This window comes from Caretta caretta, chromosome 13, assembly GCF_965140235.1.
Source record: "Caretta caretta isolate rCarCar2 chromosome 13, rCarCar1.hap1, whole genome shotgun sequence".
Taxonomy (NCBI): domain Eukaryota; kingdom Metazoa; phylum Chordata; order Testudines; family Cheloniidae; genus Caretta; species Caretta caretta.
The window spans coordinates 15,614,889-15,855,598 of record NC_134218.1 but is presented as its reverse complement, the minus strand read 5'-3'; the positions used below and the strand labels follow the sequence as shown (position 1 = coordinate 15,855,598).

At 42.1% G+C, this 240,710-nt stretch overlaps 1 protein-coding gene and 2 long non-coding RNA genes across 10 annotated transcripts; 2 read left to right on the top strand and 1 right to left on the bottom strand.

Annotated features, from left to right (window-relative positions):
- Nucleotides 1-91,295: 91,295 nt before the first annotated feature.
- Nucleotides 91,296-226,880, bottom strand: NFATC2 (nuclear factor of activated T cells 2). 6 transcript variants are annotated; one of them, XM_048820352.2, is made up of 11 exons: nt 209,474-209,984; nt 198,032-199,064; nt 194,510-194,678; nt 177,630-177,832; nt 176,760-176,932; nt 162,289-162,429; nt 140,030-140,085; nt 139,181-139,307; nt 136,385-137,080; nt 106,713-106,800; nt 91,296-98,254 (listed from the first exon to the last, which is right to left on the bottom strand). In XM_048820352.2, the coding sequence occupies exons 1-10, from the start codon at nt 209,604-209,606 to the stop codon at nt 106,757-106,759; spliced, it is 2,775 nt and encodes a 924-aa protein (XP_048676309.1). In that variant the 5' UTR covers nt 209,607-209,984; the 3' UTR covers nt 91,296-98,254; nt 106,713-106,756. The 6 variants fall into 6 exon arrangements, with proteins under 6 accessions (XP_048676309.1, XP_074974867.1, XP_048676310.1 ...); XM_075118766.1 differs by lacking the exons at nt 106,713-106,800; nt 209,474-209,984 and adding an exon at nt 226,509-226,880; XM_048820353.2 differs by lacking the exons at nt 106,713-106,800; nt 209,474-209,984 and adding an exon at nt 226,509-226,880 and having other exon boundaries at nt 198,032-198,541.
- On the top strand, nt 98,024-129,413 carry LOC125622355 (uncharacterized). Of its 2 annotated transcripts, none has more exons than XR_007352717.2 (4): nt 98,024-98,150; nt 101,658-101,777; nt 128,723-128,775; nt 128,877-129,413. It is a non-coding gene; the product is annotated as an uncharacterized LOC125622355 (long non-coding RNA). The 2 variants fall into 2 exon arrangements; XR_012664696.1 differs by lacking the exon at nt 98,024-98,150 and adding an exon at nt 101,456-101,550.
- Nucleotides 225,743-227,356, top strand: LOC142068811 (uncharacterized). 2 transcript variants are annotated; one of them, XR_012664697.1, is made up of 2 exons: nt 225,743-225,934; nt 226,874-227,356. It is a non-coding gene; the product is annotated as an uncharacterized LOC142068811 (long non-coding RNA). The 2 variants fall into 2 exon arrangements; XR_012664698.1 differs by lacking the exon at nt 225,743-225,934 and adding an exon at nt 226,111-226,536.
- The last annotated feature ends 13,354 nt before the right edge of the window (nt 227,357-240,710 follow it).

Here is a 240,710-nt window from a genome sequence, read left to right as displayed (position 1 = left end):
ATACAAATAGAACTCCTTCTTTTAAGATTTCTATTCTTTGTGCAATTGGATCATATTGGATCTAGATTGAAATGAAGAATGTGAACATCAAAATGAGTGGTAGCCAGACAGTGCCTGAGGGGAAGAATAGAGAAGCTAGTATAAAGGAGAAAATGTGGAAGTTTTTAATTACAGTAAAACTTTATCCTCATGAATATACTTGTTATTCCTCCTCCAGTTTTGCCCAATTTAATGAAAGCTTGGAGAACTTTAAATCCTGTACACCTCCTGATTTTTAATGAAAACCCATGGAAGGGAGTAGATATTTACTTGTAATCTCTTTGGTAAAATGAATAGATGTCTTCATATTACAAACCACTCCTGCATAAAAGCGCCTATGAAATGCATTTTTCTGTATCCCTGCTTTATTTACTTCCTGTTTTAACGGACAAAATCTGCTAATTCTGATATTCACTGGGGACATTCGTTTACACTGGAGAATGGAATGCTAACTGGTGGTTAGAAGAAAAGTTGGTGGGTTAGGACTCCTGGCTTTTCCTTCTGACTCTGCCACTGACTTACTGTGTGCCTGTGGGAAAAGTCCCCTCTCTCTGCCTCAGTTTAATCCTCTGTGATGTAGAGATAAGATTTAGCTACTGCAAGAGGAATTGTGAGGCTACGTTCACTATAGTTTATGAAGCACTTTGAGATCCATAGATGCAACGTGTGATGGTACAAATTTACTAGCAGTTCCTTTTGAAACACTTACTGCACAAATAACACAAGGGGAATCAGATTCAGAGATGTTTCAGATAGTTATACAGACACTAGAAATGTGTCAGAATTCTGTTTTACTCTGAGAAAAGACTTTAACGTTTTCTTCACTAAATTCAAGGACATTCAAATATTCAAGGACATCCTTCTTCTGGAGTGATCCAAAGAGCCTATAAGCAGATTCATTTTGCTGACAGGTATCTTCCAAAAAGACATAGAATCAGTGATTCTGAATGGGAGCTTGAGGCTTGAAGGCCCTGGCTGTCACCATAATAATATGAATTTAACACTTACAGGCCCAGATTTTCACATGTGCCCTTCTGTACACTTGAGTTGGGTTTTGCACATGCAGAACCCAACATGTACAAGTGAATTGGGGTTGCACGTGTGAGGTATGCAGTAAAGTGCACTTCTGAAAATCTCTCTCATGTAGTTTCATCTGGGGATCTCAAAGTGCTTTACAAAGATGGGAAAAGTTAGAGAGTTTAAATGATTTGCCCAATGTCACTCAGCAATTCAGTTTTAGAGTTGGGTGATAAGATGGGTGTCCTAATTCCTCTTGCCCTATTCTATTAGATCAGCGGTCGGGGGTGAGGAGTAACATTCGGGGTGAGGGAGGGCAGCTGAGGCCTAGACCAGCCCCCACAGGGGGTGGGGAGGCAGCACCGCCCAGCTCCACTCCTGGCAGCCTCGGCCTCCTTACCCCTGTCCACGTCCCCCCTCCTGGAGCTGTGGCCCCACTCCCGGCTCCATGAGGGAGAGGGGGCGTGGATGGGGCAGGAAGGTAAAAAGTTTGGGGATCACTGTTCTAGATCATGCAGCTCTCACATATCTAAGGCATCTAGAGTGTGGAACATTCGTTGGCCCTCACCGCTTCCCGCAGCCCCCGTTAGCCTGAAATGGCGAATCGTGGCCAGTGGGAGCTGCAATTGGCCAAACCTGCGGACGCTGCAGGTAAACAAACCGTCCTGGCCCGCCAGTGGATTTCCCTGATGGTCCACATGCCAAAGGTTGCTGATCACTGCTTTAGGCCCTTCTCTTAATATTTCTAACTTGGTGTTTTGTTGATGGAGTTAGTTTGCTTTAACAGGCATTCCTGCACTGGATATGAGTTCTGCAGAAGAGATTAGAAATTTTTAGTTGCGTGTATGTGGGAGGAGAACTTACTTAGTCGTGTACTTTTAAGATAAACTCTTGCTGCAGTTTTTCTTACTTGTCACTTAATTGTTAATTACTTGTGCTCCAGATTCTGTGGTGATCAAAATTTTGCTGTTACACTACGGCCTTGGCTACACTTGCAAGTTAGAGAGCATTAACTCAGCCCTGGGTGCCCTAACTCCTGAGGTGTCCACACTGGCAAGGCACTTAGAATACCTGGACTCTGCAGCTGGAGCACCCCAGTAATCCACCTCCACGAGAAGCATAAAGCTTGCTGTGCCCTGGCTGAAATGCCTGGGTGTCAGTGTGGATGACGGGTTGCATTACTGCGCTGTGATTGGGCTCCAAAAATGTCCCATAATCCCTTGAAGTCAAGTGGCCACTCTGGTCATTGGATTGAACTCGGCTCAGGCATGCGGATATCCCCTTTCAAAGCTCCGTTTCTGACAGCCTGCATACTTATCTGCTCCGGGACACAAAGCAAACCATTACTGTGGAATGCTCCTGCTTCACAGGCAGGCTTTTGTGCATGTGTGAGAGAGAGGCGGGGGGATGGGGGCTGATGTCGGGGTTTCCCTCTTCTCCCTGCCGCTGTCTGAACTTACAAGACAGCATGCTGACACACTCTCTGTCCCCCCAAACACACTGTTTCTCCTCCCACATACACACAACGCAATCCCTGTCACACTCCACCCCCGCCATTTGAAAAGCACACTGGGATAACTACCACAATGCACTGCTCTATGTGGCGTTGCAAGACCTGCTAATGTGGCCACGCCACTGCGTTTGCTGCTGCCACTGTGAGCACACGGCAGCGCTTTCCCTGCTGCTGTCTTCAAGGGCTGGTTTAACTCCCAGTGCTCTACATCTGCAAGCATAGCCATAGCCTTCATCTAATGATAGAGCATTTACCCAGAAATACAGATGGCCTCTATGTCACCTCCTTTAATTAGGCAGGTGGTGACTCTAAATCTGTGGGACTATTCTGAGAGTACTGTACTACTGACCATGAGTAAGGGTAGCAGGATTGAGCCCCTTCACTTTCTTTGCACTGCACAGTATTCTTGAATGAAGAGCTGCTCAGATTCAGCTGTCTAGATTTTATAGGAAATGCTGTATGTGTCCTTAAGTGAAATATCATTAATGCTCAAGGCTGAGAGGTAGATCCATATTTTGCTGGCTGAAAATGCCAATGACCAGTTTCCATGTTCCAGATGTGATTCATGGGGCTGCTGCCTGAGAAGTTTTTATATCCAACCCTAACAAAGATAAATAGAGTGACACAGTTTATTAAGTCGGAGGCAAAGGTAAATGATAAAAAGCTGCTGTGTAAGAACCACATTAAACACATCCTGTTACATGATATAAACCAAATTTTGTAGTTGCTTAAACTTAACACGCTTTTTTTATTTCTCTAATTTCCCAGTAATTTTAAATCTCTATCACTCAAGTTTTTTTAATGAGGTAGGAAAATTTATGAATTGTGCCTCTTGTACATTTTAATACAAATATTATCAGTGTCAAAATACTACATGGAATAATGTTATTAGGATAGATATTGGTCTCTAAATATTCCGTAGTTCAGAAAGGGAGCCTCCTTTTATATCCACACAGTTTTTTACCCATAGCTGAATTGTGAGTATTTGTCCCTCTGCTTGCTTGTGGGCACAAGTCAGGTAGCTAGGTATGCTACTACTTAGATTTACAGACCTGCAAGTCAATTTGCAAGCACAGAATTGGAAGGTATAAATCGCATCTACAAACAAGGAGGCTGGGCTTCAGGGTGATTGCGAATATACCCTTCAAATATGACTGCAGGTATTAGAACAAAATCTACTGGCACTAGTAGGTTTTCACATCCATTGCCTGCAATAGGAAAAGAATGAATTTGGCCTTTAGTCCATTATCAATTCAACTGACAGGGTCAACCAGGGAGAGCAGGTTTTCTAACAGGTGCATTAAGAGATATCTGTCAAACTGTACAGACAAGCAAGGTGTTGGCAATGACACCAGCTACTAATCTGCTGTCATGGCCTTGGCTATAACAAGAGCCTTTTATTATTCCTTTGGGGTAGACTGGACAGCTGGGTACAGTTTGCCATGTGAGAACCCTGTTAGGGACTTCTTTTTAAACGTACCTGCTGCAGACAGGCTTTCCGCAAGTTTTAATCTGTTCCATTTCTCTGATTTTTTTTGGTGGATAAATGCAGCACCACAGCATGTGATCTCATTCAGACAGGCCCCTCCTCACCAAATCTGGGACTGAAAGCCCATCCCACCTATGTTAAAAACAGCTGCAATAAATATTCTGAGTGGATTGCAGCTGAGCATCTATGGCCCTCTGGCATTCGTTAAGGGTTACTGAAGACTTTTCTCTGTCAGGAATAATCTTCGCTAATGCAAGGGAATGTGAGTGTAAATAACAACTTGTGGAGCTTCCACTGATTCCGAGTGAAAGGAAGGGTGTGTGTTAGCTAGGTGCATCTAGCTTTCTGAAAGAGGCCAGAAGTGTGGTGGGGTTTTTTTTTTTTATACTTGATTAAATGCTACCAATTGGGAGCAAGGTTTTTAGAAATGTTCTGTGCAGACCGGAATGCAAAAAAGATGCACAATACCCATGGATGCACATAAACATTGCATGTGCCAGTGGGTATAATTAGGGCCAGATAGTGGCCTGGTTTATGAGCATTGCAAAGGGAGCAAGGGGGTGTAACTTGCCAGCTACCTGGATTATGGGAAAGCAGTGTGGGGAGGAGAGTAAACTCTTTGAACTTTGAACCCTCTCTGCTTCCAGAACATTGCACTTCATTATTTTTAATTTTTAAGCGCATCTGAATCATAGCTACTGCTAGATGTGGAGGCAGAGGTCTCCAGACAGTATGAAGGAAGCTGGTTTTTAGGTAGTTTTATCATGACCAGGAGTTGAAAAGTACTGGAAATCTGGCTCAGAAGCCTCTTTTTCTCAATTTCCAGATAGATTTTGCAGGCTCCATAGGCTCAGTTAATCTAAAGAAACATCTGAACTACATTCATTTTACCTGCACCACCTTACCTGAAGCTTTGGACACTTTTCCTAACTAGCTTGTGAGATTTGCACTAAGACCACATCAAGGTACCGTATAGCCAGGGAGATCATCCATGCTTCCAAGCCCTGCTAAATCCCACAGAGTAGAGAAACTCATGCTTTGGAGTGATTTATTCCTGCTAAAATGAGAAGTGTTTCCATGTATCACAGCTTTATCACCTTCTTTTCAATTTTGTTTGGCATAAATTTAGATGTAATTTGTTCGTAAATGTGAGAAATGGAAATACGGCCTTGAAAGATTGAAGGATATAAAGGATTCAGATGCACTGCAGGTCTCCACTCACTTGTCCAAAGTCTATTGTTGTCCCAGTCTTTTATTGTTCCAGTGTTTGGCCTACTTTTCTGAAACAGATGCTGTCAGGTTGCATGTGATATGTGGATAAATATCCATTCATTACTAGGTTAATACTTGCTTTCTTCATGCATGAGAATGAATTTAGTTAATGAGAACAACAAAACAAGAAAGAACAAAAGTAAAGTGTCCATGAGCAAAGCACAGTGGATGTATCTCTCTTCCTTGTGTAACAGGCTGCAGTAGCTCTGAGAACAAAATGGCTCCTTTTCTCTACATCTAGGCAGTGCTCTGAGAAATGTGAAGATGCAATGTACCATGAGCAAAGGCATCACCGTTTCAGAACTCGTGTGCCCCAGTAAAGATAATCAAATTCATTTTACTTGTGTCTTCTTACATTTGAAACCAAAGGTGTTAGTAAGTGGTGAAAAAGAGAGTAAATTTCCCTCTCTTTGAACCCTTTCCTAAGGCTGAAAAGGAAATATTGAGCTCAGTTCTGAATCTGGACATGGAGAGGAGGGTTCAGGTTCAACTCAGACAGACTTCAAGTTCACTGGACATAGGGTTGCCAGCATTGTATTTCAAAAATAAGGGACTGTTTTCTTAGCACCCCCACTCCACGCCTCCTCTCAATATTATTATTATTTATTAATAAGCGGTACTCCCCTACATTCACCAGGGGTATTTCTTGCTGCTTTTTGCAGTACTCAGCAACTTCCGATCTTGTTGTACAGAGATGAAAAAATAACACCAAAATCTCATGAGAACAATAATTCTCACAAAATGTTGGCTATGTCTGAATCAAGCCTGGAAAATAGGTTCTTTGCTTTTGGCCTGTGGAATTTTGTGTGTGCATATATTTATATTAGACTGTTTAGCAGTTGTGTGCATTTCCCATCAGAAAAGTAACTAGATTTTAACATAGTGTAAAGGGAAAGCATAGACCTATGTTATCTCTCTTATGAGTGAGGCGCCCTCTCTGTGCATGTCATGTGATCCAATTTTGCTTTTTGAATTTTTCATTTACACACTTGTGCAGTTTCTCTCCTGATAACCTGCTGCTCTCGGCCATAAATGATCAGCAGCTGTAGCCCTGAATAGTTCCACAAAATAAGCAATCAGTGCTACTTGCTCTACTCTACTTCTGTAGCCTTTGTGGTTTCTTTGCTGTCCTTACATTTGTTCAGGTACGGACGGGCTGTACTCAAGTTGTTCAGCGCTAGATCCAGTAGATGTTACACTTAAAAAATGTTTCAAAAGAATATTCTTCAGGGAGTATTTTTTGTGCTTGTACCATTAGAGCCATTAGATTTGGGTGCCTATTACACCCCTACATGCTCCACAATTTGTGTTTTTCCTCCTACCTTTTTAAAAATAGCCATCTCAGTGCTCTGCAGCATCACAGTGTGTTGCTGTGGAGACGACTGTGATGTTGCCTATGGAGACTGTGACTTCACTGACAGACTCTGAAGCAGAACAGAAACACAGAGAGCGGTTATTGTTTTTGTTTCAGCGTCCAGTCCCTAATGACTTCATTCTCACAGTTGGCTGTGTTCCCCATGCTTTTACACACTGCATACTGAACTGGAATTAGTGCACCAGTCCCCTTTCTTTCTCCATGCTGTCTATGTTTTGCCATATTTAAATATATTTAAGGTAAGCCCAAATGTAGTCTGCAGAAAGACGCAGAACATGGGCATCTAGATACTGATTTCTACGTGCAGCTGTTGTTGCCCAACACAAATTTGTACAATATGGGGGCTGAGCCGTTTTCTTGTATGTCTTCCTTGTAAAGGTCAGCATTGTTTACCTTGGGCTAAGAGCAGGCTTTTCCCGCCAATTCACACCATTGCCCAACAACAAACAAAGTAACTTTTTGCCCCCAAAGCCACTGGATTGCCATGCAAAGGTAACCTTCCCCGACCCCCACAGCTCCTCCTCTCCTCTTCCATATTTCTCCTTGCCACCCTCAGGGTCAAGTGTGAAGCACAAATGAGCCTTGCAGCATGACCTGAAGGGATTTGGCATTTGGTGAACAGCTGAGAACCCTCACCGGGAATGCCCCGTCTCCAGCCTCCTCACTTCTTAAACAAGAGGAGTGTCCGTTCTAGTGCTTCAGGTTCTAGTGCCATGGTTCCCTTTTAAAAATGTTGTTTATTACCAGAAGGCCAAGGTAACTGTTGCAGAGTAAATTATTTATTTTCATTAGATCCATGTGTGGAAGATGCAGGGAGTGGCATTCCAAGAGAAAAGTGAGGGGGCTGGGATAGGGCCAGTTCACCAGGCATCGTTGTCCGTCCGTCTTGAGCTCCTGGTGGAAATGTAATGCAATTCCAGGTTGTGTTACGGAGCCCTGTCTGCACTCTGGGTGTCTTAATGAGAAATGAGTTGCATGGGAGTTGTTGGGAGGCCATGAGGACACAGAGTTGGCTTGGACAGTCTGTGGTTGGGCCCTGTGGCCTGTTCTTCTGCGGGAGATGAGGAACAAACCCCATCCTCTGATGGAATGACTGGAGAGAAATCTTGGTGAGGAAACCTTTCAGTCTCCTCCTGTGGGTTTTTCCGTGGCATGGGGTAATCAAGCCCTTAGATTTATAGCTAGATGGTACTATATTGGAGCTCCCATGGTCAATGTCAACTAATGTTCTCTTCCAGGCTAAAAGAAAATCTAACTCCAGTGACTAGAGCAGACCCTGTATGTCTATTTGTGTAATTTGTAGTTCTACAAAGTTTTGTATGAAACTCCCAAACTGTCTAAACGAATGACAAAGTTAGCACTCTAGAAATACAACATATTTCTTTCTGGCAATCTGGGAGCTCATATTGAAAACTTCTTGCACTCTGATGGTAATTGGGTGCCACTTGATTGCAGCTGAACTATGAATCAACTACAGCCCATGTTTAATAATGAAGTACTAAAACATATTCAGAAATGTACTTTCCAATGCTCTGCTACAGATTACAACAATTATGTGCAGGAGATGGTGCCCATGGCCTCTTCTTAAGAAAAATTCAATCTTCAGAACAGCTGATTTGACATGAAATGGAACAGAATGCAAGAACAAATATTGCTCTTTTCTGTGCCCCAGTGCAGTCCTGTTTCTGACATCCTGTTTGAGAGGAACTTCCTTTCATAGCCACTATGCAATGCCAAAATAATCAGCAGGCATTATTGTTAGTAGGAGTGAAATGTGTGCTTTAAATCAGTTGTGAAAATGGTGCATTAACCTCAAGTGTGGATAACTGAAAACTGTATTTTAGCTCTCCTCAATAAATGACAATGCCTGATAATATTAATATATGGATAAGATACTGGGGTGATGGAGGCCATATAAATAATTAGATAGAAATGAATATATGTGTAATACCTTTCAGGTGAGATCTAACACCACACCCCTGACCACTAGTAGCCATTAATGATACCTTGGCACTTTGTGGTAGGATAGGGTGTGTTAGTACTAGTGCTCAAGCCAAATTCCTTTTTTCTTGGCTAAAGGCTTGATCCTGAGCACATCACTGAAATTAATGAATGTTGCACATTTTCAGCACACTTCAGGTATAGAATTCCTCCAGCAGTTCCAAATGGTCCTGGTACTCCTTACTTCCTATCCTAAGCTGTTGTATGGTCATAGTGTGTTAAACAGTTTCCTTATTCCTCTCCATTGTTTTATCATCCTCCAGCTCTAGATACTGAATTTTGCCCAGGTCATCTCAGCTGAATAGAATTCTCTTCCCATGAGGTACATTCCACCTGAGCAAATGCAAATTCCAGACAAAACTCCAAAGCTGATACTTTTCTAGTTCTCACCATCTCAGTTCCCATTGATGTCCTTTGTTTGGTTTCCAAGATTCAGTGCTCTGCTATTTGGGAAGAGAGCTCCATTGGATTGTAGACCTGGACTCAGTTTCCTTATGATTTATGGCACCCTTTGTTTCTTGTGGCAATTATGGTGTAAGGGCAGTAGATCTGCTCCTGCAGAATAATCTTAGAACAGGGGCATCTCCATCTGGCTCAGAATTGATGCAGCTGGCTATACAAAATACAGGTCAATGAAACAGGTGTTCTGGGCCATGACTGGGTTAAGGGGACATGGCTGGTGCACCACTGCTATATTCTGCTGACACAATGGCCCTGAGGAGCCATGGACTACTGGGGCCCGGTTTAAACTAGAAAATTAGGTTGGTTTAACTATGTGGGTCAAGGGTGTGAAAAATCCGCACCCCTGAATAGCAGTGTTAAGATGACCTAAGTCTGCATAGATGGCGCTAAGTTGACGGAAGAATTCTTCCTTTGACTGAGTTAGCGCCTCTCAGGGAGGTGGATTACCTACGCTGGTGAGAGATCCCCTGCTGTCAGCATATGTCGTATCTAAACGGAAGTGCTACAGAGGTGCAGCTGTAGCATTTTAAGTGTAGATATACCCTCTGTGTGTGTTTAGAGCAGCACCGAGGCTGGCTAAGCAGATCCTGGACAGCCACAGGTGCAGTGGAGAGGTGCAGTGCACTGGTCAGGAAATGCCCCATCTCCCACCCCGGAAAATGTCAATGGAAATGAAAAAAATGGATATTTAATGGAAAAGCACACTGAATTTTTCAGGTTTTGGCCAATTTTTTCCCCTAGTTTTGGGTGTTCAATTTTCCACTGAAAAATCAATTTTTTTCAAGGAAGCCAGATGCTTTCAGGAAACATTTGTTTAGTTGAAACCCAGGGTTTCCATCAAAAATGTTTTGGTGGAAAATTTTCAGCCAGCCCTAAATGTCACTTTGCCTCTCTCGGAGCCCAGGCTGGCCAGAATAGACAACTGGGTCCTTTAACTGCCTCCATCTTTGTCTGTAAAGTGCCTGCTGCACTTTGGGAGCTGGATATGTAAATAATAGTAAAGATACAGTACCATTTAATTAAAAAGAGGCCGTGTTAGTTATTAATGCTTTGCCCACAACTTGTGTCAATCTACAGGATCTAATACAGTGATTAAAAATGTTAAGAGTACTAGATCATGTCTGACCTCTGCAGGTCTTGCTTTTGTCAGAAGAATTGGTTTAATTGGCTAGGCTCTTAGAATCATAGAATCATAGAATATCAGGGTTGGAAGGGACCCCAGAAGGTCATCTAGTCCAACCCCCTGCTCGAAGCAGGACCAATTCCCAGTTAAATCATCTCTTTGGCACCGATTGTCAGACCTGCAATCTTCAGTTAATCTTCAGGAAGGGACTCGGGACTCAGTCTGTGGAGAATTCCATGAAATGCTGTTCAGTGGATGATAATAGAATGACATGGATAACACAAACTGGGCAAGGAGAACAGCAAGGTTAATTTACTAAAACTGGCACTTTATGAGCCGTTGATTTATTGATGAGCTCCGCTCTGCTTGCTGAAGAGATTAGCTGGATTAGCTACTTTTAATTAGTCTTTCTGAACTTTACTGCCTTTTTTTCAGAACCAACTCATGCTTTGCTAAATTGAAGCAGATCTGATTAAATCAGAAGAAAGGAAGGGAGCAGTCTTTTGACTTTAAATGCTTAGGGACAACACCGTGGTGGGGAGAGCTGGCTGCAGCTTCCTAGAGTGATAGGTAGGTTGACTTTAATGTGGATTACGAGGGTTAAATTTCTCTTTCAGTTTCTTTGCATTCTACATGTTGATACAGGGCAGAGAAGTGTTACTCTGCTGACGAGGTTGCATCAGTGGTAAAGGATTTGTATCTCCTGATTGAACAGGCCAATTTGGCTCTTTTGCAGAATTCTGGTGTCGGGGTAGAAATGAAAGCTGACGTGGTATAAAAATCCTGACTGTTGCTATTAGCAGTCCCTTTGGAACAGTGATCAGATTTCCTTTTTAGGTAGTCATACTCTGAAAATGAAATTGAACCAAATCTGCAGATCCTTGATGCGTTTTTACTCAGTTCTTACTCAGTCAAACTCCCATTCAGTAAGTAAGGATTAATTTAAATAAAGGCTTGAGGGCCTTTGGGTTTGATCCATTGTGAAATTCCATATTTACTCCCTTTCAATGACATCCAGGTCCTGGTCTTGTAACTTTTCTTACTTAAGTAGTAAAAGTCAAAGTCTTGCTTGCCTTACTTAGGCAAGTAGACTCATTGATTTCAATGGGACCACTTGCATGAGGAAGGACTATGGAATCAAGCCCCAAATATGTGATAAGTCAGGACCTGAATTTTCTAACATCTGGCATTTGTTCTTCTGCCTCCTATATTAACCCCAGTAATAAAGACTCGAGCACTGAACTTAGATGAGTGTTCTGGTGGTGATACATGATGAGGAAACAAATCCAGCTCCCCCTTCCATTACTCCTTTGGCTCTGCAGTGTTGAGAGAAATGAAAACTGGTTTTGTCAATAAAATAAATAGATGTGGATGAAAGAGCTAGAGGATGCTGAGTAAGAATGTGCTACTTTAACGTTTTCTGACCACAAGCATAGTTTATCGTGGGTCTTGATGGCAGCTGTGAGTGACTGACTGTGATGCATTTGCAAGGGACTTCACACAGCTCATTTGCAACACTCTCTACTTGCTCTTTTGGTTTTCCACTGTTTCACATAATGACCGTGAAAGGAAGGTATCAGTCCTCCAGAATTTTTTTGTGATCTTAACCGGCTTGAAGACAAACTGCCACCCCAGAAAAGACCTTTGTTCTCTCCTATGAGGTCAGATGTGATAGTGATGGATACTTTAGAAATGAGGATAATAAATGACAGTGTTTAATGAATGATGAAAAGGGATGTGTGTCAGCTTATAAACTGAGTGAACTCCAATGCTGTGAATGTAGGGTTGAGCCATCTAAGGGAACGTATTTGTGTTTGCACATAATGCTATAGTTTTCCCCTCATTAGTAGCTTTCCTTCTTCTCTGAAGAAAGTTTCCAGTTATGCCTTTTTGAGTGCGTAGGCATCAATATCACTGAACATATCCTCAGCTTTTAGCTAGGTGTGATGCTTTCTCGGGCTGTCCAGAACTGTAATTCACTCTATTACCCTTCTGCTTTAGCAAAAGAGGAGCTTGTTGGTGCTACACTGTGTGACAGCTCCCTGTCACTCCAGTTTGTAAACCTGACAAAGTTCTTAGGGTTCTGCCAGTCCTTGCCATGATGGTTAACACTTTGTGTGCTTCAGTTTCTGAACTCTTCAGAAGTGTCTCTCTGCAGCATCCGGCCTCTGTCTCTGGATGCCTGCAGGAACACCAAGCTTGCTGTCTGCAGAGATAGAATATCATTAGCTCAGCTGAAGATATAATATAATATAGCTTTAATATAGCAGCACTGAGATGAATTGATAATAAAACAAGAATAAGAGGTACTAAGCAGAGATAGGAGAAACAGAAAATGGTTGTAAATAAAACATAAAAATCTAATCATGCTTTCTAGTGACTAAAAGTTAACTCAACAGGCTACACTCCTTGTCTTTTCTCACCTACAGCCAGTCCTTAGTGTCCCCAGCCCCACACAGTTGGGGATCCACCATTCATGGAATGCAAAGAGCACTGACCTCTCTGTTTCCTCCATGATGGGATAACAAGATGCCCTTGTGCTTCTCCTTATATTCCCCAAAGTTCACTGTCTTCGTCTCAAGAGTCAGGATTACCCCTGGTTGTCCTCTGGTTTTCTGACACCAGGCTGTTTCTTCATCCTACTCATAACTGGTGTTTCCCGCAGAAGCAAATGACCCTCCCATTGTCTGTGGCATCCCTATGTTCAGTTTACATCAGAGATGCTGGCAAATCAACATTCCTTTGTCGAGGACAAACATATTTATCATCTGTGCCCCCAAAGCATGTTTTAGGAACATGTTTCCAGCACATATACATAACTTTTTAAACACCATCAGTATATACTTTACCCAATGATATTAATAACCAGTGAGTCACCAGCTTTAATTTGATACTTCACACATCACTCTTTACAGAGAAGTACTATGACAGCAATGGGCTAGGTGTAGTAAGTGTGTCAGTCCATATAGGAGTTACAGAAGAGTGGGGCCTCTGCCAGTTGCATTGAAGGGCTCATAGGGTCACACCGGTTAACTATAGACATTAACTATTTTATTACTTAACATCCAGCTATTACTGGGATTCTGAGCACAGCTTGATTCTCCCCTTTTTGCCCCCATTATCTGATTCTGACGGACCCACCAAGTTGCACCTGCTTTCACACACACATGTTGAATTCCATATGGGTTCATATCTGTCCATGCTGAACCTTAGCAAATAGTTCAGTGAATCTGAATTAAGATTTGAATTTGAAACAAAAAATGACACCACACATTCAGTTTTCTTTTCTGCTACACATGCAACTGTGCATGCAGTCACTGTGATTGTACACATAAGCTGGACAACTACCTGTGCATTTGACTCTTTGACATTCGGACCTGTGGGATATGGAGCTACCGGACTGTTTTGTGTTGTCACTGTAACTGTGCATTCAGATCAGCTATATATTTGCATGTGCGGTTTAACACATGCAACTGAGCACACCATTTAGCAAATCAAGCTTGGATCATTTTGATTTCAGAAGGACCTCTAGTGGACCATTTAGTCCATGGTTAATTTTTGTTATCCTTCAAGTTTAAACTTTCCTGATAGAGTGATATCCAGTCTAAGAGTTTCTGGGAAACTTTTAGGGAAGGCTTTAGAAGTTATACCAATATGGTTAAGCTGCTATAGTTATACTTGTATAACTCCCTGTGTGGACACTTTTATTCTGGAATAAGAGTGTCTTTTTCACTTCAGTTTAAGGCAAAGTGACAACAACTACACTGAAAAAAGCCATTCTCTTACAGTGGAATAGGAGTATCCACTTTGGGAAGGGGGATGAGTAGCTATATTGGTATAACTGTATTTGTTCGCATAACTTTTCTGTGACAAACCCTTTCAATCTCCAGTTAGAGAGGCCTATAACTGACACTGGTAGTCTCTTTCTTTGCCAGGTTTCAGAGTAGCAGCCGTGTTAGTCTGTATCTGCAAAAAGAAAAGGAGGACTTGTGGCACCTTAGAGACTAACAAATTTATTTGAGCATAAGCTTTCATGAGCTACAGCTCACTTCATCGGATGCATTCAGTGGAAAATACAGTGGGGAGATTTATATACACAGAGAACATGAAACAATGGGTGTTACCATACACACTGTAAGAAGAGTGATCAGGTAAGGTGAGCTACTACCAGCAGGAGGTGGGGGGGGAACCTTTTGTAGTGATAATCAAGGTGGGCCATTTCCAGCAGTTGACAAGAACTTCTGAGGAACAACGGGGCGGGGGGGGGGTTAATAAACATGGAGAAATAGTTTTACTTTGTGTAATGAACTATCCATTCCCAGTCTTTATTCAAGCCTAAGTTAATTGTATCCAGTTTGCAAATTAATTCCAATTCAGCAGTCTCTTGTTGGAGTCTGTTTTTGAAGTTTTTTTGTTGAAGAATTGCCACGTTTAGGTCTGTAATCTAGTGACCAAAGAGACTGCAGTGTTCTCCGACTGGTTTTTGAATGTTATAATTCTTGACATCTGATTTGTGTCCATTTATTCTTTTACATAGAGACTGTCCAGTTTGGCCAATGTACATGGCAGAGGGGCATTGCTGGCACATGATGGCATATATTACATTTGTAGATGTGCAGGTGAACGAGCCTCTGATAGTGTGGCTGATGTGATTAGGTCCCATGATGGTGTCTCCTGAATAGATATGCGGACACAGTTGGCAACGGGCTTTGTTGCAAGGATAGGTTCCTGGCTTAGTGGTTCTGTTGTGTGGTATGTGGTTGCTGGTGAGTATTTGCTTCAGGTTGGGGAGCTGTCTATAAGCAAGGACTGGCCTGTCTCCCAAGATCTGTGAGAGTGATGGGTCATCCTTCAGGATACGTTGTAGATCCTTGATGATGCGTTGGAGAGGTTTTAGTTGGGGGCTGAAGGTGATGGCTAGTGGCGTTCTGTTATTTTCTTTGTTGGGCCTGTCCTGTAGTAGGTAACTTCTGGGTACTCTTCTGGCTCTGTCAATCTGTTTCTTCATTTCAGCAGGTGGGTATTGTAGTTGTAAGAATGCTTGATAGAGATCGTGTAGGTGTTTGTCTCTGTCTGAGGGGTTGGAGCAAATGCGGTTGTATTGTAGAGCTTGGCTGTAGACAATGGATTGTGTGGTGTGGTCTGGATGAAAGCTGGAGGCATGTAGGTAGGAATAGCGGTCAGTAGGTTTCCGGTATAGGGTGGTGTTTATGTGACCATTGCTTATTAGCACCGTAGTGTCCAGGAAGTGCTAATAAGTGCTCTTGTGTGGACTGGTCCAGGCTGGGGTTGATGGTGGGATGGAAATTGTTGAAATCATGGTGGAATTCCTCAAGGGCTTCTTTTCCATGGGTCCAGATGATGAAGATGTCATCAATATAACGCAAGTAGAGTAGGGGCATTAGGGGACGAGAGCTGAGGAAGCATTGTTCTAAGTCAGCCGTAAAAATGTTGGCATACTGTGGGGCCATGCGCATACCCATGGTAGTGCTGCTGATTTGAAGGTATACATTGTCCCCAAATGTGAAATAGTTATGGGTAAGGACAAAGTCACAAAGTTCAGCCACCAGGTTTGCCGTGACATTATCGGGGATAGTGTTCCTGACGGCTTGTAAGTCCATCTTTGTGTGGAATGTTGGTGTAGAGGGCTTCTACATCCATAGTGGCTAGGATGGTGTTTTCAGGAAGATCACCGGTGGATTGTAGTTTCCTCAGGAAGTCAGTGGTGTCTCGAAGATAGCTGGGCGTGCTGGTAGCGTAGGACCTGAGGAGGGAGTCTACATAGCCAGACAATCCTGCTGTCAGGGTGCCAGTGCCTGAGATGATGGGGCGTCCAGGATTTCCAGGTTTATGGATCTTGGTAGCAGATAGAATATCCCTGGTCTGGGTTCCAGGGGCGTGTCTGTTTATCCCCATGTTTATTTCCCTCCCTCCCCTCCCTCCGGGGCAGTTCCTCAGACGTTCTTGTCAACTGCTGGAAATGGCCCACCTTGATTATCACTACAAAAGGTTTCCCCCCCCCCCTCTTCTGCTGGTAATAGCTCACCTTACCTGATCACTCTCCTTACAGTGTGTATGGTAACACCCATTGTTCCATGTTCTCTGTGTATATAAATCTCCCCACTGTATTTTCCACTGAATGCATCCGATGAAGTGAGCTATAGGTCACGAAAGCTTATGCTCAAATACATTTGTTAGTCTCTAAGGTGCCACAAGTCCTCTGTTCTTCTTTCTTTGCCCTAACTCTTAAAACATCCTTTCCTAATAATTAAACCACTCTTTCTTGGCTGCATCTTAAATCCATTTACTCTTCTGTTTTCATGAACATGAACTTACTGGTACCCATTTTCTTTAGGTATCATACCTCCAGTCTATCTTCTTCTCTCAATCAGATTAGTTTTTTGTACGTAAATTTATACTAGTCAGTATTTCCCAAATCCCCAGGAGGTCTTCAGCTCATGATTTTTATTTGTGAATTGGAAAGTGCATATATTTTCACTTGTTCTTACAGCATTCACATACAGTGTCATTATTTCTAACAAAAACTATTTAGTATGCAGATTGCAGTGTAAAAGATATTACCTCACCCTCTTTAGTATGCAGTGTTACTTTACTGATTAATACCACAACTAGCCTTATATACTTCAAAGTTTGTTTGCTTTATCTACATTTGTTTGTACGCAGAATTTTTTGTTATAATGCCAGAAAGCAAAATGTAGCTTCATGTCTCTTCAAAGCATCATAAGACACTAAACAGAGTCAAGAAAACTAGCAGCCCTGAGAGTGGCACAAAGCCAGGAGCCCTGCATAGAAAAGTAAACTCTAGCTAGCTCATTTATTTGTTTCTCATCAAAATAATGGAATATATATCACTGTTCTGTAATCATAGCAGTACTAAAGGATTAGTGTATGGCACAACAGATCTGCAGTGTATTGAAAGAATATTTTTAAAGCAATTGTGCCAAATTGTGCTCTTATACCGGGAAAACCTGGAGGGATGTATTACTCCAGATGTACACAGGTGCAGTGTATCTCCTTTTAGGAGGGCAACTTTTTACTCCAAGTGAGCTGTTTACATTTCTCGACCCTTTGCATTTACTATAAAGTAAGAGGGCAAAATGTACTTACAATTATTATAAGCCAGTATAATTTGTGTATGCATTTCAACAGGTTGACAGAGAATTACTTGACCTTGAAGGGTAAAGGTGTGTTTGGAAAGAGGGAGCAAGATTATCTTTGCTTTAGAATCATAGAATATCAGGATTGGAAGGGACCTCAGGAGGTCATCTAGTCTAACCCCCTGCTCAAAGCAGGACCAATTCCCAATTTTTGCCCCAATCCCTAAATGGCCCCCTCAAGGATTGAACTCACAACCCTGGGTTTAGCAGGCCAATGCTCAAACCACTGAGCTATCCCTTAGATTGTTGTTACCTAAAACTGGGCCAGCTAGTAAGCTTAGGGAGGACTAATGACCCACCAGAGTTTGGGAGAAAGCAGCACGTTTATTATACTGATAGCTAAGCTCAAAAGAAGGCGGGGGTGTGTCACACTCACACTCGCATACTCATGTTCCCAGGACAGGCACAGCACTGGAGATGTCAGGAGCCTTCAAGGTAAGTGTTCCACTGTGCAGTGATGGATGGTGTGATGAAGGTAAGTCTTCCCGAGGCACGATGGAATTCAATGTGGTGAACCACTGGCCAGGTGGTCCCGGCAAAGGGCCTTTACGGGAGGTACAAGCTTGTGAGTGCACTCCTGAGCACATGGCCCCTTCCCCTTTTAAGGATCCGCTCCTCATGGCCTGCCATTAGAGATGACTTGGCCGCGTCTGGCTGGTCACACTCCGCCTCGGCCAGTGTCCTTGCATTGGGTGTGTGATCGCTGCCTAATTAGAGTCCCAGACACCTTGTCTACCTGGGAGCTCTTCTGATCTTCCAGCTGTTCAACCAGCCCATTCATCCCACAAGCCTTCCAGGAGGGAGGGGGAGGGGGAACGCCACTACACAGGTATTCAAAGTGGGAAAGGAGACAAAATGGGGGGGAAAGTGTAACAGACCTTTTGAACATACAGGTTATACAGAGCACACAGATCACTGCTGCTCCTACAACAATCGTAATTAATTTTTTCAACTCCTTAGTGACAGCCCCTATTGCCTTTCATGATCTTCCCGCTCCAGGGGTCGTGGCCCACTGGTTGAGAAACACTGCATTAATATAAAGGAGGGCAGAATTTGGTCCTTGTCATATATCTTGGTAGTGCATATAGGAGTGAATGCCCATGAGGATGCATTCCTAGGGAGACCAGATAAACCATTTTTATAGGGACAGTCCCGTTTTTTGGGACTTTTTCTAATATAGGCGCCTATTACTGCCCACCCCCATCTTGTTTTTTCACAGTTCCTATCCTGTCACCCTACGCATTGCAAAACATGGGGCCAAATCCTGAAGTTCTGACACAAATTTTACTTACTGCTCACTCACTCTTTACTCAAACTTACATTTGAGTCTCACTCCTGAGAGTAAAACAAGGTGCTTAATTTTTTTTACTGACTATGGGAGTTCTGCTTGAGTAAGGACTGAATAAAGTCCACATAGTTTGTTTCAGTGAGAGTTTGCCTGAGTAAAAGTGAAGTGAAGCTTTCAAGATTTGCCCCTAAAGCCAATACACACTACCACACAGCAGTTTGAAAGCTTACACTTCTAATCTATTAACTGGCTCTAAGGAGATAACAAATGGACCCAGGTGCTTAGCAAACATCATTATGTGGTTGGGGAAACATCATTCTGTCCTACTACTGAAAAATTAGACTTTAAAGAAAATGTTAATGAAGCCTGAAATCACATTTGCATTGCAAACAATGCAATTAGTTCTGCTTTTGTACCTGATTAATTTGAGTTCTGTTTGTTGTTTGTTTTAATTGTGAAATAGAATAATGAATCTCCTTTGGGATCCCATCATTGTGAAGAACCTTTCCATAAGCGAGGCAGGGTAAATTAAAACTTTGCTAGACAGACAGTTTACCTCTTCTACTTTCTGACATTCATTTTATCAGCCATCTTCAGAACCCTAATTCTGGCAGGGAGTCCCATTCTCCTCAGAAACGAACAAGAAATATTGTTGCTGGTTTGTTCAGTTAAAACAAGGATTTGAATTACAGCTAAACTGGGTGAGTAGCTCGGGTTAAGCTGCAGCACAAAGTGTTCTTGTTAGCTCTTTAACTTACAGTAAACAGAATACAGAAAACTATATGCATTATTTGGTAACTGATTAAACATCTAATACTGTAGCAAGCCATAGAGGATGTGAATGCCGTGTAGACAGTAGTCCCTTCCATTACTGTATGATTGGTTAGTCTATCTGGGCAGGGATGTAGGGTGACTCTGGATATGGTGGTACTAGGTTGCCTAGGTGGTGTTTAGTTAGAGAATACAGAGAGAACCACAGAATCTGTGTCTAGCAACTTCATTACAATACAATTTGGCTGGTAGCTATGCTCCATCTAGGTTCTTGTAACACCACAGTATCTTAGGGTTGAGACAGATCTGGGAATTTCACTACACAATGCCTGGTGTGATGTCATCAGCCATGGTCACTCTGGCTAGTGCAATGGTCCTTGATAGACTCTGGGTATCTGATGATGATGTATACTTCAGGGCTATTTTCTACGTCATCCCACATGACACCAGGCCATTGTTTAACCACAATATTGTTGAAGAGACATTGCCCAGTACAATAACCTCGAATCCTTCTGAGTTATAAATGCTGGTGAGGGAGACAGATTGGAGATCCTGGGTCAAAACCTGCTCCTCCTACAGCTTTGTTTTCAGATTGCACCCAACATTTCACTCCTGGCTTGGATGCAGTATTTGAGCAGTGCTGATGAAAGCCGTATGACAGTATCTGTATGGATAGTTGCAGCTGAAATCTTGTGAGAACAGACCTGTGGTTCTGAACCCTTGGCCCGCAGACCACTTGCAGGCCAATCTGCACACAGCTGCGGCCCATGTGATATCCTCAGGGCCGTACAAGTAGTACACATGTGTGGATTTGGCTCTGATAACACACAGAGAGCTGCATATGCAGCCCACATTGGTAAATAGGTTGAGAACCACTGGAGCAGATTGAGATTTCAACACTGTCTAATCAGAATCTGAACAGAAACGGATCTGTGTTCACACAAAACAAAAACAAACAAACAAAACACCCCCACCCCCACCAAAACCACAAAAACTTGCAGTATTATAAAGAAGTCACGAACTGCCAACAGCAAACACTGCACGCACACACCAGCCCATTCACTACTATCAGCTTATTCATAGAACTCAGAAACCTGCTCTGTTATGAATTTGTCATAAGCTAGAATGACATGCAAGTCAGAGCATCCTGCTTGGCTTCAGAATTCCACGATTCTGTATGGATGTAGCAAGCAGCCTTGAAATTGGAATGGGGTTTCCACAGGCCAGGTTTACATTCTGACATGTTTCATCTTGTTTGGTAACTGATGCAGAAAGATAGTAGGGTTTATCCTGGATACTTACAGTGAAGGGCAATAAAAACCCTGTGGATTTACTAGTCCAGAAAACAAGTGACTGACAAGAATAGGCAAATTGATTCAGATAAAATAAGAACCACTACCAAGGCTCATGTAGAACTCAAACCAAATCTTTTTGAAGCTTAAGGAAAAGGTTTTTCATACTGTTCCCCCATCCCACCCCCCCAGTTTCTGAGTCCTCTCTGGGTTCTATTCAAGACCAGAGTTGAAAATGCCAGAATATGATGAGAGGCTGTTCTGATGGATTTTCTGCTTCAAATGGAATTGGGAGATTGTGATATTTCACTCCATATTCTTTATGAAAATATGCTTATGATATGAATATGACATGACTGAGATGTACTTTATGCAAGATGGGTCTTGTAAGATATCATTGGAAAGGTTATAATTTACTGAATGTAATTATCCAATTTGTATGCCTGTATCATTTCTCAGAGTGGCAGCCGTGTTAGTCTGTATCCGCAAAAAGAAAAGGAGGACTTGTGGTACCTTAGAGACTAACAAATTTATTTGGGCATAAGCTTTTGTGAGCTACAGCTCACTTCATCAGATGCATGCAGTGGACATTTCTGTATCTGAAATTAGGACTATTGACTATGTATCTGTATTTCAACTGTGCTACTTTGGGTGACGCCCACAGCTAACACTTCTGGTACAGCAGTGGAAAAGCTGTCAGTGAGGACAATGGACTGTGAAAAGGCTTGGCCTTCCTGCAGATGGATGCCCCATATTGCCCTGACTCATGGACACTGTGATACTACAGAGTCAGATGGTTTTGTCACCTGATACTAAACATTACCTGGGACTTCTTGTAACTTTCCACTGGAAGAGAAGGAGGGGGGTGTCAAGTTTTGGAAACAAAGGATTCCCGCCTTATGTAAATCCTATTTAAGGGTTGGGAGGAAGGAAAACAAGACTCCTTCTCTCCATGGCCTGTCTGCCCAAGAAGAAAGACTGCTAAAACCACCTGAACGGAAGGCAAAGGGGGACTCCAGACTGAGACAGGGGTCCAGTCTGAAAAGAAATATAACTGGAACTCTGAACCACAGAAACTTTGCAAACTGCCTAAAATAACATTTAGGGTGAGAATTTACATTTTGTAACCTGTTTCTTAAGTGTATTGAGCTTAGCTGGCGTACTTTGTTTTATTTGCTCAGTAATCTGCTTTGTTGTGTCTGTTCTCTCTTATATTCACTTGAAATTCACCTTTTGTAGTTAATAAAACTTATTTCTTGTTTATAATGTAACCCATTTTATGTAATTTCTAACTGGGAGGGCAAGAAGTTGTGCCTATCTCCCTCCACACTGAGGGAGGGGGTGAATTTCATAAAACCTTTGGGTTTATGCCCCTTAAAGGGAGTGGGCACCAGAGTGTTGGGGCAAGCCCCTAAGGCTGAATCTTTCCAGAGTGGATCTCTGTCTCTCTCTGCAGCTGGGTGTGGCCCTGCCTATGTGCTTGGCTAGAAGAGGCTTGTAAGCCTAACCCAGCAAGGCCAGGTAAAGGGGACCCAGGCTGACAGAATAGGCTGACTCAGTGGCATCCCAGCATATCAGGTGACACCCCAAAGGGCCCAAACCCATCCTCCCCTGCCCCGCCTGTTCCCTCCCCCTCCTCCAAGCATGCCACATCCCCGCTCCTTCCCCATAGAGCATTCTGTCAAGTGATGGCATCACACAATGAAGTTCATAAGTAAACTGTGACTAGCAGAAAAGGTTATGCAATGCTAACGAGCAATTGCCTTGCAATTTCATAACTTTTGCTTGTATCAGAGCAATTTGAAAGGAGGTTGATATCTTAATAGGGTTTATATGCCTCATATGGCAAATGCTATGAGACTGAGTGCAGTGTCTGATTTAAACAGCAATTTTTCACCATTTACTTCTTTTTTTATTCCTGTTACATGGTTCTAGCACAAAAAGTGAGTGAGTGAAAAATTGCTGTCATAAAAGACTCATCTGCTTTCCATTACAGTGACATTTAAAGACTGTACACATTAAAGTTTTCTTACCTGCTGCAGCAACTGACATGGAAAAAACAGAACGTACAGTATGTGAAATTTACAACAGGTGGGAGATTTTATAATTAGACAATACATTAAAAAGAATCCAATGATTTAGATACTATAATGCTCTCCCCACACCTAATCTCTTCTCACTCCCACATATATCTGGTTGTCAAGAGGATGAACTGCCAGTAGAGGGGAAACTGGGTTTCACCTATCTAATTCTTCACAAGGATCATACTACTGTAGTACAGGAACAAAGTCAGTTGGCCAGGTTCCCTGCTGGCATAATTCCTTTGAAGTCAATGGCTTAATATAGACCAGCGGGTGTAGTCTATTTCCTTGGTTACAGATGTAAGAGAGCATTTTTGTTTAAATAGAGAGAAAATCGGTTCCCAGCCCCTCCACTCTCCTTTGGGCAGTGTATATCCCTGGTACTGTACGTGGGATTTATGGCAAGATAAGGAGGAAAGTTTTTGTAAGAGCCTTATTAAAATTCTAGCAGCACATCTCTGCCTATGGCAGATAAATGACTCTATCGTTAGCATGTGAAAACAAAGGGGAGAGCGTCTCCAGGCCACCCAGGTATTGGCAGCAGAATGGAATCCACCTACCCCACAAAATCTTGCATCCACTTTTTACTGAGTTCCAAAGGCACTACAAGGGGGCGGTGTTTTCAGACAATGATTGATTTGTTCATTGCAGGGATTTTATGATGAAATCAACCATATCTGTAGGCTTGGCAGAATTTGATTTTTATTTTTTATAATTTTGATGAATAATATTGATGTTTATTTTTAAGCATTTTTTCTATTTTTATCAATTTAAATTTTCACAATGGTAGGAAATTGTGGAGCCAGACAATGCTGGGGAGGAGGTCCCAGGGGTCAGACAATAGTTATGTAATAACAGTAGATGTTCCAATTCACAAATTACAGCTTTGTAACCATTAAAACAAAAATTGTCAAAATATAAAAGGTAAATATTCTTAAATCAATCTAAGTTCTTAACCAGCATTTTTTCTTACTTTGCTTAACTGTAAACTTTGATTATCAGTGATTAAATATTTTTTCAGCAGTTTGTGTGTGTATGTGGAGAAATCGACATTTACCAGTAAAAATCTACTCCTTCCAAGCCTACGTATTGGATATATGCTATCAAAAATATGACAAAGCTAATCAGTTGCAACTGAATTTTGCCTTGAATAGAAATGGGCTTGAAACAAAATAAGGAGCAAACTTTTAAGCATGAGGGTAATTGACCATTGGGACATAGCATGGTCTCCCATCATATGAAGTCTTGTTTTTAAAATTAAGGTTACGTATCTTTTTAAAAAGACATACAGTAGCTTTAACAGAAATTATGGGTGTATGCAGAAATTACTGGGTAAGGTTCTCCAGCCTGTGGTATGCAGGATGTCACATTAGTAGATCATAATGGTCTGTTTTGGCATTAAAAATCTGTGAAGCACCTGGGAAGTTTAGGGACATCACATTTGTGGATCCCCATTTTGTGGCTTCACCCTATCTCTGGTCTTGAGCTTTTGAGTTTGAATGAACCCTTAACTCAGATCACATTTCTTCTCATGAAGGTGTCTGAACCAAATCTACAGGAAAGGTTTGAGTCTTATTTGAACAAAAAGTGCAGGATTTTCTTCTCAAGCATTCAGTAGTAGAGCATCTGATTGTCTGCACCTGTTTTTTAAATCTGCTGGACAAACAATTGTGTGTCTAATTTGTGCACACAATTATTGTAAATTGTACGCACAGTTCAGGTAGTTGTGAATGTAAATAAAAACATAAGAATGACCGTACTGGGTCAGACCAAAGGTCCATCCAGCCCAGTATCCTGTCTACCGACAGTGGCCAATGCCAGGTGCCCCAGAGGGAGTGAACCTAACAGGTAATGATCTAGTGATCTCTCTCCTGCCATCCATCTCCACCCTCTGACAAACAGAGGCTAAGGACATCATTCCTTACCCATCCTGGCTAAAAGCCATTAATGGACTTAACCTCCATGAATTTATCCAGTTCTCTTTTAAACCCTGTTATAGTCCTAGCCTTCACAACCTCCTCAGGCAAGCAGTTCCACAGGTTGACTGTGCACTGAGTGAAGAAGAACTTCCTTTTATTTGTTTTAAACCTGCTACCCACTAATTTCATTTGGTTGCCCCAAGTTCTTTTATTATGGAAACAAGTAAATAACGTTTCCTTATTCACTTTCTCCACACCACTCATGATTTTATATACCTCTATCATATCCCCCCTTAGTCTCCTCTTTTCCAAGCTGAAAAGTCCTAGCCTCTTTTAATCTCTCCTCATATGGGACCCGCTCCAAACCCCTAATAATTTTAGTTGCCCTTTTCTGAACCTTTGCTAATGCCAGTATATCTTTTTTGAGATGAGGGGACCACATCTGTACGCAGTATTCAAAATGTGGGCGTACCATGGATTTATATTAGGGCAATAAGATATTCTCCGTCTTATTCTCTATCCTTTTTTTAATGATTCCTAACATCCAGTTTGCTTTTTGACTGCCGCTGCACACTGCGTGGATGTCTTCAGAGACCTATCCACAATGACGCCAAGATCTTTCTCCTGATTAGTCATAGCTAAATTAGCCCCCATCATAATGTATGTATAGTTGGGGTTATTTGACTATAAAATGACACCCTGGGGTTTCTCTCTTGTGCGCCATCCACCTTTCATGGACTGAGAACTGTTTAAAAGACAGGGAACAAATGGTAGGAATAAATGGTAAATTTTCAGAATGGAGAGGGGTAACTAGTGGCATTCCCCAAGGGTCAGTCCTGGGACCAATCCTATTCAACTTATTCATAAATGATCTGGAGAAAGGGGTAGACAGTGAGGTGGCAAAGTTTGCAGATGATACTAAACTGCTCAAGATAGTTAAGACCAAAGCAGAAATATGTAAATACTGAAGAACTTCAAAAGATCTCACAAAACTAAGTGATTGGGCAGCTAAAATGGCAAATGAAATTTAGTGTGGATAAATGTAAAGTAATGCACATTGAAAAAAATAACCCCAACTATACATACAATATGATGAGGGCTAATTTAACTACTACTAATTAGGAGAAAGATTTTGGAGACATCGTGGATGACTTGTAAACTGAGCAAATTTGTAAACTGAGCAAATAGAGGCGAAGGACATGCAGAACATGGTGTTAGATCCCTGCCCTTCCCTGCCCCCCCAAATGACGCCATTGTGCATATCATTCTCTGTTCATTCTACTTCATACAATGTCCCTGCCAGCAATTAAGCTGGAATTAGAATGTGGCTGGCAGTGGTGCTTCTGCTGTATGACACAGAAAAGAATAGTTTGCACTTTTGCTATTATATGAACGCTGCATCTTGAAAGGAGAAAAAAACTTGATTTTGTCAGTAAACAAAGCTGCTTAGTCCCGGAACATGGATCCTAAGGGGAGTAAGTATGGAGAGTATCAAGGTATCATGGTATTCAGTGTGCACAGTTTTTGTGACCCTTAAAACGCATTATATAAAATGCATCTTTCTGCTTAGTAGAAATCCTCTGTCTGCAGAAATAAGATATTTGCTATTTTAGAGCAAAGTACAAAATGGAGTTAATTTATGAAATGGGTAAAATTCCATAAGTCTCTTAATCAAAAGCAAAACTGTGTGTAGAAGCCTGGAGTCCTGACTCCCTGCTCCCTTTCTCACCCCTAAACAGATTATATCCCTATGTTAGTTAACATTATAAAAAAGAAATGGAATTGTATTGGCTAATCAGAATACAGAGATGCTATACATTTACTGGTCCATAAATACTCTGGTCTAATTAGATGAGGGGGGGTCCTGATTTGCACAATAATTTTAAGATGTGTACAATATGACAATATAAAATAGCAATTAGGGACAATTAAACGCACCAGGAGCCAAATAATAAACTCTGGCCTACATATCTGTGGATGCACTTCTGCAAATGTTGATGCTGATGTTTCTCACTCCCAAACGAACTGCGGGTTCAGTATTTCAGCCCTGAATTTATGGCTTTGCAAACATTAACTGTGTGCAGAGATAACAATTTTCTTGGTGAGAGGGCAAGATTCACTCTATTTAGAAAAGACCAACAAAGGGATAGAATGAATGTCAATACCGTACTATGCATTGCAACATTTAGCTGGTGTGTCAGGGATCAATAACAGCCACTTTCTTTTTAGCAGTATTCTGTTGCCTGTTGCATTATATGATCTGTTTTCTGTAAATACTGAGGATATGAAACAAATGCTCCTGACAAGATTAGTGGGGAATTGTAATCAAAATGGAGACCAAAGACTATTTGGCAACCCATTTGTAGGGCTTGGAGGAGGGTTAGCAAATTGAAAAGGAGGACTTGTGGCACCTTAGAGACTAACCAATTTATTTGAGCATGAGCTTTCATGAGCTACAGCTCACTTCACCGATGAAGTGAGCTGTAGCTCACGAAAGCTCATGCTCAAATAAATTGGTTAGTCTCTAAGGTGCCACAAGTACTCCTTTTCTTTTTGCGAATACAGACTAACACGGCTGTTACTCTGAAACCGGTTAGCAAATTGTAACAGTCCTCTTTGTTATAAAAAGGCCACCGGTACTTCTAAACACCTTTTATTATAGCTGGGTGAAGTTTGGGCAAGTCATTTAATGTCTCCCTTGGTATCTCAGTATCCCCTTTTGTAAAGTGGAAATAGCAATAGAAACTGTTATGTATGAACAGTATCTGAATCCAGTGTTCATATTTTAAATCCATGAATAACACTTATTAAATTGACTAATGGTATAAAACACTCTGTGTTTCTTTTCCCAAGGTTTTCAAAGTCTTATAACAAAACCTGAAATAGAGGGAAGGGTGATCTTAACACACAGGACTGGAACACAGGAGAACAATGTTCAGTTCTCAGCTTTCCCACAGACTGCCTCTGCAACCTTGGGCAAATCACTTAAACCCCAGTTTAACGTCAAGCACACAAACAGTTCTATTGACTTCAATGGAGCTATGAGCTTAAAGTTAGCCATGTGCTTAAGTAATTTGCTGAATTGGGGCCTTAAACTTTGTGCCTCAGTTCTCGATCCCTAAAATGGAGATAATGATACACCATTTCTTCCACCTTACTTTTCTTGTCTATTTTGGACTGAAAAATCTTTGAGGCAAGGGTAGTCTTTCACTATGTGGGTGTACAGCACTCAAAACAATGGGGACTCTAGATGCAGTTGTAGTAATAATAATAAATAACATAACTTAGGTTCACAAACCTCTCAGGCACCTGGTGTTGTTCATGTAAATGCCCTTAAATGCAACGAGGTCTATGGAAGGATTTATGATTCTACTTTGTTTAGCTTCTTTTACCATGGCCACCACCACCGATATGAGCCATAACTTTGCACATGGTTTGGAATCAATTTGGTGTTTTTAAGCTTTTTTTTTTTTAATTTTTGGTTTTGTTTAATAAAAGTTAAACAGACTAAACCGAAAGAACACACTGTGATCAATTAAATCACCATGGCCCGTTGGAAAGAAGCACCTCTTTTGTGTGCCTGGTTTCTAACTGATCCATTGCAGAGTTTTGCTTGGATTGATGTGACTTGGGTGCTTCCAGAAACTGGAGCATCAGCAAATGCTGCCTTAATATGTTCTAGTTGGCAGAAAATACAAAATGAGCTACGTGGGCATAATATGGAAGCAAGTATGGTCAGATTTAATCGAGGAGAAATACAGATGGGTTATTTGCAAATGAGGAAAATATCTAAAGGTGTCTTTTTAATTATTTTAGCCCTGATATTTGCAGAAAATAGTGCCTCAGTCTCCTCTCACTTATACCAGTTTTAAACTGGTTTAACTCCATTGGCTTCAATTTGGTTATGCCTGATTCTACCTTAGTGACCATCAGATGAGAATCGGGCCCTTTATATTCACATTGTATGTGAAGTTAAACACATTATTTTTGTTTTAATTTAGAACTGGGCCTCAAGCCAAAAACCTGCAGATAATCCGTCTGTGGTTTGCACTAGATCTGGATGTGATGGCTTGGCACCATCTCTAAAACAGGGAGAACCAAAATGCTGGACCCTCAGTATCCCCAAGCTTTGGGGAAGATTGACTCTGGATTGAGATTCAGGCTTTGTGGTGTTAGTGTTGCCAACTCTCATGGTATTTGGTGTTTTTGTCGCTAAAGCCCTAGCTGCTGAAAACAGGAGATTGCATGAGAATCTCAGCTTTTCTCTTAAAAAGAGGGTTTTAGCCTTTGTAGTTGTAGAAAAAAGCTTGAAAATGTGAAGCGAGTGCAACTTAAAGGCTCAGAAACCAGAAAGCAATTAAGAAGCACCCAAGACTTCTTATTATTTTAAAATAATGACCTCATGATTTTTAAACCAATCTCATGAAACTTTGAGGCCTGACTCCAGATTTTTAAATTCTTGTGGTTGGCAACATGGGTGGTGCCAAGTCTGTTTCTAAATTACATGCATTAGTGGCTCCTACATGGTGGAATGAGGTAATTTTGGGAGTAGTCTAATGTCCCTCAAACAGACTTGGGCAAAGGAAGAGAGTGGTGAGCAATAAGGACCACAGAGAATCTGACAGGAAAGACTCAGGAGTGAAATCTATTTAGCATAACAGAGAGAAGGTTAAGGGGTGACTTGATCACAGTTTATAAGTATCTACATGGGAAAACAAAAATTTGATCATGGGTGCTTCCATCTAGCAGAGAAATGTATAACAACAACCAACGGCTGGAAGTTGAAGCTAGACCAATTCAGACTGGAAATAATACGTATATTTTTAACCGTGAGGGTAGTTAAGCATCGGAATAATTTACCAAGAGTGATGGTGGCTTCTTCACACTGGCAATTTTAAAATCAAGTTTAGTTGTTTTTCTAAAAGCTATGCTCTACTTCCAACAGGAATTAATTCAGGGATGTCCCATGGCCCGTGTTATGCAGTAGCTCAGAGTAGATGATCACACTGGTCCCTTCTGGCTTTGAATCTATGAACCATGGAAGACATCATTAAGTTTGGGATTTACCCATTAGCACTCAGACACTGTGATCAATGCGCTTGAAATATGCTGGATAGATGAGCTAGGTTAGATAGTAACAGCTTGTCAGTGAAATCATTTTACCTCACGACCAGTAGAGAATTCAGGGTCACCTTGCTTTCAAAACCTAACCCTTCCCTCCACCTTTCTCCTGAAAAAAATATTATTTTGGTTCCTTTTAATTGTTTAACTCAAGCTCCATACAATAAAATCATGCTTATTTATCAAGCTTTTTTATAGGCTTGTCACATTTCACTTTAATTTCAGGTGACCTTCAGCAATGATCATGTCATAATTCGAAGAGCACATCAACAGAAGTTAACATCAATTTAAAAGAAAATCAAGAGTGATTTTTCAACTAGCTCTGTTGCTATTTGTATTGATGAATGAGAGAGATCATGTTTTTGTGATTTCAGTCACTTTCTGTAGAAAAGTAGGTATCCCAATTAAAAACCCCAGACATAAAGATCCATAAGTCTCAGAATCCTGAGAAATTATTAGTAATTCAGTAGGATGAATAAATTGGTTTTCAGGTTTTGAGTAGCAGTATTGACAATCCCGGCATTCAAAAGTCAGGAGTCAGGCCCAAACAAGTCATGAGATTGGCTTACAAATCATGACATTTAGAAAAAAAGTTATAAATGTTGGTTGCTTTTTATTTGTCTTCTGGCTGTTGAGTCTTTAGTGGGCTCTTCAGGTCACTTTTCAAGCATTTCCCCATATTCATGAGGGCTAGAAACTTACGTTTTTAAAATGAAAGCTGAAGTTCTCTTGTAATCATTTGATTGCTATAGCTGAGGTTTTGAGAAAAACTTCAAATATCACAAGACTCACAATATAATGGCAAAAGTTGGCAACTCTATTTCAGGCATACTTTCAAGTTTTATACAGTATATTAAGTTATATTTACATAAAGCTAGTCTTAGGAAGGGGACTATTAAATTAAGCTAATTGGAGAATTGATAAAAATATCATCTGAGCGCCTTTATTTTCATAATCTTTACAAATTGCATAAAAAGGCTGAATGCATGTGGCAGAACAAAGGGCATGCAGACATTTGTAACTCATCATGGAAAATAAGGCAGGCAAAAGAAAACATTATTGCCTCTATTACAGGACAATTCACATTCTTATATTTTTGTTAGGGTACAGGTAAAGTAATTGCATATGAGTCAACATTTAAGCAGCAAAAGAGATCAGGAGTAATTCCTAAAAGTCAGTGCAGTTACACTGATGAGAGGAGAGTTGCAGAGGAGAGGAGAGTGTCTGTCTATAATTGACCCAAGTTATTTCATGCTTCAAGAGGTATTCAGAGAAGGCAGTGCTACTTTAAGCATTTGAGAGGCACAATAATGCAAATATGGGGTTTTGAAGGCTTAATGGGTCCACCCATGCACCTTCCTTTTAAAATCTAACTTTGCCTTTCAATAATGCCTGACATCCAAAGATGGCAGAGGGAGATGTACTTAATTAATTCAGTGCAATAATTAGTAATTAATTAAATGCCCTAACATTCCTGTGAGTTAGGTCAATAGCATTTATCCCGAATCGAGATCCCCAAGAGTTTAACCGAAGGAACTGAATATCTCCTACAAGCTACTGACCATCCTTGCTCTGATTGACGACAGTCAAAACATAAGAATGGCCATACTGGGTCAGTCCAATGGTACATCTAGCCCATTATCCTGTCTTCTGACAGTGGCCAATGCCAGGTGCTTCAGAGGGAATGAACAGAACAGGCAATCATCAAATGATCCATCCCGTTGTCCACTCCCAGCTTCGGGCAAACAGATGGTAGGGATATTCAAAGCATGGTGTTGCATTCCTGCCAATCGTGGCTAATAGCCATTGCTGGACCTATCCTCCATGAACTTATCTAGTTCTTTTTTGAACCCTGTTATATTTTTGGCCTTTGCAACATCCCCTGGCAAGGAGTTCCATAGATTGACTGTGCATTGTGTGAAGATCTTCCTTTAGTTTGTTTTAAACCTGCTGCCTACTAATTTCATTGGGTGACCCCCCCCCCATGAATAAGCATGGCAGTTCCTGATGCCCTTTATAGAGAGTGCTGCTGGGGACACTGATGTCTACTCTGCAGTGGCTACAGAGGCACAGATATGGTGCTGCAGCTGTGCCGCTGTAACGCTGTAGTGTAGACATGTCCTACATTGACAGAACGCGCTTTTCCATCAATGTAGGCAATCCACCTCTCCAAGAGGCAGTAACTATGCTTACAGTGGGGGTTAGGTCAAACTCATTTTTCACAGCCCCTGAGTGATGTAGCTAGGTTGATCTAATTTTTAAGTGAGACTCGCCCAAAGTCAAGCAGAAAGTCAGTAGCAGATCTCTGAACTTGGCTTCCTTATACCGTGGAATGTTTAATGAATTGTTAAACTTTTCCCATATTGGTCTCCTTTGATTTATGTTTTCAGTAACACTCTCTCCTTCTAATTTGACAGATATTGCTATATATTTAAACCAGTTATTTATAATGATAGTAAACCCTTTTATAGTTCAAACTCTTCTTTTTTGCTATAAAATGCTCATCTTGGATAATTTTATCCTTCCTATCAGAAGATTCAAATATTGGCAATCTAATATAAATTGGATATATAGAGAGTTAGATTATATACTGGAGTTGCATAGCTGTAAGATTGGAAGAACACAGTTGGATCTGATCCATATTCATAAGATTTGGAACATGGAGTGGCTTGGAATAAGTAAAAATCCTTTATAAAATATTTTAATTCTTTCCCAGAAGGGTATTTTATTATGGGTATTTTATTATTGTTTACTCTATAATACTGTTGCCCCCTTTCACCTGAGCAACTAGTCAAAGTTTGGGGCCGTAGTAGGGTTTCCAATTTTCCAATCCCACAAAACTGAACACCCTAGCCCCGTCCCTTCCCCGAGGCCACGCCCCCTGCCCCCGCACCTTCCCCAGGGCCCTGCCCCCCTCTCACTACATTCCCCCTCCATCAGTGGTGCTAGGTAAGGTAGACCCTGCCTGTTCTGTTTGAATGGGAGATTCACCTCTGCAACAGTTTTCCAGCCTCAACTTCCACACCTACATTCTCAAATAGGGGGCGGGGGCTGCAAGCCAGTCTGAAATTCTGTCCCTGAAACTGTAAGCACTAGCATCTGTGTCCAATATGAAAGGGGGGGTTGAACCATGGATAGGACAAGACAGACTTAGTCCCAAAAGCCCTTTTCAACTCTGAGAATGCTAAATCATACCATGTGACCACTGAAATGGTTTCCCTTTTTTTACTATTTGTCCGAAATATTCAGCAAATGAACAGGGATTGGTTCCTGTCTCCGATCCACAAGAGCTTTGGCAGCTAAGATTCCCTGAGACCTGGGGTCTCAAAACAGGTTTCAACTACCCCCGTCTTACCCTTGATGGAAAGCTATCAAAGCACATAGCTGTTATAATGGTTTCTGCACTTGAGGGCAGGATAATATGTTCAAGGCAAACCAATTACCTAAAAACCATTTGTCTTATGTGCGCTTATATCTTTAAAGGGATTTTCCACAGCATGAATTTGTAGAACACCTTTCCTGGCGTTGGTTACATCGTTATTAGCCATAAGGAAATCCAAGTTAATTATTAGCTCATCCACTATTTCAGCCAGCCACACTTCTTCCTCGAATTCCAGAGGTCTAATCTTCAAACCCCATTTCCCCAGTTTTTGGATGGGTATCTTTGCCCCAGTCACTTGTCTCCATTTGAGACCAGTTTTAGGTAGTTCACTTTGGATCCTCAATTCCCTAGGCTTTTTAGAATATCTGGTTTTATGATTGTTATGTTTGAGCTATGTGACAATCACTGCTGTGTTGTTTATCGATCCTCTTTCAATATCCAAGCTCTCAGTATTGTTGATTAACTGCCCAGATCGAAATAAAAATTGTGAAGCTGATCCTGATACCTCCACCAAACTTTGTCCCTTTGTCCCTTCAGCTTGGTGCTCCCGTGTTTCCTGAACTGGGAGAGAGGCTTTCATTAGACACTTGAGACAATCTGTCTTGGCCTGCTTTCCATTTATAACAAGTTGCTGTTGTGTGGCCAGTTTTATCACATTACCAGCACTGAACTGAATTGTTTCCTTTTATTTTTGCATTATTGCCAATTTCCTGTTTTTTGTTTTGTTTTTTTTACAAACCAAATCTATCAGTTTTTCTAATCATTCAATAAGTCCATGAAACAGATTAGAATCCCTTCTTTCATTGTACCTATTGGACACACGGCTGTATTTACAGAGCTCGTGGCGATCAGTCTGGTGAACTGCTTCAAGCAAAGATTCAAGTTCTGTGGCAAATTCCACAGCCTCACATAGTGTCTTTGGCCTCCTTTTACTGATCTTTCACTGCGAGTCCAAGTCCAGCAGAGCAGTTATGAATTGGTCCATTGCCAGTTTATGTTGGAAGGCCTCAGTGGTATCTGGGTGTGCCAGGAACACAAGTCTCTGCAGGTCCTCTGCCAGTTCTTCTTTTCCTCTCCTTCTAGCTCTTGACTGTGCCTTAGCCAGCTCTCACTGATGGCTATCTCCAAACCGCACGTCAGGAGTTTGTACCAGGTCAAGATAACTCAGTCTTTTCTGGCAGTAAATTCTGCAGCATTGTCAGAACTGGGCCACCCAAGTCGGTTGCTAGAAACCCCCCTTTCTATCCATCTTCCCAGCCGTTCATTTGAGCTATAAAGTTGAAATGAGCCAAGTAAGCCTCCCAGTGAGTTTTCCCCCTCAAAGCTAGTGGGGCTTTTGCATCATTTGCAATGGGACAATCCCACCTCTTCCCTCTGAGCCTCTGTGGGTTACAAACAGGGCAGAAAACTGTTGTAAATGGCCTCTGGCTCAATTCCTCATCAAGCCAGCTGCCTTATGTGACACCCTTTGATTTCCTTCTGGAGCTGAATTTTCAGTTCCTTAAGTCCTTGCTGCAACTCACCTCTGTTAGCAAGTTCCAAACTGGCCAAAGCCTGTTTGATTTTCCACTATTTCCACTAGATTTTAGTAGAAAAAATCTACTGGTCTGTGATAGTCAGATTGCTGGTCGCCTCATCAGTCCGTTTTACCATTCCAGCCTGGGTGTGTTGCAGCTGGATTTTGCAATGTGTCTGGGCTCTTTGTAATTGCTTCTCCAGCAGGGATCTCAGCCTGCAAGTCCTCTCTGAGCCTTTCTGGGAAATCTTTAGCTCTTGCTTTAGGTCTTGTGTTTAATTCCTTTTGTGAAGTATCTAGCTCCTATGCTTTGTCTTGTTTTAAATCCCACTGGCCATTTTTGATGACTGCGAGCACTGCCATCGTTTGTTCCATCAGGATTCCAACTCACAAGCTTTTCCCTTGGAAATGATCCCATGGCTAATGTCAGTGTTGTCCCCTTTCAGCCTGAGTGGCTGGTCAAAATGTGGGGTCTGATAGAGTCACAGCATGTCATGGGTGTGTGCATGCATTGCTGTTTGATTACTAGTTGGTAAGGTTTTGTGAGGAAGTTTTAAAATTAAAAGGCCAAATTCTGTTTCATTTTGAACCATGCAAACCTCATTAAATCTGTGACCTGAATTTGCTCTAGCAAATAGAGTTCTGCCCATCGATTCTACTGAGGCGTTAAAGGTAATTGAATTGGCTGTGTATTCCCCTTTGATCTCAAACATGAACTATATTATTTTGCAAAAAGAAAAGGAGTACTTGTGGCACCTTAGAGACTAACCAATTTATTTGAGCATGAGCTTTCGTGAGCTACAGCTCACTTCATCGGATGCATACCGTGGAAACTGCAGCAGACTTTATATATACACAGAGAATATGAAATAATACCTCCTCCCACCCCACTGTCCTGCTGGTAATAGCTTATCTAAAGTGATCATCAGGTGGGCCATTTCCAGCACAAATCCAGGTTTTCTCACCCTCCACCCCCCACACAAATTCACTCTCCTGCTTGGTGATAGCCCATCCAAAGTGACAACTCTTTACACAATGTGCATGATAATGAAGTTGGGCTATTTCCTGCACAAATCCAGGTTTTCTCACATCCCCCCCACCCCCATACACACACAAACTCACTCTCCTGCTGGTAATAGCTCATCCAAACTGACCACTCTCCAAGTTTAAATCCAAGTTAAACCAGAACATCTGCGAACATTTTGCGAATACAGACTAACACGGCTGTTACTCTGAAACCTATATTATTTTGGAAAGGATTTATTATATCCAGATGAATCAACAGAACTGTTAAAAGAAAAGTGGGAGAAAAACCTGCACATGCAGTTTGAGGTAAATCAATGGAATAAGATACTAAATTTTACAGAAAAAATATTAGGAGGCAAAATTGAAGGGCCCTTAAAAATATTACATAGGACTTAGTGAATACTAGTTTGGCTGCAACAATGGGAACGTTAAGAATATAACTGAGGGAACTGAACATCTCCTGCAAGCTACTGACCACCCTCAATTGTGATTGGAGACAACGGGCATGGTAGTTTCTGATGCCCTTTGAGGTGCATCATATGTAAACTTCTCACTGCTTAAAAATTGTAACACATCTGATAGAGCAGTTTTAAATCTCAGACCCAACTACGGTATGCATGTGTCTATAAAGGAAGGCAGTGTGGTCTAGAATGAGAGTCCTGGGCGGGGACTCAGCAGACATAGGAGATTTTTGCAGAGCTCAAGTATTGATCTCGCAGTTCTGATTTCACTTGGCAGGAACCAAACAGAAATATCACAGCTGGGATTGTTGAAGGTTGAGACAGATAGAGACCCACACAGCACCCTATTAAAAATTAAGAAGAATTTGAGGTGAAAAGGAAAGCAGAAGGAAGGGAAGTTCTTTCCCTCACATGCAAAAAGCTAACCATTGAGTGAACACAGTGCCTTTTAACTTCCAGCCATGGTCCAGATCTGTTGTCTTTGATAACAACAACACGATCCTGCCAACCCTTTTTTCCTCTAAAGGATTTATTACTTACCTGTAGTCTGATGATAAAAACACCAGTCAAATACTGTGGGCCTGGCAAAAGCTGATTTCATGCTATGTACTTCACAGTCCTAACGCTTGACTCACCTTAGGAAATGAATATGGCAAGTCTCATCCACTTGCCATTGACTTTCAGAATTTATATGCAAAAGCTCTGGGCTTGTCTGCATTGTCTGTAGCCACTAGACCACATCTAAGAGCCAGGAACAGAAACAAAGTTTCTGGATTCCCAAAGTTCCTCCGCAAGTCATGTATTGACAAGTGAGCTGTCCATATAGCTTTGTCTTCGTTATTAAAAAAAAAGTGTTCTTAACTCAAGTTTAAAATATGACATGACTGTAATATGTTTTATGCTAGATATGCCGTGTAACATATCCCTGCAAAGGTTACGATCTACTGGATATATTCATCCTATTTACATGCATGTATCATTTTTGTATTCAAAGTTATGAATATTAGCTATTTACTTGTTTGATTTTAAGTAGCCTCAGTGAAGCAGTTGTTCAGCTTCTTGAGAAAAGACTATTCTCAGTAAGTGCCCAGTCAAGAAACACTTAAGCTAACCATGAACTTTGAGAGATGCCAATTCACATCTGAGCTTTCCCGGGAATGTGGCATAGGCTGGTAAAGTTCTGAGTCATGCATGGACATGTGACTTGCCCATGTGACTCCAAAACTCCATCTTGCAGCTGGATTCTGCATAGGAGAGGAGAAGGGGTTTCCACCCACAAGAGAAAGTCTATTTAAGCCCCTGGAAACCCCTTCATTTTGTCTTCAGCTGGCTGAAGAGGTAGCCTCTCCACCCCCAAAGGATACCTGAAAGAAATTGGAACAAAGGACAGTAACTACAGGGGTGTGAGTGATTGCTGGATCCAGACTAGAAGGAGCCTAGTATGTAAAAGAAGCTTATTGGAACATCTCTGAGGGTGAGATTTCATCTGTAATCACTTTTTTACTGTATTAGGCTTAGACTTGCGTGTTTTATTTTATTTTGCTTGGTAATTCACTTTGTTCTGTCTGTTATTACTTGAAACCACTTACATCCTACTTTTTGTATTTAATAAAATCACTTTTTACTTATTAATTAACTCAGAGTATGTATTAATACCTTGGGGGGTGGGGCAAACAGCTGTGCATATCTCTCTATCAGTGTCATAGAGGGTGAACAATTTATGAGTTTATCCTGTATAAGCTTTATACAGGGTAAAACAGATTTATTTAGGGTTTGGACCCCATTGGGAACTGAGCATCTGGGTGTTGGAGACAGGAACACTTCTTAAGCTGTTTTCAGTTAAGCTTGCAGCTTTTAGGGGACATGGTTCAGACCTGGGTCTGTGTTTGTAGCAGGCTAGCATGTCTGGCACAACCAGGCAGGGCACTGAAGTCCCAAGCTGGCAGGGAAAACAGGCTCAGAGGTAGTCAGGTGGCAGTCCTAAAGGGGGTTTCTGTGTTTCAACCCGTCACAGTGTTCTTAGGCAATTTTTGGCTGCTGGATTGTCAAGATTTATGGATACAAGCTTACTCAAAGGTTTGTTTGTCTTTCTTTTATCATCAGTATATTTAGTACAAGCTTACTCAAAGGTTTGTTTGTCTTTTTTTTATCATCAGTATATTTAGTGTTCAGAGTAGAAATTGCATATGAAAAGAAACCCTAAAGTGGACCTGCAACAGAAAGATAATTGGGCACATGTTTTGTATATATTAAGGGGTTTTCTTCTGCTTGTTTTTCTCTGTCAAGTCACGTCTTGCCAGGTAACTCATTAACATTGTCACATATGGTTTGTGAGACCTTTCCTATTGTTTAATTGAAGGGGGCAGAGGAAATAAAAACATCTTTACTCTGAAGTGTTTCTTAGATGTCCGAGTTAAAGTAGTAGTAACAAAACCAAACAGCTTTAAATAGTCACCTCCCATCTCAATGATTTAGGATGATAACAGCAGTGATACTGTGCAAGTGAAACCTATCAGTTCTCCAATCATCTTGGAAAATCTGAGTAGATAGGGCCTGAATGTCCAATATACAAACAAAACAGAAGAAGATATTTTTATAAAAAATTAAATAAAAATAAAAACATTTGGACCTTTTTTAAAAACACCAGAAGGCACCAAAGATAAAAATAAAAAAGGCTCACAGCCTGTCCTTTTTCCCTTTCAAAATCCCCTTAATAAGGTGTTTTTTATTAGGAACAACTGTGTCAGTTTTGTTCTTTGCTTCCGTAAAAGACTTTCTCCATTCTCTGTGGTACTTATTATTAATTAGGTCTGTGATTTTCAAAATTAGGCAGCTAAAGTGAGTTTTCTACACTTATGCACCTCGGCTGAGAACCTGAAGAGGTATTTAGGTGCCTAGGTTCCACTTCCGTTATTTTTGAGGATCTGGGTCTTAGGGCCGGATTCAGCTCCCTTTAAACTCAGTGGAAAGATTCCCTCTGACTCCCAAAATAGTGGCCTGATTTTCAAGGGCGCTGAACACCCATTTACTTCACTTTTGAAAATCACGTTTTTAGATTCCTGCTATAGATTTATTTAAGAGATTAACTTTATTTTGCATAAGTTTGGATATCTTGGCCTAGAGATTTATGTCCAGCCAATAAAACAGCTCATGGTTCACCAAAATGCTTCAATTCTCTTTCTCCAAGGTGATGCTTCTAAACGTAGCCTTTAATGAGGTACTTGGGTGAAAACAAGTTCAAGAGGTCATCTAGGAGGATGAGGTTAATAGTCTGTTGGTTGTCAATCCTTCTGCATCATTAGTGACTGTTCCTTGGTGGTATAAATAGTGTTACTAATTACATTGATATTAACATCACCACCAATCTGATGAAGCTTCATTATGGATACAAATTCGGTTTGCTTCAGGATCAGAGAAATCAGCAACAGAGGGAATTTGTGATGGACTCTTGCCAGTGTCCAAGCCACACAAGCACATGCATGCCTGTAAATTAAAGTAGTTTTGAAATATTCAGTCATTAACGCTTCATTTTCTTCCTCTCTGGCGTGGATGATAACACCAAAGAGACCAACCTAACTCTAAATCAATGGAGCGACTCCAGCTGACTTTAATAGGAGTTGGACCAATCTTCAAGGCAGGAAGAAGTTTAGATCTTGGCATCTAAGAGAAGCAAGAGAGGCTTAGAGTTGCCTTTCCTCATTGTTTCAATGAGTAAAGTGAGCCAAGGGAAGAGAATACCCAATGTGAACTACAAAGAGGCAAATTGGGAGAAATGGAAGAGTCACCCATAAGATGATATAATTTAGACTTGAAATTAGACAAAGGTTTCTAACCATCAGAGGAGTGAAGTTCTGGAACAGACTTCCAAGGGGAGAAGTGGGGGCAAAAGACATATCTGGCTTCAAGACTAAGCTTGATAAGTTTATGAAGGGGATTATATGATGGAATAGCCTAATTTTGGCAATTAATTGATCTATGCCCAATGGCCTGTGATGGGATATTAGATGGGGTGGGATCTGAGTTCCTACAGAGAATTCTTTCCTGGGTATCTGGCTGGTAAGTCTTGCCCACATGCTCAGGATTTAGATGATGGCCATATTTGGGGTCAGGAAGGAATTTTCCTCCAGGGCAGATTGGCAGAGGCCCTGGGGGTTTTTCGCCTTCCTCTGCAGCGTGGGGCACGGGTCACTTGCTGGAGGATTCTCTGCACCTTGAAGTCTTTAAACCACGATTTGAGGACTTCAATAGCTCAGATGTAGGTTAGGGGTTTGTTACAGGAGTGTGTGGGTGAGATTCTGTGGCCTGCGTTGTGCAGGAGGTCAGACTCGAGGATCATAATGGTCCCTTCTGACCTTAAAGTCTATGATTCTATGAAGATTGTAAGTGCGAATTATTAGCAATCAGGAATATCAGGAATTAGCAACCAGAAATATCATGATTCTCACAATATTACACTGTATTTAGCAGTTTCTGCTCTGGTCCCAGCTAGAAGCAGGAAGAGCAGACACAGACTAAAAAATGACTAACAATAAAGAGTGAGATATAATTTCTTTGTAGCTTCAAAATGGTGGTGGAGGTTTTGGATAAGGGTGTAGATTGCTGCTTGTTTTTTGTACACCGATTCCTCCATTCCTAATCACCCCTGAATCTGCTGCCACAACCAGCACCCAAACAAAGGGGCTTATCCTGCAAGCTAGCAAGTACTTCCTGTGAGACTATGGGCACCCTCAGCTCCACTCACCATTTCAGGTGGAGGAGAGGCTGTTCAGCACCTTATAGAATTGCCTAAGAAACAATCTAGTAGGGGATATGAGGGGATGTTGACAACCCCATAATCAAAACTCCAGGGTGCCTTCATAGATAAGCATTTGCTGTATCCTGTATTTAGGGTTACACATGTGCTATTCACAGTGATAACCCTGCCCCACAGCAACTTAATAGCAAGAACTCCACATAAAAATTGTGATCGACAAAGAGAGGCCAGGATTCCTAATAAAAAACTGGAAAATGGTGAAAACTGACACTGGGCTGTATTATGCTAAGGACTTTCTTTAGAAAGAGAGTTTAAAACTAATTTGGATAATTTTTCCTCTATCAGTAAGTGAAAGCCTGAGGAATTGGTTATTTCAAAGAAGAAGGGAAGTTTTTCTTTTTCTTTTGATTATAATTCTTGGCAGTCTTAAGCTACTTAAAGAAAATTCCTGCGTCCTTCTTGCCAGTAGATGTAGATATCCGAAGTTAATGGCCTTTGCACAAGACAGTCACTGTAGAATCAAAAGCCCTTGAAATCTTTAAGTCGCAGCTTGATTCAGACTATTGTGAAGAAGTCTATTAGTGCTGGACTGTTGCTTGATGGTGTATGGAACGTAGTCTTCTACAAAAGCTGAGCAATAAATGGGACTCCCTTTGAGTTCCTGCGGTACTACATGTTCTCTGATTCTACTGCTATGTGAATGTATTATGTAACTACATTCTGCATCCATAGCAGCCAGAATGAAAAAATAGAGAGGAAAGCTGCCCTTAAAAATGAAGAAATGGGTCTGTAAATAAGATGAGGGGAAAGAATAGCCAGATGCATGCAGCTGAGTTTTTGACCAGTCAACAAACAACCCCCTAAAACAATAGAGGATAAGATGTATCCTCTGTATTAAAACCAGTCGGAGAACACTTCAATCTTTTTGGTCACTCGATTACAGACCTAAAAGTGGCAATTCTTCAACAAAAAAAATTCAAAAACAGACTCCAACGAGAGACTGCTGAATTGGAATTAATTTGCAAACTGGATACAATTAATTTAGGCTTGAATAAAGACTGGGAGTGGATGGCTCATTACACAAAGTAAAACTATTTCCCCATGTTTATTCCCTCCCCCTCCCCCCCCCCCCCCCGCTGTTCCTCAGACATTCTTGTCAACTGCTGGAAATAGCCCACCTTGATTATCACTACAAAAGGTTTCCCCCCTGACTCTCCTGCTGGTAATAGCTCACCTTACCTGATCACTCTTGTTACAGTGTGTATGGTAACACCCATTGTTTCATGTTCTCTGTGTATATAAATCTCCCCACTGTATTTTCCACTGAATGCATCTGATGAAGTGAGCTGTAGCTCATGAAAGCTTATGCTCAAATACATTTGTTAGTCTCTAAGGTGCCACAAGTCCTCCTTTGATTTTTCCTCTGTATTAAGGGGTCCAACTCCATTCAAGTAAAAGCACCATGGGCTACATTCAGCCCTGATGTAAACAGGTACAACAGCTCCATTGGTTTCATTAGCTTATGAGTTCCCAGCCCAGAGGTTGCAACTTACAACAGGTCACACGATGACCCTGCCCCTCCCATATTGCTCAGTGGGAGACTAGATCCCTACCAGCTGGAAGGGAAGGAGGTCCCCAGTATGAAAAATGTTGAGAATGACTGCACTGAAGTCACCAAACACAACCTGGAATTAAACTCTTGGAAGTCTCCAGGCAATGCAAGCTGTCATTTAAGTTACAAGTTGGGGCCTGATTCTCCCTGGCTTGGCAGCTCGCAAATGGTACACATGTGCCAAGCATGTTAAACAAAATCAATCTGGCATTCTCCACTTACTCATTCAGCAGCAGTTGGGTTTTATACCTCATATGCACTCACCTGGCTCAGATATAAATAACTAGGCAAGGAGCAAGGGACACCCAGACCATACCTCTTTTCCCCATCCTGATTTCCTCTGCCAATGGCTGGGAGGGGAGGTGGCACATGCATCACCCAAACATTTCCCCAGGGAGGAGCTGGATCCATTGTCCTTAGGGCTGCTTTGCAGCACTGCAGTGGTGCAGGGTGACCAGAGCACCAAGAGAGTTAAGGCTTCAGCCTCCAAGTGTAAATTGAGAATACATCAGGGAGTGGCTAAATAATGTAACTTGGACTGATTTTGCATTCAGCAATTGTGTAACTTACATGCTGAGATGGGTGTTTTAGCAGGAAAAGCAGCTAGCAGGAGGATATAAAATAAAGCAGTTCCCACCTCATGCACTTAAAGTTATGCCCACATAATCCCCAGAGCAAACTCAAAGCTAGCATAAGTGTGTGTGGCTTTCGTTGCTTTCCATTCATGCCAACGCTGAATTTGATCCTTCCCTCCCCAGTCCTTTCCATAAAGTGGCTTCCTTTAAATCCCAAATTTGAACCCCAAATCAGATCCTAGCCCTAACACATATAGGAAGCAGGCTGTTCAACGATTAAGGTAACATTTAGTCACTCAGGCCCAGCTCCTTTGAGTTATTTAGGGGCCTAACTCCTACTGTTTTCAATGGGACTCAAGTGCCTATATACCTCTGAAGATCTGTGCTTCCCTGCTAATGGTCGACTCCTTTGGAGAGAGTTTCAGGCTCCTCAAATGCTCTGAGCCCTGGATCTTTATATCCTACCAGTCTGTCTGTTCTGTAGATGCTAAGGGAAGATAATAAGGAAAACAAAGTTAATGGAACTTTTTCAAACCTCAAGAGAGTTTGTTTCAGGTTTTTGGGAAAGGTTCAAGTTGGTTTGTGCCATCCATAAAATGGTACTCTCAATATGCATAGGTTAGTACCTACAACCATGCTGGGTGGTGTGTACACCTATGGTGGAGGCAAATACCCATATCTTTGGTGAATGCAGAACTCTAGCCATCTTTCATTATTAATATTATTAGGAGTATTTAGTGAGTGCCAGTAATGTGTATGGTGCTGTGTAAGATCCAAAATGCAGTGAGTCTCTGCTGTTGCCCTTGCTGTACTGGTTTTGTAAGTATGCAAGCAGGCTCTTGCAATCCTTGAGCTGTAATCCAGCAGCACTAAAAATTAATCTGCAATGTACATATAAACAAATGAAATGCTTGTGAATGGAGCGGGAGGCTGGGTCTGGGCATAACTAGACCCTAGTCTCCGTCCCCTCCCTGGCAGATAAACATATCTACATAATTATTATTTTTTTAGAAAAGAATTTACAACCATCGTCCGGGTTGCCATGTTGTGAAAGTCTCAGGCAAGATGTAAATTGTGCCTCACCTGGGAGCACCATGACTTTTACTTCAAGATAGTTCTGTTTTTCATCCAAATAAAATTGACATTTCCAAACTAGCTGTCTCTGTTGCTCTCACCTTGAGGGATGAATATGATTTGTAACACGTGGAGTGTAGGAGCCAAATGTCTGACATAGGAAAACAGTCTTGATCCTACCTTTGACCTTTAGAATGAGGTGTTATCTTCACTGGATCTCAGGTTACTTCACTGCTATTGTAACCCAAGTTAGCTAACCCAAGTTAAGTTTCAGAGTAACAGCCGTGTTAGTCTGTATTCGCAAAAAGAAAAGGAGTACTTGTGGCACCTTAGAGACTAACCAATTTATTTGAGCATGAGCTTTCGTGAGCTACAGCTCACTTCATCGGATGCATACCGTGGAAACTGCAGCAGACATTATATACACACAGAGATCATGAAACAATACCTCTTCCCACCCCACTGTCCTGCTGGTAATAGCTTATCTAAAGTGATCATCAAGTTGGGCCATTTCCAGCACAAATCCAGGTTTTCTCACCCTCCACCCCCCCACACACAAACTCACTCTCCTGCTGGTAATAGCCCATCCAAAGTGACAACTCTCTTCAAAATGTGCATGATAATCAAGGTGGGCCATTTCCTGCACAAATCCAGGTTCTCTCACCCCCTCACTCCCTCCAAAAACCACACGCACAAACTCACTATCCTGCTGGTAATAGCTCATCCAAAGTGACCACTCTCCCTACAATGTGCATGATAATCAAGGTGGGCCATTTCCAGCACAAATCCAGGTTTTCTCACCCCCCCACCCTCATACACACACAAACTCACTCTCCTGCTGGCAATAGCTCATCCAAACTGACCACTCTCCAAGTTTAAATCCAAGTTTAACCAGAACGTCTGGGGGGGGGGGGGGGGTAGGAAAAAACAAGGGGAAATAGGCTCAGTACTGTGTAAGTCATGGAGAGGAAGCTACCAATGAGAAGTAGTCCTCTGGTTCGAGGATGAGAGTCATATTGGCAGGGCTGTGTGGAGAAGCTGGTTGTGCTGTACCTATACTGGGGATAGTTAGAATTCAGCCTCTAGGACTCTTGTTCAGCTGTAGCCCCTCCAAACAGTATTTAATTCAAAGATTTTGTGGGAAAAAATAACTGCAGCTCTCTGTGAATTACAATAATTACAATACAGGTTGTTTACCACTTTTCTCCCTTTTAAAAAGATTTTCCTTTTAACCCACATACCCTATCCAGACCTGTATACCCAGAGAGCACTCTCCATCTCAGATCTATAAAATTGTCTAGGGTCCTCACTTTCTTTTGATCCTAGGCAGCCATTATTCACTAAACAATCTCATTTCCCCTTCCTATAGATCAGCAGTGTTAACCCTGCAGCTATGAAAGCTCACAGTCTCCTTTGAGACTCCGCTGATAGTCCAGAGCTGACTGCCAGATAGAGTTAGTATAGGTTTACCTGTGGCTACCTACAATGAGTGGATTTAAAATAAAAAGAGAGCTGATAGGTGATAAATGAGTAACACCGGCAGCACAGGGAACCAGGGTTGGAGGGCTTGATTCTGATCTCACATTACTAGTTTTGCGCTTTTTTTCTGTCTCATATACACAGTGTTACATCTAGTGCTGGTGAAGGGTGCTGAACTGACAGGACTGGAGGCTTCTGTTTATTCACCAAAAGGACACATCATTGAACATAGTACATGCAAACTTCCTCACACTGCACCTTAATCCTCACTTGGAATAGAGATTATCATTTATAATTTTTTCTGCAGTTGTACCTAGAAGTCGTGTCAGAAGTATAAAGGGAAGGGTAACCACCTTTCTGTATACAGTGCTATAAAATCCCTCCTGGCCAGAGGCAACATCCTGTTACCTGTAAAGGGTTAAGAAGCTCAGCTAACCTGGCTGGCACCTGACCCAAAGGACCAATAAGGGGACAAGATACTTTCAAATCTTGGGGGAATTGGAGGGGGGGAAGGCTTTTGTTTGTGCTCTTTGTTTACATGGTTGTTCTCTCTTGGGACTGAGAAAGGCCAGACAGAAATCCATCTTCTCCAACCCATCCTAATCCAAGTCTCCAATATTGCAACCAGTATAGGTAAGCCAGGCAAGGCGGATTAGTTTATCTTTTGTTTTATGTGAATTTTCCCTGTGTTAAGAGGGAGGTTTATTCCTGTATTCTGTAACTTTAAGGTTTTGCCCAGAGGGGCATCCTCTATGTTTTGAATCTGAATACCCTGTAAAGTATTTTCCATCCTGATTTTACAGAGATGATTTTTACCTTTTTTTTTCTTTTAAGAAGCTGACTGATTTTTCCATTGTTCCAAGATCCAGGGGTTTGGGTCTTTGATGATTTTGTAACCAATTGGTTAGGATATTATTCTCAAGCCTGCCCAGGAAAGGGGGTGTGTAGGGCTTGGGGGGGATATTTTGTGGGGAAGACGTCTCCAAGTGGTCTCTTTCCCTGTTCTTTGTTTGAAATGCGTGGTGGTGGCAGCATACTGTTCAAGGACAAGGCAAAGTTTGTACCTTGGGGAAGTTTTTAACCTAAACTGGTAAAAATAAGCTTAGGGAGTCTTTCATGCAGGTCCCCACATCTGTACCCTAGAGTTCAGAGTGGGGAAGGAACCCTGACAGGCCCCCACTAAGAACTGGGGCCCCCTGGTGCTAATCACTGTACTGACACAGTATAGTGACAGTTACAACCCTGAGGAACTTGCAGTCTAATTAGGGGTGAGAAGGTCATTCAGACTCCATGTCCCTCAGTCTTTGCCTTTTGAACCTGGGCTGACAGTAAAGGTGCCAATAGTGGTGGTTGCTTTCATAATATCAATAGCTACCTTCAAGGAGCTGTCTTCCCCCAAATCAGTCTAAACTTCTCTCCAAACAGCCATCAGCTAGAACTGACTTATTCCTCTAAATATCGTTTAGGGCCTGATCCCAAAGTCAGTGGCCCATTGACTTCAATAGGCTTTGGATCCAGACCTTATTCATTAAAATTCTACCAGTGAAAAATATCTGCCTATTATGGGTTTCATGATTTTGTCACTCGACATCAGTAAGGGAAAGTATGGCTTGCTGAACTATTAACTTGTTCGTATAATACAAGGATAATGTGCAGAATGAACCACTTAGGCAGTTTTAATAGCAGGCATGACATTTGAGCATTAAATTAATGACCACCACTCTCCCTTAATCCAGCCCTCTGTTATCTAACATTGAACTTCAAAATGAATGATTTCGGACTTCCATGAGAAGTCTGCAAATTCCCTTAGTGACCATAATACCCTGAATAGTGAAGAGTGAGACTTACATTGTGACCCTCTAATTGCAGAAAAAAGTTATGCAAATCTACAGATTTCCTTGCAAAAAATCCTTGCATATTGAGGCTTTAATGGTGCATGTATAGTACAACCAGTGTTCACTAAAACTTTGTGGGTGTGTTTCTAAAACTTTGTCTCTATTTACCTGTTTTAATGATGACTCCAAACTTTTCTGCCCATAAATCAAAAGACATACCATTCAAAAGTGGCTTCTATGTGACAGTGAATTTTGGACAGAATGTCTCTCCAGTTACAGAAGGAGAAGGCTCCCCTCTTGTGGCTGTGAAGGAAAATGACTGACTTTTGTTTTACTGTCTTCCTCACATCTCTGGTTATGGAGGGAGATAAACAAGAAAGTTATAAAATTCCAACCCCCCCTTCCAGTTACACTAAAAAATACGGTACTGTACACTTTGTAGAGGTGTAGCAGAATCACAGCAGTCTTTTCCATGACTGCCAAAGCTACATTAGGGCTAAAAGAGTGGTGTGCTGACACTAGACTGCACAGGTTGTATTTAGTCCGACGGGGAGCGAGACAATCTCTAAGAACTACATGTTTAGTCTGTGTCCAGCAGCCTCAATAAAGAATTTGTATCTAACACAACCATTTGGTGTCTCTTCTCTGTTGCAAAGGACATTGAATTTTTCATGGTATGTTTTCTAAGGGAATTTTATGAAGAGGAATAACTTCACACATCAACAAAATGCAGCAACTTCTGGGCTGGACCACGGCAACTGTTTAACACAGCACTGAGACACCAAATGGGTTAGGGCAGGAGGCTAAATTAGAAACACATCTGCTAGAATACATGTGATTTGGGGAAGTTTTGGAATCACAGCACAGAGATGTCTTGTATCTTGCAATTTGGAGAAGACAGTCCATATTCCAGGGATTGGATTGATAGGTGGGATTCATATCTGAACTATCTCAAAACCCAAAGAGTTATGGATGCAGAGCTCTGCTTTTGGCCTGCCCCTGAAGGAAAATATAGGCAGGTTGGCTCAAGACACTATAACTATAATAAAAACAATCCCTCTTAGTTAAAATCTTCGGCTATTTCTGAAATACAAATATACTAATCCCCAAAATCTAAGCAGTAAAACCTGGTTCCTTTCCTTATGTTGAAAAGAAGAGTTTTCTAGTGAGGAAGCTTTTATTTTGTAAATTTTCCAATTTGTGGTCGCTGTCCATTTTCTTTAAAGCAGAAATATTTAGCCCAATAGTTTGGGATATTTAGGAGCATTGTCTTTTTTGCTACAGCTTTAACATATGAGGACACTTAGTCTTGAAACTTTCCTTGTGTACCTGGCAAGTAGCTCTGTTCGAAAAACTGAGATTAGTATGGAAATTGAATCCATCTTTAGGGTATGGTATGAATGGAAAAGAAGCCTAAGCTCACTTCATTCTTCAAACTATATTCTCATCCAGGAGCAGCGGCTCAGGTGCAGCAGACAGAGCTGTAAGCAGGGTGGGTTGAATGGGAGTTCTGTTGAAAGAGAAGAGAGGAACAAGCCTGTGGTCCTTAGGGACAGTGAGTGAGTTTGTTTTTGTGTGTGTTGTGTGTGGTTTTCTGTTTTGTGTGGGTGGCCTTTATTTTTTTTTCCCTTCTCCTTGTTCGGTTTGTAGCGGCTGATAGGGGGCAGTGTGCTGTGAGAGAAGTAGAGCCCTGGTTAGGGGGTGGGGCTTCCCTGGTTAGGGAGTTTATAAAGGCAGCCAAACAGTCAGCCAGCAGCACAGGAGCAGCAAACAGAGCTGTAAACAGGGGGGAGTCTGAGTGCGAGTAGTCATGCTTGGAGTACCGGTATTGAAGCGTACGTACTGTTCAGGAAAGACCGAAATAAAGGCAAAGGTGGTGGAGTAGCACTGCATATTAATGATGAGGTAGACTGTAAAGAAATTAGAAGTGATGGAATGGATGAGACAGAGTCTGTTTGGGCCTAAATCACTTTGGGGAAGAAAGCTGCTGGAGGTTCCCCTGATATAGTGCTTGGGGTGTGTTACAGATCACCAGGATCTGATCTGGATATGGATAGAGACCTCTTTAATGTTTTTAGTGAAATAAATACTACTGGGAATTGTGTGAGAGACTTTAACTTCCCAGATATAGATTGGAGGACAAGTGCTACTAATAATAGTAGGGCCCAGATTTTCCTGGATGTGATAAATGACAGATTTCTTCATCAAATAGTCGCTGAACTAACAAGAGGTGATGCCATTTTAGATTTGGTATTGGTGAGTAGTGAAGACCTCATAGAAGAACTGGTTGTAGAGGACAACCTTGGTTCAAGTGATCATGAGTTAATTCATTTTTAAACTAAATGGAAGGATTAAAAAAAAAATCTGCAACAAGGGTCCTTGATTTCAAAAAAGCTTACTTTAAAAAATAAAGGGAATTAGTTCGGGAAGTGGATTGGACTGAAGAACGCAAAGGTTTGATTGTGGAGGAGACTTGGAATTACTTTAAGTCAAATTGCAGAAGCTATCTGAAGCCTGCATCCCAAACAAGGGGAAAAAATTCATAGGGAAGTGTTGCATACCAAGCTGCATGAGCAAGCATCTCAAGCAAGTGATTAAAAAAAAGCAGAAAGCCTACAAAGCACATGAAATTGCAAGCCCAATAGCAAGGATTTTTAATGAATCTGTACCTCAGGGGTCATACTGAAAGGCGAACTGTCAGGCTGCAGGGAGGTTACTCATGGAGTTCCTCAGGGATTGGCTTGGGACCAATCTTATTCAACATTTTTATTACTGACCTTGGCACAAAAAGTGGGAATAATAAAATAATAATTTTATTAATAAAATAAAATTTGCAGATGACACAAAGTTTGGAGGTATTGCCAATATGGAAGAGGATGGGAATATAATGCAAGATGATCTGGATGACCTTGGAGTAATAGAAATGGGATGATATTTAATAGTGCAAAGTGCAAGGTCATGCATTTATGGAATAAGAATGTTTAAATAAAAATAAGAATGTTTGCTGTAAGCTGGGGACTTATCAGTGACAAACGAGGGAAAAGACCTGAGTGTATTGGTTGATCACAGGATGTCTATGAGCCATCAGTGTGACGTGACTAATGCAGTCCTAAGATGCATCAGGAAAGGTATTTCCAGTAGAGACAGGGAAGTATTAGTACCATCACACAAGGCACTGTTGAGATCTCATCTGGAACACTGTGTGCAATTCTGATCTCCCTTGTTTAAGAAAGATGAATTCAAACTGGAACAGCCTAACCAAAAGAAGGCTGAGGGGAGATATGATTGCACTCTATAAATACATCAGAAGAATAAATACCAGGGAGGGAGAGAAGTTATTTAAGTTAAGCGCCAATGTGGACACACAAACAAATGGCTATAAACTGGCCATCAACAAGTTTAGGCTTGAAATTAGGCAAAAGTTTAACCATCAGAGGAGTGAAGTTCTGGAACAGCCTCCGAAGGGGACCAGGGCAGCAAAAACCTAACTGGCTTCACGACTGAGCTTGATAAGTTTATGGAGGGGATGGTATGATGGGACTACCTATGATGGCATGTGGCATATTGGCAACTGCCGGTGGCAAAAATCCCCTACGGCTGGAGATGGGACACTAGATGGGGAAGGCTCTGAGTTATTACAGAGAATTCTTTCCCAGGTGTCTGGCTGGCGGGTCTTGTCCACATACTCAGGGACTAATGGATCACCATATTTATGGTCAGGAAGGAATTTCTCCCCCTCCCCCGGGTCAGATTGGCAGAAACCCTGGGGGTTTTTCACCTTCCTCTGCAGCATGGGGCACAAGTCTCTTTCAGGTTTAAACTAGTGTAAATGGTGAATTTCCTGTAACTTAAGTCTTTAAACCATGGTTTGAGGACTTCAGTGACTCAGCCAGAAGTGGGTGGGTGAGATTCTGTAGCCTGCAATGTGCAGGAGGTCAGACTAGAGATCACAGTGGTCCCTTCTGACCTTAAAGTCTATGAGACTGAGTCTGAGACACAAAACTAGTTTACAAAGAAACATGAGAGTTGTCACATCAGATCACAATATGAGGCCCTCTACTTTAGCATACTGCCTTTGGCAGTGGCCCACTCTAGATGCTATTGAGGAAGACAAGACAAGGAAAAAATTAAAAAAGAAGAAAAAGAAAGAAGAAGAAGAAGAAAAGGAGTACTTGTGGCACCTTAGAGACTAACCAATTTATTTGAGCATAAGCTTTCGTGAGCTACAGCTCACTTCATCGGATGCTCACGAAAGCTTATGCTCAAATAAATTGGTTAGTCTCTAAGGTGCCACAAGTACTCCTTTTCTTTTTGTGAATACAGACTAACAAGGCTGTTACTCTGAAACCTGGAAAAAATTAAAATAACCATAATGCACCTTGTCGGTTTGTGCACTGTTATATCAGGGAAATTTATATGGAAAATGCTTTGTCTAACCCTCCCTTATGCACACGTGGAACTTGAAACATGAGGTTTGAATATACCCTGATTGTACTTTGCATACACAGGTGCAAATGTTATTGATGGTCAGACTGATCCAGTTCTTTCTTGTAATTCAGACAAACTACCATTTTGATTATTATTGATGATTTCCTGTGGCAGTGGTAATTTAACACATATGGCACAGCAGGAACAAAAGTGACTGTGTGTTGCTGTTCTTTGACAATGCAGAGAACATCTACAGCTTTTCAGTTGGAAATATCTCCAAAGTTGTTATTTTTATCTAGTCTGCATACATTATGCATGTCCTTAGGCACGCTGTGGGCTTCTCCTAAGATGTAGATGTGACCACAATATAACTGAATATTTATTCTCATCTGGTAAATAAATATGTATTACAGAAGGCAATTTCAGACTGCTGCCTTTAGACCTATATCACCATTTGTACAAACAGTCTTTCTGGAATAAAGGGCACTTAAGAACTCTGTCTGTGCACTTAGAAATGGATATACAGTGCACTTAAAGAGAGATCGAAAGTCCTGTTGTTAACACTGTGTCATCCCTTGTTAGCTCTGTTCTGGTTGTTAGAGCTATCTGATATAGATGGTGTTTAAAGGTGTGGCTGCATAACTTTTAATCACAATTAAAAATGAAAAAATGCTGCATATCAAGACTACTGTGGAGGCTGACAGGGGCAGTGAAAAATGGGAGCTATTCTCTTTACCTGTTGTCTGTGGGGGGAAGTTCAGACATTATTATGCTTCCCTTAAAGAATTGTGCCCTAGACTCAGGTTCTGCCATTTCGCATCAAGCAGTTCATGACCTAGAACTGTATGATTCAATGACCAGCTACAAACTAGCCTCCCTGGTGGCAGGAATACTTCCAGGGTAGAGTCAATGGATTCTGTATGGGGAACAGCTCTCCCCCTGAAATGAATGGCACAGCCTTATTTTCTGATGGAGATGAGCTCTGTTTCTCAAATAGATATGAGAAGTGAACAAAACAAGTTTATGCCTTTTATCTGAGCCTGCGTTGGGCATCCGATTAGAAAGCGGAAGCTTGAGCTGCAAAATTTTTATTTGGATCTACATTTTTTAATATCTGGATCCAGAGTTCTGATGTGGCCCATTGAAGGAAGAAGAGGTTGTTTGCAAAATTTGGAGCTGGATTTGCATCCAGAGTTTGAATTTATCCAAAGGTCAGAGATTCAAAGGTTCAAAAGTTTTGGCTGTAGCTTATCACTGACTGAAATGTGAGTTTTGCTTTTATTTAACTAACAAATTAATATTATTTGGCTCAACCTGGCTGCAGTGTGTTCTGGCTCATGTACTGCAGGGGACACAAATTTTGCTTTTGAGTGACTGGCTTATGAATGACACAGCTTCAGTGAGCTTTAGTGAAAGGTTAGCAAAAGAATTTGATTTCAAACTACTCTATTAATAGTGTACAGTGTGTTAGCAAGAACATTTTTTAAAAATGCCTCTAAATATGTGCCCACAATACTTAACACCCACATCATTTGTGGGTGCAAATTCTGACATCTAGCTTCTTGAGTGGAACACATTTGCAACTGCAAATTAGGGAGAGAGATAATAAATGTTTTTTATTTGTGCCTTGAAAGGCTGAGGCACGTACAATGATGGGTGTAAAGGTAGAGACTGGGAGGAGGTCCTTTTGAAAGTATTTCCATTTCTGTGATCTCGTCTTATCTCATATGCTGAGCAGTTTCACTCCTGGCCAAAATGGGGATAGATCTGCAAGAACACCACCTCCTCCCTCCCTGGTACTCTGAAAAGTGGTTTGAAGGTCAGTTGATGGCACACTCCTATCTGCGTCAGTCCCAGAGATGGATCTAAATCTGATCCAAACCTCCTCAGATATCTTTGAGCATACAGTAGAACCTCAGAGCTATGAACACCAGAGTTACGAATTGACTGGTCAACCACACACCTCATTTGGAACCGAAAGTACACAATCAGGCATAAGAGACCAAAAAAAGAAAAGCAAATATTGTACAGTACAGTACTGTGTTAAACATAAACTACTAAAAAAAATAAAGGGAAAGTTTAAAAAAAGATGTGACAAGGTAAGGAAACTGTTTCTGTGCTTGTTTCATTTAAATTAAAATGGTTAAAAGCAGCATTTTTCTTCTGCATAGTAAAGTTTCAAAGCTGTATAAAGTCTATGTTCAGTTGTAAACTTTTGAAAGAACAACCGTAACATTTTTTTCCGAGTTACAAACATTTCATAGTTATGAACAACTTCCACTCCTGAGCTGTTCATAATTATGAGGTTCTACTGTATTCACGTCCTGATGTGAACTTGGTTTGGGCACATCCCCCTTAGCGACTCACCGTGGTAGTGGAGGGTATGTGCAGTGAGCGTGGCTGTTTCTTTCTGAAAGATTCAAAATCCAGGGCCAAATCCTGCTTTCCTTACTGACGTGAATCAATAGGGTCGATCGCTTGAGTAAAGAAAGCAGGATAATTGTCTGCAGTCAGTCAAATACTAATGCAAGACAGATGCTTGCTTCTGTGTGAAATTCAGCCCTCATGCAGGCACCAGCCCAGGGCCTATGTCCCATTTATGCTCCATTTTGAGGTTTGGGCCTATATCTGGTAGTGACCTACATAAAACCATGCCTTGTGCTGTGCTTTATACAGGAATACATTTTTCCTAGTAGGCATGTAGGGACTGGAAAGAGGAATCCCACAAGGTGTATACAAACTGATCCTGCAAACCGACATGTTTTTATAGCTCTTATTTGAGTGAGGAGCCCCAGTAGCTTCAATGAAACTATTCATGGTAGTAAGGATTGGGCCCTTTATACCTCATGGTGCCTTTATACCTTCACATTACCCACTCCATGCTAACCTATCTGTGCTTTACAAAGAGTAGAGCTCACTCACACTTGCAAATTTGTTAGTTTATAAGATCGTTTGGAGTTCTCCAGGGTAAAATGTGCTACTGGAAGCGATGCTGGTTTTATGTTCCAGTTACAATAAGAATTTAATTAGCCCCTGGTTTTCAAAGGTGATGAATATTTGCACAATAAATAGATCAGTAATATTGAAAATGTGTTACAACTTTATTCTTCCCAGCACTAAAGATTATGGGTGAAATCCTGGCTCTGTTGAAGTCAATGGGTCAGATTTTGAAAAGTGGTCACGCTCAGCAATTTCCAGGGAGAAGAGTGGGAGTTGCTGGGTGCCTCACTGAGAGCTGAGCACTTTTCAGAATCTGGCCCTGCTTACCTGCATGACCACCCCATTTGTATACACATTTATGCATGCAGCTTCTTGTACTGTATTTGTAATAGCTTCACCCATTTCTAAAACAGAAACTCTGAAACATTGCTCTAGTGAGCGGGTTAGAATCATTGCTTGTGTCTCCTTGCCTTGCCGCCATCATTAATATCCCAGTGAAAAGCTTTTATTTTATCATTAAACAAAAGTCTCAAAACAAACAACAACAAAACATTGCCTCCATAAAGGGGGCAATTAAGTTAAAATAATCATGTTTGTACTTTGTTAAAAAAAAATGTTTCTGTCCTATTAATAACATTGTAGATTATTAAAGTGAATGAATCTGACAAATCCAATTTGCTTTTCATCGTTGTTTGCTTTTTGCATCACTTTCAACTGGAATAATGAAAATAGTCTTGTTATTAATAATAATAATAAATAATATTTGTATTTATTATTTACTGTACTTATTTTATGTCAATAGGAGGCATGCTAAGTGCTTCAGCAAAGACATATAAAGACAAAAAAGTGTGCCTTTTAAAGTCCGTTTCTGGTCATTTTTATGTTGTGGTTGTCATTCCCAGACACACTGTTGAAACATTTGTGTTGCAAGCACAGCAATTGGTTGTTTACATCCAAACAAAAACCAATTTTTTGGAACTGAAAAAATTAATGGGAATGTTATTGATGTTAGGCTTTTGTAAAGTCTTTTATCTGGGGCTAGATTGAACTGAACAAAAAGGATAGCCACTGGGCATAGCTCCATTGACTTCAGGGAAACTGTGCCAGTATATACCAGCTGAAGAGTCAGCCCCTTGTGTTAAAAATATGTTATATTTATTTATTTGTATTAGTAAAATATGTCTAACATATTATGTGATTCTGCTGCCAAGTAAAGTAAAATTCCATTGATTTAAAAGGAACATGATGGTGCCCATTGGGCCTGATTCTGATCTCACATTCATTGGTGTATCTCAATGAATGGAGTAACACCTCTGTAAGATTGGAGTGAGTTCAGAAGAACAGGTCCATGATCTGTAAGAACAAACAACACAAATGTAATAAAACATGTACAATATTCCATCTAAATTGTCAGGAATAAACCAGGCCCGTATATTGAATGCTCACCTGTTGTTCGTTGTGTATCCATTATGATTGAACTTCTTTTGAAAAATGTCCGTTTTCTTTCTTGTTGGAATGAATATAAATACCAGGCCCATGAAACTGAGTAGATATGGAAAAGCCTTCCATGATTCCATATGGATTAATCTCTTCTGCTGTTGGCAGAATGTCTGAGACACAACGCACACTGATGTCATGGTGTCCCGTCACTCTAAATTACCCACCAGTGTGTCTGTGGTCAGCCAGGGTCTAAAAGTGTCTGTGCCATTATGAAGTAAGTTTCCTCAGCTATGGGTTTGGTTACCAATAATTGCTTGTGTATGTACAAATGAGAAACAAACATTTCTGGAGACTTGCAATGCATCATTTGGGACCTTCAGTACATAATAAACACTCTGGAACCCTAGAGCTCATAAATGAACCTAGGCAATTTAGAGCTTACCATTTGTAAATTACAAATGCCTCTCATTTAAAAAGAAAAAGAAAAAGAAGGGCCCTAGGATTTTTAAGTGGAAACAAGCATGTTTGAAGGGTCTGGTAACAATTTTGTTTGTTACTATTTACTTGTTCTGTTGGAGTGGGAGGAAGAGGTGGGGCGGGGGTTCTTTTTAGGGCAGAACCTTTGGCAGCTCAGTTTAATAGTTTCAGTGATTTTCATTGTGGACTTCACTCTCCCCTTTCACATGTGAAAGAGAGAGGAAAGGCATCAGTGACACCCCACCCTGGCTGTCCTGGGCTGCCGGTCTGTCACGTCATGGTCCCTGGAACATCGGGCATGGTAGCAGAGTGGGATGGATAGGCGTGTTCATGATCCTTGGGAACAACAGGGCCAGTCGCGTATCTACCCATCTGCGTTATCCACCCCATGGTCATCATCAGCCTGAGAATAACCACTGTCGAAGGGGGATCATTCTGGGGTGAATACCTTCTGTGTTATTGGTGTGGCAGAGAAAAAGGGGATGTGGTTAGAGAAAGTGGCATATCCGGATGACCCTATGCTAAGGCAGTCCTGGTCTATATGTTTGGACCTTTTCGGCACTAAAGTATCTCTTGGGGAGGAAGGAATGCAAAGAGTTGTAACAGGATGGTATAAGGGGGGGCTGTAAATTCCCTTTGTCCTACAGACTCTGCATTTGAGCTGCAACTGAGGAGCTGAGCCCAGAGGTTTTTATGGCATCCAAATTTTTCTTTCATAAGGAAAATGTAAGCTAATTCAGTGAGATAGCTATTTATGTGCACTCAGTGATAGTGGGGGTTATTTGAGGCAAGAGATGTGTAGAGTTGCCATTCATAGGAATGAACTATCTGTGGTTATAACAAAGAAGAAGAAAAATATCTTGCCGTCACCCTGCTCTTTTCTTTGCTTATTATACCCGGGGCTGAGGTTCTGGAAAAGTTTAGGAACATTTTATAGGACTTTACTGGCATTGTCTGCCATATGAACCACTTCCTATCATAACAGTAATTTCCTAGCATTATGGCAGTGCGTTTGTGATGCTCTGGCAAAGATGCGTCAGTGTTTCCATTAGAAATTCTGTCTTTCCAGAGTTTTGTAACTGTGGTAGCAATTCCTTCCCATGACAAAACTTGGTTTATAGGGTCTCAAAGCAGGCCCAAGGACACTTCTTCTATAAATGCTGGGCAATTGCCAAAAAGTGATTTACTGGAAATGGGCCACAAAACCAACCCAACAGTAACTCCATTAATCCCTCCACCCAAATTATTACTACTGCTATAACAGTAGCACCTAGAAGCCCAGCTGAGAATAGAGCCCACGGAACTAGTGCTGCACAAACATATACTGAAAGACAGGGCTTGATATGATGAGTTTAATATTCAAACAGATAAGACAGAGAAAGGGTAGGAAATGGGAAGGATTATTATCTGCATTTTACAGATCGGAAAATGAGGTGCAAGGGATTAAGTCACTTGCCACACAGAAAATCTGTGGCAGAATGGGATTTAAATGCAGATATCTTGAATCCCAATCCAGTGCCTTACCCACAGGACCATCTTTCCTCTCAAAAATCAAATAAGGAATCCAATTCAATTAGAAATATTCCATGGAGCAGCCATCAAAAATGTTACTTCATAGAATGCTAACATCAACAGATGGAAAATACCAATTAGATCATCCATCTTATTTCCTTGAGACATTAATGAGTTTAGTCTCACAATACTCATGAGATAGGGTAAGGATTATTATATTGACTGACTATATATTATATTCAGATGGGGAACTTGAGCACAAAGGTTAAGTGACTTGCCCAAGGACATGCTGGAAGTTGGTGTCAACAAATAATCCTGACTCTATTCTGTACACTATTTCTTCCTGTTGTGTCTTTTATTGTTATCCTTTCCTTGGACCATGTTTTCACTTCTGGTATATTCTTCGTTGACTTTGCAAATCATTACAAATATATAGGTTTCAAACTTAATGGAGGAACCCTGATAGATACATGTTTCTGTGAGGCCAAATTGTCAAGATACCTAATTCTACAGAGAGATAAATTTTAAGACAAAGCCCAATAGCTCTGAAACAATCTGTATTTTCAAAGATTGTGAGTTTTTAGTGTAGATGAGAGTTGAAATTTATGGAGCCTTTCTTATTAATCTGTTAAACCAAATGGACCATTCCTAATAACATATTCACAAGGTCACCTCTGCCAGTTCCAAAGGAGAATTTCGAATTAGTCTAGATTTCTCATACAGTCACAATGGGTTTGGGCTAACGCCAAAGGAAGCAATGCAGGCCAGCAATAAACAAGATACCCATGAGGCAATGTGTGCTGCCAGGCTTTCATCCAGGGGATGTTTGGAGAGGAGATGGGAAGCCAGCAGAATCATGGTTTAAGAGGTAGCTCTCCTTTCCATGGTCTTCCTCCTTGTTTTCCCATATTGTTGATCACATGGTCTTCCCCATGAGACACGTATCCCTCATTTACTCTCCTGCTCCTGCTTGCTCCTTCAAGACGTAATTGCCCTATGTGCTGCTTCTTCTCAACTCCTCCATGTGGGGTTCCCCTATACTGTAACTGAAAGAAAACAGTTTGAACTTTATGGACAGGTGTTCAATATTTGTGTGCAAAACAGACGTATGTATTTGCATGCATAATGTACATATGCGCTCATTGAGCTTGCATATGTAACTCTGATATTTATGAGAGCAAATGGCCAGTTAAAGGCCTAACTTTCCATTTGCATATCAATCACAGTAACTGCAAGGGTAGCTGCAGGCACATTTTGCACTCAGACTTCTGCAAATCTGGGCCGAATCCTTTAATTTACTAAAAGTCCTCTCTGAAGGGCTGCTATCATGATCACACAGAATTTCTGCTCTTATTACACAATGTCTGGAGTGGACTTTGTAATTCACTAGATCAGCATGCCTCTGAGGGGATGTTTGCACAGCAAAAGCTGCGCATGGGCCAGCCTACCTCAGGTAGCTTGAATCCAGCTTGTGTGGGTAACACTAGTAGTGAAACCAGCCCAGCGTGGGCTAGCGAGCCAAACCGGTGCCCAGATTCTGTGCAGGGCTTGTAGTACCTGCTGTGCTGTTTTCACTATTGTTACCATTACTCGCAGGGTTCAAACTCAGGTGGGCTGGCCTATGCACAACTTTTTCTGTGTAGACATCCCCTACATTACACGCCCCTTTGGGATACGTGTTCTCCATGAGACACAAGAATTGTACTCTGGTGCTGGCACTGCAATGTTAGAAATCCCGCAGCTTTCAGATGAAGCATTATGGACCACGTTTTTGAAGGGCCTCCAAAATCGTGCCCACAACATTTGCCAGTTCAAAATTTGCACAAGAAAAACTCTGCCTGTGTGTGCACAGCTGGGCATTAGTGCACCCACAATGTATGGGTGCATGTATATGTACCCAGTTTATAGATGAAAATGCAGGGTGCAAAGTGGACACCCTTGGTGGGGGCATATTCGAATGCCATTTTACAATGTGGCCCAACGTATAAAATACAAATCTCAAGACAATAGCTCTTTGGTTGTGAATTTTGGTACATTTGTGGATTCTGGTGGCAGCTTTAGCATTCCATTAATTGTATTTTGGATTTTAGAAACTTGACGGGCCAGAGATGTGTTTTGTTTCCATTAATGTTATAATTGGAATTTTGTGCATGAATCTCTCTATTCATCAGAGTGACAGCATGGCTGTTTGTCTGTGAATTGTATCATATACTGCCACTGCTGATAATGTATTAGCATAGTTATGTGTTAATAGAATTTTGATACTCCAAGGAAATTATGGAACTTTGCTAACAGAATTAAATTGGAATAATATATCAGGGCAGTAGTGTCACTGGCAGCAATGAAGACTTTTAGAAGGTGACAGCGTAGAACACTGCCAGCACTGCAGAAAAACACTGAGCACTGTCCATAAAACATGTCAGAATTAAATATTATATGGGTATATTTGCCACAAACTTCCCATTAAATTTAGTAGGATTTATGCATGCACAGCCAGGGGAGAATACATATACTTACACACAGCTGCTCAGTCTTGTCCTTCTGCTATAATGGTTGAAATCTCAGCAAAAGATCTGGTATGAGATTATTACAGCACATTTACCACATGTAAAAGTTTTATAAGTCACCCAGTTCCAGACTTTCACCCTTGGACTCCAAATTTGGATGCTCACGTTTGTATTTCCTGAGAGATACAACTGCTAAAGTATAAAATTGGGATACTTGGATGCAGAATTACTGGTTTGAGTGAGGGGTTTTGTGCACATCAGAGAGGTACTAAGTGTCCAATTTTTGGGTGTGGTCAGATGCAAAAACAGAGGCTAGTGGCTGGTGAAACATTTGGATTTCAGCATGCAATTTTGGAGTTACACACGCTGAACCAACCATTCTAATGGTCCCAATGTAACCATTTTGCCATTGTCTGTTTTTAAGATGTCTAGCTACTTGCTATTCATTTGAGAAAGGGACTCACATCTGAGGCCTCAATTCTTCTTAGTAATGATGTCTATTTGCCAATATGTATACCTGGATCTCTTTGTGGGGATAGTTAAAATTACTGAAAGTTTAGAGTCCATTAAAGGATGCTGGAGATTTTTTGTTTTGTTTTTTAATTAATGTTGGGCTACATGCCCACACAAGGGAGTAAGAACTCCCCTGGCTCATTTGTGTGGGCTGCCTAGACCTTGAGTCCAGGAGTTATGGGGTAAGCACTGTATGCTACCCACTTATTCCTATCCTTGGAGCAATTGGTTGGAGAATGGGAGGGTGGATGTGGGCAATCAGAAGAGTCATGACTCCATCCCTTCTACTCAGTGGTCTGGGTAGCTGAATCAGCAAAGGGTGGGGCTCTTATGCCAGCAGCAAATTACTGTCTCTCTGGACCAAGGGGCCAGCAAGTGAGGAATTAGGACCCAGAGGGATAGCTCTGAATCACAGTGCTGTGTAGGGCTCCTCCTAGTTGTGTAGGGTACAGTTTACACACCACCCTTTTCTCAGGGCTGTGCTTACTCGCCCGGCTTGATTCTCCCCATGTCTGAACTCTGCTGTCTGACCGGGGATGGGTGGGTTGTTGGGGAGCTGGTTACAGCTCCAGGATCTGCACTGAGTATAGACATCTCCACACTACTTTAACTTATGCCCCAGTGTAAGGTTCCTAAGGGCCTTGTACCCATGGAAGGTCATGAGTAGCATAAACACCATAGGTACACAGGTGGCATTTGTAAATGTTCTCATGAGTTAGAGTATTCATTTCTGAGATGTATTTTTAGTTGGCCACCATTATAAACTCTGGTGGCTTCTCTGTTGAGTCTGTAAGAGCTGTGAAAACAGAAATATCCAATATGTGATCGTTGTAAACTACAGCTGGCTTCTCCGGCTCTCTTGTTTGGTTTCCACCCATCTTGAAATTTCTTCACTGGCATAAAAGGCAATAGTACCTGGATTAGAAGATACCAAGTACTTTAAGAGAGGTGCTGTGTGCGACTCATTCTAATTAATAAAAAGAAAAGGAGTACTTGTGGCACCTTAGAGACTAACCAATTTATTTGAGCATAAGCTTTCGTGAGCTACAGCTCACTTCATCGGATTAATTAATGTCAGTGACTGTCTGTAGTGCACTACAAATGGCAGGAATGTCCCTAGATTATCAAGGCTAGCAGAGTGCACTTTGTGTCCACCTCTACATGGTAGATAAATGACAGGAGGGAATCAGAAGTTATAGGGCCTCAGGATGAAATAAAGCTCTACAAGTCCAAATCACAGCATGGTCCTGTCAAGCTGGGACCTTAAATTCTTCAGTTTATTCCATGCCTGATGTATATTTTGCCTTGTGGGAGGTAGTAGTGGAGCCATATGCTGTAAGAAATCCTCCAGGCCCACAAAAGAGCACATTGGAGCTGGCAGAAGGGGAGAACTAAAACAATGAGGGGAGTGAGAGTCCTGCCAGAACGGATGACCAGATGAATGGCTTCAGACACACCATGTACAAAGCCATCCCAGAGCTCCACAGTGCAGGTTTTAGCACCTAGATTGAACTTTTCTTTTTGGCAGCAAGAGAAGAATGGACAGACACCAGTCTGTTTGAGCTCTCTATTTGCAAATAGCTGGGTGGCTCTGCTAAAATGATCATAGTTATTGATCTTTAGACTTCAGAGTCAACAACCACTGAGATAGCTAGGGCCAGCTCACACCAGAGTGCTTCATTCCTCTATGTGCAGACTCTGAAGGTGAGCACTTAATGGGTCACTTGTTTTTTGAATGTTTTTCCTCACAACCAAGATGGCTAGGAATTGAATTTCCTTTTAATGAAAGCTTAAATTCTGCAGAAATTGAAGGGGCCCCAAAGAAGTGCTGGTGCAATGATACCACTAAGTACCAGCTCAATCCAGCCTCTGACTTCAGAGAAGATATTGAGAACATGTTGGAGAAGGGTTACAGTGAACAGAGCAGGAATGGAAAGGGTTCTTTTTAAGTCAGTTAATCATAATTTCTCTCCAGGGTGTGATGACTGTAATGGCCATCTGCAGTTTTCATACTACCCAAACAAAGCAAGTATTAGAAAGGGAAGGAAACACTGAGAAAACCAGCCTTGATATGCTACTGGTTAATTTTAAAAGCTGGGTGGTGTCTCTGGTACTCCAATATCTGACTAGGGAACCAATATCTGAGCAGGGGTATATTCTACTAGTTAAAGTATTGGGAGCCAGGACTCCTGGGTTTTATTCCTAGTTTTGTTAGTGACTTGTTGCCTGATCTGTAATAGTCACTTTACTGGCTTGTGCCTCAGTTTCCCCATCCGTAAAATGGAGGTAGTACCACCTCCCTACCTTTTTGAGTTGTTTTACAGATTAACTGTTAATATTTATCAAGTGCTTTCAGATTCTCAAATCAAAGGTGCTATAGGTGCTAATTTTATATCTTTATGCCAGATTTATTAGATCTTAGCGTGTGTGTGTGTCGCATGTCCTTCCAAGCACTAAGTCTGAAAAAGGGCTCAGCATCTGAAGAGTTAACAGGAGAAAAGTAATTCAGCAACTTCTCTTTGTTTTCATTATGGCAGTCTCCACTGTACTTTGAATTCCAGCCAATATGAACTACCACCCTGCTTGCAACAATACCTTCTTAGTGCACTCAAAATGTCTCTCTCGTCAGGACTTTGTACTTCAGGTCTCACCAAAAGAAATAAAACCTGGTATGCATAGCTCCCAGAATACCAGACTGGACTCCTCTCCCCCCACCTCCCTTTCTTCTGAAGGCTGCAGGCTCTGAAGGTCTGAAGTCAGTTTAGTAAGTGTTCTCTGCAGCATTTTTGCTTTTTATTGTGCCACATTAAACAGTCGTTTTTTATTAAAAGAGCAAAACCAGAGCGTTTCTTTTTGAATGTTCCTGGTTTAAATTTTATTTTGAAGTGAAAGCTTTATGCAGAACACCCTACATGAGAATATAGAATCATAGAATTGTAGGACTGGAAGGGACTTCAAGAGGTCATCTAGTCCAGTCCTCTGCACTCATGACAGGACTAACTATTATCTAGACCATCCCTGACAGGTGTTTGTCTAACATGCTCTTAACAATCTTCAATGATGGAGATTCCAGAACCTCCTTAGGCAATTTATTCCAGTGCTTAACTACGCTGACAGCTAGGAAGTCTTTCCTAATATCCAACCTAAACTGCTGCAGTTATTGTTTCTTGTCCTATTCTTAGAGGTTAAGGAGAACGATTTTTCTCCCTCCTTCTTGTAACAACTTGAAAACAGTTATCATATCCCCTCTCAGTTTTCTCCAGACTAAACAAACCCAATTTTTTCAGTCTTCCTTCATAGGTCATGTTTTCTAGACCTTTCATCATTTTTGTTGCTCTTCTCTGGACTTTCTTCAGTTTGTCCACGTCTTTCCTGAAATGTGGCACCCAGAACTGAACACAATTCTCCAGTTGAGCCCTAATCAGCGCTGAGTAGAGTGCAAGAATTACTTCTTGTGTCTTGCTTACGACACTCCTGCTAATACACGTTTCAGTTCCTGCATGCAACGCTGACTGTCTGGAGGCAAACTCCAGTAACCTAGCCTGTGGAGGGAGGGCTGATTCAGACTTGCCAGTGCTATACCAGTTCAAAAAGCCACTCATTCTCCCTCCACATCCCAGCCCAGAATACCCCTGCCTCAGAATGCTTTCCCTGACACGCATGAAGATGGCTTTGTTGTCTATGTGTTCATCTGCACCTGGTATCTCCTGGGACAGGGAGGGACAGTCTGTTCTGAAAAAGTGAGTGACTGGGGTGGTCCTGTAGCAAAGTCTATAGGAGGTATGGGCAGTCTGGTGCATGGTGCCTCCCATAAGGCTATCCAAGCCTGCACCAGGAGCTGAACAGACCTCCAGCAGCACGAGGTTCAGAGCTGGGGCATAAGCTCCTTCCTGTCAGTCTCTGCATTCAGCTCTGTACCAGGGAAGGGATGGCTTGGGGCTGGAGAGAGTCCATGTAGATAGCTCAAACCAGCCAGGTGCTGAAGGTCTCCTCAGCAGTGTATTAACAATGTAGACAGTTGAAAGTATTCTTTTAAATAACAATATTTATCTATTACGGTTGATTCTGCTGTTGTCAGGAAATGGGCCACTCTCATTACCACTTCAAAACTTATTTTTCCTCCCTTGGTATCCTGCTGTCAGTTGAATTGTCTCATTAGACTGACCTCGCACTTGGTAAAGCAACTCACATCTTTTCATGTATTTATACCTGCTCCTGTATTTTCCACTCCATGCATCTGATGAAGTGGGTTCTAGTCCACAAAAGCTTATGCCCAAATAAATTTGTTAGTCTCTAAGGTGCCACAAGGACTACTCATTGTTTTATCTATTACTGTTGACTGTACTGATGGGCACTGCAGCAAAAGAGAGGAAGGAGGGCTTGAATGCACAGATTGTAGTGGCTTGGCAGATTAGAATTTCCTGTCCTTTTCTCCTCAGAATTACATTATGGACTGTGACTGGGGACCTAATGGGGAGCCAGCTATGATCACTCAACTTGGGTGAACTGCAAAGAATGGGGCAGATGATCCTCATAAAGCTGGTGGATATTCCAATACTTAGATTTACCAAGCCAGCATAAAAACAGCTTCTTTATTACCTTACTGGTTACTCAGAAGTCCAAACAACACTGTTTCCTTAAAGTGATCCAGCCTCAGGCCTCCATCCAGGTACCTAAGTCAAATATGATGAAGATTCCGGAAAATCTTATTTCATCATATAAAAGAAAAGGTTCTACAAAGGATTGGACACATTACCTCCCAGGTTATTGAATGTTTCAGACCTTATCCAAATACACTCTACAGCCAATTCTTATGAACTAAACTAAAATTTATTAAAAAACAAAAGAGAGAGTATGGTTAAAAGATCAATATACATACAGACATGAGTTCAATTCACTGAGGTTCAGATTCATAACAGAGATGGTGAACTTTGTAGTTGCAAAGAGTTATTTTAGAAATAGTTCATAGGTTATAGTCCAAGGTCCAAATATCATATTCAGGGCGTACCAGCATAACTAGGACCTCAGTCTTGTGACTCCAACTTCCCCTGACAAAGCCTAAGCAGATCTGAGATGACAGAATCAGGACCTAAGGATCTTTTATACAATTTCATGTCTTTTGACAATTTGGAGTTCCTCAGGGAACAAAAGGTAATTTAGGATGACTTTGAAGGAGGTCTGTCACCGGTACTTAGCTATAGAATTAACATAAGGCAATTTATTTGTTCCTCCACCATTCACAGATTATTTGCTATACATTTCAAAGAGAGATGATTACAGAGATATCCCTTGTTTACAATTCATTTAAACGGATGTTCTTTTGATCTCTGAATTATCAGAATACAGCAAAGACAGGGACTGTTGATTACATTGTTGACCCTACTCTAACATATGTAAATACACAAAAACACAAACATTATCTCCCCACTTGTCTTTTGAGGATTATTTATTTTGCAGGATGTTTAACCCTTTCTGGCCATGAGTCACATGGACCATACCCTGCTCCCATTGAAACTAGTCAGAGTTTTGCCACTTAATTGAATAGAGCAAGGACATGCATTAGGGAGATTCTGTATGTCTTTTCTAAATCTTAAGTTCCAGAAGGGGATTTCAGTATCCGTGTTAATTGCCCTGACTCTGCATTGTTGGTCCATCCTATTGATGTGGACACAGTGGCAAAATGAGGGCAGACACATGCATGGAATTAAGCATCAGGTGCAACTTTTATTAAACTTTAACGCAGGGGAGGAGTGCTACTTGGCCAACACTCATACTGTCCTATACCAGGCAGTTAATTGGTTCCAGTGTGGGGAATACAGGGCTCCTTACCATATAATGCATAATGCGGGGTAGGCTCTCCTCAGCCTACCCCCCAGGACTCAGCTCTCTCTGAGTCCTAGCACCCTTCCCCCTGACACAGGGGGGACAGAGGGTGCAGAAGGGTGGGGACATCAGCCTGCAAGAGCCACAAGCTCTCACCCTATCGCATAAGCCCAAGGCCCATCATCAAAGTAACAGGTCTTTTACCTCTGGGAACCGTTCATTTTATTCTCTTAACCACCTGGAAGTTGTAATGAATAAACAACTCCACCCCAGTACCTAAGTTAGGTACTAAATGCATTCCTGCTTAACCCATTGTGGCTTGAAGATGTTTTAAGGAAGGCAAAAAACTCTGTGGTCCTCTGCCAATTGGCCCGTGGGAGAAAAAATTCCTTCCTAACCCCCTAAACGGGCGATCGGCTAGACCAGCAGCATCTGTCTGGCCGGATTCCAATCCTTAGACCAGGTGGGTAGGAGCGGCTGTTGGAATGGAGTTAAAAGAAGCTCCACATGATCCCCATATCGGTTAAATCCTGGGAACTGAGGAATGCAAGCCAATCACCACCCTTCTCCCCAGCTGGCCAATGGGTGCCAGAGACTTCCGGGGGAGGAGCTACCTATTGTCCCTTGGCAAATGTCTCCTTCTTTTGCTGCTGGCCCCATCAATTTCCTCTACCCCCTGGTGCAAGTGAGTGGCATTTCTGAGGTTGCTGGTGGTGGTGATAGTGAGTTGGAGGGATAGCTTTGGGGTTTGTAGACAGATAGGGTTTGATAACTGGAGACATGCAACAGTCTTCATTGCAGAGAGGTGTTCCTTTAATCCAGGCTTCTGAGGGCTCAATCAAAAAACATCCCACCATTATTTCAGACAACCCATGTGTTTCAGTGTTCCTGACTGCTCCTAGATGTGAGATGGTTGTATCAGGAAGAAAGAAGGTTAGATATACAAGATGATAAAGAGGGGGAGAAAAAGGAAAGATCAGGAAAGAGAGAAAGGAGAAGTGGATGGGCGAGGAACCTTCTTTTTTAAAGCATTAAATATTAAACTCGTGAATTCAACGACCTGTTGATAATTATCATGACCACATAAGATACCAAAGCTGTTTGGTATTTAAGCCATGTATAGATTCAAAGATGAGTCACAAACCAGCTCTGATATTTTACCCTTGGGCTACAGTGGTGGAAGGCTTTTTAATATAAAGATCTCTTCCTTCTCCCTTCTGCCCCAAAGGCTTTCCTGTTCTCAGAAGGTTAATACCATTATGACAAGCAGATTGTTTTCCATAGATGCCTGAAGCCAAACATAGCATGAAATTTATAGCTGGTGGGACCACCGATTATTACAGTCTTAATTATTTTCTAAAAAAATTAGTTGGGAGAAAATATATTGCTATTCAATAGCACAGGGAAGTTCCAAGTTCCCACTCCCAGGGAGTACCAGTTAAGAGGGGAAATCCATCTGGCCTTGCATTCCTATAAGAAGCTTTGAGCACAATTTTGTGCTGTTGATGGATGACTCGCCAACTGAACTCACTTTTTGAGCACCTTTTTATGAATAGGCAGTGTGTAACATGTTAGTGAGCTGGTTAGTGGACACTTGGGAGATGCAGGAGGGTGTATCCAATGGCATGAAACAATGTGAATCTACAGTAATATTGTGCTAGGTTTCCTTCCCCTGAAATTGGAGTCAAGCTCAAGGTATGGCAGATAATACCAAAGTGGGCTGCACTTTTCCTGAGAAAAGTATCCCTGATCTTGGAGTCACAAACATCAAACACTGCTCTGCCTTTGGCTGGCATATTTCTAGAGTCATAGCCAGCAAGGTAACAGACCTGTCGGAACATCAAGAGTATTGCTCTGCAAATGCAGGTCCTATGACAGAGGATGTAATATTAGTAAGAACCTCTGCAAACTCTGACATGATCACCCTTCCTTCCTAGCCCCCTTTCTTCCTTGTATCAATGGATCTTAGAAGCATCACTGTCTTTAGAACAGTTTAGGATGCTGAGTAAGAACATATGCTTAGTGCCCTTAGCCTTTCCCATTTTCTAGCCTGTCCCTATTCACTGTCTGGTGCACCCACCCACCCCGCTCCCAGGAGACTACACTCGCTAGTGTGCAGTGCAGGGATCACACTGTGAAGGATGTCCATTTCTACAGGGGCTCCATTAGGTGGAGAAAACAGGAGGATGAACCCGTTGGCTGCGGCTCTTGCTTCCTGCACACGCTTGCTGTAGTATAACATCTTCTCCATTTGAGTCCTTTTTATTTTCTCTAGCCTTCATCCCTCCTTTCTCCAGGCTGGGATCAATGGGTGGAGAGCAACATTTATCTTAATGGGTAGAGCAGGAACATTCCGGTCACATAATTGCCATGAATGCTGCTGAGTGTACCAGACGGTACCAGTTTGTGCTGATATTTTTCCAGAGTGTGCCAACAATAGGCGGCTGCTGCATGAGCAGAAATTGCTTCATTTTTGTGTGTGTTCACATCTGTATTTGATTTTCAATCAAGACTTGGTTGGTGAAAGGCCAACTAATCTACAGCGCTGAGTTTTTTCTTCGAAGGGCTAGTTTGAGCCAAGTTTAGAACTATGGAAGTAGTGTTGTTTTTTTTTTAATTGAGAACTGTTGGACATAGAATTTTCAGATGGATCATTGGGGAAATTTTTGTTATTATTTATTTACTTATATTGTGGCAGTGCCTAAGAGCTCCAGTCATGGACCGAACCTCATTGTGCTAAGCGCTGTACAAACACAAAACAAAAAGATGGTTCCTGCCCCAAAGAGTTTACAATCTGAAGTCCTTCGGGTGAGATGCCCACCTAAACTGACCCCGTCATCTGTGCGCTCTAGTCATGAGAGTGGGTATAATTTGAGCTGGGTGAAAACTGATGAAGAAGTTTTCACAGGATTTTGTCTGACATTTTTGGTATTTTGTTTGGGATGGAGTCCTTACACGCCCCCAGGTTTAGCTTTTCTGTGAAGCTGTTTTTCTTTGAGGATGGCTGAAAATTCAAAGTAAAATTATAAATTTCAGCATTGCACAAAATTGGCCTATTTTCAATCAAGTCCTCACCACAAAATATATTACATTTGGGGCATAAGAGGGCTTGTTTTCAAGCTGGTACCAAAATGAAAAAACATTCCTATTTCCCATAGTTCATCTTTTGCTGCAATTATACTATGAATTACAATAATATAAAACACTTAACAATGCCTAGCACAACTTTCCAAGGAATATTCTAACATTGTCTTTCCTGTCATTTATTTGTCCAAGTGACAATCTCCATTTATATTAGGCTCATTTTTTAAAATAGAGCGTTTAGTTTGGAAGTGCATTTAATGTGGTTGAAAGATGCTGGACTGACATCCTTGGTGAATGAAGCTCTTTCTTTATGCAGAATGGGGGGGGGGGAGCACACAGGTTAAAAAGTAATGAAATAACCAAAATAATTTGTAGCACTGTAGTATGCTGTAGGGTTGTTCACCACTATACAACAGTCAATGTTATAAAGATGCTTTCCCCATACTGACTTGCTGAAAGGCCTCGTTGTTGCTTCTCTGGAAGAGCTCCCTCTATAGATGAGCTATGGTAGTTGAGATTCATGATAAAATAATCATTTATCTTTCTGCTGCCTGTACCAGCTGTGGTAGTGATTTTTGGGAGGTGAGTACATATCTGGTAGGAATTAAACTGAGATTGCCTCGCTTTCATGTCAGACAGGTCATTGAACACCCGTTCACTCCCTAATAAATTCCACCTGAGCTGGATTTTTAATTTGTGGCCAAAAAAAAATGAGACCTTGATATTTCCCATCTCCTATCCATGTGGCTTTCCTTAGAGAGAAAACATAGGACCTGATTCTCCACTCCCTTTCATCTTGTGTCATCATTTACTGGTGCACCGCAAAGTGTGTGTAAACACTGCCTCAGTCAGAATGCTTGTGTTTTATACCTACTTTTTCTCTGATTTTTTAGGGGAGTAAGTGACAGCACCAGGTGAACGGTTAGTGGAGGATCAGGACTCCTGCCATGTCTTTGGCATCCATGCATAAACTGTGAAATGATGATAAATTTAATAATGTGGCTCTATTAAATAGCTGCAAGCGAAATGTGTGTGGGTGTGTGCATGTGTGCACACATAGGTTAGGCTGTGTCCCAAGGGAAAATTATTTGTATTGCAGTAGGGCACAAAATATGTTAGGTTCTGTATGGAATACATATGGATGTAGGAATGCACCGTCCATGCTCTGAAAAGCTTATAGTCTAAACATTATAAAATTTAATGATGTGGCAATATTGAATAGCTGCTTAGTTGCCAGGACAACTCCTTTTGGGTCTAGTAAGTAAGCACATGTTGGAACTGGCAGACACTCTTCCTTCAGCAGGAACACAGCTGTATTTATTATTTTACTGATGCTCCCTCTAGTGGTACCTCTTGAATATGATGAGTGTTACCTTTTGTCATTAAGCATGGTGAGGGTTTTATTCTTTTTACTGGTTTCAGAGGAACAGCCGTGTTAGTCTGTATTTGCAAAAAGAAAAGGAGTACTTGTGGCACCTTAGAGACTAACCAATTTATTTGAGCATGAGCTTTCGTGAGCTACAGCTCACTTCATCAGATGTTTACCGTGGCACGGTAAACATCTGATGAAGTGAGCTGTAGCTCACGAAAGCTCATGCTCAAATAAATTGGTTAGTCTCTAAGGTGCCACAAGTACTCCTATTCTTTTTACTGTACTGTGATACCTTTCAACAAGTTTGCTGAAGCCTTTTTTCCCCTAAAAGGACATGGCTATGAATGAGGGTCTAGTTCTACCACCCTTATGTTGGAAAGTATGTTGCAACTAATCCTTTAATACTACTTGTTGTAATAGCTACTGCTCACTAGAAGAAGCTAGTAGCTTAAATGTTTGTGAGATTATAGACTGACCATAATATCTTCAATCATATGCCAAAAGCTGAACGTTAGTTTGAATAATTGACAATCTGGATAACGAAGTCTCTCATTCTACATTTGATTAGTCACATTTTGGCAGGTGGAGAGCTCAGTCATACTCTTTGCACGTAAAGCTGCTAGTTTATTTCCCATCAGTAATTGCCTGGGTCAGTCCTGCAAGTCTGGATGTTTTAAAAAATGTAATAGGTTGAAGACTAAGTATATTTCAGGAGCATTCTGCACCATGGTTTTGTGTAGCAGGCCAAATGATGAAAATTGGCAGTCCTGATTGTATAGGGAGTTAACTAACTGCCTGGCTATTAAAGAAGGCCCGTTGGAGTTGTCGGTAGCAATCATTGCTAACACATGCCTGGTTATGATGCCATCAGCTTAGGTGACTACATATGAGTGAAACATTCATTTAGAATTTGTATTTTAAAATGAATTTATTACTGTTGGGGCAGATTGGCAGACTTGTTTCTTCTAGATTGAGGTGGCAGTACACAAGGGAGGTTTTAAAGGTGCTTGCACCCCATACCCAGTTCAATGCTTGGCATTTTTGATGAGCTTGCACAGTATGGTACACCTTCTGTAATACACATTAGCATGTATTGGTGTCTTCCCTGCAATGGTTGAAAACATGCCTCCTTCGGTCTGAGTTTCATGTGCATATCCAGTGTATTTTCCCCTCCATATGACTCGTGCACCTCTGTGCAAACATATAACCTGTGATTTTTGGTTTTCTTTTTGAAGTCTCCTTACTTCTGCCACACTCAGCCTGCCGCGAAAAAATAGTTTTTGTTGTTGTTTTTTAAAGAAAAAATACTGAACTTCTGTTTGCCTCATTTTTGATTGAACAGAGCCCTGTGTGTTAATCCTCCTCTATACAATGGAACTCTGTACAGTAAACATTAGCTAAGCGACTCCTTATTTAGAATCATTCATCACCATGGCACAATCTCATGTGTACAAGGCAGATTTACATCAGTGAAACTGAGAAACCAAAACAAAGCCCTTATGATCTGAGGGTGGGTGGTTATTATTTATGGAGTGTCAGCAATGTGCTAAGGACTGGGTTAAAATCATGGATTCATTTCAAAGCCTGGATCACTCTTCAGTGGTGCTGGTGGCACTGTGTCAGACCACAGAATGCTGCTATAGGGAGGAGAATGGGAGAATGTGTCCAGCACCTCAGGGCTAGATTCACAAAGGGACTTAGCCTAAATGCTACTGTTGGCACCTAAAAATGTAGGCACTACTAGCATTCACAATACCCCCATCCAGCTTTCCCCTAACCCTGAGGGTGCCCAAAATTCCTAAGTGTTTCCACTGTTAAAGTCCCCAAGGTACTTAAATTTTGGCAGCTGGGCATGTGCATAGCTGCTTCAGTTCTATCATCACCTAGCATCTTGGTCCCAGGAGGGATGCTTAGATTAGGTTTTTCCCTGTCTAGCTTGCCTTCAAGGCCCAATCCACTAATCAGTGGGCCAGAGAACGAGTGAGAATGACTTGATAGCCCAGTAGTTAGGGCATTCGCTGAGGAGGTGGGAGACCTAAGTCCCTGTTCCAGTGATTGTTTAATTATTTATACAGAGTGAAACAGCTTCAACAGGAGAGATTAAGAGAGTTTTATCCCAGAACACTCAATAGTCCAGTGGTCAAGGCACTCTGCCAAGAGATAGAAGATGTGGGTTCAAATCCCTGCTCTGTCAGGAAGTAAGGGGATTAGAAACTGCTTGCTGGCTCCTGTGAATCACATTCTGATGCACCTACCTCTCCCTTGCATTGCACAGGGATCCTGGGGCCTAACTGAGGGCTGCTGATACCACTGGGCAGAGTGCCTGAAAGCTGGGTGCGGCAATGCTCAGCCCGGCAGTGCCTAAATCTTTAGGGTACGTCTACACTGCAATATCCCCATAGCCCAAGCCCTGTGAACCCAAGTCAGCTGTCCTCCCCGGCCAGTTGGGGCACTGCTATGGGTCTTTTATTGCACTATTGACTTACCCTTAGTCTCCTCAAAAGGCATGTGGTAAACGTCAGTTGTGCATTGGCCCCTTCTGATTTACCTTTCAGATGATGAGGCCGTGGCTCGTGGAGACTTGTGGGCTACGATGGATGGCAAATTGGGTTAAAATAAAAAAAAAGGAATCTCTGTGATCCTTCCTCATTTTATACCTCCGCTTAACAGGGCCTAGCCAGGTGGCGAACTGGACCCTCCCAGGATTGGGAAGCCACAGTGATAGCTTAAAGTCTCTCTTGCCCCTCCAGGTTTTTTTGAACTTGCCACAGTATTTGCCTGAGCAGTTACCTATTTTGCCCAAGCAAACTAGATGCACTCACAAATGCAGTAGGTGCAGCTAAGTTGAATTGAAACTAAAGTCCATGGAGCTTATCATTTTCCCCATTTTAGGAGTCCCAAATATATATGTTCACTTCTACCATTTGACATAGTTTACAGAGAAAGCAGTACAATGACCAGACTTTGAGGTTGCTACCCAGGGGGCTCAAACCCATGGGTCACACTCAGGCTGGGTTCACTAAGAGCTCCGCTTGCGTAAGAACTGCAGGGTTTCGTGCACAGTGATGTGACATCAGCTAAACAAATGTATTACACAGCTCATTCACAAAACCTCTGCTTTACCATGGAGATGGTGGCTAAACAGTCAGTTGCTAGGCAACGAGAAGCATTACCAGAGGCTGTGTGCACTAGTGTTTTTTGTTAGAGGAGAACTCTTGGCTTGTGGGAGTTCTTTTGGTTTCGTAGGCATTTCTGTTTGGTGAGTGTCCCCAGCTGCAGCACACCCTTTCAGAGAGGGCCTGACTCATGCTTTTAGCGGTCACAATGAATCTGTTTTCCTAAACAAAATTAAATATGCTGTGTTTGCTCATTAGGGAGACTTAAATTCAGACGTCTCTGAGCAACCAGGAAATATGTAAAAAGAAAAGGAGGACTTGTGGCACCTTAGAGACTAACAAATGTATTTGAGCATAAGCTTTCATGAGCTACAGCTCACTTCATCGGATGCATTCAGTGGAAAATACAGTGGGGAGATTTATATACATAGAGAACATGAAACAATGGGTGTTACCGTACACACTGTAACGAGAGTGATCACTTAAGGTGAGCTGTTACCAGCAGGAGAGTGGGGGGTGGGAGGGAACCTTTTGTAATGATAATCAAGGTGGGCCATTTCCAGCAGTTGACAAGAACGTCTGAGGAACAGTGGGGGGTCGGGGTGGGAGGAATAAACATGGGGAAATATTTTTACTTTGTGTAATGACCCATCCACTCCCAGTCTTTATTCAAGCCTAAGTTAATTGTATCCAGTTTTCAAATTAATTCCAGTTCAGCAGTCTCTCGTTGGAGTCTGTTTTTGAAGTTTTTTTGTTGGAGAATTGCAACTATGCTACCAGCACTCCCAGCTATCTTCGACACACCACTGACTTCCTGAGGAAACTACAATCCATCGGTAATCTTCCTGAAAACACCATCCTAGCCACTATGGATGTAGAAGCCCTCTACACCAACATTCCACACAAAGATGGACTACAAGCTGTCAGGAACAGTATCCCTGATAATGTCCCGGCAAACCTGGTGGCTGAACTTTGTGACTTTGTCCTCACCCATAACTATTTCACGTTTGGGGACAATGTATACCTTCAAATCAGCAGCACTGCTATGGGTACCCGCATGGCCCCACAGTATGCCAACATTTTTATGGCTGACTTAGAACAATGCTTCCTCAGCTCTCGTCCCCTAATGCCCCTACTCTACTTGCGCTATATTGATGACATCTTCATCATCTGGACCCATGGAAAAGAAGCCCTTGAGGAATTCCACCATGATTTCAACAATTTCCATCCCACCATCAACCCCAGCCTGGACCAGTCCACACAAGAGATCCACTTCCTGGACACTACGGTGCTAATAAGCAATGGTCACATAAACACCACCCTATACCAGAAACCTACTGACCGCTATTCCTACCTACATGCCTCCAGCTTTCATCCAGACCACACCACACAATCCATTGTCTACAGCCAAGCTCTACAATACAACCACATTTGCTCCAACCCCTCAGACAGAGACAAACACCTACACGATCTCTATCAAGCATTCTTACAACTACAATACCCACCTGCTGAAATGAAGAAACAGATTGACAGAGCCAGAAGAGTACCCAGAAGTTACCTACTACAGGACAGGCCCAACAAAGAAAATAACAGAACGCCACTAGCCATTACCTTCAGCCCCCAACTAAAACCTCTCCAACGCATCATCAAGGATCTACAACCTATCCTGAAGGACGACTCATCACTCTCACAGATCTTGGGAGACAGGCCAGTCCTTGCTTACAGACAGCCCCCCAACCTGAAGCAAATACTAACCAGCAACCACACACCACACAACAGAACCACTAAGCCAGGAACCTATCCTTGCAACAAAGCCCGTTGCCAACTGTGTCCACATATCTATTCAGGGGACACCATCATAGGGCCTAATCACATCAGCCACACTATCAGAAGCTCGTTCACCTGCACATCTACCAATGTGATATATGCCATCATGTGCCAGCAATGCCCCTCTGCCATGTACATAGGTCAAACTGGACAGTCTCTACATAAAAGAATAAATGGACACAAATCAGACGTCAAGAATTATAACATTCAAAAACCAGTTGGAGAACACTTCAATCTCTTTGGTCACTCGATTACAGACCTAAAAGTTGCAATTCTTCAACAAAAAAACTTCAAAAACAGACTCCAACGAGAGACTGCTGAATTGGAATTAATTTGCAAACTGGATACAATTAAATTAGGCTTGAATAGAGACTGGGAGTGGATGGGTCATTAAACAAAGTAAAACTATTTCCCCATGTTTATTCCCCCCCCCCCCTTCATCCCCCACTGTTCCTCAGAGGTTCTTGTCAACTTCTGGAAATGGCCCACCTTGATTATCACTACAAAATGTCCCGTCCCCCCCCGCCCCGCTCTCCTGCTGGTAATAACTCACCTTAAGTGATCACTCTTGTTACAGTGTGTATGGTAACACCCATTGTTTCATGTTCTCTATGTATATAAATCTCCCCACAGTATTTTCCACTGAATGCATCCGATGACGTGAGCTGTAGCTCTCGAAAGCTTATGCTCAAATACATTTGTTAGTTGCTAAGGTGCCACAAGTCCTCCCTTTCTTTTTGCGAGTACAGACTAGCACTGCTGCTACTCTGAAACAGGAAATATGTGTTAGGGGTTAGAGCTTTATTCATCTTTTTTTAAAGCTCAGGGGAAACATTTGAAAGAGCAGTTTTAAAAAACACACCCAGTGGATTCATTCTCCTGATATGAGCAGAAATGCACACCACAAGGAGCTGGCTTGTTGGATATTCAGTAGTGGTTTGCAGGCCTCACTGAGAGCCGAAGAAGATGGTCTGAAGTGTGGCATTAGAATTGCACAAAGCAAAGCAGGAAGGAATAGGAAATGTTAAGGAACTGAGCTTTAAACAGCATTCCAGGTTAGTGCTGGTGAAAGGTGGACCACTTGCAGACAGAAGCTCTGTTCAGTTCTACAAAGCAGGTACAATGTGGGCACTGACAGCACCAGCCTCCCCCACTCTTCCCAGCCAATGTTTCTCCCATACCTGTGGTTGCAGGAAGTTTAGTACTGACTCCATGGCTTCCTGGCATGTCCATGGCTCCATGTCAGGTCTCTAGTCCTTCTTGTTCCTGGGCCCCCCGTTAAGGCTTCCATCAGTGGTAATAGTCGATGCCATTTCTGATGGTGGCTAGCATTTGTGACATGGATGTGCTTTCCCTAAAGGCTGGATTAATACCACAGATTCCTTTTACATAGGAGGAGCCACCAGAGAGTAACAACTTGTGGCCACTACTGAAAAGGGACAAATTTAGACAAGGGCAAACTGTGCAACTGATGCAAAGATAAAGTGTAAGAGCAGCATTCTGGAGAGAGAGCTGAAGTCTGAAGCAGCATCCAAGCTCTTAATTGATCAGTCTGCTATAATATTGCATAACTGTTAAGTGACAGAAGTCATAAAACTGAGCAAGCAGTTAGAACCCCAAAAGTAGCATTTTGATTTCATCCAAGTTTCATATAAAACAATCAAACAAACAAAAAATGCATTTACATCAAGCATGCAGATGGAATCATCTGAAAGACTCTGAATAGCATGTATTCTTGGTGTAGATAGAGCACTGCAGAAGGAAAAGTATATATGAGAATCTCCCAGGCCACCTAACAATGTTATAATGAATAAACCCCAATATTTAATAATCTCAGCTACAAATAGTGCAGTGAACCATAAATTCTGGAAACAGATAAGCCCTATTATGGTATATATCTTGCCCATCCCAGCTTGCCAGTGCAGGATTGTTCCGTATGGTATATTTCCTACTGCCTTGTCCTTCTGTTTTTTAGTGTCTCCAGTGATGAGGTTTCAGTCACTTCCCTTGGAAATCTATGACCCCGATAGAATTAAAATGACAGAGAATCCAAGAAGGAGATTTGAGAAACTCCCAACACTGCATTCATGATTCCGTCAGAGATAATTGTCTCCAGCCCCAGGAAATAGGTAAATTTGGTGGGAAAAACTACTGTGGTCATAAAACCACTGGAAGGCAGTAGAAGTAGTTCTATTTTCATAGCTATTATTTTCTTATATGGTGGATTTTTATCCCACCCTTTGAAGAGAGATTCTTTATCACAATAGATATTAATTAGCAACAAGTGTTATTGCTGGGTAGAAAACAAACCTTGAGTTTCTATTCTTAACAAAACCCCTTTGCCTTTTTTCTGTACAAATCTTGAGTCCTTTGAGCAGAAAATCAGTGTGGAATTTGCTGTCTCTGCATTAAGAATGCATTTCAGCCATTCCTGAAATCCTACTTCCCACCACACATACAGTAAGCAAAGTGGATACTTTTCACTTGTGCTCTTGAGGGATCCATAACTCAGAAGTGGGGGACAGCGGAATAACAAGGGTGTTTCTGGCACTAACATACTTGACATATATCCAGTGCCAAGAGCAACAATGACAACTTGAACTGCAGCTCGTATGCCAAGCTATTAAATGTACCTTTGCTACAGTGCTTGCCTCACCTTTCAGTCATAAGAATAACATCAGGTCTTCAAATGATAGGATACAGTCTCTTACAGATGTCCCACCTCGGGAAGATAGATCTGCAGCCTAATTTGATTGATTTTTAAAAAGAGGTAATGTGAGCCAATGGATAGTGCACTAGACTGGGACTCAAGAGATCTGGGTTCTATGACACTGTCCTGCTGTATAACCCTGAGCAAATAACTTCACTTTTCTGTGTCTCAGTTTCACCTTCTGTAAAAGGTGGTTAATGATTCTTGCTTTGTAAGTACTTTGAGCTGTGGATGAAAAATGCTGAGTAAGAGCTACACATTATTTAACTTTTAAAAATTAAGTAACACTTTTTAATGTGTGGACCTTTATTTTTTTGGGATAGACCACTGACTCAGAATACCTTTCAGCTGAAATTTGCATATGCAAAAATGAGCCTAATTGGTGTTCTGCTAAAGGCACAAATGTGCACATGGAATCCTGTAAATCTGGACCTGAAGAACCAGGTCTCATAAAGGAAGGCAGTTTAACCAAGTGATTAGTGTATGGACTCCATGGTATATCTGTAAATCACACCCCAGCTAATGTTTGCCGTGTTGTAGCCATGTTGGTCCCAGGATATTAAAGAGACAGAATGGGTGGGGTAGCATCTTTTATTGGACTAACTTCTCTTGGTGAAAGAGACAAGCTTGGGAGCTAAACAGAGTTCGTCTTCAGGTCAGTGCACAGCTGATGATATTTTTCCTTCTTTTGGCCTGGGAATCTCTTGTCACTGAAAAATGCACAGACTGGAGCAGTGGCCAGGTTGAAGGAGCTGAATTTAATTCCCAGCTCTGTGTGCACTTCAACCTCAAAGTCTGATTACTCAGACACAGTCCCTCAAATGCCTCTCACTGAAGGGTCCTAAATGAATACCTGTTGAATGTTACTATTTCCAGATAATTAGCTCTTGGAGCCAAATCTTCAGAGGTATTTTCATGCCTAACTCCCACTGAAATCAATGGGAGCTAGCTGCCTAAGTACCCTGGGGGATCTGGGCTTCAGTCCTAAACATGGTGTCCTACATCGAGCTAAGGGATTCCAAAACGTTATGTCCTATATCAAGGTCTCTGTGAAATTCTGTTTCTCATTTTTAAAATGCTATTACCTCACCCACCTTGTCTCCCTAATAAAACAGACATGGCAGAATTCTCATCAAAAACTTCCACACCTGCTGGGCCCACAGGCTGCATCTGGTCCTACATTACAATGAAAGCCCAAGCTACAAAATTCAGATTTCAAACAGCCCAAAGTTTGTAGGTGTTTAGATCTCGTCTTTTAGTTTGAGACATTATCAGGAGAGAGGTCATCTTAATAACTCTTGATCCATCTCTAGTATACTGTAACTAAGTAATTTTTGCTTGGGGATTCTGTCATTATCTGTTGGGCATGGAGTTCCTCTAAACCACAACCAGCCTCAGCCTCTGATTTTCTTCTCAAGCACAAGACCCCTATTGCTGCACACCTCCTCTCTCCTTAGTGGGAGAGTCACTGCCTTCTCCTGACAGTATCTGTTATATAGCTAAAAATAAAATCATCATTAATCTTCTTATTTCAAAGGGTTCCAAGATAGACTACAAGATCTGGCCTTATCTGATACAACTTTAGTGAAGATGATTAATGTTGGACAATAATGAAGAAAAAAATCAATCTCATTTACACATGGCCTCTTGTAGAAGAATTCAAAAGTTTATCGTAATTTATTACTAAGGAATGTAAGAATCATTCATTCAATTGTTTATTAATTGCTACCAAATCCATCCACAATGTAATACAGCACCACATCCATCTTTCAGAGAATACACACAGTATGAAATAATAGTATATTTGTTTCCTGCTTGTTTTGTACAAGGGAACTAAGTTCTTACTCAAGGTTTGCTGTTCTGCATTAAGCTGCAGTGGCCTAGTGAATAGTACCCAGTCCTGGAAGACAGCAAATCTGAGTTCTGCTCCCACATCTGTCACTAACTTGCTATGTGAATTTGGGCAGATTCATGTATTTTGGTTTCCCCATTTGTACAATGGAGGTATTTCTGCTTGCTTGAAGGATGGCGGGTACATTGCAGGTGGGAAAAGTTTGGAGCAGGACACAGGAAATCCGTCTGTGTTCACATGGCTAGAATGCTACTCTGCAGTTATAACAGTTCTTTAATTGTTGATCTAGTATAGAGACAGTTTAATTTAATAAGTAAGGAGTCCTCTTGTATCATGATTCAACATGTGGTACATGAAATATGGTGGAGGCAGTTAACCTAGTGAAGACCCACAGCAAGGAAGAGTGTGTGATTAAAAGAGAAACAGTGTAGCACCTGCAAACAGGCAGCATGGAGAGACTCAGACCACTGGGAAGGCAGGATTTCCAGACAAAACACTTTGCACAAGCATGAAACACCTACCAGCCTTGGCAAAGTGTTGTGAGATCTATGGGTGAAGAAGGCATCCTGAATTATTATTACTTCCTTTGGATGGGTGTCACTATTAAGGCACAAATCATCATCTCCTTTGCATGCAAATGCCTCTAGGAGGGAAGTGATTTCACCTGATCTTTGACTTGCAGTGTTTCTGCTGCATTCTCCTTTTAGCAGGCATGGGATTATGCAGAGAAAGTTTGTGGTGCCTGGGGATCCACACAGGCAAATTCTGCAGAGTGAGGGAGCAGACCAGCACCTTGTCAAGTGCAGCCATCTTCTTTCCTCTCCCATGGCAGCCTGGCTGTCTCAGGAGTCCTCTCCTGCATGTATAGCATCTATTTAACAACCGCTTTGGCTAGGAATCCTCTGGATTGCTCCAGAGTAGAGAGGATGTTCCCCAGCTCCAGATCCCTCGGAAAATCCAGCTCAAAGTTCCCAACTACCTGGTGCTTGAACTGAGGGGCATTCGTTCAGGCCCATTTCTGTTTATTTACACTCCTATCCAATAGACCAGAGGTTCTCAAAGTGGGGGTTGGGACCCCTCAGGGGGTCGTGAGGTTATTATATGGGGGGTTGCAAGCTGTCAGCCTCCATCCCAAACCCCGCTTTGCATCCAGCATTTATAATGGTGTTAAATATATAAAAAAGTGTTTTTAATTTGTAAGGAGAGTTGCACTCAGAGGCTTGCTATGTGAAAGGGATCATCAGTACAAAAGTTTGAGAACTACTGCAATAGACCTCATAGGATCACAGCGTTAATTCAGATTTAGGGGGGTGGGGGTGGGGTGATGAGTTAACAGCTTGCTGCTCTCTAGCTGGGTTTTCATCATGTCCTTGGGCTTCTTTGTTCTCCTCGGCTCAGCACAAATGACCGCATGTGTTGAGAATACAGTGACAAGTATTGAGTATCTGCATGCTCACTTGGTGGCATGTTAATATGAGTCATCTGATGTAACTGGATTCATAAGTTTCAGAGGAACAGCCGTGTTAGTCTGTATTCGCAAAAAGAAAAGGAGTACTTGTGGCACCTTAGAGACTAACCAATTTATTTGAGCATGAGCTTTCGTGAGCCACAGCTCACTTCATAAGATCACCAAGGCAGCTGTGATCGCTGCTTTCCTCCAGATGGCAGTGATAGTCTGCATAGCACTGAATCCTTAGCCTCAATTCTACAGTGGCTTTTGTTTTTAAAAGGGGGAAACGGTTCTTTTTACTCAAAAAAAAAAAAAAATTGGTTGAGCCTAAAGAACAATTTGTGTCTAAACTTTGTTTTGGCACCACTGTAGAGGCTAGAGGGAGCAGTGCCATTTGGAGGGAAAGTATTTCATATCCCAAACACACATAAATGTGTTGAAAATGTAAGAAATGTGGGCCTGGTTCAATTACATATATTCTTTCATTTAGTTCTGGTGTTGTATGGCTCTTTTCAGGAAAATGAGGCCAGAACAGCATCTTGCAAAATCTTTTGCCTGGTCAGCAGGAATCCTGATTTATAGAACTGTTTGAATGAATGAATGAATAAAAAAAAAAAGAGAGAGAGAGAGAGACACTTCAGTACTAATGATAGAGTGAGCGGTTCACCAGGCACCTGAACTCAAGGAGGGAGCAAGCACTTCTCCTTTTCCCCACAGGTCCCTCCAGCAAGGCTGACTTGGGAAAGTTTGTAAATTCATTATCTGTTAAACCTGGATGGAGAAGCAAGCTGGAGTCCAATATTTAGTCTAGTCTGAGGTGCTTGCTAGTGCTAATACAGTCAAGAGTTTGTGAATAGTCCAGTGCCCTATTTTCCATAGGTTATATAACATGGCCATAAAAACGTACTTCAGCCAACTCTCAATATTAAAAGCAGTCGGTTCACTAATGAAATAGCTTTACCTTTAGTGGAAGCATTCATCTGTATTGTTGGGTATATTGAGAGAGGACATGGGTCAAACCCAAGACCTTATTGTGAATCTAATGAAAGTACCTTTCCTATCACTTACGACGTGTTTTGACTCCAAATTTTTCTAGATGTGCATGTCCAAGCCTCTGGAAAAAAATTACCATGAAAGTAGTGCTCATATAATGTTATCCATTTAATAAATAGGCAAGTGTTCTGGACAATGTCCTTTTCGGCTCCTCCTAGGTTCGCTCAGCAGTCTCTGTTACTGATGTGTCAATGCCGATACTGTGTGGACTATTTCACTGCCTGCTGGAAAAGTTAGGATTTCATGTGACATAATGAGCCCTCTTCATAAGTTAGCTGGGAAGGCTAAACACTGGTAATAATCAATTCTCCCTCCAAAAGAGGCACCAAAAAAAAAATCCAAATTTATGGAGAGTGAAATTAAAACCCTATGATTAGAGATGGGCTGAGGCTGTTGCAATGTAGTCAGCAGTCTCTTCAATGATTGCTTATTCCAGGCTAGGTTTCTGCTGACACAAATAAACACAAACTGAGTTGAGTCAGTGTGGGTGCTGGAGAATCCGCGAGAACCATAGCATTTGTCTGCATCCAGCTACCTCAATATTAATGTATATCCCATTTATATTTTTTAGTACTGAATCTTGTCCCTTCTCTACCGTGATGGAATTTTCAGCCACACCATTGGATGCAGATCCAAATGAGTTCCTAGTGTGAAGGGATTTCTAGCTAGAGTTTTAAATTCAGGCTTATGTCTCCATATATTGCACTCTTTTCTATTCAGCAACCAATATGATATCACACAGTATGATTGTCCTGAAATATTATAACTTTGTTTCTGAATGTGTTAGGAATTTTGACTTCTGCAGTCATCGCATTTTGAACAAATAAGTCATGTGAGGTGCAGCTTATGAAATTTCCTACTAGTGCAAAAATGTAAGTAAATAAAAATGAAAAAAATATATAACTGTAATAAATACTCATCTGTCAAAATTTATACAAAATCAAAGTTGACTCCTTCCAGAGTTACTCATAAGACATCATTAGGGGCTTGCCTTATTGGGTACACTCAGGAAAGTTAACCTGAATGAACTAAAAGTGTGAATTCAAAGTGGATAGTTAAACTGCGTTAAACTCCTACATGGAAAATCTCATTCAGAATTAAAATTGCCTTAATTCAGTTTAATTTAATTTTTGATTTAAGGTGACTTTATAATTCTGAATGAGAGTGTCCACACAAGTGTTCAGTGAAGTTTAAGTAATCTACTTTTACACTGTCTGAGGGCAGACACTGTGGGCAATCACAAAGAGTTTGTTGGAGAATTTCTGCGAGACTTTTAAAAGGTTCGTAATCCATTCCATATCTTCAACAATATTTGGGGATAGAGCGTTTCTGTAGGCACCCCTCTGAGCGAGGGGTGATGCATAACCTGTTTCTGGTGGCATATCTGAATCATACTTCCTCCACTGCTTCCGTTTTACTTGGCGAGGGAAGGGACCTGATAGTAACTTGTTGCTGCTCTGTGGCAGAATCAAATTATAATGCCCTCGCAAGGGCTCATCTGAGTGGACGGGGTTGTGGAGCCAAGACTCTGCCCACCTGTAGTAAGCAAATAAGCAAGAACAGAGCACTTGTTGTCTCCTATGCACCTGGGCCCTAGGTCTAGGTAATCTGTACATAGATTTGAGGATTTTTTTATTTCCCCTTACTCCTTTACATATGTTTGTTGTCTGAGATGCAGTAGAATGTACTGCTACCACAGGATATGATTAGTTTTTTTGTCCTTGATGCAGTTATCTCAGTTGTGCTCCAGCTATATATTGAGGGCCTTTAAAAAAATTATGGGGCGTGATTGAAACTGTTAATCAGACACACAGACCAGGCAAGGCCATCAAGAGGCCAACAGGCAGTAAATTAGCATGGCCGTGGTAGAGAAATGCCCTTAACATAAGAAAAAATTAAAAACTTTAGTAGGAGAAGAGATAGGAGCCTTGTTAAAGATCAGAGAATTGATTTCTCTCCTTTCTTTTGTACCCAAGAGACTTTTGTGGTGTTAAGATACAAAAGTATCAGTGGTGAATAATCAGTGCCCATAGGTTGACTTGGAGTTCTAGTCTGAGAAAGAGCCAGCCTAGTCTCTCTCTCCCCCAGTTTGCCAGGCACAGGGCTAGCAGATAATCCAGATAATTGTTCCTCTGCAGGTCAACAAGGACTAGACTGTTTGGGGTTGCTAGTACCCTAATCAATAGCTGTCCTGAGCAAGCTGCCTTAAAGACTGAGCCGTCTCAATCAGGCTTTCTGAAGCAGCTGCACTAAATGATGCTAACCTTTGCATGCATGGCTAGCATGGACATTGTTAGACAGTGCAATGACAGAAATGAGAGTCACAACTGTCCAGTTCTAATTTTTTTAAACATTTGTTTGTGTGTGTGTGTGTTACAGATTTCAGAACGACTTCCCATTTTCAACATAGTGCATGTGTGTTTTAGGCATGCTTTCTGCTGTACCGGATGGGGTAAACTAATTTGTTTTCATCAATTGACCACAAAACTAGAATGGGGCTTAGTTAGCAGCAGCAGACAGAGCTGTAGGTGTGTGGTTGGGGAAGAGAACAGATGGAACCAAGACCCATTGCTGCAATCAGCCAAAATACAATCTCTTTGGCAGTATTATATTAATTCACTACACAGCAGCTGGGGGTTGCTGGGTAACTTTGCCCCTACGCTCAGATGAACCTAATAACAGCCTTGCCAGGAAGGATACTTGAAGAAGCTGTCATTCCCTCTGTTTTAGTTGTTTTATAAACCTGCTTTTAATGAGCATTTCAGTAAATTTGCCTGGTACCAAAGTGAGGTTCATGGGGCTGTAATTCCCAGCTTCACTACTATTGTCTTTCCCAAAGATAGGTAACACATTTGCTCCCATCCTCTGGAGTATTGGGGAGACTGCATATTTTTGATAGTAACTCAGGCCTTGTCTACACAAGAAAGTTTACAGCCGTTAAATTGATTTTAAAATCCATTTAGTTAAACCAGTGCAACCTCCCCTGTGCGGACATTCTTATTTCAGTTTATGAGCAGTTTATTTCAGCTAACCTTAAGCTGATTCCTAATTGACTTAAGCTAAACTGAAACAAGCCTGGTTTATATTGAAATAAGAGTGGTTTAACTAAATCAGTTTAAACTCACACCTTTAGTTAAACCAGTTCAACTTTCTCATGTAGACATGGTGTCAGTCAGCTGATTCTTACATTCCTTTAGAATCCTTGCATGTACGCTACCCGGAACTGATAAGGTAGTGTGCTTTAATATGTCAGTCTGTTCATACACCTTGGACACTTTGAGCACTTCCTCTGGTCTTCTTGCTTCCTTTTTTATTTAAGAATATGCATGTCTTCTGTGACACTGTTGTGGTATAGCCTCAACTCTAATTGTATGTATTTTAATTTCCTTACTTACACATTGTGGTCTCTTTGACTAGATTCCTTTCCTTTTTATTTGGTAAACATCCCCTTCCTAATGCTTAGTGTGTGAATACTAGGTTTTTGGTATGGTATCTCTCCTGATTATGATGATTCTATTACAATGACTGTAACTATACTTTTGGTCACTATTGCTTCTTGAATCAACTCTCTCATGCGTAGGGTCCTATCAAATTCACGGCCATGAAAAATGCATCACAGACCATGATAACTGGTCTCCCCCTGTGAACTCTGGTCTTTTGTGAGCTTTTACCCTATACTATACAGATTTCATTGGTGGGGGGGGGGGGGGGGGAGACCAGCATTTCTCAAATTGGGGGTCCTGACCCAAAAGGAAGTTGCAGGGGGCTCACAAGGTTATTTTAGGGGGGTCGTGGTATTGCCACCCTTACTTCTGAGCTGCCTTCAGAGCTGGATGGCCGGAGAGCAGAGGCTGTTGGCCAGGCATCTGGCTCTGAAGGCAGCGCCCTGCCAGCAGCAGTGCAGAAGTAAGGGTGGCGATACCATTCCATGGCACCCTTACTTCTGTGCTGCTGCTTCAGAGCTGGGCAACCAGAGAGTGGCGGCTGCTGACTGAGGGCCCAGCTCTAGAAGCAGCAGCGCAGAAGTAAGGGTGGCGATACCGTACCGTGCCATCCTTACTTCTGCGCTGCTGCTAATGGCGGCTCTGCCTTCAGAGCTGGGCTCCGGGCCCGTAGCCGCCGCTCTCCAGCTACTCAGCTCTTGAGGCAGCGCCTCTGCCAGCAGCATGGCAGAAGTAAGGGTAGCAGTACTGCAAACTCCCCCCCAATAACCTTGCAACCTCCCCCCACTCCTTTTTGGGACAGGACCCGTACAGTTACAATAGCATGAAATTTCAGATTTAAATAGCTGAAATAATGAAACTTACAATTTTTAAGATCCTAGGACTGTGAAATTGACCAAAATGGACTGTGAATTTGGTAGGGCCCTATGCATGCATATTTTGGCCCAAAATCCAGAGCAGCCTTTATACTCTTGTATTCTCTAGAACCAGCTGTTTCCAGAAGGCATCATATAAGGCATAAAAAAATTGCCTCTTTAAATCGTTCTTTGACCAGAAACTGGTGGACAGCTGAAGTCACTAACTAGTATTTCCTTATTAGATTTAATTGCCTCTTTGGTCACTGTCAACATTATGCTCTCAGTATCCTTCCCCTTATCAGGAGGCAAGTGGTAGATTTGTATTTTTATGACTTGAGCTTTGTATCCATATAGATTCTACTGCCTGGTCCTCTGTACTCACCAACTGTATCTCTTTAGGCTCTATGGATCCTTGTAGGTTCAGGATTACTTCCCCAACTAGTTGTTCCTTTATATCTTGGTAAACATCAACATTTGTCATTCCACCATGTTTCAGTAAAGCCTATTATTAAAGATCCTCTGCCACTACCAGATATTACCCTCAGCAAGTTTGCAGGTGACACTAAACTGGGAGGAGTGGTAGATATGCTGGAGGGTAGGGATAGGATACAGAGGGACTTAGACAAATTAGAAGATTGGGCCAAAAGAAATGTGATGAGGTTCAACAAGGACAAGTACAGAGTCCTGCACTTAGGATGGAAGAATCCCATGCACTGCTACAGACTAGGGACCGAGTGGCTAGGCAGCAGTTCTGCAGAAAAGGACCTAGGGGTTACAGTGGACGAGAAGCTGGATATGAGTCAACAGTGTGCCCTTGTTGCCAAGAAGGCTAACGGCATTTTGGGCTGTATAAGTAGGAGCATTGCCAGCAGATTGAGGGATGTGATCATTCCCTTCTATTCAGCATTGGTGAGGCCTCATCTGGAGTACTATGTCCAGTTATGGGCCCCACACTACAAGGATGTGGAAAAATTGGAAAGAGTCCAGCAGAGGGCAACAAAAATTATTAGGGGTCTGGAACACATGACTTATGAGGAGAGGCTGAGGGAACTGGGATTATTTAGTCTGCAGAAGAGAAGAATGAGGAGGGGGGTTTGATAGCTGCTTTCAACTACCTGAAAAGTGGTTCCAAAGGGGATGGATCTAGACTGTTCTCAGTGGCAGCAGATGACAGAACAAGGAGTAATGGTCTCAAGTTGCATTGGGGGAGGTTTAGGTTGGATATTAGGAAAAGCTTTTTCACTAGGAGGGTGGTGAAGCACTGGAATGGGTTACCTAGGCAGGTGGTGGAATCTCCATCCTTAGAGGTTTTTTAGGTTTTTTGACAGAGCCCTGGCTGGGATGATTTAGTTGGGGATTGGTCTGGCTTTGAGCAGGGGGTTGGACTAGATGACCTTCTGGGGTCCCTTCTAACCATGATATTCTATGATTCCAGGTCACTTATTTTACTCTTTTGACTTCTTATGGGACCAGACCCTCAGTTGGTGTAAATCACTGTGTCTCCAGTGATGTTAATGGAGATATGCCAGCTGAGGCTCTGGCCCTAATAGTTTTTATTTTATGCCATGTGCCTTCACTCCTTTGCCTGACAATTTTATCTTTATGATCTCCAGCTCCTTTTCAGCTGTAATTTCTGTCCTACCCTTTGCTGGATAAGGAGTTGCTTTTTGTAGTGCTGTCACCCTAACAAATATGTCTGTGCAAGTTGAGTGTAGCTCAGCACCTGCTACCTTTTCCCTGGGCTTCCAAGCTGCCCCCCGACCAGCAATTTTCTGTGCCAGCAGTCTTAAGCTTTGGTTATGGTGGAACCCATAGGCTTTCCATTCCTTAAAAAGTTCCTTGGTTGCTAATAAATATAATGCCATTCTCTTCTCATCCATGCATTGGGACCTAGAAGATAGCCTCTCTTGCTCCCATCTTCCTGCTATCTAAGCTGTCATCATGATGAGTGGGGACCATGATAACTAATAGGATTTAAGATGTAGTTTGGGGCACATTTACTAGTTTGGGGCCTTAATGGCAAACAGTTTAAACTTAGTACAGTGAATGCAATGGTGCTGAAAGGGCATTTATTACAGAACAAGACATTCATCATGATGTATTTATAAAAAGAGCGTGGTATCAGGCTGAAAAGGGGCTTCTTAAATGCAGTAAATTAAATTTGTTGTCAAAATCTTGTAGATCACTTATTTACACAGTGAAGCATGAGAACTGGCAAGTTACCATACTAGATAAAATCCAGGACATTCACAGTTCAGAATGAAAATTTGGGGTACCATTGTAGGATTCTGTTTTGGGCCCAAGAAATTAATTAAAGCCAGAGCATCAGCTCAGGTGCTAAAGTTTTCAGCCTTACTTGTGGAATTTCGAGGTTAAGTTACTTGCATTTTCCTGTTGCTGAATACAGCTAAAATTCTGTGTGCCATGTATTTGCTCGTCATAAAATGTTCCCCCTAGCCAGTAACAGCTTCTTTGTTGGCTAAGCTTGTCTGGTTTATGGGCTTCCCAGCCTTTGTGCAGTGTAATGGGAGTTAAGAACTTCCACATGGTTCTTACCCCGAATAAGCGAAGCATTTGCTTCCATGTCCAACAAATGCATCAAATACGGTTTGAATTTTGTGTTTTTAAATGCAAAGGATAATATTGATTTTGTTAAGGTAAATGTCTTTAATCGTATGCTACATAAACTTAACTGTTACCAAGAAATAATGGGTTTTCTGGGTACCTTTCCAGCACAGCAGTCTGAAAATGTACCTTTTAGTGTGTCCAGAAAAAAATTGCACAGTTGGGATTTAGATGAACACAAATTCAACGGATCACATCCCCAATAACTGTAAACTGTGTATATGCATACTTTGCTTAAATGGAACTTAAATTTGTATCATTTTGTAACACTCTACAGAGCATCTGTTAATTTGGCCTGTTTGGTTCTCTTACTAGGAAAACAGAAAATGACTGTTCAGAGCTAAGGATGGACTTTATTATTTCTTTTCACTATGTAATTCAATCTGATCTACAGAAGCCGGAGAAGACCTTGATTCAGAGGGACACTGAGTCTCTAGTTTGCAAACAATGGTGCCAGTTCGGAAATCTTTACTCATACTAGCGTGCCTGAAGAGTTCCACCAAAGCAGTCTCATTGGCATTATTCGGGAAAGTGAAGGTTACAAGATCAAGCCTAATTACTGTAAATAAGGTGATACAGGTATTTAGGAACACAGAAACACACATGCTGCAATGTTGTCCTTTGATTTATTGCTTAACTATCATAGTACAAGCTATATAAAAATATTTTACAGATAGGAAAAATCATTGAATTGGAGGTTAACAATGTTTTGCATAGGAATGTGTGTGATATAAATCCCTCTTCACTTTTTAAACATAGACTTTTGCGCAAGCAATTTAGTAGTAAATGTCTGTAAGTCATTTTTCACTTCAGGTGAGTATCCGCATTTAATGCAGAGTGTTAGCTGAACATAGTTACTTTTAAAATTGATTTACTTACTTATTGCCCAATTATGCCACCCTTACTGACACTGAATAGCACCTGACTACACCCATAGTCTCCAACCTTCCGACATCCATTGGACTGCTCATGTAATAAGGTACTGCTCAGCATGAGTATGAGCATTGCAGTCTAGTCCTTAGTACTATTTGAAAATAACCCATCTACTCTACAACAGATATATGGATTGTTTGGAAACTCAATATATCCATGTAGCATCTGCATAGGTCATTATTGCTGGAATCTTCCAGCTTTTCTGTAGCAGTTTCAGGGGAGTTAGTGAAGGAAACTCATAATATAAACTTTTCCCCTGATTGCCTTTCGTTGGCAGCCTATATGATCATATACAGCTACCAGCACCTGCATTTGAAACTTTATTGCAACATTAGTCAGGTACCAGTTTATTTCTTTGGATTATACACCAGGAACAATTAAAAAATAGATAAACAAATCTTACATATCAGAGGGGTAGCCGTGTTAGTCTGGATCTGTAAAAGCGGCAAAGAGTCCTGCGGCACCTTATAGACTAACAGACGGATTGGAGCCTAAGCTTTCATGGTTGAATACCCACTTCGCCAGATGCATGTAGTGGAAATTTTCAGAGGTAGGTAGAAATATGAAGAAACTTCGAAGAAACTGCTGAGCTTCAGTTCATTTGCAAATTTGACACCATCAGCTCAGGATTAAACAAAGACTGTGACTGGCTCGCCAACGACTAAAGCAGTTTCTCCTCCCTTGGTGTTCACACGTCAACTGCTAGAAGAGGGCTTCATCCTCCCTGATTGAACTAACCTCGTTATCCCTAGCCTGATTCTTGCTTGCATATTTATACCTGTCTCTAGAACTTTCCACTACATGCATCTGACGAAGTGGGTATTCACCCACGAAAACTTATGCTCCAATACGTCTGTTAGTCTATAAGGTGCCACAGGACTCTGCCGCTTTTACAAATCTTACATAGACTATAGTCAGGTGATTGATGCTGGTTAAGCAAATTGTTAGCAACTGTCATTCACTGGGATTACACAGTAGCACAGGTGTAAGAGAAAGGTTTGCTAACTTGATGTGAAATGTTCAAAGGAGTGGATAGTTCATATTGTATTAAGAGCTAATTGGTACATTGGTATCTATCCCTTTTCATATCAAACTAAATGCTTTAGAATTGCATGTGTGAAATCATGGACAGTACAAAAAACACACCACAAATTCCATAGGAAATAATAAGTAACTGAGTTTTGGGGAATCTGTGGTTCACTTTTTCTAAATCCAATGTGGGCACCTCTCCCAATTCCATAAGCACAAACAGTATAAATAACAAACATTCAATGTAGATACTAAATTGAGCCATCACATAATTTAAAATGGGTCAAACCTAGTGGTGTGTGACCTAGTTTTATATCTTAAATTTAGGCAGACATTTTCTTGAATCCATGTAAGAAACAATTGTTCTGTGACAAGTAGCAATTTGGAAACTGATTCATGGGAAAACAAGTCACACTGAAGTATTTAGAAAAATACTGTGTTCAAAAACACATTTGGAGTCTTTGGAACACTTATCAAATACCAACTTGAAATCATTTATCTTATAGGGGAAAAGTTCAGTAACAAATGCATAGAGAAATTAATCCACTTGGAAAAAATGCAAAACAATCTTTTATAAATACCATTTCTAATGCAAAAGATGCTGCATATTTGGGGCAGATAAAAAGCATAGACACTTTTATTTTTTAAGATATGGATTACAAAATATATTAAAAAACATGCTAGCTAATTTTGAGAACTGTTTTAGATATATTATCAAGCAGCAGCATTTTTATACAATAGAGAATAACATAGTGCTGTCTTTGGAAATATACTACATTCAGAAAATGGTGTATTCCTACAAGAAGAATGAAGTAATACATATTTACATGGATACAAATAAAGCAAGTGCAAAAAACATGGCTCTTCTACATTCTTTCTACCAATAAAAACACATACAATAGACACTTTCAATCCACTGCTGCTGTTCAGATCTTACATTTTGCTCATTCTCATGGAGAAAAACAAAACTGGGCTGCATATTTCATTGCAAATCTCTTCACAAGCAAATACTCCCCTGGCAAACTTTACTTACAACATTTGTAGCTGACATAAAATCTTCCTTATAGCTGTCAACTCCCATTACGCTCTCAGATTGTTTATGTATCAAGAATGATTATTTTATTTTATGTATTTATATAATTGATGCAACAGTTTATAGAAGTGCATCCTGTAATTCGCAGCCAAAGCTAGGATGGAAAAGTATGTGTGGGGGAAAAGACAGCTAGACGAACTTTGGGTTACAATGAGCCCCATGTACTTAGCATGGTATAACATTGATGGAAAACGCATTAGAGTTGTTCACCCTGAGGACAGTATATTTGGAGGGCCTTTGGTACAATAGCAGGAAGGCACTGTGGTGAAACATTCAGATAACTGAGGAAAGACAGAATTTCCTCATGTGCAAATATGGCTATTTTCCAGATAAAGTGAGAACAAATTACTCACAAATGCTATTAACTCTTCCAAGGTGAACCTAATGTTTCTACAGAGAGAGCAAGAGAGCAATTTTTATTTATGTAACAATATTAATACTGGAAAAACACTGCTCAGCAAAAAAAAAAAAAAAAAAAAAAGAAATAATTTAGTACTATATATTTTGAAGCTATTCAGCATAGCTATAACATTTTTGAGAGATAAAACTGCATAACTCTGTATCTTAGGATCCTCCTTCCTCTCTCCAGAAATAAATATGATGTTAGTTAAGACTATATTATTTATCGAATGTTTTGCATGTAAAATGATGAAAAGCAGATACAGTAGTATAAGCAGACTACATGTAGCTGTAAATAAAACCACTAAAATGTAGTCTATATTATATACATGTATGAAGAGCCTTGATCCTTTAGCTGACATCATGCGGGTGCAGTGATCTGTCCCTTTGGTGCCAGTTGCAGGATTGCAACCCAAGTATATAACATATGTGTGTATATGCACATACACAAATACATCTAATTAGCTATGTGTTAAACTTTAGGAAGAAAAGCATACAGCTTAATGCAAGCAGCAATAGAACCCTTGAAACACATAAAAATTACTATCCCACCCTACCCAGCCTAGCTCTTGAAGGAAAATGTAAGATCAATGGATTTAAAAAGAAAAACAAAACAAGTCTTCCACCAAAATAGGAGAGAGAGCATGTTTAACAGGCAGATCCTGCAATGTGACTTCTGTGGAATTCCACGGGGGTGTCACATTGTAAGGATCAAAGCCTTAGTTCCTGTGTGGTTTATACATTAATGTATCATGGTAAGAAAAGCCTAATTATGTAAAATGGGGAAATGATGCAGGGTGCTCAACTGATAATTTAGGGGCGTGCCAGAACAGCTAGGCACTCTTAATGGGAACACCTGTACCATGATTTCACATTTCATCTGAGTAATTGCATGTTGAGATGACCAAGGTTTCTAGTGGATTTGTGTGTGCAATTACCCTATATACTTGTCCAAGTCAGGCATGCATTTATTTGTGTGCATAATGCTTTTGAAAACCTGTCCCTTCTTGGGGATTTATTTTTAAACTATCACCTAATGAGTGGCAGTGTTTTTTAGAACATGCCATCTAGCCAATTTATTATGTAAACAAAATAATTAGTTCACATATTTCTTTGTGCTGCTTGTTAAAATCCAACAAGAAGAGAGTCCATATGGGAAAAAAATCTGCCAAGTAATTTTTGTGGTAGCTTTAAATTACTTCTGTGCGCAAATTGTGTAAAACTGGAAAACTCCTTTGGACTACACTCTTGCTCAAGTAAAGTCAGCTGAAATAAACAACTTGTGCAAGATGACTTTGCTCCTTGAGAACCAAGACAATTCGAAACAATGGGATGTTTTGCCTGGAACTGTATCTGCCTTAGAAAGAACCAAAGATCTTGAATAGCTCATGGTACACTGCATTATTAAAGCAAGTTTTGAGGAAATTAAACATATTAAAACAGAGCACCTAGAGTTGTTGAATAATATCAATAATTCCACTACATCTAGGTAATTTTTAATTCATCATATTCAAAGCCCCAGGCTTGCTCCCATGGAAGCCAATGGCAAAATGTCTATTGACTTCAGTGGGTACAGGACCAGGACTTGATACTTTTGTTGTATTATTTACGGATGGAGCATGTGTAGCTGGCTATATGAATGGCAGACTGAAATATCCACTGCTGGCAGTATTGAGTGACAGTCACCTTTTGTATTGCTGAAATGGCATATGGGAAAATGACCTTCTCAAAAAGATTCTAATCGTACAAAGCAGAATACCTTCCAACTGGAAGAAATGCTCCTGCTTGGTCTGTGTGTTACACTAGCACTGTATACATGAGCAGTATATGTTTGACCCACCTGAAAAAAAAAGACGCAAACTTCATGAGCAGGCCACATATCTAATCAACTTTTCGATTAAGAATAGAAAGGGGCTCAAGCAAGCCACAAAATTCTGTTCAGGCTATAAACCCAGACTTTTAAATGACCTAAGAAGGTTTGAATCCAGGCTTTTGGTTTTTCCCGTTTGCAAAATTCTGATTTCAGATACTCCAAAGATCCCAGGTTGTTTAAGATCCAAGATTTTGGTTCAGGTCAATTTCTTAATCAGGCATTCTGAAGCTATGCAAAGGCTTATATCCTGGAAAGAGTTAGTGAAATGCTATCCACTAACTCTCTCCAGGATATAAGATGTTGCATAGCTTAAGTGGTAGAATTTAGTGGCAGAAAATATATATTTTCACAAAACTCAAGAAGAATAGCTGTGCCAAACCCAGTATTGATTCTATGGGGGTCTATGCACTTATCTTTCTTGCAGTATTGGGCAAACATTCTACAAAAGTTCTGCTGATCTAATATTTTCATACAACCTAATTCATGCTGTCACCATGTAGACACATGGGTACTGGCAATCTGTGCTTTGAAACCCTTGAGACTTTAGCTAGTGTGCCTTCTAAAGCAATCTTTAGCACTGCAGATTTCCTACAAGCACTCTTAAGGATATTGATTTCATTAATTTAACAAAAGATTATTACATATTTGCAGCAATATTATGGTTAGCCCTTAATGTATTTATATTATCCAGGTATGATATCTTTTTATCTTGTCACGGAAGCAATAACACACTAAAAATGGAAAGCGTGAAACTTGACAAGCTTACTAGCTGTGCAACTGCAAATGGCAAATATTATCCATATTCTGTTTCTTACTGTGATTAACTGTCTTGAGCACAGTATATTCAAACTATGTGTTAGCGCAAGAAGTCATACATAGCTAACTTATTAGACTAACAAGGAGGTTCAGCCTTTCTGTAAATTGCTGCTGGCTTTTCAAAGCAAAAGAAAAAAGGACAAATAAATGTGTGGCTTCTTTTAGATGTAATTACTTTCCCCTGCAGCTTGCATGGTTAAATGTTGTGGCTTCTAAATGAGAGCAGTTACGAATTGAAGGCAGATTTTACATGAAAATAAACAGCAGTACTTTACTAGAATAAAAAAATTAAAAGCTGTCAATGTATTGGCTAACCACTAATTTGGGTCAATCACAAAGTCTTTTGACAGGCATAATTCTGCTTGAATTTTGTAACTCCAATAGATGCATCCGCTTCATTTTATCAGGGGTTATTTTAACTTGGGCTGTTCGTTAGAAATTTGTAATTGCTCTTTTAATTTAATTTTCTTTAAGCATCTCTCGCCTTCAAAAGCACATCAGCTCTTATTAAAAACAACAAAGAAAGTCTTGGATTCATGTGGCAACTACAGTTTGGTGTGCCGAGCACAGGAGTAAGAGTCAGGAAAGCTGGGTTCTGTTCTCAGATAAGACTGAGACTTGGTCTACTCTAAAATATTAGGTTGACATGGCCACACTCTTGAGTACCATAGCTTTGCTGACCTAAACCCCGGGATAGATGCAGCTAAGTTGATGGAAGAATTTGTCCACTGACCTAGTTGCTGCCCCTGGGAGAGGTGGATTACCTACAGCGATGGAAAAACACCTTCCATCAATGTAGAACCCATGGTGTAGATGTGGCCTGACTTGTGCAAGTCACTTAACTGCTGGGTGCCTCAGTTACCCCCATTGGTAACATTGGGAATAATAATGTGTAACCTGTGTTTGTAAAGGGCTTTGAGATCTGGATGGAAAGGTGTTGCTATTTAAATGCAAAGTGTTGTTGATCTTATATAAAACGCAGGCACTCCCTCTACCCTTATTTCTCATCCCCACTGAATTAAGTGCTAATATATAACCACATTTGTTGTAGAACAGAGCTCTGGAATGACGCCTTTCTTCTCCCTTATTATGATATCTATATGTTTTTGCAGCAGGCAAGACACATACCGTGTTATATGAGAACAATACAATCTTTGGACTAAAGGAAGGGTGTCCTTTTGATGTTTACAGAGAGAGGTGGCGAGCTGCTTAGTCAAGGCTGTCAGCTTGATGCCAATACATTGTTCCTTGCATTGAATTGGTGCCTTGAGATGAACGATTAAGGAAGCAGGAGGTTGAAGGGGCAGTGGAAGGATCTAAACAGGTCAGTTATGGAAGGATTCAGTAAAAGTTGTCTCACAAATCTCTTCTTCTATGTCTGATTTCTGGCAGGGAGTCCAGAAAACTCCTTCCTGATAATTTCATTAACTGTGAAATGAAAAAGCGGAAAGAGATTTAGCATGTTCTGAAAGTGATGGGAATCCAAAGCAATACGAGCAGGTTTTGCTATTAAGTCTCAAACATCCTCTTGACATTTTATAATGATAACACATCTATTCTTAACAAAAAACCCAAACACTCACATAACTCAGTTCCCAACTGGATCACCAAAATATGCACATGCCTAAACTGAGTAACCACATGCTTTTATTTGATTTACACTTTGTCACTCAATCCTGTCCATACTGTTTAACCCCATTTGTTGTGTCATGTCTAAAGTAGGGCTTGATCCTGTAAACACTTACTTATGGGTGTAGTTCTAGATATTAGCATACTATTTACTATTCCAGAATATGCCTCGTTGAAGTGGTCACAGGATTGGGCCTTTAGATGGTAAACATTTTGGGACAACACCCATGTATTGCTGTTTTTCTATATCGGGTTCAGCACATTTCAAGCACTATACAATCAGAATGACCTTTTGTGTCCTGTGATCATGCATCTGATGTCCCTTGCATAAAATAATTATTTTCCTGCTTCATAGACAAAAAGTCCCAAAGAGTCAATGGATATTGACATTCTTACCAAGATGAAGTAAGAAAAATTAGAAAAGTGAAGCACCAGATTTTGGGAAGTGCAGTTTTACACATGCCAAACTTGTGTGCTTGGATGGAAAATTCTGTGCATGTAAGTCATGTGCAAAAGTATTTTTCTGAAAATCTGGCCTTAAACATATTTGTCGCATAGTGTATTTTTCTTTACAGCACAGAAATAAAACTTCCATGTCTCTTTATACAATTATTATTCTAACCTCCTGACATTGTGTGCTGGTGATTAATAATAAAGACCAACAGAATGCATTAGTGTACTCCCATCCTTGCTTTTCTATGCAAAAACCCAAACCAACATCATTATGTGTTACCATATACAGTAGAACCTCAGAGTTATGAACATCTCGGGAATGGAGGTTCATAACTCTGAAATGTTTGTAACTCTGAACAAAATGTTATGGTTGTTCTGTCAAAAGTTTACAACTGAACATTGACTTAATACAGCTTTGAAACTTTACTATGCAGAAGAAAAATCCCCCCCACACACCTTTTTTTAGTAGTTTATGTTTAACACAGAACTGTATTTGACTTTTCTTTTTTTTTGGTCTCTACCGCTTTTTTTCCGGTTCCAAATGAGGTGCGTGGTTGACCAGTCAGTTCATAACTCTGGTGTTCATAACCCTGAGGTTCTACTGTAGTATGCAATATTGTAGCTGTATCGGTCCCAGGATATTAGGTAATATCTTTTATCGGACCAACTTCTGCTGGTGAAAGAGATACACTTTTGCACTTACACAGAGCTTTTCTTCAGGTCTGGGAAGCGTACTCCCACATAGTTGTTATTGGGACATTTAATGCACTGGATGAGGTACACCACATGTAATGATAGGCATGTGTAGGATCCACAGATTTGAAAGGTGTGTTGAGAGGGGGAAGGTTTTCCTGAATCCCCTCTTCTGGCCTTCAGACAACCCCTCCAAGCCCATCAGAAGAAGAAAACTCCCCACACACCAGGACATACCAACTGAAAGCGGCATCAGCCCCTGCCAGAACAACTGATGCAAAACCTACAGACATATCTCCACTGCTAAAATGGAGATAATGGGAAGCTATCTCATTTGTATCTGGCACAGCAATTATGTGTGCATATTTTTGCCAGAATTTGCTATTTGTGGGTTCAGTTTAACCTGTCAGAATCATGGCAATTGCATTTGCAAATAAGGTGCATAATTATGAAGATATGGGTCTCTCAATCTATCTTGGTAAATTCTTGTTAAAATCATAATAACCAAATATTCAATTTTAGAAGCCCAGATCTATGCTCAAAATTACTTCAACTGCTTGTGCAAATTGATTATATGCTCACAATAGTACGCTACTAATTTTTGCATGCAATTACTGGGGATGCATTACAGATGGATTAGTCCAGAACACCAGATCCAAACTCTCTTCTTGGCCCAAATCTTTGGCAAAAATTCTGATTTGGATCCATGTCCAGATCCCATCTCTAATTGCTCTTGCAATCACAGGCACACTTTCTTGCATGGGGACTTAGAACTGCCATTTGATTTTTTTGTTAGAACTAATTCTCTTAAAACAGTATGTATCCTCTGCCCCAAGCCACTGTACAGAGAGCGAAAGAGCGAGAGAGAGAGAGACACCAATTTAGGAAAGAACTTATGCTCATGCTTCAGCACCCTATCTGAATAAGGAGATGCTTTTCTGAAGCAGGGTTAGAAAAAGATAGAACTACACTGATCCCTTTTTAATTAATCAGAGAATGAACCTAACAATAGAATAAAAATCCAGTGCCACATGTTAAGATTCCATAGAAAATGAACCTGGTAAGGGCGAGGGCTGCTTCAAAGAGGCAGTGCCAGGGTAACAATCCAGTTGGTGTTTTACCCTTTTGAAAAAAAACTGTGGGTGCAGTGATCTCTGCTTTATTCTGCTGATGGAATTTGGACTCCCTAAATTCTCCCCCCACACGGATACAGCAGAACAATATTAAGTTCAATGCATTCAGGGCTTCTCCGTGCACAGAAAGCCCACTGGTAGTACGCCTCAGAATTTAGCAAGTCTTCCTACTTCCAGTCAGGATATGCTTTCATGTGCTTGACCTCGCTTCGATTGGTGGAGGCGCCAACTGAAAAGCAGAGGTATGCTAGAAAAAACTATTACACAGTGAAGGGGATTTTTACCATCTCCTTGTGCCTAAACTTCCACCTGCCATATCTTATCTCAGCTTCTGCCCAAAACCGCTTGTGCAAGTTCACTGAAACGACTGTATAGCTGAAGGTTATTAGATCTGATGTGGTTCTGAGGCTTTGCAGTGTAATCAGACTGCCAGTGGGAGGTGAGATTGCTCTAGTTTCATGCAAAACCGACTTCGGCTCAGCTTAAAGGACTTCCTGTTTTCTCTACCCAGGAAATGAGAGGAGCAGATCTTCAATGGAAATTTTTCATAGCCTCTGACTGCTAAAAATAGCAGTGAGGTGAAAGAAGTGGGCACCGACTCTATGGGGTCATTTCCTTTATAAAAAGGAGTGGGCTGAAATGGCAGGCTGAATTATTTATCAACACGTTTGTTCAGTCAGTGTCTCAAAAACATATTGTATGTACATTTCCTGTCAATTTAATACAGCCACCTCAGATGGAAACATCACATTCTTCCTGATGACAAGAGGTCATTTCAGTCTAGGGACGGCTAATATTTTAGCTGAAAACAAAAAGGTGAAAAAGACTTACCCTATTTGGAAAATAGACCTAAACTAATCTTCTTAAACTTACTGGGGGAAATTCATCTGGGATGCTGAATTTTTTTTCATTTGTTTCTACAGCTAAAAATAAAACTCAAGGAAAGCAAAATCTGCAGGACAGGGCTGCCAAGCTAACAGCACAGCGACAGGAGAACAGCTACTATCTGGTCTCCAGCGCAAATATGGATGAGACTATAGCTGGTAGGTGCAAAACAGTGTGGACAATGTAGTGAAGCAGTTGAAATCTAGTGGTTATGGGGTTTATTTGACAGTCAGCTTCACTTTCTCCCCTGCATGCTGCATTCATTTGCATTGCAGGGTTTTATTGGCTGAGGTGACAGGGTGGACAACTGTGACTGTACAACAATAAAACCAGCAGAGCAACACAGTGAACCAGACAGTTTTGTAACCTGACTGGTTACCGTTTCTTGGACTGCGGTGGGGCTTCATGGGTGTAAGGAAGAGCAGAGGTTTGTCTGTGCTATGACAAGTCAGGCTGTTGGTTCCTGAGGGCTGCAAAGCAAACTCTCATCTTTGTATATATTTACTACTAATGAAAGTCAGCATGAATCAATAAGGCTGTAAATTAAGCTAGCCAGAGGCTGCTGTCTTCTTACTATAAATGGGCCTGAGCCACAACACTGCAGCTTTAAGAGAAGGACAAGCAATCCTGTTTGTACAGCACCTTGCACAACTGGTCTAAATCTGGGGCTCCTAAGCACTACTGCGTGACAAATAAATAAAATAACAGCAACTGGAGCCAATCTTCCCAGCTCAGGGTTATCTCGACACTGGGCTGAATGAAACCATTCATGTTGAACCTGTCTTCCCTAGTATTTTGGGAGAATCTGAATCCATATCCAGATCTGATTGTAGTGACCTGAGTTTCTATTGTGGGCTGAATGGGAGCTACAAATCCAGACACACCCAAACTTTGGAGGAAGTTTGCATTCTGATCTGAGTTTCATCTCTAAATGTCTCTCTTTTTGTGGTAGCATAGGCCTGGTCTACACTACACCATTAGGTTGACGTAAGGCAGCTGACATCGACCTCATTCTGTCAGTGTACACACCACAGCCTTGTCCCACCGATGTAAGTGCCCTACTACACGGACATCATAATTCCACCCCCAGGAGAGGTGTAGCACTTATGTTGGTGTAGTCGGTGTAGACACTGTGTTACTTATATCAGCTGTTGGCTGTCTTGTCAAGAAAGCTGGGCAGTTAGAGCCCAGAAGCCTCCAGCTGCCCACTCCCATCTGGGCTGCTGCCTGGAGACTCCCTGCTCAGGGAGCTGAGAAGCTCAGGCAGCTGCCCTCCGCTTCCGCCTGGGAGCTGGGAGGCAAGAGCTGAGGGCATAGCTGGACTTCCTGTGGAGAGCTGCGCAGAGCTGAGAGCCCTGGCTCTCAGTCCCTCCCACCCTGCCACTCTTCAGTCAGTGGAAGTGCTCCGGGTGAGGATGCGCACCACCGACAGAAGAAGGGTAGTTATCGTGCTGGCTGTAAGTCGACCTATATTAGGTTGACTTACAGCTGTAGTGTAGAAATGCCCATAGTTAAAATATCCAGTATAGGGTGGACACTTCCACATACCCAGAAAACATTCCAGTATTTCCAGGAATGGCGTGACCCTATCCCTGCTGACATGACTTCACATGCACTGTGCAAGTGAAATCACACTGCATGAGGAAGCCATTTTGAAGACCACCTTCCCCCCTCCCTTGCGGGCGTGATCTCATACGCATGGTGCATGCTGGTGGGGTGAAGGCGGCATGCCATTCAAAATGGTTTTCTCTGTCTGCACAACCACATCCGGTTTTGTCTCAATACCAGACAGGGGCCAAACCTTAGCAAAAGAGGACTGTCCAAAGTAGACTAGATAAATGGCTGGCCTAGTCCAGTGTCAGAGTAAACAGAAATGATCTGACTAATAAATAAAATGTTATCATCTTAAGGTGCCTGTTGTGTGCCTGCTTTGTCGTGTACTGTAATCCATGTTTTAATGAGAAGCCAGAAGAGCTGCTAAAACAGGACAAGCCACATTATGAGGACATAAGCAAACATTATGAAAGTTAAATAATAAAGAATGAACATTTAAATAATATCTGATGTCAGCTGAACAGAACAGGGACATTCTCAGGCTAGAATTCCTACTGCAGCTTATCCTTGTGTGTGACTCCATTTAATATGGAATACATGAAAATAATACTTGGAGTTCCCTGCAATAGCTACAAGCAACAGTATGGCTCAAACATCATGCATTACTGCAGTCTGCATTACTTTGGGTTAGAGTTAGTACTTTACTGTCCAGTTTTCCAAGGGCCTTCAAAACCATGACTGCAACAATGCCTTCTCCCCCATATTTGCACATGCAAATAAGCACCTGAGCAAAGTGAGACAGTCGCTTTTCTATTAGATTCCCATTTGGCACATGCAAATGTTGGCTGTGTCATGCACAAATACTGAGCCACATTTTCAATAGGATGGTTGTCATTTTGTGAGTGCAATTTGCACTGGTAATTTTGCTCTTCACTTGGATTATGGGCATGAATTGAAGTGCTGGCGTCTTCAGTGACCTGCTTGAGCATGTAACTTGGATTGTTACAGGCACAAGAAGTCTGATTTGCAAGTGCATGATTCACTATAAATACAAACTGTACACGCAAAAAAAAAAAAAAAAAGCCCTTTGAGAATTTGGCCTTTGACTTTTTTTAAATCATATTTTTAATTTTTAAGGTAATATACATAAAAAAACACAATAAACCATTGAAAAGACTGTAACTCTGAATGTGTTGCAGCCCTGATATACAATCCTTGGACTCTGTAAAGATGCAGCAAAGTGTGGTATGTTGTGCATAATCTGCCTGAACAATGGGAGGTATTAGTGTACAGTGGGTGAAATTCTCCCAGTGTAATAGCAACCAAGCCACTCCCCCTATCCCCTCTCAACACTCCTGCATTCACCAGCCTAGTGAAACAGGTAGTTCTGCTGTATGGGGAGTGAGCGGACTGGCAGACACAGGGATGTCAAATCATCTGCCCAGCCCACATAGGTCAGCATGGAGAGGTGTTGGGGACTATACTAGCAACAGTACCGATTCAGTGGTCACAAACACCTACGTTAAGGGATTGTGCTGCGGTCACAGTGGTGGCTGGTGCCCTTCTTGAGGAACGGATTCTGCCTCTTCATGTGCTGCATCGTCTCCCTGCACAAGCTTGTTTATTTGGTCTCTGTGCCGGGGGTGGATTCCATCCACTCTGACTTTGACATTATGGATCCATAATGCATAGGAAGGGCTTGTAGTTGGGGGAATCTAGACAAGACCTGGGTGCTGCTGGCAGCTCACCACAGACATCCTGCATGACCTTGGGCAAGTCACTTAAACTCTCTGTGCCTCAGCTCACCTGCCTAATGGGGGGTGTGTGTGAGGATAAATTCATTAATGTTTGTGACGAGCTATTTTACTGTGGCCTTTATGAGCCTAGACAGATAAAACCCAAAGAGTCAAAATCCATATGAGAGATCTGAATTCTTTTCAACCCTCAGTTCAGGTGTCTATTTTTGTTGCTTTACAAAAGGTCAAGTCCACATTACACAAGGTAGATCCTCAGCTGGTGTAACCTGGCATAACTCCACTGGAGTCATTGTGGAGGGGTTTAAATTACAGATGGCTACACCACTAGAAAAAGGGTCCAGAATTGAATGTCCCCTTGACTTTTCAGTTTAAATCTGTATTATTGCAAAAAGGCTGCATGTAAATTTGTAGTAAAGTAGCTCTTTACAAGACAAACACAACAGGGTCAAAACTCTGACTTGCAAAACTCTATTGTGCCAGGCTTTTGCTCAGAGCAACTTTTAACAGATGAGTAATAAATCCCTTAAAAAAAAGGGGGGGGGGTGTTAATGATAGAAAACACCCTGTCTAACTCATTGCAGCAGGGAAGTTAGTGGGAACTGTAGTACCCATGTATACATTCGAGACTTGCCAGTTAAAAACAGTAGAAGCCTTAAAGGATTCTTGCTAGCACTTTTACTGTGAGGATGTTAACCAGCAATAGTACAAGGACTGCTATTGTATTTTTGCTGGTTAACATCCTCACAGTAAAAGGACTGTTATTACTAATGTCATGGGCTGACGATGCAAGATCCCAAGTTTACATGCACATGATAAAGTCACAGTTTTAATAAATAAATACATTTTAAAAAATCAAACCCCCTCTTGATAAATAAATTTAAAAGCTTGAGCCAGCAAATGAAATATCCAGGCAAAGATTTTTTTTAAAAAGGGGTCATGGAGTTCTCAATCAAGCAATGCTCCATTCTAAGCAGTGGGCCAAAGTCAGACTTGATTTAAGTGGATGTGTAGCCACTTAAAGTGAGCTTGATTCTCTTCTCACTTAGGACCCTACCCAATGATCATTGAAATCAAAGAAAATACTCTCACTGGCCATGGTGAGCATTGAGTCAGGTCCTTGTGGCTGCATAAATCAGAAGTAATTCTTAGTCACATCACTACAGCCAGGCCACCATAAAACCAGGGCAAGTGAGAGGACTCTCTTGCCCAGGTGGAGTCCTGTGACAGTGAGGTCTGCAGGATCTGGCCCAAAATTCTCACTAAAGGAGATGAAACTAATCTGCATTGCAGGATAAATTCCCCTCTCTTCTCTGTGCTGCAGTTAAGAAATCCTGCTTATTCGTAGACATTGCCAGTGGTTCTGCATGTGAAACAAGTCCAGACTATGCCTTAAGGAACTGACTGCATAAAAGAGACCCACAGTGAGGAGTGGGGAGGACGATCTTTCCTCACAGTTGTAGAGTGACATGTTTGCTAGGAACACAGTTTGATACACCCAGGCGAACTGGGGGTTCTAATGACACAGAGTAGCCACCAAATGTAAATGTCAATATTCTTATACACAGAGCATGCACAATCCAATGCCTCTTCCCTGCCCACCAAGCCCCAGATATTTCAGGAAATCTACAAGGTATATAAAATGGAAGCAAGAGGAATTTTAAAAAAAGATTTAAAAGCTTTTAAGCCAAATTAAAAGTGGCAGGATTTTTAATTTTTTTTTTTAAATAAGTATAAGGTTAAGAAAACACACAGCTGGAGAAAAGGCAGAAAAATATCAATTACCTTTTACTTTGATTGCTTGGATCAAAGATCACAGTCATTCTGTTTCATATAATGTTTTGTATCCAGCTAAGGTGTGTATCTATCAGCTCTGAAAAAGATTTGCAAAACCATTTTTGAGAAAAAAATTTTAACCTTCAGCCTATTTCATAAGGCCAAATGTTACAGTTATCGGCTACTCTTTCATAGTGTGTCTTGGTTTATTAAACGGACATTTCGGCATACACAATACACAAGGCAGAACTTAACCGCTGACCTTTTGTTGCCTCAGATCCAGCACTCTCTTTTACTGGGGTTTTTTGCATTTCCTAACTGATAATATTATCTAAAAATGAATATTAAAAATTATTCTGCTAAATGACCTTGATTCAAACTGTATGAGAAGTGCCAATAATTTGATCTGATATTTCTGAGGCACAGGAGCTCCATGTGTCTTATAAGCCAGGTCAAAGACTAGTCACTGCCTTTTACAGTAATTCCATATAATTATCATCTTAGTGGCCCAAATGAAACATGATACAAATATGCCAAATCTAATCTCAGCCTCTTTTAGATTACATGATGGCCATGTAAATGCATTAGATTTTTGCATTATCTATGAAGAACAGGAAAGTTATGTGCAAAGAAATTCTGAAAGTTACATCTTTGTTTCAACCACAAAGGAGGTGAAACTTTTTTCTCATAAAATGGCCATACTTTATAGTCAGTTTCTTTTTATCTGTCAGATCTCTTTAGATTTCTTTTAAATTCATTGTGAAAGCCTTTGGCTCCTATTTAAACACAGTGCAGAGATTAAAAAAAATCATCATAGTATTAAAGGAATAAAAATGCTCTTTCAAGAATAATCTAATTTTGAGATTCAGAAATGTCTTTGCAGTTGGATTTCAGTTGGCTATATATAGAAGAGAAATATTTTATTTGGCTCCCTAAGATGGTGCAGCCACATATTATGTGCTTGATCCTACCATTCAGTATATGAAATACGTTATACCCTCTGTCTTGGAAAACTATCCTTTGAACATGTGAGCACATCAACTTCCTAAGGTACAGACTCAGATATATCAGAAGGAAGGAGCCAAGCCCCAGCAAGCTACACTGGTAAAAAAACAGGGGAACTTACTAGTTTTGTAAATAACAGAATGAAAGATACATTCTGGGATCTAGAAAGAGGTACTCAGCTCAGACTCATTGAATTACTCCTAATGTATTCATCTGTTACAAAATTCAACTCCCTAGTTTAAAGAATAAGTTTGAACCCCACCTGGACTCATTCCTCCTTCTCCTCCCCATTAGCTGTGTGTTTCCTCACTCTCCCACCATCCCTCACATAACAAGCTAGGTTGTTAATGTCATTTAATTAAGCAAACTCTTGAAACAAGATAGATATTTAAAAGTAAATGGTAATTCTGCCTCCATGCCCAAACTTTATGCCAGTTTAAATGGACACAAAACCCATCCAACCAACAAGATCTTTCCAAGAATCTCACATATCATCTAGAAAGCTGATGGAAAACAGAATCTAAATACATTGCACTGCAATGAAGTAATATTTGCACTTGTGGCTAAAGCTTGGCTCCACCTAGATTAATATCAAAACTCTCATCGAGTTCAGGGGACCTGGATTTGGTCCAGAATGTTTTGAATACCCTCTAGTTATCATACTTCAATAGGGCTACTTGCAAAGTAAGGAACAAAGAAGAGAAAATGGATATTGTGCTACTGTACCCAGAATTATTAACAGGGAAGCTGGGCAGGTCTGTGAGAGAAGAGTGAAAAAATGTCTGTTCCTTTCAAACCCAAAATCTCCTGTGTGCAGAATGCATCACAAGTATTGAGGGAAAATTCTAGACAGATCAGTAAGTTGTTCACATTGCTGATTATTAGGACCCTAGAAATCCAGAATGGATTTTGCATAGTTCTATTATTGTCAATGTCCCTCCTGACAGGGAAGCTGGGCATCACTCGTTTATAAAAATTCACCCTTAAATGTGTCACTAAGAAGTGTTACCTTGTGGTTAGAGCACAAGACTAGCTGCTAGCACGCCTACGCTTGGTTCTCAGCTTTGCCACTAACTTGTCATGTAGCTTTGGCCCAGTCACAGAGACCAGCATTCTCTGAAGTGTCCACTAAGGGTCTGATTTTCAAAGGTACTGAGGTGCCTAAAGATGCAGATTAGCACCTAATGGGGTTGTCAGAATTGCCTATGCAGGTTAGATGCCTAACTCCTGGAGCCACCTCTCTCCATCTTTAAGCATCTAAATACATTTGCGAATCTGGCCCTAAGTGCCTAAGTCTTCAGATGTCCACCTTGAAGTACTCAGGGCAGTTTGCATAAACTTCAATCAAGTTATTAGTGCTCAGTACCTCTGAGAATCAGGCCTTACATGTTTCAGTTTGGACATCCAAAAATTGAGGCAACTCAGATTAGGTAATATGTTTGAAAACTTGGACCTTAACAGCTCTATCTCTGCATTTACTCATCTTTGAGATCCTCAGACAAAAGTTACTACCCAGAAGTGCAGAATACTATCATAAACAGCAAACAGTCTGGGCCAGGAAAGTGGTCCTTAAAGGCATTTTCTTCTCAATGAAGTAAGGAAAAAATGAATGTATAAAGAGAGAAAAAAATGGAGCTGTTTGCCAGAGCATAGCTAATTTGAAACTTGCACTGGCCCCAGACTCCATTCCTATAACTGCTTGCATAGTTGTTGGATTCCTTTACTGTTTTGCCATGCTTCACATCAGGCAAATAGTTACAGCCTTGTAAATTAGTAATAAGTCACACCTGAGTTTGTAAGTCACTGGTTAAGTCATTACACTTTTGTGGCCAGAGGGCTTTCACACAGTTAACCTGGTTGTTTAATTCTGTGGAAACCAATTTATTAAGATCCCACAATAAGAGGACTGAAATCTCAAGTACAAACAGCAAACGGGGGAGAGGTGTTATTTATAAAGTCCGAAGTCTCCGCTGGGAAAAGATAGCAAATATCACATTATGAAGAATGAGATGTTAAGAGTTTTAAAGGGTTATCTGTGGTGGTTTCAGTTATTTAAATGTTTTCCCTTTTTAAGCCCACTGGATGCCAATGAATTAAGGATTCTAGACTGCTTCTCCATGAACTGGGAATAACTGGTACTGCAGTGTTTCTAGGACGCACACATTAACTTGTCACTTAACTTTTCTCAGCAAGGGAAGGTTTGTTGATTTGCAATTGCAAAGCAATTTTTGTTTCAGAAGTGTGATTTCCTGTTTGCTTGATGGATTACAGTATTTTATCATTGGTTTCTCATAAGAAGATTCTAAGATAGGCACAAACTCTGCCTACACATTGAGCTGGAGGAAGAATTTGCGTCAGCTGGAAATCAAGAAAGTGCACTTTCATGCAAAACTTTCATGTACTTTCCCTCCTTTTCTACAAGCCATTAGGTATTAACATATTGTTGCTGGAGGTATCTTGAACTGATTTGGAGATTCTATCCCTCTAATGCCCAGAAAACTATCATATGGGGGCTGAATTTATGACTCTCAATCATCAGGGGATGGGGTGGATCAGCATGCCATGCCAGTCACAGGGAATATGCAACTCTACAGGTCTTTCATAGAATCATAGAATATCAGGGTTGGAAGGGACCTCAGGAGGTCATCTAGTCCAACCCCCCTGCTCAAAGCCGGACCAATCCCCAACTAAATCATCCCAGCCAGGGCTTTGTCAAGCACCCTTTCCTAGCACCCTTCTTCTGAGTGGTCTACAGCACTGCATGTACTCAAGCTTGGGTAGACCACAGACGTTCAGTATGGTACCAAATACAGTCATTGGTGTTCCAATCCATGACTCAGTGGAGTGAGGTACTAATCAGTGTGAGTAAGGCTCTATACCACAATCAGGCCCTGTATAATTAAGGAGCAAGACTCCTTAATCACATCAAACCTCTAGACCAGTGGTTCTCAAAGCCGGTCCGTCGCTTGTTCAGGGAAAGTCCCTGGCGTGCCAGACTGGTTTGTTTACCTGCCGTGTCTGCAGGTTTGGCCGATCGCGGCTCCCACTGGCCACGGTTCGCTGTTTCAGGCCAATGGGGCCTGTGGGAAGGGTGGCCAGCACGTCCTTGGCCCACGCCACTTCCCGGAGCCCCCATTTTCCTGGAATGGCAAACTGTGGCCAGTGGGAGCTGTGATCAGCCGAACCTGTGGACGCGGCAAGTAAACAAACCGGTCCGGCGCGCCAGGGGCTTTCCCTGAACAAGCAGCGGACTGGCTTTGAGAACCACTGCTCTAGACAATCATGCAAAGAATGAGGAGCCTAAATATTCCACTTATAGTGCTTGATTGTTTGTCTGTTCAATCTTTATATAAGTTAGGAAGACCTACATGATGGACTGGAAAGTGATTCGAAATCATCATGTGGGAGTTCTGGAAGTGTAAATTGTGACTTCAAAAATATATATACTGCCAGTGGACACCTGAATTGGATTTGGTGTAATGTGGAAGTCCAGCACCTCCTTGCGGATTTGATTTGTATTAGCTAATACCAAAGTTTTTTTAAAAACTTTATTTCTGTTTGCATATATTTAGATATAACTTTCATTGTGCAATTGTTTGATGCCAGGGTGTTTTAGCTGAAATTGTAAGAGACGGACATGTGTTTGAGTCATGCAACTGGCTCTCTGTGATTGATAGTAGTAAGTTACTGAGAAGAGATTAAAATGGAGTTTAGTTTTAGTTAACTTGTGATGATATCAAGTGAAATAGTCCAAGTACCTACACTTGCTCATTGAATAAATATGTACAAACTTATATAGAAGTGGGGGAGGTAGTTGATTTCCTTAAACCAGAATGGATGGTTAAAGCAATACACAAGTGTTTACTTCCAGCAAACGGACTGAAGCCAAAGAAGGGACATAAACACAGGACAGGAGTCTCCACTGGTATGTCTACACTACCCACCAGATCAGCGGGCAGCGATCAATCCAGCGGGGATTGATTTATTGTGTCATCGACCCCCAAGCGCTCTCCCGTCGACTCCTGTACTCCATCGCCGCAAGAGGCGCAGGCGGAGTCGACGGGGGAGTGGCAGTAGTCGACTCACCGCGGTGGAGACACCACGGTGAGTCGATCTAAGCATGTCGACTTCAGCTACGTTAGTCACGTAGCTGAAGTTGCGTAACTTAGATCGATCCCCTGCCCGGTGTAGACCAGGGCTTGGTCGCTCCTATTTTAGGCTGATGTAACCCTATTGCACTGGTGTAAACTGGAGTAATGCAGTGGTGAATCATGCTTACACTTGTCTATGGGTGGATATGTTGAGCCCTATCAGCTTGTTAAATAAATGCTGAGATAAGCTGTGCTGTTCGCTATTAACAAATCTTACTTTTAAATTCAAAACAGCAAAACCAAAATGGATTTAGGGGGGAGGGATAGCTCAGAGGGGGAGGGATAGCTCAGTGGTTTGAGCATTGGCCTGCTAAACCCAGGGTTCTGAGTTCAATCCTTGAAGGGGCCATTTAGGGATTTGGGGCAATTTTGGGGATTGGTCCTGCTTTGAGCAGGGGGTTGGACTAGATGACCTCCTGAGGTCTCTTCCAACCCTGATATTCTATGATTCTATGATTTTTGCTACTGTAATGTACACCTCTTGTCTTAAGTACTAAGGCAAGTCCCAGCAGTTACCACAATACCTCTAAAATAGCAAGAACTAGGAGGAAAAGCACACATACTAACCTACTGTTGTTCACTTGTCATTCTGCAGTTTCATACAGTCCTAGACTTAACCTCTCTGGGAGGAGGTGATAGTAGCCATTTAATGAAGCATTTTAAAAACGAGAATGAAAAATGGACTGGGAAAAGGGCACTTTTGGCTGAAAATAATTATGGTATAGGAATCAAAAAAGCTAGCTACTGCATGTTCATGTTCATCCACTGCTTATGTCTTCTAAGTGCTGTTACTTATTAACTTTTCTGCCACAAACAAATTATTAGAACATATATTTCATTGGCTGGGAAACAAAACCATTATTTTTAGATAGTTTTTTTTAAAATAGATGTACAGGCAATAACCTAATCTGTCCTGTCCCCTCCCAGCCCGAAAGTACCAAAGCGTTTCTGGTGATTTCAATTTAGTCACATAACTAATTACTGGGCCACATTCTGCCACCCTTACCCATGCTGAGTCATCCTTTATTCTGTAAGAAGCCCTACTGTTAAGGCACTTAACTTCCTTAGGGTCCATTGAAAATCTCAGTCTTAAACTGAATAAAATCTGTTCTTGTGTATATATCCCACTCCCATTACACGCCCTCCAAAAGATGAACATTTTGAGCTTTAGGCTACTAATATTAGGACGAGAGTTATGATCCATAATAGAACCTTGTTGTGAAGATACCATGTCTAGTGCATGTGCAGGTATTAGAATATATGACATGCCCAGAAGATCTATTTATTGCAGAAGCTTGCTAAAACCCACCAAACGACACTGTAATTTCAAGAAAAAAACTAAAGATTACAGGAAACCAGCACTACATCTGTATTTGCATTTCATCTAAATAAGGTCTGAAACCTTTTACCAGCAAATAGTCTGAGATGATAAGAAAAATTTATATCCATCATCCAAAGAGTCAAAACTTTCAGTATGAGTAAATTGTGCTAGTGAGAAAACTTTTGTTTTAAGTAAGAAAAAAAGGTGCCAATTACCAGAAACTACATTGAACTCTTCATTGTACAGTAGCAGATAGATCATTTTATTTTTGAAGGCGGGATTAAGGGTTATAAGGTTGGGTAATTCCCAACCTCATAATAGTAGCAATAATTTAAACCAATGGGGCCCTGAGACTATTTTAAAAATCTGGGCCCAATGCTTTGGGGACATCCCCTCCAGATTCTAGGTCAAGACTTTGGAACAATTAAAGAAGAGACTGCCCCAGAGAATCTGTCTCAGGTTTTAATGAGCCATTCCAAATTATACAACTGTACAAGACTTTGTGCTATGTGTATACCCATGTAGTACAGGCAAGACCAATAAAGCTGTATTCATCATAGAATCTCAGGGGCATGGTTTAAGAAGCGTCCAGTAATTGTCAACTGTATGACAATCTACAGGTCTATACACTTGCATACATGGCCAGCCTATGACCCTGCATTTGTAACTTGTATTGAATATATTTGTGTTTTTGTTTGTTTTTACAAGAAGCACATTACCCATCTCTGGCTATGATTCTGGGTGAGTTTCAACCCAACTAGAACAGGTTTTCGAACTCTATAGTAATAAAACACCCTCCTCTCTAAAATCAAAGCACTTGCTAATGTCTGGCGTGATCTCACTGGAGAATGGAGTACATCCAAAGACAATTGTCTATTATAAGTATAGTCATAGAATCAGAGAGGTGTAGAGCTGGAAGGGACCCAAAAGGTCATCTAGTCCATCCTCCCATGCTGATGCAGGACCAAGTATGCCTTGACTAATGTTTGTCCAACATGTCCTTAAAAACCTCCAATGATGGGGAATTCCTGATCTGTTATCAGGTTCTCCCCTCATACTTCTTTTCTCAACACTAAACATATCCAGTTTTTTAACCTTTCCTCATAGGCTGGATTTTCTAAACCTTTTATCATTTTTGTTCCTCTCAACAATTTGTCCACATCTTTCTTAAAGTGTGGTGCCCCAAACGGGATACAGTACTTCAGCTCAGGCTTCAGCAGTGCTGATTAGAATGGAACAATTACCTGCCATGCTATACATACGACACTACTGTTAATACACTCTAGAAAGATATTATCCGTTTTTGCAACTCCACATTGTTGGCTCATATTCAGTTTGTGGTCCACTATAACCCCAGACCCTTTTGTGCAGTATTGCATCCGATGAAGTGAGCTGTAGCTCACGAAAGCTTATGCTCAAATAAATTGATTAGTCTTTAAGGTGCCACAAGTACTCCTTTCCTACCTAGCAGTTATTCGCATTTTTTGTATTGATGCAGTTAATTTTTCCTTCCTAAGTGAAGCACTGTGCACTTGTCTTTATTGAATTTCATCTTGTTGATTTCAGACCAATTCTCTAATTTGTCAAGATCATTTTGAATTCTAATCCTATCCTTCAAAGTGCTTGCAACCTCTCCCATCTTGCTGTCATCCTCAGATTTTATAAGCAGGATCATCATTTACTATGGGCAAGGTGGTGGTGGGGGGGGGGCAGTTCCTCCCAACATTAGTTTGTCCCCTCCCCACTTTTCATAGGTCTATAGGCTCCATTTTTTGTCCTCTTCCCCCACCCCCAGAATTTGCAAGATAAAATATAATCACATGTAATGTTCTAAATGCTCACAAATGATGTCCCTGTTTATAAGCATTCTCTCCACTCCTTTATTCAAGGCACTGAGGAAAGTACTGAATTGTACCAAACCCAGGACAAACTCCTATGGTACTACACTAGATGTGATCTCCCAGTTTGACAGGGAACCACTGATAACTATTCTTTGCGTATGGTTTTTCAAACAGTTGTGCACCCATTTTATAGTAATTCCACATTTCCCTAGTTTGCTTATGAGAATGTCACGTGGGCCAGTGACAAAAGCTTTACTAAAATCAAAGAAAATAACAGAACACCACTAGCCATCACCTGCAGACCCCAACTAAAACCTCTCCAGCGCATCATCAAGGATCTACAACCTATCCTGAAGGACGACCCATCACTCTCACAGATCTTGGGAGACAGGCCAGGCCTTGCTTACAGACAGCACCCCAACCTGAAGCAAATACTCACCAGCAACCACACACCACACAACAAAAACACTAACCCAGGAACCTATCCTTGCAACAAAGCCTATTGCCAACTGTGTCCATATATCTATTCAGGGGACACCATCATGGGGCCTAATCACATCAGCCACACTATCAGAGGCTCATTCACCTGCACATCTACCAATGTAATATATGCCATCATTTGTCAGCAATGCCCCTCTGCCATGTACATTGGCCAAACAGGACAGTCTCTACGTAAAAAAATAAATGGACACAAATCAGACGTCAAGAATTATAACATTCAAAAACCAGTCGGAGAACACTTCAATCTCTCTGGTCACTCGATTACAGACCTAAAAGTTGCAATTCTTCAACAAAAAAACTTCAGAAACAGACTCCAACGAGAGACTGCTGAATTGGAATTAATTAGCAAACTGGACACCATTACATTAGGCTTGAATAAAGACTGGGAGTGGATGTGTCATTACACAAAGTAAAACTATTTTCCCAATGTTTATTTCTCCCCACTACTGTTCCTCAGACGTTCTTGTCAACTGCTGGAAATGGCCCACCTTGATTATCACTACAAAAGGTTGGGGTTTTTTTCTCCTCTCCTGCTGGTAATAGCTCACCTTACCTGATCACTCTTGTTACAGTGTATATGGTTTCAGAGTAACAGCCGTGTTAGTCTGTATTCGCAAAAAGAAAAGCAGTACTTGTGGCACCTTAGAGATTAACCAATTTATTTGAGCATGAGCTTTCGTGAGCTACAGCTCACTTCATCGGATGCATACCGTGGAAACTGCAGCAGACATTATATATACACAGAGATCATGAAACAATACCTCCTCCCACCCCACTGTCCTGCTGGTAATAGCTTATCTAAAGTGATCATCAAGTTGGGCCATTTCCAGCACAAATCCAGGTTTTCTCACCCTCCACCCCCCCCCCCCCCCCAAACTCACTCTCCTGCTGGTAATAGCCCATCCAAAGTGACAACTCTCTTCACAATGTGTATGATAATCAAGGTGGGCCATTTCCTGCACAAATCCAGGTTCTCTCACCCCCTCACCCCCCTCCAAAAACCACACACACAAACTCACTCTCCTGCTGGTAATAGCTTATCCAAAGTGACCACTCTCCCTACAATGTGCATGATAATCAAGGTGGGCCATTTCCAGCACAAATCCAGGTTTTCTCACCCCCCCCCCCCGCTCCCATACACACACAAACTCACTCTCCTGCTGGTAATAGCTCATCCAAAGTGACCACTCTCCCTACAATGTGCATGGTAATCAAGGTGGGCCATTTCCAGCACAAATCCAGGCTTTCTCCCCCCCGCCCTTTTTTCCGGGGACACACACACACACACACACAAACTCACTCTCCTGCTGGCAATAGCTCATCCAAACTGACCACCCTCCAAGTTTAAATCCAAGTTTAACCAGAACGTCTGGGTAACACCCATTGTTTCATGTTCTCTGTGTATATAAAATCTCCCCACTGTATTTTCCACTGCATGCATCCAATGAAGTGAGCTGTAGCTCATGAAAGCTTATGCTCAAATAAATTTGTTAGTCTCTAAGGTGCCACAAGTACTCCTTTTCTTTTTACTAAAATCAAGATAAGTCACGTCTACTGCTTCCGCTCTATCCACTAGGCCAGTAACCCTGTCAAAAAAGGAAATTAGGTTGGTTTGGCATGATTTGTTCTTGACAAATCCATGCTGGGTATTACTTATCACCCTATTATCCCCTCGGTGCTTACAAATTGATTGTTTAATAATTTGTTCCAGTCGACTGTATTTCTGCAGGGAAGGCTGCTTAGATGGGAATAATGTTTGTTTTGTAGAGTGGGGAACTAAATGAAGACAGAACTATAAAAAACATTCATAGTGAATCCTGAGACCATACCAAGTCACCATTGCCCTTTCAAAGTGCCCTTATGGGGATAGCAAGATTCCTTTCCAAACCAACAAGTCTAAATTTCTTCCTGGTGTAAATACTCAAGAGACAAATACACCCACTTCAACAACACATTAGTAACATTTTGGATCTTCATCTTTTTCTCAATGACTAAATAAATAAATGAACCAATTTAATAAATGTTTTGTGTTTGTAAAGGAATGTTGTTTCTGTTCATATAAATTGATACTCCGAGGCTCAGAAGCATGTGGCTTCCCCCCCCCCCCCCATAACAGATATTAGTCACCAATTAGGATTGCCCAACTTCTGAGTTCTTTTGTAAACAAATATCCATTGTGCACATTGGGACAGATTTTGCAAAATTATAGCTATGCAATTTCATGCTTAATATGTGCACCCAGTCCACAGCTATATGAGAAAATCCAGCAACTGCATATAACTGCAAATGTAGTTATTTCCAATCACCTAGTTTGCACATGCTGTTGTAGTAATTATGAACACATATGAGAAGCACAAATTAGCACCCATGGGGTATGATACTGCAAGTTTCTGAGTGCCGTCTGCCAGGTACTAAGGCCCAGATCCTCAAAAGTATTTAGGCACTTAACTACCATTGAAATCAGTGACATGCCCAGCAATCAAATGGAGTTTAGGTGCCTAAATCATTTCAGCTCCCACTGGGAGATAGGCACTTATCTGGATCAGGCCCTCAAAGTTTTTCAAAGTCTGGCTCATACTATATCTCTTGCTCTGTATAATCTATCAGACAAACACATTATTCAATACACAACAACAATGGAAGTGCTACTCTAACAATTTGTAAGAGTCATTACAAACCGTGGATTAAACAGAGGGTTGAAGGGTGAAGGGTTGGCAATAATAAGAGCAGGTATACAGATCCGGCTAATTAGTCGTGAGGTGATGTTGCCTCCTCATGGTTTCAATGCAACATCATTTTGATGAAGGCTATTGATGTAATGTTGCAGCGTTGTGTCGTGATAATGCAGTTCTCACAATGGGGAAGTGCTGCTTTGTGATGTGGCAAGGCATGACCTGAACATGTCAGTTTTTTCTTGAGGACTTGGGCCTGTACTATGGAAATTGGTCTGATAGGTGACTACTGCCGGTTTCCATAGCCCATGGCTAAGTGCAGAGGGGAAGGACCCCGAGCCAGCTGTCTGGGGAAGAACTCCAAAATCAATCAAAAGAACAGCTGTAAATTCTAATTACCACACTCCCATAATTTGTGTGATTGCAGGTGACTTGGCTGTATAACGCACCACACACTTAGGCATTTGTGAGCAGCTGGATGCAGGCTCAAATGGTATTCTACAGTATAGCATGCTTTCCTGGCATCTATTTGCAGCCAGTAGTAAGAAGCCTCTGGGATGGAATTACCTTCCTGGTCATGTGGGCCAGCAGCAAGAAAACAAGAAGGTGCCCAGCCATGGAGAGAAAAGATTCAGGAGGGACAAAAATGCTAAATGTAAAAGGAATAAAAATGAAGAGGATTCTTTGCTGGGGAAAGGTGCCAGACTGAAGCCTCTAGAGACTGACTCCAGTAAGGCCCTGATTCAGCGCTTCATCCCTATTCAGTAAAGTCCTTAAGTGTGTGCTTAAGTCCTGCTGTCTTCATGATACGCATACACTTATGTGTTTTGATGAAGAACAGCTTGCAGTATGTGCATAAATGCTGTGCTGAACTGGAGCTAGAGTGGGCAACAGCAATGAAGGCTTTCCCCTTATTGCACTGCGAGTCTCCTGGCTTCAGGAGTGAGAGAGTAGGTCCATCTCCATGGCTAATTCAATGATCAGCCTCTCAGCAAGGCTGCCAGTCAGCTTTAGTTAGATTCTCTGGGACAAGGGCTGTCTCCTATTCTGTTTGTACAGCACAATGGGGGCCCATTCTCGGTTGGTCCATAGGCACTACTGTAATCAACAATAATAATAGCTCAGTCTTTATTTTTGATGTAAATCACCACTTTTTAAAGGATATAAGGTCATCAGTTGGTAATGACTGCTGGTCACTGCTGCACCTGGTCTGCCTCTGAATTGCTGACCTGCCTATGGAAGGCTCCATATGCTGTCAGCACCAGTTCTTGGAGACATCAACTCCCATCCCTTCCTGCCCCCAAATGTCTATTTTCATGCAAAAGTTACAGTGCAAACATTTTTGGTGGATATATTTCCACACCCATAAATGTTAGCTATAACAATCTCCAGGTTGTTTATCAAGTGCCCAAAGCGATCTGGGGTGTCACTGTGTGGGGGCAGCATCAGAAGCGGGTGAGAGAGTTCTTTTTTTTTTCTTTTTCTTTTTTTTAATTCTGAAATGTCATTTGCATCCAGCTGTTGATATTTTGGAAATCTGCTGGACTTCGTTGCAAAATCCTAGGCAGCCAATGGCTGTACTTAAAGCAACAGCCTGTGAAATCCTGTGTTCTGCCTTGCTACATTCTTCTGTTAAGACTCTCTTAGCCTGCATAGCTTCTTTCCCTTCAAAAACTGACTTAAAAAACAAGACTGGACAAAACACTAGACAATGTACTGAAAGAAAAAATTGTACATTAGAGTCTAGAGGATGGACTGGATGATGTAGAAGGTCTTTTCTGTCTCCAAATTCTATGAGAAAGGGGACCCTGACCAGCATAGGGGATGCCACCTTGTTTATAAGCATCATTTTCAGGGTAAAATAAAAACATTGATAGGTGAGGCAGTTCTAGGTAGGATGTGCTCACTGCCCAGTTTGTAAAATCTTGTGGGGGACACACTCCCAACCACAACCATCGTCAACCCCAGCCCAAACTTTTGTTAAAGGGCAGGGACAGTTATAAAGGGCAGCATAATGTGGGTACTATCATAATACAACTATGAAGTATTAATGAAATGGCAAAGTACCCTGGCAACAGAGTAATGACATCACAGGCCATAGAAAATATGGTGGGATTTTCCACATTGTCCAGTAAGTAGGTATAGGAACCTAAAACTAGACAAGGACTTCATTCCTTTTGTGATTTCGCCCATCTAGTAGCTGAACTCATATACCCTGATTTTTACACACACAATGGTAAGTGCATTTGCACTCCTACTTTGCATGCTTAAGTGCCATGATTGTACACACTATCGATCCTTTATATTGAATTGCAGTGTTAATACAGAGAATGACTGTAAGGGATTTAGAGTAACAGCCGTGTTAGTCTGTCTTCGCAAAAAGAAAAGGAGTAACTTGTGGCACCTTTCTCTAAGTCTCTAAGGTGCCACAAGTACTCCTTTTCTTTTTGTAAGGGATTTGATCGCCTCACTGGCACTTACATGTTTCTACATACAACCAATGCTGAGCAGCAGTGGATCAGCACTTGGAGATACACGTATATTGAGAAAGTTAAATTAATGGATCAGAGTCCCAGCTGCAGCAGGGTGCGGCAGGGCAGGGGATGATTTTAGGTGCGGTGTCAAGGAAGTATTCACAGAAGGGCTTTGGCAATTGGAAGTGGGGAACTCATGCGATGGTGGGCTCACTAGCTTTGTGGGGAAGAGAGGATGAGAACATATGACAAGTCTGGTTGGAGAGCTTTAAGGTGCATAGCTGTTTAGCCAGTCTGCTGTCACTTGCACTGGGTTAGATTGCTGGTTTACAAAAACCAGCACCTATTTTGTAAAACCAATACCAAGTACCTGGAACCAGGGATATTTCATTTTCAGGGACTCATTTTCACCCTATTCTCTTGGGTTGCTGCAATGTATAATCACGTGCTGGTAGTGAGTAAAAGAGACAATAGAGATCTAGCGACCACACATACAGAAAAATACAAGGTAAAGTGGTTACACAAAAACCCTCCTGAGGTATTATACAAAGCAGAGAAGCAGAACATCCTGGCTGAACATAAATCCTGTTAGCCCTGAGTTTAGTTTATGATGCTTTTGCAGGACATCTGTGAGGGGAAAAAAGTAATTATAGAAGTATATGGTGCAGGATGCTTATAAGGTCCCTAAACTAGTGATAAAAGGAGGTATTTTATTTCCCTTTTACCCGGAATCAAAAATAACTAAAAAGCCCCATCCTCTATTTACCAAAGTGAAAACCCCCCAACCCTTTGAGGACAGGGATGGTTAAAAATGCCTCATTGATTTCATGTTGTTTTACATCCCCCAGAAGTAGAACCTTGCAGTGTGCCTTTTACCACAGCTGAACTCTGGGCAGGCATATAGGGGGAGGAGGAGAAAGGGGATGTGAAGTTTGCTGTGCAGTCCAGTAGATGAAAACACTACTGCTGTTTATAGAGGGAAACCCAGTTTGTCAGCCCAAATGAATTCCTTTGCTAATCCATGCAGGCTTCATGTTTTCCACCAGTCCCAGCCACTGTGAAGACTATCTTTAGGAGGCACAGTGTGTTTGGAAAGGAGCAGCTGGAAAGAGGAGGACGTTAATGCCAGCTTGGCAGGCTTTTTGGTATGGAAAAAGAGGAATGCTCTCTTGGGTCCCCCCACAAAATTAAAGCATATTCGTCCAGAGCAAAGTGATGCCAAGCACAACAAACAAAAACGGCTTTCCCCAAGCCTCCTGGGCAGCTTCCCTCCAAGGTTTCACAATGGTTTCCATAGAACTTGTTTTGCTATCATAACAAATTCAATCTACCCAGGCACTATGGCGCGCACTGTGTTCTGAAGACAAGAAAATTAATTTCCTGGCTTTTTGGCCTGCCAAGTCATTTTTGTCTAGGTGCCACAGACAGGGACTCCCCAGATAACTGGTGCATCTGCCTTTCAGCAAACTGTAACATTCAGCTTTTTAAAAGCCTCTTGCAATCTTTTAGTCTAAATACAGAGGAAAGACGAGTTAACTCTGCTGCAAGGGCTGAGAGGAGATGCTTTCCTTGGTTGAGCACTCCAATTCCTTGGCCTCAGATCATCCCAATTAAACCAAGCCAGCCTGTGTGCAATGTGTCTGTGTGCGGCAACATACATTTCCTGTAATAAACCAGCCTTCTACTGCATGTATCTCTCATTGCGTACATAAAGGAAATGAATGTCTCACTTTACTCACCACAATATTGTTGAAATGCTAGAAATTATTAAGGCCTAGTTGCGATTAAAGACTTGATTATTTGCACTGCTGAGCTGAGGTACTTTCTCTGAATGCACGCGAGGATAAGAAGTGTAGTGGAAGGTAACACACAGGGGAAACCCTCCTTGAGCATTTTAGCTGAGAGAGTCACGTTCCTCAAAGGTTTTAAATAGCCAAGATGTTTTCCTAAGTGTCAGACAAAATGGGGAAGCCAAAAGAACTGATTCAAACCAAACGACTTGAACCACCAGGCCCAGACCCTCAAAGGTATTTAGACTCCTAACTTCTGCTGAAATCAATGTAAGTTAGGAGGCTAAATAACTTTGAGGGTTTCGGCCCCAGAGTTTTGGGAAACTCTAGGTCTTGATCTCAACTATATGGCTAGCACCTAATTCTAGTTCAGAAATTCAATTCAGAGAAATTTGAATACGTATTTGAACTATCCAGATCTTATTGAAAAGTGTTGTAGAATTTAACAGGGATAAAAGAACTAGAGTATAGCTTACTCTAAAAATGACAGACTATAATGGAGAATGGGAGCCTTTGGATAGGTTCTTATTTTAACACCACCCTCTCTAACTGTTTTGCAGGAATATAAATATTAAGTCTGATAGGATTACTTTTTTAAAAAAAAACAGACAAAACAAACAAAACAATACTGCAAACACTATAGGAAGTTTCCTTTAACAAAATAAGTAATTAAGCTTTTGAGTTTTCCCTTGGGGGGAGACCTCTAGCATATCCAGCACTGAGCTGGGCATTTCATAAGACCAAGCAGTCTTGTGTGACAGCTTGTCAGATATGCCTGGTGGTCAGGAGGGTAATATCAGGAGACAGGTACTCTGGTGATAACATGGCACATCCACCCCCAGAAAGTATAGATGCACTGGGAGGCGGGGGGAGGAAGGAATTAACAAAACTTAAAAAACAAAAAGAAAAGGAGTACTTGTGGCACCTTAGAGACTAACCAATTTATTTGAGCATGAGCTTTCGTGAGCTACAGCTCACTTCATCGGATGCATGCCGTGGAAACTGCAGCAGACTTTATTTATACACAGAGAATATAAAAAAATACCTTCTCCCACCCCACTGTCCTGCTGGTAATAGCTTATCTAAAGTGATCATCAGGTGGGCCATTTCCAGCACAAATCCAGGTTTTCTCACCAGCAGGATAGTGAGTTTGTGTGTGTGGTTTTTGGGAGGGGGGGTGAGGGGGTGAGAGAACCTGGATTTGTGCAGGAAATGGCCCAACTTTATTATCATGCACATTGTGTAAAGAGTTGTCACTTTGGATGGGCTATCACCAGCAGGAGAGTGAATTTGTGTGGGGGGGTGGAGGGTGAGAAAACCTGGATTTGTGCTGGAAATGGCCCACCTGATGATCACTTTAGATAAGCTATTACCAGCAGGAGAGTGGGGTGGGAGGAGGTATTTTTTCATATTCTCTGTGTATAAATAAAGTCTGCTGCAGTTTCCACGGCATGCATCCGATGAAGTGAGCTGTAGCTCACGAAAGCTCATGCTCAAATAAATTGGTTAGTCTCTAAGGTGCCACAAGTACTCCTTTTCTTTTTCCGAATACAGACTAACACGGCTGTTACTCTGAAACCTGTTAAAAAACAAAGGAAACCTCCTATATTATCCTATATTTATTTTCTGATTTAGCCTGTATCTGAGTGAGGAATCAGATCACTTCTTATTTTAGCCAAGCCAATTTTCTTACCCCCTACTTTGCAGTCTCACCTGTGTCTGGAATGGATAGGGCTAATGTATAACATTATTTCTATAACTATTTCATTTCAAAAGAACTGCCTGGAGAGTCTCCAGTGTCACATGGGAACATGTTCTAGTCTGATAATTATTTACTTACACAAATACTGGACTAAATTTTCAAATATGGGTGCCTTTTAGTAACACTTGCTTTTTTGTGCGGCAACCCTTGCTATTATAAATGACAGCTGCGTGCCTCTGAAAAGTTAATTGCTCACACAACTAACCATTTTGATGGCTACCTGGAAATGAAGGTGTTAATACAACATCTATGGGCAGATTGGGTACAAAGGCAAATGTAGAGGATGTTACTTAGGTCAAATGGCTACAAATGCACAGAACTAGCCCTAGGCATTATTTGGTGCTATTTAAAATGAGACATTTGGGGCACCAGACAGCTTCCTTTCCAGTGGGCCTGTACCACTGTGGCTAGTGAGTCTGGTAAAGGCTGCCCAGGCAAGTGGAGTTCTTGTGAAATAACCAGTGCTATTATTGCTCATAATGACCAGATATTTAACCCAAGAAGGTTTTGAATGCCATAACTCTTCCACCACTGGCTCCTGGCTCATCCTTCTGGAGTGTCTCCCCTTCAGTTAGTCATGCTCGCTCTTTCAAAAGAAGCTTAGATACCACCTAAATAAACCAGCACAGATCGAGACATTGCAAATGTCATAAGAGTTATTCATATGTCTCACTATTTGTCCTACATTCGATTCAATTCATTCATGGATGATGAAGTCATTTTATCATTAAAAAAACCAAAAACCCAAACCAAACCAAACCTAACCACACTTTGGGGATCTTTGACTAGATTACTCTGGTACTGATGATCAGAGGGCGTGATTACAAGTTTATACTCCCCCTATTTCATTGCTTTTCTTTCTCTGGTCCAAATTAATTTGTGCATATTAAATGCAAAGTTCATGAGTCTTCATGCTAATTCAGGACTAATTCAAAGATAAGCATTATACATGGGTTTAGGTTGTCACAGATGTACAATTAACTTTCAAGTAATTTGGATTTTTCAGTAGGGCCTCAACCCAGTCTTCCCTGGTGCATGCACAATTTTTCATTCATGCAAATCGTGTGCACTTTGATCCACTAATAGCTGCTAATTTGCTCTAGTAGAATTGGCATGTGAAAATCACGTGTGTATACTATTGTCTGTGCTTCAAAGTTCATATACAAGTGTGCACAAAGGCAAATGTGCACATGGGTTGGTGGAGACAGCAAACTACAAATCTTTGCATTTTACTTTGAGGCAGTCTGCTAGTATAACGGTGAACACATATAAGGGCAAATTCTGCCCTCAACTGCAAACATACAGCACCCTTTAACATGCATGGGTGAAATCCTGGATGTGTTGAAGTCAATGACAATGCGTTCATCAACTTCAATTCAGCCAGGATTTTGCCCCATAGGAATTGTGTGTATGTAGCTGAAGATAGAATTTGGCCCATGCTTTCAAACTGGCGTGGAGTTTCAAAATTAAAAGTCCGTACTGGGCCATAGCTTAGCGGACTGGTTGGCTTAGAGCTTTCCTCCTGTGATATGGAGACTATTCGGTCAGATGCTCAGTGTACATTAGCATAGCACTACATTGCTAGTGAAATTCCTAGGAGAAACTTCAGTGGAGCTATACTGATTTATACCAGCTAAGGATATGTCCCTTGTACGACTAAAGTAGACCACCACTTTACTTTATCCCAAGGCCAGGGATAACAAAAGTTATTTCTATCTGACCTCTGGAAGACACAGCACAGAGACCACAGACTTAATGTGGCTAAGACTATAACACGGATCAGAAATGAACCATTAGCCAGAATGGGCAGGGATGGTGTCCCTAGCCTCTGTTTGCCAGAAGGTGGGAATGGGTGATAGGGGATGGATCACTTGACGATTGCCTGTTCTGTTCATTCCCTCTGGGGCACCTGGCATTGGCCACTGTCAGAAGACAGGATACTGGGCTAGATGGACCTTTGGTCTGACCCAGTATGGCCATTCTTATGTACCAGAGAGACTATAGTATGTGTATTAGAGGCGGGCACACACACCAGAATTTGTTTTTGATTTTGAATGCCCCAAAGATGTATTGGGGGAGGGGGTTGGTTGTGACCCCACCTGTGAAATTTGCATCTGGATTTACCCAGATTTCAAACACTTGCAAAACTGGAGTTTGGACTTTTGATTCTGACTCATCACTGTGATTTATCTATTTTAGGTTACCTGTTACCTTCCCCTTATTTCTTCTTTGTTAACCTTAAAAATAATATATTATAAAATGAGAAACAAGGAGTATGAAAGTCAGCAGCCTGATACAAATTACTGAGATGTAAATCAGCAGGGTAAGGATGTTCAGTCATTTTCTCCCCCATCTCTGACTGCTGCTGGGTTGGCCCAAGATGTGCTGCTTGCTTTTTCAAATCACTGAAGCCAAAGATGTAAAAGACCTTTCAGGTCATCAATGCAAAATTGTCCCTACAGTGTTTCTTCTAGAATACTTGTCCAGTCTGATTTTAAAGTTTCTCTAGAAACATACAGCATTGAAATTAGAGCATAAAAGTGTGTCGGAACTGGTGAGTAAGCGGTCCTATAAAACAGTCTGTGAGAGTAAGCTCATAGCAGCTTCTGCTATGGACAGAAAAAGGGCTCTCACCCTTGAGAGCTTTCTTAAGAAAACTGACTTGCAAATGGGTGGAAAATTCAGATGATTCATCACCAGTTTTCTTTTTTTAAAAGCACAGTGGTCAGTAAAAAAAAGTTTTTATGTGAGACAAATTATGATGACCAGGTGGAAGAAAACTATATTTTAAATGCCTCATCCATAAGGCTTCATTTGTATTAGAAAAGGCCCATCTTTCCAATGTGTTAAGAATGAACGATCATGCCCCAAATGAGATTGGCTACAAATCATGCAATTTTAAAAGTAATACAGTTGGGGTTGTTTTTATTTGCCTCTCGGTTTCTGAACCTTTGCGGTTCATGTTTCCAAGTTTTGTTCCACAACTACAAAGGCTTGAAACTTACTTAAAACAAACAAACAAACAAATAAAAGCTGATATTCTGACTCCAGGCACTGGGTCCTGGAAAAACATGAAATATTGCAGAACTCACAATAAAATTGCAAGAGCTGGCAATACAGTTGCGCTATGCATAAGGCCTTGGATACTGATTATTTGGTTACGTTAACACGAAAATGAAGGTACTGATTACAAGGGAGTGAGAGCTGGATGTACTCGCAGAACAATGACATACATGAAAGACTCATGTGCTGGGGTCATAAGGAAAAGGACAAATCCGCCACACAATTACAGCCAGTGGATTGCATTAGCCTTGTCAGAAGTACATGGCCATTAGGATCAATTTTTTCAAAAGGCAGAGATTTGGGTCCTTAGCTAAGAAACATGTGCAAAGCTCATGTGATTATTGCCAATGTGACCATCAGAGGCGGTGTGTGCATAAATAGCTAGTGAGGCACCTAGGGAGAAATTACCCCTGTGCATCACTTAGGCGTCGTTTACACTTAAAGGTGTTGGCAGTTTAGCTATGCTGGTATAGTTAAACCAGTAGAGACATCCTAGTGTAGACACAATTATATTGGTATAAAAGTACTTCTACCAACATAGCTTCTCTGGTTTCCCTGAACAGACATAAGCTATGCAGATACAAGCACTTTTATACCAATATAACTGCATCTAGGGCTTAATAGCAATGTCAGCAAAAGAAATCACACACCCCTAATCAACATAACCAGGTGGTAAAACTTCTAAAAGTGTAGACCAAGCTTCACAGCCCCTTTCTCAGGGCTTACATGGTGAAGGGGGCACTATATGGGCCCGGTGCAGAGAGCACTGTCTGGGTGCTGTGCACAGTGATGTAGTTCACCCAAGCAGCAATTTGTTCATACATTTACCTGCTTTGCATGTGCACTTACAGTAACTGCAGGCATGGCCATGCACACAGATTTTTATCATGCCTTTTATAAATTTGGCCTTTGGGGAAATATTTCAGTTAAAAATAGTAAAGATTTTGATTTAATTAAAATAATCTTTGCACAAGCAACCTAGCAGCCCCTCTGCATATAATGAGCTATTAGGGAGGAGGAAAACTTTTGATATATTTTAACGTTATGTTTACACGCTTTACACCCTGACATGTGGTACAGTCTAGTGGATCGCACAGAGAACTGGGAATTAGCACTCCTTGTTCTATTTTCACTTTTGCCAATGACTTCCTGTATGAGCTTGGGCAAGTCACGTAACCACTGTGTGTCTCAGTTTACCAATCTGTGTCATGCAGACAATAACACTCATCTGCCTCCCTAGCTAGTAGTGTAAGGCATAATTCATTAGTGTGTCTCTCCCTAGAGTGAAAGGTGTCCCAGACGTGACAAGTACTGTGGTTATCCCTTTAATTTGAAAGTTCTGTGCGAATTGAGCAAGTAAAAGTAAATATATGGCCTATTTTGGCAAGTGTCTTCCAGCAGATGGACATCTAATGATGTTCCTATGGTCTTCTTTATAGGAGCTGTCTGCTGCCCGTGATTCAGACTGTCTATGGAATGCAATGAGTGTAAAGTAAGTGGACAACAAGTCTGGGAATGGACTTTATTGTGGTTTAGAAGCTTTCAGTTCCCAAATGCATGAACACATTCCTTTTTCAAGTTATTGTTTTCCAGGATTTCAAAATTACAATCGAAAGTTGTTTCATGCCATCTGGAAGCTGACTCCTTGGTGCTGATAATCGTCATCTAGTTTAGTCTCCAAACAAGCTTGTCTTCCACCAGCAAGTAGATGGGATTTTTTCTTGTCTTGGTGCACCAGTTGTCTGAGAGGCCCTACCCACAAACACAGTGAGCGTATATATACCTCTACGTGACTATCCGTTCTCCACAGTCTGCGTGCTCTCTTAATGGACTTTGCATGTTCTTCTGAACAGGAAATGCTTTGTCAGAAACTTGCCTGTGGGCATTGTGCTGCACCAATTAAAGATTCCTGAACTCAAGAACAAAGGGATGCTAGTGGAACTATGCTTTTAATCACTTGGTTCATTTTTTTCCTTCCTCCACAGCTGATTTTGGATGTATGGCGTGTTTTTTGTTTGTTGTTTTATTTTGGTTTGGTTTTTTTGGATAGCTACTCAGGAATGCTGCTAGGGAAACATCTTCATTTTTACATATGCAGAGAGGATGTCAGGCTACTTATGCAAAGGTTACTTGAATACAATAAAAATATTTACTATTTTTAATTGTAATATTGCCTTGAGTGCCAAAAATGTTTAGAATTGGAGTTCCTGGGGTTCGTACACATGTGAAAAAATGCTTGGGCTTTTGTGGTCTTGTTTTGTTTCAAGAGGCCTGTGAAAAATCAGGTGTGAGCCAACCATGACAATAATAATACCTGGCACTTAGCCAAGTAAATGCCACCTTTTCCCCAAGGATTCTTGTGCATTTTACTAACATGCGTCAACTTGGCCTCCCAACACCTCCTGTGAGGTAGGATAACTATTAGGATACATTTTTACATAAGGGTACACCAAAGCCCAGAGTGGTTAGGTGACTTGACTTTTTCTTGTCCCTGGCAGAGTTGAGAATAGAATGCAGGAGTCCTGCCTCCCATTGTTATGTTCTTTCCACCTCTTTTTAATAGATATTAAGCTCTTGAAGGCAGGGACCATCTTTCTGCTCTGAATAAGCAGAATAAGTAATAATAATAATAATTAGTAAAATATATGGGGTGCAGTGGAACCAAAACATAGAATAGTGACCTCAACTGAGACCAAGTGGATAATGCTCAGTAGTAAGAGCTATAGGACCAGCATCAGATTGGCTAATGCATAGACTTGCTTTAATCCAGGTGAAATTGTTTGGAGAATGTACAGGCTCTACTCGGAGTCCACTGAATCTGTGACCACACCTTCTATGAAAAGTAGTTCTAATCATAAACAGAAAGTGGCTTTTTTGATGCAAATGTTTTCTCTACTCAAACCACAGCCCTACAAAATACAAATTCACTACCTTCTATAATGTGAGAAAACAGAAAGAGAAAAAGGCATTTTTCTCCCTCAACTATAGGCTCCTTTGTGATTTTGCCCAACACTCATAGGTGGAAAAAGAGAGAGCTAAAACCAAACTGTAACGTAAGCATAGGAGACCATGTTCTGTGCAGCCTGAAGTTGAAAGAAACAGTGTGACTCACAGAGATAGCTTCACTGAATCCAGTCAAAGGGCTAGATCCTTGGCCCCAGGTAAGTTTTCTGTGCTACTGCAGTAGCGTGAAGGGGACTTTAAGCTGCCTTAATCATGCAGCTAAGGTTCCCCTTGTGCGGGGGAATCCCCAGCTGACATAAAGCTGACATCGCTGGCTTTAGGCCACGTGCTCCTTTACCCGCAGCAGAGGGGGCTGGAGAGGGCAGAGCTGGAGCTCAGTGAGCTGTGATAATTCTGGCCCACAAGAAAGGTCCAATGAAGACTGCTCCAGCTGGAATAAATCAGAGCAGCCCTGTGCCCTGCAACTAACTGCAAGTCCTTCCTCTTCTTTCCTCCCATATAGATATAATCCTCACCTTCCCTAAATACTGCTTCTTGCCCTGAAACACAGCCAGGGCCTTGCACAGGAGCACAGCAGGCCCAAGCCTGCATTGGAGAAGTGCAAGAAGCCTCCCCATTTGCCCCGCCATCGGTGAGTCCTGATGCTCTGAACGTACAAAATGTCTGGGGTCAGATGCAGCCACAGTATGGGCTGGCACCACGGTTGCAGTCCCGTCCAGTGGGTGGTACAGCGGCTGCACTATGCGGGTGCTCCAGGAAGCACTGTGTTTTCTTGAGATACGCTCCCTCCCACAGCATCTCCCGAAGGAGGGCTGCTTTGCATTGGGCGCCCAGTGGAAGCCTGTGGCTAACGGTACAACCTGGTTCATTATTAGTAAGAGAGAAAACAAGAGATGCACACACACTTCAACTGCTGGACGAGTCCTGGGGACCCTGTAAGGCCTGGTAACTTTCTCAGAGTGGGCGGAAGCATGCAATAGAATAATTTCCTAAGCATCTGGTGACACTTTTGTGTCATGCTGAACAAAGATAAGTAGAATCATCCTGAAGTGTCAATAATCAGAATAAAAATCTCATTTGGGCGACAATTACTGTGGTGTGTGGCAGAACCCACAGAGAGTAATATCCTGGTCTTAGTGAAGGTGAGTGAAAGTCCTAGGTCATTTATATGTATCACAAGGTGCAGGTTGCAATTTCAGTTCTACTGAAACATCCGTTTCAAGTGCAGTTTTTCTGTGAAGTAACTTTGCTATAAAAGGGCTCCACGGAACTGCAAGTCTGATGAACTGCGGGAGTTGTGCCTACCGCCTTCCTTCCCACTGCTCTTCTAATTACTGACACACTGAAAATAATTCAGCTATATTGCAGCAGAGAGGCTATTTTGTGGTTTTGAGATGTGGTTAGATAGTTGCCATCTGAATGACAAACATATTTCTTTGTGAAGTAAAAAAACATGTAACTTACGTATTCTCAGGCTGGAAAATCAATACCACTTTGGAGAGCAGCTACATATTTATTTACTTATTTAAGGCCAGATTCTACCACCTTTATTTACTCCCACTGAGTCTGTCTAAGGTAGTTTTGTGGCCACTATTTCTGTAGTATCTGAGTGCCTCACAATCATCAACATATTGATGTCAGTACCCCCTCACCAGGGTATTGTGATTTTTCCATTTTACAGATGGAGAATTGAAGCACACAGAGGCTAAATGACTTGCCCAAGGTCACACAGGAGCTCTGTGCAATTGCAGGTACTTGAATCTTTGTAGGCTAGTTCCCTAGCAACTGTGCCTTCCTTTTTGTACCCTAGATTTAGAGACTTCTGTGCCTAGTGGCACATGGGGCAATCCACTTTGCCCACTGCTGTCTATCCAGAGCAAGATGTTTGATTCCACTGGAAGTTGTCTCTGTGATGGCAGCATCCTTTTCAATTATCCTGCGCTAGGTCATTCTTTGTCCTCCCCACCTTCTCTTTCTTCCAGGTGGAATCCAATCTAAGATGTATCTTGTGCTTCTAACACAGAGTAGCATGGGGGAAATGGTTGAAACAGGTCCAAATCTGAACCCTGGATAAAATCTCCCTGAAGAGCTGGACAGACTTAATTCAGACAACATCCAACTCAAGTTATCTCCATCTGTTTTCCATTTCCAAACAGAACCTAAACTGCTGGATAGCTTTGTTCTATGCTCCCTTTAAATAATGTTATGGAAGGACAAGAAGTTTGGTGGTTCTGTCAGCCCTTGCCTGTGAGACTAAGGAAGCTGAGAAGAAGATGGAAGTGAATGGCAGTGGATTGGAAAGGTAGTTAGTGGAAGTGTAACACCGACAAAACCCGGTTGCCAGTGGGTGGGATCGAACCTGGGACCTCTGAAGCTTAGTGCCTGAGCCTCTAGTGCATGAGCTAAAAACCAACTGGCTGTTAGCTAAGGCTGTAGGGCAGACTCATTTAATTCTCTCCTTAAGTGGACTCAGTGCCACTAGATGAGACAGAACACCACACCCAGAAGGTGTGTGGGTTACACAAGCCAGCTGACCTCTTGTTGTAAGGTGGCACACACAAGTGGAACTATCATAGGAAGGCATCACTGATGAGTATGTGTAGCATTTGGGCACAGGAAGTGGCAATATTGTTTGGAGGTGGAACAAGAATCATATTTTAAAAGTAAGATGAAAAGGAAGGGCTACGTGGATTGCTCTAATAGTATGTGTCAGCGGCAGGGGTCCTTGGAGCCGAGAGTGCACTGGGCAAAGAAAGAGTCATGATCTCAAAAAGAAGAAAAGCTGCTTTTTAGCTGCAGAGATGGGAGGAGAATTACTACAGGAAGACAACATAACGGACCTGGCAGCAGAAACACAATAAGAGGGCCAGAAGAAAAAAAGAGAAATAATATTAATAATAATAATAATTGTACCCTGTATTTCTCTGGTTGCTTCCAAGATTGTTCAAACATTAATGAACACTATAGCCCTGTGTGGCAGTAGTTGTTATCTCCCATTGAACAGATGAGGAACCGATGGGGCAGGATTTGCCCAAGGTCACACAGGAACTTCATGTCAGAGCTGAGAATAGATTCTTAGTTCCCTGAATTGCAAGACTTTGCATTAACCACAAGAGCAAGGGACTTGGAGACAGAGAGGAGAGGGAAGGATGCAACTGTAATACAAAAAAAACCCCAAACCAAACCAAAAACCCCACCAATCCTGGCGTGTCAGCAGAAATCTAGAGAGAGAAGAACAGGATGAAGGACTAGAAGGAGAAAGATGGGGAAGGGGAAGAAAAGAGAAGGGAAGCAAGAAACACCAAAACAACCATGGTCTTAGTAGTAACTATGCAGAAGTAGTCAGCTATAGCACAATACAACCATCCAGCTGGTTAAACCTAACCATGGGAAGGGAGAGACAAGGTGGGTGAGGTCATATCTTTTATTGGACCCAACTTCTCTTGGTGAAAGAGATAAGCTTTGGAGCTACACAGAGCTCTTCTTCAGGTCTGGGAAAGGTACTCAGAGTATCACAACTAAATACAAGGTGGAACTAGCCATGGGAATGATCATCTAAGCATCTACCTGATAAGTATCACAGCAAGATTAATCACCTCTTATAATCTCAGGAGATCGATTCAGCCAGAGGGACTTGTCAAACTTACATAATTGTATTGATCTGGGTTTCTTTTAATACTATAAAGTGCAAAAATAAATTTTCTAGTTAGCAAAATGTGGTTTTTGTTATATTCTGAATCACTTTTCCCCATGGAAAAGCAAAGTGGTTTTCAAGACCTGAACATTTTGGAATCATGTGTTTTGCAAAGTAAAGCATAACTACCCCAAGGGCTCCTTCTTAATAAAGTAAACATGTAGGGAAGGGAAATACTAGTGTGAATAGTTCCCCATAGTCCATCTTGGGCATAATACCTTATAATTAATCTGAGAATTCTGAAAATTCAGATGATTGAGAGCTGACCTCTAGTTTTGACCTACAATGTGCAATATCATGATAATTTGTGCATACTTAATATTTCCATTCCATGGATGGATGTGGCCTCTAGCCTAAAAAATAGCTGAAAGAACCCTCTGAATAAGAATACAGTTTATGCTAAGGATTTTAAGGGCTCCAATGAGCTATTATGATTTAAACAGGTAAATAAAATGTGTCCAAATGTCAGACCAAAGCAGCTCTTTTACCCTGTTGTGTCACTTGCAAAATTTCTCCATAGAAAAGGGTTCTGTTCTGTAGTCCTGACTCAGACACAACTCCCACAAACAACTAACTTTGAGCAATATTGTATGCTCAGGGGGCATGCAATTTTTTTCATGCTTTTCCGAGACAAAGGCACCTATTGTGAATGTAGGCACTAATATCCCATAGAGTTCAGTGGAACGTTAGTATACAGACCAGCAGCCAACCTGATGACAAAGATGTTCAAACAGAAGCCTGGAATTTCATTCCCAACTCACTGCCAGTCTTTCACTTGCACCCCCTGTTTTATAACACATGCTTTGAGGTACACTGTGCACCATTCTGATGCACTCATGGTATAGTTGGGCATTACAGACGTGATCCAAAGCCCACTGAAGTCTTTCTTTTAACTTCAGTGGGTTCTGGAACAGGCCCAAAGTTCATCAGACTTAACTTTGAATTTCTTTATTTTTTCATTTGTATTGCAACCATGAGATTTTTTTGTGTGTGTCCAATATTTATAGAAAGGAGGAAGAATCTCTGATGCCCTAATATTAAAAGAATGTTAAGACACAGTGGCCACTTCTATTACAGAGAAAAATTACCTCGCGCTGTTATAATGCTGCTTTCGCTGAGCAGTCCCTGGCTTTTGCTTACTTTATTTATTTCAGGTCCAAAAAATACTAGCAAAATTCTCTCTGCAGACAAAGATCATTTTATATTTGTAAGAACTGCCCCAGAATGATTGCTGTAATGGGGCCAAGATGACATCAACTGCTATGGCTGAATGAAGAAGCTCAAACATTTCAAATACAGACTACATTAAGAAGGAAAAAAGTGTGTCTGTGAGGGGTGGGGAATAGAAACCTGTTCTGCCCGCAGCAAGCAGCCATGATGATCATATCAGATAAATGTGTCCTCAAATACTCAGTACCTCTAGGTTCACAGAGGAAAACTGACAGGGCTAGAATTTCAAAATCTATACCTGTATAACTGTGCATGAAAGATCACTAAGTATTGTTTGCCTAATTTATACGTCGATTGTCAGAATTGCACGTGCACACGCATGGGACCAAAATTAGCAATTTGCACAGGTAATACTTGGATTGTGAGTGCAGTCACAGTAACAGCACATGAAAATTAGGTGTGCATTTTACATACACAATTACACAATCCAGCCCACTCCACTTATATGCAGCATTCTAATCAAGGGCTTGTGCTCCCATGGAAGTAAACATGGGTTTTGCTACTAACTTTAATAGGAACAGGATCTAGCCCCCAAGCCTTAGCTTTATATTTTTTGCCTGCTATGAAATAGTACTAATGTTTAACAAAACAACCAATCAACCCGTTTGCCAATAACTCTTATCTACCTAAGGATAAGCAGGATATATTCAAACAAGGCTTTACTTTTGCTTTTATTCACTGCTAACAGCTAAATCTACTGGGCTCACAACAAAGAAATGACATTGTTTTACTAATCAATGTACTACTGTTCATCTAGAACATCTGCAATAGTTTTGCCTGCAGCACTACCCCATTCATTATGTATCTTCATGGACTGTTCAATTAGGCTTTTTAAAAATGTATTTATTAAATGTATAAAAGGGTTTTACATTGTGGAATTTGCATTGATATAAATAATTTTTAAAAAAACCCACTTTTTGTCGGTTTCTCCATTTTCAACTAACGTTTGGCAAGTGGAAAAAAAATTAGAAACAGTTTAAAACCTGACAGCTCACCCCGTGACTTAAAGACAGAGGTTTTCTATGGACTGTGGAAATGCTTCATTTTTTTGTGTTGCTATCTACCAAAAATGCAGCTGATGAAAGGCTCTTACATTAAGAAAATATAAAACTTTACAAGGGATGGGTTCTCACCCTGTCAAGAAGGAGGCCACATTATTTTTGTACAGAGGACCAGATGGAATTATATGTAATAAAAAGACAGTGCTGCTTACCATCATCCAGATATGCCTGGTCCAGGTTCTGTTCCTGTTTAATAGTGACTCCGGCTGGTAACACTTCTTTCTGATCACTAACGGGTGGTCCATTTTTTGCTGCTCTCGGGCTTGTGGCTGTCTGCTGCTGAATCACGGTAGGATATGAACTTGGACTTATCCTTTGTGCTTGACTGACCTGAGGCTGGCTGGGTCTTGCTACATTAGAGGTAAAATTTTCACAGCACATGATATGCTGGAATTCTTGATGACTTCCACACCTCAGCTGCTGATTGGTTGGAGAATAGTGTATCACGGGAGAAGATTGTTGACTGCTTGGAGAGTGGTGGAGCACAGCTGAGGTTTGGCCTGGGGAACCAGCATGTACCAGCACTGACCTGTGTGCATCTGAAATGGAAACCTGTGTGGCCATCAAACTGGATTGCTGGTAGCCTAGTTGGCTAGGACTGAGACTTTTGCTTCTTTGGTATATTACAGCTGCTGGATTCTGTTGATGATATCGAGAATCAGTAGAAGATAGGCCTGAACGCAACTGCTGGCAGGAAGCCATAGTGGCCACAAGACAGGAAGGGGATTCGGTGACCATTGTGTGCTGTGAATAGTAAGGCTGTGTTACTGTTCCCAGACCACTGTGTACTGTATTGCAGATTAAAGCTGGATCATAGTCATCAATGGGCTCTGTTTTGATTGATGGTACTAGAATAAAGCATGCAAAGGACATTATTCTTAACGAGCAACTGAGACACAACGATTTTTTTCCCCTGGCACTAAGAAGAGACCTAAATCATTGTGAGAGTGTGTGTGGGTGAGTGCACTCTCCACAAGGGCACTACAGGTAGTAAATTGCTTGAGTGCAATCATGGGAGAATCTCTCGTGAAAGCACTTAGCGTTAGGATGGACAAAAACTTTACCCAAAACTTAAACCTCATATTTCTCAAGGTTCAAACATTCAGATGAGCTTATTATTTTTATTGCTGTGATTTTAATTCATTTTTGTCTCAGTTCTGCAATTTCTAGTTCTAGGTGAAACCCAAAGCAAAACTACAAAGAAACCAGGAGAGAGGCATTCCTCATAGCACTTCTGGCCCCAATGGAAAACGGAATTAATAGACAGTTTCTGAGACGTGCTGATATCGCAAGATTTGCAGCCCTGTTTTCCAGTCCAAGAGATTAATTAGAGATCCAAAGGAACAGACTAGGCTTGACCATTTTTTAACGCTGTCTTCGAGACCCAATCTTTTTGCATAAGTCTTCCCCAGTAACAACGGCCGACATCATCAATAAAAGGAGAATAAACTCCCATTTGTAAAAGTCGACTGAATCTTAATGTTGTGGGAAAAGAAGGGTTTTTTGCAGGCAAATAATGCAATTTTTACTTCTTGTAACCATCCCTACATCTTAATGCCCTGAATCTTAGTGCAGATAAGATTCCGGGCATACCAGGCAGACTGGACAACAGTTATATAGACAGTAAAAACAACAAGGAGTCCTTGTGGCACCTTAGAGACTAAGAAATTTATTTGGGCATAAGCTTTTGTGGGCTATAACCCATTTCATCAGATGCACGGAGTGGAAAATACAGTAGGCAGGTATAAAAATACAGCACATGAAAAGATGGGAGTTGCCTACCAAGTGGGGGGTCAATACTAACGAGGCCAATTCAATTAGGGTGGATGTAGCCCATTCCCAACAGTTGACGAGAAGTATCAACGGAGGGAAAATTATTTTATATTCTATTATATAAATTATATTTATACCTGCTTACTGTATTTCTCACTCCATGCATCTGATGAATGCTTATGCCCACGAAAGCTTATGCCCAAAAAAATGTGCTAGTCTCTAAGGTGCCACAAGGACTCCTCGTTGTTTTTACTGATACAGACGAACACGGATACCCCTCTGAAACCTGTAGACAGATAAATTTCTAATGGAATCTTATAGCTTTTTTTTAAAGTTTACATTTTGAGGCTCTTTTTGAAATAACAGCGTATTTACAAATGTAATTTCACAGTGCAACAATTTAGTGGCCATCAAAAGCCTTAACTCTCTCTAACTGTGAATCAGATAGAGCAGTGAAGCATTTTCCACTAGGGACTGGTGAAGTGCTTTGTACTAAGTAAGAACTGATCAGGATGTTTCCCCATCCTTAGAAATTAGTGGCACTGAGATATTAGTTCAAAGCTTGAAAAATCCAGTCAGGTTATTTCGTGCTTTCTGGTTTCCACTGAGAAAATCAGCCAAAACTAGGAAGTGCTGGGAATTTCATGAGTAATCCTGTTTCACTTCTTGCTCACCAATTCCCCAGGGAAAGAGTTTGAGAAACATCAAAACTTTTTTTTCATATCTAAACTGGCCCTCCATTAAAGAATATGTCCCACTCTTCTCCTTCCCTACTCTAGTACTCCTTTCCCCGGGTCTGATGTTAACTTACTGTGGTATATGTCAACTAGGGAAGGCAATATTCATTGTTTTCACAGGGTCAGAGCACATAAGTGTCTGATCCTGCTCTCACTGAAATCATTTGCGAACTCCTATTGTCATAAATGGGGCACGATCAGCCCATTGCCTGGATATCTGATGTAAAGCCCCCTTACATACATATATGTATATATAAAAAAATCCTCCTCCAAAATTACACGCAACCTTTAAACCAAATAACAACTGGTGATCTGGCAGTAACTCTGCATTAAATTAGAAAAATTCAGATGCTTAATGACAAGAGAATGAGGTATCAGACTACAAAGCCTGCCCTATGAGATATTGTAGCCCAATCTGCCCTCTGCATAAAGAATTACCTGGGTGATAGGTAAAATGCTGTGGCTGACTTCTTTTTCTTTTTCCATTGATGACATAGAAATTCACCTTCACCGGTGTACGGATGTGTTTGTTCCTATACTCTGGTATCTCTACAAAAAGCATGCTCTGAAACAATGAAAGGAGACAATATCCTATTAGAAACTGAAGTCCAATGATCAACAGGCTCTCAGGTAACTACCCCATGGAGTACATATCCTTGGAGGAAGGAAAAGGAATTTTCTTGTTCCCCTCTGAAAAGGAGGATGTGGGGAAGGAAGGGACAGGTGGGTTAGGACTGGAAGATTTCTGATATCGGGAAACTGGTTTTTAAATGTCACATCCTCTGTGGCTTCTGTTGCTGATGTCCTGATGTTGAAGAGAGAAGTCTCAGCTAAATACAGAACACACAGAATACTGATTAATGCTCTAGTGCTTTGACTACTCCAATGCACTTGATAAACATGAAATGTAATTATTCAAAATGTGTATTTATTACTTTTTTACAATCTGATCCCACTGATCCAACTTCCATTGCAACAGTGCCATTCACTTCCTTAGGAGCAGATAAGGCCCATTCCACTATAAGGGCTGGAACCTAGAAGGCGCTGATGTTGCACTGTAAGGTTCCACCTCAATAGGCATCAAGGCTGCTCAGCACCTTGCAGAATCAGGCCCTAAATGTAAATAAAGCAACGCAAACAAAGGGTCCCAGCCTGCAAAGCTCCGACCAGCCTGGATTCCCACTGAAGTCAATGGAAGTTGGAGGTGCTCAGCACCTTGCAGAAGATATTCTCAGCATATAGCTGAAAAGCAGGGAGTAAAGGACATACATTATTTTGTATACTTACAGGTTGGCTCTTATCTTTATCCACCGTTGCCTCCATCTCCCAGATCTGCTGACCATCTAAAAGTAATATTACACTATTAACTTATTGAAAAATATTATCAGAAACCTGACTTAAATAAAGTCAAATCAGTCATTAAGGCTCAGATTTAGTAGAGCACTTAAGCACATGCTTAGTTCCAGCTGAAGTCAATGGGATTTAAATATAAGCATGTACTTGAGTACTTTCCCGAACAGAAAAAGATTTATGCACATGCTTAAAGTTAAGCACACACTTAAGAGCTTTGCTGAATTGAGGCCCAGCTGATGCTTTATATGTAAATATTAGGAATGTTCAATACACATGAAACATCTGCTTTTCAGCAAGACTCTGACTTCAGTCAGCAGGACTGACTGAGGGTACAAGGAGGTCAAATGATTTGACCAGAGTCATAGTGTGAGTCAGTGGCTCAGCCGAACCCGGTTGAATCTTCATTGTTTGTTTTAACCACAAGACCATGCAAGTCTTCATTTTCTTTAATAACATTCATGTTACTGACTGGAGGATTGGTTTTTGGTAAAAAACTATTATTTTTTGAAATATAAGTCCTAATTTTTCACCTTACTTTGGGTGTCACTGGTTTTAAGTGCCCAAATTGAGACACCTGGGGCTTTGATTTTCAGAGATGCTGAGCACCCAGAGCTCTCACTGAAATCACCTGGTAGTGCGAGTGCTCCACACCTCTGAAAATCAAAGCCCCAGCTTTCTTTAGTAGTAATTTATAGGGTCAAATTGTCACTGCAGTTTTTTTTAAACAGGAAAAAAGATATTACCCAAAGTGAAGGGAAAGAGGGAACATTGTTATTATTATTAGAAGACGACTCGTCCATTTGTTTGATTTTATTCTACCCAAGCTTTTTAAGAACCATAATTGGGAAGACAGTTACAAAGTGTCTGATTTCTTTGTGCTATTTGTGTCCTCTTCCTGTTTCGTAGGGGTTTCTGTTATGTACAACATGAAGCCTAAATTTACATGATAGCTATCTATCAACCCATCTACTCTAGCAAGTAATAAAAATTCTAGAGCTAGATAGGCACCTTCAGTATGTCTTTACTCCAAACTTCTAACAACTCCCATAGACATTCACTGTCTGGCTTATCCAACTATAGTGGATTGAGGATTTACTGTATATGCTCTAATTAGCAATAAATCGATCACATCCATGATGATGGCCACTGAAGCACAGAATCTCTTTCTGCTGCCTGTTACACTCATGCACTTCCAGTGAGTTTCATGGAATTACACGGATATAACTGAGAGCAGAATTTGGCCCACAGTAATTCAATCTGTTTTCTTTCTGTTGCTTACTAGTATTATCAGTTGCATAGTCCAAAGTCTCTTAGCAACCCAAGGCTAACAATATTAGGTAATTCATATACCCTGAATAATTTTTCATTTAAGGGCTGTTCAAAGAAATATACAAAATATGTCCTGTGAAGTGCCTAGCAGTTACTTCTGAGACTGCCCGAGGGCTTTGGGGTCATTGCATATTTAGTCTCTATGAGGTGCAATGTCACTTTGATTGTGTTACACATATTTTTTACATATCCGTCTAAAACAGATTATACATACAATGCTCTGCCACTGCATTCTATGGACTGTAGCTGCATCAGCCTGGGACATTTCTCACAACAGTACGTGGGTGTCCGTTAACACCAATTTAGCTCACTGGCTGCTACTGTAAAACTCTGTGTACTCTGCACATTGATAAAATGGCATCCCAGGTTTTGTGTGTGAAATGTAAACTGTTGGACTGAAATTAAATTTTCCAGAAGCAGAAATAAATGTCTCCTTGGAACCTTCATGATTGGACCATATGTTGTGTACGATGCCTACATAAATCTACCCGCCTTATTATCTTTATTAGTTGTACTGCTTGCATGCTTCTGAGCCACCTCTTATGCACATAAAACCTACCTACTAAGAGCAATTTAGTTATCTTACTCAGAGACCAGTTTACTGTAGTATATACTCTACATATGCTGTAGGGCATTTACTTGAATGCACTAAAGCATGTTTAGAGCATGTGACAATAACAAAAAGTTTTATATTAGTAGAATTAAATTGGTAAAGGTTAAAAAACTATAGGTATCCAGTTGTGCACCCAATTACCATGTGTACACATGCCAGGCAAGCTATTGCATGTACAAATGGTCAATGCAGGGGTTTTGCACATGCATTTTTAATACTAGTGCACAAATTAGAGGCTCAATCTAGCCAGGAATATTTCTTCATTGACCCAAAAAATAATTTGGAAGCTGCTTTTTTTTTTTAAAGACTTTGAGCCCTGCCTCTAACATTGTCAGTACATTGCATTGAGTTTTCAGTTAGGTGATTTACTTTAAAAATTTTGATGGAGTGTAAAAACTCCTAATAGCTCTCTGAAAATTTGGTTAATATGAATTATGGGAATTGTGCATCCAAATCACTGAGCCAGCACCCAAAACTCTTTCAACAGTTCAGCCACTAGCTGAGTGTTTGTGCTAGAGGTGGGGGAATCTTCAAAGGTGAGGTTCTGTTGGAAGGTTTCCCTGAAGCTTATACATATGCTCTGGGTCTACAGAACTGGGGTGGAAATCGAATGAAAACTGCTTCTCTCAAGACTTCTTATTTTTCCTGATGCCTGGAAATTCTGCAAGAGCAGCCTCTCTCTTGTCTTATATTGGGACTTCTGCTTCTTGTCCAAATGGAAGCAAAGAACGCAGGAAAATTAATTGTGAGGATTTTTGTGTTTTATTTAATGCACTTTGCACCTTTTATGCTCCTTGTTTTCTCTATATATTCCACTCCCTGTGGCTAATGAGAACTGACATGACAGTTCCACTTGGATGTCTAGTCCGTTTCCTCCCTGCAGCCCATAAGCAGAGGCTAATTCCAACTCTAGGAGACATACCTGTGCTTAAGCTTAGCCAGGGTGGTGAGGGGCTAGCTGCCCTGAGTATGTACCCATCCAAGATGCTAGGTGTGTACTCAGGACAACTAGCCGCTCCCACGATTTGTGTTGCTGCTGGTACCCTTGTAATTTTGGTGCATGAGATGGATCAGATCTAAAGTAGGTATATCTCCTCCTGCTGGACTTTACACCTTCCAGCTTGAAGTGTAGACATACCCTAAGTAATAATAACAACAACATGCCATATTCATGCCAGTGTAACCCCATCGGCTGCCATCAGGGATGAATTTGGCCCAGTATGTGGCTCTTCTATAATGCCTTTCATCCAATGATCTCAAAGCACTTATCCAACAATAAATAATTAAGTCAGCAACCCTATGAGGTAGATAAGCGGCACCCACTGCTGAAATGCAGCCACCTCTGGGCTGGAATATGGCTGCTGTTTAACAGTGTGCAGCATCACTACACACTGGAGAGCAGAAAGTGAAGAATATTCAATCCAGTTGAAGGTCCAAGGGGATTTGTAGCCCAGATGGAATTACTGGAGTTGGCGTAATCTAACTGCTACTACTACTACTGAATTACTACCCAGGCGAGGCTCTGATTCAAACAGCCTCTCAAGGGGGAGAAGGAATCCCCCTTACATCCATTCTAAGGGCTAGCTGGAGCTGGGTGCACAGGCATAAGTGGGGGCCACGCACCCACTTACTCCCTCCCTGCAGCGGAGAGAGCTTTCAAATGGCTGGAGACTTGGTTCCACCCACCGTGCTCACTGAACAGAGTAGATGAGCCAATGCAAGGAGTCTGTAGCAGTTTACTACTGTGACAAGTGAGCAGTAAATCACTCTCCCCTCTCTTCTTTCCCCCAACAAGGCAGCGTCAGGGGAGGAATTATGACTCAACATGTCTCTGAGTCACAGTCCCTCCTTTGGGACTACTTCTGAAGTTGTATAGTTTATGCACGGCCCGGAACTGTGCCTAAAGGCACAATCTACCCCTTTGTCTAAAATCTGGAGGCACAGATTTTTCAGAACTGCACTCTCTGTCACCAAGAGACTCTGGACAATCATAGCACTGGCATGCAAAAATGCCCAGTTAGATACTCTATTACTTGCATGTGCAATCAAACACAAATGCCTACACAACCATTGCAGTGCAAACTGGGACTGCAGATATGCGTAGGTTATGAAAATCTGGGGCTAGGTGTCAACATTTTCTCATTTATTGTCATCTTTAACACCCTCTCAGATACTTTTTCTTTGTTACTATACAGGAAGAAAATGCTCGATAATTTCCTTTTAGTACTGAACAGTTCAGTTCCTCCAAAGTGAGCCCGTTGTCTCTTCTATATATATATTTATAGCATGTAATGGATTTCCAGAGTGCAGACAGCATAAGCAGGCTGTAATTAGAGTCTGCAAGCCTCTCACCCGATTTGCTGCTTAGCCCTAACATCCCAGAGGACCACTGTGTAAATTAATGGAGAGGATTCCAGAATTTTAATAATAAGCATTTATTTTGGCCACTGCTGTGGACTGTCACAGGTTACAGCTATGCTTCTGTTAACACATTTACTGCTGAAACCTATAGAGTCAGTTGAAATGAAAACACCTTTTTTGTGTGTGTGGCAGCTCTGGGTTTACTCCAGCAAAAACAAGGGCATCTCCTGGCTGAAAAGCAGCACTTACTGAAGGATTCCCTTTGTAGCTGGTCATCATGGTGAAAGGCCAACATATTAACTATTAAGGATTCCTCATAAATCAAAAATACCAAAGAGACAGTTATTGCAATTCCCTTGAATGTAAGAGGAGGAGGAGATCAACAGCAAAAAGTATCTTACAGTAAAATAGTTTAGAAATAAATCAATTAGGAGTTGACTGGGGATTTTTGTTCTGCTCAAGGAATTGAAGGATAGGGTTAAAGCAGTTGAAAAGCACAGCTGGAGGCAGACATCTTGCAATGGTGCTTACACTGATCTGGTGATGTACTTCACTTTTCACCTGCTGCAGCACATTGTCCCATACACCACTCTGCTAAAGCACCTCCTGCTGTCCTAGTCCTGGGTCTCCATCCAGCTCTGCCAAAGCACCTCAACTCTCAACATGCAAAACTTCCTTTTATTACATTCGTGCTTCTCCATATTACTGCCAGTGCCTCGAAGGCAGATACTTGCTGTTTCCGCCCTTGGCATCTTCAAACTACCACGTAAGTGGTACTGTGAGACATGGAAATTCACTACAGATTCCGTTTAATTAATTTTCATTTTTGACCTTTTCTTGCCTTCACATTTAAACCCAGGACTTCATGGATGACAAGCTGGGCACTCATTGTTCCAACCAGTACTTAAATTGATACCTTTGGAAAAGGTGAAGGTTAGAGGCTTGTTTGACACATAATGGAGTTTATGAACTGTTATGAGATTTTGCTGGTGTAGGTTAGGTACTGTAAGTTCTTGAACTTGGAGAGGAGTTAAGAATTCGGATAGAGCTGAATGTCAAATTAGCCAAGAAAATCCTATGTGTAAAACCAAAAGCTGACTGGTATATTTCTAGCTACAAGTCTGGGTGCTAGTCTTCCTCTCAGAACTGCATGGGTTAAACAGTTCCTTAACTAACCCTAAAAGCCAGCAGGCACATGCATATAACTTTGAGTCAACTAAACAATGCAGTATGACGGATCCCTAATAACAACTAAGGCAACTAAATGGGACTTTTGACACTATTCTTCCTCAATATAGAATATGATCATCATAGATTGTGTGCTGTAGCCCAGTGTTTATATAAAAGAGTTACCTTGGCACAGAAGTACTACAGGCAGAGTTTTATCTGTCAGTAATGCATGAAACAAAGGCAACACAGGCCTCAGAGTCATATTCAATACTCAAGAGGCCTGTGAAGCATATGCAAACCACAACAACATTCAATTTGATTTAGTGACTGAGCCACTGAAACAGCATTGAAACCTAGTGAATCCACGCATAAAAATCAGATGTTGATTAGACTGAGTTCAAAGTCCATGGGGATTAAGAGTGGGAACGAGACTAACGCCAAGTAAACAAGGAATGTATTTATTTTGGGGTTATCATTCTAATGATGACGGATGCTTCTACATGGATCTATTTATGCCCACAGCCGTTAACATTTTCCTATCAAATCTGTCACCAGTGACAATTCCTGTTCTTTAAGCACTGAAACGCTGTTGAATATGAACATTTTGCAGCTCATGCACTGACCTTTATGCTTAAATATCATGTAGCGTGCTCCATCTGTCTTGCTGCTTTTCTTTTATAGTCATGAACACACAAACCCTAATTTTAGATGGTCAATATTTGCTTTTCCCTTAACCCCCATTGCTATGATCAGTGGAGCGAGCTTCTGGCAGAGGAGATGAGGCCATGCACTCATTAAAAAGAGCCCCACTTTACTCTATTTTTTTTCATAACAATAATAATAAAAAGAAACCTCTGAATTGTGCACACCCAGAAAGGTAACTAAAAATTGGAATAAAATGTGAAACAAGAGACGGCTTCTCTTGGATTCACTGATGGGGCAATCTGGGGCAGCCCTGAACACAGAATACTTTTCACACAGCTGCCAACACAATACATTTCACCAGCATGAAATATGCATAAATGTGGGGGGGAGGGAAGGAGAGAGAGAGATTGAAAGAAAGTTTTAAAATGACCTATTAAAAAGATGTATCTTGTGTAGCTGTAGCCGAGTCTCTCTCTCTCTCTCTCTCTCTCTCACCAACAGAAGTTGGTCCAATAAAAGATATTACCTCACCCACCTTGTCCCTCTGTTGAAAAGGTGGAATTTTTACCAGGAAGGTCGATGCACTGGGTAATATCTATATTATAGTAAAATCTATTGGCCCCATCTGAGATTGAGATGCTATAGCCTTTCTGTAGGCTTCGAAGGATTCGCTTTTTATCGGTAAATATCAATAAATGTTGATTTCACCATGCGCACACGCACACACCAACCGACAAATAAAATATTTCCACTGAGAAAGCTCAATATTTTTACAGATAGGCAAAGTCAGAAAAATGCTGCTTGAGAAGGTATCAGACATGGATCAAAGGCTGTGTATTTTGACCGGACATGTTGACAATTTGTTTTTTAATGGTTGTAAATGTAACATTGACCCCCTTGATTGTCGTCAGCAAGGATCAACCTGGGACCTTTTGAGCTAAATGCATGAGGCTCTACTGCCTGAGCTAAAAGACTTGTGTCTCTTAGTCAACCTGTAGCAGGCTCATCAATCACTAGCTGGCCTAGCCACCACTAGAGGGAGACAGAGTGCCGCACCGAGCAGGCAGAAGTTACACAAAGTTTTAACTTAAAAAGAAAAGGAGTACTTGGGGCACCTTAGAGACTAACAAATTTATTTGAGCATAAGCTACAGCTCATAAGCTCATAAGCTTATGCTCAAATAAATTTGTTAGTCTCTAAGGTGCCACAAGTACTCCTTTTCTTTTTGCGGATACAGACTAACACGGCTGCTACTCTGAAAAGTTTTAACTTGTTGAGTCTCAATGTCTATTGTCATTAAATAATTATTTTCTGACTCCTCCGTCTAACCCACCCCACATAATTTCCTGCAACTGTGAAAATTTAAATTAATAATTGAAAAAAGGCTTAAAAAATAACATCAATATTATCTATTGAAATTAGAAAAAAATAAAAATCTAATTCTCTCAAGCCTGTTTTTATAGCTGGATGCAAGTAGGTTTCTTCCCCACTGAGCAACATGCCCAATGTCAGAATTGGAGGAACTGCATAGTGTTTAGCTATCATAATCAGGCTCTCTCCATGAGTTAGATAGAAATAAATTTTCAGTCGCCTCTCTGCTTGCTAACAGAGAAAACTGGGCATCAGCCTGGCTGATAATTTACCCCCAACCATGTGTGTAGAACACTGCCCTCTGCTGGACAGACTCAAAACTTCCCCAACTGTATACTGAAGTAAGGAGGCCACAAAAGCTCAGCAACAAGCCTTCAGAATGGGTTCTTGCACTTCACTGAACAGCCTAACTGCCCTAGAAGAGGACTGGCATATTTTCCAAAGTCGCCTCTTATTATTGTGCACAGAGGTAACCGGAATGGGTTACCGAGCTTGACCTAAAATTTGGACCCAGAGCCACAGAAGGAAATTTAAAGTGGAGGCTGGTGGTGGAATATGCATTTCAAAACCGTTGGAATCTATTCAGTTCTACACTCTGTTAAAGGTTTGGTAGGCGTTTATTTCTGACCCTGTACACCAGTTTCTAAAAAAGGGGACATAATGCACTGTAGCTAAACCCACTTTCATGATTTTTTCACCCCTTTATCATCATGTTTACTAAGTCTTCATAAGCACATGAGAGTGGCAATGAAGCCCCTGTGTGCCCTGTTACCTAAAATCAGAGGCTGATCTATCCCTGAAAGGACACCCACTTGAAAACGCATTGCCATTACTACCCAAGACATGGTAGATGAGACCAGCTCCAAGCCGGTTCATTGCCAGGGGTCCATGTGAGCAAAGAGTCTCTTGAATTCTGTGTGAGGATTTTATATACCTAATTCAGACTGCATAGCTGAAAGGCCAGCAGATCAACTAAAGACGGTAAATGTAGCTGGATTTAGACCTCTAAGCCATAGTAGCCTTGATAGCCGACTTCTCAGTTTTTACCCGTGTGGTTCCCTGTATTTGTTCATTTAATAGTTGTCCTAGTTGGCAAGTCTATAACCCTACAGTGCAGTGAAATGTTCAGGAAATAGCTGATTTTTGTACTGCTTCAGGGCAGTGAGCTTTAGCACTAAGCCCTGATGAGAGATCTGATTGTGTCAGCACTCTCTGTAGGAATGAATGAGTTGTTAGAAGAATGTAATTCTACCTTTCTAGCCCAAACCATGATCATACCAAAAGTCTTGCTTCAAACTTTGGGGGGAAATCAAAGTGTCAATCTGCATTAGGAAAACTTAGCATGATCCTCTGCAGGTCCCTTGTAGTTGTTTTTCTTAATTAGTCAACTAAGTTTTCTTGAACCAGTTACAGCCTTTGCACATTATTCACGATTCCTTATTCATTATTTTGGGATTGTTAACTAGCAAGAAAATGAGCTTTCTGCCTTAGCTGACTGAGCTGGCATGACTGATGGACTGAGACGTTCAGGAAATTCTCTTCACAGTTCTCACAAACTAAAGACTAACCGTATTATTCTGTGGATTCTGTAGCATCTGGTAGGTGATTTTCAATTGAAAATGTACATTGCCTTTTAAGGCTTACACCAATTATTTAAGGGACACTATGTTAACTTTTCATCACACAGTAAGCCCACGGCAACTCCTAAAGGAATTTAGCATGGCTGGTAGGACAGTTGCTTCATCACTAAACGCCTATATAGAATTGCCTCTGGACTTGGCTATTCACAGTGCTTCCAAAATGCATGAAGATTAATATGTCTCTGACTTTTTATGAGCAGGCGATAGGCTGCCCTCCACCCCACCCCAAGAAGAGCCTAGAAAATTTTTCAAGATGCCCTGAGAACAAAAACTATCACAACTTTGTCAACTCCACTGTTCCAAATGAAGAGACTCCACCTATGGAATGTTCAGATACATCCTGGGAGACACTGTTAGGGGATGGCATCTGATCTCAGCCAATGGCATTACTCTGAGTCACACCACTGAACGTGAGGTCGGAATGTGACATTAGGCAGAGCTCCCCAGGAGCGTCCAGTTAGAGATAACTCTCAAAGTTAGAGTTACTGCACCTTGAACACATTTAGAGCTCACCCAAAAAGGGCCACTTAGTTCTTCCTAAGGGTCAAATGCTGTGGACCCTTTTGTTTTGTTTTTGTTTTTGGATCAAAACTCCCATTGCAGTTGTTTGTGGTAAGCTGAAGCCAGTGCTTTCATTTCACTGCGGACTTGAATTTGAGTCACCAGGGCCAAAGATACATGTCAGGGTCTGGGAGGTAAAAGGCCAGCGAATTAGTCATCCACCACTCAACCCCACCCCAAGTCTGACATTTGGTACAGTGAGAACAAGTCTTAGAGGAGCTGTCTATTGTTTAAGGAATTCGACTTGAGTTGCAATGAAACAAATACAGTAGTTGAGTAGTGAAACAGCAGGGGCAGATTGTAGTTCCAGAGCTGTTCCAAATAATTCCTTAGGCCAATTCATGGAAATATACTTAGGTTTTTTTTTAATAAGAAATATATATCGGACACATATTTCTATATTTTATTAAACAAAAGCTCCACTCAAAATAAAACTACTGGGAACCTCCATATAATAAAATGAGTCACACCAGGATGCAATGACTAAGTGGGAGAATGGGGAATTCCACGACCCACGCCAGCTTTTTATATGATCAATTTGTTTTCAACAGGTGATGGGAGCTTCTCTCGCTGCTTTTTGTTTATTCCAAGAAATTTCATTGTTTTTTTTATAAATGCTCTTTAAACAATTAAGTTTCAAAGCTGAATAATCAGGAACAGGCCTGCTTCCACCCAGAGCCCCCATAGTAAACAGTGAGCCAGGGAATCCAAGCCAGTAGTGGCTGCCTGTGTTAATAAGGATTTACCAGCTGTAAAATTCCAAAACCTTGTGTCATACGGGGAAACCTTCCAAAACACTGGATTCCACCCTGTCTTAGTGAGTCTCTCACAGCTATGGCAACTCAGCTTCGGCAGCCGCATTTTTAAAATATAAGTATATACTTGGTGAATGTATCCTTAGATTTTTCCCCCTGTTTTGCAGTGAGGTTTTTGGGGGTCCCCAGTTTAACATCTGACAACTTCCCCTTGGAGTGTGAGAATGCCACACCCAAGCGAAAGCATGCAGCTGGAACGGTTGGCAGTGCTTTTTCAGCAACTGTTAAACTGAGAAAAGCAGAACGTCCCATTTACCACCGAAACTTCCAGTCTGCTCAACAGAAAAAAGACAAACTTTAAGTTGCCATGAAGGCCGACATAATAAGCATGTGGCATGTTGATGGCTGATGCTCCTCTTCAGCCAAATGCTCAAGCACTGGAATTTATCAAGGCATCTTTGTCTTTCTTCACCCAAAGCACTGCCCTCTACAGTTCGTGCTGAAACCTGACCTCTTTTGGCAGCAAAACCTCCCAGCTGGGCTCTGGGCTCCACTCTCAATTCTGCAGACATTTTTCTTTGGTGGCGTGCAAGCCATAAGGAGAGGAGATTAACTTGTAAGGCAGTCGGTCACCTTTAACTAATATAAAAAGCAGGGGGGACTCCCCACACACAGAAGTATAATTTATTCCCCTGAACCATCCCGCTGCTCTGCAGGGGTATACTGGGAGAGGATGTGCATCCAGAAGCATCCGGCATTAAAAGATGGATTGCAGTCACAAAATGAGAGGACCAGAGAAAATCCTAGCAATCCGGTGCACCAAGAAAGGAGCAATACTAGCATTGTAGCACATTTATTTCATATAGTCCCTGAGAAAAATCTTGTTGATCCATAATCAATTGAGTAATCCCATGTTCAAAGGTGACAAGCTCAGATCTATTGAGTCTGTTGCTTTTCCCAGAGTCTACAACTCCTTTTCTGGCCTCTTCTACTGAAAAACTGAATCAAATTCCTGTTGTTCCTGATGCTGAGTTCTGGGTTCAGTGAGTTATGAAAACAGAAAGTGGTGTGTGTGCATGGTGAGATTTTTATAAAATCAGAGAGTGGTATGTTAAACTATAATCTCTTTAAGTCATGTTCTATTGCTCTGGCCGCTCTCAAAATTTAAATTTTCCCATTTCAATTCCTTTGCATTTGAAATTTGCTGTCAGAATTTACTGGGACTTCCTTGGAATCCTGCAAGTTGTTCTCTAGGGTCAGAAAGTAAACCTTTCTGCGGGGAGAAATGGGAGTGCTTTATTGTGGATCCTTAATTTTCCAGGGTGTCATTAAATCCAAGAGTACAGTTGTTGAAAATAGCCTGAAATTTTTGTATTTCCCTTGGATGTTTTTGAGGTGAACGGCATGATCATTAATAAACTGGGAGGATTATTAGAAGGTAGCTGTTCCCCTATTTCTCACCTACTTTAGACTTAGTACTATGAAAAAGAGAAGAAGAATATTGCTCTAGGGCAGAGAGTGTCTTCTTTATACTTGGGCACAATGGGGCCCTGACCTTGACTGGGGCTCCTAGGCACTACTGTAATATAAATAAATAACTGCATATTTGAATTATGGCCTGGAAATGCATGCAATTATCCCATTAAATTGGAACTGTGAAAGTAAAACTTTAGCACTGGGAGGGCATGTGCTTCTAGTGGTTTGTGCCTGAATTTATGCATGTATATGACAATCAACGCAAGTGTGAGTGCATGTGTTTAAATTAAAGGTATGTTGGCAGGTATGGACTGCAGAATGCCTATGTGCACATTCTGGCAGGGCTCTGCACACCAGCAAAACTGTATGTCACTAAACAGCATGCCAGTCACAGCAAAGCACAGAAGGGCACTTCCAGAAGTGGCCCTAATTAGGGCCAGATTTTAAGAGCAACATCTGCAGCATTCATTTAGATTCAGTGGGATCTGGAGGTGCTTAACAGGATTTAGCCCTTGATGTGCCCATGTGCAGCTAAAGCCCCACCAAAAAATTTGTCCCCGAGATGCAACTGTGTTTAGTTTCTGTCCTTGCATGGTTTCTGTACTCTCCCCCAGCTCCCCCTTTGCAACCTGGCATTATAGAGCTAAAAGACCTGATGCTCTGGGATGCTGAGGATCCTGAACTCCCATTAAAAAATGACAGGTTTCAGAGTAGCAGCCGTGTTAGTCTGTATTCACAAAAAGAACAGGAGTACTTGTGGCACCTTAGCGACTAACAAATTTATTTGAGCATAAGCTTTCGTGAGCTACAGCTCACCTCATCGGATGTATTCAGTGGAAAAGCCTGATGAAGCATCCGATGAAGTGAGCTGTAGCTCACGAAAGCTTATGCTCAAATAAATGTGTTAGTCTCTAAGGTGCCACAAGTCCTCCTTTTCTTTTTATTAAAAATGAGGCTTTCCCCACTCCTCTGTATGCATTCAGTGCCTTTTCGGCCTGATTTTCAAAAGAACCAAGCACTTGCTGCTCCCACTGACTTCAATTGGAACTGAGGGTTCTCAGGACCAGTAGACGTCAGGCCCTAAGTGAAGAGAGAGTTAAGATTGAGCTTTTCTTATTTGATCAGCAAGTGTTCATTTTAACTACATTTTAAAGATATAGTGGCAATCCACACATTTCCTCAACTAGAGGAGGAGATTATAAAAGCCACAGTTTCCTTTAAACTATGGTAGACAGCAGTATATAATGTATTTCAGTAGGACTGACAACAAGCATCCAATTTATCTTCCTCTTTAGAGGAGAAATGCCAAACAATAGAAAGTGCCCCTACACTCACCTGCTTTGAATGATACGCTCCAGGAATATTTAAAGAGTTCAACCTTTGGCAGAAAAATTGATGTAAACTCTGGTTTTTTTTACAATTGCAGTGATATGTTTCTGAGAACTGGCCATACTTGCCCACTGTCAGCGTACTGATGTGTGTGGTGAAGGCTGTGCTGGTGTTAGAAATCAGCAACAGAAATAGTGCAAATGAACTCAGTTGTTTATTATTAGAGGGCAGTGCAGGATGGGTATTCAAAAAACTTGGCTTGCGTATTTGCATGTCTACCTATGTGTGCCGGCATAATTACTTTGTGCAAAGCAGGCAAATGGAGCACAGATGGTTTATTAGGCACATTTGAACATGCAATCACCCATTTTGTGTATGCAATCAGGGACTTGCTCACACAAAGTAGAAGCACATGTATATGTGCACAAGAGCAGTTACAGGAGCTGCTTTGACAGCTGTACCCAAACAATCTCTCTGACATATTGTGGATTTCCAGCCACCAGCTCAAGTTAAGCATGGCTAAAACGCAGCTCCGAACTTCCTCCCGAAACATTCCCTACTGCCTCCTTTCTCAATCACTAGGGACAACACCATCATCCTGCCTGTCAAATAGGCCTGTAACCTGAGCATCATCTTTAACTCTGACCTCTCTCTAGATCCTCGTATCTGGGCTATGTCTAAATCTTGCCAATTCTTTCTGCATAACATCTCTAAGACACGGCCATTCTTATCCATCCACACAGCTAAAACTCTCATCCGGGCTCTTTATCATCATGCATCTCAATTACAGAAATAGCCTTCTCTCTGGCCATTGACAAGTGCAAACCTGCCCTGCTCTTATCCACTCAGAATGCTGCTGCAAAGAGCATTTTCCTAGCCTATCACTTTGGTCAACACAAGTTGCCTGTATTCACTTTCAAGGCTCTTCATAGCCAAAACCCATCCTACCTGTCATCTGTCACTCATGACTGAGCTGTTGATGCCAGCCTCCATTGCCCACTTGTTACATTTTCAAACAAGCCCCTTTGTGCTGCCCCCTACACTTGGGAGAATCTTCCTGTGAACATCTGCACAGCTACCTCATTATCTACCTTCAAATCCTTCCTCAACACTCTCTTTTGCTTTGATCCCTACAAAAAACTGGACAACCATTAGACTGCTGGTGTGCAGAGAGCACAGCCTGTCATGCTGACCAATATTGTCTCACTGTTTCCCGGTGCTCCCCTATCTGCCTGTATCCATCTTTTGTCCCTTGTCTTATACTTAGCTTGTAAGCCCCTTGGGGAAGGGATCATCTTTTTGTTCTGTGTTTGCACAGTGTCTACTAAAGTTGGATCACAGTCCATGACTGGGGCGCTATGGCACTATAATAAATAAGAACAGAGCAATGAACAGATATGCTCCTTAACAGAGCAGGGACTTTGCTTTTGGATTCACTGTGAGGATGGTGTTGGGATCACTGAGACTGGGGTCTCAGTGAGGATGGTGATGGGGTCACTGAGACTGGATGTAAATCAGGATGAGAAATCTATTCACCTTTTGTAGCTACCAGGGAAACACAAACTGTTTTTGCCTAATTTGAAGCCTGCTCAGATATCATGGGTTGAAAAGTTCATCTCAAAACTTTAACAATATCAGGTTCCCATTCTGCGTAGGGCAGACTGTGGGAAAGGGAGCAGAGAGCAGTGGAGAAAATTTCTAGTGGACCAATTAATATGCTGGGCCAAATTCGGGATTCCTTACACTGGTGCAAGCAATCCTGGTGAAGACCATTTTATTATTCCCACTTGTAGGGCAGGTATATCGCCTGCAGTATATTTTGTACTTAAGCACGGACAATGGCAGGGAATTGCAGGAGATACTTTGTATCATTTTCTCCCCTGAGCCATTTTCCCAAAATGATCAGCCTGGATGGACACTAAAGGGCCAAAGCCTGTACTTGCTGAATTTCCAGCCCAACAGACAGTGCTTACAACATCAAAGCAAACAGTTATTTTTTTAGACTTAGTCGGTAGTTGACATAACACAGCATGACATTGTGATGATAAATTATACCTGTAACGCATGTTATGTCATGCAGTCTCTTGCATGACATAGTGAATGCTACTGAGACACCTTCAAAAATGAAGCAGCGGACTCTGTACAACTTCCTGCAGGTGGAACAAGAAGAGGGTTGGCCGTCAGGGAGTCGTGAGCTTTTGTCTTGGCTCTGCCACTTATTTTCTGTGTTGAGTTTGGCAAGTGCCTCAAGTTCCTCCATGTGTACAAAGAGATAATATCGACGGTGCAGTCGTAGATGACTCGTGCCTCCCTATACGGGGTGTGGGGGTGTTACACTAAAGGGGAGGACACGTGACTGCCCCACGCGTCTACCCTGCCCAGTGACACCCCCACCACACACCCTGTGCTCAGCCCTGCGCCCAGTCCTGAGTCACCATGCTCGCCCCGCCCCATATTACCTGCAGGGGGAGGCTCTGACCATCTCGCCCTGCACCTCCCCCCAACACACATGTTCAGCCACTCTCCCTGGTAGCCATGGCGGGGACAGAGGCCAAGTGAGCTAGAAACATGCCGGGGGGACAGGGTGCCCCTACTCGCTTGGCCACTGTCCCCGGCAGCTAGGGCAGCAGTGGGCCGCTCCCCGCCTGGACCCAGCTGCCAGGGACAGGGGCCGAGCAAGCCGGAGCTCCTCCTCCCCCGCCCCACCCACAGCATGCTAGGCCCCTGTCCCTGGCAGCCGCGACTGGGCAACCACATGGAGCTCCTTTGAAGTCAGTCGGCCTCCATATAGAGCCAGGGGTTCATGTATATACACTGCTACCAGATTGGAGCCTTAGATACCATAGAGATGGGAACCTCAGAAATGTGAGATAGACAGACTCCAGAGGGAGAAAAAAATCAGGATTCTGCTGTCTGAATCTGGAGGGTTGAAGTTATTTTTCTTAAATGGACTTTAAGCATCAATGCATCAGAGACCTCAACAGCTGCACCAAGTTCAAAGGGCACAGAGGCAGCCACCTCCTCTCCCTACACTGTATAACTGAGTTAATGAAAGATTTATGGTGGATCTGCTCCAAAGACATACACTTTCCATCTGGGTTGTTCTTCCACCTCCCGCATTGTCCTACAGATGATTCATGATGTCTATGTGGCCACCATAAGAGTTTGGCAAAGGAAAACACCGTGCATATGTACGATTCTCCCAGAGGAATACGAAGCTTTTCTAACACTTGCAAAAAGCAGCAGTAACCAGCACACAAAATGGGAGTAAATACAATGCAACTGAAGGCATGTAATTTGCAAATTACTACATGGTAATTAAAACAAATCTAAAAGGGAAATTCCAGAACTTTTTTTTACATGGATTTTACTAGTAAGATCGAGACTCAACCAAAACATGGACAGCCTTGAATTTCTGGACCTTTGAAACCCTTCTCCGACATTGGAGCCCTCCTCTACCAAGGTCAAGATAAAAAGAATAATTTGGCCTCAGAAAATGAATTCTTGTCTGCAGAATCACTTGCTCCCTTATTAAATTTTATAGACTCAAGTATTATATTTACTTGAATTAGCACCAAGTAAGTGCAAATCTTAACCCACTTTCAGCCAGATTCTTAACTGATGTAAATCAGTGTAGCTCCATTAACTTCACTCAGCTATAATGACTTACACCAACTGAGGATCTGGCCCTTAGTTCTGAGATGCCTTCTTAATAAAAGCATGCAATGCAGTACATGGTTGGAGCTCGAGACTACAGTGCTTAACAGTAGCGCCCAGCCACTGAAGTTCACTTCCTGCTACCATTTCCTGTACCAGTCTTAAAACGACAGTCTTTTATACAGTGCTTGTTTGTGTTGTGGTCAGTACAACAGAACAAGCACCAGTTATTTTAACATTGCCAGCCAAATATATTTCAGCCTATCACCTAATGAGTTGCCCAGGGAAAAATCTATAATGCCCTCCTTGCTGTAATGAAATAGTTTGTACACAAAATCCAGTAACATTTACCATTGTTCCTTATGGATGCATGGAATATCGTATGTTAGTATCAAATATGGGTAGAGTTTCATTTCTCTAATGATGAATGTTGAGTTGTCTATAAAAGCCAAAGAAGAAATTGAAAGGTCATCTCAGGAATGGCAAATTTAGGGTTTCAGTTTAGAGAGTCAAGTTTAATTTATCATGAAACACTTTAATAGCACTTTAGCTCTATTTCTTATTGCACACCATGTCATACATCCTCAGTTCCCAGTTCAGTGGAGAGACTGGCCTTTTGACCCCACATCCAAACACACCCAGATTCTGGAGTGTTTGCAATTAAGATCAAAATTGTCAGATTGAGCAAATCTCAGATTCACAGCGAAAAAGGTTCATTAAAATTTCTTGCGGCATGGAGATGTGTGTGCTAGTCGATTCTAATCCTCACCCCCGCTGGTTCTGTCAGCTGGGTTGCTAGGGTGGCCTGAAACTTCACCTTTTAAGGATCACGTCATCGAAGCATGCTCTGAGCAGGTGTACACACTGTACAGCATTTAAACGCCCATACTTGCTAGTGCCCTGTTTACACTAGCGCTCCCACCCTTGCTAGCACTGATGGACCTGAAACGGGGACAGCCAATGTTGGAAATTTTTGAGACAATTTCCCCATGTGGACAAGCCCTATGAGTTCACAAAGTGAAACTCAGAGATAATCATACTTTCCCTGTGTGCTGGTGCAGCTTCCTTCCTTCACAAAGATATAATCCTTGCATAGGCTCACTAGGGCAGCTTCGCTATCTGAAAGCGGAAGCAACAATGACGGGGGCACCAGAAAGATGTACAACCCACCTACCATGGGTTTATTTTGGCTTTGTTTGCTTCTGAACAGCTTATCAGTGTTTCTTATAAGATAGCATGAAGATCAGAGTTGCAGCATGCAAGCTACTCCTTTAAAAAAAACTTCTTAGTGTTTCTCCAGCAGCTTGCACCCAAGGATCTCAAATACTGTTATAAACATTAATAAATTAGGTCTCACACCCTCACTCTGAGGCAGGGGATTGCATTATCCCTCTCGTTGTTTCCTGGTGCTCTCCTGTCTGTCTGTTTTGTCTCCACCTGTTGGCTCTTGTCTTAGGCCACATCTACACTACCTACCAGATTGGCAGGTAGTGATCGATCTATCAGTAATCAGGGATTGATTTATCACATCTAGTGTAAACACGATAAATCGATCCACGATCGCTCTGCTGTCGACTCCGGAACTCCACCACGGCGAGAGGCGGAAGCGGAGTCTACGGGGGAGTGGTGGCCGTCGATCCCGCGCCTCGAGGACGCAAAGTAAGTGTTTCTAAGTTGATTTAAGATACATCGACTTCAGCTATGCTATTCTCGTAGCTGAAGTTGCGTATCTTAGATTGATCCCCCCCCCCCCCTACAGTGTAGTACAGGCCTTAGATTTATACTATCTTGGGGGCAGGGACTATCCTTTTGTTTTATGTTTGTACAGCACCTAGCACAATAGGGTCCCGGTCCATGACTGGGGCTTGTAGGTTCTCCAGTAATGAATGTAATTATTAATACTACTAATAATCCCCATTTTATAGATAAGGAAACTGAAGTACAGAGGCCCCGATTATCAGAGGTGCTGAGCACCTGCAGCTCCCACTGGTTTCAAATAGCTGGGAACAGAACCATCTTTCACCTTCAGTGCCTTAACCACAAGAGTCCTATCCTTCCTCTCTTCTTGGACTGATATTCCCTACATCCTGCTATTTGGAAGGTACCCCTCTGGCAAAAATTAAGGCATTTGCTGAAACAGATCAAAATTAATCTCAACATCATTTGCTTGGGGTTAGCTATGAAGATATGAGCTATATTTTTGCTCTGTTATCAAAAAGACTTCCTTTGCGCCGTCAGTTTGTAAAAATGGTGCTCTGGCTGTATTGGAAAGATTTTCAATCCCATCACATTCTGTTGTTTGGAAGACACCTAATGTTCCACTACCCACACACAGTCTCCATTAACTGTGTCTCATATTTTCTCTCTGGTAGTACGTCCATGCAATGCCACCCAGATAGCATTACATGGCGTTCCACAATCTGATGGATGGGGATCATTCCAGGTTGAAAACATCAATCTCAGACTGATTTTAGGTCTTTATTCTTCTTAGAGTAGATGCCCTTAGATTTCATGTGGTCAGAACTCTTGTTTATTTCACTTTCTAACATCCATTTTGGTCACAAATTTCTCTGGAAGTCCTATGGAAATAGCAGGAGGGATTTCAGATGCTGCTTCAAAATGGCATTGAGAGGAGCCATTGACCCTCTTTAGTCTCTGCAAAACAGCTAGCAGTGCTATGCTACCAAACATACTCTCATGCACCCCAACAATTCACTGACATTGACGGAACAATGGCAGCACAGCAGGGAAAGAATCAACACACAGGCCTAATCAGAAAAAAAGTGAACCAAGAAATTGCTCTGACTGACACTAAAAGTTCCAAGGAAGGATTGGTGGCCCACAGACCGCTGGTCTCTCCACTAAATAGCAACACACTTTCTGATGGTGTGTGGAGCAACTGAGGCTGACCGCACTTTTTATTTTTAATTACGTCTATATTGGGCAATTACTGGCCCTAGCCTTCATTTCCCCCCCAAAAAAAGACAATTATCATTAATCAGACATGTTGTATTAAAATTATACACTGTGCAAGAGACCCAAGCCCAATTACTCCTATGAGACCTTGGGAACATCACTTAATCGTTCCATGCCTCAGTTTACCTACCCATAAAATGGGAACAACACTATTTGCCTTATCTTCCGAGGGCATTTCAAAGCTCAGTTAAAAGGGACAGATTCCGCCTCTTTTGTTCAGGAGTCCCTTACTCCTCAACTAGTTCTACTGAAATCAACACGAGCACAAGTGGCAGAATCCGGCCCTCCACATTTGTAAAGTGCTTTGTGATCCTTGGATGAAAGGGGCTGTATTCTGTTAGACTTCATTATTATTATTCCTATGTAGTGCATTGTTTAAAATATAAAAGTCAAGTCTCTTGTAGGATAAGTTATACAAAACTAGACAACTTGTAAAAATAATATGGGTCCTTTTTCTGAGAACAAGAGAAAATGTAGTATAGTGCATGTACTGCTTAGAGAGTGGGCTAAGCTGCGTTCATGCATATGTATTCAGAACAGCAACAAGGCTCCTCTCTGGGAAAAGAGGTAACGAACAACAGCAGAATGCATTTGTTTGCATTCCGCCCCGGTAAATATGGTAGTCTGGATTTGTGCTACCTTGCTTAAAACCATTACCAGGGCTTCTCAAACTTCACTCCTTCTGACTACAAAAATTACTACACAACCCCAGGAGGGGGGACCGAAGCCTGAGCCCTTCCACTCTGGGGGAGGGGACAAAGCCCAACCCACAGTTTGAGAACCGCTGCATTAGACCATGCTGAACATATTTTCTGAGGTCAGGTATACTTTGACTCAGAAACCAAAGGGTTGCTGATTCTGATTTTGACATGCCATTATGAACACACAGTCAGGAGAGGTCAGCAAAGATGGTAAGGTTGACCCGAGGAAAACTAAAAATCCCTGCGCAACTATCATTATTTTCATTCTAGCAACACTGCGAGGTTTCGGTGGTAGGCACTGTAAAAACGTATAACAGGCTGTACGCTTGTAGAGGCAGGGACTCCCTAAGGGCTTGTCTATGCAGTGGGGTAATGCACATTACAGGGGTGTGATTCCTAAAGCGCACTAATGTGCAGCACATTAATTGGTCCATGTAGACCCCGCTGGAGCACACTAAACAGTTTCAAACAGTACTACGTTAAAGTGCACTAGGGAACCTCTAGTGCACTCCAGCGGGGTCTATACGGACCAATCAATGTGCAATTCAGCTGACTTGGGCTCACAGGGCTCAGGCTGTGGGGCTAACAATTGCAGTGCAGACATTCAGGCTGGGGCTGGAGCACAGGCTCAGAGACCCTCCATCTTTGTGGGGTCTCAGAGCCTGGGATCCAATCTGAGCCCAAACATCTACATTGCAATTTTATAGCGACTCAGCATGAACCTTGCAAGCTCGAGTCAGCTGACTCAGGCCAGCTGCAGCCATGCCGGGGGTCTTTTATCTATACAGACATACCCTCAGTGCCTTACAGAATCAGTCTCTTAGTCAAGAAAATGTATATCAATATGATACAAGTTTTGGATCAAGAACAATATCAAGTTAGTTGGATTATAAAAAGCATTGTGCAAAAGTGGAAATAATTTTTTGTGAAATTTCTCATGAAACTATTTTCCAATTCATTTCAGGACTTTTCACATGCCTGAAATTTCACTTTTCTATGGAGGAGCTATTTTCACATTGAAAACGTAGAAAATTATGATTTTGTTGTTGTTTTGCACTTAAAATTGTTCTCTCTAAGGAAAAGGTTGAAATTATAGGTATGCAATATATATGCAACAATATAGGAGATTAAAAGTAACTTTCTTTTGCATTTCAATATGAATACAAAAATCATCCTATTTTTACAAAAAAATACACGATTCATGTTTTTTTCAAGGAAGATGGACTCATTTTGTACTAGATTTGCAATAGAAAAAATTCAGTTTCAAATATATCTATGATAGTATTTAGCTTTTAAAAAATGAAATACAATTAGCATTAGAAAATTGCAACAATATACCTAAATGTCATCTTTGTACTCCTCTGGGCCCTGCATAACAAGGTGGCCTTGATTTACCATTTATTTATTGGAGCCTGAAAATTAAGGGCCTATCGCAGATATTTACGCCTACGAGTAACTTTACTTTATATGATTAGCTCCATGGAATGGCTTTACTCATGTGAACTTTAGTGGGATTACTCATATGAGTACAGATACTCATAATGTGTGACATATTTTTAAGACTAAGACTATACATTTCATCAGGGAAACACTGCAAAATCTGCCTTACCTGACGTCTTCTCAGTGAATACAACTTTAGACTCTGCTGTGAAATTCTGACCAGACAGGATCATCTGCTGTCCGCCGTAAACTAGGCAGCTCTCAATATCTTGTCTTTCAACCATTGGAAGCTCATGAGCAGATCTTTGGGCTGTGGACAAAATGCAGACATGAATGAAATCAAATATGGTTTACCAGGACTTTCCAGATCTTCACAGAACTATTCACGGATTGATCTTGTCATCGTTACCATCCTCTTGCTGCCAAAGGAGCTTCTCTAAGATGCTAAATTTAGGTTAAAAAGGAAAAATAAGCTTACTCAAGACCTTTTATTTGGAATCATTCAGGAGCTGGCTCCAAAGCTGTAGCTGTGCTGGCCTTACTCCTTGTCCTTGACAAAGGACAACTTGGATGAATGAGCTGGAGCGTGCCCATGTCTGTTTCCAAATAAATGGCCAAATTTTAAATGCTCACACACTACAATCCTGGAGCCTTAACATTCCACCTGCAAGAAGGATTCCACTGAACAACACTGAATTCCTTTTTAAGAGAACCAATGCAAAACTCCACGCCTGTCCAGCAGGACAGACAACATGAAAAGGCTTCAGAACAATCCGTTCAAAAATGCACAACTGCTGTGTACACAAAGCGCTGAGAGAGAGTTATGAAGCACATGAGGCTCTTCTACAGAAATGTAATATAGCATCTTCCAGATCATAATCACTGATTAACATGAGTTAGAACAATTCATACGGGCAGGAAAAAAGCTTCTAGGAATCACATCTCCATCCACATTAACCTGTTTCCTCAAGCAAGCCTGCTTGTTCACAAGCAGCAGAATCTGAAAAAAAGCCATGATCCAAGAGTCCTTCCCCAGAATAGACATCTGGAAAGGATCAAACACCATCCTGGGACCAGGCCCGGTGTTTAGCCCAAATGTATTTCTGTGCGCAATATTGCAATTGATGCTATGGAGGCTGGGTACAGGCTCAGCTGACAAACTCCACCTCCAATCCCAGAATACACTTTATGCTTATTTTAAAAATTTAGTCTGGTATTTATCACTGTAACTGTGTCATTGTAGATTTTTTTGTTTTGTTTTGCTTTGAATGTAGGACAATCGTTTGCCTTATTGTGCCCATCAAATGTATTATGACAGCTGGACTAAGAAGATGCCAATTAAGAGTATCTTTGCAGATAACTTTCACAGAAGCTGTTAATTTCTTCCACATGACTGTATGATTAATCCCTCTTTTTAAATACTCAAGTTTTGATGAGTTCATAATTGGATTTATCACAAAGACAGATTTATAGCCCTGAAAGCTTAAGAGTAAATAATATTCATCAAAAACCCATCTACTGCATTTTAAGGAGGACACACTTAAACTTCACCTGGGTTTGAATGTCCTCTCATTCAATCCAGTGTCATGTCAGAATGAAGGTGTGATGTTTCTTTATAGGGTCACTATGGGCCTAATTTTCAATGGAGCACAGCACGCACTGCAGCGTCCATTGATTTCAGTGAGTGAGGCAGGAAGCCTTAAATCCAGTTTCCTGAAGGGCACATGCTTCCTCCTGCTTCTGGACCCTGCTTTTCCTTTTAAAGGGGCCCACAGAGGGGAACAGATGCACTGGGAGGTGTGCATGCATTCCAAGCCCTAGTGTTCCTTTATGGGCACCTTTAATTCTAAAAGTACTTTTCACACTGGCCCATGCGACTATGTATTCAAAATCCACACTTGATTTGCCCCTGTAGGTTCAGCAACCGTGTGGCCAAATCTTGCAACTGTATACACATATCGGCAATTACAGTCATTTGCCTGCATAATTACCAATGTGAGCATGCAGCGATCATAACTACATGTATAAATTAGGCCCACGGTTGCAAGTGAATTTTGCGCATGCAACTGCACCTCTTGTTCCCCTGAAAATTGTGCTTGTATATTGGGATCATTTTGCCCATCATTGAAAGGCAGCCATTTCTGGGGGTAAGAATGGTGACAACTCCCCTCCCTCCCCCCAAAATACTAGATGACACTTTAGGACAGTGAAACATTCCATATCTAATTAATATGTCAGGATTGGAGGATTAAAAATATCAGTCCTAAGAATTTCAATCACAGGGTTTGGTTTTTCTCCTTGAGGCTGGCATAAGGTTAATGGAAGCACATGGGGAAGAGGTGAGGTCATGGTGCATAACATGGTTTATTCAGATGACATTTACCTATATGCATCCAGCTGCCTTTAAGTTGTTTGCAAATTCAATATTCTATTATTAATTATTATTTACTATTATTTTTAATGTATTATTTTCTCCCTGAGCCACAATTGTAACAGAACTGACAAAGAAATTAGGATCTTAACATATGCCATGTTTTCACTTGTAAGAGGACAGAAGATTCACTGGTGTGTTGCTTCCGCAGGATTATTTTGTTTTCCTTTGCAAGGAATATTAATCACCAGTAAATCCTCTTCCTCTAAAGTTCAGGAGGGATGGCCTGTATGTAATAATTTCACATTATTTCTTCTTCTCCCCCAGAGGTCGGCACTTCATAAAGTGACCTCCAGCTACTGTAGTTTATGAGCTTGAATAAATAAAACACTGTTGATTTAGCCAGTTGGGGTGTTTACTTTCAATAGCAACTGTTACTGACATAAGGCAGCAAAGCAAATGTTAAAGAAATACTCGCACTTGGCCTAAAGCAGCATGTCAACCTATTAAAGTCTGCACTATTTTTCTATTTTATTTGACTGTCTGCAAATCAAGATGTCATGGATCCTCAGTGCCAAGAAATACAATACGCCCAGCGACATGAGAGAAAAAGGGAACTGCTGTCTGGGGGGGCTGTGGTGTGCCTCTGCAAGCCCCAGCCTCACAAAAGGGGAGGAGGAAGGGAAAGGGGGAAGCAAATCGCTCCACATGCCACGCTTCAGACGTGCAGAGCACACGACAGGCAGAATGTGTTCTGGCAGGAAGGGAGGTAGCTCCTACATCTTTCTGGTAGTGCAGCATGCTTTCCTCATTCACATTCATAGATCCAAGGCCAGAAGGGGCCATTGGGATCATCTAGTCTGATCTCCTACATAACACAGGCCAGAGAACTGCCCCCAAACAATTCCTAGAGCAGATCTTTTTAAAAAGCATCCAACCTTGATGCCAGATAATGAGGAAGAGGGTGAGTCCATGCCTCCCTTAGCACTTTGGGGTGGCTAGCAATGCCAGAAGGATTTATGCTGGACTTAGGGTGCTTGAGGATTGGGATTGTGTCTGATCCCTGTGCAGGTGTGCATGGGTTCGGGGAAGCTCCTAGTACCTGCTCGCTTTTCCCTTCCTCCTCTGTCCAGCTGCACAGAGCCAGCTATCATCTGCTCCTCACAAGTTCCCTGCAGAAGAGCTGATGGTTCCTTGTATGAAGAAGTTGGAAGACAGCAAGTGGCTCAGAGACCTGATTGGAGACAATCAGCCCTTGAGATAAGCACCACTGTTGGCCCAATCCTGCCCAAAGGGAGTGTTGTTAATGGCTGTGTAGCAGGCAGCGGTGGGATCCAAGTGACAAACTCTAGTAACGGCCTTACAAGCATTATTTTAAAAAATCACTGACCTTTCCAGCTTCACCTGAGACCCGCCTCCCCCATCACCCCAAGAGGTGCCACTCTTCTCTTCCACTTTCACCCTGCAATGCGTCACTTTGGATAAGCAGATCTAGTCCTGCTTTGGGGTCATGCTTCCTTCCATTGGCTGGGAGGGCTGCCAAGCATTGCTCTGTTTTCCCCTCATGCCGACAGGGGGATGACAATGACACAGCGATTTTTGAGGTTCCAAAGTTTGTTTTAGTCCAATGCACAACAGAAACACTCAGATGTTTTTGATTTGGGGAAAGCCAGGTGTGTGGGGGAGGGTGGTTTGGGAGCTAGGGCCCTGGCCTGGGATATGGGAGACCCAGAGAGTGTGAGAGTCTCTCTCTTTCTCTCTAACTTTCCCAAGGAAAACTTCATTGAAACCAATACGTCTCAGGGAGACATTTCCACTTTGGTGAAACAACATATTTAGTTGAAATTTCATTTAGCCAAAGATCTTCTGACCAGCTCTCGTACTGACTCACTCTATGACTAAACTTCATTGAGTCCAACGCTTGCCTGAGTCCCCAGAGAGGAACTTCTTAGGCATTCTTTGTGTGTTTCTGCGTGTGCATGGTGCGTGTAAAAGGAGCAGTGGGGTGGAATGGGAGATGTGAAGAAAACCACTAAATTGATCTGCCTCTTGGTAGAAGTAGACTCGTGGGCTCACCGTGGGGAGCACCAATCCAGCCATCACATAATGAACAGATGCTCTGCTATGTACACAGACATGGCTGGATCCTGTCCCCTTTTCTCAGGGGACAAGAGCATTTTCAAAAACTAAATAACCAGGATTAACATATATATATGCTACCTTCACTATGATGCTTTTACATCATCAGGAATTACTCACATTGATAGGAATGTTAAAAGGTAGGATTTGATCCTAAGTCTATTGAAATCAAGAAAGGGCTCCCATTGACTTTGTTTGGCTCTGGATCAGTGGCTTACTTCTATTCTATATTGACTCTTATGTTGCCCTCATCACTGTGTTATCTCGGCATCTTAATCTCTGGGGCCTGTTCCAGTCTAGTTGCTATAATTCCTCTAAGAGCTTTACCCTGACCTCCAAGAACACTTATGAAGAGAGAGTCCAAAGAACAGGGATGGACTCAGTTATGTACCCAAATTTCAAACTCCTGCAAAGTTCAGGTTGTTTGGTCCCAGAGTTTTGGTTTGACCTATTATCATAAGGTCAGCTGCAAAATTCTGATCTGGTGCTTGGTTTGCATTTTGATCCCTCTCCAACTCAAAGGTTAACGGTTTTTCAAATCAAGGTTGTTAGCTTGTGGTCATCCCTACCTGAAAGTTGAAAGGATTAGAGGCAGGATGTCTAATGAGGAAAGTCTGAAATGATGATCTATGCATGGCTCAAATCAAAGACAGTAGGATAGTACTGGAAAGGAATGGCTGAACCTTACAGGATTTAGAATAGAGGCTTAGTATGTAAAAGCATCCAAAAGCACCTGGAAGCTAAAAGTGCAAAAGCTTTAGATAAACAGTTCAGAAGCTCAAAAGAAGTTTGGCTGAGTTTTGGATGAAGGTTCAGATGTTCACTCTTATTTTACCTGACCTGGTTTGCCCAATCCGTAGGGCTTTGCAGGGAACCAAAAGTAAGAAGAGAGATTATTTGGATTGGTCAAAAGGGACAAGGAGGCAGCGATGAATGGAAGTAACGAGGACACTGAAAACTGAAAGCGAGATGGTTACGGGGAAACATTGCTACCACAGCTTCAGTCAAGGGCTGGCGCTGGATCTTGAAGGAGCTCCACCAAAGCACCATCACAAGTAGAGCTCACAAGAAAAAATGGACGCTTGAGGAATTACAGCCTGGATTCACATTGCAATTGTCCCCCCGTGCAAACTTCAGTCATCCCCTGGACATCTCCCCCTCCCCCACCCCCGCCACCCGGTGTCTCAGCCAGCCAGAGTTCGCCTCAGCCAGCCTGAGATCACCTTTGCAGGCAGGCTTTCAATTCACTGATCCAAACAGAGTCCCCTGATTCCCAAGGCTCTTGACTCAGTTCAATGCCATATGGGGGAAGAGGAACACAGGAATAGATGACTGAGGGGATGCTTTCTGGTGCTAAAAATATCTGATCCTATAAAATTCAAACTAAAACCTGAGAGCAATAGGAACAATTCTTCCTTCTCTTCTTTTTAGAGTGAAACTTAATGAGCCAAAGTAAATATCTCTTTCCTCCTGTCAGACTGTGTTTATTAACCACAAGCTGCTCGCCTGAGGCAGGGTAGACGTTAGCAGAGCTCCTGAGCCCCATGCCTAATCGAAGCACAAATGTTCCGGAGGAGACTTCAATCCAACAATCACAGTCACAGAAGCACTCCAAGTCTTCTGGGATACATGCATGGGAAAGCTGCAGGAGAAAGGAGACAAAGGCTGGAGGCCGTGCTTAATTTGTGCCAGGGCTTGCCAGGGCTCAGCCCTGGCACCTCTAGCCCCAGCACCTGTGCCATGTCAGTTCTGAAAGTAAACTAATTGCTTGAGCCCCGGAACCTCTTTCATTACAAATTAAGCCCTGGCTGGAGGGAGATCTGGATTCTGGGATTTCCACAAGGAGACCAGGGATGGGAGGTAGTTTCAATAGAAAGGGTGGGATATTCTGTTTCCAGATAGGAGTGAAGGATGGTGAATGGCCTATGTGAAAATTGCATCTTTCATTAAATCAAATCAATCAATCAATAAAATAGCTATGTTTCTGGACCTCAGGGTTGCAGAGAAAAGCTTGAAAATATGACCTAAGTACACCAAAAAGGCTAAAAAGAAGTCAAAGAAAGAGAACCTAACATTGGTTTAAAAACAAATCAAACTTTGGGACCTGGCTGTGCTCAGTGCTTGGGGTTGTCAATACTACCCTGTGTCCCACACTATTAGCCTGCACAAGGCTAAACGGTCCCATGCTAGAACTATCTTGGAAAATGGTAGGGAAATGCAGTTCTGGGAGAGCAATATGGGATGAGAACAGTTTAGAAAGCATTTGTTGCCAGCACAATTGAAGCAGCAGTTTGCACAAGGCCTTTCAAACAGAAACAATGCACAATAAATAGAGGGCTTGTTCATACCCTCCCCTTGCACATTACTGTTTAAATGAAACCCTTGGGGAGAAGGAGTAAACAGCATGGATGGTAACAAAGTGCGTTAAGAATGGTACTTTCTATACTGCAACCAGCTCATCAACCCAGCACGTGATTAATGACAGGAAAACCATGGCCTTGCTTCACTTCACTGCAAAGCAACTCTCTGGGTATGCACAGCATTTCCTTTTAATCCCTCATGGAGGAGATCTACCCAGATTAACCTTTGCTCAAAAGTTTATGGTCTGCATAATGCATTGGGTTGTTTGCTTACACTTGCAGCAGCACCCTGATGGCAGGCAGTAAACAGGAGTTTACTCTCACACCAGGACTTTCAGCCTGACTGCGGGTATGCATTGTCTCACTGTCTGCAGCTCACAGCTACCGGGCCGAATTCTGCCAGCAGGCACTGGGGTGAATATGGAATTGCTATTGCCTAGATTTACACAAAATGATGTTGAAAGAGGCAAACATTATCTCTGTTGCAATGAAATTTCCAATTCTAAATTTTGAAATTTACCTAGGGAGGTGGTGGAATCTCCTTCCTTAGAAGTTTTTAAGGTCAGGCTTGACAAAGCCCTGGCTGGGATGATTTAGTTTGGGATTGGTCCTGCTTTGAGCAGGGGGTTGGACTAGATGACCTCCTGAGGTCCCTTCCAACCCTGATATTCTATGATTCTATGAAAAGGGAATCTTTTTTAAACAAATTTTTTTTTAAACCCACAAAATTTCAAGGTATGTTTTTCTGATGCTAAATTGGACAATTTTCATGAAATAAAAAAAAGTTAAGTTTTTCAAATTTAATTGAGAAAATTTGCAATCATCTTAGCACTCATGCTCTATTAAAGGAGCAAATTAAACAATCTACCAATTGCCACTAGATCATTTATTACTGCTTTTAATCGCTATAAACTAAAGCCCCTCTAGCCTGTCACTTGTAGTCTGATCAGCTGGGATTCACAGCTGAGGAAAAGCAATAAATGATTTGACAAGAAGATGACAACATTCTTTAAAATGACTAGCTCTTTCCATCATAGTTATTAGTGTGCCATATGTTATAAACTGAGAACATCTAAATTATGGGAAAATCTACTAGAAGAAAAGAAAAATAAAGGAAACTTGCAGGGAAATTGATTAAAAGTAAACAAAATCTTTGATCCAATTTAGTGGAACAAAATTAGAAAATCGGAACCATCTAAATTTCTCAGATGGACACTGTATTAAAGGAAGAGTTTTTTTTAAAACAATCAACCAACCACCTTATAATATAAGAATAGGTTTTCAGAACTCTCTGTTATGTCAACTGCAACCATTGTAAAGAATTTATGAGGCCGGCATAACATCAGCTAACATAGACTGCATAGGTTTCAGAGTAGCAGCCGTGTTAGTCTGTATTCGCAAAAAGAAAAGGAGGACTTGTGGCACCTTAGAGACTAACCAATTTATTTGAGCATAAGTGAGCTGTAGCTCACGAAAGCTTATGCTCAAATAAACTGGTTAGTCACTAAGGTGCCACAAGTCCTCCTTTTCTTTCTATAGACTGCATAATAAAAGGGCTGCAAGATACTTCAAAAAAGACTAACAAGCATCTACTAGAACAGAAGCTGTGACACAGCTTGAATGGTATTCATGATTCTTGCATTCATTTCCCATGAGGGATTTTTTTTGTTTGAAAGAACCTTTGAGAAAGCAAAATGCCAATGTGTCTCAATGCCAGAAGTGCTCATGGGGCTACCTGGAAATCCCTCCTTCTCTTTATAGAAGTTTGAGTCAAGGAGCAGAAACAAAACCATCTGACTCAGGTAGCCAATCACATACCAAGAGTAAACCTCAGCCGATAGTAAAAGATGCAGTGCAAGCAAACAAGCTGAAGTAATTTCACAGAAAGGGTTTGAATAATTCTGTAATATTGGACAAGCTTCTAAAGATTCAAAACTGTTCACGGATGAGTCAGAAGGAGGAAAAAAGGAGGGAGGATGATATATTCGCTGAATAAGCTATTCATGATGGAGAGTTTGCCAGGCTATAATAGTAGCTATGTATCCAGAAATGTCATGCTGAACCTAACATAGACTCATATTTTGGCACTAAAGAAATTAGGGCTCAGATTTTCAGAACCAAAGACCAGATTGTTTCTTATGGGCGAGCAGTCTTCCACCTTTGTACCCCTGCACAGCAACAGGACAGTCACATCCAGGGCAACGCAAGGACTGCTTTTTCTGAGAGCCCCTGGGGTTAGGGTTGCCAGGCGTCCAGTTTTTGACGGGAACACTGGGTCGAAAAGGGACCCTGGTGGCTCCAGTCGGCACCGCCAACCAGGCTGTTAAAAGTCTGGTCAGCAGCGCAGCGGGGCCCTGGGCCTAAGGCAGGCTCAGCTCCGCGCAGTCCCTGTGGCCCCTAGGTGCATGGGTGGCCAGGGAGGCTCCGTGCGCTGCCTCCACCTGAGTGCCGGCTCTGCAGCTCCTGTTGGCCAGGAACCGTGACCAATGGGAGCTGCAGGAATGGTGCCTGTGGGCGTGAGGGCAGCGCACGGAGCTTCCCTAGCCACCCATGTGACTAGGGGCCGCAGGGACCTGGCTGCTGCTTCCTGGGAGCTGTGGTAAGCGCCGCCAGGACCCCGCACCACCGCCTGCACCCCAACCCCCTGCCCCAGTACGGAGTCCCCTCCCGCATCCAAACTCCCTCCCAGAACCTTCCTACCGCACCCCCACACCCCAACCCCCTGCCCCAGCCTTGAACCCCTTCCTGCACCCCAGACTCCTCATCCCTGGACCCATCCCAGAGCCCACACCCCGAGCCAGAGCTTTCACCCCCGACCCCCTACCACACACAGCCAAACCCCTGCCCCAGCCCGGTGAAAATGAATGAGGGTGGGGAAGAGCGAACGATGGAGGGAGGGGGGATGGAGCAAGTGGGGGGAGGGGCCTTGGAGAAGGGGCAGGGTAGGGGTGGGAAAGGGGCATTCGGTTTTGTGCGGTTACAAAGTTGGGAACCCTACCTGGGGTACAAGACACCCTTGTGCACCAGGCAGAATATGCTGCACCTCCTGAAATGTTGTGGTAGGTGACACACTCCCACTGTGTGTCCTACAGCCCACTGGGTTTGTTGGCTCTGCACCGCATGTATTGCTCACCTAGGCCCTAACTCAGCAAGGTACTTAAGCATGTGCCTAACTTTAAGGACATTGATTTATGTGCTTAAGTAACTTGTTAAATAATGGCCCTAATTTGTGCATTACCACAAGTACCTACGCAATGCACAGGTGACTGACCAGTGTGTGCAGGCACTGGGATTGTGCACACACAATCACAATAACTGCACAGGCATATCGCCTGTGCAAATGCGCTCATGTGCAGAGCAGTTTGGGGGCTGGGGGAACAACCAGGTGAACACACTGCTATTTGGATCCACTGGCTATAGATCTCTGCAGACATCTGGTACAGTTGTGGAGGCTAGTACAGCATCAGGGCTCCACAGCCTGGCGGGGAGGATTCCTACCAGCCCATGTAGAACCCCCACCAGTGCCAAGCCCAGGAGGGAGTGGATTCATCCACAATCAAATGTTAACGGTTGCTACAATTAACAGTGCAGTTTAAAATTCCTTTGCCTCATCGATTGCTTCAGAGTAAAAGCCACAGCCACAAAAGTCACTAGCTGCCGACTAATCTAGATGTCTAGTTACAGTTTACTCCTAATGATATTTTTAAAATCACTCCTGAATCTGAGGCTGAATCTGACATGAGTGAGGTGGAATAAGACCTCCCCATGAAAGGAAGATACTTCTACAATTCTGTGATTCACAATTTCTGCTTCGTTGCAGGAACTGTTCTGCTGACACCAAAGGGAGTTCTTAAGCAAGCTCAGCCTCTGTTGAGGTGGACAGTCCAGCATTCTGTTGGAAGCAACAGTAATCTCTGGGGAGCCACAACCGGCAGAGCTAATGACCAGTTCACTTGAAGCTGCTACGTAATGATGTTCCCCTTGGGGACATTTTAAACCGCTGCTGGATACGGTGGGTCTTACGGGAGGGTTTATCGTGGACCAGGACTCCCAAGTGACAAAAGGGAAAAAATAGCAGAATAGTGAAACCACATTAATACTAGAGGGGGGCGAGGGGGGTGGGGGAGGAATGAGGATCCGACCCAGTAAGTATCCTGGATTGTGGCATCCATGGTGACTCTACACTTTGTGATGCTAACCATGTGATTTGAACTAATCTGAGTCAAGGCTAGAAGGCGTTATGTTTCTATAAACTAGTCCAGAGGTGGGCAAACTATGGCCCGCAGGCCACATCCAGCCCACGGGACCATCCTGCCCAGCCCCTGAGCTCCTGGCCCGGGAGGCTGCCCCCCCTCCTCTGCAACCATGCCGCCATGTGGCACAATGCTCTGGGCAGCAGGGCTGCAGAGCCCAGCCTGACCCGGCCCTCTGTGCTGCGTGGTGCAGCGTGGCTGCCTGTCCTGGTGCAGCCACGCTGCCAGCCACTGGTGCTCCAGGCAGCACGGTAAGAGGGCAGGGAGCAAGGGGGGGTTGGAATAGAGGGCAGGGGAGTTTGGGGGGTGGTCAGGGGCGTGGATAGGGGGCGGGGCAGTCAGAGGGTGGGGAATGGGGGTTGAATGGAGGCAGGGGTCCCAGGGCAGCAGTCAGGAAGGAGAGGAGGGGTTGGATGGGGCGGCCGGGGTCGGTCAGGAAGCAGGGGAGGTGGATGGGGCAGGGGTCCCGGGGGGGGAGCAGTCAGGAAGGAGAGGGGGTTGAATGGGATGGTGGGGGACTGTTAGGGGCAGGGGGCAGTTAGGGGCAAGGTGTCCAGGGGTGGTCAGGGAGAAGGGGTGGTTGGATGGGACAGGGGTCCCGGGGGGCAGTCAGGAAGGAGGGGGGTTGGATGGGGTCATGGGGGGCAGTTAGGGGGGGAGGGTCCAGCGGCGGTCAGGGGACCGAGAGCGGGGGGATGGCAGGGTGGATAGGGCAGGAGGTCTGGGGGGCTGTCAGAGGGTGAGAAGCGGTGGGATCGGATAGGGGGCGGGAGCCGGGCCATGCCTGGCTGTTTGGGGAGGCACAGCCTCCCCTAACTGGCCCTCCATACAATTTCAGAAACCCAATGCGGCCCTCAGGCCAAAAAAGTTTGCCCGCCCCTGAACTAGCCTGTCTGAACACAGCTTTCTCCTTTATTGTGTGAACTAGGCTGAGGTTAGTAACTGGTGCTGCCATTTGTAAACACTGATAATTAAATACCGGACATTAGAAATGGAAAAGACTTATTACTCCTAATTATCTAGTCCATCCCATCAGGCCAACCAAGATGGCTCCCTAAAATACATTACAGTGCTTTGTCCCAGCCAGGGTTATGTTTCCCAAGTGATGGGGCTTTCTCTTTTTTCCTTGGGGAAACAAATCCACTTTTTTCCAACGGGAACTTTAGTTACTTATAATAGGAACCTAAATTTTAATTGACTCAATTTAATTCCAGTAATCCTAGCAATAAACCACCTGGGCCAATCTCTGTCTTCTTGGAGTTTACATCCTTCAAATATTTGTATAAAGTTATCATGCCACCGGAGTAAATGTGTAGCCACGTTGAGCAGGCCAACATTTTCAAAATAGCACAGGTGCTATTGCAGAAATTCCCCAGGCAAATTAAACATGCATGTGCAAAATGGCGTATGCAAATAACCAGCTACCTGATTGACTCCTACAGTTCTGTTGACTGTGTGCACAAAGTCAATGCACAATTGTGGATGGTTTTAAAAAACTTCAGGCTGCATTCTTTTCAAAAGAAAGCATTGTTCTTTGGGTGGGAGCCCAGGAGCCTGAGTTCTCTTCTATGCTTAGACACTGACTCACTGTGTGACCTTGGGGCAAGTCACTTAACCACTCTGTGCTCATTTTACCTCTCAGTAAAGTGAATATAAGACTTACCCTACCTAGCTCACAATGGTCCATTGAAGCTTAAATAATTCTGAAAACTGCTTTGATACCATCAAGAAAAGGAGGACTTGTGGCACCATAGAGACTAACAAATTTATTTGAGCATAAGCTTTCGTGAGCTACAGCTCTCTTCATCGGATGCATTTGAAGTGAGCTGTAGCTCACAAAAACTTATGCTCAAATAAATCTGTTAGTCTCTAAGGTGCCACAAGTACTCCTTTTCTTTTTGCGAATACAGACTAACACGGCTGCTACTCTGAAACCTTTGATACCATTGATTGCATTGATATCTGATCTCTTCAGATGAAAGTAACTAGGGAGATGTAAAGTTCCACTAACCTTCCCTCATAAACCAATCTTCCTTCCTCTAGCCCACTCTAGTCACTTTTGCTGCTCTTCTCCAAACAAGCTAACACCACGAGTAAATTTATATTTGTAACACTTGATTTCTTATCACAAAACTGCTTCTCCTCCCACACAACACTTACACTAATTGCTCTAAACAGAGCCTGCCTCTGAATTATAAAACACATGGTGGCCTCTTCAGTAACCTCCTTCACATGGCTTTCTACAAAACACTCTTTGTTCATGGACATGAGTCATGCAGTGCAAGGAGTGAAAACTGTTCATGATGTATTTGTGAAATCCCCAAACAATCCAGAAAGCTCCCATTACCAACAAAAAGTATCACAGGATGCACACAGGCCAGATAAGTAGGTGGAGACCTTCCAGAAATGACTCTCATGATTAGGTGCACTTTATTAGAGACCTTTTCATGGCCTATGGTTTCTTAAAGTCCAAGCCTGTCAGGTGCTGAGTGTCCTCAACTCCCATTAAAACTAGTGGGAGATGTGGGCTTTTCAGCATCTTATAGGATCTGGTCCTTAAAGAATCAAACTCACACTCTTTCCTCTATCTCTATTATGTTCCCCATCACAGGAATACCAGAAAACCAGGGGCTTTTCATGGTTTGTTCTCGTGCGCTTCTGCTATGCCCCCAAGCTTTTAGATAAATTAAATAGCTATCAAAGATGAACCCAAGCTTCAAAATCCAGATTGCCATTGCACATCCTCCCCTTCAAAGCTCCCTCCCCCCCCCAAAAAAAAATAAAACAACTGTTCAGGGATTTTCAGTTCTGCAGATTGGGGTTAATCCATAACAGAAATAGAGATTAACCACAAAGTTGGGATCTGATCTAGATTCTGATTCCAAACATCCCAATGTCTGTGAACATTTGGATCCAGAGTTTTCCTTCCGGCATCTTTCTACTAAATACAAAAAATGTCTCTGGGGTAGATTAGGTAGGTATGTTAAACACACACACATACATACAGCCTCCATATGAGCACAGATGCAGAAAAGAGGATGACCTATCAGTCAGAAGGATCCAGAAACAAGGAGCTAACGTTAGGTTGGATTTTCAAAAATGCCTGATGGGAATTAGGCACCAAAGCACTTTTGAAAATCCTACTATAAAGCCTTTTCTACTCCCAAAGTTAAATGCTTCTGCCAGGGACACAAACCCTATAACCAAATTCTGCCATATGCTGACATTTGGAGCCTGTGTACATCTCTAGCTCCTGAACCTGCAACTCTGCATGCCTGGACAATCCTTGCTCACTGAGAAATCCTCGAATTTCAATGGAACTACATATATTGGTAAGGATAGCTTGCATGAATGAGAGCTGCGAGACCAGGAGTCAATCAGTGAGAAAGGCAGAGCATCTGCACTTCGCCAAACGATGTGCACAGTACATGGGATGTGCTAATTTCCCTTTACTGCATTCTGGCGTATAAGGACAATGATGTAAATTGACAAATGTAATGGGTAGTGGGCAACTTACAGCATTCGATGGGATTAGATGCCGCTTGCAAAGAGACTATTCTGCCACTGGATTCAGGGATGTGCACACGGAAGACAAGCCGCACCCTGGTGTTCTTCCTACCAATGTCCGTCTCCCCCTTCCGCAGTTCGATGTCCGCGTTCCTCAGCTTCAAAATCCCTGCACAGTCAATGCTGACAAACAAACAGAAGACATGTTGTGTATGCGTATGTCAGTGTTTCTGCTCTCAAACATTTCAAAGACATCTGAAAGACAAAAGAGGGCTAAACCATTTTGCCTCAATGATTTTGAAGAAGCAAAGATAAGAGAAGCCCTGAATTCTCTTTCCATTTTTAATTTAGGTATTACAGTTAAAATGTCCAAGGGTTTTCAGCAACATGACTAGGCAGTTGTGCATCTAATTTGTGACTGCTACGTGTGTGCATATAGCTAGTTGCACATCTAAACTGTGCAGTAAGTGATTAACATGGTACCAGTGCATGATGGGATTAACATGGTTCTCACCAGATGATGTACAGCTGACCCTGTGACCCCTAATCTACCCCACATATGTCACTCACCACGCAGTACAATATTTATACATTTCCTCCAGTTCATACACTATTAGTTGCTGCAGGGTTTCTTCCATCCCTGAAACACCATCACAAATTCTCCAAGCCCAAGTCATTCACACTAAGAACATTTGTACCACTCTGGCATCGTAAAAGGGGCCTTAGGTTGTATAAATTATATTCACACCTAAAAATCTAGAATCTATCTCCAACACAGGAAGTTGATTTATTTAAGTGATTCCTCTCTAAACAACACACGCAAATTAATTCTGCCTTATCTCACATAGTAATAAGAGATTTGCTGCAATAGCATCCTTACGTTGCTCTCATGTTGTTTTTGGGCTCGAGGGGGATCTCTAGAACTTTGGTGTTGCCTATGATTTTCTCATAGCTGGTGGTGGTAACAGTTTTGCCCGTAATGCGATGGACTTGATAGAAAGCATGAGGTTTAAGTATCCGTTCATCTGCTGTCCCAATGAAGATCTGAAGACCCAGGGGTTTGTTCTCCATGTAACCGTGAAGCTGTCAAGAAATCAAATCTATTAGCACATATTGTACTCCCAGTGCCCTCAATCATGTAGAAATTGAGACATATGCACAACACTAAAACCGGTTCATCTCAACTCATGTAAATGGGATTCTTTTCCCACAGCAGTACCTTCTGGAGACCTTGGTATACATGGAATACATCTAAGAAAAGATGAATGATTAATTATACTTTGATGTTCAGTGGAGATTAGAAACCATATTGCCTCAATGTTGTTTTTGATTGCAGTCTTTAAAAAAATCTGGGAAGTAACAGCGGAAGCTCTTGGCTGCTTGACTCAATCAGCCATTTTTGAAGCAGACAGACAGGAGGAGGGGTGCTGCTATTTTGCTCAGACTGGGTTTTGGAGCAAAGACCATCTTTTTGTTCTGTGTTTGTACAACACTAGCACAATGGGATCCTGGGCCATGGCTTGGGCTCCTAGGTGCTACATCCAGACAGATAATGAAATAATAACAACAATAATAAATGAACACAGGTTTTTGAAGTACATTTGCTAAGAGATGAGCAAAACAGGGCTAGAATTTCTCTCTAGGCCAGAGACCAGGGAATATATATCTTTGTTTATTAACTTTAAAAATTATTAATCAAACCATTTGAAATTTCTCACATCGCTGAAAATTAAAAACAGACATATCTACCACATAGCCAGGGATCTAGCTGAAAGGGAACTTTATGGCCTGAGGCATGCTAGATTTGTTTTCAATTACTCTGTCCGCATACAAAACCTTGATGAAGCCATACAAAGCAAACAGCACTGGAAGATCAGAGAACAAAACCATTAAGCTAATAGCATTCATGGCCAAAATCTTTTTTCTTCTTTTCACCAGGCAGCAGGAGGTATCTTTGCATAGAGTGATTAATTCACCCCCCTGGAAAGAGACCACATGCGGCATCAATGCATTGCTGGCAACCTTCCCCTGGTATGGTAAATGTAAAGTAACACTCACAGTCCTCTGCTACATTATGATTCACATAGCACATATTTGCCATCCACATGAAGACAGGATCCTTGTCCCAGAGATCTTACAACCTAAGGTCCCAATCTTGCAACCTTTACTCACACGAATGGTCCCACTGAAGTCAATGAAACTTAAGTCTCAGATAGTAAGGATCACTTGTGTGAGTAAAAGAGTTACTGGATCAGGCCAGACACAGTTTGATGCAATACATTGACAACAGTTCAGATGTAAGAAGGCCTGGTGACACTGCTAATGGAGAGATCAGCCTAGGGTGGTTTGTGGAAGAGGCGGATTTGTAGGAGTGATGTGAAGGAGCAGAGAGATAATATTCCAAGCTCGGGAGTGGAATGAAGGATTGTGCCTCATCAAGAATGTGCGAAAGATGAAGGCTGCAATTAGGAGATTTAGCAATGTATGGACAGAAAAGGGGTATGAAGATTAAATGAGAACACAGATGGAATTGGCAATTCCATAGCGCAACCTGGACCAGACTTGCATTTATGGATCACTCCCCAGCTATCTGAGCAAGGAGGTTTAGGGTTGTACTGGAATTGCACTTAAATGTACTGAATTCAAAACCCAAGGTTTCTTAGGCTATGTACACATTACATCTTACGCTGGTATAAATTGTGTCACTGAAGAGGGTGAATAAGCCACCCCCTGAATGACGTAAATTACACTGACTTAAGGGCCACTGTGGGCAGTGCTATGAGGGTGAGAGAACTTCTCCCACCGACATGGCTCCTGCCGCTCGTGGGGCTGGAGCAAGTAAGGAGACAGGAGAGCTCTCTCCTGTCGACTTAGAGCATCTGCACTGGCTACGCTACAGCAGCACAACTGTAAGTTCGGTAGCGTAGCCCTAGCCTGAGACTTCTTGGCCAAAGAACCATATAGTAAAGGGAGGAGGATATGAGGAAGGGGAGATTCTTCTTCGAACGATGGTCCTGATTGTATTCCACTGAGGGGTTATACGCATGCAAAGATGGGGAAGTGGAGATTACATTTTAAGTACTCTCAGCATAGGATGGGAGTCATGAAGTCCAGAGATCTAATTTCAACTCTGCCACTGACTTGCTGCCTGGCCCTGGGTATATCACATAACCTCTCTGTGCTTCATTTTCTCTTCTGTAAAATGGGCAAAATAATACTAAACCTACCACTTTGGTTTTTTGAGGATTAACAAATTAGCACTCTGTGCAGCACTTTGTAGAGAGAAACTAGTGAACAAGAATAAACCAGTAAATTGAGGCTTTATTTTAAAGGTATCTTTCCTCAAAGATTGAACTATAAGGAAATTTTAGTCTTAATCAGTATTCACCTAAGCTACCCAACCCAGCCAGCTACTAGGTACTTCAATACAATTAAGGAACAAGAGTCTGGTTTTCTTCCAGGATAGTACTAACCCCTATACTATATAGATACAGTAAACAGGAGGGGATCATTGGGAGATCAGCCCTTCAAAACTAGCTCTTATCTAACTCAGGAAGACAGAGTTTTCATCATGATTACCTACATGCTACGCTGCCACAGTCTCAGAGGAGGGCCTGGTGCTGCATTCTACTCAGGTGAAAGGGGAGTTTCGTTTGAGTAACGAATATAGGATCATCTCCCAAGGCCAAGGCGTTACCTCAGCTTCATTTTTACTATTCTTTCAACAAAGCAGAAAATACAAATCTGGATTTCAGGATAGAGACTGAAAGCTGAGAATGATTTATGACTAGAAAACCCTGACAGGGGATATTTTGGGGGGTATTATAAGGTGAGCTATTCACAGTAAAACTCCCCAAACTATATACAGATTGGGCTGGAGAAAAACCAACTCCTTTGAGTCACATTTGCCACAAGGGAAGAGAGAAGCCAGACATTATGTGTACCTTTCCATACGCTATTTTGGGATTTTAAGATCCTATTTCTTTTAGTTTAAAAGTTTTTTTTTTAAATAAAAACAACTTTGCTGTTGCATAACTCTTATAATATTAACATAGTCAGACATGGGCTGGTCTGTGACCTGAGGAAATGCAAGGCACTTTGGCAGATAAACAAATAACATCATTCAGAAAATAAGGAGACTTTTCTTGTTTGGTTTGCTACAGCAATTGGGCTTTATAAACAAAATGGAAATGTGTGGCATGATTTGACTCACCGCTTCCTAAACAAGGTTCATTCATGTATTCTACATTGCATTTCTGTATCAATATCAGTTAAAAATGATGTCTAAGTTTGAGTGCATTATGATTTTTAGAAGTGCACACCTATCATTTTAAATGCAAAAACTCTCTATGCATTTGCACGTACATTACCACTGTTGTATGTATGTGTAGTAGAAGTCCAATGAGCCATTTGGCAACACAATTACCACACAAAATTGCAGTAACTGTGACCACAAATTAGGCAAGCAAATGAACATGAAATTTTACTTGTGCAGCTCTAAACAAATGGGCCAGTACATCCTACAAATGGATGTAAACACAGATCCAAAAGTCCTCAGACCTTTCAAAGGGAATTTGAAATTCAAATCTAGACCCAGATCTGCATTGGCCCTTGTCCCAATATTTGGCTGAACCAAAATCCCAGTCTGAATACCCTTCAACTTTGGAGGTTTTGAAAATCCAAACTCATCTCTGAAGTGTTATACAGTGCACTCAGAATAAAGCCCATCACTCGAGACTGAAGGGGTGAATCCTTTAACATTGCTCAGTTACTGCAACTGAAAACTGCAAAATAAACTTATCGTGTACATCAGTGATAGAGGTGTAAATTCCCTAGAGTCTTCCAAGTGTGCTCACATATCCATATTACACGCACATGTATTTCTGTCTATAGGGAATTTAGTTGGACCCTCTTTAAAATATATTTACTGACTTAAGTTTACATTGACCACCATACAGCTTATAAACAGCAGAGATTTACCCCTTCAAAGACACCACTCATATTATATTTGTTGTGAGATGTGAATTGTAGCCCCTTTGTACAAATGGGAAACCTGATGATTTAAGTGATTTGCTTACAGTCACACAGTGAATTAGTAACGGAGGTGGGGTAAGAATATCAAGAGCTCCTAGCTCCCATGGCTATGCACAGTGCAGTAGAGCACACTAAAAGAATTCGAAACGAATCTGGTATTCCAAGAATGAAGTTGTAACAATTTCTGACACCATTCCACTCTCCTTGGCTTGCACTATTTATATGGCAGTATTTGTTGATGTTTTTGTCTTTTTTAATTTGTAGTCTTTTAGGGCCAAATTTGTCGTGGGCTTCTGTTTTGGGCACCTGCACATTAGAAAATTACACACCTGGCTGCCTGTTGAGTGAAGGCAAATTGTGATGAGTTTTGCACTAAGAAAAATGGAGACACCTGCAAATCTTGTAGGCACCTTTTGGGAGGCCCACAGAAAATCTGGCCCTGTGTAGTAGAAGTGCAAGTTGCATGACAGAGTGAATGTCATGGGCAATTTTTGTTTCCCCTTCATCCCAGCAGAGCTTCTCCTAGTCTGGATTTGCAGGTCTTTCTCCCCTCTGGGGGGATAAAGCTGCATCTTTAAAGTTGATTACATACATCTTCCTGCCTAGACAATGCAAGCAACTGCCAGAAAGAAAGTATAAAATAAGCAAATGAATTCACAGGCCCTACTCATTTTGTTTGCTTGAAACGAATCAGCACTCTTGCTTATTTCAGTTCACCACAACCTGAGGGCTGCTCTGTTAATTGTTGCATATTACTTGCCATCTCCCTGTGGAAGTCATTTCAGCTTCCCTCTGAATGAGATGTGTGCGTGTGTGTGCAGTCAACTTTTGAAATAAAGCACTGGTGATTCAGAGAGACGTTCATCAGCCTCTGGTAAAAAATGAGAAAACAGACCTGTGCTGGTTACATTCAATTAGAAGTAAATACAAAGCAGCGTGAGAAATCGCTTCCGCCTACTGCTTCCCTTTTCCTGCTGTACATGAAAAGATAAGAAAACACTTAGAAGCTTTCTCCTAAGTTTACAAGGAGTGGCATAGGATTTCAGCTTCCAGCTCCCTCTAGCTCAAATTGGAGCTGCATGCCTGCTAAATTCCCTACTCCCCTTTAGACATGGAGAGGGGTTTCCACATGAAACCAATGGCTCTCAACGTTTTTAACATTATGAACTATTTCCCAATCCAAATTCTTCATCTTCCCTGTGTCTATTAAAATACTCAGCTACATGAAAAGTAACATTAGGACACTACTGAGGAGACAGGGTGAAGATATACTTGTTTAGCTACCTCCTGCTTGCTTCACATTTTCCATCTTGGCTGTTGAATTCATCTCCTGTGAGGAAGAATTTTACATTTGGTGTCTAATCACCTACTAATCATTAATTCTCTTAGACTGCAGTGTTTCCAAGGATGCCTGGAGACCTTTATTCACAAATGTTCCAACCTGAACTGAAAGCCTCATTTTTTTGTCCCATGGATACCAGGGTATCAATAGCTGTCACTAAGCACAAAGGCCTCAGCCAGCCACTGTACCATATAACAGTCGGCATACTTGTTTTAGTTAAAGCAATAAAGGGGAAACTTGTCACATGTTTTCGTTCAATGTAATGTAGTCAGGACGTTCCAAGAGAACACGAGCCAGAGGAACTCTCTTCCCTAGTTCTTTTTGCTACTTACAGAAGCAGCCTAAAAAGGCCTCAGACAATTATCATTTGAACATCTGATTCTGCTAAACGGTGAATTTTTATTATGCTCGTATTTTATGTTTTTTATTTTGATGATATTTTATTAACATTCCAGGGACCTGAATCTCATTTACTCTAATGTCCCCCTAATGAGATTCAGGCCTGAAGTGTTTGGGATTTCTGTTCCCTAAAGAGACAGAACTGGGTTAGGCGAGAGCTTTTAGAAGGGGAGGCAAGAGCGAGTCGCGGTTAGAGCAAGTGATAGAGCATGAGACCTATAGGTTCTCGTCTTGACTCTTTTGGCGCTGACTTACTCTGAGACCTTGGGCAAGGCCCTATGTCTTTCTGTGCCTCCATTTCCTCTCCATTGTGTACATAAACTATCTTGAGACAGTGGTTTCAAGGTATGTTGAACACCTCTAAAGAATGGTGCTATAGAAGCACAGTGTACATTATTATTAACTACATACTGAAATGTGGCACCAATGCACTTCTGTGTAGTTATATTTCACACCTACATGGGGCCATTGGTACTGTTTCGGAGGGAAAAAATGCTTTTTGCTGTTGCTAGCATGTGATTCTCTCCTTTTTCAAGCACTGGTGAAGTTAAAACATAATCTTCTCAAGCAGATCATATAGTGTTTGGTTACCATTGAACAAAACAAACAAGACAGATAACTGTAGGAGTTGATCAACACAAATGGACTTTTTAAAGGGAAAGTTACTGAGGAACAGACTAAAATGGAACAGGGTAGATGATTCTTATATAAAGAGTCATGTGTAGCAGCTGGTTATGGGTTTGCAGGTGTATTAATAGGTGATATATATGGGTATTGTTTTACAGTGATGGATAAGATTTATTATACTTGTGTGGAAATGTGAATTTACTTAATGTTAAGAAGGATAAACTGAATAGTTTAAGGCAGTGGTTCCCAAACTTGTTCCGCCGCTTATGCAGGGAAAGCCCCTGGTGGGCCGGGTTGGTTTGTTTACCTGCTGTGTCTGTAGGTTCGGCCAATAGCGGCTCTCAGTGGCCACGGTTCGCTGCTTCAGGCCAAGGGGGGCTGCTGGAAGCAGCAGCCAGTACATCCCTCGGCCCGCGCCGCTTCCAGCAGCTCCCCATTGGCCTGGAGCAGAGAACTGTGGCCACTGGGAGCCGCGATCGGCCGAACCTGTGGACGCGGCAGATAAACAAACCGGCCCGGCCCACCAGGGGCTTTCCCTGAACAAGCAGCGGAACAAGTTTGGGAACCACTGATTTACGGGATTCTATTTTCTGTTCATGTATGTTAATGACAAAAATAAAAAGTTTAAACAACAACATATGCATCCTCTATGTCTCAAGTAAAACACAAAGGGTCTAATTCACCACTGGAGAGAAAAACACAGTAAGCAGGTATAAATATACAGCACATGAAAAGATGGGAGTTGCCTTACCAAGTGGGGGGTCAGTGCTAACGAGGCCAATTCAATTAGTGTGGATGTGGCCCACTCCCAACAGAATATCTGTTGGTATTCACCCCTTCTTGTCTACTGTTGGGAATGGGCCACATCCACCTTAACTGAATTGGCCTCGTTAGCACTGACCCCTCCACTTGGTACGGCAACTCCCAACTTTTCATGTGCTGTATATTTATACCTGCTTACAGTGTTTTTCATTCCATGCATCTGACGAAGTGGGTTATAGCCCACGAAAGCTTATGCCCAAATAAATTTGTTAGTCTCTAAAGTGCCACAAGGATTCCTCGTTGTTTTTAATGATGCTTCAGATTCCAAATCCAATATACATTCTCCAAAATAGTTACTTCGTTTATAACCGTTTATACAGCCCCCAGAGACTCTGCTGTGTAATTTAGACATAGCACAGTGAGCGAGAGTAACAAACAGAGTGGAAATGGGGTGAGGAAGGATGTAAGTTGCAGTGATAAAATCTCAGAGTTACTCAGCTTTGCTACATGCACATCACAGTAATTCAGTTACATTTGATCCCCCCCCCCAAAAAAAAAATTAATACATGCATTGCAGGTGACAGAAGCAGCAGGGGGCTTCATGAAATGGGGACCGAGATTTCTTGGAAAAGTGTGATGAAACGCTTATGCCACTAAATTGACTAATAACGCGAGAAACTCAGCAAAAACTCCACTGTGCAGCCCTCCATTCCCTACCTCCCTGTGGTTTCACTCAGTACCTGCTAGCAAAACACAGTAGCATTGCTGAGCCCTCAAGCCATCTATTCCATAGTCGTTTGGGTGAGCACTGTCTGACTTTCAAAAGGGCCCAGACACCTAGTGCCTATTCATTTCAATAAGATTTAGGCACTAAAGACACTTAATCTGTCTGTTTTCCATCTGTTAAATGGAATAATAGTATTTCCCAATGAAGTGAGGTGCTCAGATACTACATTAATAAATACACATACTTACCCAACACAGATGGGTTTTAAAACTAGAAGGGACCACTATGATCATCTGGCTTGACCTTCTGCATAAACTGGAGCAAAGAACCTAATTCAGTCATTTCTATTCAAAACCATCATTTTTGTTTGAGCTAAAGCTTATCAATTAAAATGTTATCCAGTCTCAATGTAAAGCCTTCAAGTGATGGAGCATCCATGTCTCTAGGGGAATTGTTCCAGTGGTTAATTACCCTCACAGTTATTAAAAGAAGCACAGATTGCTGGATAAGCCTGCACGTCTCCTCTTCCTTCAATTTTGCCTTATTATCAGGGGTTATACCTGACATTCCCTATTTAACCAGTCTGGTTTCAGATGTCCATATAAACCAGCTGCAGGTTCCTCTAGGTTTACAGGAACTACATTTCATTTATCTAGTAATTTCATTTTCTCTTTAGCTCCAGTGAACCTTTAGTCTGTTACTTCCTCAAAGTAGGGAAATGTTAAGTGTTTGGCAAACTTCTAATGATACAGCACTGTGTAACTGTAAGGACAATTGACTGATCTGCCCTAATATTTGGCAAGGTTCTTTTAAAGAGAATTTTTCAAATTAGCCAAAAATATAGGCCCCTGTTTTCAGAACTGCGTAGCTATCACTGCAATTTGCACACATAATTGAGGTAGATCTACCCACAAAACTATCCGTTTAGTGTCTACCTGGTCATTTACATGCACAATTATCACAGTTGCACAAACTACCCTAGTAATTTTGCACTTAGATTAGGCATGAAATGTATGTTCAGTTTGACATGTGCTGTTCTGAATATCTGGGTCATAATCTTTACAAGAAAGTCTGAGAAGAGGATCGGAGTGTGAACAAGGTTATTGCTTGCTAGGAAGGGGAAGTAGGTGGGTTGGACACAGCAGGAGTCTGCTTCACTGAGTTCAGCACAGTCTGTTCAGACAAAATGCTAAGCAAGGAGCAAACACACAAAACTTGATTCTGGAACCCGTGCGACATTTCAACCAGTACCACGCTGGAGCTACAGCACTGCAGCTTCGCTGCTGGAATGCTTCAGTGTAGACACCACCTATGCTGAGAGGAGGGCTTCTCCCAAGAAGAGGCAGTAGGTAGGTCAATGGAAGAATTCTTCCGCTGACCTAGCACTGTCTATACTGGGGGTTAAGGTTGATATAACCGCATTGCTCAGGAATGTGGGTTTTTCACACCCCTGAGAAATGTAACCATCCTGATGAAAGTTCTTAGTGTAGACGAGGCCTTAGTGGTACTTAGCCAACTAGTCTCATTTAAATCAATATAAAAGAAGTAAGAGAGCTCTCCTGACAACAAAATAAAACCACCCCTAATGAGGGGCGGTAGTTTCGTCACCAGGAGAGCATCTCCCACCGACAAAACGCTGTCATTAAAACAAAAAAGCTTTTTGTCGTTAAAACTTTTGTCGTTTTTTCACACCCCGAGCAGCAAAAATTTTAACCACGAAAGTGCAGTGTAGACATAGCCTTAGTCCCACTCAGTGTGTGTTTGGGTTGCAGTATCAAGCCCATAATCTCGTGTTACGTTTGCATTTGATGGTCTGGTTTTACTAATAACCCTAAAAGTACTAGCTGAACATTAAACGTTACATATATGTAAAAGTCAGAGCCCTACAGGGAAGTCTGAGCTAGAAAACAATGTCCTCTTTGACTTGAAACCACAAGAGAACACCCACAGAAGAATGCTTGATTCAAAGAGGAAAGCAAAAAGTAAGTCTGTTATTATAAAACAAACTCCTCTGTGTTTCATTAATAGCTGGAAAGTTGTAGCTTCTTTGACTTAATTAAAAAAGCAAGAGTCACAATGATCACTAAAGAGTTAAGAACAAGGGATAGGAGAGAGGAAAATTTGGTGAGCCTGGTTGATTGAATGAGTCCCTTTTAAACGTCACTTCTCTCTCTTTGAATACAGGAGAAGATCTCCACATCAGCATGCAGCACACTACAGACTAGCCGAGGTAATGTCAAATATTGCATGTCTCTCATGCCGTTCATCTCAGGATCTGATACTTTGCAGACATTAAGGCCTGGTCTACACTTGAAAGTTGTACCAGTATGTTGGTTAGGGGTGTGATTTTTTACCACTATCACTATACCGGTACAAGCCTAGTGTGGAAGCAGTTATACTAGTATAAAGGTGCCTTATAGCTTATACCTTTCCTGTATGGCAATAGTTACACCTTAAAGAAGCACCTTTATGATATAACTGCATCCGTACTGGGGTGGGTGGGGGTGGGCTACTGTTTTAGATACACTAGTACAAATTTCTACGACCGAAAAGGCCTCATCCTCATGGCATTCAAGCAAAGTAGGTCGTATTATTATAGTCATTGTATGGATGGGTGTAAACTGAGGCCCAGAGTGGTGAAGTCATTTGCCTGAGGACACACAGGCCTGGTCTACACTGCGGGGGGAATCGATCTAAGATACGCAACTTCAGCTACGAGAATAGCGTAGCTGAAGTCGACGTATCTGAGATCGACTTAGAATCACTTACTTCACGTCTTCGCGGCGCAGGATCGACGGCCGCCGCTCCCCCATCGACTCCGCTTCCGCCTCTCGCCGTGGTGGAGTTCCGGAGTCGATGGCAGAACGATCGGGGATCAATTTATCGCGTCTACACTAGGCATGATAAATCGATCCCCGATAGATCGATCACTATCCGCCGATCTGGCGGGTAGTGTAGACATGGCCACAGTGAGTCCGTGGCAGATCCAGGAAGAGAACACAGGCCTCCTGCCTATCTCCCAGTAATTTGCTGTAAGCCCTGGTATTTTCAAAGGTCCCTAAATTACTAGTGCTCTTAAATCACTTAGGTGCTTTTGAAAATCCCACTCTAAGACCACACTCAGTTGACCAGATCAACTTAGACTGGGGGGGGAGGGGGGGCGCGAAACTAGTCTTTGATGAAAAGTCATGACAGAATAACAGAGAATAATCACTTTCTCTTTAACAGTGAGAGAGAGATGCAAAATAACACAGCGCTTTTCATCCAAAAACATCCCAATCCTTTGCAAAGGTACGTAAGCAACAGGTTGGAGGAGGAGTGTGTTGAAATAGGACCAAAGAGCTACAAGATGCCAGGGTTGTGAAAGTTCCTTTTAAATAGTTATTGCTTACAAATCCTTTGAGTTGAGAGGCTCTATATAAATGTGAGATTTACACCTGGAATCCACCATATCTAGGTAATAACAATAGCTAATCGCATGAATTCAGCTTACAGTTCTTCTGCAAGGAAATAATGCCAATGGGTGAGGAACATTATTTTGGTAAAAATACAATTCTGAAAAGTAACTCAAGTTTTTGTGTTAAAAACCAAATATAGATTCCTTACTATTACTTTTCTTTAAAATTTTCCCCAAGTTTGAGCTTAAATTGTACATGTCTTGTACTGTTCCTGCTGTGCTATTCACATGCATAATCCCCAATGAAAGAGTTATGGTTTATGTATTACTCCCCACTCTTCAAAGCTATTATTTCCAGCATGCTTTAGAGCGTGGGCCAGAATGTCATATAAGTCAGATGCAAAATTTGCTTGTCTAATTTACACACATGTAAACAGAGTAACTGTGCCTCACTAATTAACCACATGCAAGCACAATTATCCAAATTATATGTGCAATCTTTGCAGAAATTAACTGCAACATAACATGCCTAACTTGGTTAAAAATCTGTCCTTTTGCCCATTACTAAAAGGCAGTCACCTCTGGGGAAGAGCAGGGTGCCTGTTTAACCGCTCACAGAAACATTACACAACTGTTTAGGATGTCATATTGAGTCAAAAAGTAAAACTGTTTTAACTTTTCAAATAAATTCAGCCTTCTGCAAAGACAATTTGGCACAAAGCCAAGGGGCTGCTTAAACTCTATCTAAGTCCTCAAAATAGGACTTAATGGGAGTGAGGTTGTCCATAGGCTCTTGGGCTGGTCCAAGGTGAATTTCACCTTCATTTAACTTCTAATTTTTGAACTGAAGAGGTATTTCCTGCGCAAAACATTCTTAATCAAACAGATACAACCTCTTTACTGAATACAAAGAAAATCTCTTTGCCTGGGTTCACCTCCCTTTTTTTTCCTGACTCAGTTTTCACACATACAAATATAGGATTTCAACAGTTTCCTGTGGGCGCTAGGAAAAAAAGAAAGGCCCAGCTAGCAGTACTCACACTCCAATCCTACTGCACACCCAGTTCCCTCAGGCAACTCTGAATTAAGCAATGTCAGTACTTCAGCATTGTTAGCCACTCAGGTGGGGGTGGGTTTTCAGAGGAGCTTGAGCAGATCAAGGTTCAGGTCTTGATCCCTGTGTCATGCTTGGGCAAGTCATTTATGTCTGTTTTAACCTCATTTCCCAATCTGTAAAATGGGGGTAATAATATTTCCACTCTCTGCCACCTTTTCTCTGTCTTGTCTATTTATACTGTAAGCTCTTCATGGCAGGGACTATCTCTTACTTTGTGTCTGGACGGCATCTAGCATAACCAGAGGCCTGATCTTGGGTGGGGTCTCTAGACTGGGGCTATGTAATGTAAAATACTATCCTCCCCCACCCCATTTCTTGGCCTTCCAATGCCAGTAAGCCTGATGGGAGCTTGCAAGGAGGAAACTGAAGGTGTCTGCAACTTCCTCTTTGCAAATCAGTGACCATGCCAAACCAATAAGAATATAGCGTCATGTTAGCACCATTTGTTTTTTCCTGACACACAGGCTCCTGTTGCTGTTGTTAGAGATCTAACGCAATGTAAAACACAAAAGCAAATGTCCCAGATCAGTGGTTTTCAACCTGTGGTCCGCAGACCCCTAGGGATCTGCAGTCTATGTTTAAGATTTCCAAAGGAGTCCGCACCTCCTTTTGAAATTTTGTAGGGGTCTGCAAATGAAAAAAGGTTGAAAACCACTGCCCTAGTTCAATATGGCTTGTCCTGTCAGTGGCTCTAGCCTTAACAAGCGGTTCATTGTTCTGCCACTCTTGGGAGCACGGCCGTAGTGCAGGCTCCCCGGTGCAGCACTCCAAACGTTCCGCACTGAACACATGAAGAAGAGGAAGCAGCCTCAGAATGATCAACCGCAAGATAAAGCTGAAAGGATATGAGATCTGCCGGCTCATAAAAAAACCCCCAAAACAGCAGCTTGCATGCAAAACACAGATTTAAGGGGGAAAAAATGTAGGCCAACACCATGCCATAAAAATTAATCAATATAATAGAGGGAAATTTTTCTCCTTACAAAGAATTTGTGGGATAATGCAGGCACACACATGATCTCTCTCAACCTATGTCAGAAGGATTTTTAAAAGAGGGATTATTTCAGAGAGAGGATAGTTGAAATGGTGGAATCAGCTTCCATAGACATTAACGGTGGAATCAAATAGGATGAATGGGACAAATTCATCCCTCGTGTAACTCTGCTGGAAACAATGGAGTTCCTACAGGAGGGGTGAGTTTGGCACATTGTAGATAAACACCATTTGGACAGCAATAACGAGAACTATACAGGATCAGACTTAGAAAAGCTAGTACAGGGAGGCGCTAGCGAAAACCTTCCAAGGAAACCCAACGACATGCTTTATGATCTGACAAACATAGGTGGTTGTGAGTCTGTAGTTTCAAGTTATCTGACTGCTGGACAACTGCAGCCCCATCAACACTGTGCAGGCAGCATCAGCTTCCTATTTTGAGTCTTAAAAGGAAAAGAACTTGCTGAACATTAATTTTCATTAGTTAATAGACCATTCCCAGCCACTTGCTAAAAGGCTCCTGTATATTTTCAGCAATACAGTCTTTACTGCTTATAATCATAACAACCACCACCACCACTCGCCTGCTTTATTTCTTTCACTTCTGTACAATTTAAACTAAAAAGGAGTGAATACAAAAGTTGAAAGGTACTGAGGGATAGAAATAAAAATCAGCACCAAGCAAATTTTATTACCTAAAAGCTTTGGATTTTACTAGCCTGCTCTGGTTTCAGATGTCATAAACCATACAGGTGTAACTCTGTCATATTGCTCTGTACCCATATGAACCTTATTATGTTAGACTGAACTGAAATCCAGTGAATATTTCCAAGTTTATAATAAATCCTCATAAAGAAACTGACCATATTTTCTCCATATACATGCACATCTGTTCAGAAGCACATCTGTTTAGGAGAGTATAACATTCATTTTTTGAATTTACAGTTCAGTAACCTTAAGTCTGACTGTAAAATTATGATAAAATTAGGAATATCTGTTCCTGTCTCCACCAGGAAATGTAAATCCCTCCTTGACTGCTATCGATTAGAGGAAAGAAGTGAAGCACTGTTATTTTCCCCCACCTCTATCCCTTCATGTCATAAGAATCTCCTTCACTGTGATAAACATCTTACTGGTGGGCATTATCTTGGGAAGGTAAATGATACCAACCTGTAAGCAAATGAGTAAGTGCTGACTGGTCATATATCATAGAGCCAAATTAGCTTGTAGATGCTAAGTCCTCATTTAGACCAGTATAAATGTGAAGTTCTTCCATTGATTTCAGTGCATTTACACCAGTGTAACTCAGAGCAGAATTTGTGTAACTCAGAGCAGAATACAACCATAAATTGTATAAAAAAATCCCACTGTTTCTGTGATTACACCATCCCAATTCACAAGTGAGGTCCTGCCCTAAACTCACTTACCCTTTCTCTACAGACTAATGCACCCAATAAACATGTCTTCTCTCTATTTACAACTTTATAGCAGGCGATCAAACTTCTCCTTGAAACCAGTCCCAGGACTGTGTACTTAAATTGTCCCCCTGTCCCTGTATCACACCCCAACTGTTGCTGGTGTATGTATTTCCTATTGGGGTCATATAATCCAGGAAAAGGAAAAAAGGAATTGTTACAACAGATGACAACTGGAACTGCTTGCAAAGTATTAAATAAAGACATGATTCAGCATCTGCTCAGTGAATTAAATATATCCCAGGCAAAACATTAAAATGCATATGCTGAGGGATTAAACTAGGGAGAAATTAATTTGTCCCGGCTAATTTCAAACCCACTGCTCAACTGATAGTAGGGTTTGCTATCCACCTAGGAGAGACTTTGTAAAAGGAAGGCAGAGACAGAAGAAAATTAAATAGAAGAAAATAGGGTGAAATAGTTGAAAAGAGAGAGGAGCAAAGGGAAAAGCAAACAGAGAGATTATGAAAAAAATGAACAAGCAAGAGAGAAATTCTAAAAAGTAATGGAAAAAGGAAGCCTAGTGTGTATAGTGCCGTATACAGGACACCAGCCTGTGTTAGTCAAGCTTTTTTGGGAGAGTGGGGGGTCTTGCAACCCCTCTATATAGCACAGGCTTCTCTTTAGGTAGAAAAACATGAGGCCAGCTTCTCCTCTCCTTTGCATGGATGAGACCCAAGGAGTTATAATGATGTAAGCAAGAGGTTTTAAAAGTCTTTTAATCACAGATCAGGGCAGGGAAGAGTTTACATTACAGGGCAAAAAAGATTTGGGAACTCAAACTAGTTTGGAAAATTAATTTTAAAAAATAGTTTTAAGTGGTTTGCAAAACCTCAACCCTCACCCCCAGAGGATCATCCAGTTCTGTCTTAAATTAACTCACATGAGTTACGGGGAGTGTATTATTAACTCTTTGGAAACTGTAGCTGAATGTACACACTGCCCCAATCCAACTCTCATTAAAGTGAAAGGGAGTGGTTGCTGTCTGTTCTTTCACTGTACTGGAAGCTGGATGAGCCCTTAGCATTTATTATCTGGCATAAAAAGACTCTCTGGGTTAGATGCATTCAGAAGTATGCTTGGCACCCTCTAGTTGGCAGGAATGTAATCTGCATAGCCCATGTAATCCAGTGAGAGAGAAAGGCAAAGTGGCTCAGAGACATTGAGATCTGCTGTGAACATTCACTGGAAACCCCAGCGTGAACCCAACCTTGAACTGATTTTTGAGATTGAAAAATGGGGTCGGTATTTATTTCACAAAATAATAACTATCACAAAAGGCCTGAGATGAAACAAAAAGAGCCTGTTTTGAGAGTTAAACTGGCTCAGTTGGAAGTAGGAATTGTTGGACATCTCATGACAGAGAGAGAGGAGAGTTCTAATGTGATTTCTAATCCAGAAAAGTTGGCATAAACTTTGGCCTCTGACAGGTTTCAGAGTAACAGCTGTGTTAGTCTGTATTCACAAAAAGAAAAGGAGTACTTGTGGCACCTTAGAGACTAACCAATTTATTTGAGCATAAACTTTCGTGAGCTACAGCTCACTTCATCGGATGTATTTTCCACAGTATGCATCCGATGAAGTGAGCTGTAGCTCACGAAAGCTTATGCTCAGATAAATTGGTTAGTCTCTAAGGTGCCACAAGTACTCCTTTTCTTTTTGGCCTATGAGGTTTTCACAAAGAAATCTCCAAACTTTTTGAAGTTCACCATTGCTCAACTTCAGAGACTTCACACATGGTGGTGAGTGCAAACATGTTGCTGCTTTGCATTTATGTTTGCAACTGTCCCCCCCATAGGGCTATCTCCATAAAAAATGAATTAACATGCTTCCCTACTTCCCACTCCCCAACCATCTGCACATTTCATTAATTCTAAAATCTCTTACCTGGACCACAGGATGGCCCCCCGTTGGTGCTTTGACTGCCCCTCGACTCCCCTCTGTCTCATAGTGTGCCCGATGGTGAGGTTTTGGCTGCACTTCAATGCGCAATTCATAAGAGCCAGACTGATTGGAGAGTGGCCACTCAAGAGGTGGGAGGGATGCAACAGGTACGCTGGACAGGAAAAGATCAGGCAGTTTGAAAAACTCTATGAGATGTAGGTGTGATGCTGGCAACTTAATCAACTAACCCATAACAACTTAACTCTGAAACTTAACAAGAGGCATTGCAGTTGCAATCAGGACAATTCACTTGTGTGTGAATATCAAAGAGAGGTAAGTAGATCAGCAATCACTAACCCATTCATCTTTAGTAAAAGGAATCAAGGGAGATACTTAAATGTATTTGACTGTATACCTACATCCTGTAGAAGTTTCCAATGTAACCAAATCAGCTTGTAGATGCTAAGTCCCTTTCATGTCTTAATTGCCTTTACACTGTGTATGCAAATGTGTTCAGTCAACATTAAAATCAAAGATGTGAGACACTACATAAAACTAATAATATTACATGTATTGTCTTCATCTTATCTACCCCTGTAATAATGAATGACAGGCAGTTGCCTTATGTAAATCAGTGTAATTGGGTTACCTGTGTATGCTTAAGAAATAGAATGTTAATTTCCAAGTGATGGGTCAGTGTGTACTCAACAAAGAAGAATCCGCAGTCACATGCTGCACTCATCACACTAGACAGCCTGTTTCAGTTATAAAAGAGAAAGCTCAGGCCTGATCCTGCCATATCTAGTCTGCTGAACTTTTAACAGGGAAAGTTTAAGCCGGGGGACTGAGATCTCCAAGTAGTTACTTGGAATACCCTGGAAAATGCATGGAAAGGCTCTCACAGACTCTACATCTAAGCTGCCTTTTGGGATCTAACCTTTTGGGATGATTCCTGAGAGACTTGTGTACACGCCAGCAGATTCACCATCATGGCTACAACTCTGATCTAAGAACTGTGCAATCATTTGTAATGTATATGATCCTTTTCACCATTTAATAACGCTCTTCTTTTCTTTTTTATTATTAATAAATCTTTAGTTTACTGAGGATTGGCTGACAACATGATATTTGGGTTAGATCTAAAATATCTATTGACCTGGGGGTAAGTGTCTGATCCTTTGGGAATGGTAGAACCTCATGTATGGTGAATTGGGTTTTCAGTAACCTCTCATCATAAAGGCAGTTGTCTGGATGGTGAACTGGGGGCTCGAATGCCTAATGGGGACTATGTTTTGGCTTCTTGTTACCCAGGGTGGTACTACGAAAGCTCATTTTGTTACTGGTCTGGTAAATCTAATCATAGAATAAATCACCAGTTTTGGGGGGGTGTCTCCCCTGTTTCTTGCCGTCTGCCCTGAGTGTGGCCCTTTCAGTTGTGATCCATTTTAGGCACCGGTCACAGTAGGCACTCATAAAAGTACTTGTAAACACTTCCCCTCCCTAGGGCTAAGGTGCTGTGGGTGAACTCCTGGCCCCACTGAAGTCATTGGGAATTTTTCCATTAACTTCAATGGGGTCAGGACTTTACCTTGTATTCTTAATTATAAATGCCACCAAAATCCAGAATTAGCAAATCTTTCTGTAAATCACACTCTAAGCAGAGACACGGTAGCTTACTAATAAAATAGTTTAATGGCAAGTGTGCACTTATATCTGATCTTTGCCATGCACCTTAGATTTTGCTCATTCACTGTGAAATAATGACAGGTTTCAGAATAGCAGCCGTGTTAGTCTGTATCCGCAAAAAGAACAAGAGTACTTGTGACACCTTAGAGACTAACAAATTTATCAGAGCATAAGCTTCAGTAGGAGAACACTTCAACCTCTCTGGCCACTCAGTAAAAGATTTAAAGGTGGCAATTTTTCAACAGAAAAGCTTCAAAAACAGACTCCAAGGAGAAACTGCTGAGCTTGAATTAATATGCAAACTAGATACCATTACCTTGGGTTTGAACAGAGACTGGGAGTGGCTGGGTCATTACACATATTGAATCTATTTCCCTAAGTTAAGTATCCTCACACCTCTTGTCAACTGTCTAAATGGGCCATCTTGATTATCACTACAAAAGTTTTTTTTCTCCTGCTGATAATAGCTCATCTTAACTAATTAGCCTCTCACAGTTTGTATGGCAACTTCCACCTTTGCTGCATGTATATATATATGCAAAAAGAAAAGGAGTACTTGTGGCACCTTAGAGACTAACCAATTTATTTGAGCATGAGCTTTCGTGAGCTACAGCTCACTTCATCGGATGCATACTGTGGAAACTGCAGAAGACATTATATACACAGAGACCATGAAACAATACCTCCTCCCACCCCACTCTCCTGCTGGTAATAGCAGAGTGGGGTGGGAGGAGGTATTGTTTCATGGTCTCTGTGTATATACAATGTCTTCTGCAGTTTCCACAGTATGCATCCGATGAAGTGAGCTGTAGCTCACGAAAGCTCATGCTCAAATAAATTGGTTAGTCTCTAAGGTGCCACAAGTACTCCTTTTCTTTTTGCGAATACAGACTAACACGGCTGTTACTCTGAAACCTATATATATATATCTTCTTACTATATATTCCATTCTTTGCATCCGGTGAAGTGGGCTGTAGCCCACGAAAGCTTATGCTCAAATAAATTTGTTAGTCTCTAAGGTGCCACAAGTTCTCCTGTTCTTTTTGTGAAATAATAAATTTTCACTTACTTAACAGTTGTGTAAACTGTGTTTTTTTTTTTGTTTTGTTTATATAAAAAGTGATGTATAATATACATGAAAACAAGGATAATAATGCACAAAAAACATCAATAAAATGCTAACATTTCTTACCAGATACTGCATTTCCCGGTTATTAAAGTACAGGAGAATCTAATATTATAAAATTACGGTAAGAGAAAATATGTTCAGTGCTGGCAATGGATCTTAACCAACGATTACCTCATTGAGATAAACTTCAGCAAAGACTCCTCTGATCAGGCAACCCATAGAATTTAATGTCCTCTATATTTTCGCAGTAGATTGGTGGTTACTAGAGGATAATGTGTTAAATCACACAGGGTCCAAATCTGTGGGATGCTGAGTAGCTTCAGTTCCCACTGGAATCACATCAGTGAGACTTGAGAGCATTCGATACCACAAAGGATTGAATCCATAATTTCCAAATACATCGCCGCATACTGAGACACCAGTCCTACAGCATGATCTGAGGCAAAGGAACCTCACACAAGGACCAACACTGGTGAATCATACTGCAGGACTGGGGGCCTTATCCTGTAAACGTCTTGGGAGGGAAACCGTATTCGTCTTTGAAGCGTGCCAGTGGTGCTGAATAAATTACATACAGTGCCTCCACTGGTAAAGTCGATCTGTTTATATGACTCTTTACAGTAATGCAGCATAGCTGTGAAGAATTTGATGAAAGTCAAGGAATAAACCTAGCAAGTGAAAAATACAAAAATGTGAAAAGTTCAACATACCTGCAGATGGGTATTGCAGGCACCAGCTGCTTTGGCCAAGATGGAGGTACTAACAAAATGGATTCAGGTGCTGAGTTTCTCCTGTCTTCCTGATCACAAGGCCCAAGGTAATCAACGGTCTGAAAGACGTGACATGGAATGCTGTTTTTGTGTGAAGGCACTGATGGGGGATCAGGGCTGGTTTTCCAAATTTTCATGGGAACACCACAGGGAGGATCCGTGCTAAGGTTGTTCATAGCATCCATGAGACTAGAAGAGCTGGGCAACTGGGTGTAAGTGAGCAAAGTGCTGTCTTCTCTCAAAGGGATGTGAGGAGAGGCTTGTGGAGAAGGGGTTCTTGACTGTCGTGGAGAAGTGGAAGGCGGCTGAGAGTTGCAGAGCTCAGTGCAAGAGTACCTCCGTTTTGCACCTGGCGATGAAGACCTTGAGTTGGGACGGGGTGATGGTGAATGTGGTCCCAAGCAGGTATCCTCCGTGATGCTTGTTCGTGGTGACATTATTGGCGAGGTTCTAGGGGAATAATGAGTATGGATGTTTTGAAACTGTGGACAAAGGTCATCACTAGGACCATTATTTGGTGAAACACATGGTGATGTGTAAGGAGAGAAATTTGTCTCTGAAATGAAACTTGCAGATGAGCCGCTGCTAGCTGGGCTCAAACACAGCGGTTCTCTGTAGCCCTCAAAGCCAGGGACAGGCAGTGTAAACCTTGGGCTAGCGGTGGCTGAGTTGGACTGATGTTCTACCAAAAGATCTGTGTCTCTGCTGCGGAAGGGAACCCCTGAATGAATCAGTTCATGGGATGGAGTGATCTCAATCCTAGGGCTCAAAGCAGAGGCCCCAGACTTTACAGGGTCCAAGTTGCATTTTGACCCTATGCTATCTGGCTGTCCATATCTGCCCATGTGATCTGCAGAAAGACTAGGAAAAGCCAGGGGGCTGTATGGCTTGAGGCCATAGTCCAAGACATCATCATGAGGGTATGTAACTCCAGTGGGTGGGCTGTTGGTTTTATGTGAAGGAGTCGATTCTTCTGGAAAAAGAAGGGTCTCTTTAAGACTATAGATATTACTACAGAAGCTGAGCAATCATGGATTAAAAAATGCATATTGATAAAATGGATGTGATCTGGTATTAGGTGAATAGTAGGTTGTTGGTTTTTTGCTAAGCTCGGGAAGCTTAAATCCGCAGAACAGGCACAGGATGGACAGTGACACTGCAAACTTCTCCACACTGTCCTGCCAATCTACTGCTACCTGAACCCTGACATGGGGTCACCTGTGGGGGTGAGACGGTAGGTCAGTTTCCATGCCTCTTTAATCTTTGGCCTCTCTGCTGACACTGCCAACAGGGTACAAATTACTGCCAATTGTGGTGATGTGATTTTTGTATATTTTTATCTGCCAGGAGCAGGACTGAGACCTAACATGTCACAAAACCAGATCCCAAAGGGGCTGAATAAAACTAAAAGACAAAAAAGTGTTTTTCCATTTTCTAATATGGCAAAGTCTAGGTCAAATATGCTTCATGAAAACAAAGTTCAATATAAATATATAAATTACCAATTAATTCTGTGTTTGCAATGTGGTTGTAGCCTTGTTGGTCCCAGGACATGAGAGAGATAAGGTGGGTGAGCTAATATCTTATTTATGGAAGAGACAAGTTTTTGAGCTTCACAGAGCTCTTCTTCAGGCCTGGAAAATGTAACCAGAGTGTCACAGTGTCAACACTTGTACCTTTGAGAACAAGGACTGATCTATCAATCCACATCTAACCTGACACTAAAAATCATGGTCTCAGCAGAGACACTGGCTTTATGGCTCATTACAACAATTTGTAACCTACTAAGCCTCTTTTGTCCTTGACTGCAGAAGTATTAATTGCCCACTTCATTTTCAGTGGTTTATTGCAACCATATGCTTAACAATCTGGCCCACCTTGTTTTTATCTCTGGTTACCTTTTCCAGGCCAAAAGAACTCTGTGGAGCTCAAAAGCTTGTCCCTTCTACCAGCAGAAGGTCCAATAAAAGATATTGTCTCACATAGCTTGTGTCGCCCAATAATTCTGTGTGACAGCTTATTTGGCTTCATATTTCCTCAACAAAGCATGCAATAAGTCCCAAACAAGTGAGCACGAGTAATCAGAAAACTTACTGTACAGGTAGTATTTACAAATTAAATATGTACAAGGAAGCCAACCTATTTCTTATTCAGGCAAATTATTTCTTGATTTCAAGTCAAAGAGCATTTTGTCTGAATAAGGAGTACATGGTTCGGCAGAAGACGTCAAGGCTCAATCCTAGAATCTCTGCTTATGCAAGTAGGGTTGCAGGCCAAAGCCTATAATTATCTAAAAATCTAGATTTTTTTCAAATAGAGTGGGATGCCCAGGGGCTGCAACTGCAAGCACAGTCCCCGCTCAACTGCCTTGGAAGTCAATAGAAAAACTCCCACTGATGTCAATGGGCCTGATTCTGATTTTACACAGGGGTTCACCAGTCCACTGCTATCAGCTTCAGTGGAATTACTCCTGAATAGCATCTGTCAGTGAGAGCAGAATCATGCCCAGTGAGAGCAGCACTCGACCCCCAGACTTAATGAACACACATATGTTAGCTGCACTGCTGATACAGTTTCACCAAAATGACACCTGACAGATATTTTTTACTGAACAAAATTATAGACAATATAATAATGAATTCACCCTGGGGCCAGCTGTACCTATTGCAGACGAACAGCCCATCATTAAAATATCTAAATAACTGTTCCACCTTATTCGCCTAGTCATTCCCAAACAGCACTCCATGCAAGAGACCAGTATTACATGTGTAACGCGGGAGGTGCCAATTGTGCACTGTATGTTTTTCCATGAAATGTTTGCTCACGCTCTCACATACACAATTACATTTTATTTCAGGGGACTTTTCACATCCTTTAGTATTTCTTTTTTCCTGATACAATGGCAGTTTTGCATTGAAAGCATGCAGGAATTCAAAAGTTGGCTTCCCTGTTTCAAATCCATCTTTATTTATAAACGTAAACTCATTATTCCCCCACTTTCCCAGATCACTTTCCAAGTGAAAAAAAAATTATAATATGCTCTGAGTTCCTGGTAAAATGACTCTTTCTAATTTGCTACAAAACATGACCCCCACTCACAAAAAACCCAAAATACCAAAACCCACTAATGTTGACTAGTTCTGTTTTTTTGTTCTGCACATTTTGCACAGCCTCTGGGATGCTGCATTTAAACAGAAATTCTGTGTGGTTTTTTTCCCCCTTATTTTTTATGCCTCAAAAATGCCTCCCAAATGTTTATTTGACAGAGCCACAGAAGGCTCTCAGAGTCCCACTTGCAGATTTCTTCAGGCTCCTGTTAGCAGTTGCCTTATTTCATCACAGTAAAAGACTGCTTATAGGGATAACAAATTAGAAGTAACTAAATCTTGAGCCAGATACATTTTGGCATTGTTGATCTCAATTATCAAATCTTGGTATCCATGGAAACTGACTGTCATCCAGATCACCCAAGTTCTGTGGCACCTAACCCCAGAGGCTGATCCTACACATCATTTCATACAAGAGGAACTCATCCCACACCACTACTGTACAAGGCAACATGCCCCTTCTCATTCATGCAAACTGTCCCTTCCTTTGATTTCAGTGGAATTGCTCCTGATTTACATTGGTGTAAGTGAGAGCAAAATCAGCCCCCCAACTAGAGCAGGACTGATCTCAACACTATAGGAACTTAAACTTCTACATTGTCTCAGTAATCATGGGACGGTTCTCTAGGCTGATCGATTTCACACCAAGGAACAGTAAAATGATTGCATGTTTCAGTTCCCAGATCAACTATGGTCCCTACCATACATAGCAATGTGATATGGGCACATAGACAGACAGATGATGAGATAGCACAATGTGGAAGCATTACAATTCCTGGCTCCAGATCCTTAGCTACATTTGTTAAGTGGTGCAGTTTTTCAGGAGTGTGTGTGTGTGTGTGTGTGCATGGAGGGCAAGAGGAAAGAAAAGAAATTGTCCTATATATGGAATTTTCAAAGATGCTGCTGCTAACAGACCTCACTCCTTCACATGTTTTTAAAATGAGCTGCAGAGATCTAATAAAGACAAATTTTAATTCACACAAGAATAAATGTTGAAGAACTATTAATACAATAAAATTATTGTGATGAGCATCATTCTAAGATCACTTTGCTTATTATTAACATAACAAAATACTTCAACAGTCACTTTCACTCCAGGGTCAAGCAGGGGAATTCACATTCCTGCTATGATTCACAGCAACAAGCAACAACATGAACCTAGATTCATATAGCACTTTTCATCCTCAGACATTCCAAAGACCTTTACAGACTATATCATCCGAGATCGCTCACCCACCATGATAACATGCCAGCAACACTACACACAGTGAAAATTAAAACCATCTGCATAAGTTATCAATAGAGCAGGCAGCATCACTGGAATCTGATCAAGGCACTAAGCAGAACATCTCTGAACATCGCCTTGAAAAAAACATGCCTGAGGATCTTCACTGACCAAAAAAAATGGCCAAGGCCTCAGTATTACTTCTCATGCAAAAGAGAGCACCTCCAGCAACCAGTGAATTCCCTAGAACCACTCTGGTATATTGGCTCAGGTCTGCTTCAGAGGGAAGGCTGCCACACACTGAATCAACATAACTTCCTGCAGTACCTAGGTTTTTCTTGGAGTTCTCCCATCCAAATCCCAACTCTGCTGAGCTTAGGAGATGCAATGAAATCACTGTCTGAAGTGGTATGGCTATAACCCATGTGTTTGTGACATCACAGTCTGTCGCCATAGAAATGATTGTGATGTTACAAATAGAGCATTGTGACTTTGCTGCAGGAAGAAAGAAGAGAAGGTTGGTGCGAAGCAGCAATTCCACTCTTTCATTTAGGGCCCAATTTGGTTCCCATTGAAATCGGGGAGTTTTGCCTTTTAACTTCAGTGGAAGCAGGATAGGGCTAATAGTAAAAGACTGCTTATAGGGATAACAAATTAGAAGTAACTAAATCTTGAGCCAGATACATTTTGGCATTGTTGCCAAAAACCACACAGAATTTCTGTTTAATTACCTTAATTAGCAGACACATAGTTCTCAATAGTCCCTGTCTGGCTAGCGCAGTTGCTGGGTTTTGGACTCTGTTCCAGGAAGGAATAAGCTCAGCCAACATCCCAGCTCCCCTGCTTGAGCACCGCAGGAGTTTGTTTTTGTAAACAATGCCAGTCTCCTGCCTTTGAGAGGGGAAGTAAGCCAATGCGGGGCAAGCCAATTGAGGGCTCTGCCTGGCTGCTTTCCGTCTGCATTCACAGGCACCAGCAAAAGTGCAGAGCAGCCCAAACACTGGGAGTGCCTGGGGGAGGATTCAGCCAGATGGCCCCAGAGAGTGGCTGCACTACCCTGGCCCCCTCCCTTCCAGGTGATGATAGAACCATAGCAAATGCATAGCTTGGCCAGCAAGTCTAGGGGGCGGAGGGCAGAAATTCTCCCTGGGGCTGACCATCCACTTTTTTACAGCTTCACTGTAGGGGCTTGTGCAGTGGAGCCAGGGGGGTAATTAGTTGTGCGGTGGGGACAAAGATGCATCAGTGGTGTTGGGTGAACACGAAAAATAAACTGAAATGGAGCAGGGGGGACAAATGGCAGGACCTCAGGTCGGAGAGAAACAGGAGCACCTTGGGGTGAGAGAAAGAGGCAGGGAGAAGCCGCATACTACTGCTCCCCCATGGAAGATGTTAGGGGGAATGGCCCTAGTGCTCTTCCCCTGAAAGCAGCAAAGGGGGTCAGAGTCTCCTTCCTTGCAAGCAGATAATGACAGGTACAATGAGCCTGTTGGGAAAGGTTTGGGGGAATTTTTTGGGCGGTGGGTTTTGGGTCTTCTTGTGAGGCCCTCCCTAGGTTCAGACAGGCATCCACACTTCCGTCTGTCTAACCAAACCCCACAGCTTTAAGGCTATGTCTGTTTCACCCATCTATGGCATCCTAAAACCTCGACTGCAAGCTCTCTGTTGTAAGGGCTGTCTTCTCTGGTGCTTGGCTCTACAGTGCCTGTCACAATTGGGGTTCCTAGGTGCTACCATAATATAAATAATAAGATATAGATATATTAAACTTATGTCCAAATGCATCAGAAAGCTCATACAACCACCTGGTGATTGGAGACTCCTCGCCCCCTACACACACACACCCTAGCTTACATGAAGAAGAATTGTCACTCGAATTTATTTTTAAGAACACATAAAATTAAGCCACACAGAAGAAAAATAAGTGGGTTTAAGGGTCAAAAACTCTGTATTCCAAAACTCTCCTGACGTTGATGGGCAGTTAAAGTGCATAAGGAAGGAAAGCTGCCTCAGGCTCCTGTATATTCAAGATTTCCACAGCATGAAAGTTTCTCATATTTTGTATTACTTGCAACTTCAAAGCTGCTTAGGCTGCCAAATGTGATCTGGCCAATTAGCATGAATTTAGAGACAGAGCACAACCATGATGGATTTGTGAAAGATCATCTCAGAAAAGCTAAAGATAGCACCATCCAGGATGCAGGAATCAAGAGAATTCAAAGTAATGGGCTGATTTGGATCTCATACCAGTTTTGCAACAGTGCAACTCCCTTGATTTTAATGGAGTTATTTCTTATTTGCACCAGGGTGAAAGGAGAATCCAGCCCATAGAATGTTAAATTACATAAACTACGTAATTGAAATGACACAGTAAAGATATTTTTCATATATTTGAAAAAGCCCTTTCTTCTGTTATTTATACTAACTACTTGGAAGTGTAGAGTGTTTCATAAGTAAGAGTAATTCTCTCTAATGTGCATGTTGGATTCTTTATTGCAGGGCTGCTGATGAACTCTGGGCTGTGCATATTGGTTTGTTTATTGTACAGCTATTTACCAGGACTGGAATGCTGATATTTTTTCTTTTAATAAAAGCAGTAAAAAAGACTTTATTTTGTGGCAGGGGAAGGCCGGGGGGAGGGAGGAGGGAATGAGGATATTACATTGAGATTGAAAACAAAAGAAGCCAGGTCCCAAATTTGACTTATCAACTTTGGCAGTGTCCCTTTAAATCTGTGTAAAAGATTATAACTACATTGGGTTGAAGATGTTAGCAAAAGGTTGTGCGCAGAGACAACTGCTGCCTTCAAGATATGCACACCAACTTTCATTGTTGTTAGTGGCACTTGCTTGTATCTTAGGGCAAAATTTGTCCTCAATCATTTCACAGAGACATTTTTATGGGTCTCAAATGACTCTACAAAAAATGGTGTCCCATTCTGAATCCTCAGTATTAATGGAACATAACTAGTCACCAACAGATTGTCTGATAGCAATCAGAGAACACATCTCATTCCAGAACATAGGAATTGCCTTCCTGGATCAGATCAGTGGATCAGATCTATCTAGTCCAGCATTTTATATCCCACGGTAGCCAGTACTCTGAAACATCTATTAAGATGTACAAAACCGTACAGAATGGTTGGTGTAACCTGCTCATACACAAAGTTCCTTTCTGACTTCCAGCCATCAGAGGCTTATGAGAATTTGTAGCCTCTCAGCCAAAAATGGAGAATGGTGATCTTCGACTGGAAGAAATTCAGCAGATGGGTTTTCAAGAAGACATTGTCTCTGAGCAACAGAAAAAGATGTGTCTCAAGGTCAGGTTTTAAAATTAAATAAAATCAAGAAAGCAGCACTAAGAAGTCCTCAAAGCACTGGTCAGGTGCATCTTCAAGGGAATAAAAAAATATTACACACACCTTCGGTTACCATGGGAAAACGTACCACTCATCCCTACAGTACAACACACCCTCTTTTCAGAATTCCAGAAGTCTGTTTATCTAAACAAACCTCTCAGTTCAGCCTGTTACTAGTTGGCATTTCTAGTTTTACTACCATCAGAAGAAGATAGCTAATGAAAACCTTAAGATCAAAGTTAAAAAAGAAAGGCAAAGTGGAAAGTGGCACCTTTTTGCTACACTCCTGCCTATGTAAATGCTTGGCTTAGAGATGAAAATCCAATATTAATAATATTGACGGTTGGATTTTTATTTACACTTTTTTTTCTCTCTGTTGTTTTTATAGCAGCCCATGTTCCTGTTGTCTCAGGCACATATAAGCACTGGAGACGGCCAACTGCTTTCAGTAAGGATATTGCTGTCTTTTCCATGGCAACAGATTGTAGTATAGATACTAGTTTTAAGACACAAGCTTAAAAGGACACTGTCAAGTTACAGTATTTTTTTTTCATTTGTCTAAAACAAATTTCCCCCAGGCTCCAATCCTGAAGCCTGAAATTGACATTTGTTTCCTTGCCAAAAAAATGGATCCTCTTTGCCATGTTTACAGTGACTTGCTATTATAGGGTTGGCCAGGAGAGGTGGGCTGAGCATCCTAGTCCATAAGGCAAAACCAGAGTCTCAATGTCTCTGAATGTATGAACTGGATTCAAAACCTAGGATCCAAAGACACTCCTATGGCTTTGGCTGTGTTTTGAATCTAAAACTGAAAAGGACCTGTTTACCTTGTTCCTGCTGAGATGTGGCCAAAATCTCTCAAAACCAATCACCTTCAACTACAACTAGCTTGACATGGATTAAAACTTTTTCTTTACATTTTAAATTTTCTGTTCCATTGTAAACATTAGTACAATGAAGGTTACTGATGTCCACGAATTGCTTACAGATTCTGAATGGTGTCTTTTCAAAGACAGGGAATGTTGTCCAGATTACAATGCTAGTATTTTGTTGTGCTATTTCTTATGCTAATTATTTCCATCTTGGGAACAAACAAAATTAATAGTAATTATGGTTTCTAGCCATTCAAATACACGGAAAGCAGGCTCTAGAAGGAAGTTACATCTCTCTACAAATGTACACTGCTCACCATTAGTGCGGTTGAAAAGCTGAAGCTTTCTGCACCCTCCTACGTACTACGATATCCTGTGGAGTTTCCCACTAAAGACTACTCAGCACTAGCCTCTACACTTAAGAGATGAATGAAAAAAGAATCTGAAGACTTCACAGAAATATGTTTTTCATTAAAATAATTGCCATTAACAGTCACTGGTTTACTTTAGCAACTTTGAAATTGTATTAAACCTAACAGATAATGTGGATTTACGATAAACTTTAGATTATATTAACCATCCTGCTTCTATTACATTGCTTGTGCCTAGGAATGCAGCAATAAAAAGAATCTATGTGCTAATCGTGCCATAATTTATCTCCTTCTGCCACACAGCCCCCTATGCACTAAACACTCTTCCATTTCCAATGTGGCAAGCCATTACATTCCCTTCATTCAAATCCTTCCTAGAAAATTAACTTCTTTTGCAGTGCCCACAAAAAATGATTCTGTCTCAAAAACTAAATCCTAGTTATTCCCTTCTCTGTGTCCTGTCAACTGTTGCTATATAGTTTAGACTGGAAATTTTAGGGGACAGGAACGCTGTGTATTTTAGGTTTCAGAGTAACAGCCGTGTTAGTCTGTATTCGCAAAAAGAAAAGGAGTACTTGTGGCACCTTAGAGACTAACCAATTTATTTGAGCATAAGCTTTCGTGAGCTACAGCTCACTTAGCTAACAAATAGTAAGAAATCAAGCATGCTTAGTTTCATTAGGCCTGGAAAGCTCAACACAGTGGCTCTCAACCTTTCCAAACTACTGTACCCCTTTCAGGAGTCTGATTTGTCCTGCGCACCTCCAAGTTTCACCTCACTTAAAAACTACTTGCTTACAAAATCAGACATAAAAATACAAAAGTGTCACAGCACACTATTACTGAAAATTTGCTTACTTTCTCATTGCTACCATATCATTATAAAATAAATCAATGGGAATATAAATATTATAGTATACGCTGAAATGTAAATACATAGAGCAGTATAAACAAGTCATTGTCTGTATGAAATTTTAGTTTACACAGACTTTGCTAGTGCTTTTTATGTAGCCTGTTGTAAGAGTGTGTCGCTTTTTATGTAGCCTGTTGTAAAACTAGGCAGATATCTAGATGAATTGATGAAACTCCCTGGAAGACCTCTGCGTACCCCCAGGGGTATGTGTACCCCTGGTTGAGAACCAGCGGCTTAACATGTAACTTTGGGGGTGGGGAGTGGGAAGGCATATATTCACATATCAACCTTCACAGTAACTCAGGTTTATGTGGGCTTAGCAGGATAAAAAATGCCCACCCACCCCCTTTTTTTCTGGATGGACTCAAATTGTAGTTTGGAACTAGAAAATTCCTCAAAATTCAGGAATGGTTTTGGGTTTTGGTTCAGGCCCATCCAGTTTTTTTCTCCTCAAAATTTTAAATCCATCTAGTCCTTTAACCCAGTCATTTATGATGTCAGGTAGCACACAGGACTCCGGTTTTAAATTCAACTTTCAAGATACCCTCTTCAAGATGATGCTAGTCATAGGGAGTATAGTACGGCATCCTCAACTATAGTCAATTCCATTGCATAAATGTGCATGATTGACACTGATGTGCAAAGTATTTTAGAAAGGGCAGGAGAGTGCCTCCAGTCATTCAAGTCACTAGATGTAGCCAATCTACCTTGCCTTAGCGATTGGTTGCTATCGTCTTATAAAGGATCTGAACACTAGAATAATTTTAAAGCAACCACACATTTCACCTAAAACTAACTTGTAAAATAATCATTTCCCTCACTATTAGTCACTCCAGTAAAGTATAATTTAGGCCTCACTCCTGCAAAAATTTATGCACATGTAACGTTACAATGGTGAACAACTCATACAAGTAAAATTCAGCAGGTGGGTAAGTCTTTGCAGGATGGGAGCCACAGTAAGGAAGTGTTTAAAAACAACAAATTGAAATGATCTGACACAGTTTAAATCACGGTTCGCTCTCTTCTGCATTACCCAATTTTTTAAAAACACAAGGCAGTATATATTACATGGGTTCACTGGCTGTGTTTTGCCATTGTGATTAAATTCATCTGCCAGCTCTCTAGTCATTCATCCCATTACAACCAAAGCAAATAGTCTAACGGATACACTGTTGCTACTGCACGATGAGTAGCATGTGAAGTTTTCTTTATCTTCCTTTCCTTTTGCTAATGCAAAGAAGCTCAAAGAACGGTCCACAACGGATATTGTAACCTCACCAGAGACTGTATTATTTCCCTACCGCCCCCTTAGGGTTAACTGGAGAAAACAACTTGATCTCTCCCGAGAGCGCAATCAAGCCCTCCCCTGAAATACAGTTACTTCTGCCCAAGTTCTAGAAGGACCAGGCTCATCCCGGACACAAAGCCCTACATAGTACATACACTCTCCGTACTTTGAAGCCATTATTTCACATATCCAGGGGCACGGGGTTTTAAGCTGTTTTTTTTTTTTAATGCGTAGTCGCCACAAACCTTCTATACACTTCAAGTAATCATAATCGAATAATATCGAGAAGTCGAATTCCTCTTGAGGGCTGACATTTTGATTTGGGTCATGGTCCCCGTGCTGTGAGTCAAACTCCGGATCCTTATGGGTGGAACTCATCTGTGTCGCCTGGCCAAGTCCTGCTTTATTAACAGAGAGAGGAGATGGGGGCAAAAAAGTTCACCTCCCTGGCTGAAAAGCTGTAAATTTCACGCCCACCAAAACCCAAGATCCTTCCAAGTATGAGGGGAAACGGGAGTTGAAAAAGAAAAAAAAAATCTCCCGAGCTCCTGTTATCACCTCTCAGCTCAGTCAGCGGCACTTTTCAAGCAAGGTCCACTCTGGTCTGTCTAAATAATCCGGAATGGGACGGTGAGGTGAGGAGTCCCCGGCTGTCTGTGTGATGGGTGAGTGATCCCCCGCTCCTACCCCCTGTCACACAGCAGCTCAGTGACAAGAGTGTGAAATTAACTAGATGAACAATGTCAACTTCCTGTTCTCAGCAGCCACCTGCTGCTTGGAGGCGGGTCCTGCCTGAGGGAGGAGGAGCGCCCTCCTGCAACCAGCAAAAGGATGGGTGGGTGTGGGACGGGGGGGACACTGCCCTGTAATTGGCAGCACTGTCAACCCGGGGAACGCGGGGAGTTTGCAGCAGGGAAGGGCTCCTGTAATGCAAGCAGGATGAGGGGGGTCAGAGAGGGAGCTCGGTCAGGAGCAAGAGATGAGAGAACCCTGGGCACTGGGGAGCTGGAGAGAGGGGAGGCCGCATCTGAAAAGCGGGGTGGGGGCTACATATTTTGGGGAGTGCAGAGAGGAGCCTATGCCTATGTGCATGCAAGGGGGGGTGCATGTGTTGTGGGGAGAGCCTTTAGCTGCGTTGGTGGGTTTTTAGTTCAGGATGGGAGCCTTTGATAAGGAATTCTGCATGTGCCTGGGTGGGGAGCGTGTAGGAGGGAGAGATGATTTGGGGCGGGGAGGGGGGTGAAGCAAGTGGGCGTGTGCAGGGGCAAAAGTGGTTTGGGGAAGGGCAGTAGGAGAGTATGTGAGAGAGGCTGGAAGGGGATGAATCCATTCAGAGAGCCTGGGGAGGGGGAATCCACAGAGCGAAGAAAGGAGGAACAGAGGAGGGGAAGGGAGAAGGCCGGGGGGGACACACCGGAAAAGAAGAGAAGGAAGGAAAGGGACCGAGTATTTTCACAATACAGCAAACTAGACTTTACAAATCTGGTGGAAGAGATAAGGAGAGATGTAGTAGAAGGGGGAAAATAGAGAGGAGGAAATGAAAAGTGAAAGTGAAAAGAACAAACACATGGGATACAAAAGGGCCTTAATTTAATAGAGAGCTTAAATGGCAAACAGGAGGCTGTTGTTTTTAAAGGGGTGGATAGTATGGACCATAGAGGTATGGCCAGAAATTTGCTGAAAGCAGCAAACTGCCTAGGGCAGCCTTGTTCAGCCAGCTTCCTTCCCCAGGCTATCATTTTTTTCTATGCTGAATAAAATTCTTCCTCCTGGATCCTCCCTCCCCACTCCTGGGATTGTTCAGGTCGTTGCACTTGTTTTATGTGCTCTGGAGGGTCTGTTGCATCCCAGCCAGCCCCTGCTCTGCCCCCAGCCACTGCTTCATACGGTTCTCACTCCTTCAATTTCAATCATCTGTGGATTTTCACTAAGTCCGGTGTAGGACAGTAGGCAGGTTTTGGATTGGACCTATCCAGCAAACAAGGACTGGCCTCTCTGGACTAGGGTACCTTTAGGAAAGAGAAATTTTGTGTCCATCTTCAGAGGCCTCTATTCTGCTCAATCTTGCTCATGGGGAAAAATAATCTTACAAAGCCATCCATCCAAGTCCCTTTATGCACTTCCCACTGACCACACTACCAATGCAACCAGCCTCCAGACCCCCTTAATCAGCTTCTCCACCAACCAGCTCCAGATTTGCCTCAATTCACAGGACATCCTTCCTGAGCTAGTCCACAAAGCTACTACCCCCTCCTGCCTCAAATCTCTCCTAGAAACTCACCTCTGCTGTGAGGCCTGGGACATGGCTGCCATGTGGGGTTCAGTATACTGGTACTATATGTTTTATTTCTTAAGCATGTGTTGTATTATCTAGGTATCTACAGGACTCTCATTACTATAGCATTTGAGGAGCTCTCAGTCCTTTAATTTGTCCAGTGAGGTAGGGAAAAGTGCTATTATTCCCACTGTACAGATGAGGAAGGAGGCACAAAGAGGCCTTTTTACCCTTCAGCATTTCACTTAGGCGCAGGTTTTTAAAGATATGTAGGTGTTGCTGCGCTCAGAGTTGCAATGTCTCACTGATTTAGGCACCTAACCCTCATTTTTCAAAAGGGATTTAGGCACTTGGGAGCCTACATCCCACTATCTTTAAAGATCTGGGTCTAAGTGACTTATAGAAGGTTACACAAGAAATCAGTGGTGAATCCGTTTCCCAAGTCCTAGGTTAGTGCCTTAACCACTGGACTATCCTTCTGCTCACTATTATCATAATGTAGCCAACACTTGCTGGCACTTTTGGTCCCCCTTCCTCTACTTTTCATGTCTCTTAGTTTTGAAAGGCAAGATGGGTGACATAATATCTTTGGGCCAACTTCTCTTTGTTTTGTCATTTTTAAGAATGTAAGCTCTTTGGGGCAGATAATGTGCCTTTGTCTTTATTTGGAAAGCATTTCACACATTGCGACTTCCACCAGGTACAAATAATAACCGTTTAAAAGCTGATATTGAATATATTACATTTATATAGCGTCTTCATCCACTATTGAAGTGAAGCTACTAATGGGATGGAACATTGGAGGGGTATATCGGTCGATACTTCCTGACATGAAATGAAGAAGATAATAAATGCAATAACATTCCTCTTGTAGGTTTCAGAGTAGCAGCCGTGTTAGTCGATATTCTCAAAAAGAAAAGGAGTACTTGTGGCACCTTAGAGACTAACCAATTTATTTGAGCATGAGCTTTCATGAGCTACAGCTCACTTCATCGGATGCATTCAGTGGATCCACTGAATTGAGCTGTAGCTCACGAAAGTTTATGCTCAAATAAATTTGTTATTCCTCTTGTAGTCTCAGGTAGGCAAAGAGAATTACCCTCACTGGAATATGACCTGAATAACATGCTAACACTCCCACTATCACAGAAAGTGTCATGAAATATTTAAAGCTAGATTTTCAAAAAGGCAGGTGCTATTGTGTACCTAGTTTGCCTGTGCTGTTACTGTAGTTGCACACGCAACTCTGATATTTACAAAAGCAGATGGTTAGGAATGCCATGAAGTCTAGTGGTATTTTCTCCACAAGTACACACTGCAAGATACAATTTAAACAGAAGAGAAGAATCATAGTCTAGTCCTTAATTGACTGAACATTATGCTGACATAGATACTATATTTTAACCCAACAGAGATTAAGAGGACAATATCACACTTAATTCATGCAAAATGTACATAGTAACACAATAGCTTCCTTGGAGTGAGCAACTTGAGCTTTTTTCTGCACATATTGCCGAAACAGCCAGGAAAGACAATTGACAAGGTTTCCACTTTATCAGCACTAATGTAAGAAAAACAGAGAGAGGCTCACCTGCCATTTATTTGCCTCCTTTCATGGAATATGATGCTTCCTCCTTGCCTGAAATGTCTCTTATGTTACTGCTGGGGCCCCTGAGTCACCTTGAAAAAGATCCAGTGCTACTTCTGTAATCAAGCTTGAGACAACTCTTTAAAATCTCTACGGTCCCTCTCTCTCCCCTGGTCTATAGGTGTGGTTTCATAGAATCTGTGTTACTAGGGGAGTCAGGGCCCTGCTGCTGCTGCTGTTGAGAATAGGTACTACAGTTTGAGGGTCTATCCTGTTTCTGAGGTTAGTGGTCTTGGCTAGTGGGATTAGAAAAAGAGGCCACCTCAGAAAGCATTGCTGCCAATGGGTTTGGGCTCTGAAGGCATCCTGAAGAACTTATATCTGCTATTGCGCCATCTCAGAGGACAGCTGCTGCTGCCTTGGAAAGCCTGAGCTATTCTGAAAAGTTTCCATTTGAAGAAAATTTTTTAAAATGTACGCAATGGCTGCCAGGTATGTGTTTGAGAAAGCACCAGCCTTCCATCATTGGGACCATTATTTAAATGTAGTTAGAACATCAAATTGCAATATTTGTGGTCTTAGGATAGTACGCCGGGGTACCCAAGAAACAGATGTCAATGGTGGTGGTTGTCACCACCATCATTATTAGCCCTCCTGCCCCCCAAAAAGGAAAGAGCATGGATTCAACCACCACAAACAGTGAATTCTACTAATTCTAAACCCCCGCCCCTTTCTAGCTGGCCTGTGACTACATTAAGGATTTAAGTGTCAAACTTAGCCTTAATGTTTCTGAGAACAAATCATTTGTTGAGAAATAGAAAATGAAGCTTTTTTCTTCCAAGAAAACCATGTTGTTTTAAACCTGGGCCATGGACATTCCATTTAAACATAAACGAAGACACCTGGGTGGGTCTAGAGCAGTGGTTCTCAACTGTGGTCCACCGTTTGTTCAGGAAAAGCCCCTGGCATGCCGGTCCAGTTTGTTTACCTGCCGCGTCCGAAGGTTCAGCTGATCGCGGCTCCCACTGGCCGCGGTTCGCCGCCCTGGGCCAATGGGAGTGCGGGAAGCGGCGCAGGCCGAGCGATGTGCCAGCCGCCCTTCCTGCAGCCCCCATTGGCCTGGAACGGCGAACCACAGCCAGTGGGAGCCGCAATCGGCTGAACCTTCAGACGCGGCAGGTAAACAAACTGGACCAGCGTGCCAGGGCCTTTCCCTGAACAAACGGTGGATCACAGTTGAGAACCACTGGTCTAGAGGGAGTAATGAGACAAAATCTAACCTGCTGGCCATCTTGGGCAGTATACAGTGCTCCACATGCCATCCAGGTCCCCCATCCATTGAGATGCAGAACTGGTATATTGTACTAGCAACAGGAGGTAAGAAGCAGACCCCAGTGGCTGTGGAGGAGGAGTCACCTACCCCCAAGGCTGGGAGGCTTATAGCTGCCACATCCAAGAGGCAGCATAGGGTGCTGGTGGTCAGGGATTCCCTGCTGAGGGGGATGGAGGTACCTGACAGGATGTCTCAGGAGATGTACTGCCTGTCTGGCACCTGCATCTGATGGCATGCTGTTCCAGGAAGGGGGACTACTGGGAGGAGATAGGGTCCACTTGGCCAAGAAGGGGAAGAGCATCTTCATGCACCAATTTGCCAACCTAGTGAAGAAGGCTTTAAACTAGGTTCAAAGTGGGCAGGTGATGAAAGCCCACAGGTAAGCGTTAAAAAATGTGACCTTAACAGAGGGCTAGATGTTGGGGGTGGGACACGGAAAATTACAGTAGGGTCATAGAAGCAACAAGAGGAAAATCAGTGGGGGAATCTGCTCAATCGTCTAGACGTCTATTCACAAATGCATGAGTATGGGGAAGAGAGAGGAAGAACTGGAGGTATTAATACGTAAGCTAAATCATGCCTTAATTGGCATCACAGAGCCTTGGTGGGATAAATCTCATAACTGGAGTATTGGAGAAGAGTGGTACAGCTTATTCATGAAGGGCAGGCAGGGAGAAAAGGGAGGAGGTGTTGCATTATACATCAAGAATATATACATTTGTTCTGAGACAGGGCCTGGTGAAATTCATTCTAGGATACTTAAAGAACTAGCTGAAGCAATCTTAGAATGGTTAGCATTTATCTTAGAGAACTCCTGGAGGAATGGTGAGGTCCCAGAGGACTGGAGAAGGGCAACCAATAGTACCTATCTTTAAAATGGGGGAACAAAGAGGACCCAGCCTAACCTCAATACCCAAGAAATTATTAAACAACCAATTTGTAAGCACCTAGAAGATAATAGGGTTATAAGGAATAGACAGCATGGATTTGTCAAGAACAAACCATGCCAAGCCAAACTAATTTCTGTCTTTGACGGGGTCATTAACCTAGTGGATAGGAGGAAGCAGTATATGTGCTATATCTTGATTTTAGTAAGGTCAGCTGGACTGTGTCAAAAACATTGTCATAAACAAACTAGGAAGATGTGCTCTAAATTAAATTACTATAAAGTGGGTGCACAACTCGTTTAAGGACCATACTCAAAGAGTACTCAATGGTCAAACTGGGATGGTTTGTTATCTGTATCTAGTGGGTTCTGCCAGGGTCAGTCCTGGGTCCAGTACTATTCAATATTTTCATTAATGACTTGGATAAAGGGTTGGAAAGTATGCTGATAAAATTTTCAGGTGACACCAAGATTAGAGGGGTTGCAAGCACTTTGGAAGACAGGATTAGAACTCAAAACAACCTTGACAAATCAGAGAATTGGTTTGAAATCCACAAGAAGAAATCAATAAAGACAACATGCAAATACTGCACTTAGGAAGGAAAAATCCAATGTACAACTACAAAATGGGGAACATCTGGCTAGATAGTTGCACTGCTGAAAAGGATCTGTGGGTTATAGTGGATTACAAATTGAATAAGAGTCAACAATGTGATGCAGTTGCAAAAAAAAGCTAATATCATATGGGGTGTCTTAGCAGGAGTATCATATATAAGACATGGGAGGTAAGTGTCCTGCTCTACTTGGCACTGTTGAGGCCTCAGCTCGAGTATGGTGTCCAAGTCTGGGCATCACATTTTAGGAAAGATGTGGACAAATTCAAGAGAGTCCAGAGGAGAGCGACAAAAAGGTAATGGAGCGCTGTCTCTGAATGCAAAGCATGAATTGCATGCTCCAGGACTGGCTGTGCCCAGTGGATGATTTCATCCAGCCCTTGAACGCACATGGAGGATGCCATTTTGTGTCCTCCACACTGCATGACCTCACACGCGTCATACGTGTGAGGTCACGCCACATGGAGGATGCCATTTTGCATGCAAGTATAGAATTGTATGTCTAACTAAAAATGCAACAGCATGCCACTCATAAAAGGTTTATAAAACCTGACCTACAAGGAAAGGTTAAAAAACTGGGTATGTTTAGACTTGAGAAAAGAAGACTGAGTGGGGACTTGATAACAGTGTTCAAATATATTAAGGGCTGTTATAAAGAGGATGGTAGTCAATTGTTCTCCATATCCACTCAAGGTAGAACAAGAAGTAATGGGCTTAATCTGCAGCAAGGGAGATTTAAGTTAAATATTGGGAAAACTTTCTAACTAAAAGAGTAAAGTTCAGGAACTGGGTTCCAAGGGAGATTGTGGAATCCCCATCATTGGAGGTTTTTAAGAACAGATTGGACAAACACCTGTCAGGAATGGGTTTTTTAAAACATTTTAAAACTAAGAGTTTTACTTGGTCCTGCCTCAGCACAGGGCACTGGACTTGATGACCTCACAAGGGCCCTTCCAGTCCTTCATTTCTAAGATGCTATGAGAAAGTGCTGGATAAATGCATGGATTAGCTCTGATCAGAGGTGTCCAAACTTTGTCCACCTGGAGACTATATTGGCAACTTTCCAGGAACCTGACAGCTATGCCTAACATATAAAAATGGGTTAGATTCCAGCTGCTCACAGAGCTGCAGCACACAGAGTGACTATAGATCTCATAGGACAAAGATGGAATATCACCTTCTGGGACTAGTAGTCTTCACAGGCTGCAATTCCATATTAAAGAAACAGTGGATACATTCTGTAACTATGCAGGCTGCATTCTACCCAACAACATATTGTTTTTGCTAGAGATAGTCCCAATCCACTAAATATGGATCTGAGCTCTTGCCCAAATACCAGGAATGTTTGGCTCCACCAACCTAGTTGAGATCATGATAGAAATAACTGCTAGCTGCAAAATTCGGGTCAGATTATTGCTTTGACTTCTGAGCACCTCCAAAGGCTGAGGGATTTTGATTCAGACCCATTTCTAACTTTCACCAAAGGTAGTCTCAAGCCATCAGAGGGAATAAAATGTCAGAAATAGTTTTAAGTTTCTGCTGTTGTGGCTACATATCTTACAAAATACTGCCTACAGTACAGTTGTTAATAATTATCAGTGCAGACATATGCAGGATAAAACTAGAATACTTGAATAGCCTGTGGAATCTTCAGTTGAATATACATACTCCAAGACAGCATCTAGCAGCCCCTGAATAACTTTAAACCAGCCTCGTCTTCTAATACAGTGTGACAAATACTTCCCAATATTCATTTTCTACCTAGAGCTGCAGTGATTTATGAAGGCAAAGAACAAACTGTAGAACACAATGTCCAAACACCATAAATGGGTTAGTTTGTTGTGGTGGATCTCAACCTTTCCATAGCAGACCACCTTGTCGATGTGAGGATCCTCCACTAACTTAGATGGGACTCATTCTCATTTACCAACATTGGAAGAGCAGGGTGGTCCTGATCCCTGACATATGGTCGTGATCCAGCTGGGGTTCATAACTCTCAGACTGAGAACCTCTGACTTAGAGTTGCCTCATATTTTTGTGAAAGCCATTTTCATGAGCCAGAGAGGTGCATTGAGATCTTAAAGCAAGATCTGTCCTTTCAGCGTTAATAGAAATTGTAGCCATTTATGACTACATGACTGCAAATACACGGTTTGCATACTGCCATTTTGGGGAACTGGTAAATTTTCCACATAGCTCGATCAGTGCTTGACTTTGGAAGGGCTTTATTCTAATAAACTTGGAAAAGTATTTGGTACTCAACTACCTATGTACAACAGGACCAGGAGTCTATAAATAAAGGGAAGAAACAGCAGTAAAAACAGATTTTCTAATGTCATAGAAACTGATATTAAAATGATAATAAAAATATTTTTCAATTTGAAAGCCTTACGCAGATCCAAGTTTATTATTCACTGTGGCATCATGTTCAATTTTCACCTCATATCTAGGCTTGGAAGGATTAGGTTTTTTTTAAAAACAGTAAATGTCAGCAAACATCAGTTTCACACACAAACTGATGAAAAATATTTCCATTGATAAGAAAAATGCTACTTGAGAACGTATAAGAGTTTGATTTAAGAATGTTTACTTTGTATATTTTGACATGTGATTTGACAAATTGTATTTTAACAGTTATAAAGCTTTAACTTTCTGAATCTCAGCATCTCCTATCTGTGATGCTAGCAGACCAGGTGCCAGCTTGTGCCAACATCCCCATGTCTCAGCTGAACACTGACAAATACACAGCTGGCATCAGTTTGGCTCATCTGTGTGTCAGTATTGTTAAAATAGGTATTCGAATAATAAGAATGTGTTTAGGGTTTAGACATTAGACTTTATTGACTGCTTGGGAGTTGTTGCATGCATTAATCTCACTCATAACATCCATATCCCATACTGTAAGGTAATATTTGAGCAGTTGTATTGGGAGTCTCTCTGACTATGTAAATCACCAGGCATGAGAGAGACATTAACTAGTGTGAAGTGCTGAACTCCAACAGGAGGTGTTACTCCCTTCCCAAAAAGAAAGGTCCATTGATACCGGATGGACAATTGTGGAACGTTGCAACTGGAATTTTCCTATGTGCCATCGATAAATGGACAAAATACTTTTGGTGTTATTCTGCTTCCTCTCTGTGAAGATGAGTCATTCAAGGGATTTGTCCCATCAGCTGAGCTTTGCAACCAAAAGCTTGTGGGATGAAGAGAATAAAACCCCTAACAAGAAGGAACTGATTATACTGCTTGGACTCTGGAGAGCAAGGTGTTTCTAGGCATAAGCAAGAGATCCCCAGCTGCTCAGCCTGGGTTAGCCCTCAAGGACATATAGTGATTGCTGATTATAGAAGCTTCTATTATCTTTTGAAACTTAAGATTGTAACACATTTGTGTTTCTATGTTTACCTGCTTCAACCTTGTAAATAACTTTCATTTCCTTTTCTTAGTTAATAAATTGTTTGAGAGCTTATTATAGGATTGGCTACAAGTGTTGTCTTTGGAGTGAGATCTGAAGTGAAATTGACATGTGGTAAGTGACTGGTCCTTTGGAACCGGGAGTAACCTGAATATTGCTGTGATTCTTGGTGTAAGGGACCAGCTATCACGAAGGCATGCTTACCTGGAGGGTGACATAACTCAGAGTACCGGAGGGGACTGTCTATGACCCCATGTTAAGATTGTTATAGTGCTTGAGGAGTTTACACTTGACAATTGGTTGGTGAAATGTAAGTATAGCCCTCACAACCAATTTTGGGTTTGTGCCCTGGTTCCTAACAGTCTGTCCTGAGGTTGGTTCTCATGCTCTAGAGTCACTGCGGGCAGCGTTATGTGGTCATTAAATAATTATTGTCTGTGTGACACTGTACCTCAGGGGAGCACCCCAAAACTGCCATATTCATCATTTGTATATAATTGTGATATTTCAGATAAAGCATGCCATGTGAGGTATCATTGGAAAGGTTATGATCCACTGAAACCCACTGTTGCCTCTAAATATGTATATCATTAATGCATATGAAGTTATGAGAATTGTGTTATATGATTGTCACTAAAATATGCTGTGGATTTGGGAAGTGCCCAGATACTAGCTCCCCAATGACAATAACCGGGGGATAGCCAAACCCCGGGTGGATGTCAAAACAACCATCAACAGCCACTGTTCAGCAAGCAAGTTACAATTCAATGACTCACTTGCACAAGGCTATACCAGGGGAATCGCTCAACCTTGCCTGGTGACTCAGCAATGCCCATCAGACTTGCCTGGACTCGTATTCTCCAGCACATGGACTAAGGGTATAAAACAGAACACAGCGGCCACATGCTTGGCCTTTTCTCCTCCGCCCACCTATGCTGCAAGCAACAAGGACGCTGAGAAGACTGATGACTTCAACAGAGGAGACTGGTCCAGGTTTAAGAGACAGACGTGTATATTAAGGACTGTAAGATCCAATGGGGTGAGAACATTGCTTAATCTAAATTGGTCTAGTGTGATAAGAGTTAAGGTTTAGACTGCGTGCTTATATTTTCTTTTGCTCTGACTTTTAGCTTATCACTTAAAATCTATCTTTTGTAATCAATAAACTTGTTTTACTATTTATCTTTACCACTGAGTTTGCCTGAAGTGTTTGGTAAGACTGGTGTCAGACATGCCAAAGCCATGGAAAAAATTGGGCTTGTTTTGGGCTTAATTGGCTTGTGAGTTGCTTGTTGGCTAGTTTTTGGCTTGTAGCTTGTTGCTTCTTTTTTTTTTGATCGGCTCCCAGCAAGCAGGGGCAAGAGTGGGGCAAGCAGGAGTAAGGGGGGGGAGAGAGTCACGGGTGCACAGCAGGCCCACCACAGTCCCAGACTGCACACGAGGGGATCTAATCACATAGAGTGTTGGGGTTCTTAGGAATTGGCTTGTTTTGGCCTTGTTTTGAAATGGGATTAGCTTGATTTTTGGCTTATTGTGAAAGTCAGGGTGTGAAAGTTGTGTGAAACTGTGGCTAGCGTATGTCCACTTTCCATTGATGAAACTTGCATTGCTCAAGAAGGGGTCTTAAACAGTGCAAGATGGTATATTCCTGAGGTACAAGGCTGAGAGCTGGGGGATTTGGCTGGTGCCTTTCTCTGTGTGATTCATGAGTGGCTCTGGGAGCATTCATGCAATCTAGCTGGGTGTGGGGCTCCACATGCAGTTGTGCTGAGTGATCACAGGGCCTGGAGGGGTTTGCTGCTTGTCACTAGCAGGAAAGCATTGTGAGAGACAGCCCAGGCTGGAGAGTTAAGGGGGCACAGCGGTCCCAGCGGTCCCAGGCTGCACCCCAGGGATCCTGTCCCGGTCTGAGCCCCCTAGTGCTTGACCTGCGCCATAATTTCCCCAAACCATGAAAATTGAAATTGATAAAAATAAAATGCTTAAAAATAAACACTGATATTAACCATCAAAATTATTTAAAAAATAAAAATTGAATTCTGCCAGGCCTAGTCAGTGTTATGCCAGAACTTTACACACTATCATGGGTTGTATCAAACCATGTGTCTTCTCAGAAAAATGCAACTGATCAAAATATATACCAAGCTCAAGCAAATTTTAGACAATTTTCTGAAAGAGGTTTTGATTATATTAATTTTTATGTAGGCCAGGTTAGCTTTAGTTTATATTTATTTGAGGAGGAAAAAAATACTGGACCAGCAATGTACATGTGAACCTTTTTCTTAAAACAAACAAACAAACAAAAATTAAAGGTAGAGAAGAAACATATAAAAGATATGGCACTTACATATCATCTTAAAACAAAAACAAAACACAACTGGTAGTTCCAGTGGTGTCTGTGGCATGCATTAGGAGCCTAAAAGTTACAAGTGGATTTTATCCAAGCTCTTAAAAGTGAGCTCTTTGGGTCCTGACTCCAAATGACTAGTTTGGGGTTTGTTTGTTTTTCAATAAAGAGAAGAAAAGGGGGGAAAGAATGTTATTCCTAGTAAGTTCTTTTAAAACAAGCACAAGCACTCATTTTTGGGGACAGCTTGAGTCAGATATTACCCCCCAATTTCAGACTCAAAGTGGTTTGGCAAGAAAAGCCAATGGAAAAATTGCTCATAATGTCCACGTTCCCATTAAATTCTACAGTTTGCTCTGCAAACCAATGGAATGTACATATCATAGTAAAAAAAAAAAAAAAAAAAAAAAGACCAATAGTGGAAAAGAAGCTCTAAGACATTATTATCCCTGGCCCGTCCCAAGAGTGAAGCATATAAAAAGAATCTTCTGGTTATGGCAGCTTCGTGTCCACATCTGTGAATGGGATTTCTTTGCCATAGGAAAGACTTTGAAAATGAATGACTATTTGAGGACATTCAGCTCCAGGTCAGTCTCCTGGCAGCCCTTCTCCTTAGGGCATAACTACAAAAAGAAGGAAGAATCCCATTTCAAACATATAGGGCTACCAACCAGTGTTGTGTAAGATTTGTAAGGATGGATGTTTTGGGAAGTTTGGAATTGTCACTGGCTTCAATGCAGCCCAGTAACTGAAAGTCCTTAACATTTTATGGTTGTTTGTCCTTGTCTGTGAAATAGTCTTGGTGATCTCAGACCAATCCCTACTGGACTGATGGCTACTCGTGAAAAACCACTACCGTGATTGGCATCCTTGTTGCCATTCACAACAGAGGCCAAGCACGGATCAAAAGAGTGAGGACGCTGAAGTATCTTCTCACCCATAGAGCTGGTTCACGAGTGAGGTAATACTTTCATTGACCATTCTGTACCTACTCTGTGAACAAACAGGGGGCTGCACCCAGACCTAGCTTTTACAAACCCTTATTTTGTGGCATTATAGTAACATGATAGAAAGACTCATGCACCACAAATTCCTTATATTTTGTATCATGTCATTACTAACAAATTTATTTGGGCATAAGCTTTCATGGGCTAAAACCCACTTCATCAGATGCATCTGATGAAGTGGGTTTTAGCCCATGAAAGCTTATGCCCAAATAAATTTGTTAGTAATGACATGGTGCAAAATACCCTAAAACCCACTTCATCAGATGTATCTAATGAAGTGGGTTTTAGCCCATGAAAGCTTATGCCCAAATAAATTTGTTTGTCTCTAAGGTGCCACAAGGACTCCTAGTTGTTTTTGCTGATACAGACTAACATGGCTACCACTCTGAAATGTGTCATTACTGTGGCTTAGTGCTGCTCTTCTCCCTTTGGGCTACTACTCTATGGAGTTGATGGACAGCAGGATTACAACATCAGGGATGAATCAACCAAACATCAGCCTCCCCTCTTCTCTCCTCCCACCTACTCGTGCCCCAGTGCTGGGAGTGGCTTCAGTGAGAGTTTTGTCTGCATGAAGAGTGCAGGGGTTGGACCCAAGATTTAATCTCTCCTTGAGCAGCTGAGGGTAAGTAGTGTAAATACACTACATTGCTGCTTTGTTTACTGAGGTTCCCATGTTTAATCTGAAAACCCCAAACTTTAATTTCATTGCCGGCTTTCCATGGACAACCTCCAGCTCAAAGCTGAAGAGAGAAGAGAATTTCCTCTGGGATTTTTGACAGCCATGAGAAATTACAAGAGATGCATACTAATGCAAGGGAACTTGCTTGCTGCCATCCAAGTGCCTCAGGTGGCCGTTAGATACGTGGGCACAGGAGCTGATTTCCCAAAGCAGGTGGCAATGTGACCTGCCAACAAACAAAGGAGCAAGAAGAAACCTTCCATTTCCCCCTCTTCTTTTATATTTGCAGCAAATTAGCATGCTGGAAAGCAGATGGGGAAAAGGAGAGGTAGAGATACATTTAGGGGTGAAGTAAGGGCAACAGGGCTGCATAGGAGAAGGGGAAGGGCCCTGTAGGTACTTATAGCTGGAGAAAGTGTGGGTTGTGTGTGCAGTTGGAAAAGGGGCAGGGAGGGCCTGCTCCAAAGCCCAGTGAAGTCAATAGGAGTCTTTGCAGGGACTTCAGTGAATTTTGGCTCAGGGCGTGTGTGTTCATGAGCGTGTTTTAGCAGGTGTCTTCTGGGCCATCACATCTGCTTTAAAAAACAAACAAACAAACAAACAAACCAAAAACAGGCACCAGCAATAAGCCTCCAAAGAAAACCCTTTGCTACCGTGCCCCCAGCTGGCACCGCTTCGGCTGGCGTTCCCACACCCGTCCTTCGAGCTGGCCGTACCTACTGCTCTCAGGCTGGGAACAGATGAAAGCAAACAGTGATCACGGACAAAATACGTCGGCATCGGAGCATTTTTAAGCAGCAACGTGTTTGCCTTTGAGAAGGGGGAGCGGAGCCGTTTGCGGGCCTCCAGTCTCCCTCCCGCACTTAAAACCCCCAACCCCCCCGCCCCGCCCCCCTTGACAGGGAGCAGGGGAGGGGCTCGCCCTCTGCTGTGAATGCGGAGCCGCGCTCCAGGCTCGGACTCCCCGGCCCGGCCAGTGCCGCGCGTCCCCCCCGAGCCCGGCTCCGCGCCGAGCCCGCGCCGCTCTCCTGCTGGTGGGCCAGGCCACGGCGCCTCTGTGAGTCACCCCCCTCCGCCAGCGCGGCCAGCGCCTCTCCGGGAGGAGGGGAGAGGCGGCTCCCAAGGACGGATCCGCGCCGCCCCAGAAGGGATGGCGGCTGGACTTGACAGTGGGTCTAGTCCATGGCAAAGAGGCCCCCCCCCCTCCCGCCCCAAAGTGGCTGCTTTCGTCACCAGCGCACGGGGCCATCTAAACCGAGCCACTCAATCCGCGCTCGAGGCCGGTTCCTTTCTCCGGGGCGCAGGTTTCCACGGGGTGCGCCCACGCTCGGCTTTCCTCGGGAGACTCGCCCGCGGCCCTCGTGTGCCGACGGCTGCTTTGCGAAGCCGAGCACAGAAAGGAGTCGCCCAAATGCAGCCGTGTCCACTGGTCGGCCTCTGCCAAGCAGTGGGGATTTTTGCAGCAAGCGGGCCACGGCTTGAGAGGGGTTTGAGGCACTTCCACGGCAGGAAACGGGGGGAATTTCGTGACGTTCAGACTAGATTAATCACCTGGCGCTAGTTTATATTGAGCCGCTAGTGCCTTAGCCCCTCACGAACTCGGTTACCGCGACAAGTCACGATCGGGCCCAGAGACATGAGTCTCTGTGAAACTAACGTGCTTCATTTCCAGAGCTGGGCGCTTCCTTGGGCGAGACAGCAGTTAACTTTCCTAGACCGGGCCCTTCACACAGGGTCTGCTCCTCTCCGCTGGTTTTCCTGCCAACACGTTACCGCTTCAGCGGCTACCGCTCCGCATGCGAGTGTTTCTATCTAATCCGGATTACTCACACCCTCCTTCGCTCTCCCATACACACGTACACAGGAGACTCACCAGAGAGGCTGGCCCTGAGCTGGGAAAGCCCTGAGCGCCGTTTGTATTGAATCAGGCGGCTAGTAGTTGCAAAAAGGAGGGACGATCTTTTCTAGAGAGCTCTGTGTCCTCTAAACAGCTGCTAGGCTCAAGCCACGCCAGCGCCTGTGCCTATTGCCCGGTCCCCGCCCCCTCTCCCATGTCCCGCACGGATAATTACTGCCTAGCCCTGCGGTTCCCCTGGGGGGAGGAAGAGACGCCGATTCAACCTTTCTGCAATCTACACAGCCAGGCTGTCCCACGCCTCCGAGCCCCGGTAGAGCTTGGCACGTTCAAAGCCTCCAAGCTCTTTTGTGAAGCGAGAGGGGAAAAAAAATCTCAGCTGGGCTCGGTGAAATTGCAGTTTTCTTCTCCCACAGCCCGGCCACGCCGAGCGCAAATCCCATCTTCATGACACCAAGCAGGCTCCTCCCCCACACGGCTCCCTTAACCCTTCCTTCGCTCCCCCTGGGGAACCCTCCCCGCGCCGCTTTCCCTGCTCCGAGGTGGGCTTGTGGTTTTTAAAGCCACCCTCCGGGCGCACGCGTTAGCAAAAAGGTCCCAGGGACCGTGCAGTTCAGAGGCGATCCCAACTCCCAGTCGCCCAGAGGCTGCCCCCTGCACCAACGGGAAATAAACAGAGCCGAGTGCATTCAATCAGCTCTAAGGTAAATTCTAGGTTGGGCGTACACGATACTTAAACCAAATGATAACACGGTGCGCATCACACTGGAAACCCGAGGGGAGGCATATAGAAAAATGAAAGGGAAAGGAAAGACAAATGAAGGATTACCTGTCCGCTTGGTTATTGGAGATTATAGCAACATCAAACATGAACCAGCCCAAGAACTATTTTGTTACTTTAAAAAATTGCACATAAACCATGGAAACCCCAGCCTGTAAGAGGTAAATTAAGGGTTAATCACACAAGGGGTTAGTAAGCAAGACTCCTCTGATGATGAAAGTCCCCCTGGCTGAGTTTTTACAGGAGATCTGTTTAGACAAATTTTGATCGCCTGTCCCGGAGCTCTTCAAACCAAGCCTGAAAGTTTCTGTACCTTCCACAGGCGAGGTTCTAGCAGTGGAAAACTTCCTACCTTGAGATCCTTGAGCTGAGCTTATTGGAGCAGAAACACACAAACACTGAACATTGCAGCTGGCCCTTAGGAAAGACCTACAAAGAAGTATCTGAAGGAATATAGAGAGCGCGCGCGAGAGAGCATAGAATTGTGAGGACCCTACCTTGATCCATAGACCTCATGATGTGGTGGTAATGTACCAGCCTGCAGGCAGCTTCTCTCTGCATTAGGAATTTTTTAAAAATTACTCAGTGGCAGTGGGGAAAAAAATCTTCTTTAAACCATATTCAACCCAGGCTGCCCGAAGAGAGGCAACCCCCGTTGCTTGCCTGCCCTTGGTGGCGTTGGGGGTGCAAAGCGGGATCCGAATCGGGCTGAGTGTGTTCCTGAAGTGAAGTCAGTTCTCTGCTCTGAGATGTGGGTTACTAGAGAGGGAAAGGCCACTTCCTTCCCTGCTCCGAGTGTTTATAGTCTTTGAATGCTGTAAAATAACGGGATTCCCTCACTGTTTCCTCCTGTTTATCCCAGTGCCATGGAAACCCCTGGATCGCCTCCATCTCCCAAACTGAGGGCTTTCCTGCAAACTTCACACTCAGGAATCCATGACGTCTCCCAGCTCCGGGCCAAGGCAGCTCTGTGGCTTTTCTCAGTCTGCAGCACAAGCACTTAATTGTTGAGCCGAAAGTTACAGAGCGAGAGAGGAATATGGGTGATGTTACAAATCCCAGTGTGTGTGTTTTTAAACAAAACTTGCAGGCACTGCAAAAGCTTTCTAAGCAACGGGGCTTCTGTGCAGCTTTCTCTCTTCCCAGCCGAGAAGCTTAAGCTGCTGCTTTTTTACCTTTTCCATAAAAACATTCAGAAAACTCAACTTCCCGTCTCTCATTTAAAGTCCTTGAAATTTGCCAGCGCCCTAATAATATCCATCTTGTTATTGGCACAGGCTTTAGCTCCTCATTGGCACTGGCTCGATCCTTCAGTCAATAAATATGGCTAGTGTCATTTCACAAATCTCTCTCTGTCTCTATTTTTAGATCTGTGTCTGTGTGTGTGTGTGTGGGCGGGGGAGGGGGGAGCAGCCCCATGGATTTCCATTGATACACGTGGATCTTAGCAAGAATGAAATAGCCAAGGAAGCCTCTGAAACCAAGACAACCTCTGTATGTTTACACGGACTATATATAAACAGGAAAATAAAGTAAAAGAAAACAGGAAAATAAAGCCCAAGATGTCATGACCTTGTTGGTGGCTTACAATGTATAGTTTTCACTGTTATATTAACAGGCTTCCCTGGGTTCTTTAATGGGAATTAGAGCCTGCACTCAGATGGCATTTTTTTTCCCATAAGAGATCAAGAGTTCAGAAATCAAAAGTGCTTAATGTGCAGGTTGCCACCCTCCCCCGGTGTTTGTCTCTAATCCAATCAAGCAGTGAAATGTACATTAAATACAAGTTGCTGCCGAGGTCAGATAGAATCGTGGGTAGCAATAGAGAGTGAGTCACTTTTTTTGCAGATGGACTTGGACTTCACTTGCCTGGAGGGCTGGCTGGCACCGGCGGGACATTTCCATTTTTCACTCTCTCAGTCCCACATCGACTCGAAGGAGGTGTCACAATCAAACTTTCTGCTGCTCTAGTTTGTTGTCTTGCAGGCTAGCAACTGCCGGCAGGCCAGGGAAACAAGCACACCTCACTTTCCTAGCCTTTGTCATTTTTGGACCCACTCAGGCGGAAATACATGGTACCTTCCTCAGCCCCATTAGTGTCTGTTATGTAACCTACGACTTCCACTGAACTCTCAAAGCACCTAGCAGTGAGCATGAGAGGCAGGGAGTCTGGGCCACCATTGGGGAATCCATCTTAACTTCATTCAATTAAGGTGCACCAAGTTTATAGAATCAGAGATTCAGAAGGCTGGTACTGTATGTTCTGCAGTTGCTTGAGGATTAAGGCTGTGTCCCCACACGGAACACCTGGGGACTTCCCATTGTTTCCTTCAATTCTCCACACATTCATTTTTTTAAGCTTGTCGTGCTCAGTTTCAAGTCACTTACTCAGTGCCCTGAATGCAACTATGAACCTAGCCACTGAAACGATCACTGTTTTAATAAAGGACTGAAGGAGAAGGAGGGAAACACTGTTCGCAGGGAAGCCATGAAGAAACAAAATGGCATCCAGATTTGTTGTCCCACACCGACTTGATAATTCTAGACAGAATGAAGTAAAACTGTTTTATGAGCACAGATCCTTCTCAAAAATGTTAGCATCTACTTCATCATTTGGGCAGGGCCTATGCGGCCATCAAAGTACTCCTAGCAACAAATACTTGTCTCAGCATCACATTATACTTCCCTATTGACCCCATTTTCCCTAAGATTAGTTTCTGCTCCTTTTAATGGATTTTTTTTAGTTGTGTTTTTCTTAGAATGTTTAACACAAAGCTTCAAGACAAACTCTTGTTCTCCAAGTGAAGTCAGTGCTTGATCCGCTTATCATATTCATTGCCCCTTGAATTAAATACTGGTGTGTCAGCCCGTTTTGTTTGTGTGCTTTGATTTTTATTTCCTTGTATGCGAGCTGATAATAACTGTGCTCTGTCTTCCAAGAAGGGCAACATTATTGCCTTAAACCCAAACCCCAACTCTCTTCCTAGCACTTCGGGTTGGATCCCACCATTACTAGCAATGAGACATCTCAGCAGAGAGGAGGTGAGTGTCTATAATTAGTATTGAGGTGAGGGTAAGAGGTTGATGAAAGTGACCAGCTGGAGGAGGGGGTGGGAAGGGGATCAGAGGGGAGCAGTGAGGTACGTGTGACCAGAGAGAGAAGAACAGCTGGGGTGTATGAGGGCAGGAGTGAATGGCCTGCCAGAGGGTATCCCAGAGTGAGTGGAGAATGGGCTGCTGCCCTGGTGGAAAGCTTCGCCTCATCCTTGACCACACACTGCATAATAATCTGGGGAGCAGTCACAGCTCAGTGGTTATGGCACACAGGTTGGCTTCTCCAGGCTGGACAGTCTAAAAATACAAATGTCTTTCTTTTAATAGCTCAGGTTGATGGGTTCCAGCTTGTTCACAAGACGGAGTTTTCCTAAAATATCTCCTTGTACCAGTTTTTTCCAACTTAAAAATGCTGAATCCTGCTACCAAAATTAAACTCAGTGAAAAATAAAAAAAAATTAAAAAAAAAAAAAAAGCAGAAGAGCAGGGCTGGCAGCTGTCTCTGTAATGCTAGCATTCCCCACACCAGCATCTGACACAACTGTAAGATTTCCAAGGCTTTTGGAGAGTTCAGCGAGAGAATTGTGTCCTCCATTGGCTCCAACTCCACAGCTGAGTTAAACTTTCCTGATGGAACCTTTTCTCCATCTGGCTTCTGCTACTAGAGATTTGTGAGTGACTATGGAGAAGCAGGGGATAGTTCAGATGTTATATAACTGTACAGACTCGAAGAGGGGGTAGAGACTTTCCCTAGAAACGAGAGATTTTTATATATATAGTTACTTTCAACTTCCTTTTCAAAGGAAGGCCAAATACCTCCCTCTTTCCTTTGCTTTCTAATTTTGGGATCACTAAGGGATTCTATTTTTGTAGGAAAGGAGACAATAACTATTTATTCCTCTTCATTAGAATATTCCCTCTTTTTTTGAGCAGCACCTTCAAGACCAAATTCTTTCCCCTCCACAAAAATACCACTTTTCCCATCTTAACATGGCTCATCCCCAGAGATCTGCAAACCTAGGGCAGAATTTTGAAAAGTGACTCATGATTGTAGAGGACACCTTAGAGGGGGCCTGATTTGCAGAGTGCTTTAAAGACAAGACCCTTGAAGCATCTGAATTTGGGCTTCCCTGACCTGAAGCACTAAAGCACTAATCATTTGTGAAAACCTTGGCTAGAGCGGCTCAGCTGTGCCTGTGTTACTAAATTATTGATCACAATTATCCTGAGCAGAATTTGTTCCTTAATTTCAATTGGGATTAATATTTTCAGCCAATGAAATGTAACTAGAAGGCACTCTTGGGAGAGCAGGACAACTCTCCTCTCATAACTACACTGAAATCAATCTTAGCTATTAAGGGATAAACTGCTGTGTAAAATCACCCTGCCTTACAAGTAATAGCACATATCATAATCAACACAACTTTATACATCTTCCCTACAAGCTGTATCTTGAAACCCCTGTTGGAAAGTTAAGCAGAGAAGGAGAACAATGAAAAAGGTACAGAATAGGCAAGGGAGAAAGAAGCTTTGCAGGTAAAGTCTGAAATAAGCCAGAAAAGAGGCAGAAGGGTCCAAGAAGGATATTTTAGAGATCAGCAGCTGCAGAGGAGAAGGCTTTCACAGCAACAATCTCATCTCATCTCTGCCACCACACCAGTTAGAGAAGAGAATGTTTCAGACATAGTGAAACTCCATGTAAAGTAGAATGAAAGGTACTCAGATACCGGGGATAAGGACCTACATAAAACAGAAGAGACTAATAATTTCAATGTGCAGTGATATACAGCTTGCAACTGTGGTTGCAGGGCAAAATTCACTCCTCTGAGCAGCAACTAAGGAAGCTGTCAATGCAGTAGATGGATGATCATGGAGCAGGTACACAAGGGGACTCTGCATCCTACAGAGCTTGGCTTCACACAAGTTCTGTACAGCTCAGCACATAGAAAGACTGTGGGAAGGATGGGTTTGACCATTAGGACTGTATATAGCTAGATCCAGTTCCACAAATGTTGCACTTGTTTTCCAAGTGAGTCTTAGCCCAAGGGACTCCAGCAACTGGAATAACAACTATGAAGAGGCTGTGGGCCTGCCTCGCTCACTGCCTGTAGGGTGGGTGAAGATTCCAGCCCACAAGCCTGACATTGGTTCCCCACCCAAAGTCCATTCACTTGAGCTTTGTGCCAGGAGTCCATGAGTGTGTGTAGACGGACCCTTAGAGTGTGAAGTTTATGTCTTTGTAAGAGTGTTCCACTGTACATGCTATTCTGCGTGATCTATTTATGTTTGGATCTTATTCTCTAGATCGGGGTGGCCAATCTGTGGCTCCAGAGCCACACGCGGCTCTTCAGAAGTTAATATGCAGCTCCTTGTATAGGCACCGACTCTGGGGCTGGAGCTTCTGGTGCCAACTTTCCAATGTGATGGGGGGTGCTCATTGCTCAACCCCTGGCTCTGCCATAGGCCCTGCCCCCACTCCACCCCTTCCCTGAGCCTGCTATCCCTCGCTCCTCCCACTCCCCCTTCAAGCCTCCTGCGTGACATGAAACAGCTGATCGGGAGGTGCAGGGAGGGAGTGGGTGGGGCTGCTGGTGGGAGGGAGGTGTTGGGAGCATGGGGAGGGGAGCTCATGAGGGGCTGCTGATGTATTACTGTGGCTCTTTGGTAAATTCTGGCTCCTTCTCAGGCTCAGGTTGGTCACCCCTGCTCTAGTGGCCTTGTGCGTATAGATCATTGTTGCTTGCAGTTATTTTCTGGGTAAAGAATTTTCTTTTCTGTTTTCTAGAGGTTCTTATACCACACTCATCACCCTCGTGTCTGAGGGTCTTCCAGTAGTGCACTCAGCAATGTGACTAATACCTGGCAGCTGCTGTTTGTTCTCATGTCCTCTCCCCCGCAGGGAGAAGCCTGTAGGGGTGTGTCTTGTTTTGGTAAGTTTGGAGGGGTTTTTTTTTATTTATTTATTTTTAAATATACACGTTACTGTGTATTTGTGCTAGAAAAGGCAAAGTCAAAGGAACGTGCCTGGCTCTTGCAATGGAGGACGGTGAGATGTGTGACTAAGGTTTGTTATACGCTGTCCTGTTCTTCCCTCCTCCCCCAAATTAATGTGCTGAGTAAACAGGGTTGAGTTTACAAAACTGCTCCCTGGGAAAGACTCCACAGTAGAACCCAGCGAGATCTGTATCGTTACATTTGCAATACAAGGGAAAGATCATTTTTTTCTCATGCTCTCTAAGACATCATGGCTTCCTGAGGATGTACTCTTAAGCCACTGCAGCAACTGCTCTGGGTTTATCATAACAGTCTTCATGGAGATGTCTCCCTTTTCCATTTGTAAAAGTATTTCAGGCTCACAGTAACAATAGGCATTTCTGACAAAAGATCTTCATCCTTCCAAAGTAAATAATTCTCACTTGAACCTGCCATCACATGCAATACAGCACAGATAGTAAACTGAAATTGGTTAAGGCATTTCTAAAGTACCTAGTAGTGTCTAAGCACTGATTTGTACATGAAGGCCAGGTTTACACTAGGAGCACTTTACCGGTATAGGAATACTGCTATACCATACTGGCAAGGCACTCTTCATGTGGAAGCAGCTATGCTGGCAAAACTGATTTGTACCTGTATAGTAAAACCACCCGCCAGGAATGAAACAAGCTACTGTATATCGGGACAGGAGTAGGTTTGCCAGTATAGCTGCTTTCATACTAGGAACTTCTGCTGTCACAGCTATGGCGGAACAGCCTCATGACCGTGCATACAGTCTGCACACACAGTTACCTTTATTGTTTGTCTTCTCATTTGTGCATGCAATTGCCCGATTTGCACGTACAGCTGCAGGAACAACTAGTGAAAATTAGGCACATAATCGTATCTCAGCTTTCTGAAAATCTGCCCCCATATTTAGAAGTAAAAGCCAAAATAAACAGGTTGCAAAAACTGCAACCCACAATGGTTAAGGCTACTGAATGTCAGAAAGTGCAAATGCACTTCATTAATTAGACCAATGGCTAAGAGTGTTTGTGTGAGAGAATCTGATGTCTCAGAGGCACCCACAAGTTCCTGAATCATTTTAATATGAGGTACACACACAGACACAGAGCACATATTTTGGCAGCCTTCCCTACCACTGTACTGAATGCTTGTTACTGTTGATTACACCAGAATATTATTCACCAAAATCACAATCTAGAACGGGCGGGCAAACTTTTTGGCTTGAGGGCTGCATTGGGTTTCTGAAATTGTATGGAGGGCCGCTTAGGGGAGGCAGTGCCTCCTCAAACAGCCAGGCATGGCCCAGCCCCCGCCCCCCATCCGACCCCCACTGCTTCTTGTCCCGACAGCCCTCCCCCGAGTCTCCTTCCCCATCTAAACCCCCTGTTCCCTGACGGCCCCCCAGGGACCCCTGCCCCATCCAGCCCCCCCGCTGTCTGTCCCCTGACCGCCCCTGGACCCCCCACCGCTCCATCCAACTCCCCTCTCCTTCCTGACTGGCCCCGCCCGGGATTCCTGCCCCATCCAACCACCCCCAGACCCCCTGCACCTGACTGCCCCCTGCTGCCCCATCCAACTCCCCCCTCTTTCCTGACGGCCCCCCCCCAGAACCCCTGCTACATCCAACCAACCCTTCTCCCTGTCCCCTGATTGACCCCCGGGACCCCTGCCCCCATTCAATTACCCTGTTCACCCTCTGATCGCCCCCGACCACCCCCCGAACTTCCCTGCCCTCCATCCAACCCCCTGGCTCCCTGCCCCTTACCATGCTGCCTGGAGCACTGGTGGCTGGCGGCACGGCTGCACCAGGACAGGCAGCCGCGCCGCACAGCACAAAGCACCGGGTCAGGCTGCCCCAGAGCTCGCTGCTCTGTCGCCCCAAACATTGTGCCAGCGGAGCAGTGAGCTGGGTCTGGGAGGAGGAGAACAGGGGAGGAGGGGCCGGGGACGAGCCTCCTGGGGCAGGAGCTCAGGGGCCGGGTAGGACGGTCCCGCGGGCTGTAGTTTGCCCACCCCTGATCTAGAACTGCATCAGCACCTTACGGATCAGTTGGGAAAGATGCCACATTGACCCTGAAAGAGAGGCTTTTGAAACAAGGAAATTCTTCCTTTCAGTGTAATACACTAGATTATTCCACAATCTCCCATGGGAAATCATGGAAGCCTCTCTTCAACTGAGACATTCAAACCTAAATTGGACCAACCACTAGAAATAATGGTGTAGGGAACAATCCTTCACGAACCATGAATTAAAGCCATGAATTAAGATGTTTGCTTCTTGCCAAAGGTATTTTATCTTGAAGATTATAAAACATTGGTTGAAAGTAGTGGTTTTCAACCTTTTTTCATTTGTGGACTCCTACAAATTTTCAAATGCAGGTGCAGACCCCTTTGTAAATCTTAGACATAGTCTGTGGACCCCTATGGGTCCGCGGACCACAGGTTGAAAACCACTGGTCTAAACTATGGTTCAGAGAACCAAGACAGCCAAATCAAGTAATGGCCCTGTTAGAATAATTAGGCTGGACATTAATCGGATTCACAGAGGCAGAGAGGTACTACTATTTTATTTAAAAGCAAACAAAAGCTATGTTTTACTACTAAACTAACTAAATGTATCTTAGTGCTTAAATCATTTTAACTACAGCCACAGGGTCAGATTTTGAGATTGTAGGCGTACAACTGTGCATATAAAGTACCTGGACAATTGTATTAAAGTCAGCTTCTTGGCCTCACTCTGCTCCCTCTCATCCCTAGCACTGGAGCACTAGCAGTATAGAGCTGGCTCATACACCTCTTTCCCTGCAGTCCCTGGCATAGGGGACAAGGAGCAACTGGAGACCTATGAGCTTTGGCTACCTCCAGCTGATGTATAGCTAGCTCCTAGATAACCACAACCAGCTGGCTCAGTTTAGAGCAGCCCCTGACCTGCTCTAACCTGCACCAAGGGCGGGAGCTGAGCAGAGAATCAGGGATCCATAACAAGTTTCTTGAGAACCGCTCTTGCCCTGCTGCATTCAGTGGAAGCTGGATGTAGAAGGAAATCTGCCCCATATTTGTGATTGCAATTACTGGGATAGCTAGTCACATTTGCACATACAGTTACCCAATCTGCAGATTAAAACACAGTAGTTATACACACACATTAGTTGTACATTGTGCATGCACTGTTATAAATCTAAAATAGTGGGTGATCTAACCCATAAATCTTTATTTATTAATTCAGTGGAAATGTAAAGAGTATATAATTGAGTGATTTGAAGGGGCTCAAATGATTGGAGGTGATCGTGAATTGTTTTACTAGCTTTTTGTTTTATGAGATCTGGGTTCAAATTCTATGTAGTGTACAAATGAAAACTAATGGGATGATTTTATCATTGTGTGCCTGCACCTTTCCCAAAACTACTACACAGTTAGACCTACTTGCTCGCGTCACTTCAAGAAAGGCTGAGAACTAGGTCTAGCAAGGGTGGGGCCAATCAGAACGGATGGGTGTTGGCAGAACTGTTGTAAGGAGTGCTTGAAAAGGGCAAACACCTCACAGAAAGCTAGTCTAGGCAAGACAGAAACGTAACAATACATGGCATCCTTTTATTTAGAAAATAAGGTGACAAAAAGATGGTTTGAAGTAGTACTGTAAGACGAGAGCGTTCTAAAGACAGTAACTTTCACTATGATGATAGCACTCTGCATTTTGCCACAATTTCAACTGCAGGCTGTACTTTACTTCCTGTCTAAACTGTGCACTCTTAAAGGTTGTGTTCTACCCCAGATCTGAAGTGATTCTTGCATGTAAGGTCAGATTCTATCCTATGATAGGAGTGGTGTTTATAAATGGATGGCATGGCTACAACAACACTGCATATAAGTGAATGATATCAGTTTCAATTACAGCTGTGTTGAATGTTGTCCATTATTAATAATTACAATGAATGAAGCAATTAAACACCTGTACAGTAGGTGTATGGGGATTGGTGTGGGGGGCACGACAACAAGGATGCAATTATTAGATGCAGCTTATGACAATTAAACTAACCCATGATGATGATGAAGAAAGGTATTTAGTTATTAATCAGTGTTTTGAAAAGATGATGCTATCCCTTTAAAAATCACAGCACCGGCCAAGGGAACCTGATCTAAGCACAATTTACAATTCATTACAATGGACACTGGCCACACCCTGGAGCCAATATAGAATGTCTCACATTTAATGAACTCCGTACTTGAAATACATGGCCTGTAAAATCTGACTTACACTGTTGTTAAAATACTTGGTGTTTGAAAGAAAATGTTTAAAGGTATGTATTTGTGCACAGCATTTAAAAAAACCCCTCAAAATCAGTCATTAATTTACCTAAAAGCATATAAAATGTTCCCTAAAGCATTATTTCTAGTGCAGTATTTCTTTCAGCACCTCAAATTTAGTTGCTATTTTTTTTTGATAGCAAATGTATTCAGTTACATAAGGATGGAGAAAGCCTTCACAATGTAATTGTAGACACTTCAAACAGTAATTTAACTTGACAAGTCAGTTCATGATGTAGTCCAGGTTCTATAATTAGTCCTTACCTGCCATCATAATAAAAACTCTGTATTAGGTTAGTTCTTGTCTGGGCCAAACAAGAGGTACCTTGCAATTCTATTTTATTCAGGCGTGTCCGATTTTTATTGGATGTTAACACCTGATATTTCCTTCAGGCTCTGGTTTTACTGAACGCTTTGTTGGATTATGTTCTTTGAAGCTGGAATGGCAAAAGGAGCTGACCCAAAAGAGAGAAGAGTGGGAATGGTTATAAATCACATCACTGCATGGTATCCTAATGGGGAAATAACAAAAAGAAACATGGCCTGCTAAAGGCAAGAGCTGTCATTCAAACATGAAATACAAGATGTTTCTCTCAATTGAAGGCTATTTATTGTGAATGCTAGACCTGTAAAAATTAGTTTCTCACTTCAATAGCGAAGTCTTTTGGGGCTCAAAAGTTTGGCTTGAACAAATAAGGGCCAGATCCTCATCTGGTATAAACCAGTGTGGTTCCTATGCCAATTTACACCAGCTGGGGATCTGGCCCTAGAAGTCTACATAATACACTTCTCACCATGATGCTTATGGGAGGGTACTTTTCTAAAGATTAATGGTGTAAATGACAACTTCATGTGACAATCTTGTGTCGTGGAGCCTGGGCAAATGTGTCTCCCCTACAGTTTATGGGGAAGTTAGACTTTAACACAATTAAAAAACCAAACAAGTACACACACCAAACAGGAGGTTTGAGATGGCCTTGAAGAAGAGATCAGCAGCTCTTTTGTCTATAGCTTGAGTAAGTTGCCTGGAATGTTTTGGCACTAGTTTGATTTGAAATGTAAACTCTCATTGATTGGGAGCTAGCTAAACGGCAACAATATGGCTCAGTAAACAAAAAACCCACCAAAAAACCCAGATGCTTAGGCTTGTATCTGGAGAAGAGCTGGTAATGTGTATCTCAGTTGAATAAGAACATAAAAACGGCCATACTGGGTCAGACCAAAGGTCCATCTAGCTCAGTATCCTTTCCTCTGACAGTGGCCAATGCCAGGTGCCCCAGAGGGAATGAACAGAGCAGGTAATATCTAGTGATCCATCCCCTGTTGCCCATTCCTATCCCCTGGCAAACGGAGGCTAGGGACACCATCTCTGCCCATCCTAGCCAATAGCCATTGATGGACCTGTTCTCCATGAACTTATCTAGTTCTTTTTTGAAGCCCCTTCAGCTTATAGCCCAGCAGTAATGGTGGAGAATCTAAGCCACTGTGCATCAGTGAAAATTGCTTTGACACTGGTCAGTGAGAGATGAAGATGATTGTGTAAGGCTCAGGCCCTATATTTGACAACTGAACCCATCTTCTCATTCAGGCTTTACCTGATCTTGGAGACAACCACATTACAAATGAAGGGAGGGACCAATGTTTGCAGCTAATGTTTTTGGGAAAAGATCTTCTACTTGTTTCCAAACTCTTAACTCTGAGAGCTATTCAGCTCTAATGTTCAGCTCCCTCCCCTTGCCGTCAGGCTTCCAAGTAATTTGCTCTGGCTGGAACTAAAGCAAAATGGCATTTAAAGTCATATTAATAACTTCAAGATGTATCTGCTCCAGTCACATTTTTTAAATGCGATTAGAGCAGATCCTGGTGTAAATGCATGTGTGCAGGCAATAGCTATGTAAGAACCAATGGAAATCAAACAGGGCCACTGAGAAAATGGACACCAGGACCACTGCACAATGGGATTTAGGAGAGTTTATCCTGCCAATGCTAGGCTTTTGCTCCAATTTTACCAGGGTTGTTATCACCAGCACAGCTCCTGCAGTCAGAGCTCTAGTGTAGACAGTCACTGGCATTTTACCCATAAGAACGGCCATACTGGATCAGACCAAAGGTGCATCTAGCCCAATATCCTGTCTTCCGACAGTGGCCAATGCCAGGTGCCCCAGAGGGAATGAACAGAGCAGGTAATTATCAAGTGATCCATCCCCTGTTGTCCATTCCCAGCTTCTGGCAGATAAAGGCTAGGGATACCATCCCTGCCCATCCTGGCTAATAGCCATTGATGGACCTATCCTCCATGAACTTATCTAGTTCTTTTTTGAAGCCTCTTCAGCTTATATCCCAGCTGTAATGGTGGTGAAACTAAGTCACTGTGCATCAGTGAAAATTGTTTTGACACCAACTTATCTAGTTCTTTTTCGAACCCTATTATGTAAAACCAACACGTAATCTAGACTGGCTCTGAGGAAGGTTAGGCAACAGTGGTAAAGTGTCAGGGACCAGTTTATGCTAGGGTTTCCAACCTTGCTCCTACCCAAGGAGCTGTACCCAGGGTAAATGCTGGGAAATCTTAAGGAAAAATAAGTCTAGTGTAGGTGCAGTTTTGATAAGCTTCTCGGGTTCAACTTTCAGCTGCGATTTAAGGAGGGAGAAATAATTTTCCAAGTTGGAATTTGACTGGGACATCAAAGTTCACTTTTCAGAGTAACAGCCGTGTTAGTCTGTATTCGCAAAAAGAACAGGAGGACTTGTGGCACCTTAGAGACTAACCAATTTATTTGAGCATAAGCTTTCGTGAGCTACAGCTCACTTCATCGGATGCATACTGTGGAAAATACAGAAGATGTTTCTATACACACAGACCATGAAAAAATGGGTGTTTACCACTACAAAAGGTTTTCTCTCCCCCCACCCCACTCTCCTGCTGGTAATAGCTTACGTAAAGTGATCACTCTCCTTACAATGCGTATGGTAATCGAGGTGGGCCATTTCCAGCCCAAATCCAGGTTTTCTAATCTCTAGCAGCACAGTGCCCACTTGCACCATGCTGGGGCATTGGTTCAGAAAGCTCCCTATTAAATCACTCACTTTCTGTAGCATCTTAGAAGTCTCTGGCCCAAGAAAGTCTTCACTTTAGAGACCTAACAAGATCAAAGCCAAAGGCATCCTCATAGTTACCTGTTAGGGTTTCAGCTCCACATCAGAGCCCTGATCTGCCCTAAATACAGCTGATCCCCGTTCAAAGCCTTCCACACTGTCAAGAATTCCAAAGATGGCCCTGCTTGCAATGAGATACAAGAATGCAGTCATAGCAACAGAAGATGCAGAATACAGCAATTCATTAGAAACCAAATGTGTCAGAAAGGTGGTGTTGTTTAGCAGAAATAATGGCGACCCTTATAAATGTGCCTTTTATTCAGAAGCTTAACTTCAGATTTACAAATGATGCAAAGGAATTCTGCTGCTGTGAACAATGTGCTTTGATTTCATGGTAGACTCAGCACTAGACGACATTTTTTTTCAGGAAGGTTACATCACTAATTTTGAGATAGGTGATACACTTCACAAATGCCAACGCATGGCACCAACAACTTTCTGATAAAGATCTTCAAAATGAATGACAGTTTGTCTCAACATACTGTTGGCGTTACTTGCCCAGGTCTCTGACCACCGTTCATAACATTTTTCCACACAGAATTTTTGTAAAGTGACAGATGTTTGTCAGTGTTACCAGATACAACAGGCCTTAAGTATTTCTTGTGGTAGAATTCAGGCTCTTACATAGTTACATTTTGTATGCAGAGAGAAGTGTAGTGCCAATAGCATAGTTAGAATATATTTTTTTGGAGTAGATGAATTGCATCATGAAACTGAGAGCATAGAAGACACCTTGTCTGTGTGTGTAGCGGGTGTGTGTGCAATCTAATTAGTTCAACATTTTTGAAATAATTGAACTTAAATGTGGTAGTGTAATCCGCTCACCTTTGTTCATGCTCTAATTTATATTGTGGGCAATTATATTTTTCCCCTGGTAAACAAGTTTCTGGATATAGTTAAGCAACTCAGAGTGCATTTAAAATAAAATCTGTTTCACATAAAGGGAGAAATGAGAATGACTATTACCCCCATCTTTAATGCACTAAATTCTTTTGCACAGATTGTTCTTGTTACTACTTCTTTATTTGAAACGATCTGAGCAGCACACAATATTCTTTCCTACGTGCATGACTGCAACAAGCCAAGTTAAGGAAACGTAAAAAGTGGGAACACTGTTGTTTTAATGGTGCCATATTTTTAAATCACTTTTTCTGTAACACGTTTATCCATTATATCTACCAACT

What these genes read in the sequence shown, in the direction of transcription:
- NFATC2 (XM_048820354.2), bottom strand. Translation starts at nt 209,606, where the DNA reads ATGAGTTCCACCCATAAGGATCCGGAGTTTGACTCACAGCACGGGGAC. An exon ending in ATAAAGATAAGAGCCAACCT is followed by an intron (nt 139,308 to 140,029) that starts GTAAGTATACAA and finishes TCATTGTTTCAG; the next exon opens with AGCATGCTTTTTGTAGAGAT. An exon ending in GCATTTTACCTATCACCCAG is followed by an intron (nt 137,081 to 139,180) that starts GTAATTCTTTAT and finishes GCTTTATTCTAG; the next exon opens with TACCATCAATCAAAACAGAG.